Source organism: Pelodiscus sinensis, chromosome 1 (genome assembly GCF_052426305.1).
Source record: "Pelodiscus sinensis isolate ZL-2025 chromosome 1, ASM5242630v1, whole genome shotgun sequence".
Classification (NCBI taxonomy): domain Eukaryota; kingdom Metazoa; phylum Chordata; order Testudines; family Trionychidae; genus Pelodiscus; species Pelodiscus sinensis.
This window is the reverse complement of record NC_143052.1, coordinates 122,019,084-122,307,441: the sequence shown is the minus strand read 5'-3', so window position 1 is coordinate 122,307,441 and position 288,358 is coordinate 122,019,084. Positions and strand designations below refer to the sequence as shown.

Below are 288,358 nucleotides of genomic sequence, written 5' to 3'. Positions count from 1 at the left end.
TCTGTGTCCCTGCAAGAAGTGGCCCGCTGTCTGGGCCATCAGTGGACTTGTTCCAAGCACATCGCCTTCGTCTGACCCATGACCTTTCAGTGTTGGCTCAGAGATGGGGGTTGGGCTTCAGGCACCCTGTCTCTTGGGATGGCTGCCCGTCTCTTTGTTCTTCAATACTGGTCTAGCTGCGAGTGAGGTGCCTGAGAGGACCTGGAGCGGGTGCACATCGGTGCCCCACAGTGCTCTGTGAAGGCAGGCATGGAGCTGTGCTGCACCACCTGCCGGGAGCTCTTACAGCAGGCACAGACTATGTGCACAACTTACACTGCTGCCATGGAGCGGCTGGAAGCTGCTCCTGCTCCTGACCCTTTGGCTTTGCCCCCTACCCTCTATCCCCATGGCTGCTGAGGGCCCTGCACACGATGCGGTGGCACCACCCGAGCAAGTGCCACTCCCAGCCCAATCCCTGAGCCCCTCCTCCTCCTTCCAGGTTTTTTTTCCCCCTGGGAAAATTACGATTTCCCCTAGTTAAACAAAAAAATAGTTTCTTGGTTCAAAAATAGTCTGCTTTGTGTCAACAAGGGAAGAGGAGGAAGGGCGGGCAGGGGAGGAAAGGAGCACTGGGCCAAGGCACAGGCAATTGGTGAGGAGGCCCGGAAGAGTGTGTCATCTGGGGTCCTTGTGAGAAACTGTCCCTCGGGGCCTCTCGGATGCATACAGCCCCCTGATGAGCCTGCCAGATGGCAGCCATGTGCAGCTACTCACAATCCTTATGCCTGTCCCAGAGGGGCATAAGCAGGGCTCAACAAATCGTGTAATCTACTCGCCCATGGTGAGTAGATTACAAGCTGGCACAGCACGATCTGCACATGCACAGGTCGCAGAACCGCATGGCTAGCGAGTGGGGCTCGCTGCCGCTTAGCAAGTCCTGAGCATAAGGATCTTGCGAAAGGTGTGGGGTTTTTTTTGAGCAAAACAGCCACTGCCACACTGCCTCTTTTTGTGCAAAAACGGAACGAAAGAGAGTATACAAATGAAGCATGGGAAAATGCTAAACATGGCTGTCTAGACTGGCAAGATTTTCCAGAAAATCAGCTGCTTTTCCGGAAAATCCTGCCAGCTGTCTACACTGGCGGCTTGATTTTCTGCAAAAGCAATGATGATCTACTGTGCGAAATCAGCCGCTTTTCCGGAAAAGCTTTGCTGCTCGTGTTTGGGCAAAAGTCCTTTTTCCAAAAAACTGTTGCGCAAAAGAGCCAGTGTAGACAGCTAGCTAACGCTTTTCTGAAAAAGCAGAATAAATGGAAAAAAGCGCTTTGGACGCCTGGAGACCCCGTAGGAGCCCCGGACTTCCTGGTAACCCGAGCTCTTAAAAGAACCCGCAGGCTGCTGAGCGCATGTGGCAGGAGCGTGCCTCAGACCTGCAACCTGAGGTCTGTCACGGCACCCCTGCCCTGCTCAGCAGCCATCTGAGCCAGCCATGGCAGCTCCGGGCGCTGAGCCCCCTGTACCCCCAGCAGAGGAGGCCCCCAGGGGCTGCAAAAGACGGGCTCCCTCCTGGACCCCCAGGGAGCTGGAGACCCTCCTTGACCTCTGGCAGGAGGAGGAGGGCCTCCATGATACCCAGTCCTGGCGCCGCAACGCCGATATCTTCGGCCGAATGGCCGAGGCGCTGGCCCAGCGTGGACACCCTGCCCGCAACATTGACCAGATCCAGGTGAAGGTCAAGGAGCTGCGGCTCGGGTACGTGCCGGCCAGCGAGGGCAGGGGGGCAGGACCAGACACCTGCCCCCACTATGACCGGCTGCATGCCATCCTCGGCCAGCCAGCCCTGCAAAGCCCAGATGTGCCGGTGGACACCTGCCAGCGCCCCCCTGTCATCTGAATCACCAAGGCGGGGGAAGGAGAGGAAAGCAGTGCTTCGGGGGAGGAGGCCAGCGTTGCCACCCAGCAGGCCCCCTCCAGCAGCTCCTCTGAGGCCAGGGAAGGATCCACTGGTGAGTCTTTGCAGTTTGCACTCACAAGGGCGGTAGGGGAGCCAGGCGCCCGGAGGGGGGAGGGGAAGAGCATGTCACTCAGGCCACGTGAGCTGCACGCTGTGTAGCATTAGGCAGCAAGCAGCACGTGCAGCCTGGTGATCGAGCGGCAGGCAGCTGCAGGGCACGCCTGGGACCGTGCTGCTCTCACACATGTCGGCGGGACCAGGGGGAAGGGTGGATGCCGGCTGGAACTGGCCAGGGCCCCAGGGACTCAGCCCAGAGCCCGCACCTCTGCAAGGGTGCAGCACTGTCCCATGCCTGGCTGTGAGGCACAGCCAGCTGCTCTTGGGTAAACTGCAGCGTCACAGCCCTGTGCCCATGGCCCCCCACCGAGCCCCTCGCCTGCTCCTGGTGCCTTGGCTGGCTACCCGAGGGGAGTCCCCACTGTGGCCACACATGTCCCTGGGCTACTGGGATTGTGTGAGGGATAGTGGGAGGGAGAAGGGGGGGAAGCGCTCGGGCCGCCCTTAGGGCTGCCCTGAGTTTTGTTGCAAGGATGGGATATCTCGCCCCCGGCCCCGTCACTCTTCTGGTTCCGTCCAGGAGATATCCCACACGATGGGGATCTGAGAGCCCAGACTACCTCTGCTAGATGTGCTCCCAGGCATTGTGTGGGGATGCATCTTGCTCCCTGTCAAACACCAGTGATTAGCCCAAAGCTTTTCACAGTCTCCACCAGCAGGGAGTTCCACAGGTGAACGCAACACAAGCGCCCTCCACGGGGCCAGGACACAGACTGGTGGTTACAATACATGGAGGAGGATCCTACTCCAGGGGTGGTGGTCCTTGCAAACATACAACAACTGTGGGGTCACCTGGGCTCAGGGGTGGAGGGCATGAGGTATGCGGACAGTGGCCGGCCTGCCTGCCTGCCTGACTGACCCATCCTTTCTTCTCTTCCCTGCAGCGAGACCAAGCACAAGACCCTCCTATCCGGCCGCAGCGGCACTACCAGCTGCCCAACCGCGCAGGCTCCGCCACCAGGACCAGCTCCTTCGCCGGCATGTCCAGGCGGTGGAGGCAATACAGGGCTCCATTCGGGAGCGTGTCCAGGGGGACCTGCAATGGCACCAGGACGCCTGGGGCGCCTTCCAGGCCTAATGCACGAGGATGGCCGACTCCATGGCCATCCTCACAGCACACATCGCGCACGCAATTCACTACGGCATGGCTGTACCCCATGGCCCCGCCATCCCTCCTGTAGCACTGCCCATGCCCCCTCCTGCCCCTGCAATGGCCCCTGCTCTTGCTCACCTCCCGATGCGGCCTGCCCCGATGCGGCCTGCCCCACATGTGTAGGTCCGCACTCACAGGGGCCACCCGTCCCAGTAGCTCTTCCCCCCTCCTGGTCCCAGTTGAAGATCTCCTCTCCCTCCCCCTCATCGTAAATAAGACAATTTTTCCTGTTGGTTATTGTGTTACTCGAGGTAACTGTAATAAATGATTTGAGATGCCAATTAGCCACCTAAATTTAAAAGGGTTACAAAATGCGAACACCAAATTCTGTATTCTATCACCGGGGGTCCCTTTAAGTGGTCATTGGTTTTTGGTGCCTAAATAAATACTTGAGACTTTTAAGTAAAATTTAAACCACCAACTATATTAACATAGATAACAAACAAGCAAGAAAGGTTAAAAGACGCACACAAAAGAATATGTAACATAGTCTAGGCGCAGGGGGACGATTGTAGTGTTGTTGGCAACCTCAATCCTTTCGTCCTTCTGGGCCTCGGGAGAGGAGCAGTCAGGAGATCCCTCGAAGACGACCGGAATCAGGTACGCTGACTCGAGCCTTCTGCACGAACCACGAATCCTCTTCCTGTTCTTTGGGACAGCTCGGACAGGCGATGGTGGCCTAAACTAAAAGAAAAACCCTAACTACATCCGACACACCCGACGAACAGTCACGATGACGGCCCATGTGCTTGGAACCGACGCTTTTACAATTGGGGGGAGGTAAGGGGAAGGGGTGGGGAAGGGTAGGTTGAGTCATATGGGGAGACCCAGGTGACCCTAATACGGGGCCTGTGTGAACATGTCTGTCAGGGCCTCTCTGATGTGCACCCCATCATGGTATGCCTAGTGGACGGCAGCTGTGTGGGGCTGTTCAAATGTCTGTGCCTCAGCTGCCATCCATACAGGGAGGAACGCCTCCCCACTCCGCTCCACAACATTGTGGAGCACGCAGCATGTGGCCAGTACCTCCGTTGCATTCCGCTCACCCATCTCGAGACGGGTGAGCAAACAACGGAAGCGGGCTTTCAAATGTCCAAAGGTGAGCTCCACGGGATTTTGGGCCCGGTTCTGGTCCAGCCGCCCTGTGTAGGGCCACATTAGCCAGGGCAACAGGGGGTAGGCTATGTCTCTGATGATGCAGATGGGCATAGGCACATCCCTTACAGTCAAGTCCCACCGGGGGAAGTAGGTGCCCACCTCCAGCCTGCAAAAGAGTCCGGAGTTGCAGAGGATGCGGGCGTCGTGTGCCCAGCTGGACCAGCCCCCGTAGATGTCCAGGAAGTGGCCCCGGTGGTTCATGAGGGCCTGGAGAACAATCGAGCAGTACCCCTTCCTGTTCATGAAATGGGCTGCTCGATGCTCCAGGGCCCAGATGGGAATGTGGGTTGCGTCCAGGGCTCCCTCGCAGTTGGGGAACCCGAGGGCAGTGAAGCTGGCCATGGTACCATCCACGTCACACAGGCGGATGACTCTGGGGAGCAGGACGTCGTTGATGGCGTGGATGACCTGTAGAAGGGTGCAGAAAAACACAAGGGAACACATCACATACGGCAGGGGTGAGTGTGCGCTCCCTTGGGCCCCCTCCCCCGTGATTCCCTCTGTCCTCATGTGCGTGCGTGCACACACACCAGGCCCACCCCTTGTCCCACAGCCCACCCCACCCTACAGCCCCCCTCCCCACCAGCAGGCTTGTGCAAGGGAGGGACGGCCCAAACCCCTGGGCGACCCAGCCTGGAGTCTTGGCTGCCCCTGGGCATGGAGTGCAGCACCCTCCCCCACCCCACTCCCCCTGGGACCTACCTCCATGACAATCACACTGACGGTTGATCTTCCCACCCCGAATGGCTGTGCCACCGAGCGGTAGCTGTCCGGGGTGGTCAGTTTCCACAGCGCGATGGCGACCCTCTTGTCGACGGGGATGGGTATCTGCAGCCGGGTGGTGGCTCTCTGTAGTGCGGGGTGAGCCAGGTGCACAGCTGTAGGAAGGTCCGCTTTCGCATGCGGAAATTCCGGAGCCATTGCTGGTCGCCCCATTGTCCAACGACCAGCCGGTCCCACCAGTCGGTACTGGTGTCCAATCTCCAGACTGGCCCCTCCACCCTGGGGTGCTGATGCCACAGGGTCTTCATGGCCTCCTTGGTGAGGGAGTTAAAGCCAATCTCTGCCTCCTGGTCCTGGAACACCAGGGCTCCTGCTTTTGTGAAAAAGCGTGCTGCCACTCTAGACGCGCTTTTCTGGAAATACTTTTAACAGAAAACTTTTTTCCATTAAAAGCATTTCCGGAAAATCATGTCAGTCTAGACGTAACCATAGTGTAGCTGTAGTCTGTGGGTATGTCCACACTATAGAGGTTTTTTGGAAAAACGGCCATTTTTCTGGAAAAACTGCAATCGCTGTCTTCTGAAAGAAAATCAAAAGAACAGAGAGCTTTTTCTGACATCGGTAATCTGCATTCTACGAGGAAGAGCTGTTTTGGAAAAAGGCATGTATGAATGGGGAAGAGGAAGTTCTTTTGAAAGGAGAGGAAAAAGCACAGGTGCCCTGATGGCCACTTTGTCCATAATAATCACAGCTGAAATGCAAGAGTGTCTACACTAAATGGATGCTATCTTTAGAAAAAGCAGTTTGCTTTTTCCATGCGCTTTTGCAGTGTGGATGCTCTCTTTTGGAAGAAGTTTTTCTGAAAGATCTCTGCCGGAAAAGCTTCTTCCAAAAGAAACCTACAGTTTAGACATAGCCTAAATGTATGTAATTATCCTCAGCAAAAGAAACAGGTATAAATAACTGTGCACATGCTGCATTTGAAAGCAACTTCCTAATGAGGCACAGATTGTAAAAATCTGAGTAGATTACTGGTGTGATCTAAACAGCTTGCAGCAGCTGAATGGATGTGCTCCCTCTGCTGCCTCCTTCACTGATCTCATCAGCACCTTAGTCTGACCTGGGCTGAGCTTCATCCAGCTTGCTTGCCTTCAATCTCAAGTAGGCACTGAGGAGCTGAACTACATTATCTGAACTGGACAAGATTAGGGGCATGCAGTTGGGTGGTATCTTGAAAGTGCTTCCCGCCATGCCATTTTATCACCTCTCCTAACACGCCCATATCTACACCAAACGTGACAGAGCAGCAGCTTGTGATATGCCACACTCGACAGCCCTTCCTGAAGCAATACAATTGCCCACAACTATCTACTGCAATCATTGGAAGGGGGGGGGGGGGAGAACAAGCAGCCCTGTGTACTCCCGTCACAGTCCCTAGCCAGTCAATACCACATCCTGATAAACTGTATCATCGGTAGCTGTTAGATTTAATGATACTAACATGAATTCCTGGTTACCATCTGTTGCCAGGAGGACATCGACCCAATGTGACCATTGTAGTTTCAATTCCAGAGCCAAATCTCCACCCTGACTGACAATTGAAGAAAGCAAATATAGTGAGCATTGTCACACCATAACCCTCTCCCAAGTCTTATTCAAAAACCACCAGACACACACACCACCAATAGTGTATTTGCTTATAATTGTAGCTTCATGTACAACTAAATGTTTATGGCTAGTTTTGAACAAGGATTAGAGACCTTCACTTAAGTTTCCCATTCGTAAAAGAAATTGTGGCTCATCACATTCAGGAAGAGCCTGTTTATAGGGTTCCAAGGCCTGTGATTTGGGGATCACAACTTTTAGACATTCAGACCAGATCTGGATCTCTTTCTAATGCTTTCTCATCTCTCCAAGTGGAGTTAGCAGACCAACATCGCATTATTCTGTTAGGCTGTACGGCGGCCTAGCTTAAGAATCCTTTAACCTGGAAACATGATGGCTATGTCTACACTGGCAAGTTATTCTGGAAAATCAGCCGCTTTTCCGGGAAAAACTTGCCAGCTGTCTACACTGGCCGCTTGAATTTCCGGAAAAGCACTGACGATCTAATGTAAAAATCATCAGTGCTTTTCCGGAAAAACTATGCTGCTCCCATTCTGGCAAAAGTCTTTTTCTGGAAAACTGTTCCAGAAAAGGGCCAGTGTAGACAGCACAGTAATGTTTTCCGCAAAAAAGTCCCAATCGCGAAAATGATGATCGGGGCTTTTTTGCAGAAAAACACATCTAGATTGGCCACGGACGCTTTTCCGGAAAAAGTGCTTTTCTGGAAAAGCGTCCTGCCAATCTAGATGTGCTTTTCCGAAAATGCTTTTAACGGAAAACTTTTCCATTAAAAGCATTTCCGGAAACTCATGCCAGTGTAGACGTAGCCAATGGGATTAATGATTAAATAGCCGTAAGAAGGCATTGCTATTCCTTAGAAATACCAATTGATAAGCGTTTACAAAATATAAATAATATTGCTAATTTATGATGAAAGAAAATTCCTGATGTGGTCCCCTCCCCCCCAAGCTATTTCTCAGTTAAATGGGTTTCTGGGGCCAGGTCTACACTAACGAGGAAGGTTGAGTCAAGATACACAACTCCAGATATGACACACCTTGATTTGAGTTTCCCTGCTATCTTCACAGCAGGAGGCCGACAGGAGCAAGGAACCTTAACCATTGCAGGAGCAGGAGTGCGAGCTGCTGGTTGGGCACCCTCTGCTTTGATTTATTGAGTCTTAACTAGACTTGCTAAATCGAACTCTGGAAGAGCAGTTGTGGCAGCACTGATCTTCTCTGGAGTGTAGACATGGCCTAATTACACCAGAACAGCAAAGGGCAAGCAAAGATAGTCAATGTGTCACATGAGAGGCCCTCCTTCATCTCAGCTGGCCCTAAGATTGAAATCAGGCACGTGCCTACCAACTGCTCCCCAGGGCTGGCCCAGAGTGGGGTGGGGCCACGCAGCACGATGGGTGGCTGCTCCCTGGGGGAGGCAATCCTGGTTTGGTGGAGACCATACTGCTGGCCAGGAACTGCTCCTTGGGGCTGGAGCACTTGCTGTCCCACCTGTGATCATTTCTATAATTGTCGCTCATGTGGTCATTCCTAAGTATAACTAGCCCTCTTACCAGACCCCCTCCCTTTCCGTTTTGAGAAACAATAAAATTCCAGACACATCCCAATGTCCTGGCAAAGTCAAACACTAACCTTGCTTTAAGTTACGATAAGAGGAAGGTGCATACCAAATTTGGTGGTCCTAGCTCTTACCATTAAGTAGGAATTCTTGAACAAGTGGACTCAGTAATGGAGGAACGGACAGACAGACAGACAGACAAACTCTCTAAAATATATAGTAAATAATGAATAGCCCTTGAAAATATTTATGATTCACCATATTCACTGAAAAACAATTAGGAAGCACCCTTTTCATCTTACAAGGCAAATATAGCAAGAAGGGTTTTTTTTGTTTTGGTTTTTTTAATTTGCCCCAACAAAAGCAATAGTTCTTATAAAAACCACTAGGCTCAGCGTAATGACTTCCATTTTTAAAAAGTGATTTGTGCATAGGGTGTTTTGTTTTAAATAAACTTTTCAGTCAAGTTAGTGTGATATTTTTTATCTCATCAGGGAATCAGACATACAACCAGGCTACGTCTACACTTGTTATGTCGTGGGGAGTTTCAGAGTATAGGAAGAAATCAGTGGAAAGGCAGAGAGCTGGAGTAGGTGCAAGTGTCCATTTTATTGCATAGCACAGAACTCACCAGAACAAGCCCAGACTAGCTGGGCTGACCCCAGTGACCTACTCAGTTACCATAACAACAAGATCTATATCTACAATCCAATATACAACAACACTGGCATGATTTTGCGCAAATACTTTTAACATGAGTTTTTGCGTTAAAGTATTTGCACAAGAGAGCGTCTACGCTGGCATGTGCCTTTGCGCAAGAGATGTGCTTTTGTGCAAAAGCATCCATGCCAGTGTAGACGCTCTCTTGCGCAAGAAAGCTCTGATGGTCATTTTAGCCATCAGGCTTACTTGCGCAAGAAATTAACATTGTCTGTCTACACTGGCCTCTTGTGCAAGAAAAGTTGCGCAAGAGGGCTTCTCCCTGAGTGGGAGCATCAGAGTATTTGCACAAGAAGCACTGATTTTATCCATTAGAATGTCAGTATTCTTGCGCAAGTACTCGTGGCCAATGTAGACAGGTGACAAGATTTTCGCAAAAGCAGCTGCTTTTGCACAAAATCTTGCCAATGTAGACACAGCCCCATTGTTCTATTCAACTGTATGGGAAGTTGAACCTTTTTTGAGAAATATGGTTAGGAAATTCACTGCAAGAAAAAAATACTGCAATATGTTTTGAAAGGATCTGGATGTGCCCATCTATGTTCCTTATTTTGTTCAAATCCAGTATGATTGTCATTTTTTTATTTTTTTCGTGTTGAATGGCTAGAGCGGAATGTTAAAGTGTGTTCAAAAGATAATGCTTGTAGATTGAAGTAAACAAACTACATAATGATCCTCAAAGGCAACATTTCTGTCTGGGAATTGGTGGGAAGGAATTGGGTGCAGGCTTTGGGAAGGAGCTTGAGTGCAGGAGTGGGTACAGGCACTGGACTAGGGGAGAGGTTTCGGGTGCAGGAGGAGTTGCGGGGCATGGGATTAGGCCGAGGATGAGATACTTCCTTTTGTTTGTTTTAAACCTGCTGTCTATTAAATTAATTTTGCCACCCCTAGTTCTTGTGTTGTGGGAATAAGTAAATAAATTTTCCTTATTTACTTTCTTCACACCAGTCATGATTTTATAGACCTCTATCATATGCCTCATTTCTCCTGTTTTCTAAGATGAAAAATCCCAGTCTTTTTAATCTCTCTTCATACCACAGCCATTCCATACCCCTAATAATTTTTGTTGCCCTTTTCTGAATTTTTTTCCAGTCTTTTTTGAGATGAGGCCGTAATCAAGATATGGGCATACCATGGATTTAAACAGAGGCAATAAGATATTCTCGGTCTTATTCTCTATCCCTTTTTAAGTGACTCCCAACATTCTGTTTTCTTTTTTGACTGCTGCTGCACATTGAGTGGATAGTTTCAGAGAACTCTCGACAATGACTGCAATGTCTCTCTCGAGTGGTAACAGCTAATTTAGTCCCCATCATCATCTCTGTATTGTCATATGCCTCTTCTGGAAGACTTAACAGACTTTTTTCCTTTTTAGAGCTTCAGTTGTGCCTCCTTCAAACTTGTGGTTCCATCATCTGGCACCTCTGCCTCACATGTTTGTGACTCTCTGCTGGTATCAAAGCTGTAGCTGGACTGGCAGGTTTTTGTTCCTAGTTCTAGCTTCCTTATTGACACTGTCCCAGCTGATCTCCCAGACTGGGCATCAGCATTAATGCTGTTTATGGAATTACTGACATTGCAGTACATTGCCAAACAAAAACAAATAAAAATAAGAAAGATACGACTGCTTTTTCTCAGAGCAAAGATGGATCGAACAGTGATACAAAGCTGAGGTAATGACACTGTGTAATTCATAGGCTTGTTTTTACAGCATGCTTTTTGTCTTGGCAGAGTGTACTGAACATAATGTAATGAAGAGATTTAGATTTTACCCGTGATGGTCCAGAAGGGAGAAGGAATGCAGGCTGAGCAACAGAAAAGGCAGGCACAGATCTTTCAGATCTGCAAATAGAATATATTTCTTGTGCTGGCATGCTCAGATTGAGACTGCAATTAGATGATTTCTGGTCCCTGCAGAGCTGGGTCTGTTTCTGAGAGAAGTCCTTCCATAGGAAGGAAACTGTAGTGCATATCTAGTAGAGAGAACCGCCTGTTTAGTAGAAAAACAAAACAGGAAAAAACGAATAAGAAGTATGCCAGGTTTTCAGAGAGTATGAATTCTGTGAAATGCAGGTGCATGCTGAGTAGAGCTGTATGAATTACTTTTTGTCTTTGGTTTTGTTTTGTTTTGTCAGTGGCTGAACAGAATCATTTTTAAATGTTTTTTTTTTAAATCAGTGAATCAAAACTCAAAATTGTTTCTGGTCAAATGTAATCCCCCCCCCCCCCCCCAAAAAAAACCAAAATATTTTGTTGTTTTTTTCCATTATTTTTGCCCTTCTTCTGCGGTGTGGGATCAAGGGCAGTTGTTAGGCTTATCTGTGTATATCTCATTTAATCATTTCCCTGCCACTGCAGGGGGCCTTGAACACTGATCCACTTCAAGCCCTGCTATTCTGTACTTGCTGTGCAGGCTAGTGCAGTCTTGTGTGGGCTGTAATACCTCGGTCTAATTTTTTGGTGTTGATGGTGAGCTGTGTTACACAGGTCAACCTAACAAGGACGCCATTTTGGGAGTGCAGGGGAATGGAAAGAAAAGCAAGCCACATCCCAGTACACGTGGCTGCTGCCCTCTGCTCTCCCAAAACACTGCACTTGCAGCCTAGGTGAACTTGAGGACCCTTCTGCCCTTAAATACTATGACTAGATGACTCTATACATTTTGGGGGAGGAGGGGAAATCACAATAAAAGTCTAAATGAAACAATGAACCCAATGAAAAATCATTTGAAACGGCTGAAAAACCAGTTTATCTGTTTTACCATTTCTTATTCTGCTGGAACAAATAACTGAGCTGAACATAAACGGGCTACTTTTTAATCTTTGTATTTGAATAGAGGATACATTTCTCACTTGAGTTTCCGTTTGATATTGGAGAGAGAAGTTAATGTGCAAGAAGGACCTTTCAAACTCTTCTGTAAGACACTACATTATGCAAAAGAAGCTACAAGAGAACACAAGCATTTCTTCAAGATGTTTAAAATGTATCCATTACTAAAACACTCATTAGCTGGTGTAAATTGCTATATGTACCTTTCAAATATATTTACAACTACCCATAAAAAGATACTTGAATCTAGAGTTGCCCTGAAACTGGTGACATATGATGTTATTTAAATCAAGAATGTCACAGAATGGCCAATGTAAAAGAGAACCAAGGCTTTAATTGAAACTTTCATAGAAATACCTGATGGTAGGTGTCATGGTTAACTGCCAAGTAGACCCAGGTATCTATTAATAAAGTTGTGGCCTGATTAAAACCATATTAAGTGTTTCCCTATCTTCCTTGCAGGGTAGCCAATTAATAGTTGGGGAACACTCCGGTGATGACATACAGGAGAAATCCTGCCCTCAATGAAACCAGTAAAGGTTTTGTACCTCAGCCCATTTCAATTTGGGGTGTGGAGCTCATGTGCAGACTGCCCAAGAGATGAAACATTTTTAATACTATTTATTTAATTATGAAACATTAACAGATGTGTAAATCTCAGAAACAAAACAATCATTACAATATTGAGCATTGGTTGAAAGAGAGATTATACAGAACTATAGTCATGAGACCCTTTTGTTATATGTTTCTTTATATAATTTGTCCCTTCTCAAACTATTTTCTTCCACTATTTGATCTGAGGAAGTGGGTCTGGCCCACGAAAGCTCATCATCTAATAAACCATCTTGTTAGTCTTTAAAGTGCTACATTGTCCTGCATTTTGCTTCAGCTACCCCAGACTAACACGGCTACATTTCTATCACTATCTTGATGTAGAATATTCTGAGCATGTTTTTTCCTTTAACAATTTTAGTTAGCCCTTTGACGTTCAAAGATGACTTGGAAAGGATGAGCATTTGAGAATATTTAGCTTATTGAAAATGTGTAATTGTGATGATTCTTGATGTCTCTTTGCTGGCATGAACACTTATATACCCAATATCTCATTTCCAATTATGTTGTGTTTGCAACTGTGGAGATGAACTTGGTTTCTGTTTTGTAAGTCTCCCTACCTATTTCTTGTAGTAATTCCCCCCAACTTGTAAGTTCCTGGCCCTATTCTTCATTCTCCTTACTTTAAATCCATACATACAATACCAATACAGCATGTAAAGGTGTCCTCAAATTCCTTCCAAACCCAAACCTCCATGCTTTTCCCCGAACACTTGGCCTGCTTGTCGTTCAGGACAAAGGAGGTACTTTCTCCTCCCATGGGACCTTAACTCACCACCCTTAAAAACAGATTGCCATCCAGTCATTTGAATTGCATGGGGAGGATTTACACAGAACTCCTAAACATTCTTCCTGAATCCTCTCTCTTTTCTTCTGGCTCCTCCACCCCTGGCCTATTCCTCCTTATTGTCTTTTATCATCTCTATTTTTGCTACCATAGAATTATCATCACTGCAATTAAAGCAAACTCTTTTCTTTATAACATTAGCAGTTAGCAGCAACTATGCTCATTTCTTGTGACTGCAGATAAATCTCTTCTTGTTCATCCTTAGGCTACTCCTCCAGTATCTGGGTTCTCTTCTTCAGCTTCACTTCTGTCTTTGCTGGTACAGTCTCCAGACTTCCTATCTTCCTTTTTCTGAGTTTTGCTATCTGCCAAGAGGTTTTCAGCAACATATTTGTAGTTACTACCACAGGGGACTCCTCTTGCATAGTTGAGATGTGGATTACTATCCCAAGGGAGTGACTGAAGTATATTTTTCCTTGTCTAAAAGTTTACTATACACTATTTTTGGAGAATCCATCGTCTGCCTCACTCTGCTCTGTTTTCTGGAGGAGTTTAGTAGATTTGGGGGTGGAGGGGTTGATGAAGGCAGATTGCTTACTTCACTGTCTCCTCAGAGCAGGTTTCATGCTAGTCTCCATTAATTTTTTTTAAGTGGCCTGTCTGGTAAAAGAGGAATTGAATGTAGTGTGATAAACGCTGCACTAACTTGCATCCCAAGAATCCTTTCTATGTCCATAAGAATTGTACTGGTTGGGAAGGGGAGGGAAAATGTTATAAAAGTCTGGATAGCCATTGGCAGAAATCCGTGTCTCAGCCTATAACTGAGGATGCCAACACAAAGTACAGCCATGCAGTATTATTTTACATTGTCATAACTGAGCTTAATTTCAACACTAATGCCACAAGCTACACGTATTATGGGATATTCTGGTCTGTATTTTATATGGTTTGATCAGTTCTAGGTTTGCAGTAGTTAAGAAGTAACCTCTACAGGCAGTCCCCGGGTTACGTACAAGATAGGGACTGTAGGTTTGTTCTTAAATTGAATCTGTATGTAAGTCGGAACTGGCGTCCAGATTCAGCCGCTGCTGAAACTGATCAGTTTCAACAGTGGCTGAATCTGGACGCCAGTTCTGACTTACATACAGATTCAACTTAAGAACCCCAGGCATCCCCAAGTCAGCTGCTGCTGAAACTGATCAGCGGCTGATTCCAGGAAGCCCAGGGCAGGGGCTTCCTGTAGTCAGCCACTGGTCAGTTTCAGCAGCGGCTGACTTGGGGACGCCTGGGGCAGAGCAGCTGGGGTGCTGCTGGGTTGGTCCAGTAGCGCCGCCGCTGGACCAATCCGGCAGCACCCAAGCTGCTCTGCCCCAGGCGTCCTGATTCAGCCGCTGCTGAAACTGACCAGCAGTGGCTGAATCAGGACGCCTGGGGCAGAGCAGCTGGGGTGCTGCCGGGTTGGTCCAGTAGCGCCCAGAGCGGCGCTACGGGACCAACCGGCAGTGCCCCAGCTGCTGTACCACAGGCGTCCGGAGCAAAGCTGCGGAGCACGGGGGCAGCGGGACAGCCCAGACGCGCCGTGGCTGTCCTGCTGCCTTCGGGCTCCGCGGCTTTGCTCTGCTTTGCTCCCCGTCCCCCTGGTTTGCAGACCAGGGGGACGGGGAGCAAAGCGGTGGAACACGCGGGCAGACCAGGGGACTCCGCGGCTTTGCTCTGCTTTGCTCCCCGTCCCCCTGGTCTGCAGACCAGGGGGACAGGGAGCAAAGCGGCGGAACACGCGGGCAGCGGGCAGCCCAGACGCGTCTGGGCTGTCTGCTGCCTGCGTGTTCCGCCGCTTTGCTTCCTCTCCCTGGTCTGCTGGAGACCAGGGAGAGGGCCCCGTTCGTAACTGCAGATCCAACGTAAGTTGGATCCGCGTAACTCGGGGGACTGCCTGTATTTCCATTTTAATAGGGTCTAGTTTAAAAACCAGCTGTCTGGTCAGGAAGTTAAAGTACTGCTTTATGAAAGCACTTCAGTGCAATTTCTTTCATCCTTGGCTACAGTGATAAAGAATTTTAAAGCCTGCACAGACACTTTAAAAGACACATCTTAGGTTAAACATCCTCATACACAACAAAAGTTAATTATTCCAAACATGCCACTTAAAATTCTGCAAGACAGTTGAATTCAAAGAAACTCATTTTAAATTGATCCTTTTCAATACAAATCTTCATTGTTGCTGCTAAGGAGGGCAGGATATGCTGTTCCAATGTGTGTACCATGCCGATACACAGTTATCTCTAGCTCATACTCCTCTATCCGCACCATCTCACGAGTGATCTTTTCCTGAGACTGAAGAAAAATGATTGTATAGAGGGCAAACTCAAACTCAGGGCTGACACCAATAAAGGTGCTTCCTATGGGCTTTACTAGACCTTTCCAGCTGAACTGCAGGCTCAGAACTTGATCATCTTCATCAGGCTGTAAGCAAAAATAAGACATGAAAACCCCCTGAATACAACCAGACATTTTCACATTTGGGTTATTCTGCAAATACAAACGTGGGAGACTACTGCTGAGCAGCCCAGGCTGCTTGTATCGATAAAGTTTTTATGCAATGTGGGAGGTAAAACAGAGCTCTTATAGGGGGTTATACAGCCCTTGATCTCACATTAAATCTTCATTAGAATCTCCTGTTGTTTATAGGTCAAGAACTCAGCCACTTGGATACTTAGGTTTGTCTGCAGCACTCATCACTAAGGTAATGTAAAGTGGCATAAATATTTAGTGCCATTGATGGCAGTAGTGCAGGATTGGCTAAGCTACTATTCTAGCTATTAGGAAAGACAAACTGCTGGGGAGGATGGTCTCCTGTTTCATAAGGGCAGTAAAATGATAGAGCTGGAGGCATGCTCAGGAATATCCTGTTATTAGGGTAGAATTCATTGCCATTCAATTATAGCTAGAAATTTCAAAGGAGTCTGAGTCAGTCACCCAATTCCCAATGAAATTCAGTGTGAGAGCTTCCTTACTGCCCCCTTAAATGAGTGCTCAACAGGCTTTATTACAGTGATGGGCAACCTGTGGCCCCCGAGCGTGGCCAATTGGGGTTCCACCTGCAGCCTCCCCATCTGCCCCCATTCTCCCATGCACCTCTGGCACAGTGGGGCACCAGAGCCCTGCATTTCCTACTCTTCTCTCTCCCTCCCAGCAATTTCAGAGCACCATGAATCTGCTGACTTGTGCTCTGGCCCCCCCTTCTGTCCTCTCTTCCAGAGCTTGAATGCCATGAGTCAGCTGTTGGTGGCTGACCGTGTTCTGGGAGGGAGGGAGAGGAGCAGAGACAGAATATGCATCAGCAGATCATGGCGTTCTGAACATGCTGGGAGTGCCCCGGTGCACCAGAGGTGTGGGGAAAGAGGGAAGAGAGGGGGTGCACGGGCCAGAGATGGAACCCCAGTGGGCTGTAAGCCTCAGGTTGCCCATCACTGGAATCATGCGGCTCACTGAGATGGAGGGCCACTAATGCAGCCCACTCACTAGTCTTGGTTGTCCATTGCTGCTTTATTGCATAGCCCTTACTAACACAGTCAAGTAACAAAAGCTTCAGTGGGGTAGCCGAGTTAGTCTGTAACAGGGAAAACTTTAAAAAACAACAAAGTCTTTAAAGTGCTACCAGACTAACAAAACAGATGCTTTTGCGCAAAAACTTGCCAGCTTCCTTCACTGGCTGCTTGAATTTGCGCAAGAGCACTGACGTTCTAATGTAAGAATTGAGTGCTTCTTGCACACATACTTTGACGCTCCCGTTCAGGTATAAGCCCTCTTATGCAAAAATACTTGCACAAGAGGGCCAGTGTAGACAGGCACCTTAATTTTTTGCGCAAGAAAGTCCAATGGCTAAAATGGCCATCGGAGCTTTCTTGAGCAAAAGCGTGTCTATACTGGGCACGGATGCTTTTCCGCAAAAGCATCCGGGCCAATCTAGACGCTCTTTTGCAGAAATACTTTTGTCTTGTCTCTGTGCACTGCAAGTTTCACGTCACTTAAAAAACCACTTGCTTACAAAATCAAATATAAAAATATGAAAGTGTAACAAAACACGGTCACTTACAATTTCCCGACTTTCTCATTTTACTATATAATTATAAAAAAAAATTTCCTCAATTGGAATGATACTCACATCACCATATACTATATAGAGCAGTATAAGCAAGTCACTCACTGTATGAAATTTTAGTTTGTACTGACTTCACTTGTGCTTTTTATGACACATGGGCTGTGTCTACACTGGTAAGTTTTTCTGCAAAAGCAAGTGCTTTTGCGCAAAAACTTGCCAGCTGTCTACACTGGCCGCTTGATTTTGCCCAAAAGCACTGATGTTCTACTGTCTGAAATCAGTGCTTCTTGCGCAAATGCTTTGACGTTACCGTTCGGTCAAAAGCCCTTTTCTGGAAATGTTTTTGCGCAAGAGGGTCAGTGTAGATAGCTAAAAACTGTTTTGCGCAAAAAAGCCCTGATGGCAAAAATGGCGATCGGGGCTTTCTTGCGCAAAACCGTGTCTAGATTGGCACGGACGCTTTTCCTCAAAGTGCTTTTACGGAAAAGCGTCCGTGCCAATCTAGACGCTCTTTTCCACAAATGCTTTTAACGGAAAAACTTTTCCGTTAAAAGCATTTCCGGAAAATCATGCCAGTCTAGACATAGCCATGTTGTAAAACTAGGAAAATATCAAGATGACTATGTGCCCTGTAAGACCTTTGTGTACCCCCAGCTATGCACTTACCCCTCACTGACAACCACTGTTTCATAGCATTTTTCCCTCACAGCTCTCAAAATACGCTGCCTGCATTTAAAGGGCAGTGTTAACTTCAAGTTGATAGCTACGTGATTTTTTTTAACCTACTATTGTTACAAGTAAAACATAAGATGATTATTGAAAGAATATTTTTTCTGTATTTTTACTTTGTGCATTAGCCAGCAGTTTGTATAAGAATCATTTTCACTGTTTCCTCTGTTCAGTCTGTTTTCCCTATTTGTATAGGCATTTCACACAGCAATAAGACTGAAAAAACATCATGGAAACATAATAGTTAAAACACAAGAATTGGCAGGGATTCTCTAACACTTTTTTTAATTCACTTGAGTTTAAACTTACCAGAAACCCTTTAATTAAGCCTCACAACATTGTTATGAGTTAGATATATTGGCATTATGTTATAGATGAGAAAACTGCAGAAAAGAATGTTTTAAGTGCCAGATCCAAAGCTCATTGATTTGTCCAATGACTTCAATGGGTATTGGATCAGACCCTAAGTACCAAGATCTCAGACCAAGAGAGAAACAAAAAACTGCAGTCCCATTTTTTAACCATGATACAACACATCATGTGAATTACAGAATTATGCTGCTTTTTTCGACATACTTGTTTGAACCCATTAATCTAACAGAGCTTATAAGTTCCCCAATTGAACCCTTTGAAACTTACTGCAGTGGGGCTTAGTAGAAAGGCAGCAAACATACAGGGTTCTGCCCCACGTTCTCTTAAAGACATGGTAATTTCCAAGAGATTTTTGCGGCTGAATACGCTTGGGCTACGTCTACATTCAAGGTTTGGCCGTTTTTGTGCAAAAACCTGCAGAGCATCCAGACCTCAAATGTGCTTTTGCGCAAGTAAATCAGCAGTAAAACGGCAGAACAGAGGGCTTTTGCCGGTGTAGGAGAACCTCCTTCTATGAGGCATAAATCCCTTTTGAGCTACAGCTATTGTGCAAAAAAGGCAAGTGTGGATGTTTCAGAGGGGTTTCTTGTGCAAGAAACTCATGTGGGGAAAAAGCGCAGGTGCTTTGTTGGCCATTCTGCCAATGGCCATCAGAGCTTTCTTGTGCAAGGGCATCCATGCAGTGTGGATGCTCTCTCGTACAAAAGCACATCTCTTTTTCAATGCACTTTGAGGTATGGATGTGCTCTTGTGCAAGTTTTTGCACAAAAACTCTTGTGCAAAAGGCTTCTTGCGCAAGAGGCCTACAGTGTAGATGTAGCCTCAGTGTCTTTCTAATATCAGGCCCTCTTTCTTGGGTTCAGCCTGTAAGGTCAGTGGAGACACTACCTACCAGAGGATTATTAATCCCCTCTATCCTCAAGAGATAACGGGGATAAAATCGCCTGAGAAAATTGTGCAATCTCAGTGGGGAATTAAAAATTAGGTGGGTATTGAGATTTGTACCAGGCAAAATCCATAGGGGGGGGGGGGAATCTGTCTATCCCAACGCCATGGATCCTTAGACTTATTACCAGAGAAATCTCAAGTAGATTTACTCACTTTATTTATAAACTATACACATACAAATGGACAATCCCACATCTCTTACCCTGCTTTTTTGACTCCTGGCTACATAGCCTTTGTAGTCAATTTGTTTATGCTTTTCCTGAAGGTAAAATTGTACCCAGTTATGCAACCCCAGAATCTCTTTTCCATGTTTTGTTTCTCCGACAAACACGTGTTCAAACCCACAGGAATCAGGCCTACAATAAAATCAGCATAAAAATAATTAGCTAAAAAGTTAAAATTGCTGGATGCAAAATGGCAGAAAATGAACAAAATGGGCATTTGCTGAGTGTCATCCATGTACATTTCCTGTTTTGAATGCTTTCTTTTTCTTTTTTGTTTTGTTTTGTGTAAATAATAATTTAAAGATCTGGTCATGAAATCTAAGTTATTTGATTTTAAAGGAATAACTGATGGTAAAAAACAAACAAACAAATGAGCCAGAATATTTGTCTTTTCCATTATAAACAAATGTATCTATAAATTGGTTTTGTCCCACAAATGAAATCTGTTTTCATAAAAAGGATTGTATACCTACTAATCATTCAGTTCTCAAAAAAATGAAAATATTTATTGATAAACCAGGATGAGCTATTACAGAGCAGTGGGACATTAAAATTACATTTACCCATGTGATACCAATTAATACTTACTCATCTCCATTTTCTGTGGTAATGTCTGTGTGACATACAGATTTATTTCTTAATCCTATTAAATATACTTTTTACTAGGATCCATATTGACCATACATACCCCTTTCCTGTTTTCCTGGTGTACAGTTGAAACCAGATGTTGTAGAGCTGAGACTTGAAATCATTAAGACTGGGTTTAGACCAATTTTTTGTAACTAAATATTGATGAGTAAGCTGGAGGATCAAAATAAGGGAATATGATTAGTTTAATTCACAGTTAACTGTGGCAAGTGAGCAAGAATGATGAGCAGCTGTACTCACTTTCATGACTTTTGTTTCTAAGATAGCATCAAGAAAACGATTGTTTTCTGCCATTTCTTGTGGGGTCACAACTTCTTCTACACCAGTTGATGTTTCATAGTTGTCCAATAGGGACACAAAAGCTGCAAAGAAAGAAACCATTAAACATGGCACCTATCAGTATTTAACAGTGTGTAGACTAAAATCGCCTTTGTGAATTGTTCTTTAGATGGCAACATAATCACAATAAATGATCAGTTCTGGATTTTTCTCTCATATAGCAGACACATAAATAATAGTGTTCTAGTGAAGTTCCACTAATCCCTATGTTATTGAATCTTTGCTCTGATCAAGGATTTTAGGCCCAGTAAGGCTTGCTGTTCAACCATACAAAGTTTGTCCATCATCAGAGTGAATGGAGTGGGTGCTAACCCTGACAAAATAAGACCTGTGTGAACACAGTATAAATAAGATCCTTGTTCCACAGTATAAATAGCAATTTTCTCCATGCAGAAAAGGAGACAGAACACACTGTATGAACCTGAATGGCAGCAAAATGAGATGTTACAATCAATTAATTAGTTAATGTTTCTAGAAGCCCCAAGGAATATGTAATAAATTGAAATGGCAATTTCTGAAACTGTCATTTAATAGGTATATGGCCAAATTCTGTTCTGAGTTACACAGCTCAGTATATATACACAGAGGCTACGTCTAGACTGGCATGATTTTCCGGAAATGCTTTTAACGGAAAAGTTTTCTGTTAAGCATTTTCGGAAAAGAGCGTCTAGATTGGCACGGACGCTTTTCCACAAAAGAACTGTTTGCGGAAAAGCATCCGTGGCCAATCTAGATGCGCTTTTGCGCAAAAAAGCCCTGATCACCATTTTAGCGATCCGGGATTTTTTGCGCAAAACAAATCTCAGCTGGCCCTCTTGCGCAAAAGTTTTGCGCAAAAGGGACTTTTGCCCGAACAGGAGCAGCATAGTATTTCTGCAAAAAGCACTGATTTCTTACAGTAGGAAGTCAGTGCTTTTGTGGAAATTCAAACGGCCAGTGTAGACAGCTGGCAAGTTTTTCCAGAAAAGCGGCTGATTTTCTGGAAAAACTGGCCAGTCTAGACACAGCCAGAGAGATTACCTCCATGACTTTTAATGAAATTGCCATCAGAATACTGCTTAGAGATTTTGTTTGAAATAAAGTTTGTAGTTGATACTCTATACCAAGGTAACAAACCATCTGAGCAACAAAAGTATTAAGTGTAAACAAGTTAAATTTTAAAGGCTACTGGGTTCTGTTGATTAAGTTTATTCTTGTAAATACATATAATTCTAGCCAATCGTACAAAAATGTTTACATTTATTTAGCTGCATATTTTCTCTGGAGATCAGTACACTTTCTAAAAAAGATTCCCCAGGTAAACTCCGATTACCTTTCGAATGACATACAGCATGATGATCTTTATCTCCTGATAATCCGACCATCCAAGCTAGACCTAATGCTACATTTTAAGTCTACATTTAAAAAAATACAGCTTCATCATCCCACATCCAATGAGAACAAAACAATGAGAAGAAAGGATGCACTGTTACTGAAGAACAACTCCACAGAAGACCTCACCTGCAAAAGTTTTTATGCTCTTCAGACGCTCTTCATTTATGTAGTGAAACAGAGGTTTAGCCGCACTGTCCCTTGCAATACTGCTACCTTGCTGAACAAAGCCCGCTTTTCCCTATGAGAACCATAAGAACAAAACAATGAAGGATGTGAAATGTTTTTAAAGGAGGTAATTCCTCTCCTAGTAGTAATCAAAGCACATCAAGAAGTTAACTGCAATTAAAACTGTTTATTGTATTACAAAACAATAGAGATCATTATACTATAAATCGTGGCATCGAGAAGAGAAATATTAATTGCTGTCATTGTAAGAGTTTGAAAGCTAAGAATGATGGTTTATTGGGTATAGCTATAACGAATTACCAAGAAAACCTCTGTGTTATATGAATAAGTAGATTTACCCCACGTTGCTTGGGTCCTTTGCTCAAATAAGTTTTTTTTTTCATTTAAATCATTGTCCTAGGGTGGAGGTGTGGATGAGGGGTTCAGGATGCAGTGGGGAGAGAGGACAACCCCAGCCTTCTCTCACCACAGCATCTTGAGGCTAAGTGCGAAGTGCCTCTCCATGGCTGCTGCAGCTGCCACAGGCACAGCCAGGGAGGAATGCATGTCCCCCAGCTGGGGGACAGACAGACGGACAAACTCTGAAATATGTAGTAATTAGCTGTCCCTTTCTCCACCCCTGTCCCCTGATGGCCCAATGGAGTTATAGCTGTCCTGGTACCCATATCTGGCCCTTTGCTGCCCCCAAGGGGTCATTCAACTGTCCCTCTCTTTCTGTGTTATAAAAACAATCACATCCCATGGTCCTGAGTCAACTAAACTCAGACCTTCTTTTATGTTATGATAAGCGGAAACTGCCTACCAAATTTGGTGGTCTTACCATTTAGGAGGAGTTCTTGAACAAATGTACTCACTGACAGATGTACGGACACACAGACAGAGGCACAGCTGCACAAACCTTCTCAAATATGTAGGAGATAAACAATCATGTGGAGCAATGTGGGCCTGATGTCGCACTCCTGGGACAAACAGAACTCCCATTGCTTTCAGGGAAATTGGTACCTCTGTTAGAACTGTGGAAACTGACGCAGTGGGGGAGAGGCTCAAAGGTGTAAAGGGCAGCAAGGCACCCAAACCCCATTGATTTTAAATGCGAGCTGAGCGCTTCACTGCCCTGTGTGTGTGTGAAAGTCAGCCTTGTTTCTACAAGAGATTGAAGTTTTCTGTGTGGACGTTCTTCTCTTGAATTCAAATCCTGAGCCTAGCATCCAGGCCAAGTACCGAGTAGATACACTGAGGAGCTTGTGAGACACAGATCCAAATCTCCAGTGTAGAGGAAAGGAAGAAGCACCTAGCAACTGATCTTCCAGTCCCACTTCCTGTTGCCCGTAGTCCAGCCGTATGCTACACCCCCATGTGCTGTTGTTTTCCATACTGAATAAGGGGTGCATAGACCCGCCAACAGGGAGGGGAAGCATTAGTAGCCCCAGGGCCCAGCAACTCAAAGGGGCCTGGAGCTCCTAGGTGTCACTGCTGCTCCTGTGGCAGTGGCCTTTAAATCGCTGCTGGAGTATCAGGCGGCACTGAGGGCCAGCTGTCCCAAGCCTTGACCTGCTTGAGGCCACGCCCCTTCTGAGGGCATGGAGCCATCCCCCTCCCCCCCACACACACACTTTGCTGGAGAGCCCACAAAAGCTGTCAGCTGACCTGGGAGTGCCTCCCATCTTTAGTTCCCTACTCCAGCACAAAGCAGAACTTCACTTCCCCTGCCAAAGAAGGGATCTAGGCTTAGCTCTGGGAGTGTAACATTCCGCTAATCGTTTTAGTGTTAACATACAAATATTGGACAACAGAAATCAGCTAAATCAAGTTCTCTAGAAGAAAATAAAAAATATCTTGCACAAAATTTTAGAGACTTAAGCTTCATTTACAAAATACCCCCTAGTATTTTAATTGATACTTGCCAACTTGCCTTTCTTTTTGTCCAATGTCCTCCTCCCCATACACAACCCAAGATTTCATACTCCCAAGATTTCATATATTTAGTAGCTCAATTACCTGTAAGTCTATTGTATAATCTTTCCCGGGCACAAAGCGGTTAACATCTGCATCCCACAGCTCATTGAAAAGTTTAGAAAGTTCATGATTTAAGACCAGCCTGCAAAGAAATGCAGAGAAACATCAATGTTTTCTTTAAAAAAAAAAAAAGACAGATCAATACTTCTCAATCAGAGCCAGACTCCACATTACTGGTGCCACTTCAGTAGCATTCTGTGCGCTTCAGGACTTTGAGGGAGTGTTCTCCGCTCATGAAACTCACAGTTCCACATGTAACCAAGGTATAATGTTAATAGTAGTACAGTTAGTTGAGACTATCCAAAGACTTTTTATCAAGAGATGGGAAATTTGTGTTTATTTTGTAAGTTTTTAAGAGTTTTTTTTTTATTTTTTAACTTCAATTACTTTATTGTCTTTGAATGGTAGACTTCAGTTTTAATCTATAATTAGTGAAATCTACTAATAACAAATTAAAATAAAGATGACAATCTTTCCATCACTTCAAAGGACATTTGTCTCATACAGAAATAGAATTACATCACTATCAGCAAGGAGCATTCTTCAAGACGGTTTGTGAAGGTGACATTTTATTTCTCTTTCATATTTGTAATGAGCCTCCAAGCTGATAACTTGGTTCCTACTTTGCTTCCACCCCAGCAGAGGTGGAGAGAGCAGGGCAAGGTATGATTATTCAGTTCATTATCCAGCCAGCAGAGAGCGCCATAATCCTCAAAATGCAAGGAAAGTGAGTAGAATGATGAGGTCAGAGGGGACTAGGCTCCATAATCATAGAACCATGAGTCTGGAAGGGACTTTGAGAGATCATCTAGTCCAGTGTTTCTCAACTTTTTTTTATAGAGTACCCCTTTAAAAATATATATATAAGTACCTCCAGTGCCTACAGGTTTCAGACACACAATTTTTTTCCCTACCTTTGCAACACATTTGTTTAAACAACTTAACTGTAGCCGCGCGGGTGATTAAATTTTTGGTTGTAAAAAGTACAAAAATAATAAAGCACTGTAAAACTTAAAACAAAAATTCAGTTTTCTCCACTTTTCAGTTGTGTTGATGTACCCCCAGATGTCTCTTGTACCCCAAAGGTACTCGTACCACTGGTTGAGAAACACTAGTCCCCTGCATTCAAGGCAGGACTAAATATTATTTAGATCATTGCTGACAGGCATTTGTCTAACAGTGGTCCTTGGCAATTTATTCCAGGGCTTAACCACCCTGAGCATTAGGAAGTTTTTCTTAACTGTTGTTATTGCAATTTAAGCCCATTGTTTCTTGTCCAGTCCTCAAAGCTTAAGGAGACATTTTTTTTCTCCCTCCTCCTCGTAAAAATGTTTTACGTCAGGGGTGCGGAACCTTTTTCCTATCAGGAGCCACTGACTTCCAGAAAAAAACACTCATGGGCCATGCACAGACCCGGTGTGGTGGGGCAGGATGGAACATGGGGGCTCAGGGTTTCCCTAGGCTTTGGGAGAGGGTTGTCAATTTTTCCAACCGGACACCATTGCTGCAAATGGCAATGGTGTCCAGTCCTTCCAGCTGGGAAACTTGATAACACTATCACTGGGATGGGCCCAAATATAAGGGGTTCAGGGTGCAGGAGGGGGTTCCAAGCTGGGGCAGAGGGTTGCGTGTGAGAGGTGGAGTGAGGACTCTGACTGGAGTTGCAGACTGTGGGGTGAGGCTTGGGATGAGGGGTTTTGGTACAGGAGGAGGGTCTGGACTGGGGACAAAGGAGCTTGAATGCAGGAGGGGGAAGCTCAGGGCTGGGGCAGAGGGCTGAGGTACAGGATGGAGTGTGAGGTGCTTACGTCAAGCAGCTACTGGATTCAGAAGTGGCTGGCTTGTCCCTGCAGGATCTGGGTGGGAGACAGGTGGCTTCACGTGCTGCCCTTGCCTGCAGACACCACTGCCCACAACTCACATTGCCTGTGGTTCCCACCCAGCCAATGTGAGCTGTAGGGGCAGCACCTGCAGGCGAGGGTGGTGCATGAAGCACCACAAGCAGGCACTTGCAGCTCCAGCCCCATGGGGGGTACCGAGGCTCAGGGCTTCCAGTCTGCGGTATGGGGACTTGCTCCCAGTTAGATGAACTTAAGCAGGGAGCTGGATCTGGCCTATGGACTGGAGCTTCCCCACTGCTGTTTTATGTTCTTGAAAGTGGTTATCAAGGGGACAGAGGCTACATGAGGCCAGGGACAGCAACTCAGGGACAGCAGCCTGGGGTTTGGCAGCAGAGGGAAAGCCAGATAGCGGTCAGCCTGCAAGTTGGGATGAACAGTCCGAGAGCAGGGCAGATATGCTGTGCTGTGGGCAGGGGAGAACAGGAGGATAAGGGGCTCTAACCTATTCATCCTGTTCCTTTGTGGTCCATGGGAAGAACAGAATTGCCTGCATTGCCCAGAATGTGCTCATCTCCCCTGCAGTTCTGCGCTAAGACTATGGTTATAATAAAATCTCATGCCTCAGGGCTTCAGCCAGTTGCCTACAGGAGTCAGGATGGAATCCCCCACCCCTCTACCTCGGCACACAACTGGGGAAGAGGGTTCACCTTCCACTAAAGCATCAGAGATTGGCTACTGCTGAAGATAAGATACTGTTGAGGGTGGCCCAGTCTCTGAGGTGGCACAGAGGATTGCTTTTCTAAATGTCTGGCTGGGGTGTCTTGCTCAGGCTCAAACTCACTGCTAGATTTGGGACCCGGAAGGAATTCTCCAGGTGAGACTAGCACTGGCTTTGGGATTTTTGGCTTTTCTCTGCAACAAGGAGCACAAATCAGCTGCTAGGATCATCTGGGCATGTCTCAGCTGATCAGTTCCTTGTCATTGCAGGATCTTCAGGGCCTTTAGTCTCTCTTGTTCTCTCCTTTTGGCACATCACAATTTACCCTCTTGATAACTGAAATTTGTATTCTCAGTCATTGGGATAAATATTATAGGGGTATCTGGGTTAAATTTAATGCTGTATGATATACACAGAGGGTAGACTAGATGAGCAAATAGTCCCTGCTAGCCTTAAACTCAATGAAAATCTATGATAGTGTGGAAGGGTTGCTATGAGATCTTACCGGTATGTTGGGCTGCCCCTAGTACTGTTGTTTCAATTTTCATTGTTATTCTAACATAAAGCAATTGTACCTATGAAATTTTCACACTTTATTTCTGGCTTCCCTAGTAAAGCAATTCTCTTATTCGAAATGTGAGAGTATTTATGGGAACCCAACAAGGGCTGGACCTTGTAGAGCCTAGAGCTTGGAGCTCTTGTACACAGAACACACTACCCAGAGTCATAGAGGATGGTTGTACTACAGCACTCAATACAGTCCCCAGTAGTGGACTGGTTACTGTATTTTCCCCTTTGGTTTATATTTACAATGAAGTTTTTGGCCCTATTTTTTTCCCAGTAGCATTAAGCTTAAGGAATTAGCCTTCGTTTTTGGGCGTATCTTCACTTCAGAGTTCACTTGAGCCCTTCCTTCAGTGTAACCCTGCCCCCTCCCTCTCCGCCCCTGCAGTCCATACACAGGACCCTATGACCCAAGTGTGGTGCTTTTAACCCAGGCCAGCTGACCAAGCTGCAGCCTAAAGCCTCAGTGAGGCTTTCATTTGGCCGGGGTACCTGGTCATTTTTTACCAATGATGCAGGCAAAAACACCCAAACACTTATAGTCCTCCAGTTCCCCACCCCTCACCCCATGTACCCAGAAGGACAGATAAGGTCTCCCACAATTCAGTAAACAAGAAACATAGAGCACCTCAGGTTATTGCAGCCAGAGCTATCACTTGGGTACAGTGAATCAGGGTAGCTACCTCGAGCCTCACACATTGGGAGACCCCATGGGGAGGCAAGGCAAGAGGTAGGTGGGCGAGCAAGGTGAGGAGGCAAATGGGGAAGTGAGTGACAGGAGTTGAGTGAGGAGGCACAGGAAAAAATGGTGGGGGCTGAGCACTCATAGGCAGGCCTCCTACCTGAACATCGCCCCTCCCCCTGCCAACATGCTTCTTGCTCTCCAGTGGGTCCTGCTACTCAGCACCTCCCTCTCTCTTCCAGCACCTAGCACCTAGAATCATAGAATAATAGGACTGGAAGGGACCTCGAGAGGTCATCGAGTCCAGCCCCCCGCCCTCAAGGCAGGATCAAGCTCCGTCTACACCATCCCTGACAGATGTCTATCTAACCTGTTCTTAAATATCTCCAGAGAGGGAGATTCCACCACCTCCCTTGGCAATTTATTCCAATATTTGACCACCCTGACAGTTAGGAATTTTTTCCTAATGTCCAATCTAAACCTCCCCTGCTGCACTTTAAGCCCATTACTCCTTGTCCTGTCCTCAGAAACCAAGAGGAACAAATTTTCTCCTTCCTCCTTGTGACACCCTTTTAGATATTTGAAAACCACTATCATGTCCCCCCTTAATCTTCTTTTTTCCAAACTAAACAAGCCCAGTTCATGAAGCCTGGCTTCATAGGTCATGTTCTCTAAACCTTTAATCATTCTTGTCGCTCTTCTCTGTACCCTTTCCAATTTCTCCACATCTTTCTTGAAATGTGGCGCCCAGAACTGGACACAGTACTCCAGCTGAGGCCTAACTAGTGCAGAGTAGAGCGGCAGAATGACTTCACGAGTTTTGCTTACAACACACCTGTTGATACAACCTAGAATCATATTTGCTTTTTTTGCAACAGCATCACACTGTTGGCTCATATTCAACTTGTGGTCCACTATGACCCCTAGATCCCTTTCCGCCATGCTCCTTCCTAGACAGTCGCTTCCCATCTTGTATGTATGGAACTGATTGTTCCTTCCTAAGTGGAGCACTTTGCATTTCTCTTTATTAAACCTCATCCTGTTTACCTCTGACCATTTCTCTAACTTGCTAAGGTCATTTTGAATTATGTCCCTATCCTCCAAAGAAGTTGCAACCCCACCCAGTTTGGTATCATCTGCAAACTTAATAAGCGTACTCTCTATCCCAATATCTACATCATTGATGAAGATATTGAACAGTACGGGTCCCAAAACAGACCCTTGAGGAACTCCACTTGTTATCCCTTTCCAGCAGGATTTAGAACCATTAACAACAACTCTCTGACTACGGTTATCCAGCCAATTATGCACCCACCTTATCGTGGCCCTATCTAAGTTATATTTGCCTAGTTTATCAATAAGAATATCATGCGAGACCGTATCAAATGCCTTACTAAAGTCTAGGTATATGACATCCACCGCTTCTCCCTTATCCACAAGGCTCGTTATCCTATCAAAGAAAGCTATCAGATTAGTTTGGCATGATTTGTTCTTCACAAACCCATGCTGGCTATTCCCTATCACTTTATTACCTTCCAAGTGTTTGCATATGATTTCCTTAATTACCTGCTCCATTATCTTCCCTGGGACAGACGTTAAACTGACCGGTCTGTAGTTTCCTGGGTTGTTCTTATTCCCCTTTTTATAGATGGGCACAATATTTGCCCTTTTCCAGTCTTCTAGAATCTCCCCTGTCTGCCATGATTTTTCAAAGATCATAGCTAAAGGCTCAGATACCTCCTCTATCAGCTCCTTGAGTATCCTGGGATGCATTTCATCAGGACCTGGTGACTTGCTGACATCTAACTTTCCTACGTGATTTTTAACTTGTTCTTTGTGTATCCTATCTTCTAAACTTACCCTCTCTCTGCTTGTATTCACTACGTTAGGCACACCTCCAGACTTCTCGGTGAAGACCGAAACAAAGAAGTCATTGAGCATCTCCGCCATTTCCAAGTTCCCTGTTACTGCTTCTCCCTCCTCACTAAGCAGTGGGCCTACCCTGTCCTTGGTCTTCCTCTTGCTTTTAATGTATTTATAAAAGGTCTTCTTGTTTCCCTTTATGCCTGTAGCTAGTTTGATCTCATTTTGTGCCTTTGCCTTTCTAATCTTGCCCCTGCATTCCCGTGTTGCTTGCCTATATTCCTCCTTTGTTAGTTGTCCTAGTTTCCATTTTTTATATGACTCCTTTTTTATTTTGAGATCGTGCAAAATCTCCTTGTTAAGCCAAGCTGGTCTTTTGCCATATTTTCTATCTTTCCTACACAGCAGAATTGTTTGCTTTTGGGCCCTTAACAACGTCCCTTTGAAATACTTCCAACTCTCCTCAGTTGTTTTTCCCTTCAGTCTTGCTTCCCATGGGACCTTACCTACAAGTTCTCTGAGCTTATCAAAATCTGCCTTCCTGAAATCCATTACCTCAATTGTGCTGGTCTCCCTTCTACCTTTCCTTAAGATCATGAACTCTATTATTTCGTGATCACTGTCCCGTATACTGTCTTCCACTTTCAAGTTCTCAACTAGTTCCTCCCTATTTGTTAAAACCAAATCCAGAACAGCTTCTCCTCTGGTAGCTTTTTCAACCTTCTGAAACAGAAAGTTGTCTCCAATGCAGTCCAGAAACTTATTGGATAGCCTGTGCCTCGCTGTGTTAGTTTCCCAACATATGTCTGGATAGTTGAAGTCCCCCATCACCACCAAATCTTGGGCTTTGGATAGTTTTGTTAATTGTTTAAAAAAGGCCTCATCCACCTCTTCCACCTGGCTAGGTGGCCTGTAGTAGACTCCTAGCATGATATCACCCTCGTTTTTTACCCCTTTTAGCTTAACCCAGAGACTCTCTACACAGCTATCTCCTACATTCATCTCCACTTCAGTCCAAGTGTGTACATTTTTAATATACAAGGCAACCCCTCCTCCCTTTTTTCCCTGTCTGTCCTTCCTGAGCAAGCCGTACCCTTCCATACCAACATTCCAATCATGCGTCCCATCCCACCAGGTTTCTGTAATACCAATGATATCATAGTTGTATTTATTGGTTAGCAATTCCAGTTCTTCCTGCTTATTACCCATACTTCTCGCATTTGTATATAGGCATCTAAGATACTGATTTGATCTTGCCTCCCTGTTGTGCCCTGACCCTCCTGTCACAGATCAGCTGTTTTGCAGCATCAGAAGGTGCTGGGGGAGCAGGGGAAGGAACGAGGGCACAGTGTGCTCGGGGGACCGGACAGAACTGGGTGGAGAGGGGGCAGAAAGAGATGAGGCAAGGGCAAGGTGGGCAAGGGAAGAAGCAGGGTAGGGGTAGGGCCTTGTTGGAAGGTGTGGAATGGGGGCAGGGCCTGAGCAGAGCCAGGGGGAACACCGTCCCAGAAGATTAGAAACTTGGTGCCTATATCCCAGGCCCCAAACCCTCCTAAAGATGGCCCTGACTACAGCACAAAACACCCTGTGCCACCCTCTCCCCTCGGAGACTCACATGATTGAGTAGAGTTGCCAGATGGTTTAACAAAAAATACCAAATACCCCCCCACCCCCCAAAAGTGGAAAAAATTCTGTTGAGGGGAGGAAAAAAGTTGTTGAGCAAAGAAAAAAAAAGGACCCTGAGAGTTAAGCAAAAAAATAAAATTAAATTAAATTAAAGCAGCATTAAAACAGCATGGCCCCTTTAAGTGCGTGCAGAGTCAGACTAGGGACAGAAAGAGGGAAGAGGCTGAGTACTAAGACCCAGGGAAGGCATTGCTTCCCCTTGCTTCAGGTCATTAGGCTTTGTTTTCTTGATTGAGCTAGAAGGTAAGCGGGAGGAGGGGTCCAGTTGCTGAGTGTGTCATAAGGTTGCCAGGTGTCTGGTGTTTTCGACTCCTGGCAGGGAAAAAACCCCAGGAAATACAGGGCATTTTAAGTGTCTGGTATTTTCTGAATTTTTTTACTGGACAGGAGGCAAAAGTACCAGACTGTCCTGGTCAATACCAGACACCTGGCAACCCTATGGTTGAGTGTAACACCAGGGAGGACACAGTAACTCAGCTATGGCTGTGCAGTGTGGCTGCTCACACTTAGGTTAGGCCCATTGGGGTGTCTAGACCAAAGTGCTAATCACCCAGTGAAGATACATCATTAGTGAACAAGTGGTGGTGACTCATTTCTGTCCATGCTGAAGTAAACTAACAGGCTGTGTCTACACTGGCATGAATTTCCGGAACTGCTTAAAACGGAATACTATTCCGTTTTCAGTTTTTCCGGAAAAGGAGCGTCTACATTGGCAGGCTGCTTTTCCGGAAAATCCCGTTTTCCGGAAAAGCGTCTGTGGCCAATGTAGACGCGCTTTTCCGGAAAAGACTACTGGGCTGTCTACACTGGCCCTTTTCCAGAACAGTGTTCCGGAATAAGGACTTATGCCCGAGCGGGAGCAGAATAGTTTTTCCGGAATAGTGGCTGATTTTGTACAGTAGAGCATCGTTGCTTTTCCGGAAATTCAAGGGCCAGTGTAGACAGCTCGCAGCTTATTCCGGAAAAGCGGCTGATTTTCCGGAATAAGTGGCCCAGTGTAGACACAGCCACAGAGTGCAGGTAATCTCAAAATACAGCCAGCAGGACCTATCTAGTTCCTATTTCTTATTCTGCTGTGACTGTTCAAATAGGCTCAATTATAATCCCTTGGACTTTACAAGGTAAAACTTTGGATTAGCCATTTGAATTGGCAAGTCTAGCACCTTAGTTCCAAAAGAAACAAGAAGAACTTGTGCAAATTTATATTGGCACAAGAACCATGTATTGCTAAACAAGCCACTGATCACTGAAATGCCCTGTTGGCACACTGGAGAGCAATAAGAATCCTTGTGTGGCCTCAAAAGGCGTAACTAAGTCACACATCCTGGTTTTCTGAAACACATGACTCAAACTGTTGACAGTGAAACAAAAGAAAAACCAAACTACCGTAAATCTTATGCCTTCCCTCCATGACTGCTCCCTCCCTATCTATGCAGTCACGTTGCTCTGAACCTACACTTGTCAATTCTCTTCAGACTACCTCATTGCCAAATACAAATTAAACCTGCCTTCGCCGTTTCCTCTAGAGCAGGGGTTGGAACCTCAGCCTGGGGGCTGGATCCGGCCCCTGTCTTGCCTGGATCCGGACCCTGAGGCTCAGGACCCTCCCCCCCAGCAATGGGGAGCTCGCACTGGCGCTCCTGTCCCTCTTCCTCTGCCTTACAATGGGGCTGGAGCACACACAATCTACTAGGCTGGGCTTCCCCTAGGCTCTGGTGTGGGAGGGGCATGTGGAGAGTGACTTTCTCCTTCTCAGTCGGGGGCCATGTCAGGTTTTTTGTTTTGTTTTGTTTTCACTTGCATGTGGCCCCCAGCTGATTTTTCTGTGGGTCGGTGGCCCTGGAACCAAAAAGGGTTCCCTGCCCCTGCTCTAGGGATGTGAAAGTGTAGCCATGTATACAGTTAACCAAAGAGCCCAGGCTCATTAGTTAACCTTCACAGTTACACACAGGCTTCTGGTACACGCGGGGAGATGGTTTAAAAGCTGGCTCCCCATGTGTATCTGCTGCCCTGCATGTAAACATGTAACTCCTGAAATTTTCAGCAGTTACAGTCACTTAATTAAATGCATTTTAACATCCCTTATTCCCACCCACCACAAATAACTGTTTAGTTTCTCCCGCCTTAAAAAAAGTTCAGATTCTAAAAGGAAAAGGGCTGAGGAAGAAAAAGTTATGCAAAAAACTAACAACTGGATGGATGGGTCTTTGCTGGATGGCTTTTTTCTGGAAGATCGTGTTCTGTGGCCAATGAAGAAACACACTATACAGGGTACATTGATAAGTTTGCCAGGTGTCTGGCTGTTGACTGGAGCGTCTGGTCAAAAAGGGACTTTGGTAGCTCTGGTCAGCACCACTGACCAGGCTGTTAAAAGTGTAGTTGGCAGTGCTGGAAGGCTCCCTACACAGCTCCTGGATATAGCAATATCTCCCTCAGGTTCCTAGGTGAAGGGATGGCCAGGGGAACTCCATGAACTGCCCCAGCTCCATGTACTCCTATTGATCGGGAACTACAGCCGATGGGAGCTGCCAAGGTGGTACCTGCAGGTGGAGGTAGTGCATATCACACAGAGCTGTCTGGCCCTGCCTCTGCCTAGGAGCTGAGGGACATGTCACTGCATCAGGGGATCCCCTTGAGATAAATGCTGCCTATATCCCACTCCATGCAGCTGCTCCCACACTCCAACTCCCCGCATTAGCCCAGAGCCCCCTCCACACCCAAACTCCTTCCTGGAGCCCGCACCCCAAACTCCCTGCACTAGAGCCTCCTCCCATGCCCTGAAACCCTCATTTCTGTCCCTACCCCAGAATCTGCACCCTCAGCCCATAACCTGTATTTCTTCCACACTCCAACCTCCTACCTCAGCTTCCCCCCAACCTAGAGCCCCCTCCTGTACCCCAAAATCTTCGGCCACCCAAAAGCCTGCACCTCAACCCCATGCCAACACTTGAGCCCCCTCCCAAACCCTGAAACTCTCATTTCTGGTCCTCCCCTGTAGAATTCTTCCCGCTCTCCCCCCCCCCGACAGAGCCCTCATCCCCTCCTGCATCCCAACTCCCCCTGCCACAGCTTGGTGACCATGAGCGAGTGAGGGTAGGAGATAGTGAGTGACAGAAGAAGGCGGGGATGGAATAAGAAAGGACCAGAGGCCTCAAAAAAGGGGTGGGGCAGTGGAACAAGGCAAGGGTGTTCAGTTTTGTGTGAGTAGAAAGTTGGCAACCCTATACATTAAACCTACAACAGTAGTAGGGTTGCCAGATGGTTTAACCAAAAATACCAAACAAAAATATCACCACCACCACCCCCCCAAAAAAAACACTGGGGAAAAAATTCTGTTGAGAGGGGAAAAAAAAGGAGGAGACCAAAGTTGTTGAGCAAAAGAATAAAACAGCATTAAAACAGCATGGGCCCTTTAAGTGCATGCAGAGTCAGAATAGGGATAGGAAGAGGGGAGAGGTTGAGCACTAAGACTCAGGGAAGGCATTGCTTCCCCTTGCTTCAGGTCTTTAGGCTTTTTGCCTGCAGCCATCTTGTTTTCTTGGTCGAGCCAGAAGGCAGCTTCCCTACGGAACCAGGTAAGCAGGGGGGCCGGGGGTCAGGGGCTGGGAGGGGCTTAGAGGAGTGGGAGGCGGAGGAGGAGAGGAAGGGAGAGCGGGCTGGGACCAGTTGCTGAGTGTGTCATAGGGTTGCCAGGTGTCCAGTATTTTCACCGGGTAAAAAACCCAGAAAATACTAGACATTTTAGGTATCTGGTACTTTCTGAATTTTTTTACCCGACAGGAGGCAAAAATACCAGACTGTCCAAGTCAATATTGGACACCGGGCAACCCTAAACAATAGCCTTGTAGTGCTGAATGCTAACAGATGACAGCCACACTATTCCCCTTTTTTTTTTCCAAACCTTTTGCTTTTTGTGTACACATTATTGGGTCGGATTACAATTTCATGTTTATTAAACTGCTGGCCTTCAGATACAATATGCATTCAAAAGACATACACCAATGGAGAACTGTCAAATGGGCTTAGAGAAAACAGAGCTTTAGAGGCAGGAGCTGAGCAAAAGAAAATGTTCCTTCAAACAATATGTATGTTTGAAAAAAAATAAAAATGAGTAGTCCTGTAGCACCTTAGAGACTAACAAAAATATATTTTTTGTTAGTCTTTAAGGTGCAAAAGGACCTCTCTTTGTTTGTAACTTAAAAAAACTTAAAAGACTAACATGGTTACTCCTCTGATATATTTTAAAGTATGCAATGTTGTAGTTGTGCTGGTACTAGGATCTTAGAGAGACCAGGTGGGAGGAGTCATGTCTTTTATATGACCAATGTCTGTTGGAGAAAGAGGCAAGCTTTTAAGCTGTGTTAATCAAAAGCATCTCTCTCTTATAAGTTCCTCTGGCAAAAGATATTGCCTCACCCATCTTATCTCTCTAATTAATGCAGAGATGAAAGAGGAGCCTAATTCTGCAGCTATTAACTCAGACAAAACAGCTGTTAAAGCGACGAGGAGTCCTGTGGCACCTTATAGACTAACTGAAGTGTAGGAGCATACGCTTTCGTGGGCAAAGACCCACTTCGTCAGATGCATGTAGTGGAAATTTCCAGAGGCAGGAATAAATATGCAGGCCAGGATCAGGCTGGAGATGACCACCTGGCCTGCATATTTATTCCTGCCTCTGGAAATTTCCACTACATGCATCTGACGAAGTGGGTCTTTGCCCACGAAAGCTTATGCTCCTACACTTCAGTTAGTCTATAAGGTGCCACAGGACTCCTCGTCGCTTTTGCAGATTCAGACTAACACGGCTACCCCTCTGATACAAAACAGCTGTTGTCATTAGGAGGCGTGTTATTGGACTATGGACTACAGAACAAGCCCAGCCATTGGTAATCTTTTGAAATGAGACCTAGGCTACATTAGCCAATTCACAGTTCCTTGAGGCTCTGCAGTACTCAGGTGGGAGAGAAGGAACAGGTGGTCATCCACATTCTGTGTAGATGCTATTGCTTACTGCTCATTTGGCTAAATGAGGATGTTTATTCAAGGCAGGATGTTGTAAAATTTTTGCACTTATTGGAGACAATGAAACATAATCAAAGTTGAATATCTTATGCTACCAAATGTGAGAAACAAAAGAGCCAGACACCATTCAATGTCTTGATGTTATCAAGTCAAACATCTAACAGCAATGGGCCAATTTCTGCCTTTGGGTACATTTTTGCAGCATCCTTTTGACTTCAATAGGAGCCTCTTGCTTGTATGTGAGGAAATGAAGTATAAGCAAAAATGGATGAAAGTGGAAGAGAGCAGCATATGTCCTTTGGTGCACACACACTATTTATTTGTGGATGTTTGCAATTCTATTTGGAGCTCTTAAATTAGTTTTAGAACAAACTTTTTAGAAAAAATTCAATAGCCAAGTAATATTACTCCACAATAAATGGTGTAGAAATCAGATGCTGATTACAAAACCCACGGAAAATGTGCTGTGTAAGTGCATGAGAGGAAACAAAACCACCTGAGGAAATGACAGTGTCTTGTGCACAAACTGCTATTAACACAAAGATTTTGGTTATGAGGAGGGTGTGGAACTAAGGGTCTCCTTGCAATAATTGTTCTGCGGGTTCACCTCTTATCATGAATTCCTTCTATCATTACCCCTGCCACACAATCCAGGTCTCTTCGATAGCCATAGTTCACTTAGCCCTGGAGGCCTTGGATAGAATACACAGCAAATCCCATGAAATGAATCTCTTTCATTATTTGAAGAAGCTTGTCATTAACTGAGATGAGGGACTGCCTACTGCTGCTGGTCATCGGGGCTAAAAGCTCACTCAAACGTGCACTGAAATCAAGGGGAATAAGGGCTAAATCCATCACTAGCCTTAAGCAGGTAGAAGAAGGTCAAATCCACTCCTGGTGCTCACTTAGGGCATGTCTACACTAGGAAATTATTTCGAAAATAACTAAATTCGAAATAACTATTTTGATATAAGCTTATTCCTCAAGAAAAGCAGGAGTACAGATTTCAAAATAACCAGCGTGTTACTTCGAAATAGCAGGCTTGGTAGTGTGGATGCTGCACTTATTTCGAAATAAGGGTAACTCTCTATTGTAGACCAGAACTTAAGATTTTACATCTGGATAAGCTTGGCTCGAGAACTGGAAACTGAATCCAGGCCTCCTTTATTTTTTTCATAAATTGTTCAACATGTCAGTGAGCACAAGACCCCTGACAGATTTCAGAGGTATATAACCATAGTTGTTTTGCATATGCACTGTGTTCCTGGGCAGATTCCTTTACATCAGACCACACCTGAAGCATAGATTAACTCTTTTCTTATCAAAATGCCAATTCAGTTGCATGTCAGGGAGCATATTGGAAGCGATGGGTTGCCATGCTCCCATCATGTTACAGCAGCCGGTCTGTTTCCGGACCGCACCCAGGGAACAGCTGTACACGCTCGTGCTCCACGCTTTGCATTTCCCCACCCTTGTGTCCCGCCCCGATACAAAGTGGCGGCACTATCTCAGACCTATAGAGGGTGGGGAACCCCGATGGGCCAGCGTTTATTCGACCTTAATTCCGCGGCCCGTTGGGGATATCAGCTGGCGGCTCCTTCATGGGGCCGTGAGCACGGGCGTGTACTTGGCGCAGTTCACCCCAATCCCAGACACCTGCCCCTTTTGCGGCGTGAGGGAGAACCTGGCCCACGCCTACCTCGAATGCGCCAGGTTGCAGCCCCTATTCCGGCTCCTCCAGAACCTCTTATTGAGGTTCTGGCTGCACTTTTCCCCTCACCTTTTTATTTACGCACACCCAATCCGTGGCCCCACAAAGTCGCGAGACCTCCTCGTCAACCTCCTCCTGGCCTTAGCGAAAGTTGCCATCTACAATAGCAGGAGGAGGAGGTTAGACGAGGGGGTTCTCTGCGACTGTGGGGCCTATTTCCGCTCTTCCCTCGTGTCACGAATATGGGCAGAGTTCCTCTGGGTGGCGTCCACTGGCTCCATCGACAACTTTGAGGAGCAGTGGGCACTGTCCGGGGTTCTCTGCTCGGTGTCCCCATCCGGCTCCCTTATTTTGAACCTCTAGCCCGCACTTCTTGATCCTTTAGTCATTATTTGTCCCAAGCAATCAGTTGGACATGGGTCCAGTGTCCCTCCCATAAGGTTGGGGAGGGGCTTTTAGAAGGTGGGTGGGCGAAGCCCGCCCACCATCCCATGATTTCAAATAGGCCCATCATGTTACAGGTTGAACCTCTCTAGTCTGGCACTCTCTTGTCTGGCAACACCTGTGGTCTGGCATGATTTTAGTTAGCCACATACTCACTTATCATGGATGTGATCAGATTTCCCATGGTCCTATAAAGTTTGTTTACAGCCACCAGTCCTGGCTCTCAGTGTTCTGGGCTGCTATTTAGCTCTAGTTTACCCCTAAATGTCTTCTAATAGCAGTAGAAGTGTTGGTAATGCTGCTAGACAATATTGACCTCCTGTGGTTCAGTAAATTCTCTGGTTTGGTCAGATTCCAAGGGTGCCAGATTAGAGAGGTTCAACCTGTACAATAATTTATTGTCACAGAACTGGCTACCTCCTATGTTCATGTATTCATGGCTGTTTTTGAAGCTTCTCCCTCTTCTGGCCTTTTCTTCTTTCTCACTGCTACAGGGATGGGCAACCAAGACTACTGAGTGGGCCACATGAGTGGCTCTCCTTTGTCTCAGTGAGCTGCAGTGGTGGGCAAGTCCAGGGTCCACTGCAGTTTCACCTACAGACCCTCTCTGCCCCCTTCCCCCACACCTCTCACATGCTGAGGCACTGGCGCCCCACACTTTCTATTCCTCCCCCACTTCCGCAGAACTTTCAGAGCACCATCAATCTGCTGATTTGTGCCCCATCCCCACTCCTTCCTCTCCCTCCCAGAACATGAACAGCTGATTTCCAGCATTCAAGCTCTGGGAGGGATGGGGAGGAGTGGGAATGGAGAGCTAATCAGTGGATTTGTGGTGCTCCGAAAGTGCTAGGAGGGAAGGTAAGGGGTAGGAAGTGCAGGGCTCCGGTGGCTTGTAGGTTGCTCACCAATGCTCATTCCGGGCCTCACCCCGGAGCTTGTACCCTGAGATGGAACCCTCACCAAGCCCCACAAGTCAATCACCTTGCCCCAGCCTGGAGCCCCAAATCCTTCATCCCTGGTCCCATCCCGGAGCCCTCGCCCCCATCTGGAGTAGGGATGTTAAAATCCATTTTGTTAATTGTGTAACCCCTGAAAAATTCAGCATTTACCTGGTTACATGCGGACAGGCAGTGGCTGCCTGGGAGAGGGTGCGCCAGGCAAACAGCAAAAACAAACCCTGCCAAGGCAGAGCTGTTGCTTAACAAGTTACACTGGCATTGTGTACAAAGTGTAAAAAGTGTCACAAAAATACTTGCGCCATCTGAGGTGTGACAACCTCAAGCAGAGGCTCTGAAGCCCCAGGACATAATACATCTTAAGAGGCAGTCAGTGTTTAGCGGAGGTGAAAGTAAGAGGCTCTGCCTGGGTGCTCAGCTCCAGCAAGAACTGGCGGAGCTGTAGCAAAAGCCAGCAGGGAAGCTGTTTAAAGAGCTGGCAGGGTTGCAATAGGACAGTACCAGTAAGAAATTTAAATTCCTTTTACTCCTGGTGTTTCTTTCCTTGAAAGAAATGATAGTACTTCCCTCTCTCATTTTCAATATGGTAGTGTCTGTGGCTGCAACCTGAAAGTAGGCTTGTATGTTCTTGATTCTTTCCCTATTATTCGTCCTTTCATATTGCTGATGAAATCACCTTAATTGCTAGCATTGTGTTTCCATATAAAAAAAAAGATGTAAAAAATTTCTGCATGATCAGACAGGCCATGTTTTGCATGGGATTAAAAGTGATTTTTGCAAAAGTGATGCTGGTTTCAGTCATTTCAAAGCTATGTTTCAGTTTCAGTGCAAAAAAAGCTATCCTGCTGCTGTAAGAAGCAAGAGTGCTGGTGGCATGTAGCTTCTTGACTGAAACTTTACTATGGTCTAACATTTGTACACTTAAAATAAAACTCTAATCTTAGCATTGCTGCTAATTTAAAAGAAGACATTTGCATGATATGCCATTTGTTTCTGTGTTCAATTCAACTGTATAGTCCCCCCTCCTCACCCCCCCCCCACCTTTTTTTCATCTTGTCCAAATAGTTTCTGAACAGGAAATAAGTACTGCTGTAACCAACAGAAACAACCAGCCTGAAAGCTAGTTCTAATGAATTCAACAAAATATAATTTTATCTTCAGAGAGACCTTTAGCAGCAGTGCAATGTCAAAATCCTCTAATCTTCTCGTTGTTTATACTTTACAAACATTTGCACAGGTTGTTAAGCAACCCTTGTATTTATAGACTAAACATGCATTTAAAGTTTTACTTAAAATTTTATGAAATGGTTCGTAAAATAAACAAACTAGTGATTTGGTTGTCCTCTTATTCCAGTGTAGGTACAACTCTATTAGCTTCAGTGGAGTTATGCCTGATTTACAATCTCTCTGATACATCTGAGAGAAGAATCAGATCCAGTAAATGGAACTGTATCTCTAGAGTGGAGATTAAGCTTCAAGATAATAACTATTAATGCAATAAATACTCTAGTAAAACCCTATAATTCAGGAAAAACTCAAGAGGTCTTCATGAAAGACTAGAAAGAGAGGCAAGTTACTACAATAAAACAGAAACAATAAGCAGAATGTTAAGGCAATGCTGCACTCCAGTTAATGCCCCCTTTAAATATAAGCGCCCTGGAGAAGCATAACTCACTATTTGGCATTTAAAAAGAGGAATGTTGGGCCAGAGTGGTTCTCTCTTACCCACGAGCCATGCTGAAAGGATGTATTTCTCTTGGTAAATATACTGGATCCCAGCTGAAGCTCAAAATTCTGTCTGCCACTCAGTGAAGAGTCACTTTCTCCCAACTTGGTTTCTCAGAACTGTTTGTATGATAGAGGGGACAAGAAAGCAACCAAGATGTACACATGTGGCTATAGGAGGGGAGTGTGCAAAGAGGGGTGGGGCAAAACTTAACAATAATAACCTTGCCTCTAGCAGCAACCTGCTAGTAGCTGCAGTAACTTGTTTGTTTTTATAAGTGCTGAGCAGACAAAGGGTGTGTCTAGACTACATGCCTCCTTCGACGGAGGCATGTAGATTAGCCAGATCGGAAGAGGGAAATGAAGCCGCGATTAAAATAATCGCGGCTTCATTTAAATTTAAATGGCTGCCCCGATCTGCCGATCAGCTGTTTGTCGGCAGATCGGGGGAGTCTGGACGCGATGCCCCGACAAAGAAGCCTGTCTTCATCGACACAGGTAAGCCTCGTGAAACCAGGTTTACCTGTGTCGATGAAGAAAGGCTTCTTTGTCGGGGCATCGCGTCCAGACTCCCCCGATCTGCCGACAAACAGCTGATCGGCAGATCGGGGCAGCCATTTAAATTTAAATGAAGCCGCGATTATTTTAATCGCGGCTTCATTTCCCTCTTCCGATCTGGCTAATCTACATGCCTCCGTCGAAGGAGGCATGTAGTCTAGACACACCCAAAGAGACTTAGATCTACTTCCTCATTTTTAACTTGTAGATTTACAAAGCACATAGGACACAGAGCTCTGTAGGAGATACCAGAATTGAATTCTTTGCCCACTACTTTCCAGGATAGTGTATGAATTTTACAACCAGAAACAATCACTTCAAACTGAAAAGTATAGTATTGGTTTCACTGAGGGCAGGGGTGGGTCCTGAGTGTCATTCTCATGCTTTTGTTTTATTGCATTATAAATCAACAAAGAAAAAGTTAATGAAGACACAGTGTACAGGGAAAAAACACCTTCATGCCTTTTCACCCACAACTGTCATGATAGCTGACATTTGGCAAGTACTAAGAAGGGCTATAAAATCCTGTATTTTACAAATGCAAAACTTTGCATTTATCAGATAATGTACTCTTAAATCTTTGCTTATAATCAGTGAATTCATCAAGCTTAAATTAAAAGTTTTAAAGCTACTTTCTTTTAATTCCCTCTTTAAAAAAAAATTACATATCAAAATTTCACTTTATTTTTGTGACTTACAGCTATGGAAGCCAAAAAAATGTTTCCAGTATTACGACCTCAAACTTGCAAATGGGTCTGCACACAAGAATTCCTGCCCCACCAGGAAACCCCATTAAATCATATAGGACAGCGTTTTTTAAAATGTGTTCCGCGGCCCACCAGTGTGCCAGGAGGCAGTTGGAGGTGTGCCGCGGAGAAAACAGAAAAAATTCTGCTCCCCTCTGCTGTGCAGCCGCCTCCTCCACGTGTACAGGCAGCAGCTTTTACAGCATTTGTACTTTCAGTGTCTAATTTACATCCATCTGCCAACAGAGGGGTGTAGTGTAGTTTAGACGTAGCCTTAGAGTGCTGAAATTCCCAGACACCATAAAGCAGATGCTTTAATGAGTGCTGAAGCCTGGCCTGGCCCCTAGAGGGCACCCTGGCATTAGATTTACCAGCACTTGATCAGCCTGGACAGTTTTCTGTATGGATTTGCCAGTTGCCAGAGAATCAATTCACTGGGATATCTAATGGTAAAAGCTTCTGTGCCCAACTAAAGATTCTGCAGTGTTCCCAATTCAGCAGTTTAAATAAGGAATTGATTATATATCAGCGTTACACTCTCTAATGGTTTGTCTACACTACAGGTTAAAGTCGAATTAAGATACGCAACTTCAGCTACATTAATTGCATAGGAGAAGTTGAAGTACCTTAACTTGGCTTTTGGTGCTGTACACACCAGAAAGTCTAAGGAAGAACACTCTCCCTTCAACGTCCCTTACTTCTTGTGAAAGCAGGACTACCCAGCATCAACTGGAGTGCCCACAGGGCCGTCCTTAGGATTTATGGTGCCCGAAGTGGGATTATTAAACTGGTGCCCATATGCCTGACTTGCTCTTAGCAACACAAACATAAACTTACAGTATTGGTGCCCCAGAAATACTGGTGCCGCAGGCAACTGCCTATTCTGCCTATGGCTAAGGACGGCCCTGATTATAAGGGGTAAATCACGCTTCGTTATGCACTTTTTCCACACGTTTGATGATTTTAAAGACCTTTATTGTATCCCTCCTTATATATTTTCCAAGCTGAAATGTTCCTGCCTTTTTAATCTCTCCTCATAGTGAAGCTGTTCCATACCTCTGTTGCCGGCACACAGTGCCTGAGGGGGGCAACAGCGGGGTTCGTTGCCCGGTGTGTGCGCTCCAATAAACACACCGGTGTGGAGAAGCAAAAAGTTTATTTGAACGCTCAAATAGGTGCCAGGAGACTAGACATCTCAGATCAAGCACACCAACGTAAGCAGTTTTTCCTCCTTATATACCCAGGTTGTTTACTTGCAGGAAAATAGTGAACTGTAGCAAGGTTCCCACACTGGGACATGTTGCCAGCTTTATCCTCCTCCTCCTCCCCTCTACAGAGACACATCTGAATTCTTCTTCTGTACCACTGATAGTAACTAAGCAACCTCAAGGTCTGTCTTGCTGTTCCCAGCTATTAGCGAGCCAGAGAAAAGTTATGCCTGGGGGGGGGAGAAGGGGCGGAAGGAAGGTGCTTTTAGGGTGCTTGGGCTTAGAGCGGGGACGCTTCATCGATTCTTGTGATCTTCCACTCCCCCGAGTTACCTAGGATCATGCCCAGTGACCCCAACAGCTCCCTCCTTTGAGAATACTCAACAAACTTTGGTCTGAGTTTTCTCATATTCTGAGGACAAAAGCTGATTAAGTGCTAAGGAACTGGGGTTATTTATGAGAGGGGAACCGCTCTCTAAGGTAACCCTGCTGCATGGTGAGGGATTTGAGAACACACCCAGCAGTTGGAGAGATTAAATTCGCGGGCGAAGGCAACCTTTAGGGCTTCATATGTGTTAGTAGCCAAGTTTGCAGAGGCCCTTCCCCATCCTGCATGCATGGAGGGCGACACGGGAGACAACAAGAGACTGGCAACTGTCGCCAAAAGTATTAGTAGGGCAAACTCTGCATTAGAACCCATGGTGAGTCTACTGGACAGGGCAGCTATGTTTCCAACAGAACCCCTAACCCCTCAGCACTTTTTAAACAACAACTTAAGTCCCAGAGCGTCAGTGGATGATGCTCTGGTGGGTTGGGCGGTCCACTGTTCTGCTGGTGGCGATGTGGGCACTGCTTTCAGATGCGAGTGATGAATCCAGTTTTTGTGTCCCTCAACCTTTGCTGCCGTGTGGGAAACCAGCAGGACGGTGTGGGGTCCCTTCCACTTCTCCCGGAGAGGCTCGTCCTTCCAGGTACGAACGAGCACGGAGTCTCCCGGCTGCAAGCAGTGGACAGGGGCATCCAGCGGAAGAGGCTGTGAGTCTTTGGTGTACCTGTGAAGAGAAGAGAGAGCAGCAGACAGAGAGCACATATACTGAGATAAAAAGCCGCATCCTAGTTTCCACTCCCCTGCCAGAGCCGGTGTCCCATTCATAAGCCATGCCCTTCCAAACATAATTTCAAAGGGGCTATTCCCTAATCTACCCTTTGGGAGAGCGCGGATGCGGAGCAAAACAATGGGCAAAGCATCAGGCCACCGTAGGGAGGCTTCTTGACAGATTTTCGAGAGGTGACACTTAAGGGTCTGATTTGTGCATTCCACCGCTCCACTGGCCTGCGGTCGCCATGGCCTGTGGAGCTTCCATGGGATTTTTAGGGCGGCTGCTATGTGGTGGACAATCTTGGATGTAAAGTGGGTTCCGTTGTCAGATTCCATCCACTGGGGCAGCCCGAAGCGGGGGATGAGTTCCTTGACAAACTTGAGAGCCACAGTCTTGGCTGTACAGTTACGGCATGGGAAGGCTTCAGGCCATCCGCTAAATTGATCCACCAGGATGAGGAGGTATTTGAACCCTTGAGTCCGTGGGAGCTCAGTGAAATCTATCTGCCAAACCGATCCCGGGCCTGGGGTGTGTTCCAGCGTAGCTGGTGGTACTGAAAATCCTGGTCGAGGGTTGTTCTTTTGACAGACCAGACAGTTGGCCTGTATCTGAGATGCTAGGGGCCGAAGTCCAGAGGTTAAGAAGTATTTATTCATAAGCTGGGTTAGAGCCTCTTTGCCGGCGTGAGTGGTTTGATGTAGTCTCTGCAGCACTGGTCGGATTAGGTCCTTCGATAGAAGGATCTTTCCTTCTGTGGAGTGGAGCCATCCCTCCTTTTCCCGGAGCCCGAGCTTGGTGGCTAGGTTTCTTTCTTCAGGTGAGTACTGAGAGGTCGGGAGCTCCCCCACGGATGGGATGAGAGCCTGCATATAGGCGTTCTCTGCTTCCAGTGGTTGCAGGGTGGCAGCACACTTGGCTTCCCTGTCTGCCCGGGCATTTCCCTTTGCCACGTCTTGGTCGTCCCTCTGATGAGCTTTGCAGTGTACCACTGCCACTGCCGAGGGGAGTTGCACTGCTTCCAGGAGCCGAAGAATGTGGGCCCCATGCTTGACCGGGCAGCCTTGGGCTGTCAGCATGCCCCTCTGTTTCCACAGACCAGCATGAGCATGTAGTACTCCAAAAGCATATCTGGAGTCGGTAAAGATGTTGACCCGTTTTCCCTCTGACAGTTCGAGCGCACGGGTCAGGGCTACCAGTTCAGCAAGCTGGGCAGATGTCCCAGCAGGCAAACCCTCGGCTTCCACGGTATCGTGGAAGGTTAAGACAGCGTAACCCGTCCTCCCTTGCCCGTCTACCACAACACTACTACCATCAGTGTACCGCTCACAATCCGCATTAGGGAGTGGTTGATCCTTTAAGTCCGGACGGCTGGAGTATTGGGCATCTATTATCTCCAAGCAGTCGTGCTCCTGCTGCTCTGTCTCCGGTAAAAGAGTGGCCGGGTTAAGGGAGGGACAGGTTAGCAAGGTCACTTAGGGTTCTCTAAAAGCTTAGCCTGATACCGAGCTACCCGAGCCTGGGTGAGCCAAAGACCACCCTTAGCGTCCAGCAGGGCTTGGACCATATGGGGAGTATACACTTGCATGATCCCCCTCAACGTCAGCTTCTCGGCTTCTGTGGACCAGTGAAAAGGGTCCTGATCTGTTCCCTTAACACATTCATACAATGGCTTAGCCCACAGTCCAAACTCTGGAATCCATATTCTACAAAAGCCTTCCATACCCAGAAATGCCCTGAGCTGCTTGCGACTGTGTGGGGTGGGAATTTGGCAAATGGCCTCTTTTCTTTCATTTGAAAGCTGGCGCTCCCCTTGCCGTATGTGGAACCCCAGGTACCGTACTTCTGGGAGGGCGATTTGAACTTTACTCCGCGCTACCCGAAATCCTCGGAGTCCAATAAAGTTCAGGAGGCTCACGGTGGCTCTAAGGCAGGGGGTTAGGCCCACAGCGGCAATTAACAAGTCATCTACATATTGCAGAAGGAGTACCTTGTCCTCATTGTCCCACTCGGCCAGGTCTCTGGCCAGGGCCTGGCCAAAAAGGGTGGGGGAATTTTTAAATCCCTGGGCCAACACTGTCCAGCAAAGCTGTTTCTTAACCCTTTTTGTGTCTTCCCACTTGAAAGTGAAAATCTCCTGAGATGGAGCATCAACCGGAATCGTGAAGAAAGCATCTTTCAAATCGAGAACCGAAAAGTGGGTATACTGTCCTCCTATGGAGGCCAACAGTGTGTACGGGTTTGGGACAAGGGGGTGCAGCGTCTTAACCTGTTCATTAACTGCCCTTAAGTACTGGACTAGTCTATATGTGCCATCCGGCTTCCGGACAGGCAAGATGGGGTGTTCCAGGCTGACTGACATTCCCAAAGTGTACCGCAGCTTAAGAACTGGTCTATAGTCTCCTGCAACCCTTCTCTGGCTTCCCTCTTAATCGGATACTGTTTGATCCGCACCGGGCTTTTGCCTGGGAGGAGCTGAACGCTGACAGGGGTTTGGTGTGTGGTCCTTCCCGGGACCCCTGATGACCATACTAGGGGGTACACCTGATCCTCCCACTGGCTCCACTCAGGGGCTTGCACGGCAGAGGGCTTAGCTGCCAGAGTCATTATCCAGGCAGTCTTGGGGGGTAAGGTAAGGGTTATTTCATCCTGGGTGAAATGCAGGGTGGCACCTAAGCGACAAAGCAGGTCCCGTCCCAGCAGCGGCATTGGGCACTCAGGGAGATAGACCAGCTTGTGAGTTATAGTTCTGTTTCCCAGAGCACATTCTGCTGGGGCATACACTGGACACTGGGCTCCTTTTCCTGTGGCACCCACCACAGTGAGGGAGTCCGCCACGGGCAGCTGAAGGGGTTGGTTTACGGCGGTTCGTGCCACCCCAGAGTTCACTAAAAAGTCTATTTCCAAATTTCCCACCCTCATTTTTACTCGGGGTTCTGGGGGCAGGATGATCCGTTTCCCCTGACACCCCTATTCATGAGTCTCTGCTGCCATCATAGGGGCACATTCTCTTTCGGGGCATTCATTTTTCCAGTGTCCCTCCTTTCGACACAAGGCACACTGGTTGCGACCCAGACGTCTTTCCTGCAGGCCAGGACGCCCGCGTCCATGGCCCCATCCTCTTTCCTGTAACCTTCCCCTAGCACCAGCCTGTACTGCAGCTACCATCATTTTCACTTGCTTCTTTTCCTTTTCTCCCTCTCTCAGGGAATAAGCCCTATTTGCAGTTTCCAAAATCTGTGCCATGGACATGCCCATTAAGTCTTCCTGTATTAACTCATATGGTTTTGCCCAGTTGTTATGTCAGACAGCCAAGTGCCGGAGACCATGTAAAAGCAACTCCTTGTAGGAGGTGAGACGGGTGTACTGCAAGGGGTCATTAGGATTCCACCTAGGATCTGCTAGGGGAACCATGTCTGCAGGCTCAGGGAAGTTTTGTGGATCCCTTTCATGTCTCCGCTGTGCCTCCTCCCTTGCTTTGGCTATAACCTGATTCCGTTCCACCTCAGACAATAGGGTCCTCATGAGGATATTACAGTCATCCCAGTCAGGCTTGTGGCTAGCCAGACACCCCTCGAACACTGAGATAAACCGGCTTGGGTTCGTGGAGAATTCCCCAGCCTGTACTTTAAAGGCTGCTAGGTCCACTGGGTTAAAAGGCACATGGGTGTAAACTTGCATAGTAGTGGCCTGGTGCCCCTCGGCTGGCTACCACAGTCTCGGTAATCAGTGGGTAGAATCCCACAGGGGGGCAACCTCTGGGACCTGAGGCACCTGTTCCTTATATAGTGGGGGTGCTGAAGCCGAAGGGGACACTGAATCTGCCATTACAGCTGTAGGAGAGCTCTGGGGGCTCACATTAGTTACTACTGCACCCGACGGAGTTAAATTACACTGTTGCAAAATATCTATTCTATTTCTTAAAGCCATAAACAACTGCGCATATAAATGTTCATGCCATTTACCCGTTCGCTGACAAAACAGGAGTAATTGGAGGATCGTTTTATAATTGATTGATCCTTCCGGTGGCCACCTTTCCTGGTCCTCTAGCTGATATTGAGGCCAGTCTACTGTACAGAACCTTTTCAGTTTACTTTTAGTCATGGGATCTGATCCAAACACTTTCCAGTTCACTAGAATGCATTCTAAGGGCGTACATCATGCCCTGCCTGTCGCCTGCCCCATAACCTCAGGAGACACTGGGCGTCCCCAGGTCTTAACAGGCGAAAGTCCACCCCACTGGACTGTTCCTACCTTATCCACAGGACTGGTTCCGCACCATCGCCCGCAACTGCTTCTCCACTATTTGAGCGCGTTGCACCGTTGTGCCCTCCGGGGTCGATCAAACTGTGTCTTTGCCGAGGCCCCCGATAAAGTCACCGGTGCGCGCTGGGCGTCGGTTGTTGCCGCAATCCATCGACCACCGGCAGGGGTCCGGCAAGGCTAAATTTCAGCCTCGAGTCCCATCTGGGGTGCCAAGAACTGTTGCCAGCACACAGTGCCTGAGGGGGTTCGTTGCCCTGTGTGTGTGCTCCAATAAACACACTGGTGTGGAGAAGCAAAAAAGTTTATTTGAACGCTCAAATAGGTGCCAGGAGACTAGACATCTCAGATCAAGCACACCAACGTAAGCAAATTTTTCCTCCTTATATACCCAGGTTGTTTACTTGCAGGAAAATAGTGAACTGTAGCAAGGTTCCCACGCTGGGACATGTTGCCAGCTTTATCCTCCTCCTCCTCCCCTCTACAGAGACACATCTGAATTCTTCTTCTGTACCACTGATAGTAACTAGGGAACCTCAAGGTCTGTCTTGCTGTTCCCAGCTATTAGCAAGCCAGAGAAAAGTTATGCCTGGGGGGGGGGGGAGAAGGGGCGGAAGGGGGGGAAGAGAGGTGCTTTTAGGGTGCTTGGGCTTAGAGCGGGGCCGCTTCATAGATTCTTGTGATCTTCCACTCCCCCGAGTTACCTAGGATCATGCCCAGTGACCCCAACACCTCTAATGCAGCAGTGGAGAATCTTTTTTGGGGTGGGAGCCACTAACCCACAGAAATATCAGTTGAAGACCACCCACAAGTGAGAAGAAAAAAACCGCTCCACACAGCTTCAACTGATGCCCCACCCACAGCAAAAGCCTCTGGGGCTTGCCCAGCTATGGCTGTTCCTTCTTCCCGTTTCTCAGCTCCCCACTTTGGGAAGTGGTTCTGGGGCTTGCCCAACCCTGGCCACTCCTTGCAGCGAAGACAATGGGGTGATCTTCCCCTTCCCTCCCACTCCTGCAAGGGATTTCCCCTCCCCTGCTTCCCTTAGGTCCCACATGCCTTCTTAACGATTAAGGAGGCGTTGCTGGCAGCCCAGGGCTGGGCTGCAAGATGCTTCTTGCTGCAGCCACCCTAAGCAAGAAAGGCAATGTCTACACTCACGGCTTCTTGCACAAGAACAGCCATTCTTCCGCAGAGCATCCACACTGCCTGCTTGCTCTTGCTCAAGAAAATTTACAGTACGGCGTGGTAAGAGAGGACTTCTTGTGCAAGAGCTTTGCTCTTTTCTAACAGGTGTAAGCTCTCTTGCTCAAGAGCTCTTGCAAAAGAGGACAGTGTGGACGTGCAGCAGGGATTTCTTGCACAAGAAAGCCCCATGGCTAAAATGGCCATCAGAGCTTTCTTGTGCAAGAGAGCGTCCACACTGCCAAGGATGCTCTTGCGCAAAAGCACATCTCACACATGGCAGTGTGGACGTTTTCTTGTGCAAAAGTTCTTGCACAAGAACCCTTGCGCAAGATGTTCCTACGCAAGAAGCCACCAGTGTAGACATAGCCTAAGAGTTTCCTCCCATGAGCAGAATGAATTTTGTGTTGTGCACCGTACTGAGTGCATGTGGCTTGTTTGGATGTGCCATTGTGGCACCCAAGTTATTAATAAATATTGTATAAACCTTTACCTTTTCCCTCTGGTGCCATGGCTCCATCAGCTCCCCTGGTGCCTGCTGCCCCCCAACTCCTCATCCTCCTCTGCCATCCTGACTCCTACCCTCATCCCTCCTGCCTCCCTCCACCAGCCCTTCTCTCCCCCCTGTGCCCACTCCTCCAGTAGCCCCACTCTGATCATGTGAGTTACCCCTCCTCATCCCCTCTTCTAACACATCCCTCTACACACCTGCCCTGCCTCTCTCCTCTGGTGCTGGTCCTCCCCCCCCCCCCCCCCCCCGCAGATGTCTGCCCTTCTGCTTCATCCTCAGAATCCCCTGGCACCTGCACCTTCCCTTAGCCCTGCACCCTCTTGGTGCCTCCCCCTTCCCTTACTGCCCCTGCTCCCTTTTTCCCTGATGACCACCCCCTCACCACTCTCTGCCCCCATTCCCCTCATGCCCCTCTGTGCCCTCACACATGACTTGCCCCATCTCCACCTTCCTCATGCCCACCCCTTCTTTCAAGCCTTCTCCCAGCACCTCCCTCTCTAGCCCCCAGTGCCCTTACCCGCTTCTCTTCCATCATCACCCTGTCCCCGCTCTCACTGACACCTCCCCTCCTACCCTTTTCCTCATTGTCTGCACTTGGCCCCCTGGCATTTGTCTCCCCTCCACCCTGTGACTTGGTGCCTTCCCATTTCTCCCCTCTCCCCCTCCACACAAGCCCCTTCCTCTCCCACCCCTCCTACCTCCTCCCCCTAGTTTTACCCCTCCCCTACCTTCTGCTTTCTACTTTGCAGGGCCGGAGTCTGCGCTTAGGCCCTGGACTCCAAACCCAGAGCTAGGCCGCGTGGTGCAACGTGGCGCCAAGCAGTTTTAAAGTCCCGGGACGTCACATCACGTCACGTCACGCCTGAGCATCCTCCCCGCTCACCTGCAAACGCCGCGCATGGCAGCAGCAGCAGCCACACTGAAAGGTGCGTATGGCAGGGACGGTCCGGGGCCAGGGGGGAAGCTCCGGGGCCGGTGTGGGAGAGCGCGCGGGGGGGCCAGCAGGTGAGGGACGGGGACCACTCTAGGCAGAGCCAGGTGTGAAACCCAGCTCCAAATATTGCTGGAGCAGGACCCCCACCGGCTCCGGTGCTTACTGTCCGTCCCGGCAGAATGGTGCCCCACAAATAGTGGTGCCCTGTGCAGCTGCTTACTCTGTGTATGCCTCAGGACAGCCCTGAGTGCCCTCTCAGCTCGAAGAAGCTTTCTTAACTAGACCCGCTAATTTGAACCCTGGAAGATCGACAGTGGCAGCTTCAATCTTCTCTGTAGTATAGACAAATCCTAACACATATAGATCAAGTGGGTGTCGAAGGGGGGAGGATTGCAGAATTGCCTTATGTTTGGGGAGGTTGCAGGCTTATCTTTTGTGCACAGGGACCTTTGCATTTCAAAAGCAATAATCCCACTTGACAGTAATGACATGGTGGAGGATGCAGGTACGATCTTCCCATCCCTGGAGAAAGGAGGCGGACAGACTGACTCAAACTGTTGAACACCTTCAGCATAAGGGAGTGAGCTGATAAAAGCACAAGAGAATGGATCTGGGATGCCTTCTAATGTGAATGACCAAGATCCGGCAATAGCAACAGCAGCTCCTGTGACAACTGGCTGCTCTGCAGCAACAGCACATATGGGATTTAGGGCAAAACAGCAAGGACAGTACAGGGTGGACCTCCCTGGACTGGCACCGTCGGGTCCTGACCCAGATAAGGGGTTTTGCTGGACATGGGGAGGTCATTTCTGGCTCCCCTGCTGCTGGCTCCCCCATCCAGCCCATTGACCTCCTGACTGGCTCCTCACCTCCTGCTGGCCTAGCTGCCTTACCGACCCTACGGGTCAGCCATCGCTGCCATGGCTCCGGGTCCTGCTGGGCAGCTGCATGTGCTGTGCTGGGGCTCTGGGTCCTACTGGGCAGCTGTGCTTGCCACGCTGGGGATCTGGGACCCGCAGGGCAGCTGCATGCTGCGGATCCCTGACCTACCGAGCTACCACAGTTCCCAGCTCCACTGGGCAGACCTGCTGCCACGAGTTGACTGTGAGCTCGCTGTGGGCAGCCCACTGCCCTGCCGGCCCCGCAGGGATCCTTGCCACTGGCCCTCCTCCACTGGGACTCCCCGGTCCTGCAACATCCGTGCTGGACCATGGATGTTGTCGGATCAGAGAATCCCAATTAAGAGGGTTTCAAGCTATAGCAATAACAAGTCCGACAGGAAATGGCCTAGGTGCAGCTTCAGGGGCTTATTGAAGTTTCAACACTAGGAGCTAAAGCCCTGGCCAGCTATAGTCATGCCAGTGAAGCTCATGGAAATTGGCCCCGAGGATGACTCAGAGGTTTGCTTGGTAATAGTTGAGACGTATGTTATGCTTGTAAGAAGCACACAGGATCTTTATAGAGGAAAAGGCAATATGCTGCATTTATTAAGAATACAATAGTAAAGCTGCTAGCATGTGCTTACAAAGACAAACACATACATACACACTATCCCACCAATTGATGTTATATTTACCAGTCCACGGTCCATGTCTCTCTGGTGGCCAAACAGATTGATCACAGATAGGAGAGGGACTAAATCGGTCTGGACCTATGCTCCAACCTTGGCAGCATGTATCCAAAATCTGTGGCAAAAGCAGGCCCTTTCTATAGCAGTTGTCCTTCATTGGGAACAGTAAGTTTCACATCATCATGCTGTAACCAATCGCCGTTTGACGAGTGCTTGTTTTTTAAAATTGTTCTTCTTATACCACAGCTATCTTGTCCCAATTGATAGGTGCTTGACTTATCCTTTAGAGTCGTCAATCTGCCCTTCATCCACATCTCGATAGGGGTATACAGCATTCTCCTAGAGCTTTTACGTCTGTCCTCTGCTTCTCCCTAGAACATCTGGTCTGGTGATGGCCTTCACACTTATCTTCTAACACACATTCCTCATTCACATACACAAAACAGAATGGATTTCTTTGTTACACAGACACAATATCAATATTGTGGGAATATCAAATTATAATTTAAAGAAAACAATAATTGTGCCTTTTTACTTATTTCAAAATACTAATTTTAAAACTTAAAACAAAAACCATACAATTCTATTCCTGCATTGGAATCAGCTTCAGAAAATTCCACCTTTACCAGTGGTAAGTTACAGGTTCTTTCTGCTTTCAGAAAGGATGGTTGGCAGGGTACACTGAGGCATGTTACATTGCATAAAGCTACATTTTAGCTACATGGCTACAAGTGGTGACAGGAGTCCAGTGCCCACCCGAGCAACTGGCCATCCTGGAAGCACCTTACCTGATTGTGTCAGCACAGGATGAGACCAAGGGCTGTATGCAACAGCAGCCCCAGTGAGAATCTGGTTGAGGAATTAGGGACCTAATGGCTTGGCGTGATGGGATCTCCAGGGTACAACCTAAAGTTGTAGGACTGCGGTGTCTCTCACAGTGCTTTGCTAGTGACAAACAGCAAACCTACAGGTTTTACCACTGGCATGCAGAGAGACACCCAGCTAAATTGCATAAATGCTCTGCAAGTCACTCATACAGAGGGAGACCCCCCTCCCACCTTTCACCCCAAAAATGTTTAATCTTACATTGCTCAAGTCTTTTTCTTGACCAATGCAAGCTCACTAACTAGTTCGCCATGTCGTCTTAGGATAATGGACATACACCATCCTTTGTGATCTCAGCAGCTTCCTCAAGCTCCATAGACAAACGCACTGGTAAGGATGAAGCATTAGAACAAGTGTATTAGCTACAGAAAGATTTGAAGTGATTATAAGTAGTAGGCATAATGGCCAGAGATAGTTATGTAAGAAAATAAAAAGTAAACACATATTCTAAGTGCTAAACTTTCAGACCAAACAAGATTTGAATCAGTTTTTCTCACTCCCACTGGATGTTGCAGGTAGGTGTCAGTTCTTAATAATACAATAGTAATAGAGATGTAGCTGTGTTAGTCTGGTCTTGCTGAAACAAAAGACAGGACTATGCAACACTTTAAAGACTAACAAGATGGTTGTTTATTAGGCGATGATATTTTGTGGGCCAGACCCACTTCCGCGGATCAAATACCAGGCTAAATTTCCTTTTTAGCATGGAACTAATCTCTCCTGTGCAAAGTCTTTGTCTTCCCGTGATTCTTGGTGACTTAAGAATATGTGGGGGAGGAAGAGGTGGTTTCATAATGCCACTGTCCCTTATTTTATTCACTCAGTTCGTGACTTAGAGAAGATATTGGCCAACCCCTGTCCTGTGGGATTTGCTGGGTGACAGAATAGAGCAATCACCATTATGTGGTGCTCATGCAACTGTCTCTTACAGAATTGTAAAACTCTCATTTACATTTCCCCTGCTGGCAGTGGCTCCTAATGGTCACTTAATGACATTTGGATGCACCACTTATGTTGTCACAGGAAAGCCAGCAGCGGGTATCTCCCAAACTCACAACTTACTTCACTAACAACAATATAGCAAAACCTCACTAATTCATACACACTATGATATACATATTTTGATAGAACTCTGAGTTTCAACAGATCATGGCCTTTCATATGGTGTTTTAAATGGCATGCTTTGTATAAACTATCACAACCATATGCAGATGATGAATATGAGGGATATAGGGTGGCACTTTGAGGTACAATATGTCACTCTCTTCTAAAACCATGAGCATCTGTGGGCCCAGCAAGCTGCAGAGCCTCAGACATGTCTCCTTTGGAAGGTCCTGGTTCCCTGGGCCCAAGCCTGGACAAAGAATATTGGAGTTCCTGCAGTCTCCTCTGCAGGAAACACATTTATACCTTTTCTGCTTTCAAATGCCAAATCCCAAGTTCCTTGCTAACTGTCAAAGGCTGTACAAAGTAATCTGTAAAGCAGGGCCAGCTAAATCTGAAATCAGATGACCCAAGAAGAAGGAGAAGACTGGAAACCCTGGAAGGAGCACAAGGGCTTGCTTATCACTGCATATCCCCTTAGGCCAGACAGATGTGCCATCCCAAGGATCAACTTTGCAAGACCCTGCTACAGAGCAAAAGATCCAAGTGAGACCGCTCATGAATGCCTTCCTAAGGGTAGTTTCCTCCTGGCTAGGAGGTGGAACAAAGGCTAGGGTTGTTCCAGGAAATAAATGGAGAGGAACAGCGTATATTCTTCTTATGGGTGATGTATAAAACTCCATTTTGCTGATATGTGATCAAGACTCCATTTTGTATGTATAAGATGCCATTTTGAAAGGTGCTTGAAAATAGCAGCAGGGGTCGGCTAGATCAATCCAGCTGCAACCGGATTTTCCTGCCAAAAACACTTTACCTTAGGAGTTGCGCACAGCAGAGCTGTCAGTCATGTGAACTTTCGTGCCACTGAACTGATAAAAGCTCTGCCCCTGCCGCTCATCCAGTCAGTCTCTTCAAACCATCTGAGAGGGAGAGTCTGCATTCCACAGAGACTCGGACAGGGCGACTCCGGTCAGAAGCACTGAGGGATACCAGCAGTGCTTTAGTGGAGAGCAAATCAGATCCAATACCATCGCTGAATATCTCTGTGGGATCTCCCCAGTGTTCCTCCTAAAGAGCTTACAATTAGCTCTAAGGTGGAGGTTCCAGGCTTCACGCTGTCCTTGTCAATGCCCGACACTAAAGTAAACCTCCTAGTTGTTCGGGGTCTTTCTATCATTCTTTTACTTCTTACCTGGGACAGTTTGGGTCTAGGCTTAATCGGGTCCTGTACTGTCCTGTTAATTTTCTAAGACTTTGTATTTTACGGATGCTGGCTTGTTAACTGGTGTTTGATATTTCCCCATTTTCCCATTTATTGTTAATTATCCTTTAATATAATTATCAACATGATCTGGCGTCTGTTTTCCTTTAATTCCTCGCCAGTGATAGAAACGGTATTGGCCAGAAGGCCTGCACTCCTGAAACAGGGACAGCCCAAATTCAGGGTTTGCTTTTAAATTATTCCGTTGCCTGTGTCCCTGAGGTACATTCTCTTTTGGCAATGCCTGCCCTCAAAAGTGACCTGAAAAGGAGTTTTTTATTGGGATTTGCCCTTTTTTAAAAAGTCAAATCCAAAGAATTAAATTGAAGCAAGGGAGGTTTAGGTTGGACATTAGGAAAAACTTCCTGTCAGGATGGTAAAACACTGGAATAAGTTGCCAGGGGAGGTTGTGAAATCTCCATCACAGGAGATATTTAAGAGCAGGTTAGACAGACACCTGTCAGGGATGGTCTAGATGGTGCTTGGTCCTGCCGCGAGGGCAGGGGACTGGACCTGATGACCTTTCGAGGTCCCTTCCAGTTCTAGTGTTCTGTGATTCTATGAAACAGAAATCCCTTCAATAGCTTATCTTTTATGTGTTTCATCAACAAACATATTTTTCTGTCACCCTACAAACATCCAGCATAGACTGAACCTGAAGTTTTAATGTAAAATATGCAGGGACTATATCAAGAGAACACAAAAGCAAAAAAAGTTCAGGCTTTTAACAATACATAAAAGGAAACAAAAAGAGCATAATACAAGAAATTGTGCACGTCACCTTAAGATCACTGGTTACCTCTTTTCAGATTCCCAGCTTTGTGCTCGTTGGCTTGTTACCCAAACCAAAATAATCTGTTTTCCTTCCAAGCCAGAATTTTTAGGACCTGTGGCTCTTTTATGGTTCAATATTTAGTATAGGTCACTCATCAGGTTTTTATTCTTTACTGGATGACCTAAAAGAAATTAGGACCCATTCTCAGTTGCTCTTTTCCTGCACTTAGGTGAGAAAGCTGACTTTAAGTCAATGTTGTGCTCCCTTTATTTTTGGATATGTCTACCTTGCAATCAGGAAGTGTGATTTCAACATACATAGGCACATCTGAGTAGGCTTTAATTTAGTTGATTGGGTACCAACAGGAGAGATGCCAAAGGACCGTTCCTCTGAAAGCACTTTACAAAGGAAGTAATGTGTGTATAATTTAATACGAATGTTTTCACTTTTTTATTTTTCAGGATTCACATACATTGCAGTCACGGTGTGTCATTGCAACTCATGCAGATATACATGAGCTATCTTTAATCTAGTTAGGTCAGGTCCTGTGGTAGAGCTGGGTGACTTTTTTCAGATTAGTAGGCCATGGGCGTGCACCTCAGCATGGCAAGTGGCTGCCTGCTCCAGCCTGGGGAAGAGGGGTTAATTTCTGATGTGTGGATGACATAGAAGCCTCTGGATCCCTTCAGCTTGGACAAGGCTTCTTGTCTGTGACAGGGAGAAGAGCTGGAGGCTGCTCCCTTCTTCCCTAAGAACAGGGCCCCATTCTGACACTCCCTTTGGCAGAGCTGCATTGTACGCAGTGTGTCCCTTTGCTGCATGCTGGTCCTGCTTCCTGGCTCATGTGCTGGCCTAGATTGCAGTGTCTAGATAGGTGTGGTTCACTGGGTCCCATCAAAGGAAAATGTAGTTACAGTCAAACAAAAACAAGTGATAAAAATTGGACATGATTAATTGTGGCCATTTAGCAAATGGCAAAAAGAGGCAGCTGCGATGCTGCTGTCCTTCCTATTGCCTCCTTGTTTTTATCTTCTTTAGTTCGGTGTTAAGGCACTTGCTCGGATGTGGGAGAGCTACATTCAAATGCCTATTTTGGAAGAGACTTTTTTGAGTCTCACCAACATTTCAGATTTTGTTGGACCTATCCCACTTTGCCTCTCTCCTCCCCTGCCTAGCTCTAAATAGGAGTAGTGAAACTGTGCTACTGCACATGAGCTGTACAAGTTCTCTCTTACTTGTGCAGCTAGCTCACACAGTGGTGACGGTATTGTCACCATTCTGGTACCAGAGCTAGCTACATTACAGGAAGCTAGAGTGAATACTAGAGTGACTGTGAAACAATAATGTTGGCAGGTGATTTAGCAGAGCAGCAGCTACGCGCATCTCAGTGAACCCACAGAGATGCACATAGAGCTACCTGTCAATTGTGACAAGGCAGAGAATCTAAAACCACCTTTCCATTGTCAGAGACTTTACATCATATGGCCATACGGAAAGTTACATTTCCTAGTGTTTTCATTGTATGATCTCAAAGCACCATAAGAACATTAACTTTTCCAGCTAGCAATGGGGAGGCAAAAAAGGGCATTTATATATAATTATATAGCTAGGGTGTTCTCTTGATTTTATATATGACATACAAAAATAAAACAACTTGTTCAAGGAGGCCAAACAACAAGCTCTGGCAGATGGGGCTGCAGGCCCAGATGTCCTTAAGCATTGGAGCAGTGGTTTTCAAACTGCAGTCTGTGGACCACTAGTGGGCCGTGGCCACCTTCCAGGTGGTTCACAGCTCAAGCTCAGCCCTACTCTTCCTTCCTCCCTCCCTCCTACTCCCTGTAGCATGGAGCCCATGCTGGTGTTCCAGCCTCACCCCCACCCCCTGAGGTTGGAGCGCCAGCGCTGGCTTCCCTCTGGAGGAGAGGGAGAAAGCCTCAAGTTTCCCCGCCAGATCTGCCTTGTGGGGAAGAAGCAGAGCCAGAAGTGGCTCCGTGCACTATTGCTTCCCCTCCTCTGGCTGTGGGAACAGCAGTGCATAGATGTGCTGCCTGGGGGCTTTCCCTCCATCTCCCATTAACTGAAATTTGATCAATGGGAGCAGCAGGAGGCCACACCTGGGATTTGGTGCCTGGAAGCGACACAGATTGCGAAGGCAAATAAGTGTCCCCTTTTCCTCATTCCCAGACCCCACACCCTCACCCTTTCCAGAGACCCCACGCACCTAGCCTGCTCCTGCACCCTCCCCCCCAAGCCAGGCACCCTACTCCCAGCCTGCTTCTGTACTCTACCTCCCATCTAGACCTCATACTCTCACCCTCTCCTGCACCCCATCTCCCCCCAAGATTCCACACCCCCATCCCTATCCCACTCATTAGCAGCCCTGTCCTGCACACTGAACCCCTAATTTTAGCCACACCCCAGAACCTGGGGGGGTCCACAAAATCCACTAACTCCTTAACTCCTGCAGAGTAAATCTGGCCTATGGGAAGCCATGAACCTCGGTTATCTCTGTCCTTCCCCCTCCTCCAATGGGGCTGGAGCCCCAGAGAAGTGAGGTGTTCTGTTGGAGGGGGAGGGGAAGCCACATCAGTGAGGGCAGGAGGGATTTGGAGGTTTTTTTTTTTTACTTTCACTTGTGTGGTCCCCAACTGATTTTCCTGTGGGTCAGTGGCCAAAAAAGGTTTCCAACCCTGAGCATAAATAAAGAAAACATGGAAACTTTTTCTGTTGGACATTAATTAATATTTTACTTCATTTAAAATGAAGTTTGATAAACTAAGATGTAAAAGTGCTTAATTTGTTTAATAATTTAAACTCATATTTCCTTTGTTACTGATTAAATTAAACCATTCTCCCTAGCTGCAGCACCAGCAAGAGGGCTCAGGCTTAATTATGTAATTAGCTATGAGTTTCCATTAGCCGCTGGCAGTCCATGGAAAGGTTTGCATTGAGTCAGGTGCCAAAATAGTTGAGAACACTGCATTAGAGCACATGCCTTCGCACTGCCCATTGGTAGTAAGGACAGGGGTGAACACGATTTTCTGTCTGACCTGCTCTTACAGAGGCTCCTAGCTCCAGCAAAGGAGAATTAAAGCTTCACCCCAGTGCGAAGCCACCCGCCAGGCAGGGTAGCTTGCGGCTTACCCCGCCCCCTGCAGCCTGCACCCGCCCCTTCCCTTGCACTCAGCCACACCCCTGCGCTTGCGCCTGGGCGGGGGGTTTGCAGCACGGGCGGAACGGAGGAACCAGGGCGCGGCGCCCCGCCCCGCAGCCAGGCGGGTCCCAGCCGCGGCCGGGCGGCGAGCTGTCAGTCAGCGTGATGGGCAGGGGGCTGCAGCAATGGAGAGGCCGACCCGTGGGGCGGGCGCGGGAGGGAGGCAGGCAGGCGTAGAACGGGCCACATTGTAGCGCGGGGGAAGGGGGCGGGTCGCGGCCTCCAGCTTCTTCTCAGCGCCGCTGCTGCAGCAAGGAGGGTGCCCGCGCGCGGCCATGGGGGCGCAGCTCAGCACGGTAAGCGGCCGCTTGCTGCAGCCCGGGGCACGTACCCAGCGCTCCGCGGGCAGGCGCGGCATCCTCTGCTGGCCTGCGGCTTGGGCAGCGCGCCTCTTCCATGCTAGGAGAAGCAGGGCCGGAGGCTGCTCCCTTCTCTCCCCCGGGATTAGGCCCCCGCCCCGCTGCGCCCGGGGGGGTCCCTTTGCTGCGTGCGGGCACCCCCCCCCCTTCCCGGGCCTGGCTCCCAACGTCTAGTGACCAGCGAGACAAACAACACAAGCTGGGGAGTGGCGGCTGATGCCCGCAGGATTCGGGAGCAGTGGGTGCGGTTGGCCTGCTGCCTGCTAAGGCAGGAGGTTGGCGATGATCTGCGAGCTGTGCCAAGCTGGGAAAACACGCCGAGCTTCTTCTCTTCGAGGCCTCAGCAGCTGCTCCGAGGCTTGTGTAGCGGTGGAGTTTGTGACTCACCGCGTTTGCAGTCAGTGGGAAAACATTTCAGATTCCAGCGTTCTGGATGGCACCTCAGCCTGCCTCCGCCCAGTTCTTCTCTCCAACGCGTTGAGCGTTTGTGTATAAACACGGGCATTAAATGAGCCTCCTTGCTGTTTGCTTAGGGCTGACTGTCTCAGTGCTCCTATGATGCAATAAACAGAATGTGGAAGGTGTGCATGACACAACAATAGAGACATTCTGTTTGGAATGTTAGTGACTTCACAGGTTAAGCAGCACAGCTTGCTTTCTTTGCCTGTAACTGGACAAATTGAAGGTGTGTGAAGAAATCTGCTTAAAGGCCATTGACAGATGCTTAGGCTGCTTGGCTGACTGCCTTTCTGCTGGACTAGTGTTCTTTTCACTTTCAGATTTCACATACGTTGTAAGTTGCAGTTGCATGTTTTTCCTTGCCATGGTCTGATTTTAAAAAAAGATACCATTGTAATTATCAGCTGTGGCTGAGATCTTTGCAGTCATGTGGCTTGTTAAGAGATGGATCTGTGTGGGAGAAAAGTGTTAACTGTCATTAACATGCATCATTACCCATTACCCTTTTCCAGCAGTTGTCTAACCTCTCACTTCCACCACCTTCCTCCCGTGCACCTGCTTAAATATTTCTAACTATGGTTACTTGTGGGTGACCTGCAGGAATAGATGGAGGTAGCTATACACTATCAAATTTTAGATACTGTTGCTTCTAGACCACAAAGGCAGGGAAGGAAGATGAGTAAATAATAAAGGCAAAGTGTACCCCTTTCCTCCAAAACCACAAACAACCCCTCTGTGCTAATTTTACTTTCTTAAAGGTGGGTGTAGGCTGGCAGTTGACCATTCTGGATGGTGCAAGACATTCTCCTAGGAAAGTTTTTTTTTTTAAATTATTTAATTACAATTCCATGACCAAGTATGCTTGACAGATACCCTGTTCTCAGTTGTTGCCCTGTCTCCTGATAAACCTAGCAGCTCAGTAACACCTGGCTGTAACTGAGCTGTCTGAAAGCTATAATTCTGAATGTATTTCATTACATGCAGCTGATCATGCCTCAGTGCAGAAGCTGAAGATCCTGGTGCTGTAATAAAATGTCATTGTTAAAAGTAGAACCTTTTTCTTAAAATATTTATGCTTGTTACCCCAATGAGTTGTTTAACTGAGGTAATAAAACCTCCTGTTTAGAAGTAATTTTATCTTTATTAGCAAGGTAATGATGTACCTTATTAGAGAGCAGGACTTGACAGAGCAATGTGCCTTCTCTGGCACTCCACTGCTGTAAATTGGAATAGCCTCCTTTGACTTCAGTGGAGCTCTTTTGATTTATGTCTTGATTGATGCCCTATATTAGGAGTCTACAGAACATGGTTTGTCCTACTAGTATTTTCCAGGCCTGTTTTCTTAGCAAGAATGATTCATTATTTTGGAAAGCAACCAGCCTGTGTTTTTTCCCATCAGCTGACAAGGAATCTAAATTACTAGATGAGAATGTATCTGAGCTACCCTAACTGTACATTTCCTTTGAAGCTAATCTCATGAGGCCCTTGAATGAATTAACTGACCATAAAGTGCCTTCCATTCTCCACAGGCAAAGAATGTATTGGTTGTGTGGAAAAAACCTATTGGTAGAAATTACCATAGTGTGACAGATCTGTAGTGCAGTGCCCTTCCTCCATCAGAGATGGCTGTCATGTGCTTCAGAAGAAGATTTAAATGTTGATATAAAATGTAATAAGTAACAGTAATATTTTGCACTTACAGTACTTGCCACATGTGAACTGAAAGTTCGCAAAGTTGGTGTGGATTTAGCTCCATTTTACAAATGGAGAAACTGATTAGAGAGATGAAGTTAACTTGCCTGATAGTCATTCAGCATGTCCATGACAGAGCTATGAATAGACCTTTGCCCTTGATTTGCAGTCCTGGGCTCGTTGAATTAGATGTAGCTGCTCCTTTGCTAATTAATAACTGCATCTTTCAATGGAATTACAGAATATGAGGCCTAAAATTTGGTGTGCCTCAGATTTTCTGTAATCTGGAGTTTCTATTCTTTGCCTATCTGTCACCAAGAAATGAAAAATAAAAGAACATTTTACATAGCTTTTTGCTGTTGCCATGTCAGCAATTAATGAACACTCTTCTTTGCCCACTCTTCTTTGCCCTGATCTACACTGTAAACTTACGACAGAATAACTATGGTGCTCAGGTTGTGGAAAAATCTATTGCTCATAACTACACGGTAGTATTGATGGAACTCCTGGTATAGACAGTGTTATGTCAAAGGGAGTCTTCTCCTATCAACATAGCTACCACCTCTCAGGGAAGTGAAGTATCTGCACAACTTGAGATGCGCTCCCATTGGCATAGGTAGCATCTTCACTTAGTGCTAACGTGGCACAGAACTGTAAGCGTAGGCAAACCCTTCAACTTGACATCTAAGAGTGCCATAGAAACATGGAAGTGTAGTCTTGTTAGCTTCAGATCCATTAGAAACTGGTATGCATGTATAACATCAATATTTTCTGTTAGACAGAAATTAGTGGGACAGCCCGATTCCAAGTTCTTATGATAATGGATAAACTACAAAAGCCCCTACATGAGACTTTAGTGTGTTAATTCAGTATCGCAGAATTTTGGGAAGGGAGGGTTTAAGCTGTTCTGACTTCATTTCAGTTTTTATGAGCAGATGCGTCTATTGCACATAAAATGATCTAATATAAGCAACCATTTATGGCAGATTCTTTAGCCTCCTGACACAGGTAGCTGTTGAACTGCATAGTAGGGATGTAAAAGAGTAGTCAGTCAGTCAACTATACAATAAGCCTAGGCTTGTCTGATAGTCAAGTACTCGCATTCCCCTTGCTGTGTCTATATCAGAGGCACCAAGAAGGGGAAGCACCAGTCAGTGTTGGGCGGGGGGGAGCTGGCTTAAAAGCCAGTCCCCTCCCAGCATCTCTCCTTTGTGCTGCTTGCCCCTCTCCCCTCCCCGGGCTGCTATCTCTGAGGCAGCGTGGGGAAGGGGGCAGGGGAGGCTGCTCCAGCATCAGCCCCTATCCGTATGGGGTTCTAGTAGGGAGCTGCTGTGGCGAAACAGTCCCTGTACATGGGCGGTCCCACCAACTCCCCACTGGCATCCTCCATGGACAGGGGCTGCTGCTGGAGCAGTCTCTGTCCATGACCAGTTCCAGCAGCTGTGAACAAAGGCTGCTTCAGCAGCAGTCTCTGTTCATGGAGGATCCCAGCACAGTCCTGGTTTGCACCTGGTGCAGGAGCTACTCCCTCTGCGGCTCTGCAGTTTAAATGTAGTAGGAGCTGAGCTGCCTGCGCACCCAGTTCTTAGTACATTTAAACTGCAGAGCCACAGCAGGGGTAGCGTCTTCGCTTATCGACTAATCATGTAGTCAATACAATTTGTATCGACTACACAATTACTAAGTTACCCACCTCTTAACAACCTTACATCATAGTGCTATAAATGTGACTTATAACTTGAAACAGTCAATCAAATTACTTTATAAGCTGGTGAAAGTGAAAAATGTCCTGTTATGTTTTAAATTCCCCCATGTCGTATGTAACATTAAAAAAAAAAAAAAAAAAAAAAAAAAAAAAAGATTGCCCCTTCTAAAGCTTTCTCCAGAGGAAGAAAGTGTGTAGAAAATTCTGCAAGAAGAGCTCCAGTTATCCCCTCTGCTGTGTGGAAGTAGACTGCGGAGAATGATCTAAAATGGCCCTATGTTTAAAATTATTCCTGCACAGAGGACTCCTGTGCCACCTTTGTATGGACCCTCTGTAAAGGGGAAAGGCTTATTCTGGATGATTAACTGGACATATGAGGCAGAACAAATCTGTCCTCCATAATCTGCTCAGTGCTGTGATGTCTGAGTGCTAAGAGTCTAAAAAGGCAAATTAAATGTGGGTAAACCTGACCAGAGTTTACGCTTTCTGCATTGAGATATTTTTGAATGGAATTATTTTCCGTATGCTCATAACGGAAACACACAAACTGAGGATCTGTCTCTGACATGATGTTATGGTATCACTTCACTGAAATAAATAGCAATGCTAATTTTCTTGTCTTTCTGCATTATTGCAGCTTGGTGGGATTGTGATCTACCCAGTATGGATAGTCTACAGCTTCATCATGAGTTTCTTTAGGAAACCTCGTCCTGCAATTACCCTGGAGGACCCTGAAGTGAAATACCCATTAAGGCTGATTGACAAAGAGGTAAGTAAATACACACTTGAATAGCACTGAGCATACTGACAGCACTTCTGTATAGCTCTCTTATGCCCATATTATTCTAAACTGGGAGCAACCTTGCAGCATATTGTGCTCTGTTTGGAGCTGTAAAAGTTCTGAGGGTGCCGAGTTCTGTTTCTGGTTAAGCCATATCAACATTTTATATGTAAACAAAGCAGAGAACTTATTTATACATGCTTGTTTACTTAGTTTAGCTCAGTGGTCCCCAACCTTTTGGGGTGCTGGGTGCCTGGGTGCGGGGCCACTCACACACTGGGCTCCCGGGGGCGGGGCTGTGCATGTGCCCGGGGGCGGGGCCACCCATACGCTGCGTGCCCAGTTCCTGTGCCACCCATGTGCTGCAATCCCGGGGCCAGCGCCGCTCCTGTGCCACATGCCCAGGAGCCGGCATCACCCACGCGCTGTGCACCTGGGGCCGGGGCTGCTCCTGTGCTGCGTGCCCATGGGCGGGGACACCAATAAGCCGCGCGCCCAGGGCCAGCACAGCCCATGTACTGTGTGCCCGGGGGCTGGGCCGCCCATGTGCTGCGCGTCCAGGGGCTGGCACCGTCCATACACCACATGCCCGGGGGCGGGGCTGGCCCCGATCACTCGGTGGGCACGCAGAAATGGCCTGGTGGGCGCCATGGTGCCCCCGGGCACTGCATTGGGGGCCACTGGTTTAGATGATATTTACAATGCAAGGTGAGTGAGAGAGCATCTAATTTATTTTACACACAGACTATAAGCTCATACCATTTTATTAGTGGTGTTTTGTTTTTGTGCATGGCAAATGGGAAAGAATGTTTCTCCCAGATTATTCTATGGAACGTGCCACCCTAAAATTTCTAAAATCTGCAAAATTAGACTCTTTTCTGTGTAAACTCTTTTATTTTAATCCAGATTTTCCATGGATTGAGAAGACACCCATTTTATGATAAGCTCACAATCTGCATTACAGTACTTGTATCTTTGTAGATGGGAGTTCAAAAAAGATGTCTCAGATAAACAGCTGTAGCTGAAAAAAATGAAATGAAAAAATGTGTCTTGATACAATGAACATTTTAAGCCAGCTCCCTGCAGGTACTGGCTCCCTTTTTCCCCCCTCCCCTCCAACACCTACCCTGAGCCCCCTGCTCCTGGAGCTGATGGGCAGCCACCACCAGCTTTTCCAGGCCTAGAGATGTCATTAGCTTAAAAGACAGAAGCAGCAGTGTAGAGGGAGGAGCGGGGGATGCTACTCCCATGGGAGTCGCTTCCTGCATGTGAACATGTAACTGCTGAATTTTCCAGATGTTAACATCCCTCTTTGAGATACAGAAGCGTGATGCACAATTGGCTTTTGGTTTGAATATGGAGCTTAGGCCACACTACCCATATATATCTGAGTTATGAAGTTACACAGGGCTGTGAAAAATCCACAGCCGTGAGAGATGCAGTTATGCCAATCTAACCCCTGGTGCAGATGTCACTGTGTTGATGGGAGAGCTGCCATTGCCTCTACTGGAGAAACTTTCCCATCAGTGTAGTAGCATCTTCACTGAACAGTGTCATCAGCTCAGCTGTACAGGTGCAGCTGTGATGTTGCTGCAGTTTTGGATGTATAAGCTTACCCTTATCCTGCAACTAATAAAATTTGTTTTCAAATCTCTCCTGTTAGGAGAGGATTGTTTTCTTAGGTGGACTCCTAAGAGTTTTCAGTGGTCGTCCTTCCCCTTTCTTACCAAAGGGTGATCTGGGTAAGGGGAGTGGTACTACTCTCCGAAGCTCAGTCCACAACTCAGATTCTGGCTGCTTCATGCCAAACTGCATTGCTCCTTGCACTAGTGTGCAGCTGTTAATATAAGAATTCCTCTTCTATAGCATGCTTAGATCAGTTAGTGAAAACGCTGACAATGTTACAACTTGAATTGTTATTAAGTTTCACTGTTGAAAGTGAAGACTACCCTTGAAGTGAATATCAGTTAATGCTACTGTCTCAGACAGGTTTTCAAGCTGCCCACAGACATCATTGCTTGTGCTTATTTTCCATTCTCATTTGAGAGTGGGGGCCTTTTCACACTACCAAATACAGGTTGGACCTCCCTGGTCTGGCACCCTCGGGACCTGACAGTCCCAGATAAGGGATTTTGCTGGATTAGAGGAGGTCATTTCTTGCCCTTGAAATTAGGAATAAGGGATCCTCCGGAAAAGGGCTTATTTTCCGGAGAATCGCGTCTACACTGGCGCTTTTCTCCGGCAAAAACCCCGAGCCGGGAAAAAAGTGGCAGCCATGTAAATGCAAATGCCGCGGGGGATATTTAAATCTCCCGTGGATTTGCAATTCCGAAGTGTCTCATTAGCATCCCTTTTCCGGAAAGGGATGCCAATGTAGACACAGCCGTATTGAACAACCAATCTTAATGTTGCACCTCTAACACCAGTTTCAATAAACCATACATACCATACTAAGTGGAACTGCTAGCTGTTGCTCAAGTAGGAAAGTCCTATCAGTAACTTTTGCTGTCATTAGGTTATGTCACTGACTTGGGACTTGTCCTGTTCTTATATACTTGTGACATTGTGTGAATTCAGCTAGGTTGACAGAACACTTTTGGCAGCCTATCAATGCATTTCATTGCTGTAGGAAGTGTCTTCTACAATAGCATAGCTGTGGCACCATATCTCTGCCACTATGGTGTTCATAGTGTAGACATGACTTCATTCAGTAGAATATTCTACAACTGATAGTGTTAAGCAGCAGGGTCCACATGGACACTTAATGTATGTCAGACTAGTGCAAGGTAGCACCCCAGTTTGCCATGACGTAGGTGTTACACAAGCCCTAAGTCTGTCTTATACCTCTGACAGAACTGCTGGTGTGAAAACACACACTCCTGAACGACCTACATTTCTCCAACAAAAGTGCTAACAGTTGTTGGCAGAAGTTGCTCTCCCACAGACAGAGCTGCTGCTGCTGCTTGGAGGTGGTTTAACTATGCCCAGGGGAGAATTCTCTCCTGTTGGCGAAGAGCAGCTACATGAGGGACCTTATGACAGTGCAGCTGCAACAGAATTGCTGTCCTGCTGTAAGGTCTTTAGTGTAGACATAGCCAACGAGTCTGATCCTAAAATCCTGAGTAACAGCAGTAGTCCAATTGATTTGAATTGAATCCGGGGGGGGGGGAGGTGTCCTATAATAGAAATTAAACCTATTTGTAGCAACTATTCTAAAATTATATCTAACTTAATAGATGCTGCTTCTGTGGATATTTAGCCATTGTATATTAGGGATATAATGTTCTATTAAATTTTATAGGACCCTCTTATAAGAGGCAGTATGGTACAGTGGATGAGGCATTAGACTGGGAGACCTGGGAGTCTCTCTCTTCTGTTACTGTTTTGCTGGGTGTCCCATGGCAACCATTTAACAGCTCTGTTCTTCAGGTTCCTCTGCTGTAAAATGGGATAAATGCCTATCCATCTGTGTAAAGAGTTACATATGAAAACTCTGTAGAAGTACTAAGTATTTATTGTTTAAAGGCTGTAAAGTAATCAGTAACATTGGAGTTCAGACCCTAACGTATGCTGCAATGAAACAAAGTGGAGTGAAAAGGGGAAAATGAAAGAATATAAACACCGGTGCTTATTTGCTCCATCCAAATACAGATCACTTAATATTGTATCCAAACTGATGTCACTTTGGTCCAGTACCACTTTTAAGCCATATGAGAAACAATTTATTTTGGGATAAATGCTTTTGAAATTGGTAATGAAGTCCAAGGCTTGGGGTGTTGTGATATGACAGTATTTGTAAGAAATTTAAGTAGGGGGTGGAGTATAGGGCTCAGAAAAGTGGGGTGCGGGAGGGCGTAGGCACAGATGAGGTGTGTGTGTGGGAGGGTGCAGGAGTTAGGGCAGAAGACTGCAGGTGTGAGGGTTCAGGTTAGGGGGATGGATGCAGGGTTGGGGGTGTGAGGAGGGACTCAGGACAGGAGGCTGGTGGATGGGCGGAGTGCTGGGGGGCATGGGCACTATTTAGGGAGGGCAGGGAGATGCTCCAAATTCATACCTTGAGGCTGCCTACTGTCCTCTTTTGTCACACTCAGGGAATGAGAGGGAAGCTCACACTGTGGGTCATTCACTTTTCTACCTCCTCTCCAGCCTGGGGAGAGAGGCATGTACATGCTGCGAGCTTTCCTTTCGCTCCCAGAGGGGAAGGGAAACATCAAGCAGTGTCCCTCTATGTATCTCTGAGGGGAGCTTCAGTACCCCCTGCCCTCCCTAAATGGAGCCCTGGGGGGAGGCTCAGGGCTGGGACGACCCCAGAGCAGTGGGGATAATGCCCCTAGCCAGCCCCTTTAACCTGCCTGCTGCTTGGTTGGGCAGCCCGGAGAGAGCCCAGCTGAGAGGGTGCCATCCCTCCCACTGCAGCCGAGTGCCCCAGCCAGAAATCTCCTTTTTGCGAGAACGGCATGTCAGAGTGCATCCGCTTATTTTCACCTTTGTGGGGGCACAGTGCTGAAACGGTTTTAGTTACATATCTGCCGATTAGGGTGAAACTAACTTTTAGAAATAGCCTGACATGTCTATTAAAAATAAAACAAAAAAACCGCCCAACAGAATACCAAGTATTTCTAACAGTGTACATGATGGTTTTGTTTTGTTTTCCTGTTTCAGGACATTAGTCACGACACGAGAAGATTTCGCTTTGCCCTGCCAACTCGAGAACATGTTTTAGGTCTCCCTATCGGTATGTTTTTTTTTGTCAGCCTGTTTTTTTATCATAAGGAAAGAAAGCTCTTAATTAAACCTGTGAAGCAGTACAGATTCTATGGGCTGCAAGAACAGTTTTAGAATTTTTTAAACGCTACTGACGTATATCTTCCCCTGTAATATCTGTCTGATTCATTCCAGTTGCAAAATAAAATGAAATAAAACCACCTGCTCTAAATGCATATTAAAATGCAGCCTTAAATATGGAGTCCTGAGGGCATCTTTATAATATGCCTTTTGGATGTCAGTCATCTATGCTATGTGTAACTGACACACGTGTTAATGAAGTGGTAATAGCACTCAAATGTGAGTCATCCTTGAACATCCTCTTACTAGGGCTGTCAATTGACCTGCGTTAATGCCTGCGATTAACGCAAGACAATTTTTTTTAAAGCATTAATTGCAGGCGTTAATGCTGGGCTGCCCCTTTGAAGTGCCGCTCCAGCGCTTCAAAGGGGCAGCACAAGTGGAGCCGGAGATCAGCTGGAGGACCCAGCTGATCCCTGGCTCCACATTGCAAAGCCCCTTTGAAGTGCCGCTGCTCCTTGGAAACGCTGCCACGGCGTTTCCAAGGGGCAGTGGTGCATAGAGCCTGGGGTCAGCCGGGGACTCCAGCTGACCCCAGGCTCCATGCAGCGCTGCCTCCTTGAAATGCTACCATAGCGTTTCAAAAGGGGAGGCGCATACGATTAAATTTTTTAATGGCTTGACAGCCCTACCTCTTACACATCTCTGTTAGGGATGTGACTAGTTGACTCTCCGATAAGCATAAGCTTATCAAAGAGTCGACTAGTGATGTGATTAGTCTCTCTCCCCTTCTCCCCCCTCCTCCTTGCTGCCTCTGTCAGAGAGGGGCAGCAAGCGTGGGGAGCAGGAGCCAGTGCTGCGGGGAGCCAGCTTAAAAGCCCGTTCTCCCCCCTCCCTCCGCCCCCCCCCCCCAGCACCATCTCCATGAGGGGCAGGGAAGGTAGGGCACAGCAGGAAATGGCGTGAGTGGGGACTGAAGCAGTCTCCACTTGTGCTGCGATTCTGCTTTTGAAATGTACTAGAGTGCTGCTGGGGCTCTTGTACGTTTCAAAGGCTGAGGCACCGCAGGAGCGCATGGCGCCCCTTATAGACTAATCAAATAGTTAATCTAAATGTAACATCCCTGGTATGTGTTTAATATCTATTATCTCCTCAAACATCTAAGCTTAATGGCTGCTAAAATAAATAACACATGTGATTGAGCTCCTGGTTGGAGAACTGCTCTCAGGCTGAGGGAACTGAACCCTCTACCCACTTAGCTGGATTTCAGGTGAACTGGATGACACAATCTAGAGAGGTAATATGGATATACAGGAAAGAAAGGAGGAAAATTGTTGCTTTTTGGGCCAAAAGTAGCCTTAGTACCAAATCTGGATTTTTCACCAAGTCATTGTCAGCTGTAGTGAAAGAGAATTTGCTCAAATTAACCCTTCCAAAATAAACCTGCTCTTCCTCCCCTCTTCTGTTTGTAGGACAGCATATTTATCTTTCAGCACGGATTGACGGGAATCTAGTTATCAGACCCTATACACCAGTCTCCAGTGATGATGACAAAGGCTATGTGGATCTCGTTGTTAAGGTAAGTCTATTATTGTTCCATATGGTACTTGCTATTTACAAGCAGTTAAAGAGTACAGTAAAAACATGGTTTTATAAAAATACTTTTGTGCTTAACGCTACTATTGGCTTCCATGCAGTGATACCTCAGCATACAGTGTTCTCTAAGTGAGAGGCAGGAATTTAAAGAGATCTGTATGTGTAGAGTGCAGATTTCTGAAGTGCACAGTGTATATAGAGCAGTATAAGCAAGTCATTGTCTGAAACTAGTTTGTAAGTCTTTGAGTGCATTTTAAGTAGCCTTTTGTAAAAATAGGAAAATATCTAGAGGAGCTGATGTACTCCTGGAAGACTTTTTTTTGCACCTCCAAGTGTGTGTGCACTCCGGCTTCAGAACCACTGATCTATATTCTATCATCCTTTATGGATATTTGTTCAACCTTTTTTTAAACCTCCTGTGTTGGGGATTCTATAGCCTCTTCTAAAACCCTGTCCTTTAACTTAACTACCCTTATGGTTATAAAATTGTCTCACACACACCTGATGTGAACATTCACCTACATCTCCCTTGCTGCATATTAAGCCTGTTACTTACTGTCCTACCTTCACTGGACATAGAGAACAATTGATCACTAATCCTCTTTATAGCAGTTTGTAATGTATTTAGAGACTGTTATCAAGTCCCTCCTCACTCTTTTCTCAAGATCACCGTTTTTGTTGTTCTGGAATCCTCTGGACTCTTGTCAGTTTGTCCACATCTTTGCCAAAGTGTGGTACCCAGAATTGGATGCAGTATTCCAGCTGAGGCCTTCCCAGCTTGGTATCGTTTGCAGAATTTATAAGCGTTCTCATCCCTCCATAATCCAAATACTTAGTGAAGATATTGAGTAGTATCAGATCCAGGACTGACACTTGTGGGACCCCATTAAATACTCCCTCCCACTGATAGCAAAACATCGAAAACTACTATGAACTTTCAGTAATGTATGCACCCACCGTATTCATTTCATCTAGATGATATTTCTCTAGGTTGCTTATGAGAATGTCACCTGGGACTGTCAAAAGCCTTGATTAAAATCAAGAGCTGCAGTTTCTCTCCTATCCACTTGGCCAGTAGCCTTGCTCAAAGAAGGATTCACAGAGCATGATTTGTTGTTGACAAACCATGTTGGCTCTCAACACTGTTATCATTTAGGTGTTTACAAATTTATTTTGATCACTAATTTTCTTCCAGTATTTTGACCGGTATTGAAGTTAGTCTGAATAAGTCTATAATTCCTTTGTTCCCCTTTTTTAAAGATTGGAGTTTTTTAAACCCTCTCCTCAGCGAGTTCTCAGCGATTGTATCTGTTAGTTCCTCAAGTACCTTAGAATGAATTTCATCAGGTCCTGCCAACTTGAATACATCTATCTTATCTAAATACTAGAAGATTTAGCCAGTATTGCCTAGGTCCAGACAGGGTGGGGGCAGGATGGTTGGATGCTGCTTGCTCGCTCTCTGCCCCGCTGTGGTCATTTGTGAGTATAACTGTTTTGCATCAAATAGGAAGGCAGGGGTGTGATAGGAAGGATAGTCCCATTCCATACACATCCTAGTGTCCTGGCACAATCAAATACTGACTTTGCTTTAAGTTATAAGAGGACGCTGCATACCAAATGTAGTAGTCCTATTCTTACTGTTTAGGAGTTCTTGAACAAATGGACTCATGAACGGACACGCAGACACACACACAAACTCTTTAAAATATATAGTAGATTCTTTAACCTGGTTTGTTTCCATTTTTTCCCATTCCTTCCCTTTGTTGTTAATATTGTGTTGAGAATAGGTCAACTTTAACCTTTTCATGGAAGACTGAAGCAATATAGGCATTAAACACTTCAGCTTTCCTCAGGTCTCCCCCATTCAGTAGTGGACCTGCATTTTCTTTTGTCTTCCTATTACTACTAATATATTTTATATCCCTTGTATTATTTTATGCCCCTTGCTAGGTATAACTAACTTTGTGCTATAAACTTTCTGATTTCTCTCCCAGTTTGTCTTGTGTGTTTCCCTTTTGCCTTTCACAAGCTTCCCTTCTAATATTGAATAAGTGGCAAAGGGGAATGTTAAATGTAGGTCTTGTCTACATGGGAATGTTCTATCAATTATCCCATTGTGACCCTTTTATTTCTGGTATAAGAGTAGATTGCTTTTGGGGGTGTGAAGAGGCTTAGCTTAAACCCCTTCCCAGGTCACAGGAGCCTGTAGCTCTACAGATAAGAGTCTGATCTTGAAGTACTTGGCACCTGCTACACTCACTGCCTTCACTTGGAAGATGTAGGCACTTGGTATCTCAGAATTGGGGCCCAAGGTTAACCAGTCTTGAGGCCATCCCTGCTTAACAAAACTGCCGTAGGACAGTTTTCACCTATTTAGCTGTCTGTGTTGGATTCTCGGATGACTGTTTTAGCTTCTGACTGCCAAGCCTCTTTGCTTATGGAGTTTGGGCATACAAATTTGTGTATTGCCAGAAAGTTAAGGGCAGAGATCTGTCTGGTTTTAACTTGTTTTTTTGTAAATCAGTAACTTGAATTGTTTTAATAAAAAGGTTCTTAAATCTTAAACAGATTTATTTCAAAGGGGTCCATCCAAAGTTCCCCAATGGAGGGAAGATGTCTCAATATTTAGACAACCTGAAACTTGGGGAAACCATTGACTTCAGAGGACCCAGTGGATTACTTGTCTATAAGGGAAAAGGTAACACTGACTCTTTTAGAAATATTGTGTCCAGAATAAAAAGCGCAAGAGATCTTATAAAATAGTGATACACGGAAATGTGGGAGCAGTTATAATTTTTCTCATGGAGGTTGTGGCCTTGCCTGTACACAAGTTGTGCCATTTTAATTGCATTGGGATACTTAGAGGTACAACCGCTCTAGTGTGGATGCAGCTATAATGCTGTTAATGTACTTATGGAGGAAGGGGAATAAAGCCTTATTTACAATGTAAAGTGAATATATAGGCTGGTTGTCTGGTAGTACAGATGCAGCCCATATGAAAGATGTGAAGGCTTAACTGGTTAGTCAGTTAGGCTAGGGATGTAAAATCCTATCTATACCCCCAGGAGGGTTGCCAGATGGTTTAACAGAAAATCTCTCTCTCTCTCTCTCTCTCTCCCCTCACTCCCCCCCCCCCCCCCAAACCACAGGAAAAAATTCTGTTGAGCAAAAAAAAAAAAAAACAACCCAGCTAAGGGACTGACCGGGGCCGAAACAGTCGTGGCCCAGTTAATTTCTGGCCTGCTCCATCCTTCCCCAGCTAGCCCAAGCTGCACTGCATGTCCCAATTGCCCTTCTGTCGGACGCCCAAGCTAGGAAAAACAGAAAATACCGGACATTTTACATGTCTACCGGACAGAAGGCGCAAATACGGGTTGTCCAGTTCAGTGCTGTGCACCTGGCAAACCTAACCCTCAGTGTTTATGCTGGTAGAACAATATATATGTTCCCTGAGTAAAATAAGCTACAGCAGTGAAAGTACCTATATGCCACTTTGGCTTTTGCTGACATAGAAATGTTGCCCCAAAAAATCACACCTCTAACCAGCATTGCAATACTGGCAAAAGTTTCATGTGTAAGTCTGGTATGAGCCACACCAGCATAATGCAACTTTAATAAACTGTAGTGGCCCCCACAGTAGGAATTGCACGATATTGGCAAAAAAAAGTAGCACATCTTACTGGCATAGATCTACTGATACAGAAAGAGCGTGTAGATGAGTCCTGATTCGTTCCTAGGAGAAGCACCAGTAGCTGTGTTAAGAGCCCATCTACATGAGAGTTAATTGTTAAACTTGGTTACCTTGGCCTGGGCTCCCTGAATGAGGCAAGAACACATAATGTTAGGGTTAAGAAAGGGGCTTTTATCCCAAGCAGGGGCTGATTCTTAGGGTAAAGTATAAATTTTTGTAGCCTGTCAAATTTAAGAAAGTATTTCAGATTATTTGGGAATCGATTAACTTCTGCTTTAGAAAAAGGACATTGAAGAGAAGCCCATAGAGACCGATGCATGGGCTCTTTTAAATCCTGGTCGCGACCAGGGCCGGCTTAAGGCCAATTCGGCCGATTCCCTGGAATGGGGCCCCACTCCCGAGTGCGTGACGCACGCGCAGTGCCACTCCAGGTTCGCAACGCATGCACGGAGTCTGGGGTGTGCGGCGCATGCACAGTGCCACCCCAGGTACGCTACACCCCGGGTGTAAAAATAGTTAACATTTTTCAGACACCTCTCTCCTCACTGTAGCCTTATGAGAGAAGGGGACATATCCCCATTTTACAGATGGGAAAACTGAGAGGAGAAGTGACTTCCTAGGGCCTGATACGGTCACTGTGAATCAGAATGAGAACTCAAGATGTGCGATCCCAGTCCTCTGTTTAATTTAATGTTTGCTACTACTTCCTAGTACAGTAAAACCTGTGTTATCTAGCATGCCCAGGGATTAGGGCATGCTGGTAACTTAAATTCTGGTTATCTGAGGGAGAAGGGGAAGAACTGTGCAAGGCCTATGGGGCCGGGGGGACACAGGAGCCATACAGGGTCTGTGATGTGGCCTGCTGGTGGGGGCCATGAGCCATGGGGGGGGAGGGCGGGATGCGGCATGGTGAAGGTGGGTGAGGGGCAGGAGGCGAAGATGGCAGTGGCGGCCTGCAGGGGAGGTGGGGGGGGAGCCATGGGACGGAGCCATGGGGAGCAGAGATGCTTGCTTCTGGGGGTATGTGCTGCACACTTGTCTGAGGAGCGTCCTGGCACTTAAAGGGCCAGTTTCCTTTTTGGTTTTTTGTTTTGCTTTCCCTGGCATCAGAAATTTGCCTGTTCCTACACTTTTCTGGATGCTTAACTTCCAGATGGTGCGGGTTTACTGTCCCTGTCTTCTCCTTTTTTTCCCCCCCCAGGCAAGTTTGCCATTCGTGCTGAGAAGAAAGCCGAACCTGTTCTTAAAACAGTGAAATATGTTGGCATGATTGCAGGTGGAACTGGTATGTAAGAATAAAGTTTTGTTCTTTACGTGCCTTGTTTCTGCAAGACTATTAGATTGCTGGTGGCCTATTATTAATTGCATTTTTTTTTCCAGGCATAACACCTATGTTGCAGCTTATTCGTGCCATCATGAAGGACAAAGATGATCCCACCACTTGCCAGCTGTTGTTTGCTAATCAGGTAATTTCTTCTTTTGCATCAAGGTATTATAATTGTCTTTGTTTTTAACACAAAAACCAGTTGTGTGGAAGCCTCTTCTGAGACAGCACTAAACACAGGTATGCCGCAGTATGGTAAAACTTTAGGCTAAAATGAACAAAACCTATAAAAGCAGCCATATATGATACCATTGCAATGAGCAAACAGTTCTCTACATTACTGCCTCTTTAACTCTTGCCCTGCCATATACCCATGCTGTTTTTCCCTTTGTCCTCTCAAAGCCTGGATAAGAAAACAGAGACGGGGGGATTCTTTCTTCTGTATGGTTCCTAGAAGTGCTTAGTGCTCTCTTCTCTCCTCCCCTTTCCCCCCACCTTTGTGGGAACCTTTTTGGAATTTTAAAGCTGCTTTATTGAGTGGTGGCATTATCTGCCCTCCTACAAGATGCATATGCAACCCACCCACCCATATCCAGGGCATGGAACCAAATTTGTGAGAGGAAATATGAATCTGACTATTTCTGAACACAGTTGCAGTATGTGACCTAAATGTAATTGTCCCCAACAGCTGATAACTGCAGAATGGGAGAGAGTGTGCTGTGCAATTAGAAATAATGCTACAGAAATATTTTTTGATCTGCTGGGGCCATATTCCACTCAGGCCCTGCTTTTAAATTTCTGCATTGTGTTATCCCACTATATGCTGTTTCTTTCTTTATGAAACTTCAATGAAGGGTTGAGAACAGTGAATCAGTATGGTTGTAGTAAACCTGGGAAATGTAATCTTCAGTTTTAAACTTATGATTTTCATGATCTAGAGGTGCTAATCATTAGGCATATGAAAGAGGAGAAATAGACACATGGTAGCTTAATTTGGATGCAAACCTCTGTCCACCATCTGAGGGGTAATTTAACAGGAGGTCTTAGTTCCATTTGGTTCTAGTAATCAAATATCTCCTAATGGTAGCAATTCCCCCCTCCCCACCACCACCGGTTGTGAACAGCTTGTCGCTTAAAGCCAAGCCAGCTGCTCTGTCTCAGATAACATTCTGCCACACCTACTAAAATATATGAAGGGTGAGATTCCAGGAGCTCATATAGACACATAAATAAAGTAGTCAGATTTTTTTTTTAAAGAGCTCAGCTCCCATTGTTTTCAGTAGAAGTTGATAGGTGCTGAGCATTTCTGAAAATCTAGGCATAAATATCTAGGACATCATGTCAAGTTTCACTAACTCAAAAGCAAATACGTGGGTTGACAGTGTATGATGCTACAGTCTATTCTCACTACTTTGTGTCTACTATCAGAGCTGATAATGTAGAAAGGAGAATAGCAGAAGTTAGTGATGGAGTATCTAGTGTCCTCTTCTCCCTCCCCCTTTCAGTAGGGGATTGACCTTATTGTATACTTGAAGACTTACTCGGTGTTTCTTGGGTCCTTAACTCATTTCTTCATTTAAATAATTGCTTTGGGAACGAAGGGTTCAGTACGCAGGCTGCCTCCTCATGGTTGCAGCTTGGGACCAAGTGAGAAGTTCCTCTCCATGGCCACTGCAGCGGGCTCAGCTAGGGAGGGGTATGTGTTCCTTGGCAGGGGCAGGTCCAGGTTTGTTTGCTCTCTGTGCTCCCCAGCCAGAGTGAGGAACACAGCAAACTGCACTTTCCCCTTGCTCCCTGACAGAGGAACATCCAGCAATGCTGCCACAAGGATTGGGGGTAGAGGAAGAGGCTTCACCCCCAGCCCCACCTGCCTTCCCTAAAAGGTGCCTGGGTGGTGGGAGGCTTGGAGCTGGGGCAGTCATGGGGGGGGGTGGGGGGGTTACCTCTGGCCAGCCCCTTTTGCCTACTAATTGCAGTTGCCCATCCCTGCAAGTGCTTCCACAACTGGCTCCTTTGGGCATTTTTCCCTTCCACCTCAGTATTTCACCCTTCATACACCGGTCACTTTTATTGCTCTTCTCTGAACTCTCCACCCTGTCAGTGTATTCCTAGTATCGTATTCCAGGTATTCTAACTTTATATAGAAGTCCTGCTGTCTCCCTGTTCTCTGACATGGTATTTGTGTCTGTGCACAACCATACATCCTATTTTAACATACCAGTGAATTGGAAACATCTAGCTCCTCTATCCTTCATTTTGCTGGTTTCCTTATTTCTCTCTGTTATCCTGTGGTTAGGGTTGTACCTATATCTTGTATTATCGTAGGTAGAATCTCATTTAAATTCCTCACCATATTTATAAAACTATAGACAGTCTTGTATTGTCTGTCCTCATGTGTTCTGCACATCCACACTGAATACTTACTGTTAAGCTTCCTACATACTCTTTGCCTCTAGGTCATTGAAAATGTGTTCCATTGTCCAGTTCAGATGCCTGCTTTGATTTAGTCATATCTTGAAATAGCCTTCTTGTAACATGCAGTTTCATGTTAGATCCAGAAATAGGTGCCTTGTCAGCACCAGGTGGTGATAAATTTCCCCCTCCTCTGAAATCCCAAATATATTACTGTCACTGGTGCCAAATCGCTGGGTAGAATATGAAGAGACATCTCTTAAGATGGACAAACTAACATTGTTCAGTACTATTGAATTTCCTAGGTTTTGACAGCTGAATTGAAACTAAAGGCTAAGAGCTTTGTCATGCTGCATCTGATAATCATGTGGTGGAGGTTGTTTTGCTGTAGGAAAAAATAATCTAAACATTTTTATTCCTTAGTGGAAAGGGAAATCTGGTGGTCAAAGTTCAGGAAACTGGGGGATTTTGGATCTGTTTCGGACTATCCATTGGGTTCATTTATAGATATCTCAAACTTTTTGTGAGTCTAATATTGAGGTGATACTATTTCACTGGAGTTCTGAGTGTCCTAATTTCTTAATGCTAAGAGGCTGGTTGAAAAACTAAGTGTGACTTTTTTCTTTTTCCTGCAGACTGAGAAAGATATCCTGTTACGTGAAGAACTGGAGGAAGTCAAGGTTGAGCATCCAGATCGCTTTAAGTTTTGGTACACATTGGACAGAGCACCTGAGAGTAAGAACTCACATTCTACCCCTTAGAATCCTCTCTAACTTTAATCCCCTGTTAAAGTAATTAGATGCCTTCAGAACTGACATGGTGACTTCTATAGGAAGGATGTTAGCTTTTGCCTCTGAAGCTGTGAAATTGGTCAAGAGAGTGCTAGTGTGTAATTCTCATCTGTGACTTTTTGCAATTTTGTGAGTTACCCATGAACTTGGGAGGCACAGATGAACAAATCACCCCATGTTCTGAGTTGTTCCATTATATTCTGAAGAAAGGGAGTGCATTATTGAAATAAGAATTGAGGATTAAATGTGGTGGTGGACATGGGAGGAAAGATTGCCTCTTTCTTCTCCCTCTTTGGGGTCGCAGTTGTGTGTTCAGTGCCAGCAGCAAGCTGGGAAACCCTGAATCCTACTCTGAGGCTGTCTAGATCCCAGAAAAATTCCGCCATGTCCTGGGAACATGTCTGCTCTTCTGCCAAAAAAAGCGGCAGAGCCGCTGCTCTCTTTCGGAAGCCCTGTCTTCCTCCTCCAAGGCAGAATGGCTCTTCCGAAAGAGTTTTCCTAAAATTGGGCCCAGTGTAGATGGGGCCAAATTTCAGAAAAGCCTCTTCCAAAAAGGTATGCACATGGCAGAGCGCAATTTGTGTACCTTTTTTCTGATAAAGCCCTGTAGTGTAGACATAGGTGTTTAATGTGGTAACCCTTTCAGGCTATATGTTTTCTTAAACTGGGGAAGATCCTGTGGTACTAAAACTGTGCTGGGGGAGACGTGGGTTCTGTTCACAGCTCTGCCAAAAACTTCCACTTTATTAAAGTTCCCCATCTTTAATATGAGGATGATGATACATTTGTCCTCAGTACCCTTGTGTTGTATAAATACAGTCCAGGTGGCTGAACTTTGTCTGCAAAGTTTCTTGGACAAATAAATAAGGGTGAGTATTATAAAACCTGTCAATAAAATACCGTTTCCCCCCTACCTCTCTATTCAGATTGGGAGTACAGCGAGGGATTTGTGAACCAAGACATGTTCCGTGAACACCTGCCCCCGCCTCAAGATGATGTTCTGATCCTCATGTGTGGCCCTCCTCCAATGATCCAGTATGCTTGCATTCCCAACCTGGAAAAACTGGGATACACCAAGAACATGACATTCTCCTACTAAAGAGGAGTTAATTGTGCTGTAGTGTGGAAAGAAAGCTGACAAAGAAGAGCATCTAGTTAATGGGGAACAAGACAAAGTACACACAGGTGGCTGGTGCACAGTGCAGGAAAGCTGTATTTAGATTAATTGCTTAGGTGTCTTAATGAGTTTGGAAGACAAGGCATCCATTTGACTCAAATTTTAATTTTGACTCTCTTTTTTGGGTAGCCAAGTTGCAGTGATACCTGTGTGCTTCCTTTAACATGTTCTGCAGAGACTGACCATTGACTACATGTCAGTGTCAGTTTTCAGCATTGAAGTGTAATTTCAGGGAAGTAGGGGGAGGGAAATGAAGAAGTTGGTTCAAGTGCTTAGCACTGTAATCACAGGGGTCAGTGGTTACTTCACAGCACTTGATGTACGTTGGATATTGCACATGGTATGAATGGTGGCAGTGCCCCTTTTTACCTTACTATTGCCAAATCTTAATCACAGTAGGAAGGTCAAGAATCTGCCACAGTCACCTTGCAGAGGTGAAAAGTTCAAAATGGCCATTAGTTGAAGTCCAGTGATTGACAGCTAGATGTCATAAATACACATACTAGGAACATCATTGCCAGTTGTTTTGGATGGACCTCACAACAAATCTTTCCTAGCCCTACCATCCTAAGGACCTGAAATGAATTCTTGGTGGGAAGGGGTTTTGTGCACTAATCCCCTAGCAGCTGGAGATCAAGGTTTTGAAGATAAAAGGTTGAATCTGTTAAAGAGCTGTAGGTGCTAGTGCTTGGCCTTTGAACTGTGTTCCTGCTGTAGATCTGACAACTTTTCAGAACTGCTCCAGTGAGGATTTCACTCCTAAAGTGCTATGCTCAGCTGTGATGGCTCTACAGGTGGAGATTTTAATTGCAAATCTCTAGAAGAACTAAAAATTCCATTGGCAAAAACTACTCATGTGGAGTAATACTTAAATGAGTCTTTTTGTCCATGGTTATTTGTGATGTTACTAAGCAGAGGCCTCTCCCCTGCATACAGTGCTCAAGCAAAACCCCATTTGTAAAATTGTCCAAATAGGAAGTGTAGAATAAAATTTAACTGACAGCTTGTCTAGCCAAATATAAAAGTGGTGGGCTGATTCTAGCGTAAGCATTCTGTACCTACTCTTTTGCCATGTTTCCATACAGGATTTTCTACTTTCCAGCAACAGCGAAGCTCTTGAGACTGAAGCTGTCAAATTGTAAAAAACTTGCTCTGTATGTTAAACTGGGGGCTTGAAAAATCATAGAATATGGTCTGTATACTAATGTAGTTTTTCACTGTCTGAAAAGAGTAACAAAGGTACAGCCTGGTATTCTACACCTAACAGGGGGAAAGATAATATTCTTATTCACTTTTAGGTTCCTTTTAACTTCCTTTAGTAGCCTTGCTGCATTGTGGGAGAGCTTGTCAATGTGTGCTGCTTCCAGTCTCAAAGTTGGTCTTTGGTAGAACTGTATTGTCCTCTGAGTACAACTGAGGTGTTCCCACTACAAGTCTAAATCCAGAGCAGGTAATGTGCAAGTTTAAAGTAAAGCATTTGTGTTGCTTGTCTTTCTAGGGGACAAATACCCAAAGATTTTTTTCTTGTATTAAGACTTTTGATGAGCAACTTTATAGCTGGTTAATCACAAGCTGTTTTGTATTACTTATCATGCATATTCACTTATTGGCTTTCAAAATGTTTGTGCAAGAAATAAAATATTTTGCTGATCATTTTATATGGGTGTTATTTGCAAACTTTGCAAAAGTACAGCCATAAAGAGTGAGCAGTTGGATAGGAATAGACTTACTTTTTCATCTGTTTCCTTAGATTCAGGGAAGAATATAATAACCAGATTGTATTTTGTTATGCTTTTTAGTACAGTCCAACCCCCAAACACCATAGCTATGTACTGATTCTGAAAGCAGAAGTAACCAGACACCAGGAAATGGGAGGGGGAAAAGCAAATGCTATTCTGTGCCTATATTGCATTTTAAAAGGAAGTCTGATCTGGACTGCCTATCCTCTCCCTCCCCCAGCTGCCAAGAAGCAGCAGGGCTTAGAGCTTTCATCCCTGGGAGCCAGCTGCTGCAGAAATCTGGCTGGAGCCCAAACTGCTTTATTCAAAGTTAAGACATATTAGGAATGGAAATTGTCTGTGGTTCTATTGTGCATCACGGGGGGCCCTGACTTCAAGATCTTTATGGAAGAATTAACTAAATTAGAAGCACCATTTGCAAACTTGTCATTACTATGTGATGGCATTATAGTTAACTATCGGTCTTTGCAGCAAGACCCTTTCCTGTGAATGCCTTATTACCTCTCCTACTTGGTCGTTCATGCTGTGACTTGACCCAATCAGCAACACTGGGCCACTATTCAAAGTAGTAGTCCTCATGGGCATCCATAGAGGTAACACAGACTCTTCTGCCTTAACAGTTCCATTGGTTGGGGAAAGTAATCTGCTTTAGCTGGGAGGAAGGGTCCCAGTTCTGGCCCCTAGTATCTTCAATGCAGCCAGGCAATTCCTTAAATGTGGAGCTTTCTGCAGGTAAAAATTGCCCTATCCAGTACCCAAGCATGGACAATGGTCAGAACTTTCATCATCACTATGTGGTCTCTTAAACCCAACACATGTTCACACAAGTTCATCCCTGGGACCCAGCTATGAATCACCCATCATTAAGGCTTCACTATTTGTTGTTCTAAAATAAAATTACTGAAAATGCAACAAACATACCCAGTCCTAACCAGCACTTACCAGTTACCATTCTGACTCACACCTAAAATAGCAATGAAAGATTTAGTGTGAGTTAAAAGGAAGTGCTTTTGTTAGACTTGTGAGAATGTCTACTATAAAGCTGCACTCTAGCCTATATTGTGTGCGCTCATCCCTGACTCACTGCATGGTTTAAGAGGTAGATTAGATTAACTAACTTGTAGAACTGCCTGTTATTCAGCCACCAAAGGCTAACCATAAGAGGTTCTCTACCAAGTTAAAAAAATCATTGTGGCACTTCCTATTACAATACTAATGGAGCACACGCAGTATTAAACAACTCAATTATATTTCTTTCTTTAAAAGTTTGTATTGACTTTGAAGAAACTCAGCAGCTTCAGGGGATAGCCAGGTTAGACTGTTTGTTAGTCTAAAATGGTCTGGTAGCACTTTAAGTTTATCCTGTACAGACTAATTACTTAAGAAAACCCATTTGATATTTTACTTCATTAAATCCTCTCTTCCAAATATCTAACAATGTCCCCATGCTTCTCAGGCAAGAGTCAATTAGCAGATGCAATAGTGAGATCACATTATGAAAGGCTTTGCTTTACAAAATACTGCCCAGCATATTTCTGGGGTAAATGAGTGCAACAGAAATCAATGGCGCTTAGACTGTTACATACTAGCTGAAAGATATTTTACCTTGCAAAATGTTTTCACTTTTTACCTATACTGGCTAACTGTAGGGACTTTTCTTCTGCTATTTGATACAGCTGCTCCCTGAGTTACGACCAAAGCTCCCATGGAGTGGTAGTAAAGATGGTCCCTGAGTTACACACGCGACCTGCGCTTACCAACAGCGCAGTCATGTGTAACTCAATGGTGTCCGAGTTACAGCCAGTGTACAAACAAACAGTTTTGCATCATGTTAAAGCCATCTGCAAGTTTGAAGATACAGGAGAAACACTGCATGGCAAACTGAAGTTTAGGCTTCTACTCTCTAACCAAGAGCCTTTAAGTATCACAGTAGTCTGCAGGTAAGTCTATCAATCAGTAAAAAGAGTTGGCCAAAAACCTGAATATCACAAATCAGAAGGGAAAATTGAAATTTCATTCCAGTCTGTGGAATGAAAAGATCCAAACACACCACAATGGAGATTGGGGTGTCGTGACAGATACCCACCATGTGCTCTGCACCCTACCTTTACATGTGTCTCTGGTCTCAGCCGTTTTGGCATGCAGCAGCCCTGTGGTGCTACTCAGATTGCATCCCTGGCTTCAATAAACAAGTGCTTGTGGGAGCACTACAGCCAGCGGGCCAGTTGAGAGCCTGAGCCTGAACAAGATATTTTATTAGTCAATGGGAATAAAATATTGAAGAATATTGGCTTAGAATGGTAAAGCAAATCCTGTTGTTTGTAGGATCACCCCTCTCTTCTCTCTCTCTCTCTCTGCTGTGGTAAAAGAAGCTCTCATTACAGACCCCTCACTGCTTCTTTTGTCATGTTCAGACCTTCCCTCCCACAGCAGGCAACTCTGTATTTAGGGTGTCTTGTGGGAAATGAAGCCCCTCATGCTGGGTAACTACCTGGGAGGCACCAACCACGATCTAGTCACTAGCCGCTGGGCAGAAACTTTGGATGGGCCATGTTAACCTGCAGGGTAGAATTGGAAAGACAGGTGGTGACAGAACAGGCATCAGAAACTGGACTAAGGCAGGCAGGGAGGTCATGGGAACAATAGGGAAATACAAAAAGCCAATGACAGGAGCGAATTCCCTGCTTCTGAGGCAACATGGTCTACTCACTGACAAAGCCCTGGGAACCTTCTCTTGTTTCTATAGGAAATAAAACACTATGTTCAACAAAATAAATCAGTGTTCATTGTTGTGTGTCAGATTGTTCTCATGCATCTCTTCTGTCCCTGTGGTCCAGTCCATTATATTCTATAGTCATTCCATGGTAACTCCATTCATACATTGATAGTCGTCCCCTCCCACCCCCCCACCCTGCTTACTTGCTCACTGCACTGCTTACCCTCTGGCCCAGGCAAAAAATTAACATTTTCATGCTCAGTGCGTAACACTGAGTGGAGACATTGTGTTACATTCATAAAAATAACACACAACCTTCCCACCTTCTCCATGTGCTACTAGAGGCATGTGAACTACAGGCTGTCCCCGGGTTACGTACAAGATAGGGACTGTAGGTTTGTTCTTAAGTTGAATTTGTATGCAAGTCGGAACTGGTACATATTGTAGGGGAAACTCTAGCCAAACATTTCTCCAGAGCTCAGTTTTATTCTCCCACACCTCACTTCCCTCAGTCCCTGTCTGCTGAGAAAAGCCGCTCCGCGTCTCCCTGGTCTGCTGGCGGAGAGGGCGGGGGGCGCTAGCTTTGCGTTTCCCTGGTCTGCTGGGTGGAAGCAGCTAGTGTGGGGTTGCCTCATCCCGTTTGTAAGTAGGGATCCAATGTAAGTTGGATCCATGTAACCTGGGGACTGCCTGTATATCTCACATGAGGTACAATGGACAAAGATTAATAAACTGATCTGAAATTAAAGTTTCCTGCCTGGCTTGGCATACTGTAATGCTCTAGTTCGAGTTAATCCAACCCAAAGCAAAACATTTCATTTTGATTTTCCTGATAGAAAACTGAAATTTCTCAGCAGAAACTTTAGATTTTGCTGAGATTTTTCAATGTCAGGAAAATAGCATTTTCTGTTGACAAAATGTTTCTAACGCAGTAAGTGAGACCAAATTAATGGATCTCTGAGGATTTCAGAGGCCTTTGTTCTTTGCAAAGATTATTATAATGAAAGGAATCGAAAGTGCTACTACGTTCAAACAAAAACCTGGATAGTCATCCCCAATATATCCATTTTTAAGAGACCAGTTGTGTTTTCCTTACCTTACTCAACTCCCAATAGACTTAAAATACTTGAAAACTATACTAGCGACCTCATCTGTTTGTTAGACAACCTTCACCTCAAAGAATTATTTTAGCATAGACAAGGCTTCTCCTAATAGGACAGCTGATTATTGCTGGTCTTGGCTGCTCACGTAAAGACAGATTGTAGTACCCTTACTGTTTTTTCCTCATATTTTCAGTTCACCGTTTGGCTTCATGCATCATAGAAATCTGCTAGGAATTCCAGGCTTGATTTTCTGTGCTCTCTTTTATAGTAGCATGAGTAAACTGTAGCAGAGATGTGCCTGAGTTATACAAGGTCTTAATATCTCAATTTTCATCACCACAAAGATTGCAAAGTCCGTTAAAACTCAGCACCGAATTTATTTTCAATACTATATGTTTTATTTTGTTGAATACAATTAACATTAAAATAGAAAATTGACTATGCAACTTAAAGTGGAAAAACTATGAAAAAGGTTTGTGCAAAGAAACTTAATATCCCCAAAATTAAATATCTACATGTATAAAACAGAGTCTCTTTCAAGGTGTTAGTTGCTTTGTGACCACATAATAAATTATTCCCATGGAACTCAGTGAAGCCAGGATTTCATTTCTGTTTTTAGTCTTCCTTTAACCAAATAATGGCTTTCTATCCTACCATCACCCTTTGTCTGCCTAATTTGGTTAGTGATTTAAGGTTGGGATTATCTCTGTTTTCTGCAAGGCACAATTTCAAATTCATTTGGGATTTCAAGGCATTGAAGCAAGGCAATAATAAATGATTAAAGACTACCATTTACTATATAGGAGAAGAGATACACATAGGGAAGGCAAGGTTCAGTCTACATACATGCCAAAGCAGGATTGATCTCTGCAATAATGAAACAACTAAGGTTTTACATTCAGCATTATAAAAGCATGCAATCATTGCCCTTCTCTCTCCTTGCAAATAAAAAAAATACATTTTCTTTATAGTAACTTCCCGTTTAAATGACCAATACTCTCTAGGTAAATGTAGTGAACTCAATTCTTCCAAAGGAGCTTTCAAAGGATTGGGTTAGAGTGTTAATTTTAAGAATATTCTTTTCCTTCAGAATATTTAAGTTTCTGGCACATTTTCCGGAATATGTTTTAAAAACTGGAGAGATTTAATCATCATAAAAATCAGCTGTCTGGACTAAGTAATAATATCCAACAGTGTGCGCATAGGACAGAAAAGCAAATAATTGAAAGATTAGTACTGGATATTCATTGGGGACTGGGTACACAGACTTTTTAATATTAACCAGGAGTTCAAAGGAAGTTAATGTACACTTTGCCCACCTCCTTGATTCCGTTTTTCTTACAAAGGCAGTTTTCAAGCATTTCTTTTGTGGAGAGGAAGCAGTCAGTGTTCAAGACAAACTGCCTTAGAGCATTCTCGCCTGACAGGTGATTTTTTCGTTTCTCCGGGTTGATGCTGTCTAGCATGACACCTCTGATATCTTTAGGTTTCCCTGGCACGCCAAACATTATAAAGAGGCCCACACAGCCATGCCCCACCAGCTTGCAGAACTCTTCCAGCTTCTCAAACCTGCTTTTATTTTTGAAATGCCAGTTTGCTAACGAGTCTTCTTTGCTGGGCCCAGTTTCATTCTGGAGGAGCTCAGCCATCTGCAAAGTCTGCACGGCGATCTGAAGTCTGATTTGTTTGTCGGCTCCAGAGAGAGTCCAGATCCAGTCAATCCCAAGCAGCAAAGACTGTTGCTTTGTCATTTTGCTGGTGGTGATACGTTCCTCCATTCCTCTTTCGATACAGAAACTCATGAAGTTAACCAAAAAGATCTCATTTAAAGTATCCATGGCTGGGTGGAATTTGCTCTGAGGATCTTCAAATCCAAGGTATTCTTTCAGCTTTTGAGATGCATAGACCACTCCTTGGCTGAATATCTCGTTTATGATGAGAATGTCAGCTTTGTTCTTCTCATCATACTCCTGTGATAATTTCTGGCCCATTTTCTCTGAAAAAAAAAAAATTGACGTCATGCAGAATTTTCTAGGCCAACTTCTTTTTCTTTCAGTGAAAGTAATGTGGTCACGGGGCTGTCATGCCGCTAAATAGGCACAATGTTCACCCATTGCTTTCCAGAAAAGAAGTCACACCAATAGCTAGAGTTATGCTATGCAAACGGCACAGTTCCGGAAAGGCAGATATACATTTTTCTGGGCGTGCTCTCATCCAGCTCAACCCTAGAAACCAGCTGAACAGGTCGGGTAGCTTTCACACAAAGTGTCAGTTCTTTGGTGTGCGTTACTCAGACTTTACACCGTTATCATTAACTCCAGTACCAGCTGTTTAACTTATCTGATCCTTTTTTTGGTTTTAAAACCACAACAAAGGCGACGTTCTAGGGAGACTGGATGGTTCATGGGGATAAACACAGATTCAAATCCAGCTCAGGGCAGCAGAGACCAAACTGCATTGACATCTTTCTGTGGGCAGTCTGAAATGAACAGCTGGTTTGAGGTGCACTCTCAGTGGGTGCTTGTCCATTTTGTAAAGTTTGCTAGTAATAACTAGTAACCAGGGGAAAGGCCAAGGAAAAAATGGAAGCTAAGTTATCCACTTTCCCCATAGAAATGCCTTGCAACTCAGAAATATGTGCACAGTGGCATGACAAGGTCGGGAAGCTTATAGCATCCTGTGTTATGCGTGTCTTGGGGACCCCATACAAAAGGGCTTTTCAATACAGCACCAAAAGGTCTTTTAGTCTTACAAAATCCATTCTTCTCCCCTCTCATTCTCTCTTCTTGGATTCACTGAACATGATGGTAAATTGCATGCCATCTTGCATTTGCACCATCATAAATCAGCCATGTGACGTTGGGCAAGCTGCTTAACCCGTGTGTGCCTCAACTTCCCAACTGCAAAGCTTAACTACTGTTTGCACAGCACTTTGAAACTCTTTGCACTGGTGCCAAAATACCATCATTTCACTCTTCACAGTGCAAATGCACTCTGGGGCATGATATCAGGCGATCAATGGGCCAACTAATGTGGCTTTGAGAGATCATTACTGACCAAGGCAGGAGCAAGGCTTTTGCATTGCATTGTTGCTATCAAGCTGGGCTGGTTTATATCTTTCTCTCAGAAATGAAACATGGAATACCTCAGAAATCAAAGAAGCGGTTGGCCTGACAGGACTTTAATTTTTCATCCATCCATAAATATATAACCGCTGAGATTCTGGTTGGCTTGCTTTTTTTTAAAAAAAATGATGGGAACATAACTTTCCAGAAGATGAGTCAGAAAAGTATTTCCAAGGTCACTTGAAACTATAAAGACAACAAGACACGTGAGATATTATTTAAAAAATGCAGGAGTCCAGAAATATTTGGCATTTTCCAACAGACTTTATTTGCTTTTACATAGCCATACATCTTACACAGAAAAAAAATTAAAATATCATAAGAAGTGTATGTGTTTGTTTTAACTTCCTGACTTTATTTTAGCATTTATATTACTCTCTCCATAAAATAATCAAAGTTCAGATGATAGGTAGCTTGGATAGGAAGGCCTTTTTCCAACCATTAAACTGCTAAAAAGAATGATTTTCAACAGACCTCTATTTACGTTGCAATTCAGTACAAATGAACATCTATAGGTCTCAGTAGACTTATTGGTAGCTCCCCCCATCCAGCCCTTTCTGTGAATATTTGTTTTAATATTTGTGTTTGTAATCCCCTTGGGATCTCTTTCTGCAAATATTTTAACTATTGTGTTCATTTCGAAGAGAGTTTGCTAAAAAGTGAATTTTAATCAAATACTGGTTCCTAAGGGCAGGGGCCCATGTCTTCTTGTATTTGTGCAGTGCCTAGCACAACAGGACCCGGATCCTGAATGGGCATAGTTGGGCACTACTTCAATACAAATAATTACTCTGCAGAATATTCACAGAAAGCAAACTTCAAATTCACAAGTATTCACACAGGAAACCTTCTTCTTACACTTAGCCAGTCAGGGAACAGACGCATTCCATGTAACCTACCTGTCCAATCAAAACAACTCAGATACCAAATCACCACAAGACATTGCTGATCAATCAGCTATACATCGAGCATTATTTGTAGATATTATCCGGTCAATAATTTTGAATAATGAATAAATAATAATTATGTATTCTTTGCCTGGTTCTGGTTAGTAAAGAATGAATGGCAGATTTTAATGTAATGCGCAACATTATTGGTTCTATTGAATCTATTGTAGTTATAAATAAATATAAACCTATGCTGCACACCTTTTAAAGAACCAGATTGGTAACAGCGGATATGATTATACTGCTAAACATCAGAAAAAGTCTCCAATCCCTCTGTACAAGCCCACATTAAACAAAATCTTGAAAACATCCCAACTGCATTCCCAACTTCTGTAACAAAACATGATGTGCTGAAATTGCCATAACTCTCACATTGTTTACATTGTATAAGCAACTTGTCTAGAATGGTGTCCTTCCCAGTGCTTGTAACAACAACTATGATGAAAAAAAAAGTATGTTGAAACCCTTCTGTTCAAGCAAACAACATGGGTAAGGTAATAAGCCAAGCTGCAGTTTTTCTTTACAAGCCATGGGGCATCATGCAACATGCAACACTTTAACAATCATCACTTTAACAGACAAATAGCTGGCAATGTTTTGTAAGAAATACCCTATTCTATAGAATGTATGACAAAAGATTTTCCCCGGCTAGTGAGAATTTTAGAAACCTGGTTATTTCAAAGCAGAAAGGAGCTGTGCTTTACAGAGGCGTAAGTATTCGGCAACATATGTTTTGGTATTTAACTTATTTTTGAGGCAAAAAATGTTTGAGGTTTAATACTGGGAAATTATACATTTCTTATGTTTCTCCATATAACTTTTGCAACTATACAAGCCATCCTCCTGCAAACAGAACACAGAAATATCCTTCCCCAGATTGAGCACTTTCCAATTTCAAGCTGTGAATTTTCCAGAATATTTTTAAAAACCTAAAGCCATTAAAACTTACTTTAAATGTTAACAGCTGCTGCTGGAGGTGAAAAGAAAGGAAATTTCAGATAGTACAGTTTAAGAAATGTGATGCAAGCAGATCTACATTTCACATTAGCTTCATTCCAACCATACAAATGTTGACAACACCCAGCAAAAATTAAAAACGAAAGGAAGCAAGTAGGTCAAAGGTCAGTCTGACTTTTCCAGTAACCAGCTGGTTAGCAAACTCGGATTATTCCTTTAAAAATTTTTTGAACCTTTCACCACTTTATGTCACAAAATAAAACTTCTGCTTTACATGAACTTCATATTTTTTATATAAAACAGTATAAAAATAAGAAAGCAACAGTCACGAGTTACCTTTGAGTTTTGTGTAGGGCCATGGGACTCAGAGGCCTACACTGGATACTACACAAAAGAACTGGTATTTACTTTGGACAAATCCATTAAAATAGGACACCGTGATATCTTTTTTCCCCAGCTGAATACAACAGTGAATACGGACACAGGTTAGCTATACGTTGAATATTCTACTTAATGTTTCAGGTTATTCTGAAACAGCAGATTTCACTACATGAATAAGCATAAAGAACATTATGGCAGCAAACTGTAAATGAAATACTTTGAAATATATGTCACAGGTTTGTACATTAAATATAGTAAAAACAATTATACTACCACTCACCAGTGTCTGGTTGGTTTATTTTTATGGCAACTTTAAAATAGGCACCTTTCCTCCTCAACCACCCAAAAATATCACTTCTAACAAACAGAAGCAAGAGCAATGTAATGTACATGATCTGCTGCCCATCACATGTAACCATGATGTTCCTAGCATGTAAGAAATTGAATTATTTATTGGTACTGGCAATTATTGTCACACATTTGAATCTTCATCTGTTATACTGGCGCTAGGAGAGCAAGTAGCAAAGTCTTTAAACATTTCATCTTCTTTTAACATGTGCTGCAAAGGAAACAAAGGAAGCATTAACACAGACACGGACTAAATCCAGAATTGTGTCGTCTCAGGAAAATAAAATGCAATGCAACCGCAATGAATCCTCTGTGGAGGAGTCCTCCCCTGCAACCAGTGTATGGTAGGTGGGGAGGGCAGTAGAGAAACATTTGCAGTTGCCTGATCTTGGGGCTGCTTTGGTTCTTGGTATAATATAGAGCAGTCCCAGGATTGCTGCTTCTGCCGATAAAGGGCCACTGACCAATCAGGGATTGCAGAGCATAGTGGCCACACCCTTCTTCCCCAGTAGGATTGCTCCCATATGAGGGTGACTGATGCAGGACTCATCTCCAGAAAGCTCTGCACACGCTGGGGGCTCCTCCCTATGCGGAGAACTTTCAGCTGGAACATCTGGCTGTCATCTACACCTTTTCCAGTGTTCGCTATAAACAAAGCTACAATTTAGTCAAAGATTCTGTGACTTTACCCGACCTCCATGACTACTTTGGCTTCAGCTGGTCAGTGGCTGGAGCCTGGGTGGGAGATGGCACCCCCTTGTGGCTTCCCAGGGCTAGGTGCCCCTTTCTCTCTGGCCAGGGCTGTGTACCTATGCTGCGGTTGGAACTGAGTCTCTATGCCCCTGCCTCCCAGCTCTGGAGTGGGGGCTGTGAGGCCCTTCCCCCTCCATGATTCTGCTGGAGCTAAGCCTGTGCCCTAACCCATCTGGGGAGGGTGGGGGGAGGGAAGGATTGGCCTGTCAGTTCTCCCTATGGGACTCCAGCTGTCATACTTCCACCCTACCTAGCCTTGTTCTTATTTCACCTCCTGCTTATTTTTACTGATGTCACAAGTCATTGCTTCCATGAATTTTTGTTTATTACTCATGACCTGTCCCTGACTTTTACTAAAAAAAACGGTGACAAAATCTTAGCCTTAGCTATTAGCAGAACTCAGATTAGTACAAAAATTCTGGACTTTCAGCCTACTTAAGTATAGCCAGCGTTTCACAATATAAAAACTAACTTTCACCAAGTTCTGCAATAGATTACATGATTACTTTGGACAAGTTTCAAAGGACAGGGGGAGTAGGGGTGGGGGGTGCAAATCAGCTCTTGAACACAGAAGGCCAGCTAAGAAGAATGAAGCAGAGTTGTATTCCGCATGCTTGGCAATATTTTGGGCTATTTCTTAATACAGGAGATTGTCTAAAATTTTGGGATATATTTAAGACACAGACATTTTAGTTCTGGTAAAATTGTAAGGCTTACTGTCAAGTTGTTGATGCCTTCAGAGAATGCTCCTATTTGCCTCACTGTCCCTTCTGAATCTTCCATCTACAAGAAACAGGTCACATACAAAAATTATACTATTCTCTTGTGGTGATTAAATAAGTGCACTAAACACCACACACGCTTTACGTAGAGTACGCTTATGAAGTTTGCGGATGATACCAAGCTGGGGTGCCGGGGGAGGGGGGGAAGAGAAGGCGTTTACAAATGGTTTGGAGGACACGGTCATAATTCAAAACGATCTGGACAAACTGAGGTAAAAGGGATGACGTTCAAAAGGACAAATGCAAGGACTTAGGAAGGAACATTCAGTTTCACAAGTATAAAAATGGGAAGTGACTGTCTAGGAAGGAGTACTGCGGAAAGGAATCTAGGGGTCATAGGGGACCACAAGCTAAATAAGTCAGTGTAACACTGTTGCAAAAAAAGCAAACATCATTAATTAACAGCTGTGTTGTGAGTAAGACAGGAGAAGTCATTCTTCCGCTCTACTCTGTGCTGATTAGGCCTCAACTGGAGTATTGTGTCCAGTTCTGGGCACCGCATTTCAGAAAAGATGTGGAGAAATTGGAGAAGGTACAGAGGAGCACAACAAAAATGATTAAAGGTCTAGAAAACATGATCTATGAGGGAAGACTGAAGGAACTTGGTTTGTTTAGTTTGGAAAAGAGAAGACTGAGAGGGGACATGATAGAACTTTTCAAGTATAGTTTAAACCTCTCTAGCATGGCATACTCTGGTCCAGCGATAGCCACAGTCCATGATTTTAGTTAGCCGGATGTCCACTTGTCATGGGTGTGGCCAAGTTTCCTGCAGTCTCATAAAGTCCAGCCTTAGCTCTCAGTGTTCTATGCTGTTGTTTAGCTCTAATATACCCCTAAATGTCTTCTAAGAGCCCAGTAAGCAGTGGAAGTGTTGGTAATAATGCGAGACAATATTGACCTCCCATGGTTCAGCAAATTCTCTGATTCAGCACTGGTCAGGTCCTGAAGGTGCTGGACTAGAGAGGTTCAATCTGTACTTGAAAGGGTGTTACAAAAAGGTAAGGAGAATAATTTTTCTCCTTAATATCTGATGATAGGACAAAAAGCAATAGGCTTAAATTGCACCAAGAGTTGGATATTCGGAAAAACTTTCTGTCAGGGTGGTGAAGCACTGGAATAAGTTGCCTAGGGAGGTTGTGGAATCTCCATCCCTGGAGATAAATTCCATGCATAAATAACTGTTGGGACTTGTGTCAGGAACCATATTTTTTTTGGCAGCATCAGGGCATTCCATTACTGCTGCTGACAAGGCATTAAACAAGCCAAGGTAACCAACTCTGAAACAGGAACTCAACAGCACCATTACAGAATATAAACAGCAAAAGCTGGTCCACCTGCTCTAGTCTATCCAGATCGTCGTCATCATACACTCGAATATCCATGCCAGGCTTAAACCCTTTCTTAGACCCACTTCCAGATGCCTGTCCCAACTCCATCGGGCACACATATTCTTCCACATCTTCCTGCTTCTTCTTCCTCAGGCTTCCAAAATTGCTGAAGGCAATCTTCTTTGGCTTAAAATATTGGAAAAAATTGTCATGAAATCAGGAACTCAGTAATTTACTCCCCTGGATTCAACTAAGTCTTTATTTTTGCACCAGTTATTTAACTGCAAGCAAATAAGGGAGATTCAGAACCAACAGCTCTCCTAAACACATCGGCCTGAACATTTCAAATTTCACTAAAGCCAAGAAGAAACTGACCCTCATTCTTCTTATTTGTGTAATAGAAGCACCCAGAAGCTCAGAACTGAGATCGGGGTTTGACTGTGTTAAATACTGAACACATACAGAGAAAGAAATCGTCTTCTGTTCCAAAAGGCTTGCAAATATAAATGGACAGGGCAAAAGGCAGGAGAAAGGAAGCATTGTCTTCATTCACCATTGGGAAACTCAGTTAGAGAGACATTGCACAATGTGTCTCAAAGTCTGTTGGAGAACCAGGAACTGATTCTGGATCTCTAAAGCCCTATCAAATTCATTGTCCATTTTGGTCAATTTCGAAGCATTGGATTTTAAAATTTCATGGCTTCAGATATTTATCTCTGAAATGTCAGTGTTGCAACTGCAGGGCTCCTAACCAAAAAGTGACTGTGTGGGGGGGATGGGGGGAGGAGGGGCGGGGGGAGGGAAATGGCAAGATATGGGAAGGGGAGTTGTGGTGTTGCTACCCCTACTTCTATACTGCTGCCAGAAAGCTAGCAGCTGCCACTCTCTGGCCACCTAGCTCTGAAGGCAGCAGTATGGAAGTGAGGGTGGCATGGTATTGCCACCCTCAATTCCATGCTGTCGCTGGTGGGATGTTGCCTTCAGAGCTGGGTGTCTGGTCAGTAGTCACCATTCTCTGTCCATCCAGCTCTGAAGGCAGTGAAGTAGTAAAAGGTGGAATATCTTGACCCCAACCCAATAACCTTGCAACCCTCCATCACTCCTTCAGGGGCAGGACCCCTAGTTTGAGCAACACTGGTCTCCTTAGTGAAATCTGTATATTATTGGGTAACAGTATATAAAAAAAACAAATTTCACAAGGGAGACCAGATATCACAGCCCATGACAAGTTTTTCACAGCCTTGCTGGTAGGGTCCTCCAGATCTCTTAACTCACAGTCTAACTTCTTCACCACTGATCATCTACCCATGCTAAAAAGCAGTGGAACGTACAGGAGCGTGAATCCTGGGTTCTCAGATTAAAAGTGTGATGCTCTAATGACTAAGCTAGTTGTCTTCCCTTCTCCCCAAGCCTCAGTTAACAGCACTCTGAACGCTTGTAAACCACCACACGGCCAACAAACTGGTGGTTTAACTGCTGCTTAAAATGTACCCACCCAAACACTGCACAGTAACAAGGACTGACCTACCTTCACTTTGGCAGTTGCAGTTAAAAGTATGTAATCTGGAGATTCCATGGCTTCCCGCTTCTGATGTTGGGCATCCTGACCAACCAGTAAATTGAAATGGGTTGCCAAATGGCGTCTCAGCAGCGTCTTGTTGGGTGGGATGTTCAGCAACTGTGCCAGGGTTTCCACATTGAAACGAGGTTCCAAGACCTAGGAAACAAACCACAGAGAGTCAAACCGAAATCAATATCCCAGCAGTCATGCCAGACTTTATGGGTACTTTTTAGGGTGCATTTTTAGGGGAAATATAGCTAGGTATTTTAGAAATGTGCCTGTCTGTTCATCTATTTGCGAGACCATTTGTTCAAGAAACCCTCCTAAGCAGTAAGAGCTCTCAAAGGAAACAAACCAGTAAAGAAGAGGCAGTAATAGACTGACCCACCACCATGTGCAAATATTTATGGTAAAAGCCACCCCCCCCTTTTTTTTTAATGTTACTCTGATTGGATAAATGGAGAACTTGATCATGATGTGCCAATGTGTATTTTTCATCTCGGGTTTAATGTTGGAAATTTTATTTCAGCTGCACGACAATGATAATGGAAAGCGAACAGGCATAAAGTGAAAGTGTTGTGTGTTTCTCAAAACAGCACGACAACATTCTGCATTCTATAATCACTTTCTGTATAAGAATCTGATCTACCAACCTAATTACTTACATATCTCTCTTGATGGTGGTATCTGAGCCAGAGATTAATATCACTTATACAAAGAAGATTTCTGCTAATGACAGTGCCTGAAGGATCCAAAAGCATTTTACCAACTGATGTACAGACTATTCACAGGAACCAAAACACTCACCCACTATGGAAGCACATCTAGCTGTTTAATACCACAGAACAGCAACACTATAGAACAGTTTATAGGGCAAGAAATAATGCAAGGGAAAGTTGAAGTGTACAGAAATGTTGTTACCCAAATTGCCAACACATTGGGGTTTATAATGGTTCCTAACATTACAAAGCTTATGAACGGTGACCGCCCGTTTGGAGAGACTGAAGTACAAAGGAGATAGCTAACATGGCTTGATTTTAGCCACATTTAGTTTTAAAATCTCATCTGGACTCTAAGGGTATGTCTAGACTACATGGCTCCATCGACAGTAAACTCATCTACTTGGCTCCGTTGATGGAGCCATGTAGTTTAGATACACCCCAAGTGAAAAACTTAATACTTACCATAAGGCCACCATGTACACCACTTCCTCTCAAATTAGGTGCATATTCTGCAAGGTCAACTGAGCGTAACCACTCCATCACACGGTGATTGGTCCACTCAGTAACCTCGGAGGGGGTGATGTTGTTCTGTAAACGAGAGTAGTTGAAGTTAGAGAGATTTCTTATCAATTCCTTTTCTGCCCTTCTCTTTAACCAATCATGTCAAATGCATAACACTTCTTTTTTTCAATGGTACCTTGTGGCATTTCATACCATCAGACTGGAGATACCTGCACCATAATCCCAGATCCAACCCCCAGACACTGGGAAATTATAAAGGAGATCTAAGCTTTTCAAGCCCGTGTCTTCACCAGAGATGCTGTCCTAGGAGGCACCCTACCAAGTGCTTGACGGGTTGAACGGATCTCTTCCACGCTACTTGGCTGCTGTCTCTTGTTCACCATTCACACCTCCAAGTCTGATATTTCAAGGTCATTTATAAAAGTCTGTTGAACAGCAGTTGGTACTGCTATCAAAAGGTGGAATAAAGAAAGCTCTCTCATATTGCTGTGACTGTTATGAGGACTTGTAGGAAGTTTTTAGACAAGGCCTTTTGATCGGAAACAATTAATTTTAACCAGAACACCAATTTAGAAATTGAAATGTTTATATTTCTACATAAGAACGGCCATACTGGGTCAGACCAAAGATTCATCTGGCCCACTATCCTGTCTGTGACAGTGCCCAATACCAGGCGCCCCAGCAGGAATGAACAGGTAATCATCAAGTAAGTGATCCATCCCATCACCCGCTCTGTCACACAGAGGCTAGGGACCCCATCCCTGCCAATCTGGCTCATAGACATGGATGGACCTATCCTCCATGAATGTATCTAGTTCTTTTTTGGTTATAATCTTGGCCTTCAAAACATCCACTGGCAAGCAGCCCCACAGGCTGATCATGTGTTGTGTGAATAAATACTTCCTTAAACCTGCTGCCTATTCATTTCATTTGGTCATCCTTAGTTCTTGTGTTATGAAAAGGAGTAAAATGCTTTTCCTTATTTACTTTCTCCACACCAGTCATAATTCTATAGACCTCTATCATTGTAGCCATGTAACCAAAATGTAACTTTATGAAATGTAACGTGCCTTACCAACCATCCTTTCTGACTTGCAGAAAGGAACAGCCTAATGCTTTTGGTAAAGATGCATTACACAGACTGTTTGTGTTTGTAATTCATGTTGAAGCGGGTATAGACTAAAAGGATCTATTTGTATGAGTGCAGAATGAGGAATGTGTGTTAGAAGGTAAGTGTGAAGGCCATCACCAGACCAGATGTTCTAGGGAGGAGCCAAGGACAGATGTAAAGGTGCCAGGAGGAGCCAAGGGCAGGTGTAAAGGTGCCAGGAGATTGCTGTATACCCCTATTGAGATATGGCTGAAGGGCACACTGACGACTCTAGAAGATAAGGCAAGCACTTATCAGCTGGGACAAGATAGCTGAAGAACAATTTCAGAAAACAAGCACTCGTCAAATGGCAACTGATTACAGCATGATCATATGAAACTTATGATTCTCAATGAAGGACAACTGCTATAAAAAGGGGCTGCTTTGCAACAGTGCTTGGGTCCTGCCCTGTCAAGACAAGAGCATCGGTCCAGACCGATAGAGCCCTATCCATGCTCAATCTGGTCACCAGAGAGATCCAGACCGTAAGCTGGTAAATATAAAACTTGATTGGTGGGCCAGTGTGTCTGCGCGTGTGTGTGTGTCTATGTAAGCACATGCTAGCTGCTTTCCTATAATATTCTTAATAAATGCGGCATGTTGCCTTTTCCTCTATAAAAATCTTATGTGTTTCTTACAAGCATAACATCATATCCTCCTTTAGTTGTCTGTTTTCTAAGCTGTAAAGTCCCAATCTTACTAATCTCTCCTCCTATGGAAGCTATTCCATACTCAATCATTTTGCTGCCCTTTCTGAACCTTTCCCAACTCCAATATATCTTTCTTGAGATGGGACAACCACATCTGCACATAGTATTCAAATTGTGGATGTGATGCATCTTGAACCCCAGTCCTGGTGGCCTTATTTTACTTTCATAATTCCCTGTCAAGAGCAAGCAGTCTCCAAGACAAACTGGCAGCCCAAAGTGATATTTGATTACAAGACTCAACTCATTCTAGGAGGCAAATATTTAGTAAATGAGAGATTTCATCAAGACCTAACGCTTTAGAGGAACTGTGCCTCTAATTCAGAATAATTAATAGGTTCTAATGCCATCCTTAAACTACCATAACACAGAATATGATCCAGAAAGAGTCAAGAAGGCACTCAACGGCTTGGGAGAAGGCAAGAGGAAGGAAAGTAGCCAGTCCCAGGCAGGTAAGACACAACATGAAAGTTGAAGAAGGGAATAAGCCAAGGACAGGGACAGTTCAGGATACACAGCAGTCAAGGCTTGAGATATGTAGAGTAAGAAACATTTATAAGGTAAACCAGTGGATTATACTCTCCATGCATGATTTAGTCTTTACTTTAAATATTTTACCTCATCAGACGGCCTCCTGCGTAGACAGTTGGGTTCAAAGTTATTTATTCTCAGGACTTGAATGGCTCTCTTAATACTAAGATGGTGAAGGACACTAACAACTTTCAAGGACAGCAAATCATCCTGTGAAAAATTAAAGAGAGGTGTGAACACACACACACACACACACACACACACACACACACACACACTTTTGGCATCTATAATGCCCTGAAAAGATAGATATAGGTGTCTGCCTACTGTGCCACATGTAAGAAATGCTGGGATAGCTCCTCCTTTTGGTAATTTTGAAAGGCACAAAACATATTTTCCACCTCATGAGAGTCCTGTATCCCCCTCGCCAAGATTTCCCAGAATTATTTCTACCAAATGCGCAACTTCCATCAAAATAGCACCAAAGTTAGTGCAAGAGATTCCAAGGAATGATTAGATGAGAGAGTGCCGTAGCCTGTCATCACCAAATGCTGCCAGCAACTCATTTTACATTTTAATTCAAGGCAGGCACAAGCATTCACATGGCTAAATAAATAAATAACCCAACTGTAGCTGATAAAAGTTTTTCAGACATTGCTGTGAAGGAATGAATGGTCAGGTGACTGACAATGGAAACTGACCACTTGCGCACTAGAGATGAAAGGTACTAGTGCATGAAGGCTACTGAGAGGTCTGCGTGAAGTGGTTTAGCGGCTGTACACACATAAAAAGCCAAGGTGAACCAAATCATTAAACCATCCATGACAGGTACATAATTCCTGCACTGACAGGTCTTGAGAGGCACTGGGTTCTAAAATACCCTTGCCCCTGTCAGTTATGCTTGGTAGGGAGAAGAGCTTTAAAAGGGGAAAGCTGCAGTCATCAAGGGGGACATCCTGAGAGGGGGTGTGACTAGAGAGCTGCTGAATAGCAGCAGGAATCCTCACGCCAGAAGCCTCCCACTTGTGGGTGGAATTCAGCAAACTCCAGGGGTAAATCTGACAGGGAGGGGCTGATTCAGCTATCCAGCCATGAAAGGCCCAGTGAAGCTGCTACCTGGGCACCCCCAGAGTAAGGTGATGCCCTTTTCGCCATGTTATTGACTCCAGGAAGGGCTTGGTTTTTGCTCACCTGAACTGTTGCCTTTCCCAGCCAGAAGTAAAGTAAGCAGGTCTACAAGGGGGTGGGGCCACCACCCGGGCTACAGGTATGTCTACACAGGGATAAGCAACCTGTGGCTGACCAAGATCAGCTGAGCCAGGCTTGCGGGGCTGAAACATTGTGGTGTCGATTTTTGCACTCTGTCCGGAGTCCCAAGTCTGGGACCCTGGAAGGGTGGAGGGGCCCCAAAACTCAAACCCCAAGGCTAAACGTCTACGCAGCCGTTTTTAGTCCCACAGCTCAAGCGCCACTAGCCCAAGTCAGCTGACGTACGCCAACTGTGGCTGTGCAGTGGGGCGTTTATCCCATCAAGACATATCGTAAGAGGCTGTGGCCTGTATCAGGCCAAACATGAGGTGGAAACTGGTCATGGTGAGGGGCCCCAGGACAGGCAGGAAAGTGCCCCCACAAACAAAACCAACCAAAACCAAGAACACAAAATATGCCAGAAAAAAACCTCTGCCTTTTACTTACAACACTCATGTAATGGAGCATTCGACCATCCACCCTTCCGTCATCAAACTGAGTCTTATACTGGGGAAGTCCAATGTCATCCAACCACCCTTTTTAAAAAAAAAAAAAAAAAAGTATTACTAAGCTCAAAACATCTTTGGACTAAGGACAGTCATGTATCTAGCCAGCACTCTTCATATTATCATTGCTCTCAGCTATTCACAGAAACTTGAATTATCCAGAACCCTTAATCCCCTGCCCTATAGTACGTCTATACTGCACACTCCTTATAGCAGCATGTAGAGTACATGGGTAGCAACCCCATCTCCTCCCCAGCATGGGAACCAACAGTTATATGGACGGTGAAACACTGCTCAGGTGAGGAAAGACCTGAACGCTTAGGGGTAGTTACCCTGTGTAGCTCTCTACATGCCCAGGCAGCACCTCCTCCCATGGATACCTCTACTGTTAGCAGTGAAGTGTCCCACTACCACTCTTTCCCCGCCTCAGAGAAAGGCTCCTGCAGCAGGGAAAGGCTCTGGCAGTGGAGAGAGGCCCTGGTGGGACTTTCCCCACCACAGGGAGCTGCCAAAGCGTTTCTTTATCAGAGTGTAAGATTCTGGCAGCAGGGGAACGTTCCTGCAGCTGCCTCCCCCTGACAGAGCCTTATACACTGGTGCTGGCCAATGGGTTAGAAGGGTGCGTGTGTGTGTGTGTGTGTGTGTGTGTGTGTGTGCACATACACACACATGCACATACACACACACACACGTGTGTGCGCAAAAGGGGCACGTGCCTCAGGGCCCCACGATTCAAAGGGGCCGGGACTCCTGCCTGCCATTGCTACCACGGCAGTGACAGCAGCTGGAGCCCCAGACCCTTAAAATGGCTGCCAGAACACCACGCAGAATGTTTTGGGAAGGCTGCTTGGGGAGGCAGAGGCGTTGGGAGGATGCAACACTGCAGTCTGGGGAAGCATTGAGGGCTGGCTGTCCCTAGCACTGCCCCTTTCACCAGAGCTACAAAATGTAGTGTGGACGCAGCCTGGTCTTCACTGCTGCGTGTGGCTTCACTGCTGCCATGGGGTGCAGTCACGCTTTTAGAATGCAGAGACTATTATTTTAAAGTGCATGAATCTTACTGGTAACCCAGTTGTAATCCAGTTTTCCATGATTGTTTTCTTCTTCTGACCCCAATGCCTGAAGAGCAAGCTGAAGTTTCTTTCGATGCAGTGGATGCTTTATTCCAAGTTCCTGTGAAGATAAAGAACTCAAAGCATTTAATGTCTAGTTCAGCAGCATATGGTTTACACAGAATCAAAATATAAAAATAAATCAAAATCCTTTTTACACAAACACACACACACAGGAACTCCAACACTACAGGCTAAATGTTGCAGCAATTGCTATTGAAATTAACAAGTATTGTGCACGTGTATCAGAGGACAAATCTGGTTAGGTGCCTAAATTCACAGAGAAGCACCTACTGAGCACAGCTTGGTGTTTGTTGAGCAACCAAACGCCCTAGGATGTCAATGGGTCTGCAGTTGCACTTCTGAAAATCTGGCTACTTAGTTGCATGCCTAATGGATTGAGACACCTCATCTATCTGATGATTGTTAGTCCTAATATTCTTATATGGGGAAAACATAGTCTATTCATTACATCGTGGTTGTATCCAGCATAATATTTTAAGGGATAAATATACCGATCTATCTACCTAAGACTGAGACAGGTACGGATGCAGGTTAATTAGTTATCAGCTTCAAAGACCATTTTGTTTTTTTTGAAAAACTGATACCAAATGTAAACACTGGCAAGGGCACCATTTCGGGTGAGAGGGGCGAAGGGGTGGCAGCAGCCGTGTGTACCGGGATGTGGTTTGCTTTTCTTCCCATTCCCTGATAAGGGAATGGGGGGGAAGGACATGGCTTCTGTGCATGCCTCTGACTGCTGGCTGGTGAAGGGAGGGGACAGAGGAGTAATTCACAGAACCCAAGTACCTTTCCTTTGCTCCCTTATTGTCAAGGGAATGTGAAGAAAAGCAAGCTGCGTCCCAGTACTCTTGGCTGCTGCCCCTCTCTATCCTCCGCTCTCCCAAAATGGGGCCCTTGAACACTGAGCTCTAATTCACAACTATACAAAGTGGCAAACAACCAGATCAGAAGAGTAGCATTTCACTCCCACTCACTCCTTTACCTGAATGTATTTTTAAACGTAACATGTGGAAGCAGGGGCGGCCCGTGAGCCTAGGCAGACTCGGCGGTCACCTAGGGTGCCACCGGCCTTGGGCGCCCGATGATGATGTCATTGGACGCCCGATGATTACATCACGGCCATTGATGGCCATGCAGGCAGGGGTGCTGATCGTACCTTCTGCCTGGGGCGCCAGCTGCCGCAGCCAGCCTCGGACCGCTCCTGTGTGGACGAGTTAGTTGATGTGCCAACGTTTATTTTGATTAAAATCATAAATTTAATTACCTCTTATTATAGAAGAGTAAAGTCATACTAAAGGTCAGCACAAAACAATTGTTTTGCATTACTACAGACAAATGTATTTTAACAATTCACTTGCTGGTCTTGTTCGCTTTTACATGCTGCATCTCCTAGTCCTGACTTTTGCACATACATAATGTACACCAAGGCTTAACATTTATCGCAATAGAAATTAAGGATGTTAAATAGCGACTAATTGAGTTATCGAATAGTTGATGTATTTGACATCGACTATTCAATTAGTTGATAGGGTGATTCTGCCTTTGAAGTGTAGCAACAGCCCTAGAGCTGTTGCTACACTTCAAAGGCAAAAGCTCGGTGTGGAGCCCAGGGTCTGGCCCCAGGCTTTAAGCGGCACTGCTGCTTTGAAGTATACCCTCCTCTCCCCCCCCCCCCCTTCCTGCCTCTTTTTGGGGAGAGACTAGTCGACTAGAATTTTGACTATCCAATAAGCATTTGTTAGTTGACTAGTTTACTAGTTCTTCACATCCCTAATAGCAATATTTTCCTAACATTTCTTACCTTTTCCAGATCCTGCTGAGAAGCTTGCAAGAGAGTCTGCCCAGACAGTATCCAGTGTTTCCCATGATTCATGTATGAACCTAAACCCTGATTCTGAAGCCAGTTGCAAACTTGCTCCTTTGTCCATTTAGCAAATGGCATATCCAGGTCACTAAAGCAGAAGAAAATTTAAAAAAATATTTGTATTACAAATTCATGGGTGTTTTTGAGAGCTCAGGCCACACATAGGCAAGATTAGTGTCTGTATTATTGAGACTCTAAGTTATTTGGGAAAAGGTACGTCTACTGCGCTATGTTTATATAGTGCTTAGCAAAATGGGATCCTGATCTCAGTTGTTGTGTCCGAGATGATGTTGGCTATTATTCACCATCATGATCAAACTGAGTGTTCCAGGATGGCTACAACTTTAAAATGACTGAAATATTTTGTTTACTCAAGATAACTAAAGATACTCTAGTGACCTATATTACAATGAAGGCAACCAATCAGCTTATGCCATGACCGAGGCCTTGATCCTCTTTAAATCTATGTGGCACCTGCACTCATGTACAGACTTGGACTTTACAGCTTATAAAAGAGGAGACTCGGGGGTGATATGATAGAGGACTATAAAATCATGACTGGTGTGAAAAAAATGAATAAGGAAAAGTTATTTACTTGTTCCCATAATATAAGAACTAAGGATCACCAACTGAAATAATAGGTAGCAGGTTTAAAACAAACAAAAGGAAGTTTTTCTTCACACAGCGCACAGTCAACCTGTGGAACACTTTGCCAGAGGATGTTGTAAAGACCAGGACTTTAATAGGGTTAAAAAAGAGCTAGATAATTCACAGAGGTTAGGTCCATAGCCTCTGTTTATCTGAAAATGGATGACAGGAGAGGGATCATGTGATGATTACTTGTTGGGCTCACTCCCTCTGGGGCATCTGGCATTGGGCACTGTTGGCAGACAGGATACTGGGCTAGATGGGCCTTTGGTCTGACCCACTATGGCTGTTCTCCACAGATCGGATCCAGAGCCCGTTCACCTGAAATCCCACTGCAGCCAATGGGACTACATTCGGGTCTGAGATTCCATCCAGGTGACTTACACTGCAGGACTGCGGGGCACATACTTAGTGCATTGAATTCCTGACCATCTTCTTAAGGAGGACAATGTCCCAAAGAGCCAGGGCTTGCCCATTTCCTTTTGCTAACAATGCTAACATTACTCTCACTTAAGAGGAACTGTGCTTTGTAACAGTTAATAGAGCAGCAAAATGAAAATCTTCTACAGGGGCAAATAAAAGTGAGAAAGCACTGTATGTTCTGGTTCAGTGCAGTTCCTCTTACTTAGACTGTCCAAGGTCTCGAGACCAGCCTAGTCTTGGTCCTGCAGTTGCTCTTGTCCCTCCTCTTTTGAATTCTGCTTCAGACATATCATCCGGGTTAAATGTGGTAGACTGACTCCTTTTAAGCCTAAGTAAAAAAGGCAGAGAACATTTAATAATACCTTTGTTCAAATAATAACCAGGAATAAATCTCTTTATTGTTGCAACCACAGACGACACCATGGAGTTTTGAAATAAGTTGCAATAAATTTTGCACTTTTCCATCTTCATTAATTTCCATTAGGTCTATTTTAAAAACTGGCAGAGTCTAGACCAGAGCTACTAGGTTGCAGAAAAGGAGGGGGAAGATTTTCAAGAGCTTAGGACAAAGAAATAGAGAGATAAAATCAAAAACGCACTAGGTATGGCAGAGAGTTTGTGGTATGGATAACTATTTACAGTAAACTTCTGATAATCCGGCACCTTTAGGACCCAGGGGGTGCCGGATTATCAAATATGCCAGACTATCGGAAGGGGGGACTATGAGGGGTCTGGGGATGCCACCCCAGACCCTTCATAGCCCCCCCTTCTGATAGTCCGACTCTGCCCCAGGCATCCCCGATTCAGCCACTGCTGGTCAGTTGCAGCTGTGGCTGAATCGGGGACACCTGAGGCAGAGCAGCTGGGGTGCTGCTGGGTTGATCCCGCAGCGCCGAGGAACGGCGTTACGGGACCAACCCAGCAGCATCCCAGCTGCTCTTCCCCAGGCATCCCCAAGAGCAGCTGGGATGCTGCCGGGTTGGTCCTGCAGCCCCAAGGGGCAGCACTATGGGACCAACCCAGCAGCACCCCAGCTGCTCTGCCCCCGGCTTCCCTGATTCAGCTGCTGGTCAGTTTCAGCAGCGGCTGAATCGGAGAAGCCGGGGAAAGAGCAGCTCCAATTGTCTGGCAGCCAGAGCACTTCCGGGTTCCTGATTGTGCCAGACCATCAGGAGTGCCGGAGCATTGGATACCGGACCAATGGAGTTTTACTGTACTAGAAACAGTGTGAGAATACCAAATCATTCAACCTAAGCCACCAAAGACTTTATTATGTCCAGCTTGAGCTACACGTCTGGTGACCTAGAGATGAAAGGTTACATAGCTCGTTAGCAATCCCCCTAATGATCCAACCCCACACGATGTTCACTTTTTAAAAAACAAAACTTACCTTCCAAATAGTTTCTTGATTCCGCTGGTCTTCTTCTTGGAGTCAGGAGAAGAGGGAGACATCTGCCCACTGTCCGTTTCTTTCGGTCGAGGGGGCAAACCAGCTAGGTCCAAGTGATCTGCAAATCCCTTTTCTGTTTCAGCTATTTTGAAACAAACCCCAGTTGAATTTCACCTGGCAGAACTTCACCTGCATTTCACATTATGAGCACACTACTGAAGCCTGTAACCACTGTGGCTGGAATTACGGTGAACCATGGATTTAAGAAAACAGGGGGATCCCAAGGAGATAAAATGTGCTTCTTTCAGTGGTAATAGTGTCTGAAAACTGGTAGCACCCCAAAACCTCAGTATGTTGCATTCATTAAGTACCTTGCATCAGAAGAGCACAAGATACTTTATGAATCACTAATAAATTAAAGCCTCTAACAACTTTGGCAGGGAATCTTCCCCATTTTATAGATACACTGAGGCACAAGGAAGCCTGGCTCGGCTAGGAGTAGTACCTAAAGATACTCTAAGCACTGTGAAGCATTTCCTCACCAGTGTCCTTGATAATAAAATGTAATTTCTGATTCGATTCCCATTTAGCAACAGCCATCTCATTCTAACTCAAAAATGCAAATGGAAAAAGAGGGCCTTATGCTTGAGCACATAGCAGAATATTTTGCTCTTTCACAGGCAAGTACCATGCACTTTGGGGTTGTGTCCTGACTAAAAAGCCTCTGCTTCTTATTTTACGAGTCAAAGGATGGACATATCTAATACTCAGGACTGCACGGGGAAAAAACATGTTACCATTCCTGATGCAAATCTTACGTCTTTATCCTGTGTTTGTCTACAGACTTCACATCCAGTCCAGGTAAACCTGGGGACTACTCAAGAAAGTACTTGGCAACCAAAATTATAAAATGAAAAGCAAATAAACAGAAAAAGGTGCTACATAGGTGACTGAACAAACTGCAGAAACTTCTACGTAAGCAGAGGTGAGCCAGCAAGTGCCATACAGCTGTGGGCAAACAAACAACGAGGAGTTTGTTTACATCACTTATTTGCTAATGGAAGCTTAAAACAAAATGGTAGAAGAATGAATATAAATCTACTGCTTGAGCCTCATAAAGTGAAGCAGCCATAGCTAAAATGTAGCCCCTGGAGTCCACAGAACGGTTTGTGGCCACCGTCATCATCTTTAACATGACGGACAGCTTCCGGTACCATCATTGGTTTTAAAAAATAAACTTTGTATTGCCTTTCAAGAGAAACCAATGTTCACAAAGCAACTGCAAGTCGTTTGGACCAAGATGGAGCATGATACATTGCGAGCTATAGTTCAATATAGGTTGAACCTCTCTAGTCTGGCACCCTCAGGACCTGATTAATGTTGAACCTGATAATTTGTTGAACCACAGGAGGTCAATATTATCTAGCTGCATTACCACCACTTCCACTGCTTACTGGGCTCTTAGAAGACCTTTAGGGTTGTAGCTAAAAAACAGCCCACTGAGAGCCAGGAATGTAAACAAACTTTATGGGACCACAGAAAACTTGGCCACACCCATGAGAAGTGGACATCCAGCTAACTAAAATCATGTTGAACCACAGATGTGGCCAGACCAGAGAGTGCCAGACTAGAGAGGTTCAACCTGAACCACAGTTAAAGGATTAAGGTGGCTCCAATTTGCTCCAATTAATACAAGTTAGGCATGACCCTGTGGCTCCTAGGAACTCAGCAGTGTGGTCATTAACTGGACAAAAAGTTGATGCCCTAGTAAAAGCTCATTTAGAAGGTCCCATTTTAGCAACAGCTTCTCTAGTGGCCAAAAATGAAAAGAGGCAACTATATAATGTATTTTAACAAGTGCTTTCTAAGCATTCGTGATGGGTGAACAAAGTGTTTGGTGCTGGAGGACACAGCTACTGTACAGATAGGGTATTTTAGAAAGGCATCTAAACCTAGGGGAAAAAACCTACATTTAAGCAGCATTCTTGGTGGGAAATACCAGAAGACGGTTGATCGAATCAGAGGCAGAGGTTTGTGGGCACTAGAATGCCTGTACGCTCCATTTCCTTAAATCTTTGAAATAATCTTTTAGAACAGCTATTTTAGGAAAGTGATATTTGGAAATTGGAACACTAATAAAAACCAAGGAGTCTGCCTCTGTTTCTGTCATATCTTAGGACCATATTTGGCTTCAGTTATGACTGGTTTAAAATGCCAAGGGTGTACATAAAGGCAGCACATTCCTTTCCGGTTCCTATACTGCCCTCGTTACTAGCATAACTGGTAGTTTTGGCAGGTGCTTAGCTGCCATGTGTGATTTTTCTCTCTCATATGTATTCTATTAATTTCTTCCTTAAGTTATTTGGGAAAGAGGAATTGTGTATCCCTCCCTTCAGAGCTACCTTAATCAAAGCCTTACATATACTTCCAAAACTCATGTTGCATTATTTGATAGCATCTTCCAGAAGCTCCGAGTCAGATGAGAATACAAAGAGATGATGATTGGTCCTTATTATAAAAGTGAGCAGAATGCATGGGCAAACGTTGTGGATTACACACACTTCTGCAGTTACCTCCCATTCTCATTAACCATCACAAGTCTACCCACATCATCTCACATTAGTAGTGGTTATCGTGAAACAATGCAGCAGACTTTTAGTAGTGGGCCAGTGTTACACAGAACATATATTTTAGTGTGCCAACATAAAGATCTTGTTTCTAGCTCTGTTTTAAAAGTGCATGGCCATAACAAGCTGTTAGCAGCAATCACACCAGAGAACTGGTACAGGCAGACATGCAGGATTACTATACCTAAGGTAGGTGCACTTGCACTTCGACTGCGATCTTCAGATATCCAAACAATGCACATAACCACACGCAGCACAATGGGAGAGAATACGCAGAATGACAAGGTAAAACACAGATCAAAATTCACATTGGCAAAATACAAGACAAGGGGAGAAAAGTAACACAGACACATGCACCACACACAGCACTGAAAACACAAAGATTAAGATTACCCATACATTATTAATCCCTTCCTCACCAAAACCTAATATAACAAGACACAGCTTTGGGTAAAACAACATCCAAAAGATTTCCATCCGCATTGGAGCACAAGAAAGTAACAGATTGCATGTATAATTATAATTAGTTGCGTCTGGGCCTCTCAATACCCTGGTGAGGGAGATAAGTATTATAGACTAGTTTTCCAGATGGATACACCAGAGCACAGATAATGAAAGTGACTCTCTCAGATTCACAAAGTGAATTCACAGCAGAGCTAGGAACAGAACCAGGGTCCCATCTCCCTGCCCTCTAGTGCGACCACTGTACCCCACTGTTTTCAGCTAGTAAAAATTATTTTAAAATTGCTATTTTTGTTGCACTGCAGATGTTGTATGAAGAAATGGGCACAAAAACATCTTAAATGGTACAAGACAGCTGGTCTAATCATCAAAATAGTTTACAAGCAGGCCAATACATTTTCCTTTTATGTATGGGAGAAGACGAAATAGGCCATATGGAACACGGCTGAGGCTAAATTAACTCCCTGAGGTACAGGATTGGAATGACCATTAAGTAGCAAGAGTGGAAGTCTTATTTGGAATAAGGAAGCCATAATTCCATATAAAAATCTGAAAGATGAAGGTTTTTCATTGCTTCTCTCCCAGAAAAAGTAAGAGTTGGGAGGATGTATCAAGTGCACACATTTTATTGACACTTTTAACAAAAGGATGGAAGACAACGCTAGTAGAGATGCTACAGTATATATAATATTGGACTGTAGTACCAACAACTCTCATGATAAGATTAGGGTATTGAGCAGAGGTTGGAGCAGGATTAAAATGAATAAAAGTTGCTGCATTTCAGTAAGGAAATTGTTGCTTTAAATTGTTGTATATTATTATTCGGGGTCTGAGGAGAGAGGTCAAGACAAGGGTTGAATTGAAGTGCTATGCAATAGCATGGTACTTTCCTTGTGCAGCCATCAGTAACTCTAGTATGGCCTTTGGGTCAGATTATGGTTGGTTTTACCCTTGTTTGTGGTAGCTACAACATACATTAGAAAACCCCTCCTCTCTTATTAAAGATTTTTGTTCAAAACGCACTGGAGATGCTTTCAGGAGCATAGTACCTACCCAAATTAGGTGCACTCGCTGTCCTCTTGTTATTTTTTATCTTGAAAAAGCCTCGTCCAAATGAAGTTCTGGCTTTGCGGGTACCAAATCTGTCATCCTCTCCAGTACCACTATGGCTTGGAGATTTTGGAGGGAGGTTTCCGCATTTGTTACCTTCCACAGGAGCTTTAGTCTGATAAATTAGAAAAACGAAACTTCAAAACTCAATCTTGCTGCACCATAAAAAGCATTTAATTGTACACAATCATTTCTGAAAGGTAACCTGGAAATAAAGATGCATTTGTACTATAAAATAGAATATAGTGTATGTGTTGTGAGTCTAGATTAAATAAGGAAGATCTTCAGTTAAAATGTGTTCAGGATTCAGTTATATTCACTACCTCTTTAACAATAGCATTTCTGTACTAAATGTTTCAGATCTTGCAAAAGTGGCACATTAAAATAATAAATTAAGTGCACATGCTGCATTCAGCTCCCTCATCTTCCATTGAAAGTTTCTGGGGAAAAAGGAGGAGAAACAAGCACTTCACGACTGGCCAGTTCTCTGCAAATTGTCAGAAAGTTTCCATGAACCATGAGCAGTTTGCAGAGCACAGTATGAAAAAAATCACTGGACCAGCTACACACCTGCTGGCAGCAATTCCAGGCCCCGGTGCAGAACAGTCAGTGGGCCCCCATGCATGCGCAAGCTGTGCACAGGCGGATGTGGTCCGCCTGACATTTGGGTGGTGCTGCGCCAGCACTGGCTGGACTCCAGCGAGCTGATGAATGCACTGTCTGGGCCTGCTCTACTGTCATGGTCAGGGCTTCCACATGCCCACCCGGTTTCACCAATGTTGGCCCACCTAGGGCTCCTGGATGCTGCTACTGCAGCAGTGGCCGTGCATCCTTGTGCCCTTTTATATTGCCTGGCACCCCATGGCAATTGTCCTCTGCCCGCTCCTGTCATCAAGCCTGACTAGCAGCCTATTTCTATTCTCTAATTGAAAGAAACGGATGCAGCAAGCAAATGGCAGATGTGGTGGAGAAACATTAGTTTTGTCAAATTCTGGTAGTTTTGATAATCTAAGAAGATTTTTGTAATATTAATAAGCACATCTTTGTTGTTCATACTGGGTTTCTTAAACGTCTGATTTTTAACTTTTGATGGTCTCTGGCTAGCAAGGTAAACACATTAACATCTCAAAAGCAGCAATTATTTTGCTGAAAAACACAGTCATGACTATAAAAATGGTATTTCAGATTCTAGGATTCCTCCCTCTGACTTAGAACAGGAAACAGTGGCTGTATTCTAGTTAGTGGTTGGTAAACTGTTACTTTTCAATGGCAACCACTGTAAGAAGATAATTACAACTCTGCTACAAAACAAAAGGCGAACTTGGAAGGTTTCTAATATAGAAACACACAAATTAACTACAAATTCTACAAAGCTAAATAAATCAGAGACCCAACGTTGTTAGTTTGTGGTGGAGCAATGTGTAACCTCACAGGTGGTAGGGATGGAGAACCTCTGTAGCCCTTGATCCTGGGCTGACAAGGGATGAGCAGGCTGGAGTAGTAGCACACACTCTGCCATTTGGAACAGAAGCTGCGTTTACTGTTCTGAAAAGAATCCTCTAGCTGGCTCAAGAGACACATACATGGTTTTGGCTGAAAGCACTGTGGAGTTCTTAGCCAGGACACCCTACCAAAATAAGATGGTGTCTTTGGGAAGGGATGAGAATAAGTGAGGAAAGAAAATCAACCAGGAAACAGAGAGTCATTTGAAAATGCATGCTCCCAAGAGAAGTCAGGAAATGGGTGATTTTATTTATTCTCAGCAGGTCAAAATGAAGAACCATGTATGAGAAGACAAGAGCGAGTGGGAGAATATAAACTTGACACAAAAGTGATGGTGGAGACCCAAATATATTCCCTGAGATCACACTCCACAACCTCACTTGCAGGTCTGCTGTTCTTCCTGAAAAATTCTGACACTGAACGTTAATAAAATGAGGCTATTTAAAACACCTTCTGCTCTCTGCATCACTTCACATAAAGACACACATAAAAGTTACCTCTGCTGGTTTCTGTAGGGGTTCTTTGTCCTGTTTGGAAAGGATTGAGAAATATTCATTGCAATTAAAAATAGTGAGATTTCTTTCCTCTTTTATTTTTCAAAAGAAATCATTTAAGAACTACATTTCCCTTAGAATATGTCACTTTTTATTTTCCTGACAGACAAGCCATTCTGTTTAGGTTTTGGATTTCATAATCTAGGTTTTTTTTAGGTGCTGATTTATTGATGACTTTGCACAACCAATATTAGCTTTAACCATATAAATAATTCTAATTTAGAGCTGGGAATAGCCTCTCTTTAAACATAGGGCAAATAAATTTTATGAGGTATAATTGCAGGTTTACCCTTCCACAGTGCTGAAAACAGCAGTGAGCCTAAACTATCGCTACTGATCTCAGTTTTGGATATAACATGACTCAAATTTACCCTGTTTAGTTCTGGTTCTCTTCTTGGCAGATAAAGATTTGTAAGTCTAAACAAAATTCACCCTCTCCTCTAGTTTCCTCCATGTACATCTTTTATCCGTCTCTAACATGGGTCCCTGGTCTTTAACTTGCCCTGCTAACTTACATAACAATGGCAAACTGCCTTGTCTTTACTAGGGTAAGGTTACAACTACCTAGGCAACCTGAGTTAAGACTAGACCTTTATTATCTAGAGAGGACAACTTTGAAGTTCAGGAGATTTATTTATGGAAATATCTCATACAATAAAAGGATAGGCAACCCCTAAAGTATTCAGCAACAGATGTTCTCCTTCACTAATATCCACAGGATTCTGTTACAAAAGGGGCCATAGATAGCTGTAAATTGAATGAACAGAGATCTGTTCTGCTCCAGACCTCATCTGGGGCAGGCAGAGTTGGTGGAAGAACTAGCTCTATGCCACCTGAGACACCTCCCCACCCCCCCAGGAATTTTCAACTAGCCAACTCCATCCAAATTCCATTCCCTTGCACCACTCATGAGACCAGAACTGGAGTAGACCGTTTGGACCTCAGAATGGGAGGGGGGAGGGAGGGACTAAAAAACAAACCAACCACTTCTGATGTCTCTTTCTTCAAATTGCCCAGACTGCTGGATTTTTGCAGGGTTGAAGCTCTACAATAAGAACATAAAGATTAAAATGATTAGTAGTTGATGGAATGCATTGTCTCAAAGGCAAATGTATTTTAAAGAACTATATGAACTTTTTGGGTGTCTGGCTGATGAGTCTTGCCCACATGCTCAGGGTGTAGCTGATCGCCATATTTGGGGTCGGGAAGGAATTTTCCTCCAGGGTAGATTGGCAGAGGCCCTGGAGGTTTTTCGCTTTCCTCTGTAGCATGGGGTACAGATCACAGCTAGAGGATTCTCTGCATCTTGGGGTCTTCAAAGTATTTGAAGGCTTCAATGTCTGAGATATAGGTGAGAGGATTATTCTGGGAGGGGTGGGTGAGATTCTGTGGCCTGCACTGTGCAGGGGGTCAGACTAGATGATCATAATGGTCCCTTCTGACCTTTAAGTCTATGAGTCTATAAAGATTGTATTACAGCACTCCCTTGTTATTCCTCCCATGTGGTGGCTAGTTATTGCCTGGAGATCTTCCATAGCTTAATGACTGTTATGTTAAGGTAGAAGAGATTGAGCTAATGCTGGAGTAGCAGGAAATTCAACTCTGAAATTCTTTGCTTCTCACTTCATTACATTTTCCAAAAGATAGGCTGAAAATACACATCCAAATCAAGTGCTTGCTAGAGCCAAATTGCATGCATAACTTGCAAGCTCTTCATGTTTAATTTGTGCATATGCATATATTAACAGCTTTGTACTGTTAATGCATGCATATTAATTCAAGCACTTTAGATGGATATTCAAAAATTCTCTATGACATTTCATTTTTAAGAATGGCATATACATTTTAAAAACAAAATAGTTATTTTTTTAAAGGAAAGTCCCTCAAGAAAAAAAAATCACTTATTTTGGGATGTCAGTAAGGACAGAGAAGAAACGGTGCTGGGAATCAAACCAGGAAAACGCACTATTTTTAGATTGAAAATAAATAAATAAAAGAAAACAGAAACTAGGAAATATTTTAGAAGAAACAATACTGTCAACAACAGGCTTTGCCAAATTTAATTTTAAGAAACATAGGTTATTAAGTCTCTCAGCTGCTTTTGAAAACATAACACTAAGTCCCATTTTCAGAAGAGACTTTCAATGAGCTGTATGTCTGGTATACATTATGAAGTTAGGTTGACATACCTGGCTTTGCATCCCTCACACTGTGTACATGTCTACACTTTGTCTCCCACTGATGTACGTGCCCTGTTATGTTGACATAGTAATATGGCTCCCCCAACCAGCACTGAGCCATCATCTACGTATAGAAGAGCTACATCCCATCAACACTGCGGACACCGCTGAGTAGATTAACACCCAGACTCCTGCTATGAACAGAGAAGACGAGGGATGACAGAAGCCAGGATTGGTTTGAGATTCTACCACAGTCCAGTCACTTTAGCAGGGGTGAACCCAGTGCAGGGGAAGGAACCTCAGGTAAGTGTAAATGTATTTCCATGTACTGCTAAGTGCCCCCAACTTAATAGGATACAGCTATCGACTTTTCATTAATTTACTTGTACTAGAAGTATAACAGAGCGGCAGCACTATTTTCTTTTCATTTGCTGGTAAAGATAGGGAAGAGAGGCCATGCAGAGCAGTTTTTAAGTGCCCCGCACACAGAGATGGTCCCTTGAATCTTCCTGAGAGATCTCAATGAAACCTTCAGGGAAGTTCTCTGCAGTCTTCTCCTGAATGTTTCCAAGGACGACAGCCATGTTTCTTCCTTTGCAGTAAGGTACTTTCACAGGCAATACCACTGGCCAGTACCACTGCAATACAAGGCATAGCAGCATCCTTCCCCACCCAGGCAGCTCCGGGAGTCCAGCAGCAGCTGCACATACACTCTCTGTACCTTTGGCACCTTCTGGAGAGAGATGATAGCTAAAATCACCACTGCCTGTGGAAAATGGTGCCAGTACTCAGTGTCATTGGCCTATACTTGTAGTTTCATGCAATGCCTTCCTCATTTCCCTGACCCTGGTGCGCCCATACTCACCATAGCTGTGAATGGTGCCATACACCAGCATTCGTGTCAACAAGCAAGTTTGTTTAAAACTTTATGGGAGCAAGTGAAGGGAGTTCTCAATCTCAACTTTCACTTTCCACTGTAGACAATGGCACCCCTGTGTGTGCCATCTGGAGCTGCTGCCATTGCAGCCATGAGAGGTTTCACCTTCACACCCACGGAGTATCAGATCCAGATACAGAAGTGAAAGAAGAGGGGTTAGGATGACATGTTCAATGAGATCCTGCAAGCTAGTGCTGCATGAGATCACGAGCCAGGGGCTTGGATGGTGAACACTGCAGATACCATGGAAAAGGAAAGAATAGAGGAGAAAGACCCAGGAGTCCCAGCAGGAAAAGGTAAGGAAGATGCACCAGGATATAATGGGGCTTCTCTGGTAGCAAACACATGCTGCAGACTGCCACAGACTGCCAGTTTCAACAATCACAGGCTCACTCCCCTTTGCAGTCCATGGTGTACTCCATTATAGCACTTCTCTACACCGCTCCTCAGTATTTTACCTGCCATCAGCAATCGTATTCTGACATCTATCACTCCACATTTAGAACATCAGGAAAACCACAGCTTCATATACACCGACATGGTTTTTTTCCTTGTTAATAAATTAGTGGAACAGAACTTAAGTTTTTAATGTATTTACTTTCAAATTGCAAAGATTTTTCTTTGCACTGGTTTTGTTAGTGAAAAAAATCTATTTGAAAAATAATGTGTCTATTAGTTTACAACATATGTTGCAGTAATGCCTAGCAGCTCTGAAACCACCCACTTATTTGTTACTGTAAAGAGTCAGACAACTCATAGGCTCGGTGGCCAAACAGCCTAATAATCAGAAATGTACATCAAACGCTACACAATGAATAGATGCACCGATAGTGTTGTATTCACAGATATGCACCAAGCACCTCACAATTTTTAACATGCCCCGAAAGCGTATGGCCAGGTTGAGCACAGTACACTACTATGTCTTAGGTTGGCTTGCTGTTGAAGTGCTCCTCCAAAGTATTCCAGAGCTGTATGCTCCACACTGAACTCTTCTAATAGCCCTGGCATCTGGCTGTTCGAACTCAGAAAACAGCTGCTCCACTTCCATTCTCAACCATGGTGGCAACTTTTGTCCCTTTGCTTCACAGATATTATGAAGGACATGGGATATTTTTCGCATGGTGATCCAATCTTGTAAATAAACAATGCCACGGTACCTCCAATCTTCCAAAAGCATGTTCAACTCTCATTCTGCACCTGCTGAGCTGACAGCTGACTCTTTCCTTGGTGCTGTTGAGGCGAGTGTTATGCATTTTCTTTGATCACCCCATACTGATGTCAGCGGAGCATCCCCCATAATCCAATAATGATCGCATAGTGCTAGAAAAACAGCTCTCTCTCACTCTGTGGCATGTGCTCTAGGGCCAAAATAGGAACTTATGTCCCATATATTGTCTCACCACAGTTCTGGAACCCCACTGCTGCAAATCTATCTGCATACTGCCAAGAGTCACAGTGCTGCACAGCAGGAAACGATTAATGGCTCTGCATACTTGCATAACAGTGGCCCCACAGGAGATTTTCTAACTCCAAAACGATTTCCTACCGACAGGCAGTAATCTGACAATGCAGCTTCTCATAGCATGATCCCCAGGTTACTTCTCTACTGTCAGGGTAGCTCTCCTGGCGACCCCGCACTGGGGGCTAGGATAAGCTTGGCACACAGACTCAAGAATGTGGCCTTGCACATCCAAAAGTTCAGTAGCTTCTGATCATCCTCCCAAGCTCGCAGCACAATGTGATCCCACAAGTCGCTGCTTGTTTCTTGGGACCGGCAGTGGCAGTCTGCCATCTATAACTACTCCAAGAATGCCACCAATCTTAAACTGGTTCTCAATATGTCCCTCAGCACAGTGTCTTCCAGGAAATGCTCATGTGCTCTACTGATCTGGTTCCTCTTACAGCTCTGCAAATACTGAAGGATCATGCAACTTGCACTAGCTACAGTTATAACGTTAGTGTGAGCTGTGACGGCGCCATGCATCTTTCAGAGATGGCAGACAACAAGGAGTTCCGAATGGGTTTGTGGATTTTTTTTTTCCTTAAAGCTCAAAAGTTATGGGATATGAGGTGGAAACTGTTACATGTTGGGAAGCTGACCCCTGGCTTTCAGGCACCCCAGGTGATTCATTTGTGGCCCCCACCAGGGACTGATGGTGAGTTGTACAACAGGATACTTACTCCTGGTGCACTGAACTATACATCGACACACACGTTCCTGGTGAGCATGTGCAGGGTTGATGCAAGGAGACTAGGATGCATGGAAGCTAGGAGACTAGGATGCTTTACGCCCTTTTTCATCAAATAACTTACGTGTATGTTAAACTTAGAGCAGGAAAGCAATCCCGCTGATTTCAGTGGGTGGTAAAGGTAAGAGATGTCCGAGTCAGAACTACAACAATGGCTAACCGTCGCAGGGAGCCATAGCCTGTAATACCTCTAAGGCTGGTATAGGGGGCTCTGTCTGTGAGGTGGAGTGTTTTCCATATAAGGGCATGTAAATTAATAATCTTCCCCTGCTCGCTCCACCATTGCAGTGAAAGATCAGCCAATGGGCTGACTTGTGCTCAGGCCTGCTACTCCACCCACTGCAGCAAAAACCAACCTATGGGGTGATAAGTTCACAGGCAATAAAACAGGCAGGCAGCCCCTCTCTCACTGGGGATTTGCATCGAGTGAACGCCTGGCCTGATCACCCCGACGCCTTGCACCCCCCGCTCTCGAGTCTTACTGAGCGTACTCCGAGTTGGTCGACCTGAGTGGAGATAGTTTATGAGCGTGTGACCGGTACTTGTGTTCCTGCTGTCTCCAGAACTGGTATAACCCCCCCTCCCCCGCCATCATCTCTATCCTAATTGATTTTTTAGTTGTCCTTATTGCTTGTCAAGTGACAGTGGCTAAAAAGTTACTAAGTTAGTTTATAAATAGTTGTGGTTTAGGTTTTTTACTGTTTCCTTGTATAAAGTTGTGTAAATAATCAGCCCTATGGACAATACCAGTGTTAATTCAACTGTTCCTAACCCCTGGGCAGTTATTGGGAATTACTGTGATTTAGAAAAGCCTCAGGGAATTGTTTTGTGTTGTCTGGCAATCTGTTTAATTTTTGTTCTGATGATTGTCTGGCGTCATCAAAATAAAATCAGTTTGTGCTTTTTAAAACCCCCCAGTTGTGGTCTCATCCTTTCCAGCATCCCTTCGAACCTCGTGTATTACGGGGACTGACAAGAGACAGAGGCTAAAATTAATTTCCCACAATGAATCCCTTTAGCCAGCCAATGTCCCTTTGCCATTACTACAAAAGGCAACCATAAGGCATGTGTACATATGAAACAATTATAAATCCCCAAGCCTACTATTGTTACATGACTTGACTGAAGACATTTCATATTACAACAGAAATGAGATGCTAGTACACATTTCTAGAAAGAGCATTAGAAATTATTACAGGAAATAGGCATCCACCTTAAAACAGTCAGAGCAGAAAACCATCAACCTCACCAAATTATTTTAAAATGATTTCACATGGTTAGAATTACTATACACATTTTGGTGTGATCATTAAAAATATGGTAGAAAGGTGTCTAAGCAGAAGCATTTCATTAGTCGACTCAGTACTTACAATGGACTGTCACATGGCTGTGTTTCTACAGAGGAACCTGGTGTTTTACCTTCACTGTAATGAGAAAAAGTACCACATTATAAGATACCTAAGAAACCTAACAATACAGAATTGATACATAATTCCTATCTTGTCAGCTAGTGAATTTTAACTCTCTCTTTTAGCCTGAATGACAATATATTACCACAAATCACATCTTTCCTTCTGCTAGAAGGGTAGGTGTGAACTCAAGTAGTATGACAAAGACCTTCTACATCATTGCAAGCACCACAGGCTAATCAACATATTCAGGCGTTGGGTCTGAGTAAATGAAGAGGTCACAGCTACAAGTGGCAAAACAGCAAGAAAAAATATGCAAACCAGTGGAAGAGTGGGAAGGAAGGAGGGGGAAGAGAGCAGAGAAAGACAGAGTCTGATTCAGAAAAAAACAAACAAAAAACAAAAAGCCACCAAGCAAAAGTGCAGCCCTGGGTGGAGATACTTTCCTGTATCAGAGCCAAAGAAAGCACACTTCAACACTTGCCTGCTGTAGTTTACACACTAAGCTGAAAGGCAGTCTTATATCAACAAGAATTCATGGCATTTGGACTCCTAAATCTGATATTACTATGGATAACAATAATGGTTGAGATCTTCAAAAGCCAATTAAGGACCTCAGCCAAACGGCTCCCATTAGCTTTAGCTGGAGTTCTGCAGTTAAAGCTATAATCATCAAGTTGGCTTTAAAAAAGGTCAACCAATGCTCCTCATTAAAATCTGCGCTCACTCCAGACTAGGAAAACACAATTTCATTGTCATATGCCAAGCCTCAAGGAAATCTATTACTCAGACTTTTTGAAAATGAGATTCATCTTCCTGATAGCTTAGTTATGACTCTTGTGATCAGTACTGGTTAGCCACTCTCAGTTTCCAGTTGGTTTTGGCAGTGCTTTGCACAGTAATTTTTAGTAACCATGGAAAACCTTCATGTGGAAATCACTTACAGCAAATTCATACTATACATCATGATGTTGCATCTAAAACTAAGCTATTTGTATAAAAAAGTAAAAAAACCTTTTTGTTTGCTGAAAGAGGGGGACAGTGATCACGAACAGTCAACATGGATTCACCAAGGGCAAGTCAAGCCTGACCAACCTGATTGCCTTCTATGACGAGGTTAACTGGTGCTGTGAACATGGGGAAGTCAGTGAATGTGATATACCTTGGCTTTAACAAATCTATTGATACGTTCTCCCACATAACTCTTGCCAGCAAGTTAAGGAAGTAGGGATTAGATAAATGGACTGAAAGGTGGATAGAAAGCTGGCTGGATTGTCGGGCTCAGATGGCAGTGACTTGATGTCTGGTTGGTGACAGGTATCAAGTGGAGTGCCCCAAGAATCGATACTAGGGCTGGTTTTGTTCAACATCTTTATTAATGACCTGGATGAGGGGATGGATTGCACCCTCAGCAAGTCTGTGTATGACACTAAGTTAGGGGGAGAGGATGGAGGATAGGGAAAGGGTCCAGAGTGACCTAGACAAATTGGAGGTTTGGGCCAAAAGAAATCTGATGAGGTTCAACAAGGACAAGTGCAGAGTCCTGAACTTGGGACAGAAGAATCCCAAGCATTGTTACAGGCTGGGGACCAACTGCCTAAGCAGCAGTTCAGCAGAAAAGGACCTGGGGATTACAGTGGATGAGAAGCTGGATATGAGTCAACAGTGTGCCCCTGTAGCCAAGAAGGCAAACGGCATATTGGGGTACATTAGGAACAGCATTTCCAGCAGATCTACAGAAGTGATTATTCCCCTTTATTCTGCACTGGCGAGGCCACATCTGGAGTAGTGTGTCCAATTCTAGGCTCCCCATTACAGAAAGGATGTGGACGTACAGGAGAGGACCCAGCTGAGGGAAACAAAAATTATTAGGGGGCTGGAGCACATGACCTACAAGGAGAGGCTGAGGGATTTGGGTTTGTTTAGTTTGTAGAAGAGAAGAGTGAGGGGGGATTTGATAACAGCCTTTAACTACCTGAAGGGAGGTGCCAAAGAGGATGGAGAGAGGCTGTTCTCAGTGGTGACAGATGGCAGAATGAGGAGCAATGGTCTCAAGTTGCAGTAGGGGAGGTCTAGGTCAGATATTAGGAAAAACTATTTCTCTAGGAGGGTGGTGAAGCACTGGAATGGGTGGTAGAATCTCCATTGGGCAGGGGGCTGGACTGGATTACTTCCTGAGGTCTCTTCGAGCCCTAGAATTCTATGAGTCTATGATTTTTTTTAATGGGACGTTCGTTACCCCAGAAGAGGTTATGTTTTGTTTGTCATTTGGCCAGTAGGCTAAGCAACAGATGCAATATAGGTATGTGTGGAGGAGACCCATCTTAGGGAAAGAAACTGAGGCATGGCATCTATCATGCCACACTCAGCCAGTCAGGAGACACTATGGGGCAACAGCTCCCCACAACACTCCTAGGTTATGTCTACACTAGCTCGGTAGTTCAAGCTAGGTAGGCAAATGAGGGCAACTGGAGTTGCAAATGAAGCCTGGGATTTAAATATCCTGGGCTTCATTTGCATCTTCCCAGGCGCTGCCATTTTTATATCCCCCTTAGTCCGAACTCCGTGCCCGCGGCTACATGCGGCACGGAGTTAGGCAGTTAGAATTAGGATCTCTACTTCAAACTATCGGTACTCCTCGTGAAATGAGGTGTACCGGTAGTTCGACTTAGAGATCCTAATTCAAACTACCTAACTCCGTGCCACGTGTAGCCACGGGCACGGAGTTCGGACTAAGAGGGATTTAAAAATGGCAGTGCCCAGTAAGATGCAAATGAAGCCCAGGATATTTAAATCCCAGGCTTCATTTGCAACTCCGGTTGCCCTCATTTGCCTACCTAGCTCGAACTACCTAGCTAGTGTAGACATACCCCTACTGCCTTCTTTCTTAGCAAGCATGTTGCACACTATTGGTGCTATAACAAATAACGATGCAAAAACAAATGGATTTGTTGCAGAAATGCAAAAACAAATGGATTTGCTGAGCATGCAGTTTAATCCTAGATCAGTGTTTGTCAAAGTGGGCCTGAGGCCCACTTTGAGAAATCTGCTAATGGACCACTCCGGTTTGTTTATCTGTAGCCACAGAGCCTCGCGGCCTGAGGGCCACTTTGAGAAACACTGTCCTAGATGGAAATTGCAATATGTGACACTGCTTGTTTGAGTAAATAGATTTAATAGTCCAATTGCCCAGGACTAATAAACACAAATACACCTAACATTTTGTAACGAAACTTCGATTTTACATACCAGTTAGAAACAGTTTGTAATAACTATACCTCACTTCACTTGTAACTTCTGCTTTAGGCTGTGCTTTTTCTTTTTCTGTAGCTGCCTCTGGGCTTTTGGGTACAGGAGAAAAAGCAGGGATTGAAACTTGCAAGATGCTGGTGTGAATCTGTAGTGAATTCTAAAAAAGAAAGGACACATTGTTACAGCGGCCAAAATGACACAAACACTGAATGAAGAAAGAATCAAATAGGTCAGTGACAAAATAAAAGTCTGGGCACCTGGTATGATTTATTTTCTTTTTTACTATAAACATATTTTAGTGCTTATAAAGATGGGCCAATGTTGTTGATATACAGAGAAAGTATAATAGGATGGATAAAAGCTGCATAAGCCGCTTGACGCTGCCTGCTCAATGTATCTCTCCCATGAGGAAGCCAGAGCCGAGGGACCCTGAGCCAGGAGAGGACTCGACAGCCATAGAGGCTTGCAGCCAGGAGCTGTTTTGTAACCCTTGAAGAGCCGAGCCACTGGCAGCCCTCTGAAACCGCGGATGACACAACTGGTAAGGGGTTGGGAAAGCACTCAAGCGCAGGAGTTGCTGGGTTGTGAAGTGATGAACCACGGAACACTGGGACAGGACCCAGGATGTCTCAGGCCTCCCCACAAACCTCTGCAGCAGAGGAGGAAGAGGTGCTGCTTCCAGAATGCCCTGCTCCCAAAGGAGCTGCAAGTGCCTTGCATGTGACCATGCTAACATACTGGCAGCTGACAGTGTGGACACCTAACAGCATTTTCGCTGTGGACTCCATGAGCGGCGCTCTAACTGCCAGCGCTTTACATATTCCTGTGTAGACATGGCCTAAAATTTAAAGATAAAAACACTACCTGGAAAAGTCCTATGGAACTGAATAGAAAACTGTAACTTTCCAATAGGCCTTTTGAAATATCATTTAGAATTAGATAGAAAATTATATGCTAGTTCTTCCATTCAACGTTCAAAAAATCCTGTACAAAATTATTTTCCGGTACATTTTACATGGATTTTTAAAAAGTAATTTCTCTACATCCTATTTAATATCTACATAATGTTAATTGTTTAATTCACTTTATGCACTTGTGTAAATCCATCCCTGGAAACCCTTAAGTAGATGATTAATGTATACATATGCTTAAGTCCCATTAAATGTAATTTCAATGGGCAGTGACCATGTGTTTAAGTGATTTGCTGAACTGAGGCCCAGAGAGGCACACTATATATAAACTAATAAAAGATGAGAGAAAATTGTACATTTAGTTTTTATTATCTCAGATATTAGCAAACACAAGAAACGGTTTAAATACATGATGTATAACAGGAGAGCACCAGGTCAGCTAAATAGATCCCCATTATTTTACAATGCAAGACATGTTTGTGAAGAAAACTACTGGTAGAAAGCAGCGGGGTTTCTCCACCATCCTCACCTGCTGTCTCTTGTCTTACACTTAAAATCCCAAACCCTTTGGGACAGGGATTTGGGCTGGCTTTGTATAGCCTTTAGTGGACTGGGATACCAGAATAGGACTAGGGCTTCTAGATGCTACAGTAACACATTTCGACCATTGTTCTCAATTTCTTTAAGCATCAAGAAAACAATGTATGAATATATAAATTCAACCCACGGGCTTTGTCTACACTGCAGGGTTTTTGGGCAAGAAGCTTTTTGAGGAAGAGATCTTCTGCAAAAACGTCTTGAAAAGCGCATCACAAAAGCAATGTGCTTTTGCGCAAGAAAGCATCCACACTGTATGGGCGCTCTTGTGCAAGAAAGTTCTGATTGCCATTAGCAGAATGGCCATCAGAGCACCTGTGCTTTTTCTGATAGGCTCTTTTTGCGCAAGAAATCCCTGCAGAGCGTCCACAGCTGCCTTTTTGTGCAAGAGCTGTAGCGCAAAAAGGAGTTATTCCTCATGGGGAGAGGAGTAACTCTACCAGCAAAAGCCCTCTGTTCTGTCGATTTACTGTTTTTTGGGGTTTTTTTTGTGTGCAAACATACTTGAGGTGTGGACACTCCACCAGTTTTTGTGAAAAAATATTTGTAGTGTCGACACAGCGATGGAGTAAGACATCCTATTCCAAGTTGCTCAGAGCCTTTCAGAAGGCAGAAGCACCAGACTTGGAAATACACTCAATAAAAACTAGGGTCTTCACCCCATAATACTTACACAAATAAGTAACTTTTCACATGAGTGGTCTCACAGATGTCAACAAGGTTACTTACACTTATGTTACTTGCATGTGTGTCTGATAAGATGTTCTCAACCATTTAAAATGTGCTAATATAAGCAAGTTAAGAAATGAATACTAGAACAATTATTCAAATTTAAGCACAAGCCAAGACAACTTGCATGTTCTAAGACCGGTTCTTTAAAAAAAAGTGGATTGGAGTACTGAGAGGAAAGAAGTATAAACAGATACCCAGGAAGAGAAAGACTGAAGAGTACCAAAGATAAGAACATCAGAAAGGCCACATGGGGGTCAGACAAAGGTCTATCTAGCCCAGTATCTTGTCTTCCAACAGTGGCCAATGCCTCAGAGGGAAGGACTAAAACAGGTCATCGTCAAGTGATCCATCCCCTGTCATTCATTCCTAGATTCTGGCAAACAGAGCCTAGGGACTAGGGATGTAATAGTGTAGCAATTAACTAAGTGATAAGCAAAAGCTTATCGGTTAATGCTACAGACTACATGCATTCCCCTCTCCCCTCCCCTCCCCGCCCCCTTGCCAGTTAATTTTTTTGCAGGTTGCCAGCAGCCCAGCTCAGTCCTGTCTTGCGCAGGGTCTAGGACCTGCTCCTGCAGCAGTTGTGCATTTAAAGTGAGGCAGCAGTGCGGAGTGGCAGGGGGCTCCTCGGGAGTGGGGCCAGGGAGCACTGGCTGCCCACCCCAACCCCAGGGACTATAGAATAGTTGAGTAACTGATAAAAATTCATGAGGTTAATCGATTATTCAAATAACTAATATTTAACATCCCTACTAGGGACACCATCCCAGCCCATCCTGGCTAATTTATCTAGTTCTTTTTTTTTTTTAAATCCTGTTGTATCTTTGACCTTTACGTCATCCTGTGGCAAAGAATTCCAAAGACTATGTTGTGTGAAGAAATGCTTCCTTTTAAAATGGAGCAATTCAGAGAAGAATTCATCATGTTATCTCAGGGTAAGATAATACCTGGCACTATATATAACCGTCCTGATACGGTGCTCTTTCTTAGTGCCCAATCCTGCACTTCCTGTTCACCTGGATTGCCAGCTGAAGAAATGCAGGGCCTTGCCCTAGGTTTAAAGGGGCACCATCATCAACTTAAAATAATCTCACTTCTCTGAAATTTTTTGAACCACTTGTTACTAGGTACCCTGTGGGGAAGGACGGAAAAGGGAGAAGCCAGGAAAGGAGACAGCACGTTTCAGTTTGCTTAGTTCATTTTCAGTGGTTTTCTCTGTATAATTAATTAGTTCCTCATTTTGCATGAGTGCTTTGAGAGGAGAGAGAAACATTTTAAATTTAGGAAAACACGCTTGCAAAATCAAAAGCATGTTAGCATGGGGCAGATCAGAAAATACTTGCAACTCATTTTTGGAAATGGACAAGACTCCAAGTTTTCACTACATGCATCTGACGAAGTGGGTCTTTGCCCACGAAAGCTTATGCTCCTACACTTCAGTTAGTCTATAAGATGCCACAGGACTCCTCGCCGCTTTTGCAGATTCAGACTACCACGGCTACCCCTCTGATACTGGACAAGTTTTCACAGAATACTTGAACTGGGAGAGAGCTAGAGTGGACATCAAGTCCAGTCCCCTGCCCTCATAGCAGGACCAAGCACCATTTAGACCATCCCCAACTGTGTTCCTTAAAATATATACTGCAGTATATTTAAACTGATTTTGAATAGTTTCAGTTTATTTCAGATAACTGAAAATAAGCTTTTAAATAAGATTTTATATGACATCGTCCTAGAAACTTCTTATATTTGACATTAAAATAATTTCTGGACATTTTAATTCAAATGAATTTGTGTGTGTGTTTACAAATTTGGGGTTGGTGGCTTTCACATAAATTCTATACACACAAGGACTTTCTAAACCAAATGAGGAAGTTTTACTCAAACTTTCTAACATGCGAGAACATTTAATGAAGCAGGGAGCTGGTTTCTGTAATACAACTACAGCATGACTAACATTATCAAGTAGTGATACTCATAGAAAATATAGAAAAATACCTCTTCAGGAACACTGGTATTAAATACTTCATGGCTCGGAGACCCGATTACTGGAACAGGAGATGGGCTTTTCTCTTGATCAATTAAACTCTGCATGTCCAATAAAACCGCTGAAACAGATCCTGGATTTAAAAATTCTTCACATTCGCCTTCTTTGCCTAATGGAAGAGAGATACAAATGGACTGGCTTTAGTTTAGTATATCTGAGAATTGTTCTCCTGGAGGATAAAGCCAGTACTTTTATTTATGGGCTCAATAGAACAACAGGGTAGGGATGACAGAGACAGGAGGAGACACGGTGTAAGGTTGGGATGGCTGGCTTCTTCTTTAACCACTTCCTGACTGGCACTGTGATTTCCCAACAGAGTTTAAAGTAAAACTCCAACAATTAAAAAAACATTATCTGTGGTTAACAGCAGGAGCTCCAATTCCAGCCACAACACCGGACATTAGTATGGATACCCGATAGGCAGCTGTAGGATTGTTTTTTGTTGCAGTGCCCATACAACAAAAGGCAAATGAAGTTTCACACTGTGAGGCAGATCTTTAACCATTGTAATTCAGTATAACTACACTGACTTTAATGGTGTTATGACAGCTTCCATCTGATGATCTGGCCCTATGAATCCCTATCTGGAATTTGGACAATGTTAGGCAGAAACCCTGCACAATGATAAGCCAACTGGTGTTTTTTGTTTCATTTAATGTTGTTTTTAATCCAAGAGGGTTGCATTTTATGAAAGCCATTGTTTTAAAAATGTTTGGCTTTCCAAAAATGTATGGCTAGTGAACTCCTGAAAGATTTTTTATGGGTTACTTGAGGTTCTTGTGGAACCAGAAAGCATAGCCCTTATTTAAAATGCACTGGGGGAGATGTTTTGCTGTGACACGACGAGGCTGGACACAGAACATTGAGGCTAGTGGAAAGGGGCAAATGGGGGCTTGGTGTCCTTCCAATTCTGGGCTACTGTGGAGGCCACTGTGGTCCCTGGAGTAAGCTAGCCCTGAAGGGCTGCCTGTTTCTAGGTGCTTATGTTAGCAGCGCTGCCTGGAATTCCCACAGTGCTTCCTGGTTGCCTGTGCTTTTCCTGTGCCTGTCCTCTCTCATATATATCCAAAGCAGGGCTTATAGTGGGGCTCACATGAGGCCGTGTAAAAGCCAGCTCATGCAAAGCCTGAGCTGGGGAAAACTTTTCCTTAGCTGGGTCCAATTGTCTAATGACTCATTTACACAACTGTGACAGCAGCAAAGGGCACAGTAGACAGGAGCATCCTGCTCACACAATTATACTTAATTACAATAGCAGAAACCTACTCCCTGCACATGAGCATTTCAGTGGGTTCCTTTTCAACATGTTGAACATTCTTTGAGCTCATTAATGTATCAAACCCCAAAACACTGCACAGAGATGTTTCTTTCCCATCATTATTGAACCAAAAGGGATCAGATATATTCGCCTCCAATGTAAGATGAAGAATCAAAATTGGTCTCTGCTGTGCAATTTGAGTCATCCGTAGGGAAAATGGTGAATAATGCTCAGAGCAGTAAATAACTGGAAAAAGAACAGTCAAAATCAATTACTGTGCTAGCTTTTTAATAAGAAAAAAAATCTGACAATTTGTACTGTGCCACAAATCAATGGGGCTTCATTTTGCCAATTCCCTGCCATGTTAGACTTTATATATTCAGCTTTCACTGATAGCACTGCCATTGTTTAACTGGTTCAGTAATGTTGAAAGGTATAGATTTCTACACTTCAGATCAATACCTAAAATACCACATGACTGAAAATGACAAGAAAAAGCAATGAGGCAGTCGCAACCCTGTGTTTCTAGCACCTAAAATTAATTATGAAAGTAAAATTTCAACCTTCCTGCCCCTTTTTCTCTAGCTGAAAAAAAAATGTGAACTGTGAAGCTTACAAGAGGAAAAACAGACTTTTATCATTTCCTGTGGCATGTAGATTGTCACAAATGAACACACTGAACCTTGGTTTTAAAATCACCATCTCTCTCTCCATACTAAATAGGTTGCTCTGTCCTACCAACCTTTGATCTTTTCATGCAAGTGCTCAAACTTCCTGACGTAGGTATACAGAGTTTGCATAGAGGGATGTGCAAGCTAGGGGTCTAATGACACCACCATGAGGAGCTGAGTACACTCAGCTCCAGGAAAGATCATGCTCATGCATCCTGATCCAAAGCTCCCTGAAATCAATGGAGTGGGCCTTGACCACTTTCAAAATTCTTGGCGTGCCTCCCCACCCCCGAAAAAAATTATTGCCCACCCCGTGCGACATTGATTTGGCTCGTCTACAGACTTTGATCACAGTTTTGATCACAGACTGTCCCAGACCACAGTTTCAGAGATTCCCTTGATCCAGTCCTGACTCTATGGCTGGCTTCAACCCTTGGTGCCCATTCTTGGCCACAGCTCCAAACTACTATGCCTCACCTGCCTAGAACCCAGAGTCTGACATACTGTCCTTAACTTTATTGGCCATTTAGTGCTTCCCTTATCAATTTTCTACAATTCCTAACTTCTGATTTGTATTCATTATTATAAACTTCCTCTTTCGTCCATTTGCTTTATATAGAATTATTTTCTATAGCTGCCTTCACTTCCCTTTTAAACCAGGTATTTTTTTTTAAACCAACATGGCCGCCTTCTGCAATTGTGGCTTTTTGTGCATCTAATATAGTGCCTCAAATGACTCAAAAATTATCATTCATATTTTTCTGACTAATCTGTTACTCTCAGCTGATCTGGCTCATAATTGTTTTCACCTTTGTGAAACTGGGCCTATTAAAACCGTATGTGTATCAATCACTGGTCTGGACTTTACTCTGCACATGATAAATACGATTAAAATCATCACTTGTGTCTAACACGTAGAAAGTGATGAACTTCTTCCCCCCTCTGTTTGCTGTCCAGACCACACAGAGGAACTGTCAGGGACTGAAAAACTTGAACCCTCCACTGACGAGTTAGCTAATCTGCCCTCTGTCCACCGTCAACCTTCACTCCTTGAGAGTCTTAGAGGGGCCTTCTAAGTCCCAACCTCCAGCAATCTCAGAAATCTCCAATTTTTGTAAGCCTTAGGACAGGGATGGGCAATAATTTTTGACGGGGGCCACTCCAAGATTTTGGAAAGTGGTTGAGGGCCGCACTCTTCCAGGATATTAATGGGGGAATTTTGAGGTCTGGGGTGCAAGTTGGTTGCAGAAGGGAGCTTGGAGTAAGGGACTGGGGTGCAGAAGGGAGAATGGGGTCTGGGAGGAAGTTTGGGTGAAGAAGGTACTTGTGACCCAGGTCAGGGGACTGGGAGGCAGGATTTTGGGATGTGACCTAGGGTAGGAGGGGATTGTGATCTCGGGCAGGAAATTGGGGTGCTAGATCTGGGAGGGGGTATGGGTGCAGGAGAGGGCAGAGAGTTTAGGAATGTGGAGGGAAGGCAGAGGATTGTGTGGGGAGGAGCTGGGGTGCCAGAGGCAGGCTCTGGCTGGGAGACACTGACCAGCAGAAACCTGAGGCAGACAGTCTACTGCACACTGCTCCATATGGCTCTGCTCCAGGCATGAGAGGTAGCGGGAGGGGGTCGAGGAGGAAGGGAGAAGGCTTCCTACATAGCCCCTGCTCCAAGCAAAAATTCTCAGCTCCTATTGGCCAATGGGAGCTGAGAGATTTTGTTGGGGGGGCAGGAAAATCATAAGAAGTTTCCCTTCTCCCTCTCCAGCCATCCAGAATGGAGAACGGCTGACTCTTTAACGCGTGAGCTGTTCTCAGCCTAAGGGTTCCGGCTGCCTGCTGGCAGCCTCTTGCCCACTCCTGCCTTAGGATCAAGGGTCACCTACAGTGTCAATTCACATCTGTCCTTCCCACCACCTTTAGCAAGCCAAACAGCCAAGTCAGTTCTCAGTCTTGTGGAGGTCTGGCCCTGCAATCCTTCCAAAGGTTCATAGTGACAAAGCAAAATGCAGGACAATGTAGCACTTTAAAGACTAACAAGATGGTTTATTAGATGTGAGCTTTCGTGGGCCAGACCCACTTCCTCAGATCAAATAGTGGAAGAAAGTAGTCACAACCATATATACCAAAGGATACAATTTAAAAAAATGAACAAATATGAAAAGGACAAATCACATTGCAGAACAGAAGGGGGATGCGGGGGGGTGGGAAGGGGGAGGAAGGAAGGTAAGTGTCTGTGAATTGCTGATATTAAAGGTAGGGAGAGTGGGATGTTTGTGAGTTAATGGTATTACAGGTGATAATTGGGGAAACTGTCTTGGTAATGGGTGAGACCAAGACAGTTTCCCCAATTATCACCTGTAATACCATTAACTCACAAACATCCCACTCTCCCTACCTTTAATATCAGCAATTCACAGACACTTACCTTCCTTCCTCCCCCTTCCCACCCCCCCGCATCCCGCTTCTGTTCTGCAATGTGATTTGTCCTTTTCATATTTGTTCATTTTTTTAAATTGTATCCTTTGGTATATATGGTTGTGACTACTTTCTTCCACTATTTGATCTGAGGAAGTGGGTCTGGCCCACGAAAGCTCATCATCTAATAAACCATCTTGTTAGTCTTTAAAGTGCTACATTGTCCTGCATTTTGCTTCAACTACCCCAGACTAACACGGCTACATTTCTATCACTATAGTGACAAAGGTAATTCAGTAGGGCACGTCACTATGCTTCTTCCATAAGGCTTGCAATCTGCATTCCCTCAAACTTTCCTGAAAACATGTTAGGCAGCCTTCAAGTTGGTAAAATGCCAATCTCTATTTTAATAGTTACTGGCCAAGCCTAAATCCTTTAGGAATACATGTGCAGAGAGCCTGCGGGAGACACAACATGTGACTGTGTAATTAAAGACTGCATAATAACACACATGCACCAGGAGGTTAAATTAAAATTGTATAGATACTCTTCACCCTCTAGCATTGTCTAACTTTTTGAGTATTTGATTAGAAAACCTGACTAACCCTTTTGAGGCACAGAATTTTACCATTTGAGCTATGGGACTGAGGACATTATCTGGCAGTAGAGAAGTCTGAGATAACAGAGGTGAGAAGACCATAGGTACCATGTAGTGGCTCTAATGGGGAGCCTGGCCCAGCCTGGTTCCTTCTCCCTTCCTATCCCACAAAAGAGGTTGGAGGGGGGCTCTTGTTCTAAGTCATGTCCTCCACAGAGAGGGTATGATCCCGAGGCCACATGCTGGCTCCAGAGGATGGGATGAAGACAGACTGAGCCCAAACTTGGTTTTCTCCTGCCCGTTACCTAGTGCTGGGGGAGGGGGAGCGAGAAGGGGTCTCAAAATTCTACTGTACTGAGACTCCCTTCAGACAAAAAAGTGAGGGGGGACTGAAGCCCGAGCCCACCTGAGCACTACCACCCCAAGTAGCCCCAGCTAAGTGCTTCTGCCCCAGGCAGGGGGCTCTAATCTGAGCCCGACTCCCAGGGCTAAAATCCCTCAGGCTTCAGATTCAACCCCAGGTCAAGGCCGGCCCTAGCGACCCCAATAAAATGAGGCCATGACCACTTTTGGGGATCTGACCCCCCGTTTGAGAACCGCTTGCCTATTGCGACTGTTGCTCCGGCAGCCTGCAAACATTCCAAGTGCAGCGTGTGACGGAGGCTGCTGCGGCCGTAGTGGGAACTCAGTTCCCCAGAACGTTCATATCCAGCTATTATTTTGGCTGGCTGCCAATTTTCCCCCAGGATGCATGCAAAAGAGAATGGCTGTTTTAAACCTCTATGGGATTTTGTGGGACAAAGTAAAGGAACTTCTCTAGCCCAAGGACTTTCCCCTTTCTGAATTTCAAAGGCCTGTAGCAATCAAGGGAAGTGACAGAGCCTTTAAAAGTGGGGTGGGGAGTCATTTTAAAAATGGAAAGTATTGGGGAATCTAAATTTTAAAAGTCACTACCTGATCTCTATATAATCATCAAGGCTAGTTCCTTCAGGTGTTAATTGATGCAACTGCATTGTCTGCAATAAAACTATGAGAATTTATACCATTTGTGGAATTGGCACTTAATATACTCTCACGTGGAAAGATAACAAGTCCAAGAGTTAAATATCTAATGGTACCACAGTAGGTGTGCAGTTGAAATGTCAGCAAAATGGAAAATCTTGGCATTTGTGCTGTACCTTTTTTACCCTGAGCCATTACCACATCTTGCACTTTCTTATACCGATTCAGGGATTGTCGCAGCTCTTCTATCTTCCTATCCTAAAATAAAGAAAGGATCCATCATGAAGAGTCAAAAATATGAAATAAAAGCCTAAATAAATTAAAACTGTTTAACTGATTTAAGGAAACTAAAGGTGATAAAAACTCAACACTTGAATAGTGTAGGAAATTCAAACTTGGATCTATATTCGGTGAAAGCTGGTTTCTGTAATAAGGACATAACCAAAATGCAGAGGATTCAAATATACCCAAACTTTAAGGTGGATCTCAAATTTTGCAGGTTCCCCACCTCCAAAAGAAAAGGAAATCACATATCTTCTGCCCTTTTTATTAAAGAAAAGGATATTCAAACTACAAATTCACCAGAGACATCTGGAAAATTTACACAAACACACAAAAAACAATATGTTCATGTGCGAATAGTGAGCATCCACATTTTACAACTGCTACCTACTTTATTGAATGTTCCTTTTCAAATCTGGCCCATAACTACTCTTGAAACTTATATGTAGATCTTTACATTTTCTGGCACTTTATGAGATCTGTCTTGAGCCACAAACCTTACTCATGGAAGGAGTTCCACTGAATTCAATGGCACTACTTGTGTGAGTAAGGATTACTTGCATGGCCAACTTTTGCATATAAGTGCCTATTTATTGTCCCATTAGAAGCATTTGCAACACACCTATTGTCTTAATTGAGAACAGAATTGGACCCTTATTGATTAATCTTCAAAATGAACTGTAACAATTTACATGATGCACATGTGCTGATTGCACTACAGGTGTAACTTCATATAACTTAATCAATGATTGTTTGGCTACCTTTTCTTCATTCGCTGCCATTAGAGACTCCACGGCCCTCTTCATTTTCTGTACCTCTATATCTAAAAATACAAAGTACACGTAAGATTAAATAAATAAGTGGAACAAAACTTCCTGACAATTTCTGAAGCTATGTTTACAAGAAACAAACAAAATGCAAACCACTACAATTATTTTGATCTGAAATGGAAAGCAAGAAAAAGATTCAGAACATTCTCTCTGTTGAAGCAACTTTCAATAACTAAATGACAGAATTTAGCAAATATTCATATCCTAAACAATTCTAAGAAAACTGCTAAAACAATGAATGATGCCTTTTCTGTGCTATTTCTATTCTTTATATAATGGAATAATGATAAATAAGAGCTCCAAAATAAAAACATTACAACCAGAGTACAATACAACAGTCCATTATGGTAAAAGCCAAACATTCCACAGGCCATATCATCAACCCAGCTATACAAAGCAATGGAATTAAGCAATGGATTGTGGACATGGTAAGAAAAGCATTGTGTCATGAGACTTAGTCATAACCCAGAATGGATGTAGATATGAGAACAGCATGATGGAATGGCATATCTTATTCACTGTGATGAGCAATCATGCTAGAATGTGTGCTGTAGTTTAGATTTGGAAAACAATCCTTAAAACAGAGATGAGTACAAATTGTGCTTCATCTATAATCCTCACTTACAAAATATGTAAATGCCATTGTTTACTTTGGCAATCAAAGAGGATTTTTTAATTTGGTGTTTTTAAGAGGTAGTGATGTTATTTTCTTCTATTAGAAATCTACCTATTTTGAATGAGTAAATGAAGCTTCAAAATTAATAATGTTACACATGTAAAAAAGTGATCAAAAGCTTGAGCAAACAAAAATTCTGCTTTGTAACATCACAGATTAGTGTTTTAAGCTGCTACTGGTTATCACACACCAACAAAGATAACCAAGATTTACTGACAAGAGAGTGAAAAAATGTGGCCACAGCAAAACAGAAGACCAAATGAAGATATACAAACTACATCATCTGTGAAAGACCAGCTCACCACATAAATATAGCTGTTTAAAGTTAGATATACAAATTCTCTGCATCTCCACTGCTTTCCATCAAGTTATGCCAGCAGTGGAAAATTTGGCCTAGTGCATTGTGACTGCACTTGACACAGAGGGACACTTTATGTATATGTGCCTTTATGAAGAAAAATCTATTCATTCAACCACCTGTAAAAGTACTTCTTAGTAGGATCAATTTAATTTCTTACAGGCCTTTCTATAACAAGTCTTATTTAGCAGGCCCGTAAAGCACCCAGAAATGAGCAGGCTCCCTTCTGACAGGCTGCTTCAGGAAACCACACCAAAGATTGTGTTTACTGGATTTCAATAAAAAGATTCATACTAAAAGATTAAAATGTCTCAATGTCTAATAATGTAACCGAGGGTTATAGATGAGGCAACCTAGCAGCTTTTGTTAAAGCAGTTTTTTAAAAAAAAACCACATGCAGAAAGCTATTTTGGACAGAACTTCTGAAGTATAAATGCTTGCGGAAAGACACCAAGAAACCTTACTTTTGTCTTTGAGCTTCTTTTTACAATTTTCATCTGTGCAGGAAAACCCAGTGGATTTGAAATTAGCATACAGGTTATTGACATTAAACACAATTATTCTTATACTGCTGTTACTGTTGGAGTTATCAGTGAATCATTCCTCACGCTCAGATAACAAGAGTAAAACAAACAACATTTACAATTTAAGGATTCAGTTTTACAAATTTGCACATAAAGGCGTCCCTACTCACCTGCTGAAGCTAAAGAGAATTACCACATACAGGCAGTCCCCGGGTTACATACAAGATAGGGACTGTAGGTTTGTTCTTAAGTTGAACCTGTATGTAAGTCGGAACCGGCATCCAGATTCAGCCGCTGCTGAAACTAACAAGCGGCTGACTTCAGGAAGCCCAAGGCAGAGTTGCTCTGCCCCGGGCTTCCTGGAATCAGCCGCTGATCAGTTTCAACAGGCTGAATCTGGACGCCAGTTCTTACATACAGGTTCAACTTAAGAACCCCAGGCGTCCCCAAGTCAGCTGCTGCTGAAACTGATCAGCGGCTGATTCCAGGAAGCCCGGGGCAGAGCAACTCTGCCTCGGGCTTCCTGTAGTCAGCGCTGGTCAGTTTCAGCAGCGGCTGACTTGGGGACGCCTGGGGCAGAGCAGCTTGGGTGCTGCTGGGTTGGTCCAGTAGCGCCGCTCCTCGGCGCTACTGGACCAACCCAGCAGCACCCAAGCTGCTCTGCCCCAGGCATCCTGATCCAGCCGCTGCTGAAACTGACCAGCAGCGGCTGAATCAGGACGCCTGGGGCAAAGCAGCTGGGGTGCTGCCGGGTTGGTCCAGTAGCGCCCAGAGCGGCGCTACGGGACCAACCGGCAGCGCCCCAGTTGCTGTACCACAGGCGTCCGGAGCAAAGCCGCGGAGCACAGGGGCAGCGGGACAGCCCAGACGCGCCGCGGCGGTCCTGCTGCCCGCGCACTCCGCGGCTTTGCTCCCCGTCTCCCTGGTCTGCTGGTCTCCAGCAGACCAGGGAGACGGGGAGCAAAGCGGAGCAAAGCTGCGGAGCATGCGGGCAGCGGGACAGCTGCGGCGCGTCTGGGCTGTCCGCTGCCCATGTGCTTCGCGGCTTTGCTCCCCGTCTCCCTGGTCTGCTGGAGACCAGCAGACCAGGGAGACGGGGAGCAAAGCCTCTGAGGACGCCGGCAGAGGGACAGCCACAGTGCGTCTGGGCTGTCCACTGCCCGTGTGCTCCCTGTCTCCCTGGTCTGGGGAGACATGGAGCAAAGCCCCAGAGCACACGGGCAGCGGACAGCCCAGACGCGCCGCGGCTGTCCCGCTGCCGGCGTCCTCAGAGGCTTTGCTTCCAGGACCAGGAAGACGGGCAGCAAACCCCGTTCGTAACTGCGGATCCGACATAAGTCGGATCCGCGTAACTCGGGGACTGCCTGTATACTCAAACATAAGCCTGTTCGTTTATAAGCTGATCCCCCAAACTTAGAGGGGAAAAAAATGGTAAAAAGTCACTGAGCCATTTAGAAGCTGACTCCAGAGTACAGTGGTCTAGGACCTTATAAATGGGCCAATGACCTTTTACCACTTTTTTCTCTTAAGTTTTGGGTGTCGGGTCACAGACTGCTGCAGCTCTGCTTTGTAAATGTAAGAGCTACCAGGGTCCCCAGTTTTGCCTTTTAAATGTAGTAAGAGCCTGTAGGTTCTTAATACATTTAAAAAGCAGAGCTGCAGTGTCTGGGACCTGGCATGAGCTGGGACTGCTGTGTCCCAACTTGCGCCGAGTCCCCTGCTGCCACTCTGCCTTTTTAGAACCTGTTCATAAGCCAACCCCTGCTCTTCAGAATGGGATTCTTTTTCCAAAAAAAATCAGCTTATGAACGAGTAGATGTGGTACTTTCTAAGGGCTTTGGCACGAGAGTTAATAATATTGGGCCTTATACAAGGCCTCATATACTTGTCTCATATAGTATTTTCCCCCAACAGAATACTCTTGCTGTACCATGTATCACTGTAGACATGAAATATATTACACTTATACTAGCAACTAACAGCGGATGACAGAATATAATTGTTCAAATAAGCATAAGTCTGTGAACATGGCAGTTAATCTGGAAATATTGCAATTACATTTACTGCAAAAAATGCATTAACATTTTCTGAACACAACAGAACCTTAGTTCATTCACAGTAACACCCAGGACTCCGTGTTGAAAATTACAGCTCAAAACCACAAGTTAATAGGCCTGCGGAAGCTGAGGATGCTCCACAGTCAGCACCCTCCAGGAAAAAGCTCAATATAAGTAATAAATACAATAAAAACTAACATTAGTAAATTAGTAAGCGTACAAACCAAAACTGCAAGGATAATGTATACATTGTATTTTATTCATTTATCTTTGCAAAGGAAGACTAGTTTATTTACAGTGCAATAATACACTGTAGCCAGACAGAACCCTCCCCCCCTCCCCATCTCATCCATCTTATTTGCCTCTCTGAGGTTCCTGAGGCATACAGGACAGAGAAGGAGCAATAAAATCAGCATAGTCTATGCTGGCTCATCTGATCCTGAGAAGCTGAAAACATAGATATGAGGAGAGAACGATTAAGGCAATAAGCTGGCCTCGAGGCTGCGAGAAGTGCCCGGCTGGCACCCATGTTGATACGAACACACAGCCGTCCCTGGGAGAGGAATCCCACACTGAGAAAAGAATCTCCAGTACTTCCAATTTAATCCTCTCAACTCTCTCTTACAAGTGTAAATTAAGTTCACAACTCCCTTGTAAGAACTGGTCTCACAAAAGGCAGACCAGCACTATTTGGCATCACAGATAAGAAAGAGAAATATGTGACCCCATGGGTATAAAGATGGGTACAGCAGCACACTCACTTTTGAGTGTCATTCTACCCTCTACCTGCTGGTCGGATTAGGTGTTTGACCTCCCGAGGTTTTATGGGGACGCCCACCTCGTATTTTCGTCTTTCCTAGGAATTGAGGGACTGGCCCTGGCCTGATACGCTGGAGTTGAGAGGCACAGAAGGGGGTAAAAATTGTACCTGGATGTGGTCCTCTGTCTTAAATGTACACAGACTAAGAGCTCTTTAAAGGGTAAGCTGTTACTTGGTACTATTATTTCTGTTTTTCCTATCTTTATCTTCTTTGTAACCATTTTTAGGATCTATATTTTGCTAGCAGTTAAGAAATAGAACAATAGCCATTGCAACCATATGATTTATAAGCTTCCTCAATAAACCTGTAACTGTTTAAGCTTTAATCTGACTCCTTCAGTTGCTGTAACAGAACCAGGCACAATGTAAAAGAACTTCAGCTGGTCTTAAGGGACAGATATAGGGAGAGCTTGGGCGTTTGGATTTGTGTCACACCCAGGTGGCAGATCCGTTGGGGCACTTCTCAGCCTCCCCCAGGCTGCCCGCTGCGAAGGAATCACAGATTCTAGCAGCTAAAATCTGAAGTGTAATAAGCTCTCCCTGCAAACTTATTGGGGTGCTCGTCAACCTCCTCTCCAGGTTGCCCGCTGCAAGGGACCCCGGTCTCAGCAGTTGAAGTCTCGGGTGTATAGCACACACACACACACCCCACTCACTGCCCTGACCGTTGGTTGACATACACTAGGCTAGTAAATGCCACAAAACACTATTTTACAAAAATAATGGAATCTTAGCGATCTGAAGACTGGCTACAGAATGTGTAAATTGCTAAGAGGTGAAGTGGGGGCTGGTCAGAAAATGCCAATTGTTTTTTTGTGGCAAATTTTGAAGGAAAAAAAAATCCTTTTAAAACCCCCATAACATTTAACAGAAATGTTAAATCCACTTAACAGAAAGCCTCCTTCATTCTTACCTTTGTCACTTATTTCAATTCCTTCTCCTTTCATCTTGCAAACCAATTTTTCTTGTAACCGCCTTACTTCTGCTTCTTTCTGTTCCAATTTCTCTTTCAAAGATGCCAGTTCATCCTGTATAGAGCCACAATCATTTATCCATAAGAAGAACAAGGTTTCCGTTTTAAAGAGGCTTTTAAAATATTTTTTACCATTTAAGTTAGAGATGGTACCCAATGGAAATGTCACCCCTAAAAAGCCCCCAGGGGGAAGAGCCTCATCTGATGCAAGCTGTTATGGGCCCACTGGAATAACAACACCAACTGAGAAGCTGTCCCCAGAACTTTGAACATGAACTTCGCAGCAAAGCCAATCTCTCTGTAGCAGAACAGACCCTTCCCCAAGGTCCAAACAGCCCCAAACTTTGTAATAGTTTGGATTCAGACCAAGTTTTCCATGCAAGTCCCATCACCAATTTAAATGTATTATGACTTTTTTTGTCTGAATTAAAATTAGCATTGGGGAAAAGAGGTATTTCTTTTCAGCATGCATAAACAGCAAAATTAAAGAGGATGAGGCTAAATGCTTCACAGCGCTTTCTATGTTTGAAGTGCCGAAAACAAAACACAGTTGCATATTAATTGAATCATGCTCTATTTTGGGTCTAGTATTTTATCAGGTAGTAGCTAAACACATGGGTTGTGTTTGCTTACTGCCTGTGCTTGATGGCTCGTAGATGTTGCTTTATTTCTCTTTAAATTCAGTGTTGTCTCAAAACAGGCCATGAACAGTTTTGTCAATACACACAACTTACTATGAAAGTAAATCAACTATAATGTAATAAAAGCAAAACACTCTGAAAAGCAATTCAGACAAAATGAACAAAAGTAAGCTGCAGGCAGTTTTAGCAGTGAAACTCTCAATAAGGAAACCAAACCAAACCTTGTAGACTAGATATTCCATCTAAGCTCTCTTTCCATTTCGACAGTCTAGGATTGGGTCACTGCAGCTACACAGATTAGTTCACCTACAACTTATACCTTAGATGGATTTACTACTGCAATTCCTCAGCAAATATTTGGTTTTTAAAACCAAAATCAAAGAGCGTGGGTAGGATATGGATCCCATTTCACTGGAACAATCAAAGCTCATATGGTGATTGGGGTTAGATAAATACTTTTGAACTCTAGGTCCATACACAATGACCCAGCATTAAGTTTTGTTTCTGCACTCTGAGCCAAATTCTGTTCACCTTATTAACATATCCCTTTGACCTCAATGGGACGCCTCCTGGGAGTAGCTGGAATAGGATTTTACCCCTTGTTGAAGCTCATTATGGAATTATAAAATGGCATTTGTTTAACTTCCTTTTTAAAAACAAAAACACAAAATTTCCTTTGCAAATTCTAACTGTTCTATTATATCCTACAGACTAATGAGTCAAAATGTAACATTTAGATTCAGACAAATTCCTCAGACATTCCAAACTGGTACTGATTTCAATGCAAGGTTTAGTTGCACAGGGCATGCATGTCTAGGCCCCTACATTCTTCCACAAATGTCTCTATCTTAGAATCTTTAAGACTTTTTAAACTAAGAATTGAGATTTAAATTGGAGTTACTTTCAGTTTCTGAAGTAAGGTACTTTTCTCAGTGAACTCAACATCTGGTCTGTTACTTAATGTTCATAATATACTGTATAGAGAAGGTGATGTATTACAGCAATTGTTTTCTTGATTAAAATACATTAACAAGTCTTTGGTAAGAAATTAGAGTGCATGAGTGTGTGTATGTGCAAGAGGGCGTGTACGTGTGCCCTTCTCTAAGCAGCTCAATAAGAGCATTTTCTGAATAATGAATGCAAACTGGAGAAGTGAAAATTATCCTTTTGAAGAGGGATCATTTACATTTAAAGTAAAGGAGTGGGTAACACACTCAAGACTTGTGCACTATGGAAAACCCTGTAAACATCTATTTATGCCCTAAAAACAATTTGTAAGGAGGAACATCTCACTTCATAAGGTTTAGTTTCTACTAGCAAGAGCACACTGCAGGTCAAAAGAAAGTAATCAAAGAACACAGACAGCATGACAGCAAGATGCAACACGGACCACAAAGCAGTTGTGCAGAAAACAGGCCCAATATTACCCACAATCTACTACACCTTTAGTATCTGGCATTTTTGCTCCATCCGCTGCTTTTCATACTGCATCTGACCCACTTTGATTTTCATGCTAGAAAGTTTGGCCATTAAAGACTGGTAACAGAGACAGAGGAGTGAGAGAAAACTAACGATAGAAAAGAAACAGGCTAGATAGCTAACAGAATTCATAAGGGAGTTAGATACTTAGAGAAATGGCATTATAGAATTGCACAGGTGTCTCTCTTCAGGGAAAACATGGATAATTTATAGCACATGTAAAAGAAAATAATGCTAAGTTTTCATCCTACCCTTGTCCATACCTCTCTCATTACAATCTTTGTTCCCTGATCCAAAAGCATATGGATAGCTAAATAGAACTTAAACATAAAAATTGCTGCTACAAGCTAGAAGTAGGGTTGCCAGGTGTCCGGTATTGAACCAGACAGTTGTGTATTTTCACCACCTGTCTGGTAAATAAAATTCAGAAGATACCGGACACCTAAAATGTCCAGTACTTTCTGATTTTTTCCCAGCCAGGAGGCGAAAATCCCAGGCTGTCCAGCTCAATACGGAGGCACCCTGACAACCTTAGTGCTTACTGGGTTCTGCAGGGGAGCTGTCCGGCCCTGCGCAGGGAGGCAAGATGGTGGGTGGCTGCCAGCAGCCTGTTAGGGCCAAAAAGCCTCACCAGGCATTTCTTAAAGGTGCCACGCTCTTTTTCTTCTTTTTGGGCGCTTAACAACTCTTGGGGACCTTTTTTTGGGGGGAGGGGGAGGGAGGTTGGTATTTTTTCTGAAACCATCTGGCAACCTTAGTTAGAAGTTTTCAGCTAATGCAATGGTTCCTCTCAGAAATAGAGCTGTATCAGACGCCCTGATCTGAACCTCCCCCAGTTTCTGTGCTGAGGTTTGAAATCAGAATTTGATATGAAACTTGCAAATGCCCCCTATCTTAATAAAAAATAATAATAAGAAAAAAGCAGCCCTGGATCTGCAAACTCTTAAGACTTCAGTATGTTGAAAAACCAGAAAGTTCCAAAGTTTGCAACTTATACCCAGCTCTCCCCTCTTTCTCACAAGTTGTAACTTACTTTGGTGGATTTAAGCTTCTTCTCATACTGAAGTCTTTCATTATCCATCTCTCCGACTCTTGACCGTAATTCACTGATTTCCTGCATCAAGCCCTGAGTGAAAGGGAAAAAGAAAAAATAAATTCAACAAAACAAAACAGAACTTAACTACATCTCAGCAGAAAAGTTAAAAAAAAGCAACACCACTCTCTCCACTCCCCCCCTCCTCCCCACACATAGTGCATACAGACACATCTAAGTTCAAAATTAGGCCAGGACAAATATTCAAGCAACTAAGAGCTTGGCGGGCCATCCATAGGCTCCAACTGAATTCCTACATTTCTGCACTGAAGGCAGGAATGAAGGAGGGAAGCAGGTGAGCAAAAGGTAGCTTTCAGTGGCTGCTGTGTTCCCTATGTTCTTTCTGGGCCCCGGTATAAGTCAAAGCAGTTCACAGCCCATCCCTTTATTTAGAGGGTCTTTACATTTCCACAGCAGCACAGAGACCGTCAAGTAACTAAGAATCAGACCCAGGAATTTCCCAGTTTCCTCCTCAAAGCACCAAACTAATGCATGCAGGCAACAATCAGCTGATTTCTCAGCTTACAAGTAAAATAGCAGCCTGATCCTCCGCTATCCTGCACCTCATGCAGCCATTTACACCCATGCAAAATTTCTGCATGTAGTTCCAGTGGGTGACACCCTTTTATCAATATTGGTACCTGTATTATCAGTGAAATGAATGGGATATTATCTGTGGTGTTCTATATTTCTTGCTCATATTAAGCGAGATGGTAGTGCAACCTACATTTCCCAGGGCTGAACACAACTGCCACCACAAGATGTGTGCTGCATAAGCAACAAAAGTTGCTGTGAACATGGTCAGATGTGTGCTTTTGAATTCCATTCATTCCTCACTTGCTTCAGAACCAGGCTAACCCTCTTGGATTGGGATCTGACTCCCACAGAGGTGTCCTTGCCCTTTTGAAGTAGCTGCACTTCACCAAAAGTGACACAGCTAGGGACAAGCAGGTTTCAGCACTCCAGCTTTAAGGGGTAGAACATTCTGAGCCATGCAATACTAGCCATAGAACTCTTTGCTAAAAGAGACCAGACTGAATCCAAGGTTGACTGTTTCAATCAAGACGCAAGGAAGTATACATTCCCCCTTACTCTCACAGATATTATGAAGCACACACACAGCAGGCTGCTACAACAATGGGACTGCAAAACCTTCCCTTTAAATGCCCCAAAACACATTCTACCACCACTCTGCACTTGCTCAGCCTGTAGTTGAACTGCTCCTGACTGCAATCCAGGCAGAGGAGGCGGTGAAGGCTAGGACTATAATAGAGTTTAAAGAGAAGCTGGATAAATTCATGGAGGTTAGGTCCATAAAAGGCTATTAGCCAGGGGATAAAATGGTGTCCTTGGCCTCTGTTTGTCAGAGGCTGGAGAGGGATGGCAGGAGACAAATCGCTTGATCATTGTCTTCGGTCAACCCTCTCTGGGGTACCTGGTGCTGGCCACTGTCGGTAGACAGGATACTGGGCTAGATGGACCTTTGGTCTGACCCAGTACGGCCGTTCTTATGTTTTGTTCTATATGTTTACAGATTCATGAGCTAGAGGAGCAAGGAGTAAGCGGGCTCTCCAAGGATCACTATTGGCATTTCAACATTTTCAATGGCAATTTTCTGGTCTGGGAAGAAAATTCCATCTTGCAGCTTTCTGAAAAGACTGAAATACCTAAAGATGTGCCCGTAATGCACCTTTCCCAACCATCCCACATTGATGTTGGTGAAACTGTCCTTGTGAGCCACCAGTGCTTATAACACCATCGAGAAGTATCTCCACTATGTTGTGTACATTTCCCAGAATCATTACCTTCACAGCAGAAGTGTATTGAAGGCCTTGGCTACTGTCATCACAACAACCCCAAATGTAGATTTCTCCACTCCAAACTTCAGGGTGGGAAAAAGCAATTTGCCAACTTCCATTAAAGTAGCCTTACTCATGTAAAAGTTTCACAGACACTGCTGACTGTCCCATAGCTGCATCACTATGTGGCCCCACCAATCTGTGCTTGTCTCACAGCACCAGAAACAGCATTCTAGTATGTCTAGAAGATCAAATGCCGGCAACATTTGCCAGTTGCTGAACTTAAGTGCTTGGCTGAAGAGTATGTTCATGGCCTCCCAAGATTTTCCCTCGTTCTGGTGGGCCCTGATACACTCTGGACATATTGCAGCCTAAGGTGCACTGTGGTTAACATGATTGTCATAATACTTTGATGCTAAACATGTTCCATGATGGTTCCATTTTTGCTCTGCTATGGCATCTGCATGGAAAACCAGGGGAAAATAGGCGCAGACGGTTGCTGTTAATTTTAAGTGGTGGAGGGAGATGAGTTCATTAGGATGCTGACATGTACCCAGAACCATGTGCTGCACAGTTTAGGTCCCCATCAGGCATTGGGAGCATAACCTAGAGTGCAAAGGGGCATCAGGAACTGTGTGATAGCTACCCACAGTGCATCACTCTCAAAGTCAATAGTAGTTACCCTACTGCAGATGCACTACTTCGAAATATGTTGAATTCTTCTGCCCGGTGGAGATATGCACCTTCAACTTTACCAAAACGGATGCTAACAAATAGAGCTTAATACATTCGACCTCATCTAGTAATGTAGACAAGCCCTCACACTTTCAGTGGTACTTCACTTCCTCAGGCTCATTTGAATGAATTTTTTTTGCTTCAGTTCCCTCATCAGCTGCTTGTGTTATTCTTTTTTCCCATTCTTTATCTTGTTTATTGGATTTAGATGATAAAATATTTAGTGCAGGGACTGTTGCTTACAAGGTGTTAGTACAGCGGGTCCCAATGCTGATGGAAGCCTCTAAGTGCTACTCTAACACAATAAGTACAAAAGCCCACAGTCAGAATACTTCTGCAAAGAGGTGCTAGTGCTCTCTACATCTACACCTAACTCTCCCAGCCTTTCAGATATGGTGATGCAAACCCACAAATCATTAGGCCCTGATCAGATGCTCAATGTAACCAACAGGAGTCTGATTAACTTCAATGGGCTTTGGATCACATGAAAATACTGGACTGAAAGGTGAAACATTGAGACGGGTTTTATAGAACCTACTCAACCTGTACTTAATCTCTCCTTTGAAAACACACGCACACACACTAAAAGATGATTGCCTTGGGTTATACATAGCCAAAATAAAGATGTTAAGGAGCAGGTATCTAGCTAATTGTGTAGTCGATACAAATTGTATCCACTACACGATTAGTCAATAAGGGGAGTCACTTATTGATAAGGAGAGCTGCAGTGGGGGTATGTCTGACACCTGGTGTGAGCTGGGACTGAGCAGTCCCGGCTCACTTCGGGTCCCAGACTGCTGTGGTTCTGTCTTTTAAGTGTAGTAAGAGCCAGGAGGGGTAGGTCCAGGACCCAGCATGAGCTGGGGGACTGAGCAGTCTCGGCTTACACTGTGTCCCGGACCACTGCAGCTCTACGTTTTAAATGTAATAAGAGCTGCCCAGCTCTTACTACATTTAAAATGCAGAGCTGCAGCGGTTCCGGACCAACACAAGCCTGAAATGCTCAGTTCCAGTTCGTGTCAGGCCCAGCAGCCACTGTTCATGGCAGCCCAGGCTGGCTTCGCAGAAGCCTCGGCTTCTTCCTCACCCCTCACTGCTGCCTTTGATAGGGGTAGCAGCGGGGGGGGAGGGGGGAATGGAATGGGGGTCATGTCTGGCTGTGAACCCTTCCCTAAATAAATCTTCCTCCATTTTGTACTGTACTGAGGTATGTTTACCAAGTTATCCATTCTAAAACACCACATTTGGAACAGAGTGTTCCGTTCTGGCCATCTTCATGAGAGATGCTGTCAAGATGGACAGAGCACAGCACAAGGCCAAAAAGATGAAAGACAGAAATAAATTGAGAGGTTTTATTGGAGAACAGATTAACATTATTAGGATTATTTAATATAGAAAAATAAATCAGTATGGACTGAGTTACTGAAATTAAGCATATCATTAACCTGGAAAAGCTACTGTACCTGTGAATATTGGAGAGAGCCACTCTGGAACACAAAGATTTAATTGACAAAGCAAATTATGTAAAAAGAGTTGAAAGTGAGTATTCATTTAAAGAGGGAGCAGTGAAGAGGATAAAGAAAGAGCAGTGAAGGGGAAGCAGTAGTAGTAATATTATTTAAGTAAAAATGGGATGGTTGTGGGGGGAGTCAATTATTTAACTCAACCAGTAATCAAGTATGTCTAGTACTTGGGAGTAGCTTGGTATTTGGAGGGCCGGAACATTTTTCCTGATTGTGTTTTCTTTGAGCTATGGAGCGTCTCCGTTTGGTTTGGGTGTGTTTGTGCCTATGAATGGTACAAGAAGCTCAAGAGCAGAATTTTCAAAGCACTCAACATTGGCCTCGTTGAAATGAACTGACCATTGACTTCAGTAGGGGTAGAGTTAGGTCAACAGTGAGCACTTTTGAACATTCTACTCCCCAAAACTATAGGGCATCAACATGCAGAGCTGCCACCAAGTCTTTACTACCATAGAAAGGCTAAGCTCATGGAACGAAGAAGTTTTGTAACAAAGCTTGCAGTATTATATTGCCTGGGGGGGGGGGGAGGGGGAAAGCAAGACACATTTAAGAGTATTAGTTTTGACATGGATGTCCTGCAAATAAAACTATATTATTCTTACTTAATAATAATTGCATTTAAGTGCAATTTAAGTTTAATTTTATTACAGCAGCTTCTTTTAGACCTATAAAAGACTATGATTTGGCCTATTCTGAGGCATTTTAAGAGAAATATTGGTATTAACAGCTACCATGCAAGTAAGCCTTTTGCACAGAGTCTACAGTTGCAGTGCATGGTGTGGAAAAGTCACCTCTTGATCCCCACTCTTTTCCTGGAACAGTACTAATTCCACCTCCACTTTCTCCATCTGTTGTCTGAGTTCTGCCATTACGTTATGGCGTGACTGCAGTGCCGAGGGAAATTAAAGAAGGGGTTCACAGGAAAGATTTGGAAAAAACGGTAAGCAAAATACCAACACATGCAAAGAGTAAAGCAAAAGCACTGAAGCGTCAACTACTTTTGTTACTGGTTTTGGAAAACGTATTTAAGAAACCAAGCGGTGATACAGAAGAATGCAGTTTCAGCAATACGTGTTTCCTGTGATCATTTATCAATATCGCCATAAAAAAAATGTTTGCTATTCATGCTGATGTGTTCACCCATCAGACTGCTCAGTGAGTCTTAGTTTATAAGTGTTGGATTACACTGTATCTTTTATATTTCCTACATTAGCAAAGAATTTCACATTTTACTGTGTGACACTGGGGTGAGCAAAAAACATTACAAGTTGTGAGAGTTCAAAGTACCAGTCAGTTATAACTTGACTGACCTACCACAGCACTATCAATGCTGAGGAGAATTCAATCACTCTTTGACGGATGGAGAGCTTATTTCTACAGCATTGGTATGAGTGGCATTTGTCTGAACTGGTTAAGTTTAATGCTTTAAGGCAATAGCAGTCATTCAGCAAAAACTGGGATCAGACGACTGCAGGAAAAGGCAACAGAATTCAAAGCAAGCCCTGCACATAGCTTCACAGAAGTTATTTTCGTTTACATAATGAATGCTGACATTTAAATGATTGTCTTTAGTCTTCAAAATGAGCAAACCATGGAAGTTAATAGGGCTTGTCATTCCTCCCAGAATTACGTTTCTTTTTTTTTCTTTCTTTCCACAGATCCATTCGTGTTTGGAATTCTACCTTTGCAGCATGAAGGGTAAGAAACAAAGTTTCTTTAAAAAAAATCAGGGCTTAAAATTATCTTTAGTAACTTGTGCAGCCACTAAATGATCGTTGTCATAATACAGCTCACTGCTATTGGTGGCTCAGTTCACTCTCACTGTTAACATGCATAACTGGGCTGGGCCAGTTTGATCTTTGTAACAGAAAGCCACTGAAAGAGAGTTAGTTTTAAATTAAAACAAAAAAAAAAAAAGTACATGTACTAGGCACACCAAGCAGCATATTGAATGGCTTACTAGCTGGTGAACCTCACCAGAGAACTCCATCTTCCAAAGAGAAATTAACACACACAATTTCTGCTGGGAGCTCTGGGCAGAGTTCTATGTTCAAAAATGGTAAACATTTTGCAATGAAGACAAAGCCAACAGCTCTCGGCACCGAGGGGCAGCATACTTATTTTTAAATTGCCACTTCTTAGCCTATGCGCAGCCAGAGGATACTGAGCCATGCGTTACCATTCTGTCTGGCCCTGATTCAAGCTGTTAATTGAGAGGAGAGATCTTTATATTCATCTCTCCCTGTCTCCTATCCCATATAAAAGTCTGGCAGAATCCAGACTTTAGTGAATATCTGCTGACATTTTGGACATCTGAGACACACCTCAGACTCTGGGTGAAATTCTGGCCTCCCTGAAGTCAATGGCAAAGCTCCCTTTGACTTCAAAAGGGCCAGGATTTACACTTTGATTTGTCAAATGGGTGAGATTTAAAAGAACTATCAGAGAGATGCTGAATGATTCTCACTGATCATCACCATAACAAGAGCAATATGCTTGAGAATCTGCTGTGACATGCACAAGTATGTAGGAGTGTGACCTGACAGCTTGAAACACAGCAAGGCAATGTACCTGACCCTTCCCCCTAAAAGTCCATCTCAAATCCCATTTTTTTCTGACTCAGAATGACTTGAATGCGGTCAGGTACTTCTGTAAAACCGAGAGTGTGTTTCAGGTAAATGGCAGCCACATGCAGCTCTGAGAATCAGTTCATCTGCTTTACTCACCTCTGTGTCTCCGTATCTATCTTCACAGTCTAACCTGTCCTTTCCTACAGCGGTTAGCTTTAGCTTCAAATTGGAAATTTCTGCCATAAGGTTCAATTTCTGAGTTTCAAGGGATGTTCTACTCAAAAGCTCCTGATTCAAGAGGAAAAGGAACAGAATTATTCTTCTAAGGAAAAATTACATGTTGAGCATCATATTATGACAGGCCCAAGAAATAAGACAATAGGAAACTGGTCTTCCTACATCTTTCTTGGGTTGAAAGATTTGACTCCCCCTTTAATCTATCAAGCCCAGGACACTAGCCCCAATTAACCTGGTTGACTAATATGCCTCTCTTGATTGTTCCCTGCTGCCTGTGTCTCAATAAGGACTCAGCTTTTAACCTTAGTTTATCCAGGGTTTTTTCCCCTGGAATGCCCAATTCCACCCCTTTATGGAAAGGATGTGAATCGTGGACATTTGCAGGTCTTATGCAAGCCAACACTGCTACTCAGCAACCATTGACAGATATGGTCTTTGAACAATTGGTGGCTGCCGCTAACCCAAATGCCTCCAGAAATATGGGTATTGCGTGAGTTTCAAGGAACAGGTCCAAAAAACAACTGCCCCAATAAACCTGCTGGCTATAACAGTAGTCAAGGGCAGCAGACACAGTTAAAATAAGTAAGAGCTAAGAATTAACATCCATTCTACTTAGGGCCCCAATCTAACTCCCTTAAAAGTCAGAGCAGGGACTCCCATAAGAGTAAGACTGGATACTTATTCTGTGGAACAAGGCTGACATGATTAAGAATTAGCATTGCTCTAATGAATAAAATAGAAATATACACAAAGAAGTTGCCACTTCACAGTGACACACTGCGGGTTTCAAAATCTTGCGCTAATACCCTAGTCTGAATGAAGCAGACAAAACAGTATTCAGTGCTACAGTACAATCTACTCAGCACAAACAGGGAGAGAAATGCTCTGGCTTCCCCACAATACCTGCTGCAGCATCTCTTCTGTGGCATTCAGCTTCTCCCTGTGCTCATCTAGGCAGAACTCTAAATCTCGGATCTTTTCTCCTTGTGCCTCCACCTGGTCAGTAAGTACACTTACCTGTAGAGTACAGAAATAAGAAAATCCGTAACTACCTCAGCTTTATACAGCACCTATCACCCTGAAGGGCACTGACCACATATAAGAGTATAGATACCGACTTCCCCACCCACCCCATCTCCTCCCCAAAGCGTGCCTTGCTCCCACTCCTACCCCTCTCTCTCGGGGTTTCCTGAATGCCTGCTCCAGAAGCACTAGGAGGGCGGGGGAGGAGTTGGTTAGTGGGCCCACCAGTGGGCGAGAGGTGCAGGGGAGAAACATAGGGGGTGTGACCTTAGGTGCTAGTGGATACTCAGCACCCACTAATTTTTTCCCATGGGTGCTCCAGCCCAGGAGCTCCCACTGAGTCGATACTTGTGCATAGGAGGCAATCTCTAATAGTTATGCTGTTCAGGATGAGGAGGAACATTTGGATTGTAACAGTGAGACAGACCATGGTCCAACTTGCCTTGTATCCAGTCTCAGAGTGGTCCATACAAGCGCTTCAAGGGGAACGTAAAGAACAGAATTTCTTCCACTGCTGGCAGTCATAGGTGTAGGATCATCCCAAGCATGAGGTTGCATTCCTGACCATCTTGACAACCATTCATGAACTAATCCTCCATGAAATCATCTTTTTTTAACCCAGCTATACTTTTGGTCATTACATCGTCCCATAGCAATGAATTCCACAAATTAATTGTGCATCAAGAGCAAAGTTACCTCCTCATGTTCAGTGCTTTTTTTTGTGACATTACAGCCCGGTACGGCTTACCGTCACCTATTTTCCCAGCACACAGTAAAGGAATAGCATTTCCTCCCGTACATACCAGCACCTGTTTTCCTGGCTCCGCTCGTCTCCTGACGGAAGCCTTCTCGGGGCGCAAGGCATTTTTTTTCCGGCTCCCAGTGTGGCGTTTTGGCTCTTAAAGGGGCTGCGACCGCATTTCGGCCTCTGAGCATGTGTTTATTTATTTATTTGCTCAACAAGTTTTCCTCCAGGTTTCTTTGTTTGCTCAATTACTTTTATTTAAGTGACCCCAGTTTTTAAATTGGGTGAAAGGAAAAATAACAATTCTCTATCTATTTCTACCCACCACACCATAGATGATTTTATAGACCTCTATCATATCTCCCCTTAGTGGTCTCTTTTCCAAGTTGAGCAGCTCTAATCTTTTTAGTCTCTCCTCATAGGAAAATTGTTCCATGCCCTTCAGCATCATCTTTGCCCTTCTCTGAAGCTTTTCCAGTTCCATTGCATCCTCTTTTTTTTTTTTTTTTTTTGAGGTGGGGTCACCAGAAATGCACATAGTATTCAATACGAGTGCACCACAGATTTATAGAGTGGCATATAATATTTTCCATTCCTTTTCTAATGGTTACTAAGATGCTGTTAACCTTTTCTGACCACTGAGCAGAAGTTTTCAGAGGACTATCCATGATGACTTCGAGAGCTGCTTCTTAGGTAGTAACAGACAATTTAGAAGCCATCATTCTATATGTATTGTTGGTATTATGTTTTCCAACATGCACTGCTTTGCACATAACATTTGCCATTTTGTCACCTAATCATCCAGCTTTGTAATACTTCTAACTCCTTCCAGTCTGCTCTGGACTTAACCATCTTGAATAATATTATATCTGCAAATTTTGTCACTTCATTAATGATCTGGAAAAGGGGGTAAACAGTAAATACTGTGGAACAGCACAGGTTCCAATACAGATCCTTGGCGACCCTTCTGTTTACATCTCTCCATTATGAAAACTATCATTTATTTCTACTTTTTGTTTCTTATCTTTCAACCAGTTACTGATCCATGAGAGGGCTTCCCTGTATCCCATGACTTTTTTACACTTGCAAACTACAGCGGCACAGTTGCAGCCCTGAAAAGACACCACTATAGTGCTTCAGTGTAGACACTACCTATGCCAGGGATTTTAAAACTTTGCTAGGAGGCTGCAGGACGCTTTTTTAAAATCTGAGCATCCACAGGCATGGCCACTTGCAGCTCCCAGTGGCTACAATACTGTTCCCAGCCAGTGGGAGCTTCAGGAAGTGGTGTGAGCTGGGCCACTTCTTCCTGCAGCTCCCATTGACCAGGAATGGTGAACCACAGCCACTGGGAGCCACCAGTGGCCACACCTGTGGACACTCAGGTAAACGAAGGTTCTCACGACCAGCTAGCAGCTCGCCATTATAAGTTGCAACCCAAAATTTGAAAACCCCTGGCCTATGCTGATGGGAGGCATAGGAAATGCACCTCCTTAAGAGTGGGCAAGCTAGGTCAGTGGATAGGGTTGATACTGGGGATGAGATCAATTTAGCTAAGTTGCACAAGGGTGTGGATTTTTCACATCTCTGAGTGATGTAGCTTCATTAACCCAACTATTTAGTGTAGATCAGGCCTTCGTTTCCTTCAGAGCTTTTGGTGGAGGAGGAAAAACAGGAAATCCCAGTGGCCAGTCGAAATTTCAGTGCAGTTTTTGGCAGGCACATCACAATTGTCCAAAGCTGCAATTCAGACAGGATTGCAGGGCTTTCTACAACCTTTTCTGAAATGTACCATAAGCTCTTAAATGTCCACAGTTGGTTGGACTCTCATTTCACCCTTGCCTGAGAACCTGCATGTCTACCAGCACTATGCCTTTAAGAACAACAAGTAGTCCTATGGCATCTTAGAGACTAACAAAAATATATAGGATCATGAGCTTTTGTGGGTAAAATTCACTTAAGCAGATGAGTCCAAATATGTCTTTAAGGACCATTTATTTTGCTGCCAAATCAGATTTGAAGGTACCTTCAGCTATATCACCAAAGCTACTACATAGCACATTCTAACCCATGTAGCTACTGAATACTCCTGATTCTGCATAGCTATTAATAACTTTGTAATGCCTATGATACTAATTTCATCATATTACACTGTGAAAAGATATGATCCCTGCCCTTACAATTTTCACTCATGATTCCATGATGGAGGTAAACTAAAACATTAGGAAGAAGTTAGAACAACCAGGATGAGGACCAAATCAGTCAGATTATGAATTTAGTCTATCTAGCCTTTCCTGAATAAAGAATTTTTAAAAACGATAGCAAATAAAAATACATAGATACCTTAGTTGTATAATTTCTTTAAGGTGTTGAAAGAGGGATACAGATGCGAGAAGGTAGAGGTCTCTTGAAAAAGCTCAGCTAGCAAGATTAAATAAATTCACAGTTCAAAGGTAGCATGACTGTAGGTCACCATTCAAAGCTCTATATTCAGTCACTCAAAGCACAAAATCTATACACACAAGCGGAGGGGGGGGGGAGACCCCTAACTTTGGAAATTACTTACTTGCAAAACAAGAGATTCCTTGTCATTTTCCAGACGTGCTAGCCTTTCCTGATATACATCTCCATTACCAGCTATATGGCCATTAGTCTGAAAAAAATAAAAGTTTGGATTATGGACTATTATAGGATCAGCATTTTTCATCAATGTAACTTCAAAGTAATTAAACCCTAGAAACTCCAGCTAAATGCAATACTGCAGGGCCCTTCAAGAAAAAGGTTTAATATATAAAAACAATGGGCTAGATCCTTACTTGGTGTAACCGGGGGTGAATGGAGATATGCTGATTTATACCAGTTGAAGATCTGGCCCCACAGATCCAAATTCTTGGCTGCTGTGACTTCACTGAGCTCAAGTGACAGTAACAGGGAATTTGGTCCACTAGGCATCACTTTCAGCATGTCGACTTTGATTAATATAAGAGAAGAGTAATAAGCCAGGCACTTTTAAAACATACTTCCTATCATCAAAATCAGGGGTGTTTGGCCAGAGGGAAGGGGCAGGAGCAGGTTGGGGGTGCAGGCTCTGGGCAGAAGGGGAGGGTTAGGTTTGGATGGTAGAGGGGACCCAGCGTGGCCTGGGGGGGCAGTGTCAGGCATTGTGGTTGGAGCAGCCTCTACCAGCTGGGTGCCCAAGCCCAGAGCAGCCCCTATCCCATGACACTGCATGCTCCAGTCTCCACTGATTAACCTTAAGCGATAAGCCTCACCTGTTAAGGATGAGGCTTACTGATTAACTGCTTAACCAGCTAAACATTCATATCCCTAGCATGGAGAGGAAGGGGAAATTAGGGCTCCTACAGAATATGGGGGGGGAGGTGGAGAAAGGGTGTAGTAGGGAATCCCTGAATTAGATAGGGATAGGGACTGGTGCACATGGAACTATCCAGGATAGACAGGGAATGTGGATATGTAAAGACCCATGTGCTTGGCCTACAGAAGGAGCAAAGCACATGCTAGTTATAACTTTATTCATTATTGAAAACAGCCTCCGAGTCAGTCGCTGCAGCTATTTAACAGTATGGAAAAACAAGCTCAGAATAAGGATGTTAAGGACTAGTTGACTATCCGATAAGCAAATATACGATATGGGGCAGGGGGGGAGCAGGCAGAGCAGAAGTTGGGGAGAGCGGAGGAGATGGGGTACTTAAAAGCAGCAGTGCCACATGGAGCCCGTACCAAGCTCTGTGCAGCACTGCCCCTTCGAAATGCTGCCTCCGTGACAACTGCAAAAATATATTTTAAATGTATGTACATAGATTTTGTTTTTACATATATATCACCCAGCACCTCTGTAGGTGAGTGTTATGTGATAAAAACAGTATACACCTTTCACCATTTAATCTGCCCTCTACCTACTACATACCAAAACACTGAGCAGTTTCAAACAGGTGCCATTTTAAAGCAATCTGCAAAGTGTTTCCTTTCTTTCCCTCAGATGTAGAATTTCCCCTCAAAATTAAGCCTACATTTGAGGCCTATAAGAGATATTTTTGTTGTCTATCTCTGGACCTCTCTATTCTTGAATTTTACGACAAAATAACCACAACTAACACAATATTCCAGTTAAAACTGCACCATTGAGATTACGTGTGTGTGTGTGTGTGTGTGTGTGTGTGTACACATCGTAAAATGACCATTGCTTTATACTGTGCTATATTTCATTATAATATTTTATGCTCTTTATGTGGTACATCCCAACATTTTGTTTGCTATTTTCAACATTACTGTAGCTTGAACAGAGATTTTTCATTGTTCTGTCAAGTGCTACACTAACATCTCTAATGAGCATAATAGGTGTAAGTAGCTTAAATTGTTCCTTTTAACACATTATCTAGCATCCAACCCATATTACTTAGCATTTGTCAACACTAAACATCTCCCATCATTATGCTCATTCATTTAGCTTTGTTGGGTCCCTTGAGTTCCTGAGTCTTCTCTAATGCTGACTAAGCCTAAATTATTTTGTGCTACCTGTAGATTTTGCACCAAACTTGCTGTGTCGTAAAAAGTATTATGGGCATTCAATTGGGATGAAATGCACATGAAACAGGCCAACCTCCCACACCCAAAAAGAATGTCAGAGAAGAAAGTCTAAAAACAAATAAACAAAAACCTTAGAATTTACCCGAAACACGTTCTAAAAATAAATAAAGCAGCTGCTAAGAAGGGGAAACTATTTCAGGAGGACCAATTCCTTTGTTAACAATTCAGAACTGCTACAGCACAGAGCTATAAGCCATACAAATATGTTATAGTTTGTTACCCAGATAGCGCGACTCAGAACCAAAATAGATGTTCTTACCCTTTTTAGCAAAGCAAAGTGCTTGTGAGTGTTCCGGTTACACTCCGTTTCGGTCACATTTATTTTCATGCATGTTGCAGCTGTGACTGAACGTTGTGTCTAGCTGAGAGACCAAAAGCCACAGCACTACTCATGCAAAGACCTAGAGTACCACAACAAGCACAAGGTGGTGCCTGTGTGCCATCAAGACTTCCTGGGCAGAGATTGTTGTGGGGAAGCTAGCAATGGCCAGGTTTCCTCATCTACTAGGAGACACTATAAATGTGGGGTTGGAGTGGGAAGGGAGGCTGCAGAATGCCTGCACCCTCGTGCATGAAAAGCAGCTTCTCACTAGGCATCAAAGCCCCATATTCTTAGATGGGCTAATTTGTTCAAATTTGAGACACCCAAGCCTCCCTCCATTAGTCATTACCCCCTTCCCCATGTTCCTTTGTTCATCTGGCAGAGTGTCATAAAGACTCCCTTAGCTTTTTTTGCTTTAGTACAAGCATTTTCCTTCTCAACTCCCCAGCTTCTACTAAAATCATGAGGACGACCCTCCTTTTATATGGAAATAATTCAGTTAAAAATAGAGATTCTGATTCTGTTTCCTGCTTAAAAGTATCAAGACATAAATAGGGTTAAAAACACTAGGTCTTTTACTCTGATTTTACTGATGGACTATTGTTTAAATAGGTGGAAGAGAAGGTAGGACCAAGAGCAGAAGCCAAGCAAAATGAAAAATAATTGGAAAAAAATGGCTGAACATTCTCAAGTCGAAACATGACATCTAAAGTTTTAGGAGAAGATTTAGGAGTCAGGTTATGGCGCATTGTCTCAACACCACCAAATGCCTCAGTGCTTCAATTTTTAAACTGTCACTTGGTGAACAATTATACTCGGTTACACTTCTGCTAACTCTCAAAATTTTGTTGCAAATCTCGTAATATTTGGTGCATCAACCCCAGCTCCTGGAGTCCAGTGATTATCATAAAAATTCAGTTTGTGTTTATAACCAAAAAAAAAAAGTTACAGCCTCATTGTTTCAGAGAAAAATCTTCACAGGTGAACTCTAAAAGAGTCAAACACCAGGAAGCAAATGCAAAGAATCCTGCATGTATTAATCATTAAAAACTTATGATTTTTAAGATAATCATGAATTTGTAATCCCAACTCATGATTTTTTCAATGCTTTGGAGCAGTGATACTACCCTTGTGGCTGCTCAACAACAAGATACAACGTATGAACTCAAAGATGCCAAGCAAAGCAGCATGGTGGATGGCTCCCTGCTATTCTCAAATCACTTATTTAATCCAAGACACACCAACAAGTAAGGATAGTCTCATGGTTAAAGAGCATTCTGCAGCTAGGCAGGTCATGAGCAAACTCACAATTGTGCGACAAATTGTGATATAGGCACTTTCCACTAGGGACTAGCATGGAATCACTACACTCCTTTTAATCTATGACAGGGTTTCCCAACCTATGGGTCAGGACCCAAATATGGGTCGCCATTACATTTCAAAAGGGTCGCCGAGTGTCTCCCCAGGTGGCTATGCTCCCCCCCCCCCCCCCCCCCGCTTTCGAATTGCCGTGGGTCACCAAGTCTTCCTGGTCTGGTAGCACTTTATAGACTAACAAAACATGTAGATACCATCTACATGTTTTGTTAGTCTATAAAGTGCTACCAGACCATTTGTTGTTTTTTTCCTGTAACAGACTAACTCAGCTACCCCCTGAAGCTCAAGACTTCCTGAATTGTCAAAATGTGTCCCCATCTGGAAAAGGTTGGGAGCTACTGAGCTATGATCTCTGGCAGGATCTGAATTCAGGGGTGAGAGGCTAAGCGTGCCACACAATTAGAAAATGCTTTCAGACTCTAACTCGACCAGTCTAACAAATAAATCTTCTGTATGTTCACACTAAGAAATAAATCTTCACTCAAATACAGGATTTTTCCCATGAATAAATAATCCGTAAATGTTCCTTATCTAGTGATCTACTTTCACCACATGGGAACCACTCCACATCTTTAGAAGAGCTGATTTATTTCAGTACAATGATCTCATATAAGCATATTTATCTTTGAAACCTAATATGCCTTCATTAAGAATATTATTGGTTTTATTATCTTCAAATAATCTGGCTAGTTTATAAAAGAATTAGGTCATTAAAGAGGAGGCAGAACCTCCAGCTAATTATACAAGAGGACCGCGTTTCTTCATAGTGTAACAACCAAATACATGAAGTCAGCAAATCACTGTCTGCAACACAAGTCAACTCATTAGCACAAACTGAAAATACACATGAACTAACCCATGGTGAACATGAAACGACTAAAAAAAGGGGCACTGGCTGTTAAAGATTACTGGCTCCTCTGTATTTAAAACAAATAAAACAAAACAAAATAAAATAAAATAAAGCACAAAGAGCTATGACACTGCTCTTAGAGATGGGGCCAAGGATTAAAGGTTCAGATCTAAACTACAGGAAACTTAGAGCTAGAGTTATGGGCAAAATCCATCTTTAAACAAGAAAAGCACAGAATACTCACTGAACTTGACCATATTTTTTCTGTAATCAGTATCACTTTAAAAGCAGCAACAAATTATACAACTTTAATTTGAAAACAACTGAGAAGAGGGAGGTGATGATCATGATTATGGAAAAGCATTTTAAGAAGTTCGCTGAAAGTCTGGGAGTGCCTGCTACCCAGATAGGAAGATGCAGTCATACCTGACAGATGTCTTTTAGATTTTGTTATTTTTTGTTTGATTTTTACTATATATTGCTTAAAGTGAGCCTCCACTCATAAAAACGTAGAGCTCTGCAAATTTGCACGTACCCTCTTGATATCTGCAGGTATCTGCATCCACAGATGTAAATGCAGATACAAATATTGTATCCACACAGGGCTCTGGTGATTAGGTAAAATGTATAACTCCTTACTCAAGAGATCTGCTCCCAAGTATGTGTTCCCAGTCAGAGCCGCTCCCTTTAGTGACTATGGAAAGATTTTGCTGTATTTAACTCTTATTAGCATGTTGGAGCCAAATCTGGGACAGTGAGTTGAATTCTATTCTTTTTGTGTGCTTCATCGGCAGAATTATGTATTAACTTCAAACTGAAAGCAACAGAATTGCAGTGATACAATTAAGTGCAGAATTTGCTTTGAAATAACTTTGTTACCGATGATGCTATGCAAGAAGGAATGAAAAATTAGACTGCCTTTTAATTTGTGAGACTCATAGCTAGAATTTTTTTTTAACTTGAAAACTAACCATATCTGACCCAGAAAGAACTGAGAAACAAAACACAATCTATGTGTAAAGAAAAGAGATTGAATAAATGCTTTGCCATGGGCACTATATAAATTAAATAGATACACGTTCAACAGAATGAGAATTTTTATTCATTAGTAACTATCTTAAAAACCCTGAAACTTCAGAAAGGTTATGATGTCATTGTAAATTTCATAACTGTACACTATATTTACAACGGGACACACTGAAACCCTGGTTTCCAATACTTTGGAACATTGAAAAAAAGCCTGGATCCATATCCAAACTTTGAATGACCGGGCCTTCTCCAAGTTTAATCACATTAATCCATCCAGTTCCAGCACACACAAAGGGAAATGCAGGTATGATTTCCACTGCACTTTTTTAAATTCAAAGTTAGTTAGAAAAGGAGACAAGAAAAGCAACTTGATTCAATCCCATTTAGTTAATTAATACAATATGGATTTCAAATGGAGACATTAAGTGCTCATTTTGTTCAACAGAAACATTAGTTTCCCTCTGAATTCCCCAATGAAAACTACTTGATCACTTTACATAAACAACTCCTTTCTCTCAGATGTTAAGCGTACAACACACATAGCTGGTTCCTCCTGGGCAATCTACACACTTAACGATTCTCCTTAAAATATTTCACATCTGTAGTTTAACATAACTACTTGTCCTTTTGTACAAAAAGGGCATCTGAAACAGTAAAAGTTCATTTCGTTTTTAAATGCTTACTATGTAGAATAGGATTTAGCAGGGGTTGGTCCTGTTTTGAGTAGGAGGTTGGCATGGATGATTCCTGAGGCCTCTTCCAATCCTAATCTTTTATGAATCTTCTATTCTATGAATCTTGCTCTCTTTCTTTGCGAGTCATCCCAACAGGAAGAACAATGAGAATAACTTCAGACAGCCAATTTCAATATTGTAGGATTGAAGAAATATCTGTTAACTGTACCACATTATACAGAACACCATGAGTAATGCTAATCCAGACTCTTTTCCATCTAGGTCACTAGTTCAAAATTCCACCTGTAGTTGAAAGTGGTTACCATCTGACAGCTGTGTGGTGGTCGCTATGAAATGAATTTGGTGATTTCCTTCCAGTTCCTAATAGGCAGGCACATCTCTATTACAAAGCCACCACCAAAACTGGCATTATTTAGCATCCTTATAATCCTAGCAGAGAAACCGAATGGACACAAGGAGAGAACTACCTTCTGGCTGGTACAGATGGATGAGATGGCTCCTGAAGCTCATGCATAAGGCAGGCCAGCAAAGCCAAACTTAAACTAGTCATTCAGAGATTTTCCTTTATCACGGATATAGTTTACTTAGCACTAGTCACTAGCATTCATGTATTTTTAAATCAACTTCTTGTACAGCACACAATTGAGTCCCATGTTTATTCTTGTTCCACACAGCTCTGGTATTAGTAAGAGCTAGCATTCTGTACTGTAAATTACAGACTTTAGAGGTGCTGAAATTATAGATCATTTTATCTATTTTACAGAACCGAACCAAATAATTCAATCCCCTCCTTCCGATATCAGCGTGTTATGTCACTTTGGGTCTTGGTCACAGATTTAACATTTAGCAGCCTGATCCAAAGTAGGGATGTAAAATCCTGTTTAAATGGCTAACTGGTTAAACGTGTTTAACCGTTTAACTACTTAAAAAGGGGGGGCACCCCAGCCTGGCTGGGCTGAAGCTCCCCCTTCCTCCTGTTTTAGGCAGGGGCTGTTCTGACTGGGCTAGAGCAACCCCCAGCCTAACGTGGGCCACACAGGGCTGGAGCAGACCCCGGCCAGCGGGGGCAGGGAGCTGTTCCAGCCCCTACAGGTTAACCTTTCACATTCCTAATCCAAAGCCTGTTCAAGTCAGTGAAAAGACTCTCACTGGCTTCAGCAGGTTGAGATCAGGCCCCAGGTCACTTGTATAAGACAAAAACTACTTCAAAGACACAGCTCTCCTCCTAGAATCTTCAATAAGAGAAAAGTTCAGCAGCTGTATTATTCCCAGGGCTGGTTTCTCTCGACTAATATTTCATAGAACTTCATGTGCCACTAGATGGCACCAGAAGTCAAATAGAAGCAAATTCTAGCAACGAAAAGCACTACATTCTTACAGGGACACATATTCAAAAACGGCCTCTAGTTTTGCATACAATGTTGTGAATGTTACTAATGGAATGCAGTCTTAGGAACACAAGAATTGAATCCCTCCAAGGGCCATGTAGTTTTGTATCCATCTCCAATGGCAAACTGATTGTTGATGGAAAATTGGGTTTCAACTAACCTAAAATTTTCACTAAACAATGTCTGCTTTCCACACACAAATTTAATTTTCTCATAAAAAATACTGACTGGCCAATCCCTTGAAAATTTTTCCACCTTGTGGTGCATCTGGAAAATATAGTCCACCTAGTGGCTTCCTGGAAATAAAAGGCAATTAAATCATGAGGCCCTGAAGCAGCTTTTCTGAACCAAATTAGGTCCTATTTTGTCCCAGATATTTTGGTTTTCAATTTTTGATTGTAGAAACCAAAAACCCATTTTCTGACCAGCTGGTAGCATGTAAAACAGGACACCAATGTTTTATAAGAAACTCGAGATGATATTGTACCATTTGGCTTTGGAGCCATTCAATCAGAGCTTCTGCTGTTGAATCAGGGATCTGACATCTCAATCCTTCTTTTTCATCTGCTTCCATCATCTCTAATAAACCACGTAAATCCTCCACAAGGTGCAGCGCTCGCAGGCTCCCCATAAATGGGGAGGTAGGGGACTGACAATCAAATATACCGTTGGAATACTCCAGAGCTTTGGAACCTAGACAAAAAGGTAAAGGGACAAAGATTATATTAGATAAGCCACAAGAGTAAATAAATATATAATACAATTATGAGACTTGCCATAGCACATCTAGGAGGTTCGGCATCTATAGAGATTCCCAGTGACATGTATTTATTCCAAATAAAATTCAGACCTAGACTTGGATTTTGAACTTGCCAGATTTTAAGGATGTTTAGATACAGCCTGATCTGCATGTTATAGCACAGACGTAGGTAATTCTTCATTGCCAGGCATCTGCTATCCCGATGCTACCTGTAACTTGCATCTTTTCTACAATTCTAAATCTAACATGGTCAATCAAGGGCTGTTAAGACTGTCTTGCAGCAGACTAACATGCCAATATGAAGCACATGGGAGCTCAAGGCAAAGCTTGATGCACCAGCTGCCCAAGGCTACCAGAGGTTGGGAATACAGTGGAAAAAATAAGCTCAGCCTTAGCTGATTACATGACCCAAGAGTGACATTGATAGGTTCCGCAGGGAATGGCAATCAATATGTGTCACTCAGGAAAGATAGAATACCCTGATGCAATGCCTTAGAAGCCTTTAAAAAAAAAGGGGGGGGGGGGAGAGAAAGTAAATATTGAATCACTTCCTCTAAAATTAAAATCCTATGCCCAAACAAACTGGATATGAGTGTGTTCACGCTTGAGCATTAATAAGCACAAGTTAGCATTCAATAACACAAAGGATATTCACTCTAAAATTAAAGGTTAAATAAAAAAGCAAAGAAAGTCACAGTTAAACCTGATTTAAGTTAGCTTAGCTAATTCTGTCTCAATACTTCAGTACACTGTTTTTTGACGGTCATATCTGTAAACTTCATACTGGAATGCCAAGATACAATGGGACATTAATGACAAAATACCAGTTTTTATGCTATTCACTGTTTGGATATTGCAGATATATACAGAATATGCACTTCCTTCCAAGCCTTCATTTATCTGGCAGTCTGAAAAATGTAAGTATTCCAGCTGTTAATTTCCCTTCAAAAAAATTACAGAAATCCCTCTCGGAAGTATAGGAGGTGATTGGACAAATTTAACAACTCCTTTGCAATATTATTTAAAAGTTTGTAAAGATATATATATATAAGTCTTTGGTGTTGTAAACTTCCTGACAGCCGCCCTTTATTTTTATATTAATCCCTATGTTGTCCAAGTCTACTTAGGCCCTTCATAATACTGATGTTTGACCAGATCTGCATGCTAATATCTACTTACAGACATTTTTTAGAGACACATTATATAAATTATACATCGTTATGACCTGCTGTATCCGCTGTACATGTGTAGCAAAGGTCTTTAAGGAGACAGCATTGTAGAGAAAATCCAGTTGTAGAAAAGCATGCATTTTTTGAAACTTTTTGATACTTTTAAGAGAAATTATTGTATGTGGGATTGTGGAAGCCTTCCTATCTCTGACACTGCCTACGCAGACTACTTAGTCAATTTGAACAGCTGTTTGGATAGCTCTGCTGGAATGGAATCAAACCAAAAATGTGTCTCTGCCTTGTTTCGCTGTTCTATATCATTTTTTTTTCTCTGCTCACTGCAACTTTAAGAGTTCAGGAAGTAATATACTTTTTCATCTCTTTTCCCCAGCCCAGTAAAATTTATGGGAGAACTGCTCATACTTATGAAAACATTAAAGTTAGAGATAGACCCAAACCAAAGCCCAAATTCAAAGAGCCTCTACTTTGAAGGGATCAAAATTGAGTTCTTGATCTTAACTGTCCCATTCAGGACCATTTAAATAATGTCTCCCAAGAGCTGAGGGAGGTACAGTACTAGACAAGTATTCCCTTTCTGACACCCCACTACTCTTCAAACACACTAATCCTGATCTGAAATATCCATTGGCTATTCTAGTCCTTCAAGTTGAACCACATTTCCCATAGACATGGGGAGGTAGGAGAAAAGCCACAATCAAACTGGCATTATGTGTATGCAAGGATTTGTGCTATCCTCTTTCAAATTTGTCTGCTCCCTTTAAGTTTCACAACTAGTTAGTAGGAAACCATCAAACACAGTTCTATTTGTATCCTCCTCCTACTGGAACTCAGCCCTACAGAGACAAAAAGGAGGGTTGGGAACTGGTTAAACAAACAGCACAGTGTTTTGACCTGCTATAATGCCGTCCATCTGTTCCAAAGCGGCAGCCAACATGTCACTCGCGTCACTCATCATCTTCCTGCTTCCCAAAGGTACTCGCTGCTAAACCCTAACGAGAAAAGAAATGATAATTCTGTTACACGGACACAAATACTTCAAAAGCCTCAACTATGCAAATCAGTCTGCAAATGGATATTCATTTCACTGTTGTATTAATGTAGATGGAAAACCTGAGCCAAAAGCATTAACATAACCCAGTCACTGTCCAACATTAAAAAAGGTCTGGGGTTTGGTATACACAGACCTCAGCTGGCTTACTACTATGGCAAACCAACCACTGAAGATCCCTGGTAAGTGTTTATTAAAGATACAAAGAAGGGGAGGAAAAGTTGAAGCAAATTCTATGAAAAGTAGTCAGTCAGACTTTCATTTCAACAACACCCCTCGTTCTTTTTCCTTTATCTGGAGAGAACTTTTAGAAGGAACCATCCTCCACCTTGTTTGACAGTCCCTTAGATGGTATTCAAGATGGTAATAAAATAAGTTAGTGGAAATAGGCTAGAGTTGTTGCTCAAGTTTGATCCCATTTTATTTCAGGTGGTTTTGGGGATTCAGATGGAGTTGGTAGGGCTAGCACTGCTATCAGCATCCTTCTCTCTGGCCCATTCTGGGCAGGGCATCTCTCGGGATCAGGAGACAAAGGCTGGGGTCAAAGGAGACACAGGGGGACAGTCATGATGGCAAAGTTGCTCCAAGAGCCTCATTCTGATTTATTTTCCATTCTCTCCCTGCCCTCTCCCCCGCCATTATTTTGTCCAGCAATAATGTCTAATATTTTACATCAATTTTGGTTCATTAATTTTTGGTTCCACTAAGTATTAGCTGTAGTCTTCTTTGTTTACACAGATTCAGTTTTGTCTCACTTTCATACCTTTTTAGAACAATTATTGAAAATCAATTTCCTCCAATATCTGTTGTTTTATAAGTTATTGCATCTTATGAACTTTCATATACTTATTTACAATTGAGCTTACAATGAGGACGCATTTGTATGCCCAATTCTCACAGCATCACTCAGAGTCCTGTAAAAATTCAGGAAACTTCTTAAGCAACAGGGCTCTTTCCTGACCACTGGCAGTATCAGCAGATGCCTATCCCCCAAGGTCTGACAGAGCTACAAGGAAATCAAGCCTTTGCTTTGCAGACTGGTCCACATCTTTGGAGGCCTGTTCACAGTTCATGTGCACCAGCTGCCTGTACTCAAGAACTTTTGTTGCCTCTAATATCCAGCAGCAGCAGCATATGTACAGTTCTGAAATTTGCCAGAAAGGAGGTAAACTGAGGATAAATCTTCAATCACACCAGTAGCCCGAGTCTCTGCTTTATAGCTCCCTATGGCTCAGAGCTACTCTTTTCTTCTGTAATCCCTCACGAATTAAAGACAGTCTCACAGTGGATGAGAAAGGAAATATCTCTTTTGGTTAACAGAGTACCATTCTATATCAATGGTGCATCTAGGGGGAAAAAACACAATTTCTGATAATCCAGGTTTCTGGAAGTTCAGATAAATCAGGATTTAGTGTACTGCACATTGCTTTAATAGAAGCAAGGGGAAAACAGCCCATGTGTAATGTTAGGACTATGTATGTAGAAAAAACAAGAGAGGACAAGTGGGGTAAAATAAAAAAAAATCCTCATAAACAACAAATAAAATGAATTAGTAAATAAAAATACAAAAAGACAGTTCCTTGCAAGTAAGGAGAGTGCTTTTAGTTGTTATCTTTTTAACAAGAGTCAGCAGTGTGAGAACCAATGTTCCCTGTAAAGTTGTGGGTATGGGTGGCTCTCCAAGAGAGATTCAAATGCCATCTAGCTGATCTGCAGACTGCCCACAGCAGGCAGCATATGTTTCTACTAGTGGTGCACATCTGCGCACATACCTCAGGGCACACAAAATTTACTTTGCACGTGGATGGAAAAAATTAGAGGGAACATTGGTGTGACCCAAACCTTCCCCTGGGAGAAATCCAGGGAAGACAACACAGTTATATCACAGGTCATCTAATGATAAAAGTGTTTAGAAGCCAAAGAATAAAGAGCGATTTAAAAAAAAAATAGACTTTTCTCAGATGGATCCTTTCAGTAAAGCTTGGAATTGCTAACAAGCACGATACACTTAACAAGATGATGAGCCGGGAGTTTTGGAATCTAAATGGGTAATTTAAAGAAGAAAGCTGTATATTTAAGTTTTGGTCCTCAAACTTTATTTCTTTGCTGAACCATTCCCACTTTCCCAGGTGCAACAATTCATCCTTGTTTCCTGTTATCCTTTAGTTCATGAGAACATTCAACTTTAGAAAAATTAACATAAGAGGCTTTTAAAGATGGTAACCTCACTTCCTTTGTACCAATTTAAATGAACTGCATCAGAGCTTGCTCACTGAGGCAATTGCTGATAACCCTTTAGCAGGAATCAAAAGGGGCCAAAGTCAAATGCACTAGCAGCAGCACATTGGAAGCACCTGGCATGCTAGAGTTCAAATCATATCTTATACGAAAGTAACACCCCCCACACACACAAGGCAAAAAAACATTCTGCAGATGTAAAGGAGACTTTATATTTCTAGTAGGGCTCTCAAATGTTTTAAAAAAATAATCACAATTAATCACAGTTTTAATCATTATTAAACAATAATAAAATACCATTTACATTTATTATACATATTTTGGATGTTTTTCTACATTTTCAAATATATTGATTTCAATTACAATGCAGAATACAAAGCATAGAGTGATCACTTTACATTATTATTTTTATTGCAAATATCTGCATTATAAAAAAAAGTAGTACAAAGTTAAAGCACAAAAGAGCATAAGAATAATTAGCATATCTGGCACAAATACCTTGCAATGCCAGCTACAACTGTGCCATCTGAGTGCCAGTTATCCGGTTCACGTGACATTGTAAATAAGAAGCTGACAGCATTATCATCTGTAAAGGTAAACTAACTTGTTTGTTTTAGTGATTGGCTGAACAAGAAGTAGGACTGAGTGGACTTGTAGGCTTTCAAGTTCTATGTTGTTGTTTTTTCCAAGTCTACAGGCAGTCCCCGGGTTACGTACAAGATAGGGACTGTAGGTTTGTTCTTAAGTTGAATCTGTATGTAAGTCGGAACTGGCATCCAGATTCAGCCGCTGCTGAAACTGATCAGTTTCAACAGCGGCTGAATCTGGACACCAGTTCCGACTTACATACAGATTCAACTTAAGAACCCCAGGCATCCCCAAGTCAGCTGCTGCTGAAACTGATCAGCAGCTGATTCCAGGAAGCCCAGGGCAGAGCAACTCTGCCTCGGGCTTCCTGTAGTCAGCCGCTGGTCAGTTTCAGCAGCGGCTGACTTGGGGACTCCTGGGACAGAGCAGCTGGGGTGCTGCCGGGTTCGTCCAGTAGCGCCAAGGAGCGGTGCTGTGGGACCAACCGGCAGCGCCCCACCTGCTCTACCACAGGCCCCAGGCTTTGCTCCATGTCTCCCTGGTCTGCTGGGGGGGGGGCACTAGCTGCGTCCCCCCCCAGCAGACCAGGGAGACGCGGAGCAAAGCGGCGGAGGACCCGGGGCGCTTCCAGCTGATCTGGTAGCGCCGCGGGTCCGGCCTGGGTCCTCCGCCGCTTTGCTCCGCGTCTCCCTGGTCTGCTGGCTCCCCCAGCAGACCAGGGAGACGGGGAGCAGCTTTTCTCGCCCAGGAGGAGGCGGGCGGCGAGACCAGGCGTCCCGCCGCTCCAGTCCTCCGGGGTGAGAAAATCCCCGTTCGTAACTGCGGATCCGACATAAGTCGGATCCGCGTAACTCGGGGACTGCCTGTACTTAGGTAACAAAAAAACATAATTCTACATTGGCAAGTTACACTTTCATGGTGAAGAGATTGCCCTACAGAACTTGTGTGAAGTGAACTGAAAGTTACTATACTCTGTTTACCATGTTTATAATGCAAATACTTGTAATAAAAAATAACAAAGTGAGCAATGTACACTTTGTATTCGGAGTTGTAAATGAAGTCAATATATTTGAAAAGATAGAAAAACATCCAAAATATTTATACTAAATTTAAATTCATATTCTACTATTAACAGTGCAATTAAAACTGATTAATCATAATTTTTAATTGAGGTAATTTGTTTTGGGTTAATTGCAATTGACAGCCCTAATATCTAGACATAATACACAGTATTTACTGCTTGTGTAAAAATCCTTGCATACAATATAAAATTTGAACCAAAATGATTGCTCTCTCAGAGCTCACTATATTTGGTTATTACAACCAGGGACCAGCATGTGACTCCTTTGCCTTATACCTAAGGTTAAAGGCATCAGACCAGTAGTTCTCAAACTTTTTCATACGATGGACCAGCAAACTTGTTCAAAAACTTTTGGCAGATTGGCACTGAAACATTTGCGTATTCATTATGGCAATTCATTTATTTGCATATTTGTTATGGTGATTAATTCTGAGCGGTCATGTGTTATTTTACATTGCATCTGTACACACACAATGCCCTGGCCCCCAGAGGAGTCCTGCTCTCCCAAGTGGCCCAGCTAACCCCGGAGCAGCCCCGCTCCGCCATGCGGACATCTTGTCATCAGATCAAAGGAAAATGAAGTAAATTTTGATACCAATCCAGAAAGTCAATCAGCCTTTAAACCAAATAATCCTAATGAATAAATTGCTGCTATAGAAAAACAAAAACGTAGACTCAAAAGTTTTTATAAAATCCCAACAAAAACCCAGAAGAGATTATATTAGGAACATATTTTCGATCATTATTTGCTATTAAAATCTAAGATAAATAGTCTGTCAATTGCCACGAGGCTTTAGGCATCCCTATCCCTGGAAGATGGATTGCTTTCAACACTACAATGAACGAGGCTCGCCAACTACTGGGCCAGAGATCTGTACAATATTTTACCCAACCCCTTGCAGCTCAGTGCAGAACTGCAGCTGGAGCGGAGCTGCCCTGTTCAGGCTGCCCGGAGCCTTCAGCCCGGCTGGGCAGTGCCCCCCTCTGCCTTGTCTGCTCCAGTTCCATTCCAAGCCAAATCTGTATCAACAGTGTGCGAAAGTTTGAGCTGTTGCTTCCCATGCCTTGGCTTACCCATTAGAGTGCATCTACACTACACTACAACAGGAGCTATAATTTACAGCTTGGTTAGATGCCCCATGCTAGCTTTGAGAGAGCATGTGTGCTAAACATAGTGCAGTAATCACAGTTGCACAGCTAGCCACCTAAATACATAACTAAGGCCTCTCAGGTGGATTGTCCCCTCAGGTGGTGACCCTGTGCTGTGCCACACTCTTTTTAGTTCACAAGTTCAAATCAGAGCTAGTGTGTGTGTACAACTACCTGGCCTGGCAATTACACCCCCAGCTCCAGTATAGACACATCTTTTATGATGGGAAGATTTGAGTCTCCAGGATGTCAATCTGGATCCCTTCAGACACACTAAGATCGCCTTTAAAAAAATAATTGTCTTCACCAAGATGGCAAGCCACTGTGCTGAAAGGGAGTTTATATGCACATGCTCTGTACTTACAAGACGCTTAAGCATGTGCTGAACCTTAAGATCACCAGTAGTTCCACCAAGCAATCTATCCGTATGCTTAAAGCTCAGCATATGCTGTAGTACTTTGCTGAATCAGAGTGACTATAAATCATAGAGGTATGGTAGCCTATATTCCAACAAAATGAAGATACAGTTCCAGGGATTCTCTAGATCCTTGTGGCTTACATCTGGTACACATTAGTCCATGTGAGAGAACAAGTCTATATAAATATAGATACAGCACAAGGCTAAACAAAAATCAGACAGGGAGAATCATTTTAACCTTTTGCATGCCCTGCCATTTTGTCATCTTAACAAAGGTCAGGTTATTTTCAGCGTCACTGGAAACACTCTCCAATGCAATCAATGCAGAAAGCTGTTCCTCTGACCTTTGATGTAAATTATAGAATGCAGATCCCTAACAAGCACAAAAAATTTCTTAAGTTTCCCTACACAAGTGCCATCTTCTTGGTATAAACCATCTGGCTGGGTAACTTTCATTGTAGACTGCCCTCTATCTCTGCTGAAGTGCTCAAAAAGGCCAGTGAGCATCATATTCTTTCCAGCAAAGCTTTTCTTGCAGCAAATCAGCAATAAGGGGATCTGAACCTTAAGGATATTCTTTGAATGAAAACTACTAAACTTACATAATGACATATACAGGTTTTTTTCCCCTAATTACCCAAGTTTGAGAAGCTTCAGTGATTTCTGGAAGGAAAAAAAGTAACATGTGGCTGAGTTACACTTACAAAAAGAACCTCCAAATCAAAGAAATATAGCTGCAGGTTTTTGGCATAAAGTATGCAAGACATAAAGATCAAACAATATATTGCCTGCCATAACATACAGTAAATCTTTCTTAAAATATCTATAGGTCAGCTGCCTAAATATTGGATACGGGAGAAAAAAAACTCTCTTCTTTTGAAGTTCATTTAGACAATTCAGATCTCCTTGCATTTTCCCTTCCCAACCGCAACATAAGAATCTTCATTAACAGAAAATGTTCATGGTCATCTTTAAACTTGAGTCCTCTAAGGCTGAGAGCTTAAAGAGAACTTATTCCGCTCTAGACAACATTCTGGTTCCCTATTGTGCTGTGGACTAAGGGCCCTATACTGCAAAGTGAAGATTACCTTGAACTACCATTTATTTTAATAGGAACAGAATATGCTTGGCACAGCTCAGGAACAGAGCACCTATAAAATAAGCCTCATGGAGGGAGAGAACATCAGAAAGCCAAGTTGCTGCCCATAACTTTGACAAGGAGCAGAATCATCATTTCATTGTTACCTTGTGTTTCCTCCATTCCTGTTCATTGTCTTATGCTTTAAATGTAAGCTCCATGGGGCAGGGACTGTCTGTCACATGTTTCTACAATGTTAGCAAGTAATGGGGCTGGAGCACCTAGGCTTCACCTACTATCATATAAAAAAGGAAACCATTTTGCTTCCTCCGGGCAAAACAATCTCACAGTTTTCAGCTAAACGCATTTCCCACTTGTTTTCCTTCTGAACAAAGACTTGGTCTCTAGTTCTTAAAGAGCTCCACCAAAGCTACCATCAATACAGCTCTACTAATAGCAACACCAGTGAGTGTGCTAGTCTAGATAGGGCCCAGGTGGTCACTTGTGTTTTAAGCAGCGTCATCTCGCCCTGCTTTAAATGGGGTTGGACGACAGGCTGGTTAAAAACACAGGCAGCCATACAGTAGAGCTCCCATTACTGCTACCACAACAGGAGCTGTCCTGAGGCATAAGAACAGGGGGCAAATTAAAAAAAAAAAAAAAAAAAAAAAAAAGTCCAGGGAAGCAACCGAATACAAGACTTCTCCAGACAGCCTCTTCTCGCCTCTCAAAGGCCATCTATTGTCAAACTGAGCAGTAGAGCCCTGCAAATCCACAGGTATCTGCATCCGTGGATGTGCATCCATGGCTCATTTTTGCAGCATGGATGCAGATACTAATTTTGTATTTAGAACTCTGTGGGTTCCCACCGCCATGGATCAGTTTTGCAGATGTGGATACAAACTATCCACTCAGGGTTCTACTAAGCAGGACACAGACTAGGAAATGTTGAGAGGTAAAAGACAAATGGAGATTATGTGACAAGATTGCACAGCTGAGTAATTAGGAAAACAAGCAGCAGTAATTTAGAACTCGCATAGCTTGAATTGAATTTAATGGGCTGACCACCATCCGCAGACAGTTCGTCATCTAGGTTTGAGGAAGTGAAGTTACTGGTGATAACAAGAATACTGAAAGCTTATTTCTCCTCCTCCAGTAGTTTTTATTATTTACATAGCACCACTGCTACATATGGCATTCAAGTGACAGGAAGGAAGACAAAGACTTTGCACTCCAAAGAATTTACAACAAACAAAAAACAAGGCAAGAAAAGGTAACGCACCACAGAAAGAGAAGGAAAGTCGTGAGGCCATCATAAAAGCAGACGGAAAGGGTAATATAAAGCACACATTTGGGGGACAAGCGCACCAAAGCATTTTATGTACCAAGAGATTGGTCATGCTTGTCTTATACATACTAAATGCATCATCTGAGTGCTTGATTTTCTAGCACTAATAAAATATGAGTAAGGATAAAAAAATAATACTGACACACTGAAAGAATCATTTGCTGACTTCCAAAACAGAATGGGTAGAATCTAGTGTAGGCCGCAGATGAAAGAATGACGAACTGGCAATGAAACAGAACAGATCAGATACTTGTTGATGAATAGAGCAGCTTCATTCTTTTAAATTTACTTTACCCAAAGGAGGTAAAGTCCTACCAAAAAATAAAAAATGGGAAAAGCTAAACAATCAGGTAACACGGAGTGGTAAAGCAGTCGAGGACCTGGGAATATTTTATCTGCACAACCTCGTTAGTTAATAATCATCCATAGCTAATATATAAACACCACACCAAACAGAATAAGCCATTTTCTCTCACTAGCAAAGATAAGTTGAAAGGGAAAATCACCACATCAGAACAGATGCAGCCACATGCATAACTCAGAAGGTGAGACACACAGATGCTTACCTACAAAGAGAAACACATGGAATTCATCCATTTTACAATCTTACTGACATCAGGGCAGCTACACCAGGTCTGAATCTGTTCCACTGTGTGCATATCTCTCGCAAAAGACTTTACCTTAGGGACTATTTCAGACAAGCTCTGCCACGCTTCCCAAAAGAAAATCTATGTTACCGTCCTCACTCCTTTGTTAAATCTCATCCGTTCAAGAATTTTTTTTCAAACCTCTAAGCCAGAGCTCACAGCTGAACTCCTTGTTCAGGCTAAGAAGAATAAAACAGTACTTCGTGAAGGTTAAATGACGAGACACCATTCCACATTACACTTATTATTTCTCTCATCAGTTAGGATGACTTATGGGTTGCTGACATTCCCAGAATATCTCCTTATATGTAATAGCCAGAGACATTTGGTCTTACTTGTTAAATATCCTTTCTGCTCGTTCCCACCGCCACTCTGCTTGCTAGGCTTATGCTTTCAACTTTCAGTTGGGAAGAAAAAAAAAAAAAGACACACAAACCCTTCTGACTACCTCACCAGTACAGATGTATTCCAAGCCACTTAAAGAGAAAATGAAACACAAACCACAAAGAAAAGAAAACACTGCTTTGCAAGAAACCCAAAGGAAAGCCAAAATATGCAGCATGTGGGAGGTTATGCTGCAATACACATTCACATAAAGCTCACATCAGCTTCAAACGGAGATCTGCCTGAATAAAGACTTCAGGATCCTTAACAAAGATGCCAAATAAAAATGAAGAGCTTAAACGTATTATTTATGTTTAAAATTTGAATAATTTTTCTTCTCCAGAGACTATTCTAGCTCAAAAATGCATCTCTAGTGGCAGCATTTTCAAACATGTCCCCTAGTTTTGGGTGCCTTTGGTTTTGGATGGACACAATCTGATGTCGATGATGGATTCTGGTGCTCAGCACCATTGAAAAGGTAGCTCTGTCTCAAGATTAACACCACCAAAATTAGAGGACTTTTTAAAAACTATAGCCTGAACTTTTAGATGAGGGAGAGCAGACTTCAGAGAGAAACATGGCTAATTTAAGAAATATGAGTGTCAACCATTTTATTTATTTCATTTCAAGTCTGAGCTCCCTGCACTTACAAAGAAACTACAAATTACTGGGACAGTGACAATATGTGGAAGACCCGTGTACGGATATGTTAGGCTACCGGTATGTCTCCACTACGGGGTGGATCAAAGCTGTGGTGACTGATCCACTGGGGGGTCAATTTAGTGGGTCTAGTTCAGACCCACTAAATTGACTGCCAGTCAGTTTCCTGTCCAACTCCTGTACTCCACTAGAATGAAACAAGTAAGGGGAATCAATGGGAGAGTTTCTACAGTCGATCCAGTGCAGTGTGGACCCTGAGGTAAACAGATCTAAGCTACATATTTTTAAGTTACACTACCAACCTAACTCAAATTGTGTAGCTTAGATATACTTGTCCCCATAGCGTAGACCTGTCATAGTGACATCCAAAGAGCTAGCTGCAAATTGAGCAGTAGTGATATGAAAGGCCAGAAGGTAAATTTGGACAGAAACCCCATGGGGATTCATTCTCTGATAAAAAAAAAAAAAAAAAGACAACAACAACAACAAAAAAACACCAGCAACTATCTTAAGTCTTTCTTTCACTGAAAGAGAAAGCTTCAAAACTTGCCAGAATCTAGAGAAGTATGTTTCACTTTTTTTGAGCTCAAGGAAGGTAAAATGGCCTTCAAGTTTAATAAAAAAAGGCAATAAGCAGTTTCAGTTCATTCAAGACTTCTATGAACAAGAACTACTTGTTTTTACGGTCCTCTTCAATTTCATACAAGTGTCTGTAGTTCCGATACATACAGAAATTATTAAGTCTCGCCTAAGACCAAATTATTTTCCCATTTACACAAAAGTATAGTTGGTATCCATTATGGTTAAAGAGTGCAATTACCTTTGACTGAAATAAACAAACTGCTCTAATGAACCACAACATGCTGTAAAATTAGCTTTAGATACACAATGATGTTCTTTCCACCTCAGACAATACTGAAAATAACTAAGGACAGGTGAGATTAAATGTATGTTTACTTCAATATGTTTTCAGTTGCATCAAGAAAAATATTTTTAAGCACCCTATCTGTAAATTTTCTTTGGGAATCTATCAATGTCCAGATCTACTTTGAGTAAAACCTCCAGTTCCATTTCCTGACAGCACCAGCTTCCTCTTATCTAACTGAAAAATATGTATATAAAAAAAGATCCAAATAGCCAAATCTACCATATTTGTCTTCTCCTTAATACCAATTACATTGATCAGAATTATCTCCCTCTCTATATAACAACATTTCCTGGGGACAACAAAGTGATGTCATCACATCACCAGCATTGCTCCGTCCCCAGCTAGAGTTTTGCTCCTCTGGTCCCACACCCTCTTTCCCTGGTGCTCTGGAGAGGCGAGACACACGCAGCCTCCTAGGTGCTACGCGTGCCCCTGCTGCAGATATGCTGCTTCCTGCATCCTGACTCTGCCCTCCCAAGCTGTGGGGGAATGGCGAATTTGTGCCTGCCTTAGGTGGCTGGGTGGAATTTTAAGTGCATCTGCAGCAGGGCGGGCCCAGGGTATGAGCCCACAACTCCCCCAAGACGAGATCCCACTCTGGTCATTCACTATCCTGCCGAGATCCCACCCCCCAGACCACCCACTCACCTCCACCGCCGAGACCCCGCACCTCCAACCCCCTCACACGCACCCTATGCAGAGACCCCATGCCCCCAGCTGCCTCTCACATCCCCTCTAACAAGACCCCGCACCCCAGGCCCTTCAGGCATACTCCCCCTAAAAAGAGACCCCACACCTCCAGGCTCCTCTTGCACCATCCCCCCTGGGCAGACACCCTGCCCCCAGGTGCTCCAGCACCCTCCCCACTGGCCAGATACCTACCACCAGAGAGGGGAATTGGTGAGCGCAGCTCTCTCACTCTCTGGCTGGAGAGAGGAAGGTTGGCGAGTGTAGGGGAGCAGGGGGCACAGCCCCCTAGTTTTATTAATTGTTATGCGAAGAAGCTGTGTAATAATTTAGGACATAGTAACACTTTCAAATGGCAGCATTTGTTATCAGTGTTGGCTGCCCATGGCATTTTCTGTGCCATTTTGGTTTCCTCAGATCCAACTTTAGAGCTCATTGGGAGTCATATACAAGACTGGACTCCATCTCATTGGAGAGAAAAAGATGATGAAGAGCATCTCACAAAACAAGTAGAGTTACAACACTTACCATGCTTCTGGTTCACAGATGCTACAGTGATGAAGACAAAAATCTTATGCCTAGACCAAATCTTTTGCCTTTGATAAATTAAAAAGTCCTTCTCTATGAAGCATCTTTTCTCCATGCTGTATTTGCATATTATAATTAAGTTGCCTGTAAAACTTCTTTTTAATAAGATAAATATCTATCTTCTTTGGCTCCCTCATTATAAGGCAGGTTTTCTAGTTCTCACATTATTCGGATGGGCTCTTATCTGAACTTTTCCAAATTTTTTCAACAACCCTTTTTGAAACATGGACACCAGATGCAGCATTTCAGTAATAATCTCATTAATGCTGCAAAGATACTATCGCTTCCCCATTGCTACCCCCATAACTACACATCCAAGAGTCATGTTCAACCTCTTAGCCAGAGGATTTCATTGGGAGCTCATGCTCAGTTTGATATCTACCATGGTATTGTCCTTTTCACAGACACTTAATATAAGAACATAGTTCCCTAACCCATAAGCAGGATCTATATTCTTTGTCCCTAGAGATGTAACCTTGCATATGGCTTCCTGAAACATGTTTGCATCAGTTTACTAAACAATCTAGATTGCTCTTTATACGGTGACCTAATCCTAATAAAGCATTTGATAAGTACTAAGTATTACTATAATTGATTGTACTGTTTTCATTATCATATATTATCTATCGATCTATCTAGCTAGCTATATAATTTTTAGAAATGTCTGAGTCAGTCTGTTCAAGAACTCCTCCTAAATGTTAAGAGCTAGGACCACCAAATTTGGTATGCAACTTCCTCTTAACCTAACTTAAAGCAAGGTCAGAGTTTGGTTGTGCCAGGACATAGGATGTGCCTGGAACATGACTGTTTCCCATCAAATGGAAAGGGAGGGCTATGATAGTTGGACAGTTATACTCCAGAATGACCATGGGGGGAGGTGGGAGGGGTGGAGCAAGCAAGCATGCCATAAGGCCTCCCATCCCCAAGCACCTGCCCTGACGCCTACAGCCTCTCCATCCACAACCCCCTGCCCTGAAGGACCTGGACAAATCTTCTAGTTATATAATATAAAATATATGCTTCTTGTCTTGGGTAACCAGTTCTCACATTGCTTTCTGAAGCATTTTAATATTGGTAGTTACTGCATGCCACATTTCCAATCCTGGTTATGTTTTGTTTTTTAGCCAGAGGAAACAGTTTTGGGTGAGGAGAGTGTGTGTGTGTGTGGGGGGGGAAACCAGCTAGTCAAAAGGCTATTCTCTTGGTAGTCTACCTGGAAACAAACACATACACACACACACACACAAACACAAACACACACAAAACTAAAACTAAACAAATCAGTATTTATATTTTGCAAGTGAAGGGGGTTATTCCATGTAGAAAAATCAATGTGCCACATTTCACCCTAGAGCAAATTAATTCTGCCTAGTTACAAAACCCACTAATAAGGAATAATGCTATGGAATTAAAAAAAAAATCAGAAAAAACACCACCACATCCTTAACTATCAGCATTACTAGGTAAAGCTGTATTCACCTGAGACACATACATAGTGATACCAATTTGTGTGCTCTCTGGAGAGCCAAAATAAGCAAGAAACATATTTTATGCAGAAATCTTTGCCCAATACATTTCAATTATGAACACATTTAGTAATAAGATTCACTAAGAATAATTTCCCACAGGATGTTTTAAAGGCTAAAAAGCTAACAACCAGTTTTATAGTTAAACAGTATCAAACTGGTTATGTTTTGCTCCTTGCATGACACCACAACTCTGAAAATTATTAAACACATGAAATGTTGATTTATTAAAGGCAACGTGAAGAACAAAGAAAGGACATCACCACTACCTTTTCATGTGGACTGGCACTCCAGTCCACATGTTCTAGATTCATGGTCTCTATTCGTCTCATGGTCATATTTATTTTTTCATTTACTACAGTATTCGCTTCTTAAAGAAAATGCATGTGTTTTTTTTAGCAAACGGCAAAGAATGGGTGAAAGGTGCAAAAATAAAACTTCAACATTTAACACGTAATTGATTTTTTTTAAATTACTTTGGGGTATTTTTAGTGGTTATAGAAAAAGGTCTTAGCTTTGAATCTGTTCAGGCCTGAAAAAACACAGTAGAAATGTATTCAAACACATTACACTGGTGTTATAGGAAGGAGGATAAATAAACTTTCAAGCAATATTAAATAAATGCTGGCAAGGCAGTAACATAATAGGAACAATTTGGAAATATATCTTAATACAAAACAGAAAAAATAAACTCTGTTTCAATTTTATCTCCAGACTTCTTCTGAGTGTTTTTCTGAATTTGTGCCTAAGGTAAGCAAACAAATAGATGATGAAAATCACGATGGAAGACATTTGTCTTATCTTACAATATGTACTGTAGCTAGAACCAAATTGCAATTTGTAATACCCACTACTAGCATTGGAAAAAAGTCTTGAATCCGGTTATTAGAGAGTAGACAGAGGAACAGGAATTTAAGCTGCCCTTGTTTTAACTGCAAGTGAATTTGCCAAAAGGAAAGATAGATTTTAAACACATTGTTAGTCTGAATGAAAGAGATTATTACTGCATAGTAGAATAAGTCTTCTCAGAGATATGAAAAGGAGTGCTCGAACTAGCCCTGACCATATAAGAGGAAGTGAAAGGTACAGATAAAGGAAACGGTAGATAAAAGAAAAAGATGCATATTTAAGTAGGGCTGTAAGCGATTAGTCGACTACCTGATAAGCCAAGGCTTATTGGGTAGTCGAGTCATTACGCAACTAGTCACTTCCCCTCCTTGCTGCCTCTATATCAGCACCGTCTCCGCAAGAGGGGTGGGGGAAATGGTACGAGCTGGGACTCCAGCAGTCCACGCTTCCGCCGGGTCCCACTGCTGCATCTCAGCCTTTTAAATGTAGCAAGAGCCCCATCTGGGTTCCCCGCTGCATCTCTGTCTTTTAAATGAAGCAAAAGCTCTGCAAGGCTCTTGCTACACTTAAAAGGCAGAAGCATAACAGTTAGAACCGGTGTGAGCGGGGACTGCTTGAGGCTTTTGCTACATTTCAAAAGCAGAGGCGCAGGCAAGATAGAGAGCCACTCTATCCCCCCCCACCATTGACTAATCGAATAGTTGATGGAAAATCCATTGACTACTCGATTAGCCAATCAGTTGAAATTTAACATCCCTATATTTAAGAAGAGTTAAGTGTCTCTCAGATATGATACACAGGAAGTGGTAAAGGAAGAAGAGCTAAGTGGTCAGCCTAATTACAAGAAACTTCCTAGGACTGCAGATTAGCTCACTGGAAAGATCACTGTTAGACTAAAGCTAGTGAACAATTTTGGCTTGTGACATTTCTCATCTCCTTCTTCTCTCCTAAATGTCAAAGTATGGAACCATGTCTTCAGCAGGAGCATCATCCTCCAAATACTTATTAATGCAGAACATCTACTCTACCTCGCCTACATTAGGGCCTGACTGTTATTATTTCTGAGTCACTAAAGCAGCTTTTCAAGGTGAGATTAGGAATGTTGACATGTTGTCAATTATACGATTAACCAATAAGCCTAGGCTATATCAGAGGCAGAAATGGGATGGGGGAAGGAAGCAGGAGCCAGTGCTGGGAGAGTGGGGCTGGTTTAAAAGGCTATCAGAGGTAGCAGCCCAGCAGGGTTGGAAGAAAGGGCTATGGGAGGCTGCCACGAAGCAGCCTGTCCACGGTGGGCCCAATCTCCCCATGGACAGAGGACGAGGAGAGACTAGGGGTATGCGTAGATGCTATACCGCTGATATTAATTAATTATTCTTTTCAACGGGTCATGTTAAACATTCTGAGAAATCAATACATTTACTTCCTCACACATTCTGCTTAGATCAGCTGATTAGGAAAGAACAGTCAGGACATTCATTTCTAGCTCTTAGACCACAAATACAAGCAAGGAAATGCCATACAGTCCCCATCAACACAATATTGATAGTCTGTGGCCACACTGCATGAAACAAAGGAGACACTGTTGATTCAGGGTCCTAGAATTAAGTCTTCAAAAAAATCTAGAGAACCACCAAAATCTCAGATCCGAAGCCATGCTCAGATCAGAGTTTTCTGTTCATGCCTCAGTCTTTAAATAAATTAATCCAACCACAAAAATTGAAAAAAGACCTCAAATTTGGCCGAATTCAAATTAGGATTTCAACCCTGCCATTATATGGGTGTGTGGATCAAGATATTGATGCAGCTGATTATGACATTTGGACTGAGAGTTTTGCTTTGGGCCCATCCCTGCAAAATAATGGTTCTGATGTATGTGCAGGGCGTCCCTGGGTATAGGTTGTCCCAGTATACGTTGGTTCCACACTAACATTGTTGACGCTTATAGGAACTGTTGTGTTATAAGTCTTCCCATTCCCCTCTTAAGTTGCGTGGGAAAAAAAAAAAAAGAGACCAATTTAAGCAAACAGAAGTCAGCTGTAGGAAAAAAATTCCCGGTTTTACATTGTTTCGCTATACGTCCATGTTTTTTGGAACATATCTTGGACATTTAATGGGGACTCCCTGTAGTAGGTTAAGACAATACTTTTGCCACATAGATGAGTATTTTAAATGGGACCTCAACATACTCTTTGGCAGCAACATTTTCCATGAAATACCACAGGTTTGTTCTCAAACTTTCAGTTTTTAGGTATTTCGGAAAAAAATATTTAGCCTTCATGATTGTAAAGAAAACCTTGAAAAGGGGAAGCGGTATAAAATGATGCAGAGTTGCCTTCTTCAGACTGCAGAGAGACAGCAATAATAAACTAAATTCCTAGGCTACACATATTTACATATAGTAAAGCTACCTCACTTAGGAGTGCTAGTTTCAGTAAAATAATTATACTGGGACCACCATCCTAGTACGGACCCTGCTATACTAGTACAAAGGGGCTTTATAGTATAACTTTATTCTTCCTCCTCCATAATGGGGAAAAGTTGTATGAGTATAAGGCACCTTTATACCAGTATAACTGTGTCCCCACTAGGAAAGTTGCACTGCATAGCTACACTGTATTGTTAGAGGTAGAAATTCATTAGATACGTAAAGTCAAAGACAAGACAGTAAGCTGCTTCATAAAGACCAACAGGATATTAATTGTGAAGACTAAAAAAAGTTAATAACATTAGTGTTTTATTTCTCCATTTCACTACTGAATATTTTAGAGTAAGCATCAAATTAATGTGCTTGCCCACATCACCATTCAAACACACAAGTGCCAAAAGCGCCAAATGTTTTCTACACAAAGACCAAAACTTACAACTTTCCTGGTTGAGAATACAGAATCTGTGGCACACTGGTTATTGAGTATTGACCTGAAATTGCCAGAGAATTGCTAACTTCCACATTCGAATTCTACAGAAACAGATTAATATGCTGAAACTTGGGTATACAGGCATTCCCCGAGTTACGCGGATCCGACTTATGTCGGATCCGCAGTTACGAACGGGGCCCGTCTCCCTGGTCTCCAGCAGACCAGGGAGAGGAAGCAAAGCGGCGGAGCACGCGGGCAGCGGACAGCCCAGACGCGTCTGGGCTGTCCGCGTGCCCCGCCGCTTTGCTCCCCGTCCCCCTGGTCTGCTGGACACCAGGGAGACGGGGAGCAAAGCCGAGCAAAGCCGCGGAGCCCGAGGGCAGCAGGACAGCCACGGCGCGTCTGGGCTGTCCCGCTGCCCCCGTGCTCTGCGGCTTTGCTCCGGGCACCTGTGGTACAGCAGCTGGGGCACTGCCGGTTGGTCCCGTAGCGCTGCTCTGGGCGCTACTGGACCAACCCGGCAGCACCCCAGCTGCTCTGCCCCAGGCGTCCTGATTCAGCCATTGCTGGTCAGTTTCAGCAGCGGCTGAATCAGGACGCCTGGGGCAGAGCAGCTTGGGTGCTGCTGGGTTGGTCCAGTAGCGCCGAGGAGCGGCGGCGCTACTGGACCAACCCAGCAGCACCCCAGCTGCTCTGCCCCAGGCATCCCCAAGTCAGCCGCTGCTGAAACTGACCAGTGGCTGACTACAGGAAGCCCCTGCCCCGGGCTTCCTGGAATCAGCCGCTGATCAGTTTCAGCAGCAGCTGACTTGGGGATGCCTGGGGTTCTTAAGTTGAATCTGTATGTAAGTCAGAACTGGCGTCCAGATTCAGCCGCTGTTGAAACTGATCAGTTTCAGCAGCGGCTGAATCTGGACGCCAGTTCCGACTTACATACAGATTCAACTTAAGAACAAACCTACAGTCCCTATCTTGTACGTAACCCGGGGACTGCCTGTAGTTAGGCTAGCTCTTGTGATTTTATCACAAGTCTGTTTCTTAGAGCTACCTTGCTGCAAGTGAACGAATGAGAAAAGAAAGTATATTTCTAGCCTTCATGTTGGAAGAGAAAAAGCGTGCAAATGTGGTCTTTGTGCACTATTAAGGCTTCAGAACCCAGAAGGCCAATAAAAAGAACTCAAAATGTAAAAGCTGTATTATTTCCAATCATCTGGAATGCTGCTGTGAGAAGGGCTCTGCAGGCATTTCCATCACACAGCATGATTTTCTGTATTTCCTGCCGTGGTGATCTGAAACTAAAGGAGGATAAAACTTGGCATGTTTGTGAACTTGATTTTCAAGAATTTCCTCTCTCCAGTTCAAAAATTAAAGTTATAAAGCAGAAAAAACTAACACCCCCAACACATTTTGGCCCAGTTTTCAGATTCTTCCCTACTAAACTCAAAATCAGACCTTAGGGGAAGGATTTGTTTGTGGGTGGTGATTGTTTTATTTTAAAGCACTATAACAAGAGTTTGTAATAGAAATCTGTAAACTTTATTTTTACATGACACATTTGATAATCTAATCAGTCCTTTGCATCTCTAATTACTCTAAGTCTAATAGCTATGAATCAAAACAATTTACCCTGGATAACAGATGACCTTAGTCACTGTAATGAAAGGAAACTGATCATCTGAAATCATTTTCTAAGTTTTGAAATAATTAATAGTTTTGAAAAACTATTATGCTGGAACCTGAACATTAGTTTGTACCAGACAGTTGTTGAAAAATAGTTTTAACAATAGAGCTTTTTTGCATTACCACTGTTTTAGGCTCCAATCCTGCCTGGTGCCAGGCACCTTCAATTCCCATGGCCAGGTCCTAGTCCCACTAAAGTTAATGGCTTCAATGGGAATGAAAACCTGTCTGCTGAATGCTATCCAGGACCAATCTTTACACAGCAGTATGTTAGCTGCAAAACAAAAATGCAGTGCTTGCAAAACTCTCAACATGCCATACGGGTAAGTAGCAAAGAAACCTCTATGAGTACTACCACATATTGTTCTTAGCAGTGTCCAAAGCTATGAATTGGCTTTATAGTACACATGGCCCTCTATCAAAGCTGAGTCAACAGTTCCATGGGAATCTTAACTTCAGGCTTGCCTGGCTTCTCATTCTGAAGGCTATTTTAAAGCTGGACTTTCACATCTATCATTATGGGTCTGGTAAAATAAATGTCACATCTATAATAAGCAATCAGCTTAACTATAATGATGTTTAACAAAAAAGTTCCTACTGTCTCTTTTGATATACTTGTACATTTGGTAAAAGCAGATGAGTGTTTTCAATCACAGAACTTTAGGCATATTGCTGGCAAACACCAGATCCAGCCCCCTAGTTATAGCTGTTGAACTTTTTTTTCCTCATGCAAAAAACAAGGAGTGGTCGGATGGCACTCACAGGTAGGCCATTTAGAACAGAGGTAGGTAGGTCTTACAGCCTGGAGAACAAAACAATGGCTTAGAAATAAGCAGAACGGTTTATCGCTGTGTTTATTGATCCATCTACAGATACATCTGTGGCAGAGTAACCCTTTGTATGCTGAATTTGCACAAGATGAGAAATTTTATATTCTCTTTGATGACACAGATTTGGAATCTAGGATAGCTGAGGGAATAAAAATGTCTGTAGGAGTTGTGTGGGTTAACACAGCAGAACTAAAAAATTGGTTGGCCTAAATTGGTTTTTGTTATTAATCATGTTTATTATGACAGTGTCTAGAGACATACCAAGGTCAAGGACCCACTGTGCTAAGCGCTGTACAAACACACAGTCCCTGCCCTGAAGAGCTTACAGCATCACAAGACAGGACATAGGAGAGCACAAGCAGAACAAACGATACAATAGTGACAAAATGTCCTGTTAGCACCACAATTTTTGTCCGAGATGAGCTTTAATTGGGAAGGGATAACGTAAATGGTAAGATGGAGGAGCTGGGCAACTGAGGAAGCAGGAAGGCGTTGGAGCAAACCACCAATCAGCACAGGGGACAGATTGTCCAATCAAAACATTAAAAAACTCTAATGGCTTCAGTATCATCTGCAAGTTCCTATTTAAGCTGCTGCTGCTCATTTTACTCTCTGGGTTCTCTCCACAGTAGCTTTCCCAAAGGCAACGTGGTATTTTCCTATGGGGCACTAAGGAACTACCTAGTGCCTCACTGGGATTTTCCCTGGCACAGTTGTCAGGGTGGTCTGTTCCAGGGGATGTAGGCGATTCAGCAGTGACTATTGGCTCATTACACTGGTGTGCAGGCCAAACACAGACAAGTGTGGTTGTGTGCTGTGTGAGCCACACCCTTGAACCTGCTGTTCTGGATCTCAATAAGATTTTGTTCCCATCTGTAAAGTTTCCATTTATTTTGAAAAGACATTTTAAATTTTAAGTTGCAAAAGACAACAGCAACCTTAAGCTCTTAATTGTGCCTTTCAACAATACCGAGAGCTATTTCAGTGGCAGCCACTTCATTCAGTGGTTTGCTAGTTTGGCCAAAGCACTCAAGGCAATGAAACAAAAAATCATTTGACTCTTACTCACTTGGAATTCATTGCAGAAACTCAGATAGACACTAATTAGCCTGAGGGAGGGGCATTAGTATGCAGATCAAGACAGACACATTTGTGGGCATTTTACACTGTAATTTCATAAACTTGAATTCATCAGCCTTGTGTCTGACGTTTCTTACCGTTTCAAAAAACGGCTTTCTATTTGTAACTTTGCAGAAGAATGTGCTATGCTGGAAGTCGTAGCAGTGAAAGACAATCCTTTATGTCCTAAATTTTATGCTTATGGATGGTAGATTTTCAGGGAGAACATGTCTGGTCTTTAGAAGCAAAGCTGCATAAAAATAAAATGTAATGTATACTCTCAAAGTTATCAATGAACATATGGATGCCAGGTTCAGTAGTCTGCAGCTGCCACCATTGACACAGTGTATATAACACAGCTTTTTCATAAAAATGAAAACATTCCATTTGCTATTTATTTAACCTATTAAACAAATGCCAAAAAAATTCAGCAGGATGGGCAACTTTTTTTTAAATAAACCAATTTTTTTTTTTTTTTTTGCTCATTACAGTGGTATTCAGGCCCTGTTATTTTATTAACATTGCTAAAAATATTTTTAAAATTTTTTTAGATCAAATGAAAAATCCCTTCACTTTTGTCTGAATTGTTCATGGAATAAGAAGTTTCCCCAATCACTTCTAACTTAAGTGTTTTACAGGGAGGCCGCATTTCAGAAGGTGCTGAGCAACTGGCTTCTGAAAATCAGGCCTCTTCAAGATCACTTTGAGGCACGCAAAAATCGCCAGCCTCTAACACAAGTAAAAGTTTTCAGAAGTGAACAATAAGAAATACCAGACATGCCCACTTGCAGTACACTTGTATTCCATTTGATGAAAGAACTGCAGACTGAGTATATCTGCTCAGATGTGAATAAACAAATTTCAATTTACAAAAAGCTTAAGGGCCATTGAGAGATTTCAGTATAAACAGTGTAGCTGAACAGCAAAATAGAACATATTTTTCACAGGTCATCCCTGCATTTCACTGAAATGTCAAAATTTTCCTGCCTACCAGTTCCTGTCAGGTTGTCTCTCCAACGCTGAAATAAGCAAGCTTTGGAAAGCATCTCTCCTCCCCAATTATCTTTGTATCTAAATCAGTCTTGTGCTGAGATTTCCACTTGGAAACAGTTTTTTGCTAGGGTGCTTTACGCAACAATATTTTAGGTGTCAAGAGATCAAATGGAAGTGTGTGCACAAGGCTTGATCCTGTCAGGGGCTGAAAACTCAAGTCAGCAAAGGATTTAAACATGGCCTTAACTATAAGTACGTAAGCAGTCCTATGGTTGTCAACCTCAGTGGGGTTCTGCAGAGATGGAAGGGTCTGGTCCCACAGAGTCCCTAAGGGAGCAAAGGGCCACTCACATGTATCTTATTACATTATCAAGGCCCTAGATCAGGGGTGTCCAAACTTTTTTCAAAGAGGGCCAGATTTGATGAAGTGAACATGCGTGAGGGCCGACCATTTTGCCTGACATTCTTTGAACCATTAAAATTAAATGCAAATTAACTATTTTATGCAAAGTTTATTGCAAACGGCATACTTTTCATTTCGTCACATGGATGACAAATCTAAACAGGTGTTAAATCACTCTGCCTTTCATATCTGAAGGCCAGATGAAAAAAAAATCCAGGAAGCTGAAATATATGTCAGGAACATTGTAAAGTACATTACATATTATTGGTAATAAAGGTTGTCTGTCAACTTTTAAGTTCAAAAAATATGAACAGGAACATAACACCAAGTATACATGTTGTGTCCAAATATATTTATAACTGATTTAGACCAACTGACATTAACTGAGATTTTACAATGTATTCATCTCAATACATATGGATTCGTTGGGGGCCATAAAAGACAGATATTGCCAAATTACCTGTGGGGCCGTATTAAACCCGAACACGGGCCACAATTGGCCCGCAGGCCGGACTTTGGACATGCCTGCCCTAGATGGACTCAGTGACCAATGTGTAATGAATAGGTAGCATCTGCCCACTTCTAGATAAAGAAGTACCAAAATTAGACAGTGCATGGTCATAACTGGCACAAAGGCTCCTTGGCAGTTTTGTCAGATAGACTGAAAAAATGGGAAATCTGCCTCTCAGCAAGAAAGGAGGCTCCTCCAGACTCGAGTAAGAATCTGTTGGTAGAGCAGGGTATGGAAGCGACCCTGGCTGCATCCTGCAGTTAGAGGGAGGAACAGCCTTGGCTTTCCACCAACTCATCACTTAAACATCACAGGCTAATTCCCATCCTTGGAGTAACTCAAATCAGTGGAGTTAGACCAGAAAAATGTGGCTTGCTCTCAGGCACTATTTAAAGCAAACCATTAAAATGCTGACTCTCATTGAACAAATTTAAAAATGTTATTAAAGCTTATGTTAAAAATGTACATAATTTGCATGTAAAGAACAGAGTATCTGTCCATTTGGGTGCAGTGCTTGGATTATCCACAAATACAAAGTCTGTTTTAAAAGTCAAAGATCGAGATAGTACATATACAAAGATAAGCTAAATTTAGGGGAATAAATTTAAGCAATACACTTTAGATATTGGCATCCAAGTATTCAAATACACCACTCATGAAGTTTGTTGTGGGAAGCAATATACACAGAGTTGGTTGTGGAAAGCAAATATACCAGAGTGTGAAGACTGTCCCTCAGACTGAGAATTTAGAGCAGGCTGTCCATAAGAAAATAGAGTCCACCAGGAAAATATTTTAATTATTTTCCCCAAACACGCTTTTCATCGTAGTACATGTTCAAAAAAAATGTTGTATTCCCCTTAAGGCTTTCCCCCACTGAAATATCTTTTGTCAAGGCTGACTCTAAGGCTGAATCAGGACTCAGACTAAAAATAGAAGAATTGTTTTCAGTGATATTTATATTTAGTTTAAAAGCACTGTGGATTTGGTTTCCATGGCTAAAGTTATGACATGCTTTTCACTTCACCACTCCTCCCCCCCACCATCCCCACCACATGGAAAGAAAGCATCTTATAAATTTTATTCTAGGTTTCCAGAAGACATTAGTCATGCAGAGACCCCATTGTATAACATTTTAGTCGTAGTAAAAGGGCAAACTGAGTCAAATATGCAAAAATTTTACCCTGGAGCAGAAAATGCATTTATATTTAATTTTAATTTTTATGGACTAAAACTAGAGTTTCTGTCTATCACAGAAAAATTACTTTTTATATTCTGATATGACAATAGAAATAAATCTTTATGCATTTTAGTATTTGTGTATGTTTCCAAATAACTCCACAGTAATTTACAGTTATGGGAGAAGTATCGCTGGTATTAACTCAACTTCCATACAGCCAGGTTTACACAAACATTGAAATCAATGAAACTATTCATGGCTTATGATAGTGCTCAATGAATACATGAGTGGCAGAATCTAACCAACACTTAAAAGCTTTACCGGTAAAGCTACACCAGCAAAATTATACTAGTAAAATCCTCCAAATTTAGATGCAACTTCTGCCAGTACAGTTTACACCAGTTCCACAAACAAAATAAGCTATATCAGCAAAAGCATCTTTATGCCAATATAATTGCATTGAAGCTTTTCCCTAAAGCAACATCACTATACTAGCAAAAGCTTCTCATGAAGACCTCAGAGAACATTCATTTCTAAGAGTAGAAAAAAAAAATCACTAATGTATCAAATTCTCATGAACTTTCATGCTGTTCAGTAAATGAATGCATTGAATGTTGCATGCACAATCATTTGCTTATGCAACTAGCTACATAACTTACAGTCATAAAAGCTTGTGTTTATACATGCACAAATTCATGTCCTGATTCTGTAATCCAATTTGTAGGGCAGATTCCAGACCCAACATGGAAATTTAGTAGGGATTCACAAGGATTAGGCTGAATGGAACAGAGAAAGATTGGCGCCACACACACACACACACACACACACACACACACACACACACACACACACACACACTTTAAGTAACACTTTCCATTACACACACACACACACACACACACTTTAAGTAACACTTTCCATTAAGGATATAATCTCTTAGTACAATAAGCTTTTAATTAAAAAATATACTATAATGAGCCTCTTAAGAACTGTAAAAAAAAAAAAAAAAGTTTTGTTTTCCTGATTCTCTCATCACAGTATTTATTCAAAATACTAATAAAAATATTAGACACTGAGTACCAAGAGCTTTGTATAAATTATACACTGACTAGTGTACTATTGGCATTTATCAGGTACAGTGCTATATTACAGCTCTATGCTCTAAAATAGAACAACAAAATGCTGTGCACAAGAACCATCCCCAGTTTGATAGACCTTAAACCTCAAATTCTTTTGAACTGATCTCCTGGGCTTCCACTTCTCAAAATCAAGTGGAAAAGGGTCTTTAAGAGAAGCCAGGCTCCTCTACCGGAGGGATGGCCCGCAGCAGGCCTAGCTCAGTTAAAAAATGTAGCAGATGTTACATACCATTTACTGTCCCAACTCCAATAAACTGTGGAAGCTGCAGAGAAAAAAAGTTTTCAGCCTTGCACATTTTTGTAATGTACTTGGAAATAAATCTAAATTCTGATATGGGTTTGACCTCCCTGGCCCAGCACCTCTGGGACCTGACTGGCCCTGGATGAGAGATTTTTCTGGACCAGGGGAGGTAATTTCAGGGCCCCTTCCCCTGCCAGCCCTCCCTGGCTCCCCGGCTCTCCATGCAGTTCAGCTGGGCTACATGCCAGCTCCCAGCCCCTTCCCAGCCTAGCTAAGCCGCACACCAACTCCTAGAACCTCCACAATGCAGCTGAGCCAGACACCAGCTCCTTGCGCCTCCCCTCCTCCCACCACACTCCAGCTCCCTCCTCGCAGCCCAGCTGAGACCCACACCAGCCCTACTGCAGTGCACCAGGACACACTAATTCTGGAACATCCATGGTCATGCTGGCCCACGGATGTTGCCGGACCAGAAAATCACAGATTTTAGAAGTGCAACCTGTAATCGCTATTACAGATTTTCTAAACACCAGTTCAAACTCAACTTTAGATGAACTTTACATTTTCTTTGCAGCTAGGTCTGGCAAAAGATACCCTTTTATAAAATGCCATCATGTTGCCCAGAAGAAAAGAGAATGAAAGAGAAAGCATCCCATAATGGCAAGTGTTACAGTATTGCACTTTCAATAGTTTATTTCTGAACCAGAGGTTTTGGTGCACTTCTAAAAAAATCCTTCTTGAGAATTCTAATTAGCAAATTTCTGTTTTCTGAGGAAGTTTGATAAAGCAAAAGTGCATTTTAATGAAACATCATCTCTCCTACATCATTTGAATTGCAGACAAAATTTGTTTTTTAAGTAGCTTTTAGAGAAAGTACAAGTTAACATTCTTGACATTCATCTTTGTACATCTAGTTGGTAAGATTTAAAAAATAATTCTCTCGTTAAATTTGCTTTAGAAAAAAAACCTGGTGCTGTAAGATATAAGCAGCATATTATGTACAGTACTTTGCAGAGATTGCAAAATCTGAATCAGCATTAATCGACTAATTGAAAACTTCAGAGGAAAGCAGTAGGATTAAAAATCTTTTACTTGCATTAAATTCTTGGAATCTGAAGAGAAAAAATTAGAAAAATAAGTTGGCAAGACTAAAGTACTACTGAATTGCATCATTTTTGCATGTATGTTGATTTTTAGGCTTGTGCAAAGCATCCTTTAATATGATTCAAATAAAATGAGGATTAAGGAAACTTGCTTGTTGAACTGTTACTCTTAAATGTTTAGTACACTGCAATAATGACTCTTACCACATGAGCACCAGTGTTTCAGCACTTGAGAAAACCTTGAGAAAATCTTCAAACACACTTTTGTTGCCTGTGTTCACTCAGGCTAGTGTTGGCCACTAGGCCCAGGACTTAGGTATCTTAAGTTGTATTCCAGTACCCTACCTGCTGAGTGACATGTCCTACCAGTCTGAGAAAGAGTCTGCTATTGTTCAAAAGGGGTGAATGGAAGGGGGAGTTTTCCAATGACGCATCCCCTCCCGCCACCACTGTATGCCTTGGGAAAACCAGGGAGATGAAAGTCAAGAATAATGGACAATACAGGCAGTCCCCGGGTTATGTACAAGATAGGGACTGTAGGTTTGTTCTTAAGTTGAATTTGTAAGTAAGTCAGAACTGGTACATATTGTAGGGAAAACTCTAGCCAAACATTTCTCCAGAGCTCAGTTTTATTCTCCCACACCTCCCTTCCCTCAGTCCTTTATTCTCAAGCTGAGGTGTCTGCTGAGAAAAGCCTCTCCGCATCTCCCTGGTCTGCTGGGGGGGGGGGGGGGGGGAGACACTAGCTTCGCGTCTCCCTGGTCTGCTGGGTGGAAGCAGCTAGTGCGGGGTTGCCTCACATTGTTTGTAAGTAAGGATCCGATGTAAGTCGGATCCATGTAACCCGGGGTCTGCCTGTACTCCCATTTCTGCCACACACCCAAAAAGCAACCTTGGGCAATTTGCTTATTACTTCAAATTCGAGCTTTGCCATTGATACCATGAAGATAAATACCTTCCCACCGCACTGGTATATTATGCAATGTAGATGTTAGCAGTGTTTGCGGGCCATGGATCAGGGGTGGGGAACCTAAGGCCCAGAGGCTGGATGTGGACCCTGGCTTGCCTGGATCTGGTTCCCTCTTAGCTTTGGGGAGTCCCCACTAGTGCTCCAGCCTCTCCCCCCAGCCGCTCCAACACAGGGCTGGAACACACAGAATCTACTAACCTGGGTCCCCCCCAAGGTACCGGTGTGTGAGCAGAACGTGAGGAGTGTCTTCCTCCTTCTCAGTCAGAGGCACGTTAGTGAGAGTTTGTTTGTTTGCTTCTCACTTGTGTGTGGACCCCGACTGACTTTTCTGTGGGTCAGCAAGTCCTTACCTAAAAAAGGTTCCCCACCCCTGCCATAGGGGCAAGTGAATTAATGCCAGACCTGTAAAGAGAATGCAGGTTTCTTGAGCCACATTCAGTGTTCTACCCAATTCGTCACATCTCCTCCAAGGCTGAAATCTCTGTGCTGCCATTTATATCCCCACAGCCTGCACCTCTAGAATCAGCTGATCTGGCTGCTGTGGGATTTTATTGCAGTATAGGACACATCCTAAGCATCTTCGTGGCATAGAAAATGGGATAGTATTTGTGTGACAGCTTTTCTCCAGCTAGAACCATATGGCTGTGTAATCTCAGTGCTGGGTACAGGTTGTCCCCAACTTGCCATGCAACCGGTTCCAGAGATAACTGATCTCATAACTTGAGTCCGCATTTACAACAGGTGTTGTACACCGTTGTAAATGCGGGGCTGAGGACGTAAATCGGGAGATTTTGGCCCCTTCCGCACTTATGGAAAAGGTCGTAAGTGCAGGGGGTCGTGAATCGGGCCGTCGTAACACAGGAGGCCTCCTGTATAAGCCTGAAAAGGCTTCTGTTCAAGGAAGACAATATCATGTGGCTTCTCTCCTTCAGCCATTTTAGTGCTGGAGTTTTGCCTTTAACTGCAGCTCTTCTCCTAATATACTGAAGACCCACGACATCCCCTAAGGTACCATCTGGACTATAGAACAGCTGTGTCCCCTCAATAATCCAGCCAGGCACGGGCGCCAGCCTGGCCTGCAGTGGATCTGCCACTTGACCACTATAACCACCCAGTATTCACTGCATCCCTGCCCCCTTCATGGGAGGAGGAGTGAGGGGGGATGTACCAAGCCAGTTGGGTGGCTGGCTGGAGGTGTTTGGCAGGGGAGTGAGACAGCTTGGCCAGGAGCTGCCCAGTGCTGGTGGCTTGAGGAGGGTCATCTCTAGAATTCATCCCCCACCGCTGTTCACTATAGCTTTATACTGAACTGCTGGCTGAAATATTTGACTTGCACTGTGGGAAAGTTTAAAATTAGATTGCCACTCTCCTCTGGATACCTAGCAACCCTAGTCACATGGGTGGAAATTGGGTAAATACAGTAAACTTCCAATAATCCGGCACCTTTGGGACCCAGGGGGTGCCGGATAATTGGATATGCTGGAGGTACCGGAAGGGGGGCAATGATGGGTCTGGGGGCGACGGGGAACTGCAAATCGTGGGCAGCACTCCAGCTGCTCTGCCCCCGCCTTCCCCAAGTCTGCCGCTGGTCAGTTTCAGCAGCAGCAGACTTGGGGAAGCTGGGAGCAGAGCAGCTGGGGGGCTGCCGGGTTGGTCCCGCAGCGCCGCCGAGGTGAGGGGTGGCGCTGCGGGACCAACCCGGCAGCACCCAGCTACTCTGTCCCAAGTTTCCCCAAGTCCACCGCTGCTGAAACTGACCAGCGGCAGACTTGGGGAAGCCAGGGGCAGAGCAGCTACAATTGTCCAGCTGGCCAGAGCACTTCCGGGTTCCAGTTGGTGCCGGACTATTGGGAGTGCCGGACCACTGGATGCCAAACAACTGGAGTTTTACTGTATTGTATTTTATTAATATCAGCAGAACAGACTTATATGGGGCCTGTGTGTTGTGTAGTCTTGCCTTAATCTTTGTAGTCATGCCCGTCAGTGCGAAAGAAGCTATTTGCATGTATATGCAACCACACTTATGTTGTGGCCCTCGGCATGTACTGAGAGTTTGATTGTGGCTCCTAGGGCTTCCAAAGTTGAATAGGCTTTAAATACTATGGTATCACAATCTCAAGTGTAATTATCAGAAATTTAAATGCATAATAAAGTATAATTTAAAAATACATGCAATACGCTGCTGGTGTTTTTTTGGGAGACATTACATGCAGTAATAGAAAAGGTACTAAACAGGACAGAGGCATAGATGCACAGGCATACTGAGCACTGCAAAGGCTTGGCAGCAGCAAAGCATATCTTGCAGATCTCTCATTCAAGTTTGACACAGTCTAATGGTTCTTAGTTTACGGTATCTGACAGGATCACAGCAAGGTAGCATGGCTGTAGGCCAGCAAGTGTGTATTGTGCAGAGTGTGTGTGACCTTTTACATCGCTTTGGTTTTAGTGACTCCAAAATATCATCTGCAAATGCTCAGTGACACTCACACTGCTGCACATATTTCTATTTTATGCAAGCAAAACAGCAAGAGCACTAGCAAAGCTGCAGGATATTTACAGATAATAAACTTTTTCTCAGCAGTAAATAGGTCCACCATAGCTTGGATTGTGAAGTATGCTATGCTTGTGCCATATTGTAAGTTAAAGCACCATTCACTTAAAGCAGAGGTGGCCAATAAAATGATGGCAGTTCACCAAGGACTATTATGTTTACCTGCTCCTCCACAGGTATGAGCAACTGCAGCTCCTGTTGGCTGCAGATCACCATTCCCAGCCAATGGGAGCTGCGGGAAGTGGTGTCCCAGTCCACACTGCTTCCCATAGCTCCCATTAGCTAGGAACAGCAACCCATGGCCAACAGGAGGCACAGGTAAATACAGCATGGCGGCCTGCCAGAGGCTAACCCGGGGGGACTGTATTTGGCCCATGGGCTGATATTTGCCCACCCATGACAAAGTAAGCAGAAATTCTAGAATATTACATCAAAGACATCTACTTTGAAAGACAAGTCAAATTCTACATAAAAGACTCTGAGAAATATCAAAGTTACAGCCACAGACGCTGTATCACTTTGGAACGAAAGAGCACTGAATGAGGTGAGTTGAGTGCTATTGTTAAAAATGTACTATACGTGCATGGAATGCACTTTTCAAAGGCTCAAAACTCAGCCAGATCACCGCCATTTTTTCAAGATGATTTCAAAAAGGCACTTTTCCTCCAGGACAATTATTTCCCTACCAAACATTCTTTTTTTGTCTTCCAAAATGCCTGGATTATTTTTGCTTCAAGTAAAAATTCTACAGAACCCAGACCCAGAAAATCTCAGGCCAAAAACAGCTGATTAACACTAGGGGCTTTTCTGTAATCCATGTAAAGCACAAACATCTGCCATAATTTGACACTTCATTTTCATTCATAGCTTGAGCTAAGGAACTATACATGTGTCTGGGTTATTTTATACACAATAAATTATGTTCATGGGATAGACCAGAGGCGTAGCGAGGGTGTTATGCACCCGGGGGCAAAGGCAAAATTTGCGCCCTCCCCACACTGCACAGCGGGGCTCCGAACCTGGAGCACAGCTGAACCCAACTCAGGGTGCGGGGAACTTGTACCGTGTCTTTCCCCTCCCCCTTCAGTTTGGGGCCAGGCCCTCGCACGCAGCCAGCGGAGATGGAGAAGGGTCGGACTGGGGGCAGAGAGGCGGTGGAGGAGGAGCAGGCGAGCCAAGGGACGACGGGGGGAGCAGATGGGGACTAAATTGGCACTCTTTGCCCCCCTTCGCTGTGCCACTGGGATATCCTGGCCCACTGGTTTCTTGTGTAGACATGGCAAAGACCTCAGCAAACATCACCCAGTAATTAAACCAAGCAATTATCTTTGGCTTGACAGGGCAGAGCAGGTGGCTATATCCTGACTGCAGAATTAGCTGGAGTCTGCGGTCAAGTTAACAACTCTTGCCACTTGGTGAAATAACACTGGTGCTGCTGCACAGGTTGATTTTATCAGCACCTAATGATTTTGCTAGCTCAGAGGAGGACAAGCTAGGGCCCCATGGGCTGCATTCAGCCCAATAGCCATTTTAATCTGGCCCTCAAGCGCCTGCTGGGGAGCAAGGTGTGGGGTGTGCCCGGCTCTGTGCATGCCATGGTTCCACGCGACTCCCATCCTCTTTCCAGCCAGCTCTGACGAGTAAGGGCGCCCAGAGGGCTGTGTGTGCTGCTCCAGTAGTTCCCACTGGCCGGCTGTGTCTCCACATGGGAGCTGGCCAGGAGGAGGACATGACACTGCTTCCAGGAGCTGCTTAAGGTGACAAGCTCAGCCCGGAGCCTGCACCCTGAGCCTCTTCCCTCCACACACACCCCCACCAAACCCCTGCTCCCAGCCCTGATCCCCCTCCCACCCTTCAAATCCCCCAGACCCAGTTTGAAGCCCCCTTTGGTGCCCCAAAGCCCTTATGCCTGACCCCGCCCCAAACCCCGCACACCCTGCCAGAGCCTCATTCTCTCCCACAGCCACCCCAACACCGTGCCCAAATCTGGTGAGAAAGAGTAAGGGTGAAGGAGAGCAAGTGACAAGTGGGCTGGAGGGAGCAGGGCCTCAGAAAATGGGTGAGAAAGGGGTGTTGTGCTATTAGAAAGCAGACCACCTACACTCATCTCATATACAGAAATAACTAAGGGCAGGGGCAAAGTTGATGAGGAGAAGAGAGGAGTTTAGCTCTTGATTAAAATCCTCAACCTCTCTGGTGTAAGATATTTCTAAGGCAATTCATCATTTCTAGCTTCTGAGGCCAGAGAGAACCATGATAGTTCCTGCATAGCACAGGCCATAAGACCTCACTCTGCAGTAAGTCCAACAACTTGGGTTTCAACTCAAGCCTATCTTGCAAAAAAGATATTATGCCTACCGCCGCCTCACTTGTGCCTCATGGTACAGACCCTCCAAGTGAGCTGGGCTGTCCTGGGTCAGTATGTAGAGAAGAGACTTCCCTACTCTGTCCCAGAACCAATCCACCAGCATGGTGCTAAAGGGCTAATTTGATCCAGTAGATCGTTAATGGTCCATGGCAAAACTGGCCAGCCAGCCATGAAGCCTCACTAAGGGTGTGTCTAAACTACATGGCTCCATCGATGGAGCCATGTAGATTAGGCTGATCGGCAAAGGGAAATGAAGCTGTGATTTAAATGATCACGGCTTCATTTAAATTTTACTTCATTTAAATTTTACAAAGACATAGTAACAGTAAGACACAGCCCTTGCCAAATTTCAAGTCCCTACGCCACAGCCTGCATGTATTAGCACTTTTCAAAGTATTTCTTACAGCTAATTAGCATGTCCAACATAGTTAGCTTAAACTTATCCTTGGAAACACCTGAACCATTTTTTTCCTGAAACTTTCCATGCTGAATGTCTGGCACAGGATGATTATGTCCAGAAATCTTCTTACTGGAGGTTTCAAGTTTGGCAAAGTTATAAGCAACTGAAACCAAGGTCTAATAATAGGGCATTTCATGCAACCATAACTATAGGTGGAGCTACCAGCACCACCCATAATAAAGCCAATGGCTAATTTACATATGTTAAAATGAACATGGAAGATACACAACCAAATCACTGCAGAGAAATTTCAGTCCACAAATATGCCTGTATAAATAACCTCTCCCATGTCTGTAGTTCTTTCTCAGTTCCTGCTCCCCCACTTCCCAATATGCATGTATGTGCACATGCACACACAGAATTTGGGGATAAAATTATAGAGCATTACCAACAATGGAAAGTTGAAAACTAAAATACACATTCATTAAAAAGAAAGCAAAAAAATTGTCTGCCGCAGCCAAAAGCATAGCCCCTCCAAGAGAAAACAGTATTTCCTGCCTGAAATCCAGAAATAAAAGCTTCAGAAATAAAATTGTACCACCACCCATTACTACTTGGTATTAAATTGACAACTTGGGTTGAAGAGTGAACTATGAGGTAAGGATTTGTATTCCCAGTTAGAGCTGAAAAAAAAATCCCCGCAACCTTTCTATCAACAGTGCAGTAAATGCAGCATGCACATTAGAAGTAGGGTTTAACCAGAGGGTTTAATCAAAATTACCGAACACCCCCTGCCCCCAAAAAACAAAACACCAGGAAAAAAATTCTGTTGAGGGGGAAAAAGGGGGAGACCAAAGTTGTTGAGCCCCCCACCCCCCAAAATCAGCATCGCCCCTTTAAGAAAAGGCTTTTTTGCTGGTGGCCATTTTGTTTTTCTGCTTCAGCCACAAGACAAGCCCCTGCGGAACCAGGTAAGTGGGGTGATGGGGGGGGGATCCAAGGGGCCTGACCGGGGGGGGGGGGGGGGAGACAGGGACTGGTTTTGAGTGTGTCATAGAGTTGCCAGGTGTCCAGTATTTTCACCTCCTGGCGGGGGGGGGGGGGGGGAAATCAGAAAATACTGGACATTTTAGGTATCCGGTATTTTCTGAATTTTTTTTACTGGAAAGGAGGCAAAAATACCGGACTGTCTGGGTCAATACCAGACACCTGGCAACCCTAAAAAGTCTGGTTAGCAACACAAAATGGTTGCCGGGAAAAGTGCAAGTGCCACAACGTGGGTCAGACATAAGCAGTACAAACCACTTTGGAAACCTTTTAGGAAGCACCACTGAGAATTTTTTAAACAAAATGAAGATATTTCCAGTGCAATTTGCATTTTTCTGCCCCAGCCCTTTTTCACTAAGCAGATGAAATATCTTTCCCCAACAGGGTTACCTGGCTCTGTCATTATTCAGCTCTGAGATGATCTTCCTTATTGTTCAGGAAAACCGCCAAACAAAACTTGTCTCCTTTGTTCCAGGGAAAGTATTTTTAGCATAACTAGCAGTTGGAGATTATTAGTATGATTTACATCCCTATTCTATCAGGGATGACAATTCAGTAAATTAAGTGAACTACCTATTCTGCAAAATTCTTAATGTACTTTTGGGCAGCTTAAAATAATTCAACAACAACAAATACAGTGAATGCCCTTTTAAGCCTTAGCCAAAGTCACTGATTTAAAACATTGGTTCTACTGATGAGAACCTCCAAAGGGGCCTGATCCAACAACTTTTTTCCCCCCACTTCAAGAGAACAAAAAAATCCCACAGATTTCTCAAAGTTGGACTGCACTCAAGGTGCATAGTTCAGGTTCTATGTGATGCTTAGCTGAAGTGTATAAGATTCTCAGGAGTCAGCACAATTCAGTTGGGACTTTGTTACAACAAACTTCCTCCTATTATTTTCAGCATTACTAGTTCCAGTCCCATCTGGAATATGTTCAGCTTTATGAAAGGGGAGAAAGTTTGAAGCATAGAGTGGAAGGAAGGAATAGACAGTAAAGTAAAATGAAGCCTGGCCAACAAACCCCCAACTGGGGCCCAGCCCCCATCTGGCTGCAGTATCATAACACTCCTGTGCACACCATACACCAGCCCTGAGTCCATCATATACCCCAAACCAGACTCCTGAATGCCTAAATGCCCAGCCCCCCGCCATAAGATTGACAGAAGACAGACTGAATGCGTGCATTAAGCTGGATTTGACCAGTTATAATGTAAACTTCAAAGAATGGTGCGAAAAGATGCACCAGCAGAAGTCCCATTAAATAAAGTTCCATTAAATAAAGTTTCATTTCTGCTATTATTAATCATTATGTCAAGTATCAATAATATTAAGTTGTATATTTTCAGTCATGCAAATGGGTATTCTCGTCCGGCTCTTTGACGACTACTTGTTCTGAATTTTGATGTAGTTTGGCTCTTTAGTTTGAAACGCTTGCCAACCACTTGTAGGATAATTATTTATTTCTCCTACACTCCAGTAAGTCAAACACACCCCCTTTAGCCTAATAAAAACAGGGGCGGCCCTAGACTAGCTGCCAGCAACTGGCACCCTAGGCAAACCATGCAATCGACGCCCCCCCCTCCAAACCCCTTAATGATATTGCACTACCATTTGGTGCCCCATTTAACTTGGCGCCCTAGGCGACTGCCTAGTTCGCCTATATGGACGAGCCACCCCTGAAACCAACCCTTCTTACACCCAGACATGTCAACCATCCAATGAAATCAACAATAAGCAAAACATAATATATAATACATCAAAAACAAATCAATCACAAAACAAGACATTTCACCCCTCTGCTTGATCATTGCTTTTTAAGGTCACATCTCAAGCCCTATTCTTCATTCCTAGGTTGCCTGCTCTGCCCAGATTCCAAACAAGCAGATTCATGCAGGCAAGAGGGCTCTGCCCACATGAATCCAGTTATAGGTTTGGGATCTTTGATTTCATATTCCTTGGGGGAGGGTCCATTTCCTCATAACTTGCAAAACTTGTCATTATACAAGTAAATAACTAATGGCTCACAAAGCTAGGCTAGATCACTTAAAGCATAAAGATGACATTCTCCCAAAGTGTCGGACTTAAAATTTCTCTTTTGCAACTGAAGTAAATTAGTCTGATCTTTCTCTACATAAAGTTTTTTCTTAGGAGAGCAAGTTTGCAAAAGGGTGTGGTACTGTCTTAGCACAGAACTAAGAGCCAGCACCTCTAGTGTTCTAATTTCACTGTGAAAAATGACTACCCTGCCCTCCTCATCATGGCCTAAGGCAAGTCACTAAAACCACTCTAGTTCATTTTCCCACCTGTAAGATGGAGCAAACAATAATTACTAGCTACTGCACAATGTTGTTGTAACAATTACTTAATGCTCATACAGCTCTTTCAAGATCCGAAGTGCTACCTAAGTGCCAAGCAGTACTATTCGATGATGAAATTATGTATTTTCTCCTTCTAGGTACTTATGAAAAAACACAAACACGCAACTGTATTTGTAATGAAATGAGATACTCAGAAAGTGGGACATTTTAAACCAAGTTGCATAATCCCTTGCCAGCTCAGGAAGATCATTCCAACCATATAAACTTTATTGGATTACACATCCAAGAAAAGAAAAATATCACTCAATGGGCTTTCTGCTGGCAGAATAAGCTTGTCTAAATAAACATGAAAAAGTATCTCAAGTCTTGGAGAGGGAAAACAACATCTCAAAGAAGTGGAAATACTTAAAAGCTCTGGGGATGATGAATCTATAATTTCTGAATATGAAGTGACTTACCCGGCATTGCCTGGGTCCTTCAGGGCCAGAGGTTGGCAGTGGAGATATGGAGGTCAAAGGCAGAAGGCTGGGGACTAGGGAGGCAGGAGTGAGGGCTGTGGGGGTGAGGAGGGGCTCAGGGTGGAGAGTCATTTGACAGGGCTCTCTCCATCTGAGGGGCCTTCTGTCTGCCCCCAACCTCCCTCCCCGGCTACCTAGGGCCTTCTCTCTTCCCCCCAGCACCTCCTGCCACCAGGAACCAACTGTCTCCCCATCTCCAGCCCTTGGCTGTAGCACTGGAGGAAGGGGGGGGGGGGGAACAGTTTGGGGCAGGTGAGCTACTAAGCTACTCACCCTCTCTGGTGACAGGCAAGACAGCGGAGTTCCAGCCCCAGTGGCCTCTTCCTTGGTGGTGTGGCTGCCCCCAGTGGCCACTCTCGATATCACGTCCCTCCCTTTCCATGTTGTGAGAAACAGTCCCATTCCCAGCACTTCCTGTTTTCTTGGCACAATCAAATCTCGGACCTTGCTTTAAGTTAGGGATGCAAGCGACTAATCGACTATCCGATAAGCAAAAGCTTATTGGATAGTAGACACATTAGTTGACTAGTTGGTTCTTCCCCCGGCACTGATTCTGTTACAAGGAGGCAGCAAGGAGAGGAGTGGAGGGGGTGCTGGGGGGGAGAGACGGCTTAAAAGCCAGTTCCCCCCAGCTCCAGCTCCATGGGACGGGACAGGGGCGCAGCAGTGGCACTTCCTCTTTGAAATGTATAAGAGCCCCAGCAGGGACTCTTGTACATTTCAAAATTGGAATGCTGTGTGGAGTCTGGGGTTAGCAGGCGACTCCCTGCTGGCCCTGGGCTCCACGTGGTCTTTCGATCATTAAAATGCACAAGAACCTCTGCTCGGGCTCTTGTACGTTTCAAAGGCGGAACGCATGCTAGTCATTACCAACTAATCAAATAGTCAATGGAAATCGCATCGACTATTCAATTAGTTAATTAATCGATATTTAACATCCCTATTTTAAGTTAGGAGAAGAGGAAGCTGCATACCAAATTTGATGGTTCTAGCTCTGACCGTTTAGGAATAGTTTTTGAGCAGACTCACGGACTGACAGAGGTACACATTCTAAAATAGATAGCTGGCACTGGAGGGGTAAATTTAATAAATCACCACACGGAAAAACAACAAAAGAAACCCAACCCTATTCACTGGATGCCATAGAGAGGTCAGATGCTAGATAAATGGGGCAGTGTGCTAAATATTTATATGCTTTCTCCCTGCCTCTTTGTATTGGAGTTCACTGTTGGTGTTTTAGGTGAAGAGAATGCAAAACAGAGCACTTCCGTTGCCTGAACCACAAGCTAGACACGTTTTTACATTATTAGAAGACTTACCCGGTGCTGCTTGGACCCTCTGGGGCAGGGGACTGGTAGTATGGGAGGTGCAGGAATCAGGGCAGCCCTTAGGGCTGTGGGGGGGGACGTTGCGGGTGTAAGGGGTGCAGGAGTCAGTAAGGGGGACTGAGGAGTGTCTCAGGGCAGGGGGCGATGCAGGAGGTGAGAGAGTGAGGATTGGGGTGAGGAGGGGCTCAGGGAGGTGGGGGTGTCCCATCCACTAGGGGCCTTTGCTCTTTCCTCCAGACTCCTTGGGCAGCAGGGGCCTTTCTCCCTCTCCCCATTCCAGTGCCGCAGCCAACAGACTCAGGAGGAAAGGGTTTGGGGCAGGGGAACTACTTATCTGGTCTGGTGGCAGGCAAGATGGCAAGCCCCAGACTCAACTGCCACTCTCTTGGTGGTTTGGCTGTCCCTAGTAGTCACTCTGCAGTATAGCCCTCCCCTGTGGGCTCACTGCCCCCAATGGCCACTGAGTATTGCATCCCTCCTCTCGGCTCCCTCCCGTTCCATAATACGGGAAACAATCGAATTCCAGGCACATCCTTCTGGCACAGCCAAACCCAGACCTTGCTTTAAGTTTGGAGAAGAGGAAGCTGCCTACCAAATTTTGTGGTCCTAGCTCTTTTCATTTAGGAGGAGTTCTTGAACAAAAAGACTCTCAAACTCTAATATAAACAGAGAGAGAGATGAGGCCCTGTAACACACAATTTTCTACAAGTAGCAGCATTTGTTTAAAAAAACAACAAAGTTTCAATGACACCTTCACACACACAACCCCACAACCGTCCGACTCATCTGTAAGAACAGAATTCAAGTATATTCTTTCTTGTTTAGACCACATCCACACTACCAGTCTCAATGAATTAACTATGTTCCATTTACAAATATCAAGTTTTTTTATGCAGATGTGCTAGAATTTTGTCTGGTGCCTGAACAAAATTGACAGCCAAGCATTCAGTGCTTTTGAATATTGTTAGGGGTTTGTCTCTGCTCCTTCCTCATTCCTTCATACTTGAGGTTAAATTCATTCATACTATGAATAACACAACATCTGTCAGGACTTGTCTGGGCAAGACAAAGAACTCATTTTAAAAAACTGAAGTGTCTGTGGCCTTATATCTCTGTGCATCTAATGGTGAATCAAATCTAAGTACAATCCTCTTTGATTTGCAACTTCAATGGCATTTAATACTGTCCTCCTGATACTTGGATGGTATATCAGCTTATCATGTTTCCTATAAAGCTTCTTTCTACTTCTGTTTTTTTATATATATATATATATATATTATATATATATACATACACACACACACACACACACACACACACCTTATCTATCTATATCTATATCGAGAGAGACACACACACACACCATGGGGGAGGGGTATGCAGTTTTCTTAAAAGAAAATACTCATTCAGGCTACTGACACAAACAAGAAGTAGATGGCTGTTTTGAAGACAGGTACACTTGAAGGAATGTGAGGCCTAACAGGGCACAATGAGTTGATGTTCAAGGCCATGTGCCCATGGAAGGATCTGTTCTAGTAACCACTGGCTTATGTACGCACGTGCGCGCACACACGCTCATAAAAACAGGAAAAATTTTTTTAAAGGGACACTGTAGCAACCTTCATGGATCTTGGAAGGAGAAGCACAAGTTGCAAGAAGAGTTTGGAAGGAGCACTAAGAAGTCTGTCTGTATGCATATGGTTGGAATACTGGCAGCAGTTGCTGTCCCTATGTAAACAATTGAATTAATAAAGAGAGAGTTTAGTTTCAGAAATATGAAGTCCTCTCATGTTTTACCCAGTATTTAGTACCTGAAAATGTAGATAACTCAACAATGCCACCCTCTGACATGTGCCCACTTGTTTAGATCAGAGTCTAAATCAGGGTGTGCAAGATACGTCTCATGGACCAGATGCAGTCTGCCAAGCCACTGGACCTGGCCTGCAGACCCCCATGCCAGAACCCTCAAGCACACAGAAGCTGCTGTTTTAAGCACAGGGCTGCTCTACTTGCCTCTCTGCTCTGGAGGGTGGGGGAGGCTTCGTGTGATCTCCCCACCCTCCACCCAATGTTCAGCTCCTATTGACTGGAAACGACCAGCCAATAGGAGCTGAGAGATTGGCCTGGGGGATGGGGAACAGCACAAGCCTCTCCCTCCTGGAGCTGAGAGCCACATGGAGGGAAAAGCCTGCAGATTTAAACTATATGAGGCTGCAGCAGACAAGGAACCAAGCCTGCTTTGGGAGTGTTGCAGGCCGGGAGACATTTAGGTAAGTGCCTCCCAGCCAGAGCCTGCCTTTGGCACCCCTGCCCCTCATGCACCCCAACTCCCTCCCGCAAGTCACCATCTAAGCCATCTGCATGCCCCTGCCCCAGGCCACAACTCCCTCCCAGACCCCGTATCCCCTCCTACGCCCTTCTCCAAGGCCAGAATCCTCTCCTGCTCCCAAACACCCTCCCAGACCCTGCACCCCAATTTCCTGACCCAGATCACAGCCCCCTCCTTCACCCAAACTCCCTCTCAGACCTCACACCCTCTCCTGCACCCCAGTCCTATGCCCTGTGGGCCATTTTGCACCCAACCTCCATCCTTGACCCCGCACTCCCTGCACAGAAAAAGTGCAGCCCTTGGCCACTTTCCAAAATGTTGGAGTGGCCCCCACCAAATTTATTACCCGCCCCTGTTCTAGCCTACAATTGGTCAAATTCAGATACATTTAAAAATATAGGTCTTCATCCTAAGAAAAAAAAACCAAATATTTTATTGTTTAACAAAATGGTCTTCTAAATTAAATTCTACAAGAAAGATAGTTCTAGTGATTATTTTAGAGAAATTTCCTGTAGGTGTGGATATGGAAGTCTTCCACATGATATACAGTACAGAACAGGGATAGAACAGCAGTCTGCCTATTAAGGTCCCAGTCCTACTGCCTCAAAGCAGGGATAATACAAAGGAAGGGATCAATCTACAGTTCATTACAAGGATTTTATACTGTAAAACTTTCCCTAACTTGGGAAAGTAGCCCCTCAGGGGTATAATGTAAAAGCAACACAGATGACTATGACCTTTAAAGAGGTCAATAATGAGGATGATTCAGTAGACTGGGGAAATTACTCACACTGGAAAAGACGACTTAATGCTGATCTTTGCTGCTGCTCTTCAGACTATACAGTTGATTAATGAATGGATCCATACAAACATCTGACACTAAAAAACAAAAACACAAGAAGAACTCAAGTTATTAATCAGCACAAAGTTTGAAGTAACTTGTTAAGCACACAACTATCAGATACAACACCGGCTGAAGAAAAAAAACAACACTGTGGCTATGTCTACACTGGCGGCATCTTGTGCAAGGGTTCTTGTGCAAGAAGTCTTGCGCAAGAAAACGTCCACACTGCCATGTGCAAGCTGTGCTTTTGCGCAAGAGCTCCCATGGCAGTGTGGACGCTCTCTTGTGCAAGAAAGCTCTGACGGCCATTTTAGCCATAGGGCTTTCTTGCGCAAGAAATCCCTGCCGAGCATCCACACTGCCATGGGAGCTCCTGCGCAAGAGGGCTTACACCTGATAAAAAAAGAGCGTAACTCTTGCGCAAGGAGCCCTCTCTTACCACGCTGTACTGTAAATTTCTTTGCGCAAGAGCAGGCAGGCAGTGTGGACGCTCTGCAGATTATTGCGCAAGAACGGCCATACTTGCGCAAGAAGCCGCGAGTGTAGACATAACCTGTATGTATCGTGTAAGTGAATATCAAAAACTAACTAACGGGTAAGAGTAGAGAAAGAAATGCATATTGGAAATGAGTTATTAAATTTATTCCTAATTCTTAATAAAATTTGTTCCTACAATTTCTATTTATTCCATGGCCCTGATTCTTCTTTCCATTGGCCAAGATGATCAAGAACATGCAACAAGGAAAGGAGAAAAAGTGCATAGCAACAGGCTCGCCTCTAATCTTGGGAGTCTATGGAGAGCACACCACAGAGTTGGGGACCCATAAAATCAGAAACTGAGAAAGCCAGAAGCAAGCATGCTTCCTTGAGCCTCAGGTGAACTTTCTGCTTGAAGCAGCCATTCCGTCCCCTCGCACATTCTACCCACATTTGCAATCAAAGTGAAGCCACTAATATTTCTCCATTTCTCTTGGAAATTCTACATTCTTACAAATGTGGAAGCAAAGCACAATTCAGAGGAGAAGAATTTAGTTCAGTGGTTCCCAAACTTTTGAGGCCGCCCATGCGCCACGCGCCCAGGGCCAGCATGTGCTGTGCGCCTGGGGCAGGGGTTGCCCATGCGCCACGCACCTGGGGCCGACCCCGCGCATATGCCACATGCCCAGGGGTGGGGCTGGCCCAGATTGTTCGGTGGGCGCACATAATTGCCCCAGCCAGCGCCATGGCGCCTACGGGCACTGTGTTGGGGACCATTAATTTAGTTAAAACAAATTACATGTATGAACCTTCCTCCTCCCCCAAGAGGGGAATGTAAGAAACAGTAAATGAGACATGACTTTGCAGTGAGGTATAAAAGGAAAAAGGTGTGTGTACTTTGGGACTCGTATACAGGCAGTCCCCGGGTTACGTACAAGATAGGGACTGTAGGTTTGTTCTTAAGTTGAATTTGTATGTAAGTCGGAACTGGTACATATTGTAGGGGAAACTCTAGCCAAACATTTCTCCAGAGCTCAGTTTTATTCTCCCACACCTCACTTCCCTCAGTCCTTTATTCTCAAGCTGAGGTGTCTGCTGAGAAAAGCTGCTCCGCGTCTCCCTGGTCTGCTGGGGGGGGGGGCGCTAGCTTCATGTCTCCCTGGTTTGCTGGGGGGAAGCAGCTAGTACAGGGTTGCCTCACCCCGTTTGTAAGTAGGGATCCGATGTAAGTCGGATCCATGTAACCCGGGGACTGCCTGTATTGTAAAGTTAACACACATCACTGAGCAGCAGGGTGTTTTTTTCTCTCTCTCCCCCCCTCTCCCCTCTCCCCCACATCTAGATATACTGTCTTCAGGTCTGGACTCCATCATAAAAGAAAAACGATGAAAAAATGAAGGGATCAATTTGAAAAAAAAAGAAAAAAGAGGATAAAGAAAATACAGCTTGACTGGCTGAGGTAATGTGACGGCTGAGAACATGAGAGACAGTTTGGTAATATTCAAAAGTGTAAAAATACAAAGGAGTGAAAGATGTCTAGTGTAGGAAAATTTAAACTGAATTCAAGGAAAAACGGTCAGTGAGATGTATTAACTTATGGCATAGTCTCCTAAGAGTAGTGGTAAAAGCTCATTGGCTCCATAAGAACGGCCAAACTGGGTCAGACCAAAGTCTGTCTAGCTTAATATTCTGTCTTCTGACAGTGGTCAATGCCAGGTGCCAGAGAGGCAATGAACAGAACAGGTAATCGTCAAGTGATCATCCCATCACCCATTCCTAGCTTCTGACCAACAGAGGCTAGAGACTCTATCGGTGCCCATCCTGGCTAACAGCCATGGATGGACCTGTCCTCCATGAATTTATCTAGCTCTTTATTAATTCCTGTCACATTCTTGGCCTTCACAAAATCCTCTGGCAAAGAGTTCCACAGGTTGATTGTGCGTTGTACGAAGAAATACTTTATTTTGTCTGTCTTAAACCTGCTACCTATTAATTTCATTTGGTGACCCCCTATCTAGTTCTTGTTCCAAAATTCTTTTAAACTAGAACGGACAAAGGTTAGGAAACAAACATCAGAAACAATTCTACATTGGCAAGGGGTTGGGCTGGATAATCTAAATAGCTTTTCTAACTTTAAAGTTCTTGGATTCCTAAATTCCTTTGATTCCTAAAGGTCAATTGTATTTTTAATGCACGATACAAGCACTTTCTGTAGTCAAAGAACTGTGAAATCATCAACTAATGAACCTACCAAACCAGAAGTTAATTTAAAGAAAAAGAAAACCCCCACACACATTAAATTGCTCTGTAGATCCATCTTTGCACTGGTGGGAGCTGGCCAGGACTGCTAACATCTGTCATAATGCTGGGGCACAAAGACAGTTTGTCCAGATAAGGTGACATACAGATTCAGGCCCTGATACTGCAAAAGGTCACACAAGTGGCTCCTTGCTCTCAAGGCAGCAAGAATCTACATGGGCATAAGAGATTCTTGTTGAAGCAGATACTGTTGCAGGAATAGGGCCACAAACTTTTGAAAAAGAACAATGGTGTTAATTTGAGCTCCATTCACCAGTGTTTGGGGGGGAGGGGGACTCATTTGCCCGATGTAAAAGGGACAAAATCTGGGAGGTGGAAAACATAGGTGAGGATTCTGAAAACAGCACTGCAGACACATAATTGCAGACAGCTAGGGAAAAAGTTACTTGACAATGTTATTTTGAGTGTGTCTAGACTAAAGCAAAGGACTCAAATGGAAAATAATGTAATAAGGAAAAAGATCTCCTCGTCTCTGCTATCTTAATCGCATGTAGTAAGCTGATGGTAAAATGCTCAAGCCTCATTAATTGGCAGGATCTGTCACAAGGTTGTGGCTTCATATTGACAAGGCCAAACACAGTAGCGAGTCAGAGGGCAGCACAGTAGACAGTGATGTTGTGTGCTGCCGAACAGGGCCAGCAGCTAGCTGACAGCTGAAATGAGCTAGCCTGACCATGTGGCAGGAAGACTAAAGACTCAGGAAGACAGCAGTCCATCCAGGGGAGTAAGAGTCTAAGGAGAGGAAGGAAAGTCTTCCCCAGTGTGTGAGGTTGAGGTTCATAAATTTGCTTTAGTCAAGCTTCCAATTGGCCTTCACTCACTTGTGCTAACTGAATCAAGGCCACTCTGTCCTTTTCATCTGTTGTAGACTTTATGGAGATCGGTCTTAAGGGAAAGAACAACAGAATGTGCTGTCAGGGTGAAGCTTTTTCTGGTTATGCAAAGTCCATCCACCTTATTTATTTCACTTTAATAAGGAGAGCTGCTTTCGCTCATTTCTACCCTGAACATGGCGCTTGGGTTAATTTGTTCTTCCATCAGTGGAGTGTCCTTAACATCTGTTTATAAACACAGTCGTTATTTCTGTCTCTCTTTCACAGGGCTATTTCTGTAAATCAAAGATGTTCTTTGTACTCTGGTATGACAGAAAACAAGCAGCTTTGGTTATTTCCTTTTCAACAGACTTAAGGTTGAATGTACAAAGTCTAGAGTTCTAGCCGCTGGTACGATCGCTCACTGCTTTACAGGAGGAAAAAAATTAACACATTTTGCATAAAGGAAACCTATACTACATTGTGAGCTGTTACCACAAAGATGAATCTGAGCTTTTTAATTTTATTTCACAATAATGTGTGTGCCTATCACAAACTTCAAAAAAAAATTTTCCCTCTTTTAAACCTACATTAATTTTATTAATAAGTCCATACACATTCCTCAGAACCCCTTAACCCAGGGGTGGGCAATAATTTTTGCCCTGGGGCCACTTCAAAAATTTTTGAAGTAGCCCCGGGACACTCCAGAAGGGGCTGGGCTACTCCCCCCCCCACCCCAGATATGAATGGTCTGGGGGGTGAGGGAGCCCCTTTTCCCCCCTTCCCACTAGGCAGCCATGCCCTGGAAGAGGCTTGGCATGCTCTCCTACCCCCAGGCCAATCAGGGCCTGGGGAACGCATGAAGCCTTCTCTGCCCTGCCCCCGCCTGGCGAGTGATGCTTCCAAGTGCTGTGCGCTGCTCACAGGGTGAGGGCAGAGCAGGGAAGGCTTCGCGCACTCCCCCGCCCCCAGGCCGTAACTGGCCTGGGGGCGGGGGAGCAGCAGGGCCCCCATGGACCGGATCTGGCCCATGGAGGCCCTTTTCCCCACTTCTGCCTTAACCTATGACAAGTGGTCTCAGAAAGTACATCCCATTACCACCTTATACTTTTGTGAGGTGCCTGTTTTTAGAGGTAAGCCCCAAACAAAAAATGTAATATAGTTCGACATGCCTGGCTGTGATCTTACCTCAATATTTTTGCTAAAATAAGAACTGAAGATTTCCATTGCTGGTCCTTGGCTAGCCACTGAGATCCACAATCATCACTACCGTTGAAAGGGAGCAAAGGAGATGGCTGATCAACCTGCCATGCATTCAGCCTCCTTAACATTCCAGGAGGTTTATGGTTTTAAAAATCCAAGGAGTGACCCAATTTATGGTCACTAGAGTAGGGATGTAAGCAAGTAGTCGAGTCCTGACTACTCGCTTTGCCCACCCCCTTGCTGCTTCTGTGCCTCAGTTTCCCCATCTGTAGAATGGAGGTGATGATACTGACATCTCTTGCAAAGTGCCTGGACATGTAAAATACAACACAAGAGCCTCATTATGCACATCTTGACTTTTCCCCCCATAGTAGGGCTTTGGGAAAGAATAATAGACTTGATTTTTCTCCCTTTCTCTTTTTTAAATGTGGGAGGTTTTGGGGTACATGTAGGTGTCCTGTGGGGCTTTCCCCACCTTAGATATCACTCCTGTTTTCAGGGAGATGGGGTGTTCTTCAGCCTGATGGGCCCCCCATCTCTGTTGTTTGGCTGCAGCCATACTACGGAGATATTTCCTAGGACAAGCCCTCAGACCACCCAGCACATTCAGTCTCATCACCACAGACTAACTCTTCCACCCACTGCTGAGATACTGAGGAGGAGCCTCCTCCCACAGAACCTGCCTGTACTTAAAGTGAAGAGTCAGACATCACTCAGTGATGAGGACGACATCATGAAGAAGCTGTCCCATAGGAGATGTTCTTCTCCATCAGAACCCCAGGTGGCTTACACATCTTCTATGAGTTTCACATCAAAGATGACCTTTTAGCCAGGATTTGGCCCTCAGTCTTTAACCTCCTCAACAATACATGCTCAGTACATGCTGTATTTTATAGATAAATGATGTAAAGCGGCCCCAGAACTGAAACACTCTGATTGACAGATGCTTCTCTAAAAGTCCTACTATCAACTGCTACTTGTTTTTCTTCATCTATACTGAAAGTCATAGAGAACTTTTGGAACCTACCCACCCTTTTCTCTGTTTTTTCCTCTTGATATTTAGTTGATTTTGTGATCACGTGAGATTTTTAAAAGGGGGGATTATTTTAAAATCAAAGAAAAGGAATACTCGTCTATATATTTCTAAAGCAATCACCATAGTCATCATAATTTCAATAATCATGTATTATTATGTATGTCACCCAGCTGTCAAACAGCATTTTTTGGTTTGTCGTTGTATTTGTTGTTTTAAATCAGTGATGATTGTGTAGGGTTGCCAGATGGTTTCAACAAAAATACCGGACACACTTGACATTACAGCACAATCTACATTACATCTTATTTAGAAAATACCGGACATTTATATTTTCTCAATTTGTTTCCTGAACAGAAAGCTCAAATACTGGACTGTCCGGTTCAAAACTGGACACCTGGCAACCCTATGACTGCACCAAGGTTGAGGCAGAGACCATAAATTTATACTACAGTCTTAAAAAGTCAAAGAGCCAAACACTGAAGAATATTTGTGTTCCTATTTCAGCCCAATGTTGTCTTAGCAAAAAATAAGTCAACTCCATGTTCATGGCTGATAAACATTCTGTTATTTCAGTATAATATTTTGCAAATCATCATAGAACAGGCATTAAGTCAAACACTGTTTTGGAATGAAGTTAAGAGGATTATTGTGTGAAAAATGTCATTATACTTCACCATATCAATACGTAGCCCCTAACCATTCAAAATATCAAAATGCAGCGAGGTCAGTCTAGTTCTGGAAATAATGTTTTCAGCTCCCGCTACCATGCATAGGTTGTTTTTTTTTTCTTTTAAATTAGCTCATGTAATTGTAATAACTAAAATGTTGACCTTCTAGTCTTTGGACTATCATTTTTGTCTTCAGAAGAGGTATGTACAGCAAAAGGCAAAATGCCCATAAAACCTGCCTACCAGCAGGCTTGATTACAACCACAGAGCTGAGCCTAAGCTCAGCATAAGAGCTGTTCATCTTTCAGCTGAACCTGGGTTGAAAGAAATGCTGGAGTTTGAACTCAATTTTACTTTGAGCTTCTGCATTCCTTTAAACCCAAAGCTCAGAAACTAGTGCTCAAACCCTCATGACTGAAACTTAATGTATGCATGAAGCCCTCTGACCAAAACCACTGGTATTTTGCATACTGCTATACTTACCACTACAAAATTTTAAAGTTGGAGGGGAAATGAAAACAGGTCACTAAACTCACGTCAGCCTTGTAGGATGTAGCCAACACCTGATAGCTACTGCAAACAATATCTAGTGAATGTGGTTTCGGTGTTCAAAATTCAATTACACATTCTGTGATTTGGATTCGCTTTGATGTTCAGGAATCTAGTTTGCTCAGCAAGTGTCCTATTTAAAAATGCATAATTTACTCCAATCAGTGATGTGAAAGCTAGAGTATTTATGCATTAAAAAAAAAACCCTATGATCCAGAGGCAGCAGCGTGGGGTAGCAGCACCTAGGGTTGCCAGGTGTCTGATATTGACCCAGACAGTCCTATATTTTTGCCTCCTGTCCGGTAAAAAATTCAGAAAATACCAGACACCTAAAATGTACAGACATCTGGCAACCCTACGACACACTCAGCAACTAGGCACAGGCGTTAGATCCCTGTCCTCCCACCCCCTTAACTGGTTCCCCAGGGAAGCTCTCGGCTGGCTCAACCAAGAAAACAAGATGGCCACCGGCAAAAAGCCTAAAGACCTGAGCAAGGGGAAGCAATGCCTTCCCTGGGTCTTAGTACTCAACCTCTCCTCTTCCTATCCCTAGTCTGACTCTGCATGCACTTAAAGTGGCCATGCTGTTTTATTTACTTAACTCTTTGGGTCTATTTTTTTTTTTTTTTTGCGCTCAACAACTTTGGTGTCCGCCCCCGCCAACAGAATTTTTTCCCTGGTGTGCTTTTTTTGGGGTGTGGGGAGGGGGGTTTGGTAAAACCATCTGGCAGCCCTAGCAGCATCCCCTGTTCGTGGGGGTCCGAGCGCCCCGTTGACAAAGGCTGAGCCATGGCAGCAGCCCCTGTCTTGCAAGGAGCTTGGACCCCCCATGTTCAAGGATTGCTCCATGGGATGCCAGAGCAGCCTATGTCCACGGGGAGCTTGGACCCCCATGGACAGGGGCTGCTGCCACAGAGCAGCCTCTGTACACGGCAGGCCCAGGCCACCACGGACAGAGGCTATTTCACGGCAGCCTCCCCTGCCACCAGCCCCCACCCCCAACACTGCTACCTCTGATATCAGCGGCATAGGGTGTGGGGTTGGCACCACAGAGCTGGTGTTGGGGGAAACCAGCTTTTAAACTGGCTCCCCTCAGCACCAGCTCCTGCCTCTCTTCCTCTCCCCTCCTCCACCCCCACCCCCCACCTCGGTAGGAGGCAGCAAGCGGGGGTGGGGGGGGGAGGGAAGCGGGTCCATAGAACTGGCATGTGCAGGGAGCCTGCTTGAAAACCATCTTCCTGCGCCTATCGGCTCCTGCCTGCCCTCTCCCCATTCACCCTCTGCACCGCTGTCTCTCTATCAGGGCGGCAGGCAGAGCCGATCTGCACAGGAAGCCGGTTTTTAAATCTGCTTCTCTCACAGACCAGTTCCCACCTGCCCCCTGCCCTCCACTTCTGGAGCAAATGGGCAGCCACCACCAGCTTCCCCAGAGCAGGAGATGGCTTCAGCTGAAGGTAGGGAGGTGGGGTGGGGTAGGGAAGCAGGCGGGTTCAGTGCTCCTTGGCAGTTGGCTCCGCGGACCTGCCTGCCCCCACATTACTGCCTCCTACAGAGGCAGCGGTGGGAAGGGGAGGGAACGGCAGGAGCTGGTGCTGATACAGAGGCAGTGGAGAGAGAGAGCATGTAGTCAAGAAGATTAACTAGGCCTAGCTTATTGGTTAATTAGTCGTCTATATGTTGACATCCCTAGGCCTCACATATACTTGTGATACAAGCATTGTTACTCCAATTTTACAGAGGAGAAGGCTGAAGCAGAGAGGCAAAGTCATTTGACCAAGCGCACATGATACAGAATTTTTCAACCTTCACTCAAAATATCCTTGATTACTTTTTCATCTCTATGAAAAAGGAAATTGTCCTCAACTCATAATGTGAATCATGAACATTAACCTCAGAAAACATTAACCTCAGAACATTAACCTCATACCCTATACACTAACCCAGTATTTCCAAATTTTATTTGGCCACAGAACCCTTTTCATCTTAAAAGAATTTCAAGGAACCCCTAGGGTTGCCAGGGTAACAGTTGTCAAGCAAAAAAACAAAAACAGACCTGCCAGAATTGGTCTAGCAAAAAAATAAAAATAGACTCTGTCTCTTTAACAGGTGAACACTGCACTAACTTATTATTGGGAAAACACTTCACTAACCTATTATATATAGGCTGAGCCTCTGTAGTCCGGCACACTCTAGTGTGGCAACACCCATCATCTGGCATGATTTTAGTTAGTCAAATGTTCACCTATGGGTTTGGCCAAGTTTCCCACAGTCCCATAAATTTTGCTTACAGTCACTAGTTCTGGCTCTCAGTGTTGCATGCTATTATTTAGCTCTAATTGACCCCTAAATGTCTTCCAAGAGCTCAATAGATAGTGGGGGTATAGGTAGTGCTGCTAGACAATACTGACCTCCCGTGGTTTGGTATATTATCTGGTTCGGCACCAGTTAGGCCCCAAGGGTGCTGGACTACAAAGGTTCAACATGTACTGCCAAAAGAAAGCACTGATAAGTGCTACATTAAACAGATCTGTTGGTGAAAACATGAATAATAGGATGAAAATAAAATTGCGAATCATTTAAATAAAGTATTCAAGTAACTGGCTGTTTAGAGGTTAAAAGTGAAACTAGACATGACCTACGTTAGGAAAAAATTTAAGACTATGTATGACTAATTTGTATATTAATCACTGACTGAGTCAACTGCAAAATTAAAGTACTCTTCTGCACTAATTGTGTCATTTAGGTTAGGCTAAATAGAACTTGTTGTTTTAACTTAACTTTATAAAACAATGACAAAACTATGGTGGTTATTTTTGCTGCTTAATTCCCCACCAATGAACAATGGCTGAAAGATGCCGAATTAAAAATAAAATCTTCCTATAACTCACAAGTCCAACGTAAGAATCTACAACATTTCATGCCCCAAGTCTCTGTTGTAAAAACAAGGTGGTAATTGGTCATATCCAAAGGGATACTGAAGAGATCTCTCATCTCCCCCCATTACGCAAAAAAGACTTATTTTCTAGTATAAATTAAAATGATGAAATCTATTTGTCATGTCTGTCTTTTAGTTCAGTCAATTTTTCTTGTATCTCTTGGACTCAATTCATTGATCTTGCTAATTCAGAAGACAAGTAGCTGCAAGTTACAACCTGCAGAGTTAATAGCAATGCTAGCAGCAAGCCACCTTGCTGTGGAAATTCTAGAAGTCTATTACAAACTTTTACCTGATGCCTGATCTACTACCAGAGGTCTCCAACCTTTTTAAGCACAAGATCACTTTTTGAATTTAAGTGCAATCCAAGATCTACCTCAAACCCAAATACCAGTGTCCCGCCTCCTTTGTGCACCTTCTCCAAGGCACCACCCCTGTTCATTCCATCCTCCCTCCCTCTCAGCAGGCTGGGGCAGAGGGTTGGGGTGCAGGCTTTGGTCTTGGATTAAGGGATCTGGAGTGTGAGAGGGGCTCTAAACTGAGCTTGGGGCAGGCAGTTGGGGTGCCGGAGGGAGTTCTAGGTGTAGTCTGTGGGAGGGCATTTGGATGCAGGGGCGCTCGGGGCTAAGACAGGAGCTTGGGGTGCAGGAGAGGTTCATGACTGGAGTGGGAGTTTAGGAAGTGGGCTCCAGCTGGGCGCGTCTTACCTCAGGTGGCCCCTGGGTGGCGGTGCACTGTGGTTAAGGCAGGCTCACCCTGCCCTGGCCCTGCATCATTCCCAAAAGCAGCCAGCAAACTACATCCCAAGTCCTGTTGCGCCCCCTCTCTGCTCTGGTGAGTGAGGATACAAAGTGGGAGAGGAGGGCACCTTGACATCAACACCCCTTTCTCCTTCCCCTGCCCGACACAGAAAGCAGGAGGCTCCTAAGGGAACAGCTCCAAGGCAAAAGGCAGGAGATGAGCATCAGTGGGAGGAGGGGCAGCTGAAGTGCTGGCACTTGATGGCCTCTTGGCCAAACCAGCCAGGATCACCTGTCAGAGGCTCCAAGATCTACCAGTAGATCCTGATGTACTGGTTAGTGACCACTGCACTACAGTCCAAAAGTCAGAATGAACAAGAGTTTTCTATGATTTAAGCCCCTATTACAATCATTTTATAAAAGAACCATGCTTTAACATGAGAACGTGGCCACTGTGTTCTCGTTCACCGACTCCAATTTTACTCCATTCTTTTCACAACTTCTGAAGAGGCTATCTTTAATTTCACTTACATCTTATCTGAAGACACACAGGGACAAACTCATCTCTGATATAGTTCCACTGACTTGACGAGGGCCCTCATTCAATTCAATGGCATTACAAATAGAGGTGTATTCCACTGTTGCCAAATAAAACTGCAGTTCCAGGTTTTCTGGTTTGTCTGTTTTGGTTTTTAACTTTAAAATATACGGATAAGCACAAGTGCAATGTAAGCTTCCAATATACAAAACTAACAGCCAACAGTGAATTTTAAATAATCCTGAGAACACCATTTCCATTCTCCAGATGATTTTCCAAACAGTGTAAAGAGCTGCAATTAGATTACAAAATAAACCCACCATCACCCCGATTTGTTGTTTAATCTCATTCACCCAAATAGAGAGTTCTCTTCTTTCTCCATCAGAGAGAACTCCAGACTTGTGGGTTATTTTTATACACAAACAATTATTCTGGTGCCACTAGATGGGACGGAGCACCACACCCAGAAGGAGTGCGAGCTACAGCCACAATTTAGGTCAGTGCGACGTTTAAGTACTTTATTTGTGAGTGCACACAGGAACAGCACCTGGAAAACAGGATGCAAAAAGTGATGTGGTCTGGAGAGCCCCTCATGTAGGCTGACTACAGGAACACAAGATCTAATGTCCCACAACACAGCTACCCAGAGCATGATTCTCTCCCCAGACTCCTCTCCTGGGCAATGGTTTATGCAAGGCCTTGTTTTTTCTCAAGTAAGCAGTAGTGCTTGTTGTTTTTTTTAAGTTCCCCTCTTGCAAGAAGGAGGATTTGACAGCTTGTGGGAGGAGATACCAGAGAAATGGATTTTGATTGTAAACATATGAGACTAGGCAAGAACAGGTTCCTCTGAGAAATACTGATTGGAGCAAGACAAGGGGAAGCTGTCAGTAGGCAGGGTGAAGGGCCAGTAAGAGCAAGGCATAAATTGAACTGGGGATATTTGCGTGTCTATGCTCCTTTCACTCATGCAACTCAAAGTATTTCAGAAACATTAACACATTTAGCCCCAGAAAACCACGGAGAGGCAGGTAAGTATTATCCCTATTTTAGAAGTGGGAAAACTGAGGCACAAAATAATGTCAAATAACTTCCCCATGACCACATGGAGCAGGGTTAGGCAATAAAACGGTGGTGTTTCTTCACAGTTCGCCCCTGGTGGGCCATCACCACCATATTTACTTGCACCTCCACAGGTACGGATGAGTGCAGCTCCTACTGGCTGTGGATTGCTATTCCTGGAAGCAGCGTTGAAGACCAGGACACCACCTCCCGCAGCTACTTATTGGCTGCGAACAGGCAATCCACGGCCAACAGGAGCTGCACCCACCTGTACCTGTGGAGGCGCAGATCAGTATAGAGCCAGCAGTCCACTGCGGCTAACCTTGGGTAACCAGATCCAGCCGACAGCCTGGTATTTGCCCATTCATGACATGTCATGTGAGACCCTGAGCATATTCTGCAATGTGCTGGTCTTGCAAGCACACAGTACCCTGCAGAAGCTGGCCGATAGCAAATCACTAGAAGCAACAGGGGTAGACCTCAAAGTACCTGCCCCGCTTTCCTATTCCAAAGGACTAGACCATGCTCCCCATACTTGCATCTGCCAGGCTGGGGAAGGTCTCTGGAGAGGTGCTGACAGGCACCTGAAATGTGTGTTAGCTACTTAGGCTAAACAAACTTCTCCGTCTTGTGACACTGAGTACATTACCCAGACCTGAAAAAGAGCTCAGTTTCAGAGTGAAAGCTTGTTCCTCTCACCCGCAGAAGTTGGTTGAATGAAAAAAAATATTACCTCACCCACCTTGTCGCACTAATATCCTGGGACCCATACAGCTACATCACCACATGCATACATTTAAAGCTGGCAGATAAACAGCACTAGTTTTATTTATGTTGGTAGTTTACGGCTATCATTTCCTCAGTGTGATGCCAGAAGGCAAACTCTTCCCCACATAGCTGCTAGAAACATTTTGATCTGCCTTTCTTACACCAATTGCAACATTTTATCTCAGCAGTAAGTAAAGATACTGCCACTAGCATTAAATACCCCAATTTCAGTGACAATTATAGAGCATTGTCCTCAGAGAATAAACGTCATTAGCTTTCAATCCATCTACTTCTCCAAAGAGGTCAGTGTCTTGCAACAACAGATTTTTGTTTTTCTCTCTAGAAGAATACTAACGATGCACTATGAATGCAACCCAAAAAGTGCCACAATTTCATTTTCCTGTCTGGAGGAGAAGTAAGCTCTGCTTAGAGCATGAAGAATCAAGCCTACCCCTTCCAAAATAGGTTTTCAAAGACTGTGGTATCAAACTAAAATGAATGAAAGCCCTGACTATATTCCTTTTGAACAAAATGCACCATTTTTCAAAAAAAGAATCAGGAAGAATGGGTGGCTCAGGGCATTGCTGAAGGGATACTGAACCTTGTCAGCGCTAGGTCACCAATTCAAATCCAGCCCAATGATGTAATGATTGAAATGTACAGCCAATGGATTTTTGGCTGACCTTTAAAATAAGTGAAGTTTATTTCTCGGTACACTTCTCGGTGGACACATGTCCGCCACACCTCCAGAAAGCATACCGCCCCCACACTGGCAGGCACGCCAGAAAAGCAACAGGCTGAATGTGCATGGATACTGAACTGCTTTATTACCACTGCAGGTGCCCCAGGTCTAGGCAATGTGGGGAATTTTGCATGGCTGCCACCTATACTGTACCTAGCGATTGTCACATAGATGTCACCCTGGCAACCTTCATGATGAAGCTCATTATTAGTATTAGAACAGCACCCTGCACCCCTTGTGCTAGGCACTGTACAATCATAACAGAAAGCCTGTAAGCTGTTGGGGCAGGGCCTATCTAAGGGTAAAACTACAGACAACAGATTGACAAAACAGACAGGGGGACCAGGAGTAAACAATGAGACAAAACTGGACATAAAAGTAAAAAAAGATGAGCTACTGGTATGTAACATCCTCAGTCTTTCCATGGTGAACCATCAGTGTGCTCCAGCAGAATCCAAAATAGAACAGTGCAACTATTCAACAACAAAAGAAGCACATTTACTTTTGTTCCTTTCAAAGAGTCTAGTTCAATTAATTCTTTTGTTTCATCTGCCAAGTTTTCAAAGTGGTGGAAACGCAAGCTGTTCAAACCAAGACACAGTAGCTAATTAGAAAATCATCCACTGGTACCTACGCCGTCTTTCACAGCTATTAAAAATAAAAACAAGCCAACCCACATAAGCAGTGTGTAGTATCTTCACGTAAAAGCCACCACGAATAACTATACCTCTCAGCCACAGGGGAAAGTTATTACATGACGACTCCTAAATGAAGATGGACAGTATTTATTATTAGAAGATCAGGAATCCAAAGCCAGACAAGTAAAATAGAATGTTATTGTTAGTTTGGTACAAATTTTGACCATTGGGACAGTTCAGATTTCACTAATTATGTTTCTACTGTTTAAATTGAATTAGTTTAACTAAAAAAAAAAAACTTACTGAGACTTTTAGCCCTTAGAGGGGTAGCCGTGTTAGTCTGTAACTTAAAAAACGAGGAGTAGCGCACTCTCTCTCCCCCTCTCCACACACACACCGAAAATCATGAGCTTTGGGTTTTTTCCTATGAGAGCTTATGATACTGTATATGGGTATGTCTGCACTACCCTCCTAGTTCGAACTAGGAGGGTAATGTATGCATACCGCACTTGCTAATGAAGCCCGGGATTTGAATTTCCCGGGCTTCATTAGCATAAGCGGGGAGCCGCCATTTTTAAATCCCCGCTGCTTCGAACCCCGTGTAGCGCGGCTACACGGGGCTCGAACTAGGTAGTTCGGACTAGGGTGCCTATTCCGAACTACCGGTACTCCTCGTTTCACGAGGAGTAACGGTAGTTCGGAATAGGACCCTAGTCCGAACTACCTAGTTCGAGCCCCGTGTAGCCGCGCTACACGGGGTTCGAAGCAGCGGGGATTTAAAAATGGCGGCTCCCCGCTTATGCTAATGAAGCCCGGGAAATTCAAATCCCGGGCTTCATTAGCAAGTGCGGTATGCATACATTATCCCGCTAGTTCGAACTAGCGGGGTAGTGTAGACATACCCTATATTATTTGTTAGAGCCACAGGACTACTTGTTGCTATTAAGGGTTAGATTTTGACAGATGCTTGATGGAAGAACACAGGGAACTTCCTTAATCACTTATATAAGGACCAGTGACAGTCATAACCCATTCACTGAGGAATTACTCTCTTCACAGCCCTTAGGATGCGTGTCACTCCCATGTGCTAAGTACGCCACATGCAAAGGCATGAAGGAAGCAGGTTGCACCATCCTAAGAAACATCCAATTAGCACATCTCCCACCCTCAAGCAACAAGAATTACAATCCAGCCCTTAAAATACTATAGTGCAATTTATTGTGGTAGACAGCCCTTCAGAGACGGAAATAGCCTAATGCTTTAGTGACAATAACAAATCCAAGAGAAGAGGAATGTGTTTTGAGGGCAGAACTTCCATTTATGCAGAAGGATCCCAAAGATCTTTACAAGTTTATATTAAGAAGTTATTCAAGATTCACTTAATCTGGTGCTGAAATGCAGCCACTGCCAGCACCACACTTGTGACCCTGTGGAACCGTTATGGGCAGCAAATGAAAATGACAGCAGCCAACTGCAACTAATAGGGAAATTTTAGGTAAGCAGAATGCACACAAGTTATTTCAAAAACAATGGAGCAGACCTGCAGCATCTTAGAGACTAATCAAAATATATAGTATCGTGAGCAAAACCTCACAACAGTGAGGTTCACAGTGTGTTTTTGACAATCGCCATTAAAACTCTGAAGGCCACAAGCTCTCAGTGTAATTTCACGTCTCCTCCAAAAGACACCACACTCCCTGTGATGATGCCTTTCATATTATTTATGGAAATACACTTATGAATATGCATTGATGGAAGATACTTTATGCAAAACACTCCTTATAAAGGCAGCAGTTCCCAACCTTTTCCAGATGGGGACCTATTCTGACAATTCAGGAAGACTTGGTGACCAAAGGCAATTCAAAAACAGGGGGAAGAGGAAGGGCAGAGCCACCTGGGGAAGACACTTGGCAACCCTTTTGAAATGTAATGACGACCCATATTTAGAAGGTATCATTTAAATAGTTACCATTTGCTCAAGATGTATATTCTATTTGTGTGCATCTATCATTCCTGTATTTGAAGTTAAAAATAAGAAGTACAAAACCTGCTCTACTAATCTAGACATGCTATGTGAGGGCCATTAAGGGTACTCCAGAAACTTTAGGGCTCATGGATAGGGACAGTGACCTGTAAATTGACTTGTTTTCCTATGAACCAGCCAATAGGGGCTCAAGACATGGGTTTAGGTCACCTAATGATGGAACCCATCTTGGACATAGTATTTTTCCACTGAACGAGTGAAAAAGTGTAAACCGAATACAATGGATTCTCACTGAGGGCAAAATCTATATACAAAAGGCTGGAAGCCAAACAACAGGGACTGCTGCCAGATGCCACAACACTGGAGCTTATCACCCAAGATGACTGCTGAAAACACCTAAAACTGAACAGGGGGAAGGTTGAGCCCAGGATGGGAGGCTTTCTAGTCTGGGGTGGGAAGGATAATGGTTAGAACTACTGTTAGGGTAACAACATTTATTAGTATATCAGGCTTAGCTAACATGTTTTGTTTTATTTTGTTTATCTTGCTCTGTTTCAGTTTTATACAGAGCCAGATGGATTTATCTGAGATTCTGGTCCCACCAGGCTGTGCACCTGGATGCCATAGCAAGTCCCTTTGACTGAGCCTTTCCAGAGTTGAGCAGATCTCAGTGTGTTACTCTGCCGTGGGCTGTGACTTCCTCTCTGGGCCAGTCTGGAGGGGGCCAGATGGCCTGGCTCAGCAGGACAGAGATGTAGGGAGCCCCCCCCAAAAGGCAAGTAGATGGGCCCAGTCGTATTTTAAGCACATCCAGTGACAGCCTCAAAGGAGTCTCTGTCACCAAACCTGTCACACTGCCCCCGTTTCCAGCTGGGAGGAAAGTTGTGTTTACAAGTCCTAAAAGATGCAGTGGTTCCAAGGTGCCGATTTAAAGAAGGAAGGTGACTCAATAGCCTTGAAGAAGGGAAGAGACTGTCAGACTGGTCAGCACAAAGGAGCAAGCCACAATCTTAAGTGCGGGAGCTAAAAGCGGAGGGCGTGCTGCAGCACCCCCAGCTTCCCACAGGCCTCCACACCCGGCCTTGCGCTAGGGGTCCTGCTGCCAGCACTGAATGCAGGCTCCAGTCATGGCCCTGCATATGGACTGCCAGCTTGGGGTCCAGGATGCCAGCCCCGCTCCTGGGATCCTGGCTGCCAGCCACAGGCTCAGCCCCCACCTTATCTGGGTCCCCACTCTTAGAGAGAGAGCCCTGCATCCAGCCCCAGCTCGGAGGGGAGGGAAGGGGGAGGCTGGCTTTTAGCACCCCCACTATTACAAAAGTTCCAGTGTCAATGTCCACAAGCACCGTTACTTGCAGGAAGGAGAAAACAGAAGAATAGGGAAAGCACAGAGAAGAATAGTGTAAGGCCCTCCAGAGCTCGCAAATGGAGTCAGCAATTTTGAACTGACTACTGCAAAGTTAGCTTCATTACTAGCAGCTCTTCTCCTTCTAGTGGAGAAAGATAAATCCTTTTTTTTCCATTAAAAATACTAGGGGGCTGTGCTCCCTGCGCTTGCCGACCCCCCTCTTGCGGATGGCAGGCAACCCCGGGTCTCCCCTGCCCAGCCGCCAGGCATCTCTTCTCCCGCTGCCACCCCGTCCCCATTCTCCCCCTTCCCATCACTCCAGCCCAGGCCCCTTCTTTTGCCCTGCTCCCCCTTCCCCCGTGATCCAGAGTCCCTTCCTCCCAGCCGCCGCCAGCCCCCCACCCCTCCCCAGCACACCAGGCCTGGCTCTAACCCTGGCAGCTGAGATGGTGTAGAGGTATCTGCCCACCCTGCATGGGGCACAGTGAGGTGCAGGGAGTGCTGTGTGCACTCCACACTCCAGGGCACTGCAGCCTGCTGACGTGGGGAAAGCAGCGGTACGGGAGGGCGCTGTCCTGGCCTCTCCCCTGTGTGGTCCTGCCTGCACTGCTCACCGCCCCATCCCTGCTCAGAGCCCAGGGCTGCCCTCCCACCCGCAGGGAGCCAAAGGAAAGTTGCAGACAGGTCAGTGCGGCGGTTCCCCCAGGCTGCTTGGGGTTTCTTTGGCAGTTGCTGTAAGTGCAGCCGTTGGGGAGGGGGTGAGTCACCATGGGTGCAGTCGGGCACTGCCCTCCGGCTCCCCAAGAGCCTGGTGGCGGGGGAGCCCCCCAAGAGCCCACTGCTGGCGCATAAGCTCAGCTGGGACCCCGCTCCTAGCGCCTGTCCCCAGATTGCTGTTCCAAGCACCGTACCCTTCCCCCCGTCTGTCATGGCTGAGATGTGGGGTCTGCAGGCTGCTGTGCAGTGTTTCTTGGCATTGAAAGCCCTGTGGGGTGGGAGTGGAGGAAGGTGAGCAGGGGCTCAGTTTGAAACAGCAATTCTAAGTGGTGAGGGGAAGCAGCGATGAGAGGGAGGAAGGAGGCGGGACGCAGAGTGACGTGATGATGTCACTGTCATCCTGCAGGAAAAACTTTTTTTAATGTACAGAGAGTGTCACCAACTGGCAGTTCCACAATTTTTTCCCCCAGGGTCACTTCTCCAAGTCAGCTGGGGATCTGCAAGCTGCTAAGCCACCTTCTGCTGCAGCATGAAATCAGTGAGATTTAAAACTTACCATAGCCTAGAGACTACCCTGCTCACTGCACAAAAGCAATCCTCGTGCCTACTGAAGCTATACAGTTTGTTATAATGTATTTTCCCCCTCTCTGCCTGCAGCACAATTTCTCATTCAAAGGGTTTTTGTAGAGCTCCTTTATTTGAGAAAAATGTGCCAGCAAGGAATAGAGGGTTTCCGCCGCCCCCGCCCTCACAATATAATTATGCCAAAGAAATGCTTAGGAACAAACTATTTTGTTAGTAGCCTGGTTCATGGCTCAACTTCAGGGAATAGGTTTCCAGTGTAGATTTTTTTTTTGTTGGTAAGTGTACCCATATACAGTGGGTCATTATAAAAGAATGTCACATAAAACTTCCCGTTTTATGAAGCAGGACTTGTGGAAAAATAGATTCAACCATTTAAGACTTACGCCCTTGACTTTATTTCCAGCAATTCCCTGAAAAAAATCCTGCTGAATTCAAAGGCTTGTCTAACCTAAAGGTCACATTGGTATAAATTTATGTTGCTCAATAGGGGGACTAAGCCACCTCTGTAGAGGGATACATGTTGCATGGCCCTACACGCAGGTGTGAACAGCAGTATGTTGGCAGGAGAGCTCCCACCAAATTAGCTACTGCTAATGGAGGTGGTTTTATTCTACCAACACAAGGGCTCTCTCCGGCCAGCATGGAGCATCTTCACCAGATGCACCACAGAGGTGCATCTGCAAGCCATGCAGGGTGCATTAACCTAAAAGCATGGCCAGGGCAAAGCAAGAACATTCTGGAGTTGAATTCTGCACTCATACATCAAGGATAACTCTGCTGAGGTAAATGGAGTTACAGCTGTGCAAAACCAGCATAAGAAAAACAAACAAAGTCTGTCTAAAGATGCTCTGATAGGTCAATAGTCCAACAACTATGCAGGATGGTCTCCTTTTCCATCCACGCAAACTTTTCAGAGACACAGTGATACTAACTGGTACTTAAGTTGCAGGGTGGTTTTGTGTACTGCATTTGGATTGGGGAACCATGAACACTTCTAACTCATTCGCCCACTCTTCATTTTGTTTTATGGCACCCAGGTAAGGATATTTGAAGTCATTTGAGAGCCGATAGTTACCTGAAGCAGGACTCTCAGCCAAGAGAAGTAACTGTGGTAAATACGGTGGTTACTGGGAAATGCTGAGTTTCAGAGGGACACTTAAGAGCATCTGTACACACAAGATACTGAATCTACATGACGGCCAGGCACAGATGCTCCTAAGGGCAGGCACAGTGTTAAAGGACTCTGTATCCTCCTTTGAAAAATATTGTGCAAACAAAGTGCTACATCAGTGCTAATTATTATTTCTTACGAAGGCTGGGCCTAACTCACAAAAGCTATACTGTATGGCTGTGTCTACACTGACATCCCTTTCCGGAAAAGGGATGCTAATGTAGCACTTTGGAATAGGCAAATCCGCGGGAGATTTAAATATCCCCCGCGGCATTTGCATTAACATGGCTGCCGCTTTTTTCCGGCTTGGGGAAAAGCCGGAGAAAAGCGGTAGTCTAGACGTGATTCTCCGGAGAAAAGCGGCAGTCTAGACGTGATTCTCCGGAAAATAAAGCCTTTTCCGGAGGATCTCTTATTCCTACTTTCAAGGAAGGAATAAGAAATCCTCCGGAAAAGGCTTTATTTTCCGGAGAATCACATCTAGACTGGCGCTTTTCTCCGGCTTTTCCCCAAGCCGGAAAAAGCGGCAGCCATGTTACTGCAAATGCCGCGGGGGATATTTAAATCCCCCGCGGATTTGTCTATTCCAACGTGCTACATTAGCATCCCTTTTCCGGAAGGGATGCCAGTGTAGACGTAGCCCATATGAATCTGAACTTCCCTGTGGCTCAAAACTAAAAGTTTCAGTCTTGGCCCAATGATTTCCTACCAGATACACAGGCATGAAACTTGCATCTCTCCATGTCAGCACATGCACATAATTACATATATACCTAACAGCTTTACCTGTTTAAAGTCATTTGTTCCCCCAAAAGGAATCAGGAAGTGAATAACTGTAGACCCCAGGAAGCACAGCAAATTTACATAAGGAGGTTTGCAAAGTGCAAAATTCTACCCAAGCACCTAACAGGCGAAGAAAGATTCTTCTTCAATACAAGCTTATGTGTCTGTCCATTCCCAACAAGAGCTATCCTATTCAGCAATGGACTCTTATCACCACGGAGGTGCAAGGAAATCTGATTGTTCTATAGTAATGGCTAGTGAGTTCATTCAATATCCAAAAGCTAAATTTTTTCCAGATATTAAATCATAGCTTGTGGGCTATTTAAAGATGTCTGCAAATTCTAAGCTACAAAGGTACTTCTACTAAATCCCTTTTTGATACAGGTCAAAGCTTCTGTGCTGAGATGGGTAAAATCAGCTTTGTGAAGAATCAACTAAAATCAATCCCACATGCAAAGACCAGAAACACTTCTGAAGATCGAATGTGGTAAAATCAATCTTCAGAATATCTTGAAAGGGTTCACCGTCTGTTAACATAAGAACAGCCATACTGGGTCAGACAAAAGGTCCATCTAGCCCTGTGTCCTGTTTGCCAACAGATGCCCCAGAGACAGGAAACAACAGGTAATCATCACATGATCCCTCCCCTGTCATCCATTTCCAGACAAACAGAGGCTAGGGACACCATTCCTGCCCAGAGTGTGACCTTTGGTTTTCACTCTCTTCTGTTCCTAGTCATAATATCATGATAGCTTGTACACATCTAGCTGGAACAAAGTATTGGGTCAGACTTGCAGCAAATTGGGGATTGTGGCATGCACTTTTCCATTGACCAAGCGCATGTTTTGAAGCCAGCTAAACAGCAAAAGAAAGCCTGTGTTGATGTGTGACACAGGAAAGATCTGGAAAGTCTCAAACTAGCTCAGCAATGGATTCTGAGAGCATTCATCAATAACCATGTGTTTTCCCCTTTCAAACAAAATGGGGCCAATTCTGAGCACACTCACACAAGCTTTACAATAGGGCAACTCCACTGAATAAATTCTGAATTCATACAGGTTTAAGTCAAATCTTAGTCCTGTAGGGTCCCATTCGGTCTGCAATGTGGCATGCAACAAGTGCAGAGAAGGTGCTAGTTGAAAGATTTCTCCCCCAATCTGAAGTTTTTCAAAATCCTCCAATGGGTCAGATCTAGACTTTCTATGGTGGGGGTTGAGAGTTCCAGCACATGAGGTCCAGGCAGCTGCATGCACATTCCTACTGTTCCAGTTCACTTACCCACCAGGGATGTTATACTCCCTAGAGGAACCATTAGTACTAGGGACCTGGGAAAGGGCAGAAGGTGGCTGTACAATGATAGGTAACAAACACCCGCTTTAGAGCCATGTACAAGAAAGCCAGAATTTGGTCCATATGAGAAACTGAGGAAGAGAGTGTCTGCCACATTTTGCTCCATTCGTGACACTCAAATGGCATAAAAGAGGCAGAGACTAGCTACATCCCCCTGACCTGACAGGAAGGTGGCAAAGACTAGCCACCTTCCCGGTAACTTCTTATGCAAATAGCTGCCAAAGTCAGGAAGCAGGTATGGCTGGGTACACCTCAGCTGGCAAATGATCTCTTGGGGACTACTGAGCCATCTGATGCAGGTTAGAGGATTCTGGACACAATCAGGGAGCTATAACCTGCTCCTTGTCAACCCCTCTCTCTGCTTTGAGCAGAGATTATCTGGACTCATATCTGCACAATCAAAAATTAAAGTTCCATACAATAGTATAACTACAAGAGCTGGGGACTGCAGTTCTGGCAAAGTGCAGCACTTCTTGGAAAACAGAGTCAGGCAAAATGCAAAAGAACTGACATACAAAAGGCCTGAGATCAGTACCATTTGTCTCACAAATACTCTCCAATAGCCATTTGATTACATCACACTATTTTCCTATCTACTAAAAGGTCAAACTGTATTTTTTTTATTTTATGATTTCCCTCTAATGAAACATTTTTCTGATGCCAAGAAAAAGTATAATGAGACTTATTTGTCCTGTAAGATACTGTGGCAGCAAAAAGAAATCATTGTTTTCATAATCACTTGAAAAAAAGTGAATAAGGAGCCAAAATTATTAGCACAGGGAACAGAAAACAAACACGAAAAGGGCCATTGAAGGAATATATTCCAGGAGCTTTTTCAAATAATTTAGGAAAATACCATGGACTGCAGATATACTTCCCATGAGCTATAACATCAGGTAGATTTTTTTAAGTCATTGAATCTGAATGGCCTATTACACCCAGAGGACATAAACTCTGTAGCAAAACAGAGTACTGCACTTTGAAATGTTGCATTTGAATATACAGACACACACACCTGGATTTGAGTGATTGTCCTTTTTTATGGAGCAGGAGTAGTTAACTGCTGATAATCTGCAAAGCAATTAAAAAAAAAGGCAGATGATCAAACTTCTCAATGTAAGCATGATTGTGAAACAGTGACTCTGAGTTTCTAAAAGAAGCGGATGATGGGACTCCCCACTCCTCTCCCAAAGCCAGAGAGGGAACCCAGAAGTCCTGATGACTCCCTCTAACTCACCAGATCCCACTCTTTCAACCAAGGATCGAACCTGGGAGGCCTGACTACCAACCCCATGCTCTAACTACTAGACATCACTTCCCACTCAGAGCTAGGGACAGATGCAGCTCACACCAAAATAGACTAGCATTCAAGATGGGCCAGAGAAGGGGAGGGGGAGAGAAAAGAGCATTTATACAGGCACAAAATAAAAAAGGAAACAGAAAGAATAGTAGAATTCTACTCAATCTCACACAGTAGCATTATTGAAAGACTTAACCAAATTACGTTCTAGAATATTCCAGCTACAAAAAAGTTAATGAATGATGCAAGGCGTTATAACATATAATGCAGTCTATAATATAAACTACCCAGAGATTACTTAGTGAATTACTGAAATGCAACCATTTCAAGATTGAGACGGAGGAACTGTTTAACGTTGTACAGCAAACCACTATGATAAGATAAGAGAATGATAAAAAAATGTTAAATTGCTGTAGATTTAGCTCAACAGACTAATGAACTGAGGGCTTGGCATCACTGCCAAATTGTAACTTGAATATTGCCCCTCAGGCCTAGTCTACACTATCTCCTTTCCCTACCCCATATAACCTACGCAAATAGCATAGCTGAATTCGACATATTTACTGTGGTGTCTTCCACACAGGAAGGTTGCCTGGGCTGCTCTCCTGCTGACTCCGGCTACTCTTCTCATTCTGGTGGAGTACCGGAGCCGATGGGAGAGCATTGTGAGGTCGATTTATTGGGTCTAAATGGACATGATAGATTGACCACTGGTGGTGCGGTAGTGTAGTGGAAGACAAGCACTAACTTAACCTCCATCCACACACAAAAACCCTGAACTCAAGAGCCACAGTATTTTTACTCAAGGTGGTCAGCTCATCAGAGACATAGGCTCAAAATAATGCTCAAATAAATCAACTTGCCCTATGCTAAACAAAGACATTCTGCAGCACAGACACAAGCTACTGCCACACTTGAGTAGTGCTAGTTTTCTAAAGGCTCTTTACAATCCATCACCCTCCCATGCCCACAAAGGATAAATTCTCCTACAACATCCCGTGAAAGAATGCATAGAGCAGCACATCTTACTGCAGCTCTAATCATCATAGCATGTGGTCCCAACAGCCTTAGCACTACACATGAGGGTTGGGCCTGTGTGGACACAGAGATTCAAGAGTGATACTGGACCTCTCTCAGGAGAGGTAGGCTAATTCAAAAGGTGTAACAAGTGTAAAAAAACAAACACTCAAATTAACTCTGCAGTGAAGACACACGCTAGCCAGAATTTAGCCAGGAATCCAAGGTAACAACTTTACTCTTGTTAAAAGCAATGTGGAATTTTTAATGATAAGTGGCTAGGACCTCAGTTTTCACCCATCTGAAAGACAGCAGGCTATCAAACCTGGCAAGCATTAGCTCATTTTTTCCCCATGATTACCTTGTCTGACAGCCCATTTTTCATAAACATTCACATGTTGTTGGGTGAGGCCATGGAAATACACTGTTTAAATTTATTTTTTACAGAAATATATATATTAGGGCTATCAGTTAAAACGACTGAGTTAATTTTAATTAATTTGTTTTGAGTTAATTGCAGTTAATTATTAATTCCAGTTTTAATCACTCTGTTAAACAATAATGGAATACCAAATGAACTTTTTATAAATAATGCTGGATGTTCTTTTACACTTTCAAATATATTGATTTTAGTTAACACTCAGAATACAAAGTGTACAGTGCTCACCAGATATTATTTTTATTACAAGTATTTGCACAGTAAAAATACAAAAGAAACAGTATTTTTCAATTCACCTCCTACAAGTTCTGCAATGAAATTCTCTTTAATATGAAAGTGCATTTTACAAATATAGAATGTATTTGTAGAACCAAACTTCAAAACCAAAACCAAATGTAAAACCTTAGAGCCTACAAGTCCACCAAGTCCTACTATTTCTTCAGACAAATGCTAAGACAAACCAGTGCTTTTTTTGTGATGATTCACCCCAGGACAGCATACCGGCACCTATTTTCCCTGCATAACTTAAATGAATTGAATTCCCCTTGGGCATACTGGCACCTCTTTTCCTGGGGCGGCTGGGCTCCTGACAGAAAGGGGGCTCTTAAAGGGCATTTCGTCCCCCAGGGCTTCCTCCTCCCCCTCCCAACAACTTTCCCCTGGAGTACCGGCACCTTTTTCCTTACAAAAAAAAGCACTGTAAATGACCAAATGACAGACAGCAAAAAAACAAGCAAAAAGGAACAGCACTTTTATTTCTCTTTTTTCTTAAAAAGAGATACATGGAATCAGCTGTAGGACAGAAGAGTTTGAAGGAAACACGAGGGAATCAGTCTCTGTGTATATGGCTGCAAAATGCATTATATCAGTAAGTAGTTCTCTTCATTGAGAGCCAGATTAGACTTACAAACAAACATAGAATCTTCTTATGTTGTGACCCAGTCTGCAGTACATTTGATATGGTGTTTAATTTTGGTGAAAAGAACTGATACCAATTTAACAAAAACCAAATCCTGATTCAGATAAGAACATGCGTGTCAAGTTTAAGCCTGGGGCCAAACACATTTTTGTGTTCAGTGCTCACCCTGTATCCAACTAAATGTTAAGTTAAATAACATCATAGACTCAGTTCAAGACCTGCTTATAAACCCTCTCTCCAGCTTTTGTAGGTATGGGATTTATCATAACATGGAGATTCCTTCAATGGGAAGAGGAGAAGGCCCATTGGGGGGAGTAGGGAGAGCGAATAATCAAGTGAGCACAACTCAAGTTAACACAGGTTCCGATCAGGAATACCTAAAATGCTAAGAATGAGTGCTACAGGCACCAAGCCAATGGCGGAAGGTCTCCTTGGAAAGGCATAACTAAAATGAGTATGTTTTCCTTTCTCTTTCAGGCAGCTCATCTCCTCTGGCTTGATAAGCCAGAGGCATTTATTATCTTGGGCTCTTGACTCGCACTAGATTCATTCATAGGCAAGAGCAGCATGCAGTAAATTGACAAACATTAATAGAAATGGGGACATGGAATTAATCTTACCAGAGGGAGCATTCTGTGTAAATGCTGCACGTTATAGATTGATGTTGGGGGACAGGGGCCTGCTCTTCTTCCCAAGTTCCGTGTTACGTAGATGGCAGTATAAATGTACCCAGTGCTCTGAGTAAAAGTTAACAGACCTGCCCGAACCACTTATTATCATAAGTCCCAAACCTGAAAGTTGATTCTAGTGGGAATCCACCTGAACTAAATAAACTCAAGGTCTAAATGAAGATGCGACCTGGGTGACAACAATGAGATGATGTGGTAGCTTGGATTAATAATTCACATATGCCGAGCTATGGCTTTTATAAAGAGTTAACAACATTAGACTTAAAAAGCCTAAATGTGTTTCAGCTGAAGAAATGGGCTACAAGCACCACAGTGCCCAGTTATACAATTTCTGGTGATGATTTAGTACAAGCTCAGAGGGGAACGTGTGTGTGGTGACTGGCTACCACCATTCCCTGTGGCACCAAGATGGGAAAACTCCTATGAATACCTCCTGATTGGCCAGGCCTAACCCTGCCCACTTCGAGACCCCTGATGAGATCCCAGGTCGCAGTGCTGGCTGTCCCTACTTGGTCCTCGTCCTGGTTTATATTTTTATACTAACTCCAGCATGAATTCGATTGGCCATAAGGTGAGTCTTCACCACTTGAAGGGTTCTGCTCTGCCGAGCTGATTCCACCAGACCCTCTTCCCTTCCCCTAATGCTAGGAGCGGGGGAGGAGAGGAAGGCATCTGGCATAGGAACCGGCTCCACCAACCTTACACCAGCCAAGAGTTCCCCTCCCTCTACCAGAAGAATTCTCAGCTGGCCCCTTATGGCTCACCCTGAGCACCACCACGGGAACAGAACCATGTCCATCTTCTCTAAGATGCTCTGAGACCCACCCATTTTCCTGGTATTCACTTTTCTTCCTCATGCTCCAACATTGTAGCATGCACATGGAGAAGCATGAGTTTCCAAAAGCCAGTTATGTATCCTGTGGCACATGTGGCTTATAGCTAACCAATAAGCGTTTCCGACAGGCCTGCCCTACCAGCTTTACTTTACTATCCAGCCCATCCCTTTAGCTCTTTTGTTTAGTTGCTTCAGAGATAATGGGTACAATGAAGTAGGGTATTGAGCCTTTATTTTTGTAAACTAGAGTAGTTACGTGAAGTAGTTCACCTAATCTCTTTACACAATGCCTACACAATCAACTTTATGAGCAGACTTGTCTCAAAAACTGCATAAAGATCAACTCACTTTTCCTCATTTTCCATGTACTTTAAATTATGCAACACGATAAATGTGTACTATAACACTGGATCTACCGTGCAATAAATAATGGAAATTGGATTTCGCCTGACACATGGTTATCCATTGGCTCTGCTAGAGACTTGGAGAACCTCTCCCTGTCTTTTTACTTTACTATCTAGTGCTTATACGGTGTGGTTAACATATATGGGTTTTAGATATTCACAAGGCCTCTGCTCCAGAGAGGTTACCATCTAAATCAGACAATAGTTACACAAAAAAGGCCACAACATAATTGGTTGGGATGGGTTGTATATTTGTCTTCTGAATTTGACATTAAAACCCCCACATTCTATTTATATTGTGAAGAGACTAAGATAAAGTAGTAGGCGGTAAAGCATATACAATGCACAACTGGATGGCATTTAGATACTATAGTGATCTGCTAAGTGCAAGAACCTAGACAGGATACAATATGTATAAGAGGAGGGGTGGACAGCAAAGAAGCAGCAACAAATCAGATATGTGAAGGGATGAAAAAAAGTGAGCGCCTTTCCCAGATGTAGAGAGTGGTTTGAAGGGGGGGGGGGGGGAGAGAGAGAAGTAGTGCCACAATGCAGATAGGAGGACATTATGGGTTTGCTAAAGCAGATAGAGTTGGTAAAGAGTGGTAGGAAACTAGGGCAGAGATGTTGGCAGGGGTGTCACTGTGCAGCACATCTGAACTTCAAGTAAAATGGAACAAAGCCGGGAAAGGGTTTCTGTGGGAGCTGGTAACAATCAGAATGCTAGGCCCAGAACACAGGAGAGCATTTTAGTGGGACAATACTGAACTGAGCGGAATGGGGAGAAGCAGGCAGAGGAGAGGAGTGCAGACCAGATTACAGCAATGCAGGGCTTAGAGCAGAGCTTTGGTAGTTCGAGGAGGGGAACTGGATTACAAGCTGCATTTCTATAATTCACTAGTCTCAATATTCCATGAGAGCAAGTAATTTCTCAAATTCTTCTTCCACAACAGACTAATCATCAGAGTTTAAGTTATTTCTTAAAATTACAAAAATTTCCACATGCACAATATTGGGCAATAGATTACAGCTGTGTATCATATATGCAGAGTGGAAGAAAACACTCATTTATTCTTTTGATTTAAATGACAAACAAATAGTGCCCTGACAACTACACTTACAATTAATTCAAACATCACCAGCAACCCAACATAATGATACAAATCAGAAAGCCAGACAGCAAACAGAACCCCAAACTCCATCACACTCTTCCACCCAAGGCCCAAGCTTGCAGTTCACATCACAAGCCCTAATAAGCGGCTTTTTGCACAGTGCCCTAAACATTAACACGTGGGCTATTCCATACTGTACATATTAAGTGATGACAACATTGGTTCTAGCACCACAAATGTGTATTGCCGTTTTAGAACAAAGACGACAAAGTAAACTCCAGCCCCCATTGAAATCAATGTCAAAACTTCCATTGGCTTTTGTCGGGCCAGGATTTCAGCCTTCATTGAGTTCCAGAGCAGCTTACAGTACAAGTGCCGGGTTCTGATTTTTCCACAGCACCTTCTCAACAACCTAGGATTTAAGTGGAGCACCTCTGGAAACAATGTACTTTTCAGGGTGACTAAAGCCAGAGGTTCAAGCAGGATATTGACAAGAAAAAGAAAACAAGTAGCAGGTTATCCAGACACTCCAAACCTGGCTCTCTTCAGTTTTTCAACTGTTGAAGAACAAATCTCGCAGCTATTATACAGGAACACTCCCACATTAGAGCTAAATGTAGACTCTACACCACCTTAATAAAGTGGCAGTCACAAAAGAAGTTAATCTCCATCTAATAGCTGAAAAAAGATAAGAGAAAACCCAGACTCTACCCACTAGTGGTCACTGAATAACAACATGGCACTTGGTGGTAAAATATTACGTGCTCACCTTATATTTATAAAGTGACCACCTAATATTTTATCACCACGAGCCCAAGAGGCAGCTGCATAGAAGTGTTTCCTCTATTGAAAAGAGAGAGGCATTTTGAGATTTCTTAAGGAAAAGCATTCTTATAAGTTAAAACTACAGGTTGAACCTCTCTAAACCAGCAATATCAGACCATGAATGTTCCAGGACCAGAGAATCCCAGTGGATGGATGGCAGTTGGGATCCCTGAGGGAAGGCTGGGCAGCGGGATGCCAGCAGTGGGGCTGCCTAGCAGGGCCGGCTGGCAAGGCAGTGGGACCGGCGGAAGGTGGAGGTCGGCCAGGAGGCCGGGCCAGGACAGGGGAAGCAGTTTGCAGGGAGGCCACAAATGACCTCTCCTGATCCAGCAAAATCCATCATCTAGGACTGGTCAGGTCCCCAGGGTGCCGGATCAGGGAAGTCCAACCTGTATCATCATTCTGCCTTCTCCACATCATTTGTGTGTGTTTTTGAATAAAAATATAGACTAGGTCTACCTCTCAGATAAGATTTTCAAGCTTTTATGTACTCCAATTTTTTTTTTAAATACGCTGATGTACCACTACAGATAGGTGCACCAATGAGTATACCAGCTGGATTGAATGCAACATCCAAAGAAAATGTTATGTGCTTAATTAGTATATTTAAGCTATGTAATAAAGCAGATTAGGGAAATACAGTGAAGTCCATGAACGCCCTTTCAGAGGCATAAGAAATAGTTCTCATAATTTGCATTCACATTAACCTAACAGTAAGACAGATCCCCTCTAGGTATTCGGTTACATCTATGCAATCCCAGTAAGGTGAATGGAACAGCACTGGTACAAAAGAGCACAAATAGGGCTCAAGCATGTGTGTTTTGTTGAGCTTATACACATATGATGGTACTATATTTCACTGAGAGTAAGATAACCTTTTAAAAGCAATGCAAAACAGCTGGACAAAGTTCTAAAATACAGCCTTCTAAATCAGTGTTTCCCAACGTTTTTTATACCAGGGACAGGCAAACCCATTCACAAATTTGCAGTGGACTGGCAACATTTGTGCATTTGTATATTCATTATGCAAATAACCAATGTGAATATGCAAATAAAACACTTCTTGTTTGCCAAAATATGTACCCTCCCTCCCCCCCATGTACTCTAACCCTGACCCCTGCTCCCCCCCACCCATATTATTTTATTCAGTTCCAGCTGCCAGAGTAGCTGCCCATCAGATGGAGCAGATTCCTGCCCCCTGCCACGCAGCAGGTTCCGTTCTCCCCCCCCCACCCCCCCCCGCCCCACCTCAGCAGGCCTTGGCTTCCCCCACCACTCAGCTGTGGCAGGCCCCAGCCCCTCTCCCAAGCAGGCCCCAGCTCCCCTGCCACACAGCCACAACAGGCCCCACCCTCCCTTCCCCCCCACTGGAGCAGGACCCAGCCACTCAGCATATGGCCATTGCACTGGCCCTGTCCCCAGCTGCTGGAATAGGCCCCAGCTGCTCACCATGCAGCCATGGCCTCACCCACCTCCAGCACTGTAGCCACTCTCCACATAGCCCCCTTAGCTGGACTTGTAGCCAAGCTCCAGCCCTGCCCACCCGCTAGGGTTGCCAGGTGTCCGTTTTGAACTGGACAGTCCAGTATTTGAGCTTTCTGTTCGGGAAACAAATTGAGAAAATAGAAATGTCTGGTATTTTCTACATAAGATGCAATGTAGATTGCGATGTAATGTCAAGTGTGTCTGGTATTTTTGCTGAAACCATCTGTCAACCCTACCCACCCCCCACTCACAGTGCTGCTGCACGGTGAAGTGGGCAGAAGGGAATTCCCTTCTAGGGAACCCCAGCAGGCGGGACTAATCAAACGTTGGGGGCGTGGCCAGGCAATGTGCCATGGCAGGCCAGGCTAGGGTTAACAGGTTGGGAACGGCTGTTCTAAATGAAACAAACAATCAGGGTCAGATTTATTTTGGGCACGTCTGATATACCCCCATTTCAGTTTTGCTTGTTGCACTTCTGTAAAGATTTCATCACACATTAGTGCCAATAGTTTAGTATCAGCATGAGGTTTCAAGATAGGAATTATTCACTTTCATCTCACTCATTGCAGATTGACAGATTAAGTTAAATTAGACATGATGCACAAATTAAAGAGCACTAACGCTCACATGCTGGGAACTATTCAAACAGGAATAATTCAATTCCTTTGCCACAAAATTAGCTGGCACCTAATTATGTGCATTGCAAGGCATAACAGAGAGCTAAAAAGTCTTTTTAGACCTTGACTGAAATTTCACCCTATCAGATTGATAATCCAGGTGGAGTCCAACAGGAGTAGTTCATCCACCAAGAATTTAAATCCATTATTCCCTCATTTGCAATGATGCATTTTTTGCAGTACAGTAATTCCTCATTTAACACTATAGATATGTTTCAGAAAATGATCGTGTTAAGTGAAAACATGTTATGCAGGGTCAATTTTCCTATTGAAAATAATGGAAAAGGTGGGGGTTGCATTTCAAGCGGTGGTGTCTGCTGGGACCAGGACATAAGGTTAGGGGAGAAAGGGGACTGGGTTACAGCAGGGAGGGAAGGTATTTGGCTCTGGGGAAGGGAAGCAGAGGGGAAGAGAGGGATTGGGTTGGGAGTATGTCCCTATGACAGGTCTGCTGGGACCCGCACTGAGTCCAGCGAGGGGAAGTCAGCAGCGAACCCTCCGCCACTTTGCAGGGAGGCAGGGGACAGTCGTGTAATTCAAAAAATGTTCCCTAAAAAAAAATCGTGCTATCGCAAAAACATGTTAAGCGGGCACATGTTAAATGAGGAATTACTGTACAAAATTGAAGAAAGAGAAGCTGTTACCAATATATTTAATTGCACAAACTTGCAATAATTGCTTAACTACTGGAAATAATTTCAGGTATGTCCTGAAGGAATGTAAGGGATAATTGTGAGGTGCATGTCTTCCATGGGTATTGCACAAGTACTTTTCATATCACATGAAGCCAGTTTGGTTTTTTTATTCTTGCTGTATAACTACCTGGTGCTAGTTGATTTATTTACAAAATTCCTGTGAAGAGGAGGAAATGGAAGGTTTAAATCTCAAAAGGCCTCAGATGTGGGGGCTGAAGTGGGTTAGAGCCGTAATCACAGGAGTTCGGTGCTAGAAACTCAACGTACTCCTAGTATGGAATGGCCACATAAATGCAATAGAGCGGTTAGCACAACCAGCGTACAGTTCCTCTTCTATAGCCATCAAGCCTTGCCTATTGCCTTGGCATTCCACGTGTATATAACATGAAGATCAGAGGAGAATAGCCTCCTCCCGGGGTCCAAAACAAAATGCCACCCTCAACCAGGGCAGTTAGAAATGCACCTTGTCGAGCAAGGGAGTGCAGAGGGAGGACTGTCTGTGGTCATGTAGAACTGCCGCCAGTCTTGCTAATAGCTGTAGTACTGGCCTGAGGCGTGGTGCTCTGCAGGGCCTGCAAGGGTTCTAGCAGCATTGCTCGTGCTCATGTGGAACTCCAGTTGTTACCATCACTTTCAACACCCTTAGCAACTGCGTTGCAAACTAGAGAAGAGGGAAGGGAAATCCATTCCTATAGCTGGGAAATTATAGAATAAGAACCAAGGCAGTAGGGGAAGTTCCTACTACAGATAAGCTACTGCCTAGAACCATCAGCTCACTCATGACCTGCATGGGTGCCTCAGTTATGTCAGAAATCTGATCTAGCACAGTCACAAGTTCACAGACCTTGGCATATTGAGTAAAAAGATTTCCCCTTAAGTTGCTTCGACTTTCCCTGTGCATCACAGCCTAGTGGTGGATTATCAGCTGAGCCAAGCGACTCTGCCCTTACCCCTCCTTTCTGACAGATGAACTAGAATTATTTTGACAGGCTACACAGCAATCAGACCTTCAGTTATCAATTTTAATCACAGTGGGAGAATTCTGACATCCCTTCTATCATACTGATACCTTAGCCTGAGCTTTAGGACAGAAGAGTCTCTTTACACCTTAAATTATGGCCAACCAGCATGAAGAGCAATTATACAACTTTTCCATGTGTATGTCCTCATTCTGTGCCTTTTGGATAAGGATATGCAAAAATTAGGGATTCCGATCTAATTCCAAAAATATAGTGAAACTCTCACATACAGGACTCATAAGAGATTTTTTTTTCAACTTAGATAAAAAAGTTTCTCTCGCTTCCCAAAATATTTTTATAAATTCATTTCAGAATAATCACCCAACAATGGAGCTAAACCCACAGAATTACCTCTGTGGAACAACTCACTAAAGCTAGCAGGAAGTTTATTTGCACCACCCTTAGAACAACATCATTTGTTTTTTATCTCTGTGCTGCATGAACCATCTGAAGCCAAGTCAGCCATGCAAGTAACAAAGGAATGGTGAACAAGAAACTATGACTGCAGTGACATCTGCACTGTTAAGGTTAAACTCACTTAGAACACACTTTTTAAGTGACAGAAAGAACCGTGAAGCAGGTAGAGCAGTGTGAAGTAAAAGGTGGGCCAAAAGGGAGAAATTGAACAATCAGTTTTAAGCTCCCCGCAAAAAGCAGCTTTGGCTTGGTCTATACAGAGTTAGAGCAGCATAAATACTTATGGTCAGATTTGTGAAAAACCACATGCTTCTGACCAATGCACTTAATGGCAACACAGTCCTCAGGGCTCCTGTGAACACAGCAAATGTTACTAAGGTAGGTGGTATTCCTGCACCCACCAAGAGAAAAATCCCTTCCGTCAGCATAGGTTGAATCTACATTATGGTGCTATGCTAGGATAGCCTCCTTAGTATAAACATATCCTTTGAGTGGCGCTATACCTGTGGGGCTCTCTTTACACACAGGGTTGCCAGGTGTCCGGTACTGAACCAGACAGCTCGGTATTTGTGCCTTCCTTCCAGTTTAAAAAAAAAAAATCAGAAAATACCAGACATGTAAAATGTCCGGTATTTTCTATTTTTCTTGGCTCGGGCGTCCGACGGAAGGGCGGTTGGGACACATGGTGCAGCTCGGGCTGGTTGGGGCGGGGAGGATGGAGTGGGCTGGGAATTAAAGGAGCCGCAACTGTAATTTTTTTTTTTTTTTGTCTCAACAGAATTTTTTCCCTTTTTTTGGGGAGGGGGGGGGGGGAGAGGTGTCAGTATTTTTTGTTAAACCATCTGGCAACCCTATTTACACAACCATGTTTTAGACCTGGTAGCAGTGGATATGCTAGTGGAAACAGGAGACAGATGTTTTTCCCAGTAGCAAGAGCAGAACTATATGACAATTTTGAAAATGTCTATGCTATAGCTTCCCCGATTACTACAACCAATCCATACTTTCCTCTAGAACACAGTGTCAACCTTTTTTTTTTTTTTTTTTTTTTTTTTTACAAAGTACCCTTTTAAAAAAAATTATAAGTACCCCCAGTACCTACAGTTTTCAGACACACACAATTTTTTTCTACCATTGCAACACATTTGTTTAAACAACTTAATTGTAGTCAGGGAGGGGAAGTAATGAAATTATTGGGTGTAAAAAGTACAAAAATAGTAAAGCGCTGTAAAACGTTAACAAAAATTTAGTTTGCTATAAATTTCAGATGTGTTGACGTACCCCCCCAGACTGCTCTCAAGTACCCCTAAGAGTACTCGTACCACTGGTTGAGAAACACTGCTCTAGAAGATGCTTTCAGCTAGAAGCTATGGCTGCCAACAGTGTACAGGCCGAAAGGAAACAACTTGTCACTGGGACACTAGAACAATTTGTATCATGGGGTCACCGAGAGCCATTGACCCAAACTGTAAACCCTGTACATGACAGAAACTACATTAAGCAGGGGGTGGAGTAGCACCACTAAAAATCCTAGATCCAGCCTCTGACTGTTGCCAGAAGGATGCAAGATAGAAATGTGTGTCCTTCTGCACTTGAGTGATCACCTCTAGGCTTCCCTCTGCCTTTGTCCAATGGCTGATGCCTGCATCAGCCCCAGGTTGAGAAAGAAAAAGAGGCCCATTGGATGACTGAAGCACATCTACTAAATTAAGAATGTAAGTTTACACCATTCTACCTTACATGAGCGTAGCTGTTAAATACTTCTGAACCTTGCCTGATGTTTCTCTGAACAAATATGGTGCTGTGACAGGTTAAACGAACTTCAGTTTGGTGAGACACAAACACTGCACGGTTTGGAAATCCACCTGTTGGGGCCCTGTCAAAATGAAAAGCAAAACAGATTTTCCACAGAGATTCAAATTAAAAATGCAAAAAGTTTCCTTTGTCTCACTTTTAAAATGGAATGCACCAAAAGCAGAGTTGTTGACTCGAGTCCCAAGACTTGAACTCGAGTCCGGCTTAAGTCTCCTTGGTGACTCAACTTGAGACTTGACTTGGGTTCATTGTTTGTGACTTGAGATTTGCTAATTTTGTTATATCAACTTGGTGAAAAAATTGTCAAAAAATGCCGATATTGATGGTTTGTACAAAAGTGACTTGACATTTTTTAAATTAAGACTGACTCGAAAGTGACTTTAGGGACTTGAGATTCGACTTGAGCCTTGAACTGTAGTGACTTGAGCCTCAACTTGGATTTAACAATGACAACTTGAAGACAACACTGACCAAAAGGATGGTTTTGTGCAGCCAAACTAAGTCCAGCGGAACAGCTACACTCCCTCCTTCCTGCAGGGGACTAATGCCTAGTCTGATTAACCAGGCTCCTCAGTATACCTACTTCTGGTCCATTAAGGCTAGAATCAGGGGAAATTACCATGGTATCCTCATTACCAAATTCTGTTCTGCTGGGAGTAGGGTACCCCACACATCACCATTTTGCATTTATCTTCTAAAATATACTAGCTATCTACAATTCATAGGTTCCCTGAAAATTCCTGGTTATGGTTGGTGCATTTTTTTTTATACTTTTCTCAAGACTCTTCAGTGGTTTGGGTAATAATCTGAGACTTAGAAGACATGGAATCAAAAAATCCCAACACCTCAAAGGCACTTATGAACATACAGAATGAGGAATTCACATTAGCTAAAGCTCATGTAGTCCCTCTCTCTGCCAGAAAAAAATCCTTGGAAATTTACTAGTGAATAGCCACCTATCCACAAAATGTTTAATATCAGCCTACAAAATTCTACAGCAGAACTGGGCCCTCTGTTAAACTATAGGTTGTTGAAGTAATTTCTATAGAAGTATTACAGAATGTGTCTCAGCAGCAGGAAATTTTTCCTGAGATGTCATCTAAACAGCAAAGTCTCCCCAGGGAAAAGCATTCATTTCAATTATTAGAATCCTGCTTTGACTTATTTATCATACAATCTTAATTTAGCCCTGGAAACATCTTTATCTGTCAATTTTACTTCTCCATTTTCAGAAGCCTTCTGCTCCCAGTGAGCTTATATTTCCTTTTCTTACTCTCATCGCATTTTATTACAAACTCCCTTGGGTTTGGGCCATCCTAAACAATGGATCTGTAACGTGTAATGCTTACATATTTCAAATACCTGTAGAAGTGTGATATTTCTGCCTGATCCTCACATACCGTTTAACCAAGATATATTTACAAGAGACAGACTGGAGCTGTATTATCCTAACTCTTCCAAACTTTGGGGAAGTTCAGCTCCAGTCTGCATAGATGTTTCTGACCCTTTAACTAACACTCACACTCACGGTTTCTGATCATCTTCAAACTTTAGGAAAATTCAACTGATGAGCCAAAGAGCAGCTTTTCAAGAAACTTAATCATTTCCTTTTAACTGGAATATGTTATGACAGACAACAAAACAAAGACATTTTGGAGGAAGCAGCAGTTCAGGGGTAAGTCACAGGACTGGGAGTCCGAGTGTGGGGCTCCATTTCCTGCTCTGTCACTGATCCTCTGTGAGACCTTCACCTCTCTTTGCAGCTGTTTCCACTCTCACCCATTGTCTGCCTTTTCTATTTAGGCAGTACGCTCTTTGAGGTATGGGCTGTATGTAAATACTGTGCCCAAAAGTTGGCTTGTAGGTGCTACTGTAATACAAAGAAGAAGAAAAAAAACAAGGGGCAAATCATCCCTGGGAATAAACATGCTTCATTCCCACGGACTTCAATGGTGCCTGCCTACACCAAGGATGGGATTTGGCTCTGAGGGTTCTGTAGCCTTTGTGGGTGCAATAGGATGGAATCGTTCCAGTTTTCTTCATTCATGCCGTTGAAAGGGTTTCTTTTTGCAGAGAGGAAAAGTGTACAGCTGAATGGAGTCAGCATTATCTCTGAATGTAGGTACTCTGACTGAACTCACCCACTACTCGTGCTGTTTTAAATCAAAACCATTTAGTCCAACAATAGCTGAAACATGTGACTGGTATAAAATTAAAATTCAAAATGACTTTGCACAGTACCGAGAACAGATGGGCAGCTACGTGTAAAGCCGTCAGACTCAGCAGAGTGCCACCCTTTCTGCTAGTACCAAAAACAACACTTTGCTAATTTGGTAAATGCATACATGTTCTTAATTTTATCCTTCTGTCATTCATACAAGGCACTGAAGGAGCAGGGCCTTCAAAATGAGAGTTTTTTAAAAAAAGAAATAAAATCATCTTGATATTGTGGAGTCTCCGGCTTAAATCACATTTAGTAGTTTCAATTCCCCTTTCACAAACTTTAAAATGTTTGATAAGCTTTTGGTAACAAGAACTTGCTTTCTCTTTTTATATTTGAAATGGAAATGGAAATGCATTTTCCAGTGGTGGTTACCTAAAAATTGACTAGCCAATAAGATACTTATGACCAACCATTACATAAGTACAAAGTTAGCCAAAATAAACTCCCCCTACAGCCCATAATCCATTTTACGGTCCCAACTTTTCCATCTCTCTGTTATTTGAATCAATTCTCTCATGAAAAACAGTTAAATAAAACTGTTCTCCCAAACCAGTGCCATAAGTCTTTGAAGATAACTCCTTGTCTTAAATCAGTATGTTTTTTAAAAACAACCTTTAAGTCCTATAATTAGATTCCTGTGTATGTCCTAAAATTCAGGTACTGTAGGTGGTTCATAAACATGATCCTCACACGCTAGTCTCCAATAAGACTAATAAGCCAACAATGACGGGGACAAGCATACACCCGTATCGATCAACATACAACTTTCCATCAGAAGTTTCTGTGGAGTTAATGGGACTGTTCCCATACGGACATTCATGTCAGGGCTGAAGGACCATGCCCAGTGTATGGATGTCAATGTTAATGTTACCCATCCATGCAATTTGCTGTTAAGACAACAACCAAATTAAAAAAAAAAATCACAGCACTAACAATCAGGAGTTATGTAAACCACCACCGTTTTGTGGTCTGAGCAGAAGACTAAGAGTCAGGAAGTCTTGAGTTTAATACAAGCTGTGCAGCTGATTTCCTCTCTGGTCTTAGACAAATCATTCAAACTTCCTACCTCTCTCCCTATGTGATGAATGGGGATAATGATTATCTACATCCCAAGGATGTTTGTGGGGATTAATGTTTGTGGCATGAAGATGTAAAAGTGCTATACAAGCATTATTACTATTTGTTAGTAATAATATTTATCAATACTTTGTAATATTAGAACATTTTAAAAATAAAATGATCTGTCCACCATTTACACAGTTAACTCAAAAAAGTTTCTACCTAGGTAGGCACCTAAAATGAATATTCAGGGTCTTATAAGCTGCTTTCCCAGTTAGAAGCTGTGGCTACTTATTTAGGCGGACTTTGCTTTTGACATTTGGTTAGGACACAGAAAATAAAACTACAAGGGATCTACACAGTTATTTTCACTGCCCGATTCCCATGACTTAACATGTTGTGTAATCGTATTTGGGGTTCACATCACAAGAGGAAGTATTTAAGAAGTCACATTTGTGCTACAACTGAAAACCACAAACATTTATATTCACACGCACTCGTGTCTCAGACCCCAAACTAAAAGGACTCTACCATAAACCATAGAGAACACAAACTCCCATTGTACGTCCCCTCTCCATTCTGCAGTGCAGCAGAGAGAAAACTGTAGAAATGTCTTGAAAATGTTGTGGGTAGTGTTCAAGGGAAGATAATATTCCACTTTCTGCTGAGATAATACCTTCCATTCACTTGAGATGACTTTTCAAAGAGATGCAGATTCCAAGGCCAAAACGGACAACAATGATCATCTAGTCTAATGCCATAGAAATTCCCCCAAAATAATTCCTAAAGCAGGTCTTTCAGAATCCTGGCCTGATTTTAAAATCGTCAGTGATGGAGAATCCACCATTGGTAAGTTATTCCCACTGTTACATTTGTACACCTTATTTTCAGTCTGAATTTGTTTACCTTCAATTTCCAGCCTGTGGATGGATGTTATACCTTTCTCTGCTAAATTATAGAGCTAATCATTAAATTATTTGTTCCCCATGTAGGAACATACAGACTGTAATGAAGTTGCCCCTTACCCGTCTCTTTCTTGAGATAAATTGATGCTCCTTAAGTCAATCACTATTATGTAGATTTTCAAAAGCTTTTAATCGTACTTGGAAGTTCTTCTCTGAACCTCCTCCAATGTATCAACATCTTTCTTGAATTGCTGACATCAGAACAGGACACAGACTCCTAGTAGCAGTCCCTGCAGTGCCCAATACAGAGGTGCAATAATCTCTCTATGCCTACTGGAGATTAACTTGTGTATACATCTAAAGGCTGCATTAGCTCTTTTTGCCACAGCATCACCTTAGGAGCCTGAATTCAACTAATTATGTAACACAACCCAGACATCTTTTTCTGTCACTGCTTCATAGTCTATTTCCCCATCGTGTGAGCATGGCCTACACCAGAGGTCTCGCACTCAATTCAGCTTAGGGCCAGTGCCAGTCCTCAAATCCCCCTTGTGATCCAGTGGGCACCCTTCTCTGCCAGGGCTTGGAAGGGAGGGGGGGAAAATGTCTGGATGCATTTCTCCCACACCCTCGTTTCCCAGCCCCATCTGCCAGCCAGATGCACACTCCCTCCCTCTCTGCTGCATGTCCCCCAGCTCCACTTGCTGCCCCTTGAGCAACTTATGTTCTTCCCCCCGAGATCCTTGGCACCACCAGCAGTAGCACAACTTCTGGCTGCTAGATCTGTACCACTGCCAGCACGTGCCTGTGGCCTGGCAGAGGAGTGCGCAGAACCATCCTGTCCATAGGACAGTATGGGCCCCCACCCTGGGCCCTACAGCGGCCGCCCCAGCCAGCCTATGGACAGGATAGTCCGTATTCAGGTTAGTGGGAGCTGCAGGGAAGCAGAGCTACTCAGCAGCCAGCTCTGCTGCCATTCCCCAGCAAGCCTGCACAGGAGCTGGGCGCTCTGCTTCCTACCAACACGGTGAAGCGAAACAACCAGACTGGCCTGGCAGATGGTGGTGGAGCGGAGCAGAGGCTGCCACATTGCTCCGCTTCCCTGCGGCTCCTGCCACCACAATAAATGCAAGGGGGGGGGGGGGGGGAAGAGGCTGACCCCTGCTGCCACCCTGAAACAGGCTCCCAGTAGTCCCCGAGGCCACGTCCCTGGACTACACTCTTTGTGTCTAAAATATACATTTACAGTCACTCTATTAAAATGCTTGTGGCAAAGAGAGTGGAGTGTGCCAGGGATGGAGGAGAGGAACAGCTACTATGAAGCACGTCCTACCTAGAAAAGATGGTTCTGCTTAAAGCTGAGGAAGTCCTAAAGCAGGTTTAAATCCCTCCACATTGAGACGAACCACAGGGTTTAACAGGTAGCAAGCACAGAAGGCAGTGTTGCTGCAGAGGAACGCTTCCCATCATGAGAGAAATGTGGAGGAGCAGTTGTCTTGATGAGGAACCACAGAATTTGAGTTACAAATTTTCAGCTAGTTAAGGACTTGCCTTTCAGCGTTGGCAAAAGCCCCAAACCTTGCCCAAGTTTTCAGGTAAATGTTCCCTTCCCTCACAAATTATTTCCATGCAAGAGGGAATGAAAGAGGCTTAAGAAAGGCTACGGCTGCAATTTGTTTTATTTAAAATATTTCCATGCACCACAATCAGTTTTATTACATGGTAATTTAGTTTGGGCTTTTGACAAAAACAGAGACATATTCTTTGCACAAATTAAGCTTTTATCCACCATATTTTTCCAGTCTACAACCAAGATAAAGGAATAAAAGGCCCTGAAAGCTACAAGCTTGAGGAAACCCTATGTGTGAACAGGAAAGTCAATCCACATCACAGGTAAGTGACTGCAAATCCAGTTTGATGACTCATTAACAATAAAAAATTCCAATCTTTAGTAAAAAATAATAAACCTCAAAATGGTAATAAACTGTTTAGTCACTACAATTAGAAAAACAGCAGAGAACCAGTAACCTTAGCCTATCTGAACTAAAAATACAAATCACTATGTTCAATCAGAAAAATGACTGAATAATTCACAGCACCTTGGAAAATGTTCACACTTAGTCCCCTGACTGGATATTTTGTTTAAAAACAACCAAACAAGGTCAACCGCCACAGGAAAGATCTGAAAACACAGTATCCCACTGATAGAGCCATTGTTTTCCTCACTTGATGTAATATTTGAGGCCTTGGTTTATAATAACTGAGGAGAAAAAGTTTGCTCTATAACTCAACAACAGGAGCATGCACGGGGGGGGGGGGCGAGGGGGGGGTCAGAGCATGCTGGAGCATAGGTCCCTTCCCCAATATTCACTAAAAAGTATTTATTTCTGCTTCAGCCTTGGATCCAGCCCTAGATTCTGCTCTAACAGGCCCCTCCAAAAGGAGTCAAATTTAAATTCCTGTGCACGCCCCTGTCCAACAGTGATGCATTCATATTTCCAGGTAACCCACTCGCTAGAGAAACATAATTTAGTGCTCCAAGAAGAGAACCAAGTTCCAATTCTGGATTTGATACCAACTCCTTCAAAAATCTTGGGCAAGTCTAATACCTCTAAGGGATAATACTTATCTTGGCTCACAAGGTACTGTGAAGATCAGCATTTGTAAAGCATGTTGAAGACTATCTTGTGCTCTATATTAGCCTGGTTTCTGAAACTGTCTTTACATAGTTCTAAGCAGTTTCTTCACAAGTTTCAGGTCACCTCCCTAATGCAATAGTATTGGAGTTATTCCCAACTTCCACTGAAATCAGACTAAATAGATATATAAAACTAGCGTGGAAGAAGAATCAGACTCAGCATTTCTATTTTTTTTTAATGCTGCAGCAACATAATTATTGGCCAGTTCTACTGAAAAGTTTATGAGAAAAGTCCTCCTTGTCAAAGGGGGAGTCATTGCAGCTCCTGCACACTAGCTTTGATCTAGCTACTGGAGCAATGAGGCTACAGCAGCATGGTCTATATAGGCTACCCAAAACTCTGCGTCATTACTCAGCCATCTAGCCTGCACTGAAGCCTAGATGGCGATGGCTTCACTAGGCCAGTACCTGAACTTGCTAGATCATATACCCTGTGATTAGAAAGTGGGCACACACTTTGTTAGAAAACTAACTCCCCTTTGTGCCATCACCCCTAGACTGTAAGCTCCTTGGGGAGACACTCTCTTCTTAAGGCACATCATGATTAGGTCCCAGAGCCAGAGAGAGTTTACTAATGAAATGACTGCATGGGTGATCCCACTCACCCACCCGCCGCCTCTGGAGGGCTGGGAGCGAAACTCCACAGACTGGGGAGTGAGGGACTTAGAACCACTGGTGCCTGCACCATGGCCCCACACACATTCTGCCCTGCCCCCACTCTGCCTCTTCCACCAATGGTTCCTTCCACTCGCTCCTCTCCTCCCATTGCCCACCTAAAGCAGGTAAATGGGATGAGGCCATGCCCCCCCCCCCCCGGTCTAGGAAGGGGGCAGATCGGAGCAAGCACTGGGTGGGGAGACTTTGGGGAAAGAGGCTGAGAGAAGTGAGCAGCTGGGCCGGGGGGGGGAGGGGAGGAGGATGGGAGAAGACAGAGGGCGGGGCCACAGTCCAGGTGCTCATGGCCCCACCCCTCACTTCTATGTTGCTTCCAGCTCTCCTGTGAGAGCCTCCACAATGGAGGACCCATGTGCCACCTATGAATGACTGGCAACAATGATCCACCACTATTAGGGGAGGTCACTGTTAACTGTACATATGCAAAGATCCCAGGGCATTTGGACTAATTGTTTATATTAGGCTCCAATTACTCATCTGAAAAGTGTGGGTAATGATTCTGATCTTCTTTGCCAAGCTCTTAAAGGGATTTAGGGACAAAAAGAACAGGGGGACATCATCATGATCAGGTTTCTATTTGAGATTAACCTTACCACAGAAATATACAGTAAACCTGGCCAAAAAAGAGGAGTCAAAAGTTATAGCAAAAATGTTAAATGTTCAAAGCTGATATCTGTATGTTTAACATGCAAGACAGAAATAGGTCACAGTAATTGTGTAGCTTTAAAGCTGCAGAAGAGGCTGAATTTCTTTTTGAAGTCTGAAAATAATGAGTTCAGCAATAGAAGAAGCTGTCAAGTAGACTGTGCTGGTGACATGCATACCTCAAGGATGAGAGCTATGGGAATGGTTATTGAGGCATGGACACAAAAGTAAGGTAAATACCTGTAAACTTCACTGCTGAACTGCAGCAGTATTCACAAGGCACTCCATTATCTCCTTTCCCAGCATGCAGTGGACTATTACTATTTGTACTGTGGTAGCAGCTAAATGCTCCTATCCCAACCTGGTGTCTTTCTACTAGGCAGGGTACAAACATATGAAGAGATAAAATCCCTTCTGTAAACAGCTCACTGTCTAAAGGCTCTATGTAAAATCTAGAATGGATTCTCTGGGGGGAAGCATCTTCTTTGGTTGTTCCAAGTATTGATCAAGATTTTGGAGGGAACGTGTGTACATCAAAGGCAAAATCTGTACTTGCAGAGGCTTCCTTTGGCAGTAGGACTTAGGCGGTTCTGCTGTACCAGATGACGGGAAGTAGGGCCTCAGAGAAATGCCGGGTGTGAACCGGTTGTGTAAAGCTCAGTTTTGCGGGGAATGGTCCAGCATGCAGCTGGGATGGGTTGTGGAAGATGTAAATCCCAATGACCTGCTGCCATGTAGATCCTTCCCAGTGGAAGGGATGTGTTTGGGCTACAGAGAAGTTTAGTGGTTGTGGTGAAGGGGGTGCAACGATAAGGAAGGAATCTTAGCAACACTCCATACCTCTGTGGTACAAAGCAGGGGTATGTCTACACTGCACCATTGTTTTGAGATAACTAGTATTATTTTGAAATAATGCAAGCATCTACACAGCCATTCCATTATTTCAAAGTAACGGACAGCTTATTCCAAAATCTGTAAACCTCATTCTATGAGGAATAACACCTATTCCAAAATAGCTATTTTGAAATAAGGCATGAGTAGATGTTCCACTGCTGCTCTTTCAAAATAGCCCTTCACCTGGGCCATTTTAAGTTATTATTCCCCAGTGCCTCAAGGGCTCTAAATCAAGATAGTACATCTACATTCGAGAACCCTGCCTAGGACTAATTTTGAGGCTTCCCTGCCGTATAGACATGCCGTTTCAAAATAAGCTATTTCGGAATAACTATTATTCCGAGGATGGCCCAGGTGAGAGAATAGACCAGATTCAGTGCTGACTTGCAATCAGTGTGACATCGTTGTTCACAGAGCATATCAGCATCACTTTGCTTTGGCTAACTGAAAACAGGAGGTGGGGTTTTTTTTGTTTTTGTTTTTTTACAAATCCAGGTTATGCAATATGTATCACTCCTACAGTACTTTCCTACAGTACTTTCCAGGAGAGGATCTTAAAAAGTACAATACCAACATTAATGGATTGAGCTTCAAAATATCCCCACAAGATAGATGTTATCATCCCTAGTTGAGAGATGAGGAAAGTGTGGCACTCAAATCTTAGAAGACTTAATAAATCAAGTCAGCATCAAAGCAAAACAGAACCCATATCTCCTGGTTCCCAACCCAGTGCTTCAATGATGCCTCTCTGATTACCATGGTACTGATTTTACTGAAATCTACACTTACAATGTGACCAGAAGTCAGAAGTCCTTCACAAATTTTAATTCTTAAACTATGACTCTTGCCTTTAATAGAAGCAATAAATCTGGATTTGACACACCAAGACATTTTATTGTCAGACATTTGATCACACAAGCATGAAGAACATTTTTCCTTTGAGGACTCAGTTTGAGGAATGCAGATACTTGTTTTGCTCAGCTCTGTGGCATATACTGAAATGGCATCAATGAACAACTTATGCAGTGTAGCTGTAGCCATACTGGACCCAGGATATCAGACCCAGGATATCAAAGTGAGTGAGGTAATATCTTTTATTGCTCCAACTCACCAACAGAAGTTGTCCTAATAAAAGATATTACCTCACCCACTTTGCTTCTCCAACAATCCACTCAAACATTTTACTATTGAAATCCTTTTTGGGGTCAAAGCAACCAGACCAAACCAGCAAAGCCTCTGAAAGCTCTCAAGATAACTAAACTTTAGCTACACAGGCATAGTTAAAGCAATACTAACTACTCTTGTGCATAGACAAGCATTTTCATTTAAGAGTCAACAGTATACAATCCCCCTCACATGAACACAGTTATACCAGCAGAACTATTGATGTTAGGGAAGGTAAATAAGCTATTTCAGTATAAGGAATTTCTATACTGGTATAGCTGCATCCACACTAAGGGTTACACTGGTTTAAACAGTCTGACAAAGAGCACAACAAAATAGTTATATAAGACTGTGTAGACCAGGCCTTAGAGAAGGAAACATCGCTAACCCAAGGCACACCTAGCTTTTTAATGGTTGTATTTGGAAGAGTTCTACTGAATCCATGAATTATGAAAGAGCTTGAACTTAAGCACACCTTTCTCCTACCATCTTCCTAGAAGCAGAATGTCTCCATGGCTTGTAGCTAGTGACTTTCAAGAATACATCCCAGTACACGCGGTATGGCAAACCAGACACAGATTCAACCCTTTTGCTATAATGCACTATATTACACAGTAACAGAAATATGACAGGTTTAAATTTAGACCTTCTTCTAATCAGCTTCATTTTTCAAGCCTAGTAAGTGGCTAGTTAGCAGAGTCCAGTAGTCTAAATTTTGTCATCACCTGTTTACACACACACACACACACACACACTTACTTAGTTTTCATCCCTATTGGCTGGCCTGGAGAGGATGCCATTTGATACACACCACTCTAGTGCCATGAGTCTAGCTGCCAGCTAACCATTCACTCACAGCGAAGCCAATTCCTGTTCCCTTATGGAGATGCTACAAGGTGGGAAGAAAGGGAGTTACCTTCCTTTGGACTAAGGAAAGCAAAACATTGGAAACATGACTCATCACCCTAGATTATTTCTGTCAAACCCTAGCTAAAGATCAAGAAACAGGCAATGTCTTTTGCAGCAAGGGGGAGAGGGGGGAGACAGGTCGACAGCTCTCTCCAAGAGAGTGGCTACACAATCTCTAAATACAGTTTAAAGTAACCAAGGCAGATATGGCTTTTAAAGTTTTAAACACAGTTGCTTCTTTACCTTTTTTTAGTAGGCACAAGATTGATTTGTCTCATTGCAATGCATAAGCATTAGCCAGATCTCCTTCTAACTTTGCCCGTTGAAACTGGAGTCCACAGCAATCAGGGGAAATAAAGAAGTCTATGTTCACATGAGCCCTTCACTTTCCAGAAAGAGCAGAACTTTAAAAGCAACAGAAAATGTTCCTGTGTTAAAATTAAGGAGGAAAGCGGAAATGGCTGAGACGAGCAGGATTATCTGTGCTGCTCAACTGAAATGTTTCCCAAAAGGCTGCTTTCCCTTAGATTTAGGAGACAGGTTTGCAATTAACACATGCAGCTGAATTTCACACAGCCTCCCACAGAATGCAAATAACTTACTGAGTGCAACATTTTTAATTAAATAAAAGGCACCTACAGCCTTTCTTGGGGATGAGAAAACCCATAGTGCTAGTGAACTCAATCAGCTTCTAGAAGATGATTTTTTTTGAGAACCCTAGTCTCAGTCACTACACTGCAACAAATTAAGCATGTTATTTGAAGCAACATTACAACCAACCAATGCTTCCTGTTCTCTTTTCCACATAGCATGGTATAAGCCTGAAGCCAGAAACTTATAGCACCTGAAGGCACCAGGTTTTCTTTTTCAAGGAATCCTCCCTCCCCCCTTTCTCCACAGAGAAACCATTTAAACACACACACATCCTTACAAACACCAGATTTGCAATGTACTACAAAGCATACAATCGCCTCCCCCACCACTTTTTTTCGGTCTGCAATCTCTCAGCATTTTCCTTCACACTCTGCTACCTCCTCCCCAAACAAATCCTTCCAACTATTGCAAACAAACCTTCTACAGGAAACCTTCCCACGGACACAAACACCGTCATGCTGCAAGGCAGACTGAATTAGGTACTGTCTCGCCGCCCTTCCGTGGGAGCTTTGCCCGATCCGTTACTGAGCAGCCCCGCGCTTCAAGTAAAAACCCAGAGGCCAAGAGAGAAGAGAAAGGGACAGGTTTTGTTTTGGAAGGAGGGGCAGGAATTGCAGAGGGAAGCTGAGCCCCAGGAACAGCAGCTGCAGACAGCCCCGTGTTGCAATACCACCCTCTTTTCCTGACTTCCACCAAAGTCCAATCCGACCCAGCTACCTGGGTGGAAAGCAGCCAGGTCCCTCCCCAAAAGTTCTGCCGCCCCTTCCCCCAGGCCGAGCGCGGTACCTTCTCCCTGGGCAGCCTTGTTAAACCCTCGATCGCCCCCTCCTCCCCGCCGGGCTCGCTCCCTGCCTCTCGCACCAGGGCAGGAATCCGAGCAGGGGCTGAGCTGGGAGCTGACGTCACTCCGGTTCCAGGTACCTCCCTCCCCGCGGGGAATGGCCACAGAGGCTCGGGGAGGGGCGGGAATGGCAGCCGGCACCCTCCAGCTCATTGGGGCCGGGAGCAGTCACTCAGGGGCAGGCAGAGCATGTGTGCGTTCCAGGCGGGGAGCGCCAGTCCTGCTGGAAATCGGGACGGGGGGGGGGCTGTGGATGCGACTTCCCTGGTGTCTCTGGGCAGGGCGGGCGGTGGTTTCACGCAGCGCTCAGGAAGCCAATGCTGGGCACCTTCTGCATGGGACAGTCCTGACCTCCCAGCCCAAAAGGAAAGTGTAAACAACCCCCCTCCCCGGTTACACTGCAAGTGTGATTGACACCGGGGCTGCCCCACTCTCTGGGGGTGTTCCCTACACAGACTGTTCAGAATCGACACACGCTCCAAATCAGGGCCAGCGCCTTCCCCAACTTTCAACTTCTTAGGACACGCCTCTTGCACCCCCACCGAAGAGCAACGTCTCGCAACTCCCACACAGACACACACCCAAAGATTCCTCCCTGCATTGCCTCTGTTGATACTCCCGGGATTGTTCCCAGCTAGGCTCCAGCAACCTGTGGGCACCCCGCGGAAAGCTGCCTGCAACAGAGTAGGGAGGGAAACAGGAACCCAGCGCTGCATTCCCTAAACCTCTTGCACACAAACATCTCCGGAGTTTGGCTCCCTCGTAATTAGAAAACATGCTCCAAGCATTTGGATTTCAATACAGGCTTTATCCAGAGTAACCCATACTCACTAACTCAGCACACACAGTCAACTCTGAAGCAAAATGCAGGACAATGTAGCACTTTAAAGACTAACAAGATGGTTTATTAGATGATAGCTTTCGTGGGCCAGACCCACTTCCTCAGATCAAATAGTGGAAGAAAATAGTCACAGCCATATATACCAAAGGATACAATTAAAAAAATGAACTCTGAATGAGCCAAACAGGAAGAGCATCCACAATTCCCCTCTTTTAGGGACTATCGGTAAAGTCATCGCTTTTACTATGTTTGGGATCGTCTAACAACTATGCAAACCACTACAAATCTCCTACCTTTAAAATATTACTGCTACTAAAATAAAAATAATAAAAAGCAAGCATTTAAGGATACTAGTTTGTATAGTGTCCTTCTTGTAACATGGCCTCTGGAGATGTTTGTTTTGGGTCTGCACAGCTTAAACTCAAAACTCGGGTCATCTGAAGAAGTGGGCTGTGCCCACAAAAGCTCATGGTACCAGCTACATGTTTTGTTAGTCTATAAAGTGCTACCAGACCATTTGTTGTTTTTTAAGTTTAACTTCTGGAGATGGTGGGTACTGGCCTCTGCTATGTGATGTGATATTAATAATTTGTATTCTTGAACTGATAGTTCCTGAATGGAGCCAGAAAATAACATTAAAGTTGGCCTTTATCTTAATTACACTGAGTATTCGTTATGTAAGCAATCCCACCTCCCTCCACTCCTGTAGATCACCTTCTGCGAAGATCTAAATTTGTTCCCCAACTAGCTTCTTCTGAATCAGAAGATGCCAACTGTGGATGCCAAACATGATCTTTGTTGCACTACGTAACTTGTCCACACTTTGCCTCCGTGATTTCTATCACTCTTCCATGCAAAAAAATGAGCCATTATAGAATCATAGGACTGGAAGGGACCTCAAGAGGTCATCGAGTCCAGCCCCCCCGCCCTCAAGGCAGGACCAAGCTCCGTCTACACCATCCCTGACAGATGTCTATCTAACCTGTTCTTAAATATCTCCAGAGAGGGAGATTCCACCGCCTCCCTTGGCAATTTATTCCAATATTTGACCACCCTGACAGTTAGGAATTTTTTCCTAATGTCCAATCTAAACCTCCCCTGCTGCACTTTAAGCCCATTACTCCTTGTCCTGTCCTCAGAAACCAAGAGGAACAAATTTTCTCCTTCCTCCTTGTGACACCCTTTTAGATATTTGAAAACCGCTATCATGTCCCCCCTTAATCTTCTTTTTTCCAAACTAAACAAGCCCAGTTCATGAAGCCTGGCTTCATAGGTCATGTTCTCTAGACCTTTAATCATTCTTGTCGCTCTTCTCTGTACCCTTTCCAATTTCTCCACATCTTTCTTGAAATGTGGCGCCCAGAACTGGACACAGTACTCCAGCTGAGGCCTAACTAGTGCAGAGTAGAGCGGCAGAATGACTTCACGAGTTTTGCTTACAACACACCTGTTGATACAACCTAGAATCATATTTGCTTTTTTTGCAACAGCATCACACTGTTGACTCATATTCAACTTGTGGTCCACTATGACCCCTAGATCCCTTTCTGCCATGCTCCTTCCTAGACAGTCACTTCCCATCTTGTATGTATGGAACTGATTGTTCCTTCCTAAGTGGAGCACTTTGCATTTCTCTTTATTAAACCTCATCCTGTTTACCTCTGACCATTTCTCTAACTTGCTAAGGTCATTTTGAATTATGTCCCTATCCTCCAAAGAAGTCGCAACCCCACCCAGTTTGGTATCATCTGCAAACTTAATAAGCGTACTCTCTATCCCAATATCTACATCATTGATGAAGATATTGAACAGTACGGGTCCCAAAACAGACCCTTGAGGAACTCCACTTGTTATCCCTTTCCAGCAGGATTTAGAACCGTTAACAACAACTCTCTGACTACGGTTATCCAGCCAATTATGCACCCACCTTATCGTGGCCCTATCTAAGTTATCTTTGCCTAGTTTATCAATAAGAATATCATGCGAGACCGTATCAAATGCCTTACTAAAGTCTAGGTATATGACATCCACCGCTTCTCCCTTATCCACAAGGCTCGTTATCTTATCAAAGAAAGCTATCAGATTAGTTTGGCATGACTTGTTCTTCACAAACCCATGCTGGCTATTCCCTATCACTTTATTGCCCTGGCAACCCTGTCGCATCAGCACCCCACCGTAGAGAGGCCCGTCTGGAGTTTGGAGAGCAGCACCAACTGGTGGAACCGGGTGGTCCTCGGACTATGGGACGACCAGCAATGAATCAGGAATTTCCGGATGAGAAAGCGGATCTTCATGAAGCTGTGCACCTGGCTCACCCCCCCGCTGCAGAGAGCCGCCACCTGGCTGTGGGCACCCATCCCCGTGAAGAAGAGGGTTGCCATCACGCTGTGGAAGCTGGCCACACCGGACAGCTACCACTCGGTGGCACAGCAGTTCGGGGTGGGAAGATCAACCGTCAGAGTGATCGTCGTGGAAGTAAGTCCCAGGGGGAGTGGGGTGGGGGGAGGGTGCTGCACTCCAGGCCCAGGGACAGCCAAGACTCCAGGCTGGGTCGCCCAGGGGTTTAGGCTGGGTCGCCCAGGGGTTTGGGCTGTCCCTCCCTTGCACAGGCCCGGTGGGGGGGGGGGACATGGGGTGAGGGAGGGCCCTGGTGTGTGTGTGTGTGTGTGTGTGAGGACACAGAGAATCAAGGGGGGGGGGCCCAAGGGAGCGCACACTCACCCCTGCCGTATGTGATGTGTACCCTTGTGTTTCTCTGCACCCTTCTGCAGGTCGTCCACGCCATCAACAACGTCCTGCTCCCCAGAGTCATCCGCCTGCGCGACGTGGCTGATACCATGGCCGGCTTCGCTGCCCTCGGGTTCCCCAACTGCGGGGGAGGCCTGGACGCCACCTGCATCGAGCAGCCCATTTCATGAACCGCAAGGGGTACTGCTCCATTGTTCTGCAGGCCCTCGTGGACCACCGGGGCCACTTTATGGACATTTATGGGGGCTGGTCCGGCCGAGCACACGACGCCCGCATCCTCCACAACTCTGGACTCTTTCGCAGGTTGGAGGCGGGCACCTACTTCCCCCGGCGAGACTTGACTGTCGGGGATGTGCCTATGCGGCCCTACATTGGGCAGCCGGACCAGAACCGGGCCCGGTTCAACGACCTCCTCAACCAGGTCCAAAATCCAGTGGAGCTCGCCTTTGGACGTTTAAAAGCCCGCTTCCGTTGTTTGCTCACCCATCTCGAGATGGGTGAGCAGAATGCAACGGAGGTACTGGCCGTCTGCTCCACAACATTGGGGAGCGCAGTGGGGAGGCCTTCCTCTGTGCATGGATGGCAGCCGGCTCACAGACATTAGACCAGACCGACACAGCTGCCGTCCGCCAGGCGCGCCAGGATGCGGTGCGCATCAGAGAGGCCCTGGTGGACATGTTTGCCCAAGCCCCGTGGTAGGGTCGCCTGGGTCTCCCCAGACTACTCCCTCCCATCCCCTACCTTTCCCTACCTCCTTCCCTTACCTCTCCCCCAATTGTAAAGCGTCGGTTCAAAGCATATCGGCCATCATTGTGACTGTTCGTCGGGTGTGTCGGGCTTAGTTAGGGTTTTTCTTTTTAGTTTAGGCTGCGTTCACCTGTGGAACTCCCTGCCGGTGGAGACTGTGAAAAGCTTTGGGCTAATCACTGGTATTTGACAGGGAGCGAGATGCATCCCCACACAGTGCCTGGGAGCACATCTGGCAGAGGTGGTCTGGGCCCTCAGATCCCCTCGCGTGGGATATCTCCTGGACGGAACCAGAAGAGTTACTGGGTGGGGGAGGGTGTCCCATCCTTGCAGCAAAACTCTGGGACCCTTCTCCCTCCCAGTATCCCTCCCGCAAGCCCGGTAGCCCAAGGACATGTGTGGCCACAGTGGGGACTTCCCTCGGGGAACCAGCCAAGGCACCGGGAGCAGGCGAGGGGCTCGGTGGGGTCCACGGTTACAGGACTGTGATACTGCGGCGTACCCAACAGCGGCTGGCTGTGCCTCGCAGCCAGGCATGGGACAGTGTGCCGTTCTCCGTGCTGCACCCTTGGCGGAGGTGCGGGCTCTGGGCTGAGTCCCTGGGGCCCTGGCCGGTTCCAGCCGGCATCCACCCTTCCCCCTGGTCCCGCCGGAATGTGTGTGAGCAGCACGGTCCCAGGCGTACCCTGCAGCTGCCTGCCGTGGACAAGTGCTGCTCGGTCACCAGGCTGCACGTGGTTGCATGTGCTGCTTGCTGCCTAATGCTACGCAGCGTGCAGCTCGCGTGGCCTGAATGACATGCTCTCCCCCTCCTCCCTCCGGGCACTTGGCTCCCCCCCCTCCGCCTTCAGCCCCCTGCCCTTTGGTAGTGCAAACTCCAAAGGCTCACCAGTGGGTTCCTCCCCGGCCTCGGCCTCAGAGGAGCTGCTAGAGGGGGCCTACTGGGTGGTGGCAACACTGGCCTCCTCTCCACCGGATGCGCTGCCGCTCTCCTCTCCCTCCCCCGCCTTGGTAGGTCAGACGACGGGGGGCGCTGGCAGATGTCCACTGGCCCTGGTGGAGCTTGTGGGGCTGGCTGGCCCAGAAATGCGTTGAGGCGTTCGTAGTAGGGGCAGGCGTCTGGTCCTGCCCCCCTGCCCTCACTGGCCCAGATGTACCCCAGCCTCAGTTCTTTCACTTTTGAGCGGACCTGCTCACAGTTCCGGGTGGGGTGTCCGTGCTCGGCCAGATTGTCGGCGAGCCACCGGTAGATGTCCACGTTGCAGCGCCTCGAGTGTAGGTCGTGGAGACCCTCCTCCTCCTGCCACAGGTCCAGGAGGGTCTCCAGCTCCCTGGGGGCCCAGGATGGGGCCCGCCGTTTGCGGCCCCTGGGGGCCTCCTCCGCTGGCAGTGCAGGGGGCTCACCAGCTGGAGCTGCCATTGCTGCTGAGAGATGGTGGCTGGGCAGCACAGTGGCACGTGGCAGAGCTCAGGCAGCAGGGACTGCGGCACGCTCCTGCCACGTGCGCCCAGCAGCCTCCAAGCTCTTTAAGAGCTCGGGTTACCAGGAAGTCCAGGGCTCCTACGGGGTCTCGCAGCATCCAAAGCGCTTTTTTCCGTTTCTTCTGCTTTTCCGGAAAAGCAGCCTACACTGGCCCTTTTCCGGAAAAGCTTTTCTGGAGAAAGGACTTTTGCCCGAGCGGGAGCAGCATAGCTTTTCCGGAAAAGCAAGCGGCCACTGTAGACAGCTCGCAGCTTATTCCGGAAAAGCAGCTGCTTTTCCGGAATAAGTGGCCCAGTGTAGACACAGCCACCCAGTTCTTTCAGTCTTCCCTCATAGGTCGTACTTTCTAGACCTTTAATCATTTTTGTTGCTCTTTCTCTGGACCTGCTCCAGTTTCTCTACATCTTCCTTGAAATGTGGTGCCTAGAACTGGACACAATACTCCAACTGAGGCCTAATCAGCACAGAGTAAAGCAGATAACTTCTTGACTGTGTCTAGACTGGCCAGTTTTTGTGGAAAATCAGCTGCTTTTCCGTAAAAACTTGCCAGCTGTCTACACTGGCCGCTTGAATTTCTGCAAAAGCACTGACTTCCTACTGTAAGAAATCAGGGCTTCTTGCGGAAATACTATGCTGCTCCCGTTCAGGCAAAAGTCCTTTTTACGCAAAGCTTTTGTGCAAAAGGGCCGGTGTAGACAGCTCAGATTTGTTTTCCGCAAAAAAGCCCCGATCATGAAAATCGCGATCGGGGCTTTTTTGCGGAAAAGTGCGTCTAGATTGGCACAGACGCTTTTCCGCAAAAAGTGCTTTTGCGGAAAAGCGTCCGTGCCAATCTAGATGCTCTGTTCTGAAAATGCTTTTAATGGAAAACTTTTCAGTTAAAAGCATTCCTGGAAAATCATGCCAATCTAGACGCAGCCCTTGTGTTTTGCTCACAACACTCCTGTTAACGTATCCCAGAATCATGTTTGCTTTTTTTTTTCCCCCACAGTGTCACATTGTTAGTTCATATTTAGCTTGTGGTCCAGTATGAGTCCTACATCCCTTTCTGCAGTACTCGCTTCCCATTCTGTATGTGTGAAACTGATTGTTCCTTCCTAAGTGGAGCACTTTGTATTTGTCTTTCATCCTAATTACCTCAAACCATGTCCAGATCATTTTGAATTATGACCCTATCCTCCATAGCACTTGCCACCCCTCCCAGCTTGGTATCTTCAAACTTAATAAGTGCTCTCTCTATACCAATATCTAAATTTACAGTGAAAAGCAGCAATAAAAGGGTATGAGTAGACCAGAATTGTGATCTCACTTGCCATGGTACAAACCAATGAAGTCAATGGAATCAAATGAGTATAGAAGTGGTGTGAGATTGTAACTCACCATTCATTGAGCCCATCCATCCAAACTGCAGGACTATGTAGCACTTTAAAGACTAACAAGATGGTATTAGATGATGAGCTTTTGTGGGCCAGACCCACTTCCTCAGATCAGATTTGATCTGAGGAAGTGGGTCTGGCCCAGGAAAGCTCATCATCTAATACCATCTTGTTAGTCTTTAAAGTGCTACATAGTCCTGCAGTTTGCTTCAGCTATACCAGACTAACATGGCTACATTTCTATTACCATCCAAACTGTCCTCCAAATTAGCCACCTCTACCAGATTTTTCTCTTGCAAGGTGAAATGACCAGCAAATATCCCATGAATCACTTAAATCCCACATAAATCGTATGTCAGGATTCATCTGGGATTTAACTGAAGCCTGGTCTTTCTGTTGGCTGGCTGCACAATGAATTGGCATTTCTTTTCTGTTCCTAATATAACCTTTCAGAAATTAGGGGACTAATTGCAGTACTCAAGGTGAAGATATACTGTAGCATCTATTTTGTACAATGACATTTTCTGTAATGCCAAGATCTTACTAGCTGTCATGCACCAAGAAAACATCTAATTTCACTTATTCACTGGCTTCCTGGATCTTTGTGTTGGGAAGTCATAACATAGTCAAACTCCATCAGCGTGTATGAGAACAGTTGTATTTTACCTGGAACAGATCTACACAGAAACATAGAAATTGTTACTCACCTTGTGCAGTAACATCTGTTCTTCGAGATGTGTATCCCCATGGGTGCTCCACTACAGGTGTCAGGCTCATCCCGGTGCCGCAAACTGGAAAGTTTTCGCCAGCAGTAGCCCCCTCCGGGGGAACGCGCATGCGCAGAGCGTCCCATGGCGTTTGCGCCTTTTCTGCATCGTGCGGTCCGACTCGCCAGTTCCTCCTAGCCGGAACATCTGAAACAGAGAAAGAAGAGCTCTGAAGCAGGGAGGAGGGCGGGTCGTGGAGCACCCACGGGGACACACATCTCGAAGAACAGATGTTACTGCACAAGGTGAGTAACAATTTCTTCTTCTTCGAGTGATGTCCCCGTGGGTGCTCCACTACAGGTGAGTATGAAGCAGTCACCCAAACAGCTGGTCGTGCTTCGGAATTATCTGTGCACAGAAGAAAGAACTGCCTGAGCGACTGCTATGTCTGCAGCTTTGAGACGGTCAAGGGCATAATGTCGAGCAAACGTGGATGAGGACGACCATGTTGCTGCACGGCATATGTCACGTTGTGGGACGTTCTTTAGGAATGCTGTGGAGGCAGCCATACTCCTGGTTGAGTGTGCTGTTGGTGGACAGGGTAGGGGCCTGCCCCTGAGGGTGTAGCAGCGAATGATGCAGTTAATGATATGCGACGATATACGTTGTGACGACAGTTGATGACCTTTAGAGCGGGTCGCCACTGATAATAGTAATCGTGGAGACTTCCGGAAGGGACGCGTTCTGTCCAAATAGAATGCCAACGCCCTTCTGACGTCTAATGTATGCCAGCGAGCTTCCTCAGGTGTAGCATGTGGCTTGGGGTAGAAGGTAGGAAAGACCACAGGCTCATTGACGTGGAATGACGAATTAACCTTTGGCACGAAGGCTGGGTGACATCTCAATGAGACGCCCTGTTGAGTGAATACTGTATAGGGAGGATCGGCGGAGAGTGCCGCGAGCTCGGAGACTTGTCGGGCTGAAGTGATCGCGAGGAGAAAGGCAACCTTAATAGTGAGAGTCTGTAAATCACAAGTTGCAAGTGGTTCAAATGGTGGACAGGTAAGAGTGTCCAGTACGAGGGTAAGGTCCCATGGTTCTGAGATAGGCCTATGCGGTGGGTAGAGATTGGAAATATCCTTAAAGAACCTCTTCGTAAGTGGATGAGAGAAGACAGAAAAACCCTCTATCGGAGCGTAAAAGGCCGAAATCGCCGCCAAATGTACTCTTAGGGAAGCGACTGCCAAGCCTTGTGAATGTAAATGGAGTATATAGTCTAGGATGCATTGGATATGTGCTTCGAGAGGATCGATGGTTTGTGATTGGCACCAAGTATAGAAGCGGTGCCACTTGTAGGTAAGATCTCTGAGTGCTGTGACAGCTGCTTTGTACCAGTACGTCTCTGAGTGCTTGGGAGCAGGTTAGCTCTAGGCCTTGGAACCAGTTAGGAGCCAAGCTGTCAGATGCAAACTGTCAATGTTCGGATGGAGAAGATTGCCGCGTTGCTGCGAGATCAAGTTGCTCAGCTGTGGAAGTCGTTGAGGTCTGGATAGCGACATCTGCATGAGTTGCGTCAGCCAGGTCTGGCGAGGCCAGAAGGGAGCCACCAGGATTACTGTCGCTGCGTCGGATAGTATTTTCCCTATTACTCGGGGTATCAGCGGAATCGGGGGAAAGGCGTATAGGAGATGATATGTCCCCCAATTGAGCAGGAAGGCATCTCCCATTGATTGGCTGCCTATGCCCGCTCTTGAGCAGTAAGCGCGACATTTCTTGTTGTCGTGAGTGGCAAAGAGGTCGATTTCTGGGTAGCCCCATAGCTGAAACAGATCATGGGCTACGTAGTCGAGGAGTTCCCATTCGTGTTGGGATTGGAAGGATCTGCTGAGTGCATCTGCAATTGTATTGATCTTGCCGGGGAGGTAGGAGGCTGTGAGTGTGACACTGTGGCGAATCGCCCAGTTCCAAAGGCGCACTGATTCCGCACACAAGGTCCTGGATCTGGCTCCGCCCTGTCGATTGATGTAGTATACAGTGCATATGTTGTCCGTAAGGACCTGTAGTGTGGTTCCCTGGATCTGGTGGACGAAGTGGCGGCAAGCGTTGAAAACTGCTCTGAGCTCCAGGAAGTTTATATGGAGTAGGGATTCCTGGTGGGACCACAAGCCTTGAACCCGATGTTGTAGTATATGTGCTCCCCAGCCTACAAGGGACGCATCCGTGGTAAGCTGGATTGACGGGGGTTGAGCCCGGAAGGGGACACCAGCAAAAGTATTGGCAGGGTGGAGCCACTATGCGAGCGAGTCCCTGACGCGGGCAGGAACAGGCGTGAGCCTGTTGATATTGGTAATACCAGGTCTGTAGGTTGCAAGAAGCCAATGTTGCAGGCACCGCATGCGAAGGCGAGCGTGGGCTATGACATACGTAGTGGAGGCCATGTGGCCTAACAGTTTCAGGCAGGTGAGGTATGAGACTGCCGGGGCAGTAAGCAGGACGCTCGATAGGTCTCGGATGGCGTGGGCTCTGTCTATGGGTAGGTACGCCATAGCGGTTGTAGAATCTAGTCTGGCTCCAATGAATTCGATGGACCGGGCTGGGACCAGAGAAGATTTTGGTAGATTGATGATTAGTCCAAGAGTCTCGAAGATACCTCTTGTAGCGGTAACTGCGGTCTCGGCCTCTTGCATCGAGGGGGCCGTGAGGAGGTAGTCGTCGAGATAGGGAAAGATGGTGATGCCGGCTCAACGAAGGTACGCAGCTATGACTGCCAGGGTCTTTGAAAACACTATTGGGGCTGCGGATAGGCCAAAGGGGAGCACCACATATTGGTAATGATCGTTGCCCATGGTAAAGCGTAATCTCCTGTGAGCTGGATGGATGGCAATATGGAAGTATGCGTCCTGTAGATCGAGGGACGCGAACCAATCCCCTTTGTGTAGTGCTGGGATGATGGAGCCCAAAGTAACCATTTTGAATTTCTGTCTTCACAGGTGGCGGTTGAGGCAGCGAAGATCCAGGATCGGTCTCCATCCGCCAGACTTCTTCTCAGTGAGGAAGTACCAGGAATAGAAGCCTCTGCCTCGGAACTCGGAAGGAACTACTTCTACCACACCTATGGTAAGTAGGTGCATGACCTCCTGACGCAACAGAAATTCGCGAGAGGGGTCCCTAAAAAGGGACGGGAATGGAGGGTTGGTGGGAGGTAGAGTGGAGAAGGGAATGGTGAGTCCAGAGGTTACGATCTCCCTGACCCAATGGTCCATGGTGATGGTGAACCAACGGCGGCAATAAGGGTTCAGGCGGCGGTGGAAAAGCTTGGTTACTCGTGATGGAGACTCCAATGGGGGATGGTACGCAGACCCTCGACAAGGGCGTCAAACTTGCTGCCGAGGTTGTTGTTGATTCTGATGCTTAATGGGCTGCTGGCGGTGACGTTGGGGGCACTGCCTTTGTTTATGTTGGTCGTAGGGCCTGAAGCGTTGGGTGGAATAATAATAAGAAGGCCTTTGTCTGTTATACGGCCATGCTCTCCTGCGCCTGAAAGGCGGAGTGTACATCCCGAGGGTTCTTAACGTAGTTCGGAAGTCTTTTCCGGAATGGAACACTTGATCCGTGTTCTGGGCAAACAAGGAGGCTCGATCAAATGGAAGGTCCTCCACCTTGGGCTGTAGCTCTTTTGGCACAGAAGCAAGGTGGAGCCAAAAGGCACGTTGCATGACGACCGATGTCACCGTAGTGCGGGAAGCTGAGTCAGCAATATCCAGAGATATCTGGAGTGCATTATGGGCTGCTGTATAACCCTCCTGCACAATGGATTTCAGTACATCCCTTTTGGAGTCTGACAGATGTTGTATCAAAGGCACCAACTTCAAGTAATTATCGAAGTCGTGGTTAGCAAGTTGGGCAGAGTAGTTGGCCATCCTCAGTGTGGCTGTTGCCGACGAATATACCTTCCTGCTGAGCAAGTCCAGACGCTTAGCTTCCTTGTCCGCAGCAGAGTTTCTTGATTGTGCAGACTTCGCCTGGGTGCCGAGTGCTTTCTCGGTGCCATCTCCAGTGTCTGCATTGGTTGTGGCTTAGTCTTCGGTGCCTGCTTAGGCTTCGGTGCTGGGTTGACTCTCGGTGCCGGGTTAGTCTGAGAGTCTTCGTGAGGCAACGGTGCCGAGTGTCTCGGTGCCGAGGACCGCACCGTATCTGGCTGCGGTGCTGCTCGGAGACTCGGTGCCGCAGATGATGGTGCCGATTCCGGACGACCTGGCGGGACCGAGAGCACTGAGAGTGCGGGGCTCGGCGCCGATGTACTACGGGCTTTGGGTAACTTGTCCACTCCCTGTGTGGGAGGGTAGCCCGATGAGCCTCGTGTCTCTCCTGCACTTAGGCTCCTGGACGGAGCGGAGCTTTTTCCGTCCCTGGACTTATGCGGGGCTGAAGCTTCCCGTTCTTCTACTGACGGGGACTGAAGCGCCTTATTGAAGAGTAGCATCTTCAGGCGCATTTCTCTGTCCCGCCTCACTCGCATAGTCAACTTGGAACAGTGACCGCATTTCTGGGGGATGTGGCCCTCTCCCAGGCAGCGAAGACAGCGGGAGTGGCCATCGGAAACCGGCATGGCGTCACCGCACGAAGCGCATTTCTTAAAGCCGGGAGAGCCGGGCATGTTTAGTGCGGTGGTCTCCGGGGGAAGAAAGAACTTGAGGAGCTGGTCGGAGCGGCCCTCAAAGGTTATAACGGCAAGAGAAATGTTTTTTTTTTAAACTATTAACTACTAACTAACTAACTAACTAAGATAATAACTGACTAACACTATGTAGGAAGGGGCTAACTGGGAAAGAACAAACGAATAAACGATACGATTTCTCCTCAGGGGAGGAGCATGTTCCAAGTCCATCTGCGGCCGTGGACAGTTAGGAGGAACTGGCGAGTCGGACTGCGCGAGGCAGAAAAGGCGCGAATGCCGCGGGACGCTCTGCGCATGCACGGTCCTCCGGAGGGGGCTACTGCTGGCAAAAACTTTCCGGTTTGCAGTGCTGGGACGAATCCGACACCTGTAGTGGAGCACCCACGGGGACATCACTCGAAGAAGAATCTGCTTTTATTTTGCCAAGTTATCTAATTGTGGTTGGTCTTTCTAGACATTCTCCCAGTGTTCCCAGTAAGTTGTGTGCTTGTGCAACCACTCAGAGCTAAGTTTTGTTTCTACTAGTAGTGCACATTTACACTTGCTTCGGTGCACATAAAATTGTTCCATACATGGATGAAAAAAAATCTGCACAGGCATAGAAAAGATTAGAGGGAACACTGGCTTTGACTGTTTTGAATCTACAACACATTTTGCCACCTTGCTATGCAGCCTGTGTCCCAGACAATTAATAAATATTAGGGTTGGGATCAAAAACAAAAATCCTGGACCTAATCACCTCACTCCTTCAGTCAATTTAAGCAACATTGATCCCTGGTGAAACACACTACTATAATCTCTGTCTGTCCGTTTATTTCTTTTCATTCTTTTTATTTTTTTTTCTGATTCTTAACTCTCCTTTAATCCTGAAAGACAAAGAGCAACTCACAGAAATCTAATCTAAACAGAAATATTTTGTAGGAGGCTGAACAAGTGAGTTTTGTCTGAATACAAATCAAAACTGAAAAAGAATTTATGACCATTGTTTGAATTCTTTCATTAAAGAAAATACCTTGTAAGTCAAGACAAATCTCTGATGAGGGTTTCTGCTTTGCTTATCTCTTATCTCCCAAAATAGCTTAGCCCTTCTTGCTTCAGGCTGAATTGTAAGAAAGGTTGTTGTGCTATACATTTCTGAAAAATGCAACATTTGGAAAAATAAACATCTCACCCAACCCTTCTTAGGAAGGCAACAGGAGATTGTCACAACCAGATATTTGCTCTAGAATGTTTTACATTCTTTAATATATTTTGTGCAATGAAAATAGTCTCTATTTGTGGTTCAAAATGAGTATGAATACTTGAGCCTATAATTCTGACAGCTCCCACGGGCATTTTGAAGATAAATACTGTACATGACTTTGTCTTTTTAGTGCCAGTGAATAACTCAAATGTTTGTATGGATTAACATGGCTGTATCATTTTAAATGTTCAAAGTACTGTACAGAAGAACTAATTAATCCTCAGAAAGTGTCCATTTTAAGTGCTAACATTGCTGTCATCACTGTTGTATCTGAACAGCCCACAGTCTTTAATGTAATTATCCTTACAATGCCCAGGTGAGGGGCAATTACCCCATTCTATAGCCATTTATTTGAGATAGGTGGGTACATATTATTATGACTGAATGTACTTCTGTATTCACACCCTGCACACTACTGCAATCATCTTTGTACACAATATTTCTTGTGTGGTATCATTTGAAAACTCTTAATTTGTTGATCAGTATCATCCTGATAAAATATGGGTGTCAACATTGTTATGTGAAATTATAAGATGCCACTCTATGGTGTTATTAACACATGTACAGCTGCCAACTTTTAATTGCACAAAACCAAATAACCTTACCCCACCCCTACCCTGCCCCCTGCTCTGTCCCTCCTCTGCTCCGCAGCCTTGTCCCTGTCCCCAACACCCTCCCCTCCCTCTGTCACACACTCTCCTGCACTCTCACTCACTCACTCACTCACTCACTCACTCACTCACTCATTTTCACCGGCATTGGGGCGCAGGAGGGAATGAGGGCTCTGGCTGGAGGTGAGGGCTCTGGGATGGGGATGGCAAGTTTGGGGTGCAATAGGATGTGGCTGAAGGGTTTGGAGTGTGGGGAAGGGTTCCGAGCTGGGGCAGGGGATTGAGGTATGGGAGGAGGTTCACAACTGGAGCAGAGGTTGGGGTGCAGGGTCTAGGGTTGGACTTGGGATGAGGTCATTTGGGGAAAGAAGAGGGCTCTGGGCTGTGGCAGTATGGGAAGGAGTGCAGGGTGTGGGCTCTGGGAGGGAGTTTGGGGCAGGAGTGGGTTTGGGTCACGAGGCTGAGCACAGGAAGGAGTAGGGTGCGGGCTTCAGGCGTTACTTACCTTGGGTGGCTCCCAGAAGTGGAAACAAGTCCCTCAGGTCCTAGGTGGAGGCGCAACCAGTAGGCTCTACGTGCTGCCTCCACCCACAGGCATTGCCCTCACAGCTCCCATTAGGTGTAGTTCCCAGCCCATGGAAGGTGCCAGACTGGCGCTCAGCTGAGATGAAGAGGTGCAATGGCTTCCCTAGGTCACACAATGAATCAGGATGAAAACTCAGGCCTGCCTGGTTCCCAACCATGTGCTCACTTGCCCAGATGACACGGACTTTCCGTGGCTCTTAGCCTTTTTCAGATTGAGAACCACTTCTTGAGAAAGCTCAGTTTGTGGCCAGGCTCCATTTTGATTCTGCACCTTTTGTGCAGTTCCTCCAATTCTGGGTGACAGAGAAAAGTCACTGTGACAGATTTGAAATATAATGAGAATAATCTTATGTTAACACCCTGGGTAGAGTTACATCACAGTGCTCTTTATTTTGTGCTCCCTGGGAAAGGAGTTTCACATTACTAGTAGAGAAGTCCTCTCTCCTGAGGCTTCCAAATTCTATAATTAATCCAGATCATATAGCAGTTTGGGTCTGGCCTCCTGATGCTGTACCCCTTATCTTGGTATCATCAGCAGATTTGAGAAAGATTGAATGTATATCCGAGCAGCAACAAAGAACATCTTCATAACAATTTGATTCTGGTGCAGCACACTAAACAGGCTGAGGCATAAAGTGAAACATCTGGTAGGAAACAAAGGAGCTCAGCTCAGAAATGGATACAGGGGCAGGTCAGGTCTTCCTATATGGCCCCGACTACAACGGCATAACTGCACCCGGGCAGCTGTGCCTCTGGAGTGCTCTAGTGAAAATGGTATTATGCTGAAGGGAGAACTTTTCCCATTGGCATAGTTATTCCACTTCCCTGAGAAGTTGTAACTATGTTGATGGGAGAAGTCTTTCACAGGACAGTAATGCAGAAATCAGGAATCGCTGCCCTATAGTTTTTTTAAATTTCTAAACAGAAAGACAGAGACCCAGCAACAGGGATGTTAAAATGCATTTTTTAGGTAAATGTGTAATCGCTGAAAATAGCTGTGTAGACTTCTCCTGTAGCCATGAAATTAGGGTTGCCAGGTGTCCGGTATTTGGGGCCTCTGTCCAGTAAAAAAAAATCCAGAAAATACTGGACTTGTGCAATGTCCGGTATTTCCTGGTTTTCCGGCTGGGCGCCAGATGGAAGCCTGGCGGGGGTAGGAGGAGTGACTGGCAGGCAGGGCGCAATTGGTCATGGGAGCCCTGGTTGCGCGTGAGGAGGAGGGGCAGCCTGGTCCATGCTCCTGCGCGCTGATCAAGTGCGAGGTGGAGCTGCAGCCAGACTGACTCGCGGGATGGGAGCGCCCTAGGATCTGCACAGCCTCGGTCAGTCCTACTCTCTGCCAGTTCATTTGCTCCCCTACCCCCTCCGCCAGCTCTGTGTCCCGCTGACCGGTTCCTGCTCCAGATCTTCCCCGGCCAGCCCCGCTGTACCCCCGCCAGCCCTGCTTTTGGCAGCCAGTTCTCCCTCCTCCTGAGCTCCCCCAGCCAGCTCGCTGCCTCCCCGCCCCCCCGATATCCCGCAGCCAGCCCCATTATGCCCGACCCCTCCCCCCACGTCCAGCCCTGCTTGCCGTCAGCCCCCGCTCTCCCCCAGCCAGCCTCATTGCCCCCCATTAGCTGTTTCCCACCCCACCCCCCTCCTGGCCAGCACCGGCTCCCCTCCCGGCTGGTCCTTCCCCTCCTTCCCCCATGAAGCGTGTCCGGTATTTATTTTTTTAATGACTACCTGGTAACCCTAGCAGTGATCCTATCCCTGTGATTACCACAGAGATTTAAACTGAGAAGCAACTTGCCTCCCCCCCCTCGAGCCATCCCGGCTCCCAACACCCCCAGTCCCCCTGACACCAGACTTACCTGGTTCTTCAAGGCTGCCGGCACAAAATGGTCTTGGAGTCCTTTTTTTTTTGGGGGGGGGGGGGAGGACTCAACAACCTTGGTCTCTCCCTGCGCCCCCTCCCCCCCCCCCACACACTTTTTTTCCCCTTCAACAGAATTTTTTCTCAGTGTTTTTTTGGGGGGGGAGAGGTGGGGCTTTCGGTATTTTTGTTTCAACCATCTGGCAACCCTAAGCTTGATATAACACAGTCACTCAGAAGATGCTTTGGGAAGCTGCAACTTGAGAAGGCCTGTGCTTCTGTTAATCGTGCTCCCTTTGGTTCTCCATTCGGTGGGTTGCTCAATATAAGACATATTGACCCTTTCAAGATTATGCTGCTATCACATGTTTTCTGGAAGCTCTGCATAATTCTTCTCTCCATTATGGCACAAGCAGGGAAAGAGGTCAACAACCACTACAAATTCTTTTCAAATGAGTAAGAAATCTTCAAATAAAAAGCCTTATATACTAACATGTGTGAAACAGAGTGATTAATTCCTGGAATCTGGCCAGCTTGAACATGGAGATAAATATCAGTGAGTTACAATGGCTATACATAAAAGTGATGTAAAAATAAAATCTAAAAGTTCCTCTTACTCTGGTGTGAACCGGAAATACTTAGATAGCCAATGAAGAGTATTTTTTTAGTGGCAGCGTTTTAATTATTGTCAAGATTTGATGGGTGAACGGGGCTTTTGTTTTTATTTTATTTTTAGTGATCATTCTGCTGGGAGCAAGGAAGAAGAAATTGCAGCCTAAAAGTCAATTTCACATCCTTATGTCAAATTTCTAGGCCCCTTTTCCCTACAAGAACCTTGCTTTTTTGTTTCAAAGATTTTCCAGATTTTCATTTGAATATAAATATACCTTAATCTGAATGTAATATTCAGTGAGTTCATGCAAGTACAGTGTTCATATATAACTCTCTCTCTCTCTCTCTCTCTCTCTCTCTCTCTGGACCTGAAGAAAATGTTTCACTACTTCCTGCTTCATGTCTTATTAAAGTTGACTGCTGGATCAAGCCCCAGCCAGAACACTTCCTTCTAATACTGAAGAAATATGGATTTGGATCTAGAAAAAAAATCTGCAGTGACTTACTGAAAGCTATAAAATTAAGCTATCAAGCATAAGATCAATTACTTTGTTGATTACACCAATTTTCTGACTAACTTACAATGATGAGGCCTTTTGTGGATGTGCAAAATGAGAGTAATTCTACTCTTTCTCTACACTCATACACACAGAGGTTTGGGCAATGCCCACCCAGCGCTACTTATCAGGGCGAAGGAATCTATAGAAATACAGACAAATGGCATCTGGGTATAGCACACCTGAAGGACACAATAAAGAGCAAAGGTGCATTTTATATATGTGTCTAATAATGGCTGTTATGAATCGTCCAGCTGGTCTGTAACATCTGCTTTCTCCTTCCGACACCTGTAAACCCATTGAGCAGCACACCTAGCCATTCCTCACCCTGCCACTATGCTTGGGCACATGACTGCCTTATATTGGGTATTTGTTATCACAGCATCCCACTTACATTTGCAGCATGGCCTGCAGAAAGGCTCTCGTGTGCTCATTTTACACCTATTCCGAGCCTCTGCTGCAGCAGCTTGCCTGGTATAAGTTAGTCACAGAAATGATATCCTCTCAACTTCCCCCGTAATCAACTAGCTGTTTACTAGAGAAGGGAGAGGAAGACTGGTGCTTTATTTTTTCCTTGAACTCTTTTAATCAGTTGCATTAATCATGAAAGTTATTTTGAGTAAAGCTGGATCCAATTTGCTCCAAGCTGCAGCCTTTAAGAATATCTACACTGCAACTAGACACTCATGACTGGCCTGTGGGGGCTTATGGGGCTCTTTAATTGCACTGTAAAGGTTTGGGCTTGGGTCAAGATCCTTTGAGGTGGAATGTTCCCAGAGCTCAGGCTGTAGCCAAAGCCTGAACTTACACACCACAATGAAACTGCCCCTTAGAGCCCAAGTCAACTGGCACGTGCCAGCTCGAGGTATCTAACTGTGGGGTAGATATACCGTAAGGCAGTGGTCCCCAATGCGGTGCCCGCGGGCGCCATGGTGCACTTACGGCATTTAGGTGCTATGGGGCATTTAGGTGCACCCACTGAATGATCTGGGCTGGCCCCTACCCCGGGCGTGAGGCGCGTGCTCGGTACTGGTCCCGGGCACGTGGCGCATGGGTGGCCCCGCCCCTGGACGCCCGGCGTGTGAGCAGCCCCGCCCCCGGGCACTGGGCAGCCCCGAAAGTTTGGGGACCACTGCCCTAAGGACATTGTGAACCCTGGTCTATGGGACCCAGGTCTGTGGACTCAGTGTTTTCCAAGCCCACAATTTACAATTGCTGGACCTAAGTCTTGCAGCCGGGCTAATGTGTCAATACTGTAATATGCGGACTTGCTGAGTCGGATCTGCAGCTTGACTTACATAAAAAAAAAACAAGGTTTGGACCAGAGTCTTAATGTAATTTGGGCTCTGATCTACCCCCTCAGCAGGGTCCTAAATTCTTGCTGACATGAACTGGACTAATTTGTGAGTGCATGGAAGGAAGAGAGCTTGAGCTCAAAGGTGAGTCAGAGCCAGGCTTATTGGGCAGTGCAGATATACTCTAAGATGCACCGGGGCTAAAATTGCTGGTGGCCTTAAACAGAGTCCTTTTCAGATTATGTCAACAGGGGCCATACATACAGTATATATTTAATGCCTGTCACCCTTCATCAAGCACAGTCATTCAGGTAATAAAAATCACAATAAGGATACTTTACGTATCTATTGTGCTGTTCATCAGAGGATCTCAAAGCCCTTTGCAAGCGTGAATGAATTAAACATCAACTTTCTGTGAGATAGGGAAGAGTTGTCTCCATTTTGCAAATAAGAAAATGAGGCACAAATAAGTTAAGTGACTTCCTCATACATACACAGAGTCAATGGCAGAGAGAGGAACACAACCTTGCAGGCTTGCACTTTAACACCAAAACCAGCTTTCCTGCTTTAAAAAGAAGAAGAGACTACATGCTCAGTCATTCCCCATACAAATCCGACAATAGTATTTAAAACCCACAAGACCTCCAGGGAAGGTCACAATATCCTTCCACTATGTGAACAGGAACTGTGTTTGCTTCCCATTTCCAAGAGTTTGAGACATTTGTATTTGCTTGTTCCTGGACTGACATCTTTAGAATGCATTGTGTGGTTTGAAAGTCCCTGACTCACTGACTTGGGAAATAACTGTACACCAAGGGCCCCATTCATCCCTCACATATGTGGGATAGAAATGAGCATTTTAAAGTGCCACGTCATTTTGTTTGTAATCTAAGAAAACAAGAAATGACAGGCCAGATCTTAGTAAATGTCTCAATGCCAATTCCGAGAGTTGACTCCCACTCTTTTAATCACATGGGATTCTTGCCATGCCTTGTCTTTAGTAGTGGTGTCAGCTAAGCAAAATAACTATAGTCATTAACTATAAGTATTTTATTATTAAAGAAAGAGAAATAAAATAAGACAAAACTAAACAGAACTCAGGCTATAACAACAGTTACTTCAGATGCAATATTTTCTGCATGTCTTTCTGTGATGAACTTTCAATAGAGAGACCTTAAAAATGAGTCCTCTTTTGGTGAGGACACTCTCCTCTAGGTAAGATAAGACAAGTAATATTATTCCCAGAATTAGTAATGAATCCTGTCTCATTACTAGAGCAGTTTATAGCTGGGCAAATAAATATTTTTTAAGGGTTGATTAATACTTCTCGGTTTAGCCTGGGTAACCTGAACAGTTTATGAATAGCAAAGGTAAGTGTTTTTAACTAAATCTTATGAAAGCAAAAACAATATTTAAATTTGTTACCTAAGAAAAGCAAGGAACAGTCTGGAAACAGATACATTAATTATTAAGAATCTTACATTCAAGTTACATTTCACTATACCTTTCTGTCTACCAAGGGTAGCGGACATCTCTTTTTCAGGAGTACACAATAGTGTTGTCTTCAAGTCGTCATTGTCAAGTCCAAGTCGAGTCTCAAGTCACTACAGTTCAAGTCTCAAGTCGAGTCTCGAGTCCCTAAAGTCACTTTCAAGTCAAGTCCCAAGTCGAGTCTCAAGTCTTAATTTAAAAAATGTCAAGTCACTTTTGTACAAGCCATCAATATCAGCATTTTTGGACAATTTTTTCACCAAGTTGATTTAACAAAATTAGCAAGTCTCAAGTCGAGTCTCGAGTCTCAAACAATGAATCCGAGTCGAGTCTCAAGTCGAGTCACCTAGGCGACTTAAGTCGGACTCGAGTTCAAGTTGTGGGACTCGAGTAAACAACTCTGGTACACAATCTAAACAATCTGATATTTAACAGGAGAAACTCTTAGTACCTTCAATTAAAATAACATTTCAACATCCCATTAAAACTATTTCAGGATCAATTTAAAGCCAGTCCCTTGGCAGTGCTTTTGCAAGTTTCAGCTCACCAATGGTGTTGAATTCTTTGATCATGTCATCATAGTAGGTGGTTGAAATTTGATATTTCTATCACATGGGGAGTTTTGAAATTTGGTTTAATCCTGAATTGGGAAGAAAAATCAAAATGTCATGTTTTAATAAAAGAAAATGTTCCAAAAATATTGTTTCAATGCAACTAACATGTTCTGAATTCATTTTTGAGCTATATATTAGAAATATATACACCCTAAAAGTCAAAATTATAAAGTCAAAGTGAAAGTTTTAGATAGTTTCCTATCAAAATTTTGATGAAGTCATATGTTCTTTTGAAAGTTGTCTATTTTATCTAATAAGTATTTTCCAATGGAATATTGATCTGTCAGATTTTTTTTTAACCAGCTCTCATTATCTTGTTGCAGCAGCCATACTGGGTCAGGAGAATGCTGCTTCAGGATGCTGTACTGTGGCTTCATTGTTCTTCTTACCTGTTATATTGCTGCTCCTGCTGAGATGAGATGAACTAGCTGAATTAAGGGCATAAGCATAAGAAAGTGACCGTGCATGAGCAAGAGAAGTGTGAGTGAGTATACACACTTACGAATATGAAAATAAGAGCACAAAGGTGTGTGAGCCTGTATGCATCTGAGTCCAGTGCTATTTATACACCTCTCTTTTCACAGTTCCACTAAAGATGGAAGGCATACCTCTTTCAGGATTTGACTGGATTGAAATAGCAGCCACTGTAACCTTTCATTGGCAGGTCACAGGAGCATCTTCAGTTCATAAATATGCAATCTCCTATTGCATATGCAGCAGGGTTGTAATTCTTCAATGTTGCAACTAATTGCTTTTGAGTTTGGGACAGGAAATTCTCAAAATACCTTGAAAGAGAGTTAAAACGCTATATTTATTTTATTCAGTTCATTTTCTGATACAGTAAAACTCAAGTGGTCCGGCATCCAACGGTCCGGCACTCCTGATGGTCGGGCACCATCTGGAACCCGGAAGTGCTCTGGGCAGTCGGACAATTGGAGCTGCTCTGCCCCCCGGCTTCCCCGAGTCAGCTGCTGGTCAGTTTCAGCAGTGGCTGACTTGAGGAAGTCTGGGGCAGAGCAGCTGGGGTGCTGCCGGGTTGGTCCTGCAGTGCCGAGGGGCGCATCCCCCCCACTCCACCCCAGACCCCTCATAGCCTCTCCTTCCGATAGTCTGGCATATCTGATAATCCGGCACCCCCTGGGTCCTAAAGATGCCGGATTATCGGAAGTTTACTGTACATCCCTTTACTTTCATCAGGGTTTAGTAGGAGTTGAAATTCTACATCTATTTCCTATATAAGTCTTTCAGCTTTTAACAGTTTCTTTTAAATTTACATTATTCTTAAAGAAAGTCTTTAAACTTAAATGGCCATCAAAAGATAACTCAAATATTGTTACATCTAGCACAGGCAAATTCTGTTTTACATCACATCTTGACAGATAGAAAGAATTGATATCTGAACTAAAAATTATAGATCAGGTGCAATTGCTCATGTCTTGATTATATTTAATATGTGCAAACACAACAAAGTCTAAATCTGTAAATCTAAATCTGATGGTTTAAAAAGGCTAATTTCACAAAGTTGAAAACAATTATGCACAAAATCACCTAAGAGAAAAGATTTAAACAGAAAAAAGCTGAGAAACTGCTTAAGTACACCTTACAAGATGCTCAAAAAAACTCACAATCCATTTTACCTGATGCACAAAAAGCTACAGTTGAGAAAGAACACTGTGCTAGCTGAAAAAAACAGCCTGACTTAGACAGGAAGTTAAAGCGGCTACAAAAAAAGTAAAGTCTCAATATAGTATATACTAAATGGGGAACAGGGAAAGTTAGCAGTTAATAAAAATTAGAAGACATGAAGGACAGAAAATTGATAAGGTATACTAAAAGACACAAGGCACAGTCTATGGCCAGCAAAATATAAGATAATAAAAAGGATGGGTTTTAAGAATGGCAAGAACAAAAGTAGTTCATTACTACAGAAACATGGTAGAACTGTTTCTAATAATGCAGAAAAGGCAGACTTGTTCAATAAATATTTCTGTTCTCATAGGTGCAGACTTTCAGATTTCCTGGGGGGCACTTTAGCCTCCACTCCATCCTAGGCCCTGCTCCCAATCCACCCCTGTCCCACCTTTTCCCACCCCTGCTTTGTTCCCTCCCATTACAGTGCCCCATATTCAAGTAGTGCCTCCACACAGATGTAAAGGACAGGTCTCTAAAGGAGTGGACTCATGTGTCCACTCTCCTGTACCTAACTTCAGGGCCACCATGCTTTCCCCACCCCATGGTACCTGTGGGGGGCATTTTGACCTCCAGGTACATCTGTTCCACTTCCCCCTGGCAAATTCTGCTGCTCTTCCTGGAGGGCAGGAAGTCCAGGCAGGGAGCAAGAGGGATTTGCTTTCAACATCGGCCCCTCCTACTCACTTCTCTGCAGCCCTTCTCATCAGCTGCCTGAGAGAGCCTGGCTGGGGAGGAGATGGTTTCTGCTCACTCCCTGGCTTGGCTGTCGGGGACCAGCACCCAAGCCCAGGCAGGGAACAGAAATCACATCTTCTCCAGCCAGGCTCTCTCGGACAGCTGCCATGCAGGACTGCAGAACAGTAGCACCTCAGTGGCTGGAAGGGGCTGGTCCCATCCCGTCCACTCCTAGCATCTGGGTCATGCATTGCCCAGGACTACCAGCACCCTGCCTTTTCTCAACTCTCAATGCCTGCACTGTACGCCAAACAACTGATGGTGCAGCCAGGAGGCACTGGGAGGGAAGGGGACAAGGAAAAAAAGCATCTGTCAAGTGTAGTGCAGGCACTTTTCTCCCCCTCTCCCTTCTTTTTCTGTTATACATTCTGGATTCCTTTTTTTCCACTCCAGCTCATCTGATGAAGTGGTTTTTACCCACAAAAGCTCATGACTAGGTTTTATATATATAAAATGTATGTTAGTCTCTAAGGTGCCACTGGATTACTTGTTTTTACAGTTACAGATTAACACAGATCCCACCCTGAGACTTTTCCTCATATTGAAGTTGTTCCAGACCATTGATAATTACAAATATGCACAAAAACATGCAGAGTACTTGTGAGCATTCAAGCCTTTTGTGCTTTAAAAATAATCCGTTTCTACGTTTTTGCAGGAGCTGGGTTATTTTTTTCCCCTTACTAAATTGGGCTCATGTTAACAAGAGCTCAGCTTGGTTTGTTCTGTACTAGTTTAGGAAAATTGGCTTCTGCTCAGTTACCATCTAAGCCCCGCATTTATTTTTGTCTAAAGAAGCCATATACTTGGGGAAGCAATAGTACTTTTGTTTGAAAACAGTAATAATAAAAAGATAATAATAAGCTCTTGAGCATGAAACAACATTTCTTAAAATTAAACCAAATTCATGGAAATTTATTTCCCACAATAGCATATAATCCAAGAGAAGCAGAGGAAGGGGGGGCAGAGTTAAATGTAATAGCTGCCCACTTACCCTGAAGCTGCTATAACCAAGAACATAAGTAAACTAATAAAATAATACAATCAACAATGCATAGCAGCATCTCACAGCTCAGAAAACTTCATGTTTTGCCTCCAGCTTGCTTCATCACCTCTCTGGCTGCACAATATCTGATGGCTCAGTGACCGTGAAGATGAAAAAAACCCTCCTCTTCACTCAGTTGATCCAGACATTGAATTCAACAAGAAGTTTAAAATTAAATTTAAAATGACTGTCCAGAGGCAGACTTTGGGCATAATTCTGATCTTAGTAGAATCATAGAAGGTTAGGGTTGAATGAAACCTAAGGAGGTCATCTAATCCAGTGGTTTCCAATCTGTGGTTTGTGGACCATTAGTGGTCCGCAATGGAACTCTAAGGGGTCTGCAGAAGTTGGGAGCTGAAAGGCTCCGTGCCAGCAGCCAGCAAGTCCCTCAGCTTGCACTGCTCCCCGAGCAGGCTGAGGTAACGTGGCTTGGGAAGCAGCACGGGCTGAGGGACATGCAGGCTGTAGGTACAGCTATATTGTATGCAGGAATCCGTAACATTTTAATAGATTGAAAAGGGGTCTGGAAAAGGTTGGGAGCCACTGATCTAATCCAATCCCTGGCTCAGTGCAGGGCCAACCCCAGCTAAATCATTCCAACCAGAGCTTAGTTAAGATGGGCCTTAAAAACCATTAAGGATGGAGACTGCACCAAATTGGGAGGCCTCCCAGGTTGCGAGAAAAGATTTTTAGAACTATTGTTTGAATAAGGAATTACATGTAACAAGTTTCTTATAGTATCAAGCTTAGCTGGCATGTTTTGTTTTATTTTGTTTATTTTATTTTGATGTTTGCTATTACTCACAACTACTTAAATCCTACTTTTTATATGTAATAAATTAACTTTTTTAATAATAAACCCAGTATAAATAATTATTAACTGGGGGTGACAACAGTTGTGCATATTTTTTTCATTGATAAAGGGGAGGTGAACAATTTATGAGTTACTCTGTATAGAAAACTTTATACAGAGTAAGATGGATTTATCTGGGCCTTTGGTCCCATTGTGCACCTGGGTGCTGTGTCAAGTCCCTGTGACTGAGCCTTTCCAGAGTTGCGCTGATGTCATTGTCTGTGTTGCTCTGTTGTGGGCTGTGATCCCAACTCTGTGTCAATGCTGGAGAAGACTAGAGGGTCTGGTTCAGCAGGATAGGATGCTGGGACACTCCAGAGAGCAGGTAGGTGGACTCAATGGTACGATCAGCACATCAAGTGAGAGTCTCAAGGGGATCTCGGTGACCAAACCCATCACAGAGCCATCAGAGATCCAGGGGTCAGTAGGGAGGAGCTCAGGGCACTTTCAGAGTTGAAGAACCCCGATTTTGCTTCTCTAACTTGAGGGCCCTCAGCTACAACTCAGTGGAGTAAGCAAACATGGTCCTCCTGCTAGCTCCCTGGTGGACTTTGAACTGAAGAAAGGCTTTTTATATTCCTGGTCCCTGAGTTTATATTGACTGCCCAGCTAACCTGGGTGAGCCCGGAGGATGTACCACACATTGCTAGAGAGGTGCACTGATGCACCTCCCCTCTCTGTAGTAAATCATAATTGGGGGAGGTAGCAGGAGTGTATGTCAAGGTTGGGGAAGGGAAGAGAAGGCCCTGAAGAACATCTTGGTTCTGCTCTATATAGATCCACCAACTGCCAGACACTGAAGAGCAGAAATGGAGCAGAGGATCTAATATTACTGCCTCAGGACTCTGCAGCCTGAGGTGGGAGAAGAAAAAAGATCCCCTTTATCACCAATGTTTATGGAAAAGAAAAAACAGCTCACGGTCTTGCTACAGTCAGACTGTGCGCTTGGATTTGCCCTAAATCCCTCTAACAGCTTTCATCCAAGGATCTCACAGTACTAATTAAGCACCATACCATGCTACTGCTTAACTCTAGTTTAGCATTCACATAATGCCTTTCATCTCTGAGTCTCATAACATTTTATAAAGAAAGGGAACTGTTATTATGCCCATGTCATAAATGGGGAAACTGGACCATAGAAAAAGGTAAATAACTTACCAAGGGCAAAAAGAACTGGGAATAAAGCCCAGGAGTCCTGATTTCTAGTCCTTTGACCATTTGACTACACACCCTCTCCTACAATACACTTATTTGGTATTATTCTATTCTGGTGGTACTGTTTTTGTTATAAAATGCAATATAAAACAAGTTACATCAGAGTAAAAAAGGAAGAAACAACCACAGCCAGCCTTACAGGAACTTTCAATACCTCCAACCAAAATCTGGACTAAGTGTCCCATGACAAAATTAAAGATAATCTTTAAAACCATAGGCCTTTCATGTACTGTATCCTCTCTCAGATGAGGCAATCCTTAGTGGCAATGATGATTTGTTTGGGCTGTCAGCTACCATAGTAGCATTACGTATGCAGCTGTACTTTTAAATTAAACATATCTTATTTTACACAGAACAGAAAAGAGAGTTACTCACCCTGTGCAGTAACGTCTGTTCTTCGAGATGTGTCCCCCCGTGGGTGCTCCACTGGAGGTGCTGGGCTCATCCCGGCGCCGCAAACCGGAGGAATTTTCACTAGCAGTAGCCCCCCTACCGGACCGCGCATGCGCGAGTGCCCCTTCGCGCCTTTCATCTGAGTGTGGTCCAGTCTTGTCAGTTTCCTCCCAACCGAAAGCATCTGAAAGACATAAATAGAAGCTCCGAAGCAGGGAGGAGGGTGGGACGTGGAGCACCCACGGGGGGACACATCTCGAAGAACAGACGTTACTGCACAGGGTGAATAACTCTCTTTTTTTCATTGAGTAGTGTCCCCGAGGGTGCTCCACTCGAGGTGAGTACACAGCAGTGGTCCAATGTTACATGAGTGCTTCGGACCTATCGCCTTCAGGCTGTAGACAAGACCGCCTGAGCTACCCTCGAATCGGAGGTAAGTATGTTCGCAAGGGCATAGTGTTTAGCGAATGTGAGGGTAGACGACCAGGTTGCCGCACGGCATATGTCCTGCAACGGTACTCCGTGAAGATAGGCAATGGATGTTGCTATGCCCCGTGTGGAATGAGCACGAAGACCGCTTGGAAGAGATTTGTTGCGCAAGGTGTAACATTGTGTGATGCAAGCAACGACCAAATGGGAAATACGCTGTGCAGAAAGTAGTTTGCCCTTGGAGCGTTTGGCTGTAGAGAGGAAAAGCCGCTGAGACTTCCTAAAGACCCGAGTTCTGTCAAGGTAAAAGGCCAGTGCTCGCCTGACATCTAGGGTGTGTAGACGTGCATCTTCCAATGAGGAGTGAGGCTTTGAGTGGAAAGTCGGTAGAATTATGGGCTCATTTATATGGAAAGCAGAGTTGACCTTTGGCAAAAACGCTGGTTGGACACGCAGTACTGCCGCATGACTGAAGAATTGTGTATATGGCGGGTCGGCGGAAAGAGCTGCTAATTCGCTTACTCGACGCGCCGACGTGATGGCAAGTAGAAACACCGTTTTCATCGTGAGCATCCGTAGACCACATGTCACAAGCGGCTCAAAGGGCGAGCGAGTCAGAGTGTCCAATACTAGAGGCAAGTCCCAAGGCTCTGGTGGAATCCTGTGGGTCGGATACAGGTTGCCTAACCCCTTCAGAAATCTTTTGGTGATAGGGTGGCGAACACTGAATAACCGTCAACGGGAAGACGGAAGGCTGAAATTGCCACTAGATGAACCCTTAGGGAAGAAATAGTTAGTCCCGTCGTCTTCAGATGCATGACATAATCCAGTATCTGTTGTATAGATGACGAGTGAGGGTCAAGATCCCTTGCCAAGCACCACAAATGGAAACGACGCCATTTATAGAGATAGGATTTGTGCGTTGTACTGCGCCTACCATTAATCAACATGCGTCTCACTTCTTGGGAACAGGAGAGTTCAGAAGCTTGGAGCCAGCTAGGAGCCGTGCATGAGGTCGATGGCTGGGTTAAGAATCGTGCCGTGTTTCTGAGATAGCAAGTTCGACAGTTCCGGTAGTCGTCGTAGATAGGCCACTGACATTCTCGACAGCTGTGTTAACCAGATCTGCCTGGGCCAGAAAGGAGCTATCAGAATCACTGTTGCACCGCCCCGTGCTATCTTCTCCAGAACCCTCAGAATGAGTGGAAGTGGAGGAAAGGCGTATAGCAACTGGTGACGATCCCAGTCCAGGAGGAAGGCATCCCCGAGAGAGTCCGTGCTGATGCCTGCTCATGAGCAATACTGAGGACATTTCCTGTTGTGTCGAGTGGCGAACAAGACCACCTTGGGAAAACCCCATTGCAAGAAGATGTCGCGGAGCACCTCAGGATTCAATTCCCACTCGTGCTGTGAGAGGAAATGCCTGCTCGGAGTATCGGCGATTACATTGTCCTTGCCAGGAAGGTATGCTGCAGTTATGGTGATACCTTGTTGAATAGCCCAATTCCACAGGCGCACAGCCTCCGCACACAGGGAGCGGGAACATGACCCCCCCTGCTTGTTGATGTAATACACCATGCATATGTTGTCGGTGAGAATCTGTATGGAGTGACCTCGGATGATGGGCAGAAAGTGCTCGCAGGCCTTGAAGTGCTCTTAGCTCGAGAAAATTTATATGTTGTAGCGATTCCTGGGGCGTCCAGAGACCCTGCGCACAGTGCTCCTGAAGGTGGGTGCCCCAGCCGAGCAGAGAGGCATCTGTAGTGATTTGTAGAGATGGTTTTCGGGCATGAAAGGGGACCACCGTTAGCATGTTGTTGGGGCTGTCCCACCATGTCAGGGAAGTCCGCACCTGACTGGGCAGAGAAACCACCCTGTTCGTACTTGTTAGGTTGCTGGCGACGCTTCTGGGGCCGTTGTCTTGGCCTCTGTTGCTCGTATGGCCTGGTGCGCGGCGTCACATACGAGAATGGTCTTTGCCTATTGTAGGGTATTTATTTCCTACGTTTGTAGGGGGGGATGTACATCCCTAGCGTTCTCAAAGTTGTACGTGTATCCTTGCCCGAGTGGAAAACCTGATCTGTTGACTGAGCAAATAGTGACTTGCAATCAAAGGGCAAATCCTCCACCTTGGCCTGCAACTCCTTGGGAACAGCGGCCTGGTGTAACCAAAATGCCCAACGCATGACTATGGCCGAAGCTGTGGATCTAGCAGCTGCGTCAGCCATGTCAAGGGCCATCTGCAAGGCTGTTTGGGCGACCGTATGGCCCTCTTGTATCACTGCCTTGAGAATCTGATGTTTGGAGTCCATCAAGTGCTCAAATAGAGGGACCAGTTTCAAATAGTTGTCGAAATCGTGGTTTGCTAGCTGTGCCGCAAAGTTACACATCCTCAGAGCAGACGTGGAGGAGGAATATACTTTCCTGCCCAAGATATCCAGTCGTTTGGCCTCCTTGTCGTTTGAGGAATTCTTGGTCTGAGGCATTCTTGTTCTCTGCTGTGCAGCATCCACAACAAGGGAGTTAGGCTGACGATGTGTAAACAGAATCTCCATATCCTTTTGAGATATGAAGTACTTCTTGTCCGACCGCTTATTAGTTGGTAGCGATGTGGCTGGCGTCTGCCAAATGTCATTGGCGACCTCCAGTATAGTGTCATCAAAGGGAAAAGTGAGCTTTGACTTCTGGGAAGGTTGTAGATTCTTAAGCAACCGATGTTGTTTCTGCTGCACATCTGTGGTCTGAATGTCTTGGGATTGTGCAACCCTCTTGAAGAGCTCCTAGAACTGCTTGTGGTCCTCCGTAGGAGACAAATCCGCAGGGATAACTGCATCATCCGGCGAGGATGAGGAATGCTGCGCCGGGGAATCAGGGCTCTGCTGTCCCTGAAGAGGAGTGTGGTCCTGCTTATCCTCCTGATACTGTGAATCCAAATCCAAATCCAAATCCCCAGCCGAGGATGGCGGGGCAACATAAGGAGTAGACTCGTCCAGACCGTGTAGAGATTCATGCCGAGAAGATTGTGGTGACCGCGATCACGAATACCTTCTGCGGTGGGATGAATGAGAAGAGCACTCGTGATAACATCGGTCATCCCTCTGGCTGTGGCAGGGAGAATGGCTGTATCTTCTCACTGTGTCATACCGACGAGGGCACTCTGTACGTCTTGGGGACCTTGGTGAAAGGGATCTCCTATAGTAGCGTGAAGGAGATCGCGAGTAGTAGTCCCGATAGTACCGACGTGGCGGTGAACGACGAGGTGACCTATAGCAGGGTTCCCTAGAGACCGTGTAACAATTAACACGACGACGGCAATCAGCGTGGAACGAGGTAGGTGAATCAGGTCCAGGTGAGAAGGTGACACGGTCCGGCGTTAGTGACAGTGTCCGGACCCTTGCAGATTTTTGCTGTGCTTTGGTTGGCACCGAGGCATTGCAGGCAGGCTGAGGAGGTGCTTGTGGCAGAACAGCAGGCAGTGAAGAAGCATCTGCTACTTGAAAGTCGGCAGAGTAAAGGCTCGGTGCAGGTTGATCAGCTGGGAATGTGAAATCAGGAGACTGGGCTGGCAGAGACTCCTGCTGCGGCAGTGCATCCGGTGCTGATATGCCCGGCACCGAGGAGCCCGGAGCGGCACCTAGGGAAGGCGCTGCGGGTGCCGACAGCTGTCTCCGGCCGCGCATGCGCTGAAACTCCCGGTGCCGGAGCTTCTCTTGCCGGCTCCGCAATGGCCGTTAAAGCCGTTGCCGGCACCGACTCCGCTCGCGACCCCTTCTTGAGTGTCGGAGCGGAGCTTTTGAGGCGGGCTGCAGTTGGGGTAGAAGAGCTACGGCCCTTGCCCGCCTTGTCCGCAGGGAGTCTCGGCATATAGCCAGAGCTCCCCGGCTTGTCCGCAGTGCCACCCGGCGTCCCGTGGATCTTGCGGGCTTGCCCAGCGTGCTCAGTAGATGCAGAGCGCGGCTCGGAGACCTCAGGAGCTTGGAGAGCCTTGTTAAACAAAAGGACTCTCAACCTCAGCTCCCGATCCTTTCTGGTGCAAGCTGTCATCTTCGCGCAGTGGGCACACTTCGCTGGGACATGAGCATCCCCGAGACATCTGACACACCGGGAGTGTCCATCTGAGATGGGGATAGCCTCCTGGCACTGGAGGCACTTCTTGAAGCCAGGTGATCCTGGCATCCTTGAGTCCTTTACTGTTTAATCAGTCTGTTAATCAATTTCAGGAAGGCATGGACTGGCCGCTGAAGAAAAACAGTTTTTTTTTTTTTAACCAGGAAAAAAAGAAGGGAACTATAACTAGAAACAGTATAACAGATAACTATCTATGACTAAACCAATCAACTAACTATAACTAGGAAATTTCCCTTTCTCCTCAGAGAGGGGAAGGGAGCCTAAACTAACTCCATCTGAGGCTGCGGACGGTTGGAGAGAAACTGACAAGACCAGACCGCGCTCAGATGAAAGGCGCGAAGGGGCACTCGCGCATGCACGGTCCGGTAGGGGGGCTACTGCTAGTGAAAATTCCTCCGGTTTGCGGCGCTGGGACAAGCCCAGCACCTCGAGTGGAGCACCCACGGGGACACTACTCGATGAAGAACCTTAATTCAAGCTGCGCTCCCATTTTTTGTAAAAAATTATGCGGCCTATCCCTTCTGTGTTAATGAGGCAACATACATCAAAGAAGCGCTGGAAGACCGATGCAGGTCCTCTAAAGACAAGCGCTATTAATGTATGTTCTCTAGACCAT

The 288,358-nt window shown here is 44.4% G+C and overlaps 3 protein-coding genes and 1 long non-coding RNA gene across 28 annotated transcripts; 2 read left to right on the top strand and 2 right to left on the bottom strand.

The window, feature by feature from the left end:
- Positions 1-60,814: 60,814 nt before the first annotated feature.
- Positions 60,815-83,101, top strand: CYB5R3 (cytochrome b5 reductase 3). 2 transcript variants are annotated; one of them, XM_075899295.2, is made up of 9 exons: positions 60,815-60,972; positions 65,529-65,660; positions 70,335-70,407; positions 71,930-72,036; positions 74,622-74,751; positions 76,946-77,029; positions 77,125-77,210; positions 80,116-80,215; positions 81,198-83,101. In XM_075899295.2, exons 1-9 carry the CDS (start codon positions 60,952-60,954, stop codon positions 81,368-81,370), a joined length of 906 nt encoding a protein of 301 aa, XP_075755410.1. In that variant the 5' UTR covers positions 60,815-60,951; the 3' UTR covers positions 81,371-83,101. The 2 variants fall into 2 exon arrangements, with proteins under 2 accessions (XP_075755410.1, XP_006127764.1); XM_006127702.5 differs by lacking the exon at positions 60,815-60,972 and adding an exon at positions 61,809-61,828.
- Positions 83,102-87,272: 4,171 nt separating this feature from the next.
- On the bottom strand, positions 87,273-92,152 carry REP15 (RAB15 effector protein). The gene has a single exon (XM_006127701.4). It carries the CDS (start codon positions 89,025-89,027, stop codon positions 88,296-88,298), a length of 732 nt encoding a protein of 243 aa, XP_006127763.2. The 5' UTR covers positions 89,028-92,152; the 3' UTR covers positions 87,273-88,295.
- Positions 92,153-92,696: 544 nt separating this feature from the next.
- Positions 92,697-255,914, bottom strand: PPFIBP1 (PPFIB scaffold protein 1). 24 transcript variants are annotated; one of them, XM_075899110.2, is made up of 34 exons: positions 255,758-255,878; positions 230,512-230,567; positions 207,021-207,109; positions 191,284-191,317; positions 166,019-166,116; positions 163,665-163,870; positions 155,475-155,561; positions 152,044-152,157; positions 151,060-151,191; positions 149,125-149,217; positions 144,217-144,309; positions 143,148-143,240; positions 141,004-141,118; positions 137,154-137,186; positions 135,587-135,648; positions 134,720-134,801; positions 128,557-128,714; positions 124,345-124,475; positions 121,028-121,081; positions 115,276-115,336; positions 114,235-114,264; positions 112,178-112,349; positions 110,847-110,879; positions 108,036-108,177; positions 106,848-106,973; positions 105,512-105,662; positions 103,636-103,747; positions 102,516-102,604; positions 100,908-101,030; positions 98,373-98,498; positions 97,156-97,344; positions 95,634-95,813; positions 94,235-94,300; positions 92,697-92,975 (listed from the first exon to the last, which is right to left on the bottom strand). In XM_075899110.2, the coding sequence occupies exons 5-34, from the start codon at positions 166,080-166,082 to the stop codon at positions 92,889-92,891; spliced, it is 3,204 nt and encodes a 1,067-aa protein (XP_075755225.2). In that variant the 5' UTR covers positions 166,083-166,116; positions 191,284-191,317; positions 207,021-207,109; positions 230,512-230,567; positions 255,758-255,878; the 3' UTR covers positions 92,697-92,888. The 24 variants fall into 24 exon arrangements, with proteins under 24 accessions (XP_075755225.2, XP_075755221.2, XP_075755180.2 ...); XM_075899106.2 differs by lacking the exon at positions 230,512-230,567 and having other exon boundaries at positions 255,758-255,914; XM_075899065.2 differs by lacking the exon at positions 191,284-191,317.
- On the top strand, positions 255,754-268,697 carry LOC142818595 (uncharacterized). The gene is made up of 3 exons (XR_012896137.2): positions 255,754-255,888; positions 266,705-266,831; positions 268,579-268,697. It is a non-coding gene; the product is annotated as an uncharacterized LOC142818595 (long non-coding RNA).
- Positions 268,698-288,358: the final 19,661 nt, after the last annotated feature.

What these genes read in the sequence shown, in the direction of transcription:
- CYB5R3 (XM_075899295.2), top strand. Translation starts at nt 60,952, where the DNA reads ATGGGGGCGCAGCTCAGCACG. An exon ending in TGGGGGCGCAGCTCAGCACG is followed by an intron (nt 60,973 to 65,528) that starts GTAAGCGGCCGC and finishes GCATTATTGCAG; the next exon opens with CTTGGTGGGATTGTGATCTA. An exon ending in TGTTTTAGGTCTCCCTATCG is followed by an intron (nt 70,408 to 71,929) that starts GTATGTTTTTTT and finishes TTCTGTTTGTAG; the next exon opens with GACAGCATATTTATCTTTCA.
- REP15 (XM_006127701.4), bottom strand. Translation starts at nt 89,027, where the DNA reads ATGACGTCAATTTTTTTTTTTTCAGAGAAAATGGGCCAGAAATTATCA.
- PPFIBP1 (XM_075899106.2), bottom strand. Translation starts at nt 166,082, where the DNA reads ATGATGAGTGACGCGAGTGACATGTTGGCTGCCGCTTTGGAACAGATG. An exon ending in TGCAAGTGCACCTACCTTAG is followed by an intron (nt 108,178 to 110,846) that starts GTATAGTAATCC and finishes GTTTCAAAATAG; the next exon opens with CTGAAACAGAAAAGGGATTT. An exon ending in CGAGACCTTGGACAGTCTAA is followed by an intron (nt 105,663 to 106,847) that starts GTAAGAGGAACT and finishes CTTCTGCTTTAG; the next exon opens with TGACCTGGATATGCCATTTG.